General features: G+C 35.7%; 3 protein-coding genes across 7 annotated transcripts; 1 reads left to right on the top strand and 2 right to left on the bottom strand.

Annotated features, from left to right (window-relative positions):
- Window positions 1-1981: 1981 nt before the first annotated feature.
- LOC136029399 (serine palmitoyltransferase 2-like) lies at window positions 1982-70350 on the bottom strand. The gene is made up of 10 exons (XM_065707749.1): window positions 70155-70350; window positions 63257-63469; window positions 50484-50638; window positions 40028-40173; window positions 36178-36396; window positions 34295-34458; window positions 24548-24709; window positions 20920-21182; window positions 16575-16704; window positions 1982-6260 (listed from the first exon to the last, which is right to left on the bottom strand). Exons 1-10 carry the CDS (start codon window positions 70242-70244, stop codon window positions 6120-6122), a joined length of 1683 nt encoding a protein of 560 aa, XP_065563821.1. The 5' UTR covers window positions 70245-70350; the 3' UTR covers window positions 1982-6119.
- A 3102-nt stretch (window positions 70351-73452) lies between these two features.
- Window positions 73453-195197, bottom strand: LOC136029397 (AMP deaminase 2-like). Of its 5 annotated transcripts, none has more exons than XM_065707746.1 (16): window positions 195112-195197; window positions 167491-167701; window positions 146723-146852; window positions 141524-141713; window positions 125745-125783; window positions 118563-118782; window positions 114154-114283; window positions 109155-109352; window positions 104676-104807; window positions 101879-102042; window positions 97311-97437; window positions 92717-92880; window positions 91257-91377; window positions 87018-87191; window positions 79825-79935; window positions 73453-77978 (listed from the first exon to the last, which is right to left on the bottom strand). In XM_065707746.1, the coding sequence occupies exons 1-16, from the start codon at window positions 195125-195127 to the stop codon at window positions 77805-77807; spliced, it is 2301 nt and encodes a 766-aa protein (XP_065563818.1). In that variant the 5' UTR covers window positions 195128-195197; the 3' UTR covers window positions 73453-77804. The 5 variants fall into 5 exon arrangements, with proteins under 5 accessions (XP_065563818.1, XP_065563816.1, XP_065563819.1 ...); XM_065707744.1 differs by lacking the exon at window positions 195112-195197 and adding an exon at window positions 174922-175083; XM_065707747.1 differs by lacking the exon at window positions 125745-125783.
- Window positions 195198-211615: 16418 nt separating this feature from the next.
- On the top strand, window positions 211616-225337 carry LOC136029710 (protein-ADP-ribose hydrolase-like). Its single transcript, XM_065708214.1, has 5 exons — window positions 211616-211757; window positions 217894-218008; window positions 219816-219974; window positions 223114-223257; window positions 225159-225337. The coding sequence occupies exons 1-5, from the start codon at window positions 211749-211751 to the stop codon at window positions 225335-225337; spliced, it is 606 nt and encodes a 201-aa protein (XP_065564286.1). The 5' UTR covers window positions 211616-211748.
- Window positions 225338-230848: the final 5511 nt, after the last annotated feature.

Genomic DNA, 230848 nt, shown 5'->3' with positions numbered 1-230848 from the left:
AGACAGCAAAGGGCTTGGCCGTGCGGGCAGCACCTTCATGTTTGATGCAGCCATCTGATGACATGATAGAACCAAGATAAGTAAAGTGGTCAACCACTTCGATTTGGTTTCCGGCGACCAAGTAATTAGAATTGTCGGCATCAGACTTTGGCCGCACTACCATGACTTTCGTCTTCTTCCAGTTAATGGATAGTCCTGTCCTGGTAACTTCACCCATAAGCTTCTTTGAGCCATGAGCAGCTGTGATTCGGAGTTGATGACTAGTACTATGTCATCAGCAAAGACACAATCAGTGACAACTCTATCCCCGTACTCGAGTCCAAAGCTCAAATTTCAGGTTGTGCACATCATAATAAGGTCTATAATACAATTAAATAGCTCAGGAGCAACTGAAAAACCTTGTCTGACTCCTGTTCTTACTGGAAAGAATGCGCTACGTCTACCATTCACTTGCACACAGTTCTCAGTTTCTCGATCCATGACCCTGAGTAGGAGGCCAGTATTAGAAAGGATATTCCACAGAGAATCTCAATCAACTGAGTTTAATGCCTTGAAATCTACATAAGCAATGAAATCTTTCTGGCGGAGCCCATTCGAATGATTATGATTCGCCAGATAAGACATGATATGTCTTACGGAAAATATCTGCTCTGTCGTTGATCGGCCAGGCATAAAATCCGCCTGCTCTACTCTGCACTTTTGTCGGAGGTGTGCAAAGCATCGCTGCAATAAAACCACAGAAAAGAGCTAGTCTGTTATCAAGAGTAGCGTTATCCCTCTACAGTTCTTGCACTCTCTCCTGGAACCTTTTTTCTACCACATTGGTAGGATCGTTCCTGTACCCCAGTCTTTCGGGATGATCTCCGAGTCTCGTATTGAATTGAATAGCATTTGCAGCCATAACAGGATAGTGCCACCGTCGTTTTTAAGCTCTCCGTAGAGATTCCACAGATGCCAGGGGCTTTGTGTTTTTCAATTTCTTCACTTCTTGAATCTTTTGATAAGCAAGTACGCCATGACTGCCTGTCCATGGATTATTCTTTATGGTTGATTGTGTATGGCTATGCTGTTTGACCTATGTGATTGTATGGATGAGTAGGGTTAAGGCCTCATTCAAGTGCTGGTCTATATTAATCACTAATTTAGGAAAACAGTCTTCCTTTTCTCCTTCTGTCTCTCTCTCTTTTTTTTTTGTGTTTGTGCTGTTGCATTGGTGATTTCTCTTTTCATGATACTACTAAAAAAGGGGAAATACAACCAACTGGTCAGTCATCTTTAGGAATCGCTTTTTAACGGATTCTACCATACGAAATTAATTTATGCCCAATAGTTAAAATTTCGTTTCCTCAGGTTACTTCCTCTTCCAGGTTCCGATCAACATTATAATTTTTTAGCTACCGATAAAGACCTTTCCTTTGCCTTAAAACTTCCTAGCTTTGGAACAACCAAACACAAATTTCATAAACATCGCTGTTTTCAGGCATGAATTGACCCAAGACTGGTCCGAGGAGCAGAAAAGTGATCTCATCGATATTTAAGTCTGATACTTAAAACTCCCCTCGGCCAAAGGATAAATGTGCTTAAAAAAATGTGGCATCAAAGATGGTCAGAAAGTTGCATCTCGTGAGTTTAAATTATAAATATACATAATAATGGATGTATATATAAAAAAGAGAAAAAATACCGCCATTATAATTGCACATCTTAATCTAATTTTGGCTTTAAATTTCGCAGGGTATTCGCAGCTTTTAGATCATCTTTTTCTTATCACTCTTCGCTTAGGTTCTGGCATTGAACTCGCGACTATATTTTTATTTAATTTTTACTGCAAAACATAACCAAATCACTCTAATTGTTTAATAGTATATATGACTTCTTCTTCTTCTTCACCTCGATGCTTGACTAAAGAACAAATCTATAAAAGCCCTGTGGGCTTAGTCCCCCCCCCCCAAAAAAAAAAAACAGCAAAATTGCTTAAAAATCAGATTCCAAGAGATTTTTATTTCAAACAACGGGATTTAATTAAATACATATCAAATCAACACGAAAGCTTTCTGAGGTAAGGCCGTCTTTACCATTCGGCAAGTAGCCTATAAAGCTGTTCAACATAACAAGGCAAATAAAGAAACGGCTGGATCAATACTCAAATAGGCTTTAGTAAAATAAAAGGCCGAATGTATAAGCACTTAAACACATCTATGAAGAGCAAATCAAGATTAAAGAAGCTGACACACTTTTGCTAAAAACAAAGAGGCACTGATTTTGACATTTGTATGAAAGATTATAAGTAGTAAGATGCTTTAGTGCCTACGTCTCAATGAACAAAAAAACACTAGCGAACTAGTGATAGTTCTCAGAATTATTTTGCCGAAATATTTTCTCCGTAAAGATGTTTCGCTTATTAAAACGACCTTTATATGACAAGTGCATGAATAAATAATGTAAAAAAAAAACACAAAAGTTTTATCAAAATATCAGGAATACGATAGAACTATTTGCGTAGAAATATTATAGTTTGTGATTGGACAAAATAGAACCCTTTAGCCTAATACTTAAGCAAGAGTGACAGCAAACACTTATTTGAATTGTGTTTATTTAAAAGCATTGCGACCCAAATGGTAGTGACAAGGCCGTATCCAAGGGTGGGGAGGCGAGGGATTTGAACCCACCGAAATGTTTTTCTGACTCACAAGAAAGTACCAAAAATGAATAAAACAAATAATAAAACAAAATATAAACAAAATTATAACAAATTTTAATTATAACAATTAAAACATACAAAACAAAATTATGCATTTTTTGTGACCCCCTCCCCCGAAAAAAATTATTTTGTAAAATCAACCCACATCCCTAAAAAAAAAATGCGGGATAGGGCCCCGGGTAGTGAAACTCCATGTTTTCACTATATGATTTCCTTTGCGACAGGACTTCCTTTCTAACTATACCAATTTTACGGGTGAGTAATGACAGAGAGCCAGTAATATCATATTTCCAAATTTCGATCCCACTTTTTCTATCTGTTAATCCATACTCTTTGATTTTATAAAAGAGGCTGAAGTTGTCTCTCTAAAGTAAATTTGGACTACAGTAAAATATGACACTCAGTTCCCTTATCAGTCTATATTTTTCTGGATTAGACGCTTTCTACTTAGTAACATCAAGCTGATAACTCATCCTCCCCCGATAGGTTTATTTCGTATACTTATATGTCAGTTGAAGGTGAATTTTAATAGGGAGTTCATTTTAGTGGTGAAAGGCCAACTTTCAAAAATGGTACTGTGACTTGAAAAAGGAGTTGGTTTCCAAAACTTTTCCCTTAGGCAAACATCACTCAGTGGCGTCAATTCACTAAAATTTGGGAGTGGGGAGGCAAAATGTACTTTTCAGAATCTAAGGCGGTAAATCTGTCGTTTTTTACATTTTTTTCAGGCAAAATACCAAAATGAAACGGACATTTCACAGTGAAAATGCCCCTCCCTCCCTCCAAAGGAAATGTACTTATACATTCCTCCTCTTGGGCAGCTCCTCCCTCACCTTTTTTGACATCACCGTTTCTTATTAAGCTTTAAATAGACCCTGGGCACTTGAAAAAGCTGTAATCCCTAGGATTACGAAATACCAAGAAGACTGGACATGTGTCAGGGATTATTTCGAAAGTAAGCAGTAATGTTTATTTCTTATTTTATTTTGCAAATAAACAAAGAATTAATTGTTAAATCACGATGAAGAACACACTGCATTTCCACCATAAACAACAAGTGGAACAACACGGACATTTTTTATACAAGACAGATGCAACTTTAAATAAATATTACAACCCTTTATCCAAGGGCCGTCCTCAGCAAAACAAATGAAAAAGAAAAGCGAAGAATATAACAGAATTCACATCAAAATACAATCTTTAAGACTAAAATATTTTCTCAAAACAGCCCTAGCATCATTACTTTAGGAAAGTTCAACGAGGACTATAAAATAGAATAAAACAAGAACTTTTACAAACAAGTTCTTAAAGCTAATCTTGCCTGTTAACACTCAACCTGTTATTGACAGACCTTCTAGGCTGGCTGCCAAAAAGGCAAGATTAGCTTTATGTGCTTGTTTGTAAATGTTTTTTTTTTTTTTCATTCCATTTGAATGAATTGTCTTTTTCACTTCACTTACTGTACCAGTCCTCGTTGAACGTATTTAGTTAAAGTTGCATTCTACTGTCTTATATAGAAAATTTCCCTATCGTTCTACTTGTTGTTTATGAATTAATTGTTATCTTTTTAGACCCCTTATCTTATCCATTATCTTTTAATACCCCCCTCCTCTCTTTTTAAAAATTCTATGTACAGTTAAGAAAACAATGACGGAGGAAAGCACAATAACTGCAGTGGGAGCTTTCAGTTTGCTCGCTTTTTTTTAACTTATTATACAGTTTTTCCCTTCTTCTTTTAAAGATATCCGTTCATTCGGAGAATTCAAATAAAAATTTCTTTCTTTTTAAATATGACGCGACAATCCATACAAATGCGGTGTTCTAACTTAATAATCACAAAAATTATCACTAGCTACAAAAAATATCTCTTTTTTTATTCTGTATATTCCTTGCCTTGAAATCCCGCTCTAATTTCCATAAAATGCAGGCTTTGACAAACTAAACCCCTATTTTCATTTTTTTTTGCTTTATACTGACAAATAGGAAAGCAAATCAGCCAATGACACTGCAAGAAAACTATTTTTTTTATTCAAAGAAGGGAAATTGGGTTTCCAATAGGTTGATTTACTTGATAGGTTGATTTATCAATAGGTTGATTTATCAATGAAAACATGGCTAAAACTTGGCCACTAATGGCCCAAGGTTGAATAATGTTACATAGTTAGGGAGGATCCAATGTGAGAAAAAGTGCAGCGAAAATTGTTTTTTTCCTTGCTAAAATCCACCAATCTTTTCAAATTTTCAACATTCTTCAATTTTATCGAAAAACTTAAAGAGACCTCCCGAATATTTCAATTTCATGACTATTCGATGCAGTTTTTTTATTTGAAATGTTCGTCTTTTCTATCGCTACCCTCAATCTCTTTTAAATCAGAATGGTTGATTCTGACAGAATTTTATGCAGCTTTATAAAATAAATGTTGGGAGGGGAGGGGGGAAACGTTTTTCATTTTTTTTTGATGATGCAAAAAAATCACATTTTTCAAAATCTAGGGGAGGAGGGCAACTTTCTTATTTTTTTTCTTTTTTTGAATGATCTTACCAATAAAAAGTTAATTTTAAAATACAGTGCAGTTTATTCCAGCCGTTTAGGTTAACCCAGAGCTTACAATCTTTATTTACAATTTTTTTTTATGCGATCTATTGTAAAATGCTGCGTGCTTGCAATCAACTTATTTGTACTTTATTAGTATACGCAAAAAATACGCGGATTTATGACGTTTATCCACTTATATATCGTTTTTTAAGAAGAAAAGAAATTGAAGGATCCAACACTTTCATGGCTAAAAAAAACTGATTTTGCAAGGGTTCATAAATTAAAATAATTAAACCATCTTATTTTCTAACAAAAAGTATTACTCCTAATAACCATAGTCTTAACATTTATTACAAACTTCGGCAGTACACTGGAATGGATGAATCTTCAAAGAAAGTTTTAGCATGCTATAACAAAAGGACTAACAGCTCAACTATATAGGGCAAAGTAAAAAAAAAAGTCCGAACGAAATTGCACTAAAGTTAGGTTCTGACAAAAGTTAAATCTCACTTCGGCAGCCGGATTCTGAAACCGGATTCGGCAGCCGAAATAACAAATGTTTTTGAACAGGGGAATGGTTTCGTTTTGGAGTTGAAAAATAATTTTCTCCGGCTGTTAAATTTTCTAAAGAAATAAAGGCTTTCTGTTCATGTAGTAGTTAAAATTTAATTTCGGTTTCCTTTTTTTAAGCATTCGATTGTAGAGATTTTTTTAATGGAGACTTCCAACATATTCACTTGCAAAATTTAATCTTCTGTCAGAACTTAGCTTAATACTCTAATCTAGATGGCAGCAATTATGCAAGAGCGACAGAAAAAATTGTTCAGTTGGAAAAAGTGGCATAACTTGTGCGCCCAATTCACTCAAAATTTACATCAGTCTTCAATCAACTTTGTCAACATCATGGTGCAAATCTGAACTAACTGCAATTGATTCGCCATATTCTATGTGTTTGAATGACCTTGGTTTTCTGGAATATTTGATTCCTAAGAGATCTCCGGCTTCATCTAATGCTTCGATTGTCTAGGAAAAGAAAAGAATAGATAAACTAGCTACACCTTAGTAATATCACATTAGGAAGTCTCTTAAAAAGTACTTCGTACAAACTTTGTTTATTTTTTTTTTGTTGAATTCTTTAACGGTATTTTTGAAAATATTTCCATGAGTAAAATAAATATCGCTGTCAATTTTTTTTTGAAATATTGTTCTTTTAATCAAATGTGGTTGCCTCTTTCGCGGTAAAATTTTCTGGTCAGAATTCTTAGTTTTATTTATTAGAATAATTTAGGTTTTAGGAAATGGAGATGTAAAAATACCTTTAGTTTATTAAGAAATTTTTTACAACTGAAAAATTCAAAATGAAAAATTAAATTTTTTCCTGAAAAGTTCCAGAAAATACTTCAAGAATGCAAACATTAAAAAAATCGTCTCATGGCTGAACACATTCAGCGAAATGTTTCTGTGCTTGCTTTTCCTGTTTGATAATATTCGTCCGAAAGAAATACAAGTCAATGTCGGCTTTGATTAATTGTAGTAATTCAGGTCAGCATAATCAACAAAAAAGCTTCAGTCTTATCTTTTTAATGTTTTGTTCAATAACAGGAGGCTATTTTACGGTAGCAATATCTCCTTCGGAATTATAGTCCTATTTGTCAAAATGTGGAGTTAAGAATCAAAGGTGAGAGTACCATTGCAATTTCTAGCTTCACATAGAGGGACCTATTTACAGGTAAATTGGACAAAAGGCGGAAGAGTCCTGAAAGGTCAATTCTTATATTAACCATTCACAGTAACAAAAAAGGGTTCTAGGCGTTTACCCCCCCCCCCCAAAAAAAAATGCTCCCTGTGGAAAATAAGGTTTCCAAATTTGAGAATTTTATTTGAGTTTTTTTTTTTTCTATGAAAAGTGCTAAGGAAAGGGAAAAAGAGGAATCTACACACCAAAAATATCTCAAAAACTTAAAAAAAATCGCAAATCCATTTTTGTTGAAAAGACTTCCACATGAACTTCTGCAATTTTTGGCAGTACTGGGCGCCAAATAAAAAAAAAAAAGAAGAAAAAAAAATGTAGGCGAATAATCATCAAAATTAAGCTAAAAACATGTGGTACCAAAAAGTTTAAGAAGGTTAAGCTTTCCTTGGTAAGGATAGTTGGCTTTGGGAACCAACAAATTCTTATTCTTTAAGTTTTTTACGGACGAAAGCATTGTCAAATTCTACGAGTTTGTTTTTCTTATCTTTCAAGTGTCAAAACTACCTTAATTAATAAATACCTTAATTAATAAATAAATGAAACTCAAAACTAACAGAAATTACAATAGATAACCTAGTCACACACAAAACGAGCCAAAATTAAAAGAAGTAAGACTAACAACATCCATGTCTTATCAAGGCCAAAACATAATTTTAACTTTACAAAAAAAAAAAAAAAAAAAAAAAAAAAAAAAAAAAAAAAAAAAAAAAAAAAAAAAAAAAAAAAAAAAAAAAAACAAGACCCAATAGCTCATATAGCACTTGTGACGAGGTCGGAATCTAATATTAGACTCGGTATTAGAGTTATCGTAGACTGGTAAGTATGTTTTTGGATTGCAAAACGTAAGTGGAAGAATACCTATGACATCACAAAAGTTGTCCATCTGAACGCACTATAGCTTTTGAAGGAAACGAGATATTCTGATGAAACTTAGTGTGAAGATGTTTTGGGTCAAGAGTAAGGTCGAGTACGTAGGAGTGTTTTGTAGCCTACATTTAGAGGAGGGGGAGGGGGTTTAAATGAAGGGGCAAACAAAACATTTTTAAACAGTTAATGTGATAGTCGTCCGATCCGAGTTGAAAATGGGGCATCTAAGACACGAAATCTTACTATATATCAAGTTTCATTAAGATCCTATCACCCATTCGTAAGATATATATACTTCAATTTTCACGATTTCCTCTCCCTCCAGCCCCCCCCCCCCCGCAGATGGTCGAATCGGACAAACGACTGATCTCAAGTCAATTTGTCAGGTCCATGATACACCTGTCAATTTTCATCGTTCTAGCACATCAAGAAGCACCGAACTCGCCAAAGCACTAGAAATCCCATCAGCTCCCCCAAAGATATCGGATCCGGTCTGGCTATGTCAATCACGTATCTAGGACTTGTGCTTATTTTTCCCAGCAAGTTTCATCCCGATCTCTCCACTCTGAGCGTTTTCCAAGATTGCTGGTTTCCCCTTCTAACTCCCCCCAATGTCACCGCATCCGGTCGGGATTTAAAATAAGAGCTCTGAGACACGAGCTCCTTCTATATATCAAATTTCATTAAGATCCGATAACCCGTTCCTAAATTAACAAGAGCTAAGAGCTCATATGGCACTTGTGACGAGGCGAGAAGAGCTAAGAACCAAGAGATCAAATGGTATGAGCTCTAACAAAATTCTATGAATCAATAGATTGATTTAAAAAGGAAAATAAGAGGCTTAATACCGGTCAAGATTTAAAATAAGAGCTCTGAGTCACAAAGTCCTTCTAAATATCACAATTCATTAAGATCCGATCACCCACTCGTAAGTTATAAATACCTAATTTTTTAAATTTTTCCTCTCCCTTTTGCCCCCCAGATGGTCGAATCTGGGAAAACGACTTTATCAAGTCAAATTGTGCAGCTCCCTGACACGCCTACCAATTTTCATCGCCGTGGTACGTCCAGAAGCACCGAACTCGCCAAATCACTGAACCCCTCCCCCCAACTCCCCCAAAGAGAGCGAACCCAGTACGATTCTGTCAATCACGTATCAAGGACATTTGTTTATTCTATCCACCAAGCTTCATCCCGATTCCTACACTCCAAGTGTTTTTCCAAGATTTCCCCCTCCAAATCCCCACAATGTCAAAAGATCTGGCTGGGATTTGAAATAAGAGCTCTGAGACATGAATTCCTTCTAAAAATCAAATTTCATTACGATCCGATCATCTATTCGTAAGATATAAATACTCCAATTTTCATGTTTTCCAAGAATTCCGGTTCCCCCCTCCAACTCCCCCGAATGTCACCGGATCTGGTCGGAATTTGAAATTAGAACTTTAAAGCACAAGATCCTTCTAAATATCAAATTTCATTAAGATCTGGTCACCCTTTCGTAAGTTACAAATACCTCAATTTTCAAAATTAGCCCCCCCCCCAATTCCACCAAAGAGAGCAGATCCGGTCCAGTTACGTCAGTCACGTATCTTAGACAGGTTTCTATTCTTCCTATCCAGTTCCATCCCGATCTCACCGCTTTAAGTATTTTCTAAGATTTCCGGTCCCCCCAACTGCCCCCCCCCCCCAATTACGCTTGATCCGGTTGAGATTTAAAATAAGATATAGGAGTTACGAGGTCCTTCTAAATTTGAAGTTTCATGAAGATCCGATCACTCCTTCGTAAGTTAAAAATACGTCATTTTTCTTATTTTCAGAATTCCCCCCCCCCCGCAATTGAGCGGATCCGTTCCAATTTTGTAAATCACGTATGCAAGACTTCTGCTTATTTTTCCAACCAAGTTTCGTCCCAATCCCTCCAATCTCAGCGTTTCCCATCATTTTAGGTCTCCCCACCCCAAACTTCCCCCAATGTCATCAGATCCGGTCAGGATTTAAAATAAGAGCTTTGAGACACGATATCCTTCTAAAAATCAAGTTTCATGGAGATCCAATCACCCGTTCGTAAGTTAAAAATACCTCATTTTTTCTAATTTTTCAGAATTAACCCCCCCCCGAACTACCCCAAAGAGAGCGGATCCGTTCTGATTATGTCAATCATGTATCTAGGACTCGTGTTTTTTCCCCACCAAGTTTCATCCCGATCCCTCCACTCTAAGTGTTTTCCAATTTTTAGGTTTCTCCCTCCCAAATCCCCCCCCAATGTCACCATATCCGGTGGGGTTTAAAATAAGAGCTCCGAGCCACGATATCTTTCTAAATATCAAATTTCATTGAGATCCGATCACCCGTTCGTATGTTAAAAATACCTCATTTTTTTTATTTTTTCAGAAATACCCCCCCCCCCCCCCCAACTACCCAAAAGAGAGCGGATCCGTTCCGTTTATGTCAATCATCTATCTAGGACTTGTGTTTATTTTCCCCACCATGTTTCATCCCGATCCCTCCACTCTAAGTGTTTTCCAAGTTTTAGGTTTCCCCCTCCCAACTCCCCGCCCCCATCACCAGATCCGGTCGGGATTTAAAATAAGAGCTCTAAGACACGATATCCTTCTAAACATCAAATTTCATTGAGATCCCGTTCGTAAGTTGAAAATACCTCATTTTTCTAATTTTTAAGAATTACTCCCCCCCCCCAACTACCCCAAAGAGAGCAAATCAATTCCGATTATGTCAATCATGTATCTGGGACTTGCGCTTATTTTTCCCATCAAGTTTCATCCCGATCCCTCTACTCTAAGTGTTTTCCGAGATTTTAGGTTTCCCCCCTCCAACTCCCCCCAATGTCATCAGACCCAGTCGGAATTTAAAATAAGAGCTCTGAGACACAATATCATTCCAAAAAACAAATCTCATTAAGATCCAATCACCCGCTCATAAGTTAAAAATACTTCATTTTTTCCGAATTAACCGACCCCTACTCCCCCCCCCAGATGGTCAAATCGGGAAAAAGACTATTTCTAATTTAATCTGGTCCGGTTCCTGATACGCTTGCCAAATTTCATCGTCCTAGCTTACCTGGAAGTGCCTAAAGTAGCAAAACCGGGACTTTAGGTTTTCCCCCTCCAACTCCCCCCAATGTCATCAGATCCGGTCGGGATTTAAAATAAGAGCTTTGAGACACAATATCATCCCAAATATCAAATTTCATTAAAATCCAATCACCCGCTGATAAGTTAAAAATACTTCATTTTTTCTATTTTTTGCGAATTAACCGGGCCCCCACTCCCCCCCAGATGGTCAAATCGGGAAAACGACTATTTCTAATTTAATCTGGTCCGGTCTCTGATACGCTTGCGAAATTTCATCGTCCTAGCTTACCTGGAAGTGCCTAAAGTAGCAAAACCGGGACCGACAGCCAGACCGACAGAATTGGCGACTGCTATATGTCACTTGGTTAATACCAAGTGCCATAAAAATACCGCTTTTTTCTAATTTTTCAGAATTACCGAATTATACCCCTCAGCCAACTCCCCCAAAGAGAGCAGATTCGGTCAACTTATGTCAATCACGTATCTAGGATTTGTGCTCATTCTTCAAACCAAGTTTCATCCTGATCTCTCCACTCTAAGCGTTTTCCAAGATTTCCGGTTTCCCCCTCCAATGTCACAGGATCCAGTCGCGATTTAAAACGAAAGCTTTGAGTTACAAGTTCCTTCTAAATTTAAAATTTCATTGAGATCTGACCACCCGTTCGTAAGTTAAAAACCCGTTCGTAAGTTGAAAATACCTCAGTTTTTCTAATTTTTTCGAATTAACCGAAATAACCCCCCTCCTCCCAACTCCCCTAAGGAGAGCAGATCCGTTCCGGTTATGTAAATCACGTATCTAGGACTTGTACTTATTCATTTCATCAAGTTTCATCGCGATCTCTCCACTCTAAGCGTTTTATAAGGTTTCCGGTTTTCCCCTCCGATTCCCCCCAATGTCAACGGATCCGGTCGATATTTAAAATAAAAACTCTGAGACACGAGATCCTTTTAAATATTCAATTTCATTAAAATCCGAATACCTGTTCGCAAGTTAAAAATACCTCATTTTTTTCGAATTTTTTCGAATTAACTGTCCCTCCACTCCCCCCCCCAGATAGTCAAATCAGGCAAGCGACTATTTCTAATTTAATCTAGTTGTGGTACCTGATAAACCTGCCAGATTTCGTCCTCCTGGCTTATCTGGAAGTGCCTGAACTAGCAAAACCGGGACCGACAGACAGACGGACAGAAATTACGATCGTTATATGTCACTTGGTAGATATCAAGTGCCATAAAAAAAATAAACGTGTATTTTCAGTTTAATATACATATTCTGATATTTCTTCCTTATAGTCTTAATACTTATTTATTTATTAAAGCCAAAAAAGTGAAAACATTTAAAATGTGTTATGTTTTCAGTAAAGTGCAAATTATGTTCTGGTCTTGAGGAGGTGTGGGGGTTGTCAGCCCTATTCATATTATTTTTTGCTTGTTTTCAGCTTGATTCGGCTATTTATTGTAATTTCTGTTTGTTTTGGGCTTAATTCATTTATTGATGGTGTTCATTTATTGATTTGTGGTAGTTGTACGCTTGGAAAATTGTTTGAATTTATTTCTACTCATTTTTGGCTTAATGAGGCTCTTTACTATTCTTTGACAAACTTGTTTTATGGAAAATTTTTTTTTAAATTAATTTCAATTCATTTTTTATTGACAGTCTTTTTCATACGAAAAAAAAAAGATTTTTTCTTTTTTTTTCTATTAGACTCCATAGTTTTTACTTTGAAGATTATTAGACTTTATTTCTGCTCATTTTCGGTTTAATGAGGCTCCTTACTTTTCTTTAAAAAACTTGTTCCGCATGTTTCCCATTAGCAAATAATATATGTAAGTAATTATATAAAAAAAATTCAACTGAAAGTAAGGAGCAACATCAAACCTTAAAACGAACAGAAATTATTACGTATATGAAAAGGGTTGCCTCCTCCTCAAGACCTCACTCTTTACGCTAAAGTTTTTAAACAAGTTTTCAAACAAGGCTTATTATTCTAATTAAACGGCCATTGTGTTTCAGGAATCGTTCTTAAATATAAAAAGTCAAAACTTCAGCGTAAAGAGCAAGATCTTGTGAAAGAAGCGGCTCCTTTCATAAACGTAATAATTTCTGTTCGTTTTAAGTTTTGATGTTGCTCCTTACTTTCATTTGAAAAAACTTTTTTTTTAAATTTAATTTCTCAATGTTTTTAAGTAATACCAGGAAATTCGGCTCTTTCTAAATGAAAAATTCCAGTACTTGTGCATTTTACACCACTCGTCCAATTTCACGATGTGTAAAACTCGAGAACAAACTGGTTTCTTCGTTAGTTTCTCCGTTACCTTAGAAACAAATTTGGGCTATATATTTGCAGATTAGGGGGGGGGGGGTAAAGTATAGCGAGTCTGCATGCTAAATGTGTTAGGTACAATTATTCTGCATATTATAAAGTAAGAATTGTTTTCCGACTTTAACTGTCCAAATACTTTACCCCCTCCCCCCTTATGTGCAAATATATAGCACAAATTATATACTTACTATCTATTCTGTCACTTGTCTCTGTCTTGTCTCACGCTAAGCTAAAAGAAACTAGCGATGAAACCGGTCTGTTCTCGAGTTTCACATATCGTAAACTTGAGAGGCGCATAATATACAAGCACCAAAACGGAAAAAACGCGTTTCCCCCTACGGGAAAAACAAACCGAGGTATTTTCCGGGGGGGTCCGGAGGGTGGGGTAAATACTGGCCACACAAAAAAAAGAAGCCAAAATCAATTCAAAGTTAAATAACAACGTATCCGCGTATCCGCCAGGGTGTCACTAAGGATTGGTCAAGCAATACGACCCTTGTTGAAGCTTGAGGAATATATAAACTGTGGTACCATCTACGACTTTGGTTTGAGAGCCCTCATTCTGGTCGGATCTCTGATATTAGAATTTTTACCAAAAGGAAATTTTTAAAAATAACTATCTATACACATCAACCTGACAGTTGAAAAGACGTCCCAGTAAGCTTCTTAGTCCCAAAATTGCTCCTTGAGAAACGTCGCAAGAGATCCTCCCAGTGCTGGCCCATCTGCTCAAGATATTCCCGATTCTGAGTGGAATTCTACTTTTATGCTAAATTCTCTGCATCAGATGCTGCCTCTCAGTCTAAATATACAGATAAGCTGGAAGCATTTCTCTCTAGTTGCCTCTCGGAAAATTTCGTTTTTTCAGTTGATTCTTCAGTGCGAGCAATCCTACGCCTAAAACGCAAGAAATATTCCGGTATTGATATAGTAAGTATTCGTCAGTCACGTTCTCCATACTCGTGAGGTGCTGGTACACCATACTGCTCTTTTGATGCAGGTGACTGCAGTCCAACCAGTTGTACCTTCTTCTTTCTCGATTGTAGATCTAACTTTAGTATCAAAGAAAGGTTAACTCGCGACGTGCACGCGTTCCGCCCTATAACGAGGGCTACTACTTTCTGTAAGCTTTTCGAAGTGCTCTTCATCGACTATCTGAACGCGACATGATATGTTCAACAATAATAATTCGGCTTCCAGCCACATCTCACTTGTGCCAGCGCTCTCCCCGTTGTCGCAACCGCTCTGATCGATGCTGATGGATCAGGAGAAAGTCTCGTGTTAGCAGGACACAACGTGCGTAAAGCGTTTGACTCTCTGATTCAAGCTACTATGCATCTCTATGCAGCAAAACATGGGGCATACCTTTCATACATCAGAGCTCTCCGTACCATTTATTCTCGTCTTAAGGTTCACCTAATGTTTCATTCGTCATCTAAAGCCACTGCCCTCCAATGTACCATTTTGCTTCTGTCCAAACACCCACTACAGTTATTCTTGATATTCTTGTTGACGTCAAGAAAGGTACCCGTTAAGCTGCCGTTTCTTCCTTTTCACTCTTCAACAATGGAGTTTTTGATACGCAGTCCACTGCTCCCGTGTCTTGAATCTTTGCCAGTCTAAATCTGTTTCTTGTCTGCTATGCAGGCAATATTGCCAATTTTAGTCGCGCTAACCAGCGTATTAGTGCACTTTTCACATCGCTACAACCCAAGTATACAAAACCCAGCCTTGAATTTAATACTGAAAGTTTGAAGTAGCGTTCTTCAATTGGAAGCAAGCGCCACCAACGGATATTCCTCTCAAGAACTGTAGCATCAAGTCAACTGACTAAAGTCGGTCAGTCAAATAGTGCTATTTTATGTATCTTTCTTCACAAATAAGCTACACTTCAACCACCATCTACTTTCGAACCTTTTAAATTTGTCGCTTTACCAAATTATTTACACACAGCACCGTTTTGAAGTGTTTAAAAATTTAGATAATTTAAACTCCGCTCAGTTTTTTCCGTTTTGCAAAATAGCTTCTACGTCCACCCCCCCCCCCCCCCCGTGGACCTGCAAAAAAGAAAAAAATGCTTTACCCTCTAACAAAAACTTTAGATTACCACTTTCTCACCTTGACAAAAAACAAAAACTGAAGTTAAGGAACATAGGAGTTCAATAATATGAAAATTTTCATTGATTTCAGCTTATACGGTTTTATCGTCACAACAAATAATATATAATTCATTCATTTTTCAAATGTATATTTGAGTTCTGATTTTGGCATCATAAACTGATTTTTAATTAATCGTATCTTTTTTGAGAACTTCAATCAGCTTTTTTTATTCTTCGAGTTTATTTGAACCGAAATTCGGGTAAGTTAAAAAAAAAATCATATGCGCTTGTAATTAAAGTGGTAAAAAGCATTTTATTCGCATTATAACATTGTCACTAGTCTATGGCACAAAAAAGTGATTTGTCAACCTTGCGATGCCGATGACATTTTGGTCATTTACTTGTCGCACCAACATGACTCTAATGTTAAGCCTCTCAGAAAACTGAATCAAACAAACACACATTTAATGTACGTAGTTTTATAGTACGACGTCTGAGTTTGATAACTTGGGGAGTGAGTATACTAGCTTTCATTTTGGTTGGTCTCTCCTGGCTGTTCTTTCCTCGAAGGAGCCATAGAGGTATTAGACTTACATAGAGCCAACAATCGCTTTTCCTCAATAGTGGGTAGTCGGTCTCGACAGTAGCGGTTTTAGGCCTGATAATCTAGGGCTAAGGGGGTTTATATAAAATATAAATAATTTAATGTCAGATGTAAGAAAAACTAGGGAGTGGCAGTTGCCTCTAACCTACCCGGGACTAGAGCCATCACTGTGTCTCGATTTCAATTTTTTCTGATTCTAAGAATTTTAGGGAATCGAAAAGACTAAAATATATAATACTAAAAATGATAACCGAAATCGTTAGTGTAAGAAAAGACTACATTAAGCTTTAAAAAACAATAATTCTAAACATAGCCGGGTCAGATGCGAACGCAAATCCCAACCATAGTTATAACATAAGTTATGACAGTAATTGCAGATACTGAATGCCTTAATAAAACAAATTAAAGCCGAGTATATTTGTTCTACCACTAAAATTCAGAAGATCTAGTGTGCTATACCTTTAAAACTCTCCATACCCTTTGCTAACAAATTACCAAGAAGGATTTATGGTACTAAATCACATTCAATTATTTTTCAATTTTTTAACCTCATTTCTGCTAAACAACACGAGAAAGATAATAATACAAAACCTACCTTGTCAAGCATCTCTTTGGTGTGGGCAGCAGAAATACAGAATCTTGCCCGACCTTCTGTTATTCTAGTTGCTGGGAAGCCAACGCCCACAGTGGATATACCTCTTTTTGTCAGTTCACGAACAATTCCCCTAAATGAAAATAATTGTTTCTCGTCATTTTCATACTTAAATTCTTTCTTTGGAAAAAAAATAGCTACTACGGTAACTCCAGATATAGTGAAAATCAACAGTCAGCCTAGAAAAACCCTTGTTCGATGAAAAAACATTACAAATGCTCCTCTCCTACGTCTTTTTACACGAAAAAATCGCCTAGTAGACAGTTTTTTCATTACTGTTTTTTCTTTCAATTCATTTACGCCGTTTCTTTTTTGATGATCATAAAAAAAACATTCTTCGGTGTTCATGTGCTTTAAAGAGGGTTAAAATGCCGGAGAATAGGAATTCTAAGAAAATCAATCAATTCTTATATTCTAAATTTTGGAAAAAAAATGCATGTGAAACATATCACATTCAAATACATTTAAAGAACGACTAGCATAATTTGTTTCCCACGGGTGATCACACCGAGTTTGATATCTATCAAAAACAAGAAAAACCCTTCGGCTTGTCCTTAGCTGTCAGTAAAAAATTGACGGTTTTTGAGAGCTGCCACTTTCTCACACTGTTCCCGTTTGTTTTTTACACTTAATTTGACAGCGTCCTTGTTTTAGTCTTAGTACTCTTTTTTGTTAGCTACTTGTTTAGCACCACTTTCATAATTTTCTTTCTCTCTAAGCTTCTTCCAACGATTTTGCAGCACCATTTCCAGCAGCTATCTACTTCCCCGTTGAAAAAATTAAAAAGTCCCGGTTTTTTTTTTTACAATTGTTAAATAGAAAATTATTTACAGTTACTTATAAAATTACTTTCTGCTCCTTACTAGTTCATCATCACGAAGTGTTTGAAAACGCATCAAAAATGGTAATACGAACAGACACGATGGAGCTACTATTAACAATCCAAGGGTATTAGGAATGGTTTTTATAATGTGAGCTGCAGATGCCTCTATTATACGTACCATTATGTCGTAATGGCGTGAACATAACGCTGTTTTTCCATGACCATTTTATCAGCAGAAAGGCGCTTTATCAGAACTTACTAGGAAGACCATGGAGGTAAAATTTATGTTATTTTTTTACTATCTTGAAGGAAAGAAAGAACAAATAGATCGGGCATCTGATGATCTATCTACATCCAGTGTTTCCACGTCCTTCCTTTTCGTTTTCCATAAAAGCTATCATAGCTTTTCTAAGAGAATCCTAGATGTCTCTTCGGATTTATTAGGCATTCCTGTTGACTCTATAGCGGCACTATAAGTAAAAAAAAAAAAAAAAAAAAAAAAATAACTTCTTTCTTGTAGCTATATTTTGTGAATCCCGACACAATATCTCTTATAAAAGCATAAACTATTGTCAGCCGTGTTTGCATTGACAACCCTAATATAATATGTATATGTTCTTCGTATGCTTACGCGCCAATCCGTGCATATTCTAGCTTCGTGGTTTTTTTTTTAATTCAGAAAGGAAAATGCACAAATTTGAAAGATTCTTCTGACTAAACTTGAAGATTTCTCCACAATTTATCGTTTTGTTTTTTGCATTTTGGGTAATCTTTGTAGGTTTTGTAAGTTTATCTTTTTTTCCGTAGCATATAGCAAAATTATATTGACCCTAGGGATAAATCCGTAGTAGGGGGGAACACTGTCTACCTCAGTGCCTAGCCAAACACTCTACGACTCAAAATAAAATTCATAGTAATTTTTCTGGAAATATTTTTCAGCCAACTAAAACACGCAGCAAAACTCTCCTAATCCCGAAAGCAAGCATCTTAGACTTGTCTAGAGCACAAATTACCAGCTCGGTACGGAAATCTACATTACTCTATCTCTTTTAGATTTCTAGAAAATAGTTCAAGAAAAATCAATCAAGAAATCCTAAATTATGTTTTATTTATTTTATTTTTTTATAGAAGTTTCAATTTAGATCAAGCTGCCTTATATTTCGTATAGGAATTAGTCCCATGCCCTGAAGCAAATTAAAACAAGCTTAGCTATGATATAAATCATAGCAAGACGAGAAAGGGAGGGGGTTCTCTGAATCTTGACACTTGCATATCTAACTCTTGCATATTGAAATTCATAGTAGTTTGTCAGAAAAAATACTTTATAGCCAGCTAAAAAAGTGCAACAAAACTGTCCCTAACTCCGAAAGTAAGCTGAGAGAGTCCGACGCTGTTCGACTCGTTAGAGCGTTAGAATCATTCAGAATTATCAGCTTGAGCATGGAAATCTACATTTCTCTCTCTTTTAGATTCCTAAAAAAAAAGTTCTGGAAAAATCAATCAGGAAATCCTAAATTCTGTTTTTTTTTTATTAAATGTTTCGATTCAAATCAAACTGCCTGATATTTCTTATAGGTATTAGTCCCACGTCCAAAAGCAGATTAAAACAAGTTTAGCTATGATACAAATCATAGGCAAACGAGAAAGGTTTCGCTGAATCTTGACACCTTTTACATCTACCAAAAGGTGTTATGTCTCAAACAAACTTGCTAGTAGGTACAAACTAGTGCCTTAGTTGTGCCTTTGGTGGGTCCAAATGCAGTTCGACCTCTACTTGACAAGTAGGAGGGGAGGGAGATCCCTAAATTGCTATCATCTGGAAATCTTCTACCAAGAATACTGGGAGGTGAGGGGGGAAGGGTAGGTGGGTTCCCAAATTCATGTCATCAGAATATCTAAAAAATTGGCAAGTTCCATCAAATTTGATAGAAGCAAGAGAAAGTGCACCAGTTTGGCCTTCTGGAATTCTGGACAAAATTCCACACCCACAAGGGGGCAGGGTGGGGCCTACACTAATGTGATCAGGACATCTACTTGAAAATACGGTTGAATTTCAACAAAACTTCATGAAAAGTGAGAGGGAGAGTGTAAGTTATACATGTTGTGGGTCCGAACCAATATGACTTGGTTGGAAATAGGAACGTACCTTAAAAATACTTTTCGTCGGGTTATCTGGGATCAGCTGAAGTATAATTGGTTGGAAGTAGAATTGCTCGTCCTAGTTTGTTTTTTTTTTTTTTTTTTTTTTTTTTTTGAGGATTCGCATCCATTTAGACCTCTACGGGACAATGCCCCTAAATTTTTGTCACCACGACATCCATCATAACAGTTTCGATCGAGTTTCAAATCAAACTGGCTGAGAAGTAAGAGTCGTCAAAACTAGGTGTTGAATACCCCTTAAACTTAAAGAGGGTGTTCTAGTTCTAACTTTTGAGAATATGCACCTAGTCTAGTCTATGTAGGGGGAGGGGGTTCTTAAATTCATGTTGTCAGATCATTTTCAAGATGGTGTTCCTTATAGACCTTATATCCCAGTATGCCATTTGGAGATCTTGACCAGACCATAACTCTGTGAGCGAGAAAAACAGGGTCCCTAAATGCATGCTGTGTTGGATATCAACCAAGTTTAGTTAGAAATAAAATTGGATGTAATAGTTCTGCCTTTAGGAAGTTAGGGGCAGATTTTACCTCTGTGGATGATCAAAAAAGGCAACCCTAATATGTTGTTGGCAAGAGGTCTCTCATAACGGTTGGTCGAATGTCAATCAAACCCAATGGCGAGTAAGAGCTAGTGCGGTAATTGCTCCTTCTGAGGGCCCAGGCTTGATCTTACCCTTATAAGGAGGGGACAGAAAAAGGGGGACATTAAACACTTGTCATCAGCATGCCTACTAGTAGAGGAGACCAAATCCCAACCCAACTTGCTGGGAAGTAAAGAGTAGTGCTTTAATTGCACTTTTTCGTGTTTAAACAAAATCCCGTATTTGCCATCTTCCCGAACTCTTGCCATCAGGACATTTACATGATTGGGTTGTTTGATATCAATTAATCTAGGAGGGAAATTAGGAGTAGGCTGACTTTTGCAGTATTACTTTTCTTGGGTGCGTATAAAATTCAATCTTTGTGGGGGAAGTGAATCTCTAAAGTCTTGTCAACATGACAACATCAGAATAAATTATCAGATATAAATAAACTTCGTGAGAAGAAAGAGCTAATATCCTACTTGGGTTTGTTAGGGGCCCAGAGCCAACCTCACCTCTATCCTTAGTACGAGCTTGGTCATGTAAAATCTTATAATCAAGACATATACCAAAGCGGGTGCTGGAGACACAACCTATGATTCTAAAAGCGTAAAAAAATTATTATAGAGCATCTACTACCATTAGTGGAATTGTGCTCAGTAATTGTGATTTACTAATTAAATAACTTATAAAGCATTTACTACAAGAAGGCTTCAATACTTACGCGATCTTTCCCGGCATGAACAGCAGTACCGGCACTACAGGTGACGCATTGTTGCCATACACTATAAAACCCAATTGCATCAGCCTTTGCCTAAAATAACGAGCGTTTTGAGCAATACGTTTGATTCTTCTTTGGCCTTCGTCTTCGCATATTTCTCCCATAATAATTTTCATTGAACTGATAATTTGCTGAGCGACTATAGGGCTCATACCGGTTGCATAGCACATTGCATGACTATTGCACCTTAAATAGTCCATCAATCTCTGAAAGCCAAGTAAACATAAAAATTGAAAAGAAATACATATTGGCTCTTACAAAATTTAAAAGCTTGTACCACCTATGTGACACATTGCAAACTTATGACGCTTTTGCCACCAGCAGTATAATAACTCTTAGGAACCTCAAATAAAATGGCATAGAGGAATTACGTCAAAAATGGGTTAGCAGGTCACATTTACAGACTTTGTTGGGGAGGGATGGCCTTGAATTATGTTTTATAATTTCCTCTTGTTCTTCAAATAGCTCAAACACATATGTACTTTAAGTTATTACATGGATCACAACAAATTATGATCAGAAGAGAAAATGAAGAACCACATGAAGAGATGATGTTGATGATTATGTTTAGTACAAAAGTCCATGCGCAGAGATTGCCTTTTTTCGAAAAGTGTTTGTTTGCGTAGGGAGGGAAGAATGTATTTTCAGGTTTTTTCTTTTTTTCTCAGATGCAAGAAAAAGTTAAAATGTTAGGATGAAATACTCCAAGTGTACGTATGATAATGCGATCTTCCGAAAATGGGTCTTTGAACAAACAATATCTCATGAAACATCTCATCAATTCAGTATTAGACTTATCATATAATATACTTGTTTTAGCAAAGCGTAGGGTTTGATTAACGGATTTCCAAAAATATATAAATAAGTTATTCGCTCTGCTGCAATCTTTAAGTTGACTGTTCTGGAACCCTAAAATTTAGTTGCGAGTACTTTATACTTTACAGTGCTTTATTTAGTTGCCAAAATACTTCAGGCGAAATCAAGTTATCCCCACCATCTCTCCTATTTGGGAAAAATTGACCAGGGCGAGTACTTTATTAACATAGAATACCTGAAGCAGCCCACAAGTACTGAAAGGCGGATCTAGTGACATTGACAAGGAGAGGAAATCGGAAAAATAAAACGTTAACATTATTGTAATATCCGCTAATGTTTAGAAAACAAGTTAGATACACGAATAATTGTTACGTTAGTTCAAGCACTTATAGTTTATTTCCATATTACTAATTCGGCATGTTTTGCTTTTGTCCTCACTGTAATTGATTCAAAAGTAAAATACCTATGGATTCTCCTATGAGAGTTGGGCAGTCACCATAAATATGGTGAAAAATATAGAGACTAGATTAGCAAAATTTTATCGTGTGGCTTTGCCGTTGACTTGGAACCATACTATTTTGGATTCAATCTACTTTAAGATGGAGGAAAAGACTAAACAGCAAAAACTAGAGAAAATATCACCTCTATTTGTTTGTATATCTTTATGAAAGTAACTGAGGGCTAAAATCAGGACACCACCACTGGTTTTTACGATATACTTAAGTTTGTAACTAGTGATATTTTGGTACGGCAACATTGACGAGTTCTTGGGCTTTTCCTTTTTTCTTTCCCTAATGATGCCAGTAAGAGACACGGTCAATATTCTGGAATTCTTTTGGTTTTTATATACACTGTTTATAAAAAAAAAAAAAAAAATTCGAAAAATTTGGTAGGTACTTTAATATCAAATTCTCAATACAAGCAACAGCGATAGATTCACGAAGAAGGGATTCATTATAGGAGCCAATGGCTATATTTCTAAAGATGAAAAAAAATCAATCAATAAACACAACGAATCGATAGAATTGTTTCGAAGAACTTAGAAACAGTAAATGTTTACTTTCGTTCCAAGTGCTCTAAAGTGCGTATTAATGCATATAGAAATATTCTGACGATCGCATACTATTTCTTTGTCATTATTAGAGAAGCGCATCCATTTTTTAGGTTTCTAAAATCCCCTCCAACGAGACTAAAAATGCGTAAAGTGGGCTTACTTACAGACAAGTTTACCTATAGAGTGAACCAAATTAGTCCATGAGCCCCACGGGCAGCGGGGCGAGTATTCAATTTTTGTATAGTGCGAGTATTCTATTTTATTTCTGTATTCTATTCTTGTTCAACAAAGAGTGATAAAACTAAAAAAAAAAGTTTATTAAATAAATATAGAATACAGACCTCGCCCCGCTGCCCGTGGGGCTCATGGACTAATAAGCTTCGATCTATAGGTAATGTTACCTGTAAGCAAGCCCACTTTATGCATTTTTGGTTTGCCCCATGGAGGAGGAGGTTCAACCAGAAATGGATGCATTTCTCTAATAATGACAAAGAAACAATACATGATTATCAGAATCTTGCTATATGCAGTAACACGCACTTTAGAGCACTTGGAACGAAAGTATACATTTACCCTATAAAAATTTTCTAAGCACGTTCTATACCAACTTTTTTTTTCTTCTTAACGATATTCTCATTCGAGGGTTCTCTTGCGAATTGCTTTCATAAACTGACAAGGGTAAATTTCGACTTTTACGCAACGAATTCGACTTTTTATTCTTTCAATAAGAACAATTGCGATTGTTTTGTTTTATTGTTACAGTGTGAAGACATAAATTCGTTTTATAGCAAAAATTGAGTATGCTGGCATAGTTTTCAACCAGTTTTGAAATCAGGATAATAGTTCTTAAATAAAATTTTAATATAGACGAATTTACTATGTATGACAGAATTAGCTACACTAGCCAACTTTAGTTCTCTTACTGTTATTAATAATACTTTTAGCAATACTTGAGTTTTCGATTTTATTGATTTGATATTTCTATATCTTAAAAAGTGTCCTATATCTTTCTTTCCTAGGTAAGATTTTTTTCTAAATAAGAGGAGAAAGAGGTCCTCTTCTTAGCGAAAGTTGTCTCTTTTGACGCCTCACTCCCTTGTATGATTACCTCCTTGAGAGCTAAGGCAGACGGGCATTACCCTCCCAGGCATTACCCTACATCAACGTAGATACTATTTTGATTATAGTTTGCTTTATTGACTCTGTGGCTTTGAAAAGAGTGGCATGGAAGAGAATCCTATGCCACTGTGTCGGCCTCTGACGGCTTGGTGCTATCATGAGTTGTCAGTAGTTACTTTGCTTAAAAGAATCTGATTCTTACGATTTAGGGCAAAAATTATATGAATAATCATAAGAAAACATTTGCTTTTTTTATAAGTACAACCTAACTTAAACTACGAACACATAATCACGCTAAATCTATAGTAAATCATAAACATATAATCTACAGTAAATTAACACACGTTTTTTCCAAATACTACTAGTTCTTTCCTTTATTAACGTTTGTTTCGGATTGAGAAATATAACGGAAGGGTCATGACTAGTACCCAGGTAATATTGAAGAGGGAAGATGCAACAGTTTCAACGCAAGCCAATCAAATAGGAAGACACTAAAGTCAGGTTTGTCAATCTGAATTGCTTAGCTGCCGTTTCAACTCTTAATAAATTAGTAATTCTCATTACGAGACACACAAAAGATACCTTGTTGCCAGCTATATAACCCCCAGCAGAGCCAAAGCTCTTTGTAAATGTCCCCATGAGTATATCGACGTCTTTAGGATTGCAGCCAAAATGATCTACTAGTCCTTTGCCCCGAGAACCAATGGCACCGATACTATGTGCTTCATCCAGATACAAATAGGCCTGCAAAAGAAGGGTGGATATAAGCTGTTCCTTTGCCAGCGTGGCCAACTTCATAAAAAAACGAACAATGTAGAATGAACCTTGAATATGGATCGTATTATTTATCAGAAAAGTATTGGGAAAATGTTTAAGAGTGTGTTGCATAGACTTGGTCACATTGACTTACAGTAAAGAAAATAGACAAGATTTAAGACTATTGAATCCTTCAGTTTTGAAAGGGATATTTACGAATAATCGCATTTTATATTACAGGAAAACTGTTTAGATTTGAAATTAGAACAAAAGGTTCAAATTGGCAAAGTTGAACAATTAAATATAAACTATTAAACGGATTATTAACCCTTATACAATAAATTTAGCGGTTTACGAAGTTTTGAGGTTTAGGTACCATGTACAACAGCGTAGAAGCTGTATACCTGTGTACGCACCTTGTACGGTTCATTCTCCAGCCAAGGGACAACTGAATCAACTCAAAATATCTAGGAGTTGTTTCCATTGAACGGCAAACGACTTTTTTAACGCCCAGAAAGACAGTATCTATGGGCGTTATAACGCCAATAACAGTATCTAGGCCAGTGGAATTAAAAAGCATCAAAATACAACTTTAGAAAAATGCGAGCGTGTCCCCTTTCAACAATAAGCGAACCAATTACTGAATGGTCAAATTTTAATCCATCTTTTGGAGCAAAACTCTGAATATTCTAACTGAATATGGAGTAAAAGTCAAACAGGCACGTACGCTGTTTATTATCATAATTATTGTCATTTTTTAGGGGGGGCTCCAATGACAGAAAAAACAAACAGCCACGTGCTTAGAAATGCGGAAAAAATTAGATTTTGGAGGAACCCCGCCCTGAAACCCCTCTACCAGGAGTACATCCTTCGAGCTAAATCATTAGGAATATTTATAATGACCATAACAATAAAGTCAAATCGTATTTCAAAAGGCATTTTTCACAGTAGCCAACACAAAATATACCAAGTACACAATTCATAGCAAAACAAGAGCTAAGAGCTCATATTGCACTTGCGACGAGAGATCGAATCTGGTCCGGTTGTGTCACTCACGCATCTAGAACTTATGCTTATTCTCGGACTCGCCAAAGCACTAGAAATCCTCCAACTCCCCCAGAGAGACCGGATCTGGTCATGTTATGTCAATCACGTATCTAGAACTTATGCTTATTTTCCCACCAAGTTTCATCCCGATCTCTCCACTCTAAGCGTTTTCCGAGATTTTCATTTCCCCCTCCAACTCCTCCCCCCATTGTCATCAGTTCCGGTCAAGATTTAAAATAAGAGCTCTGAGAAACGAGGTCCTTCTAAATATCAAATTTCATTAAGATCCGATCACCCGTTCGTAAGTTAAAAAAACCTAATTTTTTCCAATTTTTCTGAATTAACCGTCCTTCCTTCCCCCCTCCCCAGATGGTCGGATCGGGGAAGCGACTATTTCTAATTTAATCTGGTCCGGCTCCTCATATACCTGTCAACTTTTAACCTTCGCTATGTTAATCCCGTATCTAGTTTCAGATCTTCTTCATGTAAAAATCAGGATGGTCCGGGATTCGAACCTGAAACCTCTCGCACCCTCAGCGAGAATCAGACCACAACACCAGCAAGCCGCATTTAAGAACAACAGCCATTCGTTTCATCGGCAAATAAAATTCTTCTCAACTATCTCTTTCGCTCGCCCCCCCCCCTGGATGGTCGAAACGGGGAAACTACTATTCCTAATTTAATCTGGTCTGGTCTCTGATACGCCTGCCAACTTTCATCATCCTAGCTTATCTGGAAGTGCCCGAGCTAGCAAAACCGGAACCGACAGACAGACCGACAGAAATTGCGATCGCTATATAAAACAAGAGCTAAGAGCTCATATGGCACTTGTGACGAGGCCGTGCGAACCAAGAGCTAAGAGCTCATATGGTATGAGCTCTAGCAAAATTCTAAGAATCAATAGATTGATTTATAAGGAAAATCGGAGGCTTAACGCCAGTCGGGATTTAAAATAAGATAAATACCTCATTTTTTTCTAATTTTTCCTCTCCCTTCAGCCCCCCAGATGGTCTAATCGGGGAAAACGACTTTATCAAGTCTCTTTGTGCAGCTCTCGGACACGCCTACCAATTTCCATCGTCCAGTACGGTTACGTCAATCACGTATCTACGACTTTTTGTTATTCTATCCACCAATTTTCATCCCGATTTCTCTACTCTAAGCGTTTTCCAAGGTTTCTGGTTCCCCCCTCCAGCTCCCCCAATGTCAACAGATCTGGTCGGTATTTCAGCTCTGGGACACGAGTTCCTTCTAAATATCAAATTTCATTCAGATCCGGTCACCCATTCTTAAGTCAAAAATTTCTCAATTTTTTTAATTTTTCCAAATCAACACCCCCCCCCCCGCTCCTCCAAAGTCAACAGATCCGTTCCAATTATGTCAATCACTTATTCTTCCCATCAAGTTTCATCCCGATCTCTCCACTCTAAGCGTTTTCCAAGATTTCTGTTTCCCCCCTCCAGCCCCCTATGTCCCCAGATCCAATTCGAATTGAAAACAGAGCATCTGAGACATGAGATCCTTCTATATATCAAGTTTTATTAAGATCCGATCACCCATTCGCAAGATAAAGATACCTCAATTTTCACGTTTTCCAAAAATTCCGGTTTCCCCCTCCAACTCCCCACAATGTCACTAGATCTGGTCGAAATTTAAAATAAGAGCTCTGAAGCACAAGATCCTTCTAAATATAAAATTTCATTAAGATCTGATTACCCGTTCGTAAGTTACAAATGCCTCATTTTTTCTAGTTTTCCCGATTACTCCCTCCCCCCCAACTCCACCAAAGAGGGTGGATCCAGTCCGGTTATGTTAGTCACGTATCTTGGACATGTTTTTATTCCTCCCACCAAGTTTCATCCTAATCTATTCGCTTAAAGTGTTTCCCAAGATTTTCGGTCCCCCCCCAATGACGCTCGATCCGGTCGGGATTTAAGATGAAAGATCTGAGTTATGAGGTCCTTCTAAATATGAAATTTCATGAAGATACGATCACTCCTTCGTAAGTTAAAAATACCTCGTTTTTTCTAATTTTTCAGAATTACCCCCCCCCCCCCCCAACTCCCCCACATAGAACGGATCCTTTCCGGTTATGTCAATCACGTATCTAGGACTTCTGCTTACTTTTCCCACCAAGTTTCATCCCGATCCATCCACTCTAAGCGTTTTTCAAGATTTTAGGTCCCCCCAACTCCCCCATATGTCACAAGATCCAGACCAGATTTGTTCCGGTTATGTCAGTCACGTATCTCGGACTTGTTTGTATTCTTCCCACCAAGTTTCATCCTGATCTCTCCGCTTTAAGTGTTTTCCAAGATTTCCGGTCCCTCCAACTCTCTCCCTTAATGACTCTTGATCCGGTCCGGATTTAAGTAAGAGATCTGAGTTACGAGGTCCTTCTAAATATGAAATTTCATTAAGATCCGATCACTAAGTTTCATCCCGCTCCATCCAATCTAAGCGTTTTCCAAGATTTTAGGCCCCCCCCCAACTCCCCCATATGTCACCAAATCCAGATCAGATCCGCCGGTTATGTTAGTCACGTATCTTGGACTTGTTTTTATTCTTCCCACCAAGTTTCATCCTGATCTCTCCGCTTTAAGTGTTTTCCAAGATTTCCGGTCCCCCCCCCCAATTCTCCCCCATAATGACTCTGAATCCGGTCCGGATTTAAAGTAAGAGATCTGAGTTACGAGGTCCTTCTAAATATGAAATTTCATTAAGATCCGATCACTCCTTCGTAAGTTAAAAATACCTCATTTTTTTCTAATTTTTCAGAATTAACCCCCCCCCCAACTCCCCCAAACAGAGCAGATCAGTTCTGGTTATGTCAATCACGTGTCTATGACTTCTGCTTGTTTTTTCCACCAAGTTTCATCCCGATCCCTCCACTCTAAGCGTTTTCCAAGATTTTAGGTTCCTCCCTCCAACTCCTCCAATGTCACCGGATCTGGTCGAGATTTAAAATAAGAGCTCTGAGACACGATATCCTTCCAAGCATCAAACTTCATTAAGATCCCATCACCCGTTCGTAAGTTAAAAATACTTTATTTTTTCTATTTTTTCCGAATTAACCCCAAGGTTAATACCAAGTGCCATAAAAAGAACAACAAAGAACAGTCAGCGCCATCAGAACTGAGAAAAAGCACAATTTCATGCAACCTATCCGTTAAAAGCGATCGTAAGAATTTTAGCTTTTCTTTCATTATAACCCTAGACAGTGAAATCAAGTCCCAATGCAATCCAAAGACACGTCTGGGATAGATGTTCAGTCAACTTTATTGTTGACTTGATTCAATCAAATTTCATTGTGTCATACAGCTTCTTTTTGACAAACAGTCACTTTTGCCACAGCCTATAATCATTGTTCGAGAATTCGTTACGAAAAAATTAGGCATATTTTCGTTGGGCCATTCACGCACCAGAATTTTAGAAAAAAAACGTAACAGTCACTAAGGTGGCTCCTATTTTCCTAATCTTAGTTCTTAGACATGTCTTTCCATCCTTTCGAACTTCTCCAAATGCATAAAAACATCCTCTACCTTGACTATTCTACATTTTACATCCAGTTTCTATACTAATAATGTTACTGGAGTAAATCAAGCTATCCACTGGGTTTATTTTCTCGATGTTTAAGCTCATCTCTTCGTCTCTAGCTACTCCTACAATAATGTAAGTGAATAACCACTCTTAGCAGTAAGTTTTGAACCTCCTCTTGCACCCTGGGTTATCTGGAGCTCTCAAAATAATCGCCAAATCCAACTCCTTTTCTAGAAGCTTTATTTTTCCATTTATACTACTATTCGTTTTTACAGCCTTTACATTTCATGTCTCAACGGTGATAAAAATACAATTCTACTTTTCTCCTCAGTACTCCTTTTAAGTTTCCAGGTAAATTAAAGAGAACATATTTGAGAAAACTAATAGCACCGAAGACAATATAGCGTTGTCCAGCGTAATTCAAAAGTAAAAATCCCAACAATGAAAAACGCACTAGAAGTATACGTATACCAAAATTTTCATAAACGTTGCAACCATTAGAACTTTAATACTTCATCTTTTCTCTGACAGAGACAACTTGAGTTTTACCTCAAGGATAGGGGCCACACTTTTTGTGAGAAAGAACATGGTAACCTAATCCTAACTATAAGGTAACTTGAATACATTGGAGATAAGAAACACTGACAACTGGAATATCCTGTTTGACTCCTGTGCCAACATCTGCTTATGCCAGCCTACAGCTGTTGCCAGAAGCTGAGACCCTCCTACAATAATGCAAACTTAAAACGATCAGAAATTACTATTAAAGAATAAAAAAAACGCAAGACGAATAGAAATCAAAATAAAAAATCAGATCAAACATATAGATAATGTATATTGATAAAGACGAACAGATACATCCTAAAAAAGAAAAAATCTAAAGGAATATTCAAGTCAAACTTAAAAACAAGCAGAAATTACTAAAACACTAGCTGTTTTAGTAGTTTTTTAAAAACTACTGCACCCACCCGTAAACTTTCTAAGGTTTTTGCACCATTTGTGTTTTATTAAAACCCTAAAAGTGTTTTGAACAGTGTGGTTTAATTTCTCAAAACATCGAAGAACAGTAAAAATAAAACAAATAATTATAATAATCAATATGAACGTAAAGAACTGTTGAAAATAAACTGAATTTTAATGTGCAATAATACTAATTCCTATAAATCTCAGCTATTCAAGATCCGAAATTTTGTTGAACATATTTTTTTATTTTTCAATGATGTAATTAAAAAATAAAAATAAACTGTACTTGGTGTAAAGTAAAGTGAAAATAAGGTTAGATAAAAATGAAGTTTTTTTAAGAACTTTTTTACTTATGACTTCGACGTGAGCGTATGCCTGGTGTGGTGTGAAAAACATGCCATTTTAACAACTTGGATGCAGAAAATCTCTTTTGATGTACTTCAACATCCTCCTCAATTTCCTCTGAAAATGTCAACTTAATACCCCTAGCTGTTCCTAAGATATTGTAAATAAATCCTTTTGAAAATCTGTTTGAACATAGTTTCAACATCCGCCTGATAATTCCTTGAAAGTTCATATATAAGGAGCAATAGCGGTCGCAAGTAGTACTAGTAGCCCAGAATAGTAGCAGTTGTCCCAAGTAGTAGTAGTTGTCACAAGTAGTAGTGGTAGTCGAAAGTACTAGTAGCAGTAGCATTAGTCAGAAGCAGCAGCAGCAGTCACAAGTAGTAGTAGCAGTGTCACTGAGTAGTAGTACTACGAACATGGTGGCTTTTGTTTATTTCAACGCCCTCCTCAAAATGCCCTAGAAGTTTCACCTTAATATCCTTAGCCTTTTTGGAGATCAAAGATCAAACATGCCCCCCTTGCTCGATAAGAAACCCTATATGTAGTCAATGGGCAACTTGCACAACATACAGTCGTTGCCCCACAAGCTGTGGGGGTCATGTCATCCCGAGGGCATAGTTGTTTTACCTTTGGACTAGAACAAGTGACTATCTTAAATTTTGATCGGATGTCTTTAGAATGGAGCTAAAAAGGGCGTTGGAGGGGGCTTTGTCATCCTACCATCACTTTTGAAACTTAAACGGCAACGGAACTTTCAATTTCCATTCTAATGAGCCCCCTCCAAAGTTTCTACAAATACCCATTCTATACGAAGTGGCTTTGGGAAAAAATAATAATAAGAATATACTAAGCGCTTTACTATAGGTAACGCTAGAGCGTTGCCTCTGAAAAAAGCGAGGCATGTAATCTTCCACTTAAATTAAAAATGTAAAAGAAATAGGATTCGCCTCGATGGTCCTTTCGGCTAAAAAGAAAGTAGATAATTAATCCTACTATATCAGACAACTAATCTGTTGAAAAGTGGGAAATGGTCTTTTAACTCCTTGTGCAAACATTTGCTTATGTTGGTTCACAAATATTGTCTAAACACAGCTTAATAATTTCCTTCATTATCGACGCAAATAATGAACTTTCTTGTTTTTTTTTTTTTTTTTTTTTTTTTTTTTTTTTTTTTTTTTTTATCAGCACATAAATATCTATGAAAATTTGCAGCGTGAATCATCACGTTATTCAATTCTCGTTTTTTCTCCATGAGATTATGTAAACATAAGATAAGATACTGATTTATATTACTAGTGATTATATTACTCTCGTGATTCTTTCATGGTAGTAATAAATAATTTATATTATATTACTCTCGTGATTCTTTCATGGTAGTAATACATAATTTAAGAAAAATACGTTTTATACCAGGAGTGTCAACAGTACAGTGTATCTGGAAAATTATGTTCGTTCTTTGGCTTCTCAAAAATTCTTAGACGTAATTTCTTTTGCAGATTAAATTACGTCGCATAATAACAGGACATAGTTTCTGGAGAGAATATTACCAGAAAATACTAAAAATTACAATAGAATAATTTTCATTAAGCCCACTAAAAATTTCATTATAGTTTTAGCAAATTACATATTTCAATCCGTGAGGCCACAAGAATCAGTCTGGAATCTATTTTTTGTTTTATCCTGGGAGAACTGGTTCAAAAAAAGAGCTTGACCGTTTGCTGGCTAACTCTATTCGCTCTGCTTTTATAGTGACGCCGTCAGATGTTGAGTCTACTACAAAAAAATTAAGAAAAAATCATCTGCCGGTGTTGATTTAATATCTGATAAACATTTCAAATATTGTAGTGATCTTTTGTCACAGCATCTTTCGTTACTTTTTCAAATGTCTATTTCTTCCGATATTGTGCCTCAACAGTTTTGTATTGGCCAGATTAAGCCTATACCCAAAAAAAGGAAAAAAGATTCCGATGATTATCAATCGTATCGGCCTACAGATACGATTATCAATGACTGATGCTTACTACTGACTACTGATACTGATGATTATCAATCGTATGCGGCAGGTTCCGTGGATTTGCTTGTTCTATGCGCACTGGACATAGCCTTAGCATTTGATTCGTGTATTTTTGCCCAGATTTTGGTATAGGCTCTAAAGAGAGGGGTTGACTTCTCAGTTATAAAGTGTCTTCGATACATGTATAAACATCTTCGTGCCAAAATGAAGTACGGCTTAGAGCTATTTAATGTCCTAAAGGGCGTTAGGCAAAGAGGTCTTACTTCCCACGAGCTTTTTAATATTTCAGTCATTCTATCCCTCAGTTCTATTGAGTCCACCTGTATTTCTGGGGGTTTAGACTTGTCTTTACTTACGTACGCTGATGATATCCTGAATCTGAGTCGCACTTTCTCTGGTTGTGAGAGCACTTTCTCGAAGTTAAAACTAGAATATCAGATGATTGTTTAATGTGGATAAAACTGTAGCTGTCGGTTTCAACCTCAAAGGATGCTCTGATAAGTCCCTCCAATTTACTGAAACTTGTGTCTACGTCTCTAAAAGCCTTATTTACCTGGGAAGGATCATTGGAAATTCAATTAAAGAAACTATTAAGCTTGCCATCCAAAATCTTGAAAAAATAAGACAAGGATAGCTTAAGCGCCACTTGTCTCAAACATTACAAACCTTAGTCGTTTCCATCATTCTAAAGTTTACAACAGTCTAACTATGCCTCATCTTCTTGCTCTGTCTCCTATTTGACAACTATTTCCTGCTTCAAAAAAAACAACTGGTTCACCGGATTTTTTTTACCCCCTTGCATTTACCCCCTTGGAATAGTAACCCTTTTTCGTCTCGAAAATTTGAACTCATCTTTCCATCTACAATTATTGATAAAAGAGTAAAGGATTTTAAGTCTTCCGCCAGTGAACTTAATCACGATTGGTCTTCTCTTTTTTTATGATCTTATGACTGGGATATGATTCTTATGATTTCATGTCTTTTGTGTTTTCTATCAGGATAGTATTACGTTATGGATCTTTTGATTAGGTTCTTATGATTGTAAATACTACTTATTTTTGTTCAATCAACAAAATTTTTTCTCTTTTTACACCTTATGTTGTACTCTGTCATTTAGGGAATCTACACCCCTTTTTGTTTTGACACGTTACAAATAAATTGAATTGAATTGTAGTTTCCTTGAGTTATGATCGTTTCAACGGTCAAAACCGAGCTAACCACAATTTGAGGTACTCTACAGCAAAATTTTCGAGTCATTACTCCCAAAAGCGTAGATACTGATACTGGCGGGATTGATGAAGAAAGAATTCCATATTTCAAAGCTTCTCACTTTCTTTTTTTTTATAAGATTCTAAAATTTCTTGAATTAGAAAGCATTTCCCCTATAAATCCAGATTTAACCAATGTATTAACCTAGAATAAAGCATACTTTAAGGCAGTATTTCTTATGATGATAAGATGCACAGGCACACTTTTGCCACCGAGTGACTTAAAGGTAGGGCAATCTGGGTTCCTGGCTTAGGGCAATGATACCAAGAAGTGCAGGCATACTTTTGCCGTCGAGCGGCTTAAAGTATAATTTGAGGAAAAATTTCTTGTAATAGTACAAAGCACAAATATATTTTTGCCTTTGAGTGGCTGAATATTTTTTATTTATCTACCTTATATTTCTTTTTAAGTGCAATAATTTCAGGCAGCTTGGCTATCGTTCCTTCCATGCTGTAAATCCCTTCAACAACGATCAGAATCTTTCTCCAGGGTCTCCTCGTTCTTGGCTGACCGTATACGATTGCATCTTTCAACTTTTTTTCTAAATGTCTCATGTCTGAAAAGAACAATACGTTTTCATTATGTTCAGGACTATTTCCGTATTTAAAAGCAGACACAGAAACGAAAACTTGAGGTAAATCTATGTCTTTCTGATTGAATGTATATCTTTCTAATTGAATACCAACATTTGAACCCTTGAAATTAAAATCAGTCCAATTTCATAACAACAGTTGTTTATAGTTAGAAACCATTTTTAGCTGATAATCTATTTTATCATTTGACTGCTTTTATGGCCATGACTACCTTTTGTATATATGCGCACTGTCTTGGTTCATGGCTTTTTATCCCCCCTCCCAAATTTTAACACGACTGATAATTTGTCGAGTAAAAAGTTTAGGAACGAGTAAATTTTCGTTTAAGAAAGACTGTTTTGAGTAGTTTTTTTGTTGTTGTTGCTTTCGTCTCGTAATTTTGTTTGAAGGATGACAGATTGCCGAAGATTTTTCTATTTGGCCCACCGTCTAGGGCTACACGGAAAGCAGGTCGTCTTCGTCTGGGGTGGGAGGATGTCATAAATAAAGATTTAAAGGAAATGGAAACTTCCTTGGAGGATGTAAAGAGAGAGGCCTTGAATAGATTAGGTTGGAGGAGAAGCGTGCGTAGCTGTGTTGGCCTCAGGCGGCTTGGTGCTGCGGTGAGTTATTAGTAATAGTAGTAGTATTCATTTAATAAGAGCCACATTTCCATCATTTATTGCCAGTGAAAGTCGTTTTCGAAATAAAATGTCTGTCTCATCTTAACCACAGGGCAAACTGAACAAAACTAGATGTTTCAGTTAATGGAAACCTCACTAACCTTGCAGGAGAATCATTAACTCTGAGTATTATGTTGCATTACAAGAGTAAACAATCTGGTACAATTCATCTTTGTATCCGGAGAAATTCTCCGGAGATTCTCCGGGATTGATTTTTCAGATAGTCCAAGAAAGTTTCAATCGCCAGGCTCAACTAACCCCTATTTTCTATTAGAAAATTTACCCGAAAACAATTTTTATTTTATTAGTTCAAAAAAAAAAACATTCATTTTTCACCGTAGCTACATCATGTCATAATAAATTTTTATTTGCTATCAAAATATTAACTGGAACTCAGGTTTTAAGGCCCATGGAACCGCTATAATATTTGTGAAAAATGGACCTCAGTTGCGGAGCAGCACACACTACTACGAGGAGCCAACATGTATGCCCTGTTTAACATTTTATTGAGGAATTAAATAACTCCAGAAATAAGTTGAATGTGCACGAAACAACAATAAAAAGGATACACTTAAGACTCCTTTTGATAGATCTCTGTGTAGAGAAAGTTTCTGTTTGATTACCAGTACTACAACTGTTTACAGCTTACAATTGCTAGCCCTGTGGAATGACTCATTGCATTAAAAAAAAAATACAAGATACAAAAAAAATGCAAATTTTTGAAAAAAACTTAAAGGTCGGAATTATGAATAAGATGGGAAACCGTTCATAAAGTGAACAGTAAAGCCAAATCGTGTATAAAATAAAGTGTACTTAAGGTAATACTGCAAGATTTGGATTGTTTATTAGTTAGCCAAATAGTAGGGAATAGGTTATTATTACTTCTTACTCCATTTTTTGCATCCTTTAGCTTCGTCAACAAATTCTTGGGCTTTATTTTACCTAATCGTACTTTGATTTAACAGACAGAAAAACGAATCAAGGAGATACACTCCTAACAGAATACGCTAAACAACCTACCGTTGTGCTTAAATACTTGGATGGTGGCTCCACTAAGTCTCAATCCCAAAATAAGTGAAGCGTGGTTGTTCTCATCAGACAACACTAAGTCCCCTTTTTGGACTAAACAGGGTAGATTCAGTGAATTAGTAGCAAACCCCATACCAAAAACAATTGCATCTTCAGTGCCAAGAAATCGAGCAACCAGCGACTCTAATTCTAGCTGAATTCGTGTATTACCTAGAAAATAGAGAAGCAATATGTATCATAGGTACACATAGGGACATAGGTCAGATCATTAGCACGAAATTAGACCAGGAAATTGCTCTTTAGCTGAGGTGCAGGAGATAGAAATTACGATAACGTACATAAAGCCAAAATCTCACGCAGGGGGGGGGGGGTCTATCAACAGCACGTTTAGGGAAATCCAACCCACCCACAGGCACAAACTCGCATTAATACCAAAGCGCGTAACCGGAAGAGTTGTATGGATTTCTAATCTTCAGCCAAAGTATCCTGAAAATTGTCAGGAGGCGCTTTTTTCCAAATCATTTTGTACGAAAACTTCGAACAGAAGGCGAAAGATAATGATTATAAGCGTCAAGTCGAGAAGTTCATGAGTTGGAAGCGAATCGGGCTAATTATAGCTGAAACTCTAAAAAAAGCAATTTCTGTTAACATTTAATACATCAAAAGAATTGGCTTTTATGCTACCTACAAATAAATAAAACTCATCAAATAAAACCTACTCATTGAAAGCCAGAAGCCCGATAAGATTTGAAGTTAATATCTAATCCCTCTTCCTTCCCAGGAATATTTTGACCTAATCCTTTACTATTAGCGCTGGGGGGATAGCGACACTCCATCTTTTATATGAGCTATAAATGATCTGTCTAAGATGTTCTGGTAGCATGCTAGTGCCACCCCTTGAGCGGTGGCACAAAAAGTGCCATATGGTGTCATATAGCACTTGCAAATGGCGGAATTATGATCTGACACCATTTTCACTTTTTTGAAATCACCATAACTTTCTTTTCGCAATAAACTTTTACTTTTAAGACGAACCAAAATAATAATTGCCATTTCTGAGTCCGTGTCAGATGGCATTTTTTTTTTTTTTTTTCAAAACGCATTTTTTAGCTTTTGGTTACTATGGGCTGTGGTTCGATCTTTACTAGTTGCATTTATCTGCAACCATGATATCAACTTGTTTTTTTTTTATTATTACTAAACAATATGAGCATAAAAGCCAAACCGAAAAACCATGACAACACTAAGAAAGACAAAAAAATATAAAAACTAGTAGATTGGACTTCATGCCCCTGAAGTTCAGAGAAGGAAATCCAAATCTCAAATATTTCGCCTTTTGAAGCAGCAATGGGTCTTCGACGGAAACAGAAGAATTCAATACAGAACGAAGACAAAAAAGCAATAAAAAACAGAAGACAAGGCGGACTTGAAAAGAGAAAAATTTAAGGAAAAAGCCATCTAAATAAAATCCAAACGAGAATAAAAACCTCCAAATGTACAATTCGAATACACGATTAAAGTGCATCTGTAAAATTTTGTACGTGATGAAAAATTCCGGTTGAAATCTGACAGAATTAACTCTAATGTAAATTTGTATTTTTATATATATTACTCTGTTTAATTCTAAAATAAAGGCCTTTGCTTAGTTCTTGGCCGTTGTCAGGTTTTCTTTCATATTTTCTTCTGTCCCAGTTTGCATTGTTTCTGCTAGTTCGTTGGGTTTATTTTCCGATTTTTTTATCTTACTCTGCACTAGCCTTACTCGTTTGGGCTATGGACACCTTTTTGCTTATATTCGCTATAATCTTTTCTTCTATGAGCTTCACTGACTTAAGCTCAGTTCCTTATCATTCTTTTTTCAGTAGTTTTAAGCATGATTTTATTGAGAACTATGTTGGGGCTTTATTTTCTTCTTAATCGTCACATAAGGGCTACAATTTTTTAACGCGATTAAGTACCACTTCAAACTCTAAAATATTCCAAATATGTGCCAAAGAACAGGTTTAAAAGTAGACACAGAAGGATTGCATTGTTGCAAAACCAAAGTAATTTAGTTTCTGATTCTTATTACGACACATAAATGCCACGCAAAATACTCGTGGACTTTTTTTTTATGTGAAGGGTAAAGGAATGTATTTCCAAATTCTATACAATGGTGCAACTTTTTCTTCTTATTGTAATTTATGGCTGTGAAAAGGAAGAAAAAAATTATAGAATGTCGACCATGAACACCTAAATGACCTTTTTAACGAGTGGCAAGCCTCCTGAATTCTTCCGAAGAGGGGAGGGGCAAAGGGCTCAAAATTTAGTTTTGCTCAAAATCAGATGTATTTTTGGTTGGTCAGAAAATTTTCGCATTATATAAATTTTGGAAGTACTTGTCGGTCATATAATAAACACTAGAGAATATCGACCGCGAATGAGGCGAACATGACACAAGAAACTGGTGAAGCAGCTTTTTTTCATCAGACAAATAGCTTTGGCTTGGTTGGAAAATAAATTGTAGCTATATATTATTTAAGTATTTTGTTGCTATTTTGGTTAGGTTAGATATTTAACATATGCTTTGCTTTACCACCAACCACCCACCCCCCCCCCCCTTAATGTGCATATATATAGCCCAAATTTGTTTCTAAACCATTATATTTTCATCATATTTTGTTTGATTACATTAGCATTAACCAAACTTCACTTCTTGAGTGTGTATTATATAAACCGACAAGTACGATTTTGGGTCTTCCAAAGACAGTCAAACGTTCAATTTATCCCCCATCCTCCTCATTTAGCACAGCGTTGTGGACAAGAGAATATCTTTGAAATGTGTAGGATATGAGTTCAAACCACTTCGTGGTAATGAAGAAAATCTCATATAGGTTTTTTTTTTACCCACCGTAGCACGCAAAGCGAGCCGACAGAGTCGGTGTCAAGCTATATTTGCGAGGGTGAATGCCTGAGTGAGTGAAGCGATACGAGGAAAACCCAGTGATGCTGGCATTTTGCTAGCTAAACAGTCTGCGATATTTAGATTTGTGCATATATCTACATATCACAATTTTAGCAGGAAGTAATGGGACCCTTTCCGATTTGCTCAAAACAAAAAAAAAATCGAAAAAATAGACATATTAATTGAAAACACATTAATTTATGGATATCACAAGCCCTTTAATATTTCAGGATCAATAGTTCCTTCCTAAGGTTATTTATAACGTCACCTATTTCGGAATTTCTTAAACTTCAACAACTGCACATGCTACGCATAAGACGTTGAAAACCTTTTTCAACTTGTAAACAGAAAAAGTTTAAAGTGGCCACTTTAGATCAATATCCCCCAAGGAATCTCAAGATTTTTACGACTTTTCCGTGATGTTTATGCATTAATCTATTTTTGTCACGACTTCCATTTGCCCACCAAATAAGCATGTTCATCGTATGCGCTTGAACCTTGGGCAATCTCAAAACTACCTCACAGCAAGGCGGGTGCATTGACACACATTGCAAGGGACACATTGCATTTTTTTTTTTTTTTTGCAGATCGATGTGCTAAGATCTTAAATCTTTTGACAAAAAACAATTTTAAAGAAAATCAGAAGACTTTCATCTTACTCCTTAGGTCGTTTTTGCAAACATCTTTTTCACTATACTCTGATGAAATTGTAATCAAAGTTCTCTCTTCAATGTTCTCTTTGGCAGTGATCTGCACGATCTTAGTATTTCGATGAAGCATAAAATGTTAATTTGAGAAGAAAGACGTAAGACCTTAGATGCAAGATCTTAGTAGTTTGATGACACAAAACACGGGCTTATTAATTCAATTCGGAGGAGGCTACGATCTAGTTCTTACCCACTTCGTGCCTGGAACTGCAAACAGAGGAGCCTATAGATTTGGTCGTCTCAATAGCAGCTTCAGCGCAAGGACCAGAGGCCTCTGCAAAGCCAAGGTAATTGTAAGAACCGAAATTCATGCATCTTGTACGAGTCCCAGTAAATCTAAAAGATGAAAATAGCTTTGAGAGTCAATATTATTGGTCCAGTCTAAAACAAAAAGGGACATCTCGCGGTTTTTCTGAAAAGAAGAGAATGTGAGAATTTTTCTAGTAGAACTAAGTCCACTGGTTGCATTTGCTGACGCATATTACTTCATGAAAAGTAGGGAAGATCAGCATTCAGCATGTCAGAAGACATTAGCCCATTACTTGGCTAAATGTTTAGCCAAAGCTCCAAAAGTTTGCTTAGTTTATCTGCTTGTATTATCAGTATTTTAGAATTCCTTTTTTCTGGATTTACTTGCAAAATTACAAAAAATCACATAAAAAAAAGACCAACTTCAAGCAATATTACGAAAAACGATCGTTATTAAAATTGTAAAAGACCTCAACTTCTTCTTTGCTTTCTTCTGGAATTACATAAAAAAAACTAGTTTTTTTTAACTCTTTGCCACAATTCTACTTTTTAAAACAATTAAAAACTTTAGCGTAAAGAGCGAGGGATTGCGAAGGGGACAAAACCCATTTCATATACGGAGTAATTTCTGTTCGTTTTAAGTTTTAATGTCGCTCCTTACTTTCATTTAAAAAAAAAAACTTGTTTTTTTTTTGTTTAATTTCTGAACGTTTTTGAATTAATACATGTTTTGATCTTGGCCCTCCGCACATAAATAATTAAAACGAAATTTGCATATTAATTTTTTTGGCTAAATGGCTTTTTCATAGTTTTAATCGGAAGATCTTGAGAAAAGAGGAGCGAGGGAGGAGACCTAGTTGCCCTCCAACTTTTTGATTACTTAAAAAGGCATTAACTTTAAATTTTTTACGAACGTTTTCATAAGTAAAAAATATACGTAATTTACGAATTAACTTACGTAGCGAACTTCTGTATTCGTATGTTTTTATTGCGTATATGAGGGGGCTCGCCCCTCGTCGATACCTCGCTCTTTACACTAAAGCTTAAATTTTTTCCAAATTCCTTAAGAATGACCCATGAATCACAAAGGCTGTAGAATAAGTAGTTGTAATTACTAAAAATACTTTAGCATAAAGAGCGAGGTATTACGAGGAGGTAAACCCCTCATATGCGTTATAATGTCTGTTCGTTTTCAGTTTTACTGCTGCTTCTCACTTTCAGTAGAAAAAACTTTTCATACTTATTTTTTCATTGTTTTTTAAATAATGCTAGAAAACCTTGCGCCCCTCCATTGAAAGTCTCTTCCCCCATGAGAAGTTCCTCCATGGAAAGATCCTCCCACGTAACCCTCCCCTCAACTCTCCCCCAACCAAAAAAATCCCCCTGAAAAAGTCTGTACACTTCCCAGTAACCATTACTATATGTAAACACAGGTCAAAGTTTGTAACTTGCAGCCCCTCCCACGGGGACTGCGGGGGAGTAAGTCGTCCCCAAAGACATAGTTATTAGGTTTTTCGACTATGGTGAATAAAATGGGTATCTCAGAATTTTGATCCGGTGACTTTGGGGAAAATGAGCGTGGGGCCTAGGTGCCCACCAATTTTTTGGTCACTTAAAAAGGGCACTAGAACTTTTAATTTGTGTTAGAATGAGCCATTTCGCGACATTCTAGGACCACTGAGTCGGTACGATCACCCCTGGGGAAAAAAAACAAATAAACACGCATCCGTGATTTGTCTTCTGGCAAAAAAATGCGAAATTCCACATTTTTGTAGATAGGGGCTTGACACTTCTACAATAGGGTTCTCTGATACGCTAAATCTGATGGTGTGACTTTCGTTAAGATAGTATGACTTTTAGGGGGTGTTTCCCCCTATTTTCTAAAATGAGACAAAATTTTCTCAGGCTCGTAGCTTTTGATGGGTAAGACTAATCTTGATGAAACTTATATATTTAAAATCAGCATTGAAATTCGATTCTTTTGATGTAACTATTGGTATCAAAATCCATTTTTTAGAGTTTCGATTACTATTGAGCCGGGTCGCTCCTTACTACAGTTCGTTACCACGAACTGTTTGATCAGAAAAAAAATACAAGGGAATAGCATCAGTCAGAAACGACAAAAGAAAGAAAAAATAAGGGTTGCTCGATCCTGAAAACGAATCTTTTTTGCATAGCTAATTCGTGGCAATCGCACCGTCCAGCCTTAAGAAAGACAAAAAAAAACCCACACGTCTTTCGTGACTGGAAAAAAAGAATTTCGGCCTACTTGAAGTAGCGGACTCGTCTAAAAAGAGAAAATCTGACCTTTCTAACTTTCTTCAAATTTCTGACCATTCTTCTGACTTTTTGTAAAAAATCTGACTTGGGCAGCCTTGCACTACATACCAGAGCGAAGCCTCATTATCATAGGCAGCAGTGCGAAAGTAAAGAGTGAATCGAGATCCTTTTTTCTTTTTTTTTCTTTTTGTATAAAAGGATTTGTCGTAAAAACTTTGGAGGGGGCTCATTCAATTACAAATTTTAAGTTCTAGCGCTCTTTTTACGAGTGAAAACTCGTTGGAGGGCAACCAGCCCTTCCCCCTCGTCATTTTTAAATGACCCTCCCCACCCTCACCGCCAAGGAAAGTTTTAAATACCCATTGTGTTCGAAGTAGTCAATAGGTCCAATAGCAACGCCTCAATCCCCATATCCCCTGAGGTAAGGACCACAAACTATACAGTTTGCCCATTGTTTACAAACACAATTTATTATTGGAAGAAGGGAAAATGTTTCATCCTGGGTGGGTAAAAGAAAAAACTAGCAGTATTACTCAAAACTTTGGAGAATTTTAAGATGGATTTTGAACTACATCAAAAGACATTATATGCATTCAGGCTATCAATAGGGTGTATCAGTGATATTTTAGGAACAGCTAAGGGTAGTAAACTGAAACTTTCAGGGATACTACTAGAGCTACCGCTACTCCAACTACTACTACTACTTGCAACCACGACCACTACTTGTGAAAACTACTATTACTTACGAAAACTACTACTAATACTTAAAACTACTAATAACAATTGTGACTACTACAACCTCTTGCACCTACTTCAACTTATTGCAACTGCTACTACTACTTGCGACTACTTCTACTCATTGCACCTCATCCTGGGTGGGTCCAAAAAAACTAACAGTATTAACGTAACTTTTAATACTTTTAAAATATATGACCGCTGCTACTACTTAAGACTGCTACTGCTATTTCCAATCACTCTACTAATGCTATTGATACTATTACTACTATTATTAATACTACCACTTGCAACTATTAATGGTACCTGCGACCAGGACCGTATCCAGGAAAGCTGAAGCACCCCCCCCCCCTCCAGAGGTCTCGTGTTGAAAACTTTATCTTAAATACAACTTTAAAAAATTGTATTTTGATAAGTTTCATTGTCTACATTGAATTTTTGATAGATAAATACTGAAAAAATCTGCAATCTGCTGTTTTTAAAATCATTATCTAAATAACTATTGCGAAGTTTTTTTGGGGGGAGGGGGGGCTTTACATATCTGTAAAAAATCAGCAAGCACTCCCACCTAGCTTCTAAAGATAGTAAGATTCAAAATTTCTTTTTTGATTATGTATAGTTTTAACAGTTTTTCTCTAAGTTATAGACGGAGTAAAGGGGCCAGGCCTTTCCTAAATGTCCATTACCTCTTCCCTTAAACAAATTTCTCTGATTTTGCCCATTACTATAAAAAAATATAGATTTCTCAATCTAAAAACCAGTCGACTTAAATGCAATATTGTTTGTTTTTCGTCAAATAAATACATCCCTTCTTTCTCATTTCGGCTGGGCTTTCAATTTTAATTAATTTAAAAAAAACAACAAAGTTTCCGAGGGAAGTAAAGAGCGAAGATGAAACTGACAAGAGCCAAGAGCTCATATGGCACTTGGGACGAAGTCGGAACCTAAATCTAGACTCGGTACTAGATTTATCAATTTCATCGTCCTATCACGTCAAGAAGCACCGAATTCGTCAAAGCAATAGAAATCCCTCCAGCTCCCTCAAAGATATCGGACCCGGTCCGCATATGTCAATCACGTATCAATAACTTATACTTATTCTCAAACTCGCCAAAGTACTAGAAACCCCCAAACTCTCGCAAAGAGAGCGAATCCAGTCCGATTATGTCAATCGTGTATCTAGAGCTTGTGCTTAATATTCCCATCAAGTTTCATCCCGATCTCTCCACTCTAAGTATTTTCCAAGATTTCCGATTTCCAGGATTTACGTTTCCCAACCCCCCTCCATCCCCTTATGTCCTCGGACCCGATCCGAACTGAAAATGGAGCATCTGAAACATGACATTTTTCTATGTATCGAGTTTCCTTAAGATCCAATCACCCATTCGCGAGATAAACCTACCTCCATACGATTTCCCCTCCCTCCAGTTCCCCCCAGATGCTCGAATCGGGGAAACGACTGTTATAAAGTCAATTTGTGCAGGTCCCTGACACGCCTACCAATATTCATCGTCCTAGCACGTCCAGAAGCACCGAACTTGCCAAAGCAATATAAATCTCCCCCCCTAATTCCCCCAAAGAGAGCGAATCCGGTCCAGTTATGTCAATTACGTATCTAGGACTTGCGCTTATTCTTTCCAGAAAGTTTCATCCCGATCTCTACACTCGATTTCGGATTTCCTCCTCCAACTCCCCCCAATACCACCAGATCCGGTCGGGTTTTAAAATAAAAGCTCTGAGACACCAGATCTTTCTAAATATTAAATTTCATAGAGATTCGATCACCCGTTCGTAAGCTAAAAATACCTCATTTTTTCCAATTTTCCGAATTAACCTCCACCCCCAACTCCCCCAAAGAGATGGGATCGGGGTCGGTTGTGTCAATCACGTATCTAGAGCTAGTGCTTATTCTTTCCACCAAGTTTCATCCCGATCTCTCCACTCTAAGCGTTTTCCAAGATTCCCGGTCTCCCTCTCCAACTTCCCCCAATGTCACCGGATCCAGTCAAGATTTAAAATAAAACCTCTAAGACACGAGGTTCTTCTAAACATTAAATTTCATTAAGATCCGATCACACGTTTGTAAGTTAAAAATACTTCATTTTTTCTAATTTTTCCGAATTATCTCCCCCCCCCCTTTCCAGCTCACCCATAGTGAGCGGATCTGGTCCGAATATGTCAATCACGTATCTAGTACTTGTGTCTATTCTTTCCACCAAGTTTCATCCCGATATCTCCACTCTAAGCGTTTTCCAAGATTTCCGGTTTCCCCCTCCAACTGCCCCCAATGTCATCGGATCCGATCGGGATTTAAAATAAGAGCCTCTGAGACACGAAATACTTCTAAATATCACATTTCATTAAGATCCGATCGCCCGTTCGTAAATTAAAAATATATAATTTTTTTATTTTTTCAAATTACCGAATTATGTCCCCCCCCTCAAACTACCCCAAAGAGATCAAATCTGGTACAGTTATGTCAATCTCGTATCTAGGACTTGTGCTTATTCTTCCCGCTAAGTTTCATCCCGATCTCTCCACTCTAAGCGTTTTCCAAAATTTCCAAAAAACTCCCCCCAACCTCACCGGATCCAGTTTGGATCTAGAATAAGAGCGCTGAGACACGATATCCTTCTACATGTCAAATTTCATTAAAATCCGATAACCCGTTCGTAAGTTAAAAATACCACACTTTTTTCTAATTTTTCCGAATTAACCGTCCCTCCACTCCCCCCATATGGTCGAATCGGGGAAACGACTATTTCTAATGAATCTGGTCTGGTCCCTGATACGCCTGATAACTTTCATCGTCCTAGCTTATCTGGAAGTGCCCGAACTAGCAAAACAGGGACCGACAGACAGACAGACAGAAATTACGATTGCTATATGTCACTTGGTAAATACCAAGTGCCATAAAAGCGGACAAAATAATTACTTCACAGCCTACCTAGTATATATATATATATATATATATATATATATATATATATATATATATATATATATATATATATATATATATATATATATATATATATATATATATATATATATATATATATATATATATATATATATATATATATATATATATATATATATATATATATATATATATATATATATATATATATATATATATATATATATATATATATATATATATATATATATATATATATATACATTTATATATATATATATATATATATATATATATATATATATATATATATATATAAATCAATCTATATATATATATATATATATATATATATATATATATATATATATATATATATATATATATATATATATATATATATAAATATTATCAATAAAGCTAGTGCAAATAACCCAGCTAATTATGTTTCCCTATGTTCCTAGGATTATAGAGAACTTTGTTCTCTTGGTTGGGGGGAGTTTATATATATATATATAATATACACATATACCTTATAACTCGTACTCAAAATGTTCTAAAAAGTAGAAAATAACTTCTTCTCGAAAATCTATGAAATTAAGCGGAAACAAGGGGCTCAAAACACAACTTGACTGAAGTTCACATAACTCGGTCTTCTTTACTCATTTTCCTCAACTCATCAACCTCTTTCATTTACACATTCATGAAATATCTGTGAAGTAATTATTTTGTCCGCTTTTATGGCACTTGGTATTTACCAAGTGACATATAGCAATCGTAATTTCTGTCTGTCTGTCTGTCGGTCCCTGTTTTGCTAGTTCGGGCACTTCCAGATAAGCTAGGACGATGAAAGTTATCAGGCGTATCAGGGACCAGACCAGATTCATTAGAAATAGTCGTTTCCCCGATTCGACCATCTTGGGGGGAGTGGAGGGACGGTTAATTCGGAAAAATTAGAAAAAAGTGTGGTATTTTTAACTTACGAACGGGTTATCGGATCTTAATGAAATTTGACATGTAGAAGGATATCGTGTCTCAGAGCTCTTATTCTAGATCCCAACTGGATCCGGTGAGGTTGGGGGGAGTTTATATAGGATACCTAGGATTATAGAGAACTAGCGCTTTACTGAAAACACAAAAGTCAAGTATAAAAGTAGGAATATTAATTTGAGGGTCAAAATTCAGTATGTAGCCTAACGACAATAAACTAATCTTTAAAGCTTACATAGACTTTAGACCAGTTATGGCACCAGTAGCTTTCAGTATACAGAAATATTGGATTGATTTATCAGGTAGCATTTTGGTCTCGCCAGCTATAATATCAATAGTGAGTATTACACAATCTTAAATTGTATGAAATATGCTTAAGTGTTACTTGAAATGAAGATCAAATAAGACATATAACGAACTCTGGAAATCCAGTTATTTCTCTCTATAGAACAGTGAATTTAAAGTTATAGTACAAATCCTAAAGCTAGTCTATAGTCCTAATACTATCAAGATGGCTCTCCTTCGAACTTCTCTAGAAACGAATAATTACATGTCCTTTTCAGACCCAAAACGAGAGCCAGTCATTAAACTGAGCCATTGTGCAGATATGATACCAAATTAAAGGGAAAAAATATAAAGCAACAATCCTAAAATACTTTATTTTTATTCTGTAAAAAGTGTCCTTAATTGGTTTGCTTTTATTGTACCAAAACTCCTACATTATATTGTGTTTTCAGTAAAGTGCTAGTTTTTTATAATCCTAGAAACAAGCGGAGAAACTCGTAGAGTTCACTTTAGAAGGTTAGATATAGTTGTTGTTTTTTTCTTTGTTTTTTCCTCTTTCTTATTTTTTTTTTAGCACTGAGGACGACTTGGCGGAGGTCCTTGTCGAAATATTTGCTTGATTTTCAGTTTCATATTTTGCTACTGGCTGACAAAATCCCCGGTTTCTTTTCATTTGTATTTCCTTTTTTGTTTTCATACGTCAATTTAATATATTGGCATTTCTAGGACTTTAATTGCGTAGCTTATTAAAGGGGCCTGGAGGAGATCATACTGGAGGTGTTCTTGTAAATGTCCAGTCAAAGGGTTTTGGACCCTAATTATTACAATGATACCGTTTTATACTTCCAAGATTTTCAACCTAAGAACTGGCACCAAAAATTTTGTTTTCCAGTGCTATTTCTCACTTACGAACGGTATAATTGACAAAAAAGCACGTAGATACGAGCAAAAGTTTTCAAATGAGCCATTAACATCACTCTAAAAGTTCTGGTAGCCCACAAGCCCCAGGTTTTCCATTTGAGACATGGCACCAAAGGTGACGTTTTTAGCGCCATTTGAACCTTGCAGATGTTGGAAATTATAGGAAGAACGTAGATATAAGCAATATTTTTTATATGAGCTATCAAAAATCTACCTACGATGTTCTGGTAGCCTGCTAGCCCTACCCCTTGAGAAAGGGCATAAAAGTGCCTTTTTTCGTGCCATATGGCACTTGCAGATGGCGGAATTTATATAAACCACGTATATATGAGAAATAACTTTTGAATGAGCTCTTAAGCATCTCTGTATGATGTTGTTAATAACCCGGTAGGCCTGGAAAAAAGAAGAAAAGAAAGACCGTTTTAAAGTTTTTTAACTTGTAGTTACTATGGGCTGTGATTCGCTCTTTGCTAGGTTGCAGCTAATGCTTCAACCAGACAAAGAGTTCATTACAAATACTCCCCAGAAACTAGCTAACATTGAAATCTGTGAAATATAATAGATGGTAGAATTAGTAAAAAGAACAAAAAACAAACAAGTAAATATAAGCAATAGCTTTTAATTGTGCCATTAAAATTTTATCTACTATGGTGTGGTAGCCTACTAAAGTTGCAGTAGCTTACTGGTGAGCAGACGACTTATGAAACTTACAAAGGGGGCTGAGAGGAAGAGTGTCAGGGAGGGGTTCTAGTAAGCCTCCAGTTAAGGGTTCTGGAATATAACTATCACATTGGTACTTCTTTTGTACTTCAGAGCCTTTCTACTTAAGAAGTGGCACCAAAAGTGTTGTTTTCAGTGCTACATTCCGCTTACGAAGGGTAGAATTGATAAAAAGCACGTAGATATGAGCAAAAGCTTTCAAATTAGCCATTAAATATAACTATGCCTGAAGACTGCAACCTGAGTACATTTAAACTCTATGAGATAATTAAATCATAAAAAGTATATTCTTTTCAGCTAAATAGCTATTAGAAAGAGAACTGGGGGAAGAACGCGACTCGAAGAAGTTAAAAAGAGGCCCTCAGAAAGAATTAAAATTAAACACAAAAAATGCTTCACCAAACCTTCAACAATCTCTAATTCTCAAAAACAAAATTCCACACCTCACTGTATTGTATATTTCTACTTTTGTCACATAAATTCGTTAAATTTGTGAGCCATTGTTTGGCCATTTCCGAATGTTCACTTACTTCCAAATTTTATCGGAATATGCACTTCCGATGACCGTGCAATAATACATAATCAAAATTACCCCTTCTTGCCTTTTCCCTCAATAAAACACCCCCCCACTAAAAAAGGGATCAATGAAACAACCTAGACGGGTGATTGGGCACAGCAAAAAGTATAAAGCAAACTCTGTTATACAAGAGTTGATTGCGCAGTCGTAAAAACGTTTGCCTGTGAGCCTGTGGCCGTGGTAACTTGGGGTTGAATCTTATACAAGAAAATTTTTTTGTCTAAGAGAATACTAAAGACTTTTTAATCTTAGCGAAAACTAAAAAGTCGAAAATAATAAATATATATATATATATATATATATATATATATATATATATATATATATATATATATATATATACACATATACCTTATAACTCGTACTCAAAATGTTCTAAAAAGTAGAAAATAACTTCTTCTCGAAAATCTATGAAATTAAGCGGAAACAAGGGGCTCAAAACACAACTTGACTGAAGTTCACATAACTCGGTCTTTTTTACTCATTTTCCTCAACTCACCAACCTCTTTCATTTACACATTCATGAAATAGATCATTATGTAAAACCCAATCCGTTTTTGCACCTCTGATTCCCACTTATATTCATATATTCTCGAGAGAAAAAAGTTCTACTTTTTAGTCCATTTTGTGAGTCTTTCCACATATATTTATTGTTGTTGTTTTTTTTTTTTTAATCTCTTCCTCTTAAGCTATTGGAGCCATTTTAAATTCCTGGCATAAACCACTCTCCTGAAAAGTTATCTAGAAGATGCAACATGATTATTGCTTGGAAAGGTATATTTACGTTAAAAAATTCCTACGAGTTCAAAATGGTTACCTGAGTTCTCTTTCTCTTACGCTATTGGAGCCATTGTAAGTTTGTGGTATAAACCACTCTACTGGAAATCTATCAAGAAGATGAACATGATTATTGCTTGGAAAGGCATATCTATATCAGAAAAATTCCAATGAGTTCAAAATGGTTACCTGAACGTCCACCCATGATCGTGTGAAATCCTGTCCATTAACGTTACATATGCACCAGGAACACTGCAAATAGGACGGTTCCAACAATCACGAATTCTTCTAAAAACATTTCTTGTGTAAAAACTCTCAAAACTTGAAAATAGTGGCGCATAACCCTAGAAAACAAAAATAATTATTAAAAGAACGGTGTAAAAACTTTTCCAAATTCCACTTCACATTCCCAATTTCGATACAATTCTTAATTCCGATTCTCAGTCAAAATATATAAAACATTTTGTTTACGCTTGGACAAAGCTAATAAAGGTAAAACACGTGGTTATTTACAGCTTAATGACTCTTCACCTTTTTGCCAACGATTTTTATTTAGTATATGTTTATTTTTCTCTTTTCTAGATTATAAAAAAATTGTTTCATCTCCTTTAACAGGAGAAAAATATTTAGCCAAATTTCGCCTTTTTTTATATTATTCGCTTAATGTCTACATACTTAGTGTGATCTAAAAATACAATCAGCCCCTCTCTCGTAGCATTTTGAGGCAAAAATAGGGAAGCCAGTCATTAAACCAAACAAAAAAAAAAAAAATAAAGGAGGAGAGATGAAAGAACGATACAAATAAAGACGAAGACCACTCGGTTTTTTCATTATACAAATAACAAAAGGTAAAATAACAAGGAATTGTTTTAAGACGGTAAAATTTAGACGGAATCAAATGAACATTACGGCTCTATGTATATGAGTCTTCTACAGCAAAATAAACATAAAATTAAACGTACATTGCCAAAATATTGAAAACTGAAATTAAAACCAAAAATAACCAAGTATTTTAAAACAATTATTCGCTACATTACCTTTTTTTTATTGCAGATTGCAGAGAAGAGAGAGAGAGAGGAAAGAAACGGGAAGACACGGGAAGGAAAGAAGAGAAAGTCAGAAAAAAGACAAAGTAACCAACTTACAGCAACTAGGTTAGAATACCAAAAAAAATCAAAGAAAAATATCAAAAGAACAATTTAGATTAACACTGGCGGAAATGAAATTTTTAAGAGAGATGTTTCGGACAGTGGTCAAACTTAAAGTTACAGAAGGTTAAACTTAATTGCACTAGAAATAGCAAGAAGATACAGTTCCATGTTACATGGACTTATTCTAGAATATTACTAGTCTATTATATAAATTAGTCTATTTATTTAAAAGCTTTGCTATAAGGCGATGCAATAATGCCAGCATTCTTCAAAACAGCTTCCCATCACGTTTCTTATGTTTCTTTTTTTCAGAGGGGTGGGAACTGTATTTTTCCCATGTATGTAATCTTGGTATTTCACTTTACATGGTATTTCATTCACTTTACATGGGCTTCTAATAGCTAGAAGAAGCTGTTTTGAAGAATGCTAGCATTATTGCATCGCCTTAAAGCAAAGATTTTAAATAAATAGACTAATTTCTTCTCTACCGTCAATAATTTAATATGGTACATATAAGGGGATCTTGTTGAGCCCAGTCCCATAAGAAATATCCATATTCTATATATTCCATCCATTCTTATGTTTGATCTCCCTTATTTCTAGAGTTTCATTGAAATCATAACCCCAATCACTCTGAAATAAATTTGGGTGTAGCCCAGGCACAGTTGTTAAATGCTTTACATGATTCTACAAAAATAAAGTTCTTCGTCTTATCTTAAAAAAAAAATCCTAACAGAAATTATCAATTTGGCTATACACTAAACGGCACGAACAACATTTTATTATTATTGCGGGAATCCTTGAATACGTATCAATTCCAGAAGGGTTGATCTCATTTAGAAAGAAGAAGAAAATTCAATTTATCTTGCATCAGATGCTTAGGGAAAGCCCAACAATTAGTATATTTGTACGTTAAATGGAAAACTAAATTAAAATTTTCTATTTAAAAATGAAACCTGACAATGGAATCGTTTTGAGAATCAGGAAAATTTAATTGATTCTGATTCTAAGAAATTCTTCAGTTTTCTCAGTTCCCGTAAATCACCCTATCACTAAAAAAAAGTCTGAATCATAAGGATATACTGGGATTACTAAAATTACTACTTGGACATCATTAGCCGCGTTTGTTGTTTCCTCAAAGTACTAAGATCTTACTTCTAAGATTCGGCTCATTTTTCCTCGGATTACCAATTTTGGCTTCATCAAGTGCTAAGATCTTACATCCAATTGATTGGAAAAAGAAAAAAAAATATTTCTGCCAAATAGAATATTGGCAGGAAACTTAATTCTCATTGAAGTCCTTAGGGAGTAGAATGAAGAAAATGTTTGCAAAAACACGGCCTAAGAAGTAAGGTTAGAGTCTTTGGATTTTGGATTGAATCGTTTTCTGTCATAAGAGGCAACATCTTAGTACATTGTTTTGCCAAAAAAAAAAAAAAAAAAAAAGGGCCAAGAGCTCATATGGCGCTTGTGAAATCCCTCCACTCTGAGCGCTTTCCAAGATTTCTGGTTTCGGCCTTCAACTCCGTCCGAGGTCACCGGATCCGGTCGCGATTTAAAATAAGTGCTCTGAGACGCGAGTTCCTTCTAAATATCAAATTTCATTAAGATCATATAACCCGTTTGTAAGTTAAAATACCACATCCTTTTTTTTATATTTCCGAATTAACAGTGCTTCCACTCCCCTCAGATGATCAGATAGGGAAGCGAGTATTTTTAATTTAATCTGGTCGGGTCCCTGATACGCCTGCAAACTTTCATCGTGCTAGCTTATCTGGAAACTCCCAAACTAGTAAATCCCCCAACTACCCCAAAGAGAGCGGATCCGGCCCGGTTATGCCAATAACGTATCTAGGACATGTGCTTATTCTTCCAAGAAGTTTCATCCCGACCTCTACACTCTAAACATTTTCCAAGATTTCTGGTTTCCCCCTCGAACTCGCCCCCAGTGTCACTGGATCCGGTCAGAATTTAAAATAAGAGCTCTGAGACACGAGATCCTTCTAGATATCAAAATTCAGTAAGATCGGATCACCCGTTGAGTACATCATTTTTATCATATCATAATTTTCATCATAATACATAATTGTGTTGCGGAGCAACACTACTGCTTTCGTAGTTTTTTTTTTTTTTTTTTTTTTTTTCACCGTGATCAGCGACCTGTAGCTCCGAAGTGGTAAGAGTTAAAAATTTGAGATTTTTCAGAGTGAAGGGAAACGTGAAACAGAGTAAAAAAGTTCCAGAGAAGTTCCTAAAATTTCTAACAGTTTTCCATAAAAAAAAAATAAAACCGTTTTTTTCTTAGAAACTGTGCGTTCGATGTTTGGCGTCAAGTTAAGACGACCCTAGCTTCGGAAATAAACTTGTTAGAAATACAGTTATGCTGAACTCATGTAGAACTTTCATTTGTCTCTTCGAGAACCGGAGCACAAAATTCCGTAGCTCTTACAGATTTCCCGGAAGTAATTCCGGAAAAGTCCATCTCGTTCCGATTTTTTTGGGAATTTTCTCAGATTTTCGATTTTGATGTTTCTTATATTTTTATCGAGTAGTGCTATGAAAAGTATGCAAGAAGAAGTGAAGTGTTCTATATACCAAGTTGCTTCGTTCTCTAAGAAATAATTTCCGAAGTTTCGACGTTCTAGAGGTAACTTCTGTTCTGGACCAGCTAGAATTTTTTTTCCAACGCGGTTCGACAGGTCTCGATCTCCTAACAACTGGAGCTTACAATAGTTTCTCCGAAATAAAATTCCTTCTTTGGGTTTTTCTATTTGGAAGTTTTGTCATGCCCTCGGGGCAATTTAAATTTTTTGGTGAATTTGGTTTGTTTTATATTTTCCTAGTTTAGACCATCAAAAGTTAAGCAGAAAACTATAAGACGTTATTTCCGTATCTCTTTCAGATTTCCCGGAAATAATTCCCGAAATGTGCGTCTCGAAACATAATACTTTGAATTGGCGTCAAGTTAAGACGGCCCTAGTTTCGGAAGTAAACGTTTTAGAGATAAAATAATTATGAACTCATATAGAACTTTTATTGATGTTTTCGAGAACTGAAACATGAAATTCCGTAGCTCTTACAGATTTCCCGGAAATAATTCCGGAAAAGTCAATCTCGTTCCGATTTTTTTAAATTTTCTTAAATTTTTGATTTTGATGTCTATTTTATTTTTATCGAGTAGTGCTATGAAAGTTATGCAAGAAGAAGTGAAGTGTTCTTTATACCAAGTTGCTTCGTTCTCTTAGAAATAATTTCCGAAGTTTCGACGTTCTAGAGGTAACTTCGGTTCTGGGCAAGCTAGAATTTTTTTTTTCTGTTTATTTCTGGACCAGCTAAACATTTTACCAAACTCAGTTTAGTAGGAGCTCGAAATAAAACCATATCAAAGATGCTTCAAGATAACAATCGAAGCCGCATTGGAAAAATGTCCTCTGAAGGACATAATGGAGACTGTTGCTCCGCAACTGTGTCCCGTAGGGCACAGTTGCACGTGTTGCTCCGCAACTGTGCCCTAAGGAACAGGGCACAGTTGCTGCAACACTTCCCGTTGCACAGGCAACGGAGGTCTAGTTTTTTCTATTTTTTCCAAATTAACCCCACTCCAACTCCCCCAAAGAGAACCGACCCAGACCGGTTTTGTCAATCACGTAGCTAGGACTTGTGCTTATTCTTCCCACCAAGTATCATCACGATCTCTCCACTCTAAGCGTTTTCCGAGACTTCTAGTTTCCCCCTCCAACACCCCCTCCCAATGTCACCGGATCTGGTCAGGATTTAAAATAAGAGTTCTGAGACACGAGGTCCATCTAAATATTAAATTTCATTAAGATCCAATCACCTGTTCGTAAGTTGAAAATACCTCATTTTTTCTAATTTTTCCGAATTACCAAACTAGGTCCCCCCCCCAGCTCTCCCAAGGAGACTGGATCCGGTCCCATTAGGTCAATAACGCATCTAGGACATGTGTTTTTTTACCACCAAGTTTCATCCCGATCCCTCCACTCTAAGCGTTTTCCAAGATTTCAGGTTTCCCCCTCCAACTCCTCCCAATGCCACTGGATCCAGTTGGGATATCAAATAATAGCTCTGAGACACGATATTCTTTCAAATATCAAATTTCACTAAGATCCAATTACCCGTTCGGAAGTCAAAATACCTCTTTTTTCTAATTTTTCCGAATTAACCGTCCCCCCACTCCCCTCCCCCCAGGTTGTCGAATGGGGGAAATGACTATTTCTATTTTAATCTGGTTTGGTCCCTGATAAGCCTGCCAAATTTCATCGTCCTAGCTAATCTGGAAGCGCCCAAACTAGCAAAACCGGGACAGATCGACAAACCGACAGACGGACAGAATTTGCGATCGCTATATGTCATTCGGTAAATACCAAGTGCCATAAATAAAATAAATAATAATAATAATAAAACAGGGCAACTGTTTATGAGTGAGATTGGGGGTTGTGATAAGACAAAAAAGCAGAGTAGAAATAACACAAGGTGTATTCACTCCACATAGGGCATCTGAGGAAGCCGAGGTGAGACCAGCTTGGAAAGTACAAATGGATTTGCACTAAGGAAAAGGTTGCACTAAGGTGCCAAACGTAGCTATTTCTTAACAAATTAGGTTGTTCTAACTCTTTATTTACATCATGAAAGAGCGGGCTGGATGGAATCGACATGTCCTCTGAATGGGGATATCCCGTAAATATCCAAGATAGTATTAGTATAGGCCTACAGTTTGAATGTGGAAAAGAAACATGAGACACCCAGGCTGTGTTGCGATTGTGGTTGAAAAAGGTTGTCAGAGATAGAAACCGGAGAAGCTTTGTAAAGAGTGGGGTGGAGGAAAGCTTCTTTTCCCAGCAAATCAGCCTAAAGGACGTTTAATATGGCAACGAGATGTTTACACTATAAGCAGCATAAAGAAAAGATTAAATAGAAACAACAAAGAAATAATGAGCGAAAATTGGGTAATACGCTCAATTGATAGATTTAAATCCAAACTTGTTCAACAGACTCATTAGCAGTTATAGGTACTTTATCAGTGACATATTGTCAATTTCACTAATGTGTCAGGTAAAAGACGAAAAAAAATGATGACAAAACACTTGTTATTAATCTCTCTTTCACTAAGTTTGCTGATAAGCCTAAAGTTTTCTAACAACATACAGTTTGCATTGCTCTGTTATCAGAAACCTAAGAAACATTGGTAGAAATTGATGCCAGAAACTAATCCCCAAGCCACACAAGAGGCAGTCACACCTTTCGATAAAAAACCGAAGGTTGATCAATGTTAGGTGGTTTCCTTGGTTTTAACGTCCCACTTGTGTAACAGAAGTGGGAAATTGAAATGGCAAGAAATTGGTTTGAAGAGCTAATCAATACTAATTTATTCCAAACTATAACCTACTAATATTATACCTTTGCATCTTCAGTACATGTTAATGATAGGGAACTTGCTCTAAGCTTCCATCTTTTTAATTTCACAAGATTACGCCTTGAATTTTCACTCTGACTACTCAAACAGAAATTTTATGCTTGAAAGCTGAACATTATTCAACACAACAAATTGCGAACGGGATACATAATTGATGCTGTGCGTCGTTTTGATTTCATCAACAAGTGTGACTATAATTTGACTCGGGCATAACTGTTTCAGAGTCCTTATAATGAACTTCACATAACTGACAAGATTCAAACGGAATATCGCCATTAGTGAAATATAAATTTTGGCGATCTTTCCTGAGGCAAGCGAACATTCAGCATTAGTAATTTCTTTAAAACAAGGAAGACCAAGACTAGTAACTTTTCAATTTTGCTCTTCTCTTATTTGCTAAAATGCTTATTTTAAACTCAACGTACTATTTTTGGAGTCTTTTTTCTGCTCTCCTACCGTTTTAATATCTTTTTGGACAAACAGTACTTGTATATATTTATTTATCGGTGATTTTTTCCCTGAAAACAGCTTTATAATTTTTTTTCTGGAAATTGGCATATTCATTGGCATATTCAATTGGGAAATTCATTTAGTACCTTAAATTTTCAGAAAAATAAATTCATATAAATTATGTCCCTAACACTCAGAATAGTCATAGTAAATTTTGTTGAATATGATTGTCTGTTCTAAATATTTTAAAAAACATATTTCATTTTCATTTGATTGTCGGTAATATAGAATAATTTTCAATATAAACGTGCAAAAAGGATTGCCGAATAAAACGAAATAAAATTAAGGTTGTTTTGCGAAAGACATAACAAAACTGTGTTTTTTTTCGCCAAAGCGAGCTTGGTCCCCGGGTACTATTAATGAAATAAGACAATTTTGCTATCATTCCATGGCTGAGATTCAGCACTATCCCTTTATTATCCTTTACATTATTTTTAATTTAGTGTATATGGTTTTTTAGATTAAAAATATGCTGAATATCCGTTAAAAACTGTAGGAAAAGGGAAAACTTCATTATTTTTAAGCAGAATTATATCCTTTTCTAAGAAAAAGCCCAAGTAACATCATAATTCTGGCTCGGAGAATGAATAGATGTGTGACTAATGAATTCAACGATATAAATATCTTGTGTTTTTGGTATAAGTTAAAGCTGCAGGCTTGTCGCAAATTCGTTGGTTCCAGAGGGATCATATACCTTTAGTTCATTGGTTGAAAACTAGAGTAGTAGACTAATACGGCCGTAACCGAGAGTTGTTTTCATGGCAAGGAATTCCAAGTTTCGAGGAAAATTGGCTGAAAATCTTCAAAGAAAAACTGTATGCACTTGGTGCTACTATGGATCAGCTCCTTCTAATCACAGCGTACGCCAAGTAAGGTCTGGCGTTCATCCCTCACTAAGGCAAACATAAAAACTGAACGCCGAGAAAAATATTTTGTCAAGCACAGGCACATCTTTAAGCAGGAAAGTTTCAAGTCCATAACCCTCACACCAGAATGTCCTAGATTTTTTACAACCCAACTATTTCCTTCCCATTCAGCTTTCTGCTAAGCTTACTAGGCTATAATTTTTCCTTTGCTTTAAACCTCAACATTAAAAAACAGCACGGAAGGGATTCGAGTCATCAATCAAAATATGCATTTTCCATGTTTTCCATTTTTCTGTGATCTCAATAAAGTCAAATATATTATAATAACCTAAATTGGGGCTAAGGAGCGGCAGCCATCCTCTAATCCGTGCTAAATTTTGCTTGTTTTTAAGTTCTAATGGGCTCTTGCTTGCAAAGGAAAAATAAATTTAATTTTTCAAAGAATGAAGAGTTTCAGTTACGACAGTTCAGTTATGACGCAAGAGGCCGGCGAATGTAGCAAACGCAATTTTCTCCCACCTCTAGAATGGTTCAACCATTAAAACATCTAAACATACATAACACGGGTGTAGGCTGAAAAATTATACACTGAACTAGCTTACCCGTCGCGCCTTGCTGCGATCTTAAAAAAGTAATTCTAGGAAAATTCCTCGCGGAAAATTCTTTACATTGAAAAACTCTCCCTCTACGGAAAATCCCCGCGTATTAAAGACAACCGTGTTTTTTTAAATTCAAAAGCATTTGAACATATTCCCCCGGAAAATTTTTTAAACCTACAACCGTCGCAAAAGTGTACCCAACAACTTAAATTTTCTCGACGATCAGGTGAACAGTGTAGTACTGCATAAAGGACACACATACATACGTTTGATGTTCTGCACAGTCTTTGAAGGATTACGCCAGGGATGCCATTCTGGGAGAGGAGCCAGGAGCTCGGTCATAATGTGTAAAGGGGGATAAGAAGAGATTTCTGGAATATTCGTTGTCGGTCCCCCCAAAAATAAAAGAATAAAAATTACTTTATGGGTATCTCACCCCCGACCCCCCCCCAAAAAAAAATTATACTATCTTGAGACAGGCAGTGTGCTTTCATGGTCACTATCAGGTACGTATGCTTGAAAATCTTTCAGACGATGTACCTACAGCAATACATGCATGTTTTATTGACAACAGCGGTCGTCAATCAGACAAAATTACATTAGTACATGCGGCAAATCACAGAAATCTCAAGACTTCGGGGCAATGCCGCATATTCACGAAAATGCAGGGGGGAATAGCAAGGATTTTTGGCCATTTTTTATGATAATAGAAGATAAAATGTACTTTTCAAAATCTAGGGGAAAAGAATTTTAGTTTTTTTCATTTTTTTAAAGAGAAAACTAAAGAAAGCTATTTTTCAGAATCTAAGGGGGGGCAATTGCCCCCTCCGTTGGTGGTCCTGCACTGAGAGAAAGGAAAGTGATTTTTCGCGGTCTTGAATCCCTTCCCCTGGAGAAATCTCTGGCTCCTTCTCCACTCAAAAAGTACCTTTAGATTCCGTAAATCATTTCACATAAACTGACTATGCTATATTTTTTGAAGAAATTGCGAAGTTTGAAGCTTAAGACCTTATCGGAACTAAAACCATGAAAGTACGAAAGACCAAAGACTTCTGACCTAGGTCACACAATTATAGTTATTTGCTTCTGTTCCATCAAAAATATACTCCACGCGTCGAGTGATTAATTTTAAATCTGGCAAAACTAGAGTTACAAAGTCACAAACCAAAACTTGTTTCAATTACTCAACCCGTAAACATCCGAAAGAGTTTTAATGTAACAAACCAGAAAGTGGTATTTATAATGCAAACCAGTTTTTTAGATATGTAACACGGAAGCAATTTTGGCACAATCATGTAGACCATAAAAAAAGACCTGGCCTACAGAAAATCGATAAGTACATAGAGAAAGACTTAATTTTCCCACGATAACACAGTGAATTTCTATTCACTGTCATGGATATTCAGTACTTTTATCAAACAGTTCGCGGTAACGAACTGTAAGTAAGGAGCGACCCGGCTCAACAGTAGCTGAACCGCTAAAAAATTGAAGTTTTATGCCAATAGTAATGTTAAAAGAATCGGCTTATTATGCTGAATTCAAATATATAAATCTCACTAAGTTTAGTCTTACGCATTAAAGGTTACGAGCCTGAGAAAATGTGACTGGCTTTCAAAAAAAGGGCGAAACACACCCTACAAGTCACAAAATCTTAATGAAAATCACACCATCAGATTCAGCGTATCCGAAAACCCGACAATAGAGGTTTGAAAAAATGTAGAATTTTATATTTTTTGCCACAAGAAAGATCACGGATGCGCGTTTTTTTTTCAGGGGTAATCGTATCGACCCAGTGATCCTAGAATATCGCGAGATGGTTCATCTGAACGGAAGTTAAAAGTTTTGGTACCCTTTTTAAGTGACCAAAAAGATTGGAAAGCAACTAGGCCTCTTGCTCGCCCATTTTTCCCCAAAATTGTCCGATAAAAATTTTGAGATAGCCATTCTATTCATCTTAGTTGAAAAGCCCAATAACTATGCTTTTGGGTACAACATGACCCTTACAGCCCAAGGGGAAAGGTCTTCAAGTTATAAAATTGGTCCATTGTTTACAAATAATATTTGTAATTGGAAAGTATGCATACATTTTCGGGTGGGAGGGGGACAAATTTCCTTCTGGGAGTTTTTCCAAGGGGAATTTTCCATGGAGAGGGAAGTTTTCAGGAGGTGAACTAGTCAGGGGATATTATACACTGGGGGAATCTGCCAGAATTTTTATACAAAATTCTTTTAATATGTCATGCTTTCTCTATTCTGTCACAATTTTATGCTTGGAGTTGTTAAGAGTAATTTTCCGGGGTAAATTTTCATCAGGATTTGAACTGGAAGGTCACAAACAAGTTTTAACTTTTGAGCTTAATCAGATTGCACAACAAGCTCATTAAGCGATTGCGAAATAGTTCAAATAGGATTTTGGATTGAGGAAATTAATTGGTGAAAAATATAAGCATTAAAGAGAAATTAGCAGGATTTACTGTTCAATTCAGTTTTGTTCAACTTGACATATTACTAAGGATAGTTAGGCTGACTTGTAAGTCTACGGTGCAACCAAAACTAACGAACATTTTTGTGTTATCAAAGCTATTTTAATAACTAATTGCCGGCTAGTTAAGCAGATGGCTAAATTTACTGTTCATAAGCAGGCATTGGCTAGGTTTCGATGTTACCCTGAATGGCCTGTACGTATTGTTGAAGTGATAGATCCGAAAGGAAATGAAAATACTAGAAATTACAAGTATCTAGTTTTCTGCTACGGTACACATGATACCCAGTTCGTTAATGAGTCCCAAATTTGAAATTTTGAATGCATTAAAGCTGAGGCTATGATAAATTCTAGAAAAGGTGTAAAGGAAGCGTTTGAAAAGCTTGCGCTGAAACCAGACATTTACAAAGAAATTTGCAGAGACAAGCTTAAAAGACAAGCGTCTCAAAATACCAATTTATATAACTTCTCGGGATCAACCGCTCTTGTTACCAAGATTAAAGCAAAGGAACAAGAAATTCAGTCTGTCATGAAAAACCTTGCTAAAAAAAAAAAAAAAAAAAAAAAAAAAAAAAAAAAAAAAAAAAAAAAAAAAAAAAAAAACAGGGATTATATGAAAAACTGGGAGCTGTTGGAGGCAAACATTCAATTTCTAAGGACACAGTGCAATCAAAGCGCAAATCTCATTGAATTCATGCTAAGTTAACACAGCATTAGTTGTAACATTCAAGTCTAAAGACCTTGCTTCTAAAGTGTTCAAAGAAAAGTCAAAATTAGCTCGCACTGGTATTTTTGTATCGGAAAATCTGACAAAACAAAGACGTGATGTTCTGAACTTAGCACGGGATAAATATAGAAATAAGCAAGTGTGGTCTGATCAAGGTCGGATTTATGTACGTCTTGCTAGTTATTCGTTTCCAAGTCGTTTATAGTCTATTGACGATATTGGTTAATGATGTGTGCTAATAATTAAAATGTTTTTATATTATTGATACTTTTTTTTATAGAAGATGTATTGCGCCAAATTATCTTAAGTTGTGGTGAGAGATTAAAGACTACCTTTGAAAATAATCCACTCCGAGCTGGAGATATTCTTAATGCTGATATTGCGCAGGAAAGATCTTCTATCACATTTGGACAGAATAGAGATAGCAGTTATGTAAATCTGCTTTCTTTGGTATTTAATATTGATGAAAATTTGTTTTGTCTTGGTCATTGGAATTGTCACATTGCGTCATCATATCGTGAGGTTCTGCAGATGCTTGATAGTACAAACTGCAGATTTTGTATTATAGGCCTATGTGAGACATTTTTAACGTCATAACATTCTTTGTCACTTTTTAAATTTCCAGGATACCAGCTTATTGTAAAAAATAAAAAGACGAAGGCAGGTGGAGGTTTAGCATTTCTAGTTAAGGAGCATCTTGTGGCTAATGTGAGGGAGGATTATTCCGTAAAAATATCGGTATATGGCTTGATCAAATTATCGCCCAACATCGTTATTGGGCGACATCGTTATTATCGCCGACAAATTATCGCTTTACAGTGTGAATTTATGCTATTCACTTGCATAAAGAAATTGATTTTACAGGAAATGAATACATAGTGTCCAGCAGGATTTATTCTAAGCTATTATTATAATAGCCTGACTATATTTCTCTCATAAAATTAAAGACAAAGTAAAGCAATACAACAAAATTCAATGTTAGAATTATTTTAAAGGACAAATCCCTGCGCGTTTCAAGACCCCCTCCTTCTAAAAATTAAGGCCCTGATGTAAAGCTAAGCAACAAAACAAAATTTACAAACGGCACTATTAAATGGAATTTTTACTAATTTGTTTTTCTTTAGTGTAGCTTTTGCATAGCACATTTCAATTGCAGGAATATATACACATTTTTACAGCATTAAATTACTTACTGTTCTACCTTTCTCCTCTGGAATAACGTTCACTCCACTAATTCTACCAAAAAATTCTTTTATGTATCCAACTAATACTAGCAAGCCATAGCTGATATAGGTTTGTAAGGCAATATGTAATGGTATTTCTTCAAACTCGGCTTCCTCACTTTGATTCTTGTGGTGATTGATATCTTTCACTTTTACAGAATAATGTGTGTGACCATTCTTTCCCTAAAAGGGCAGAAAAGCATTTGTACAATTAAATTAACAGTGGCTATATCCAAACTGATTAAAATCATTGGTGTTACCTAAGTTGGGATATTGTGTGTGCATTGCAACTCTCCTAAATAAGCATGATAAAGGGGTTGTGCATAACAAATCCCAACAACATTAAATTTGCAGTTCATTATAGCTGAAAAAAAAGAAAATATATAAATTAAACTGTTCATTACCCATTTCAGTCTTGAAAATTGGATTATGTCTGACATTTTCATACATGAAATTTCGAGAAACCGTTTGCTAAACTGTTCTTAAAAGCTTAAAGGGAGGGCCAGCAGGGGCGTCAATTCAAGAAAATGTGTTGGGGGTGGAGGGCAAAACATACTTTCCAAAATTTTGGAGGGGGAATAATTATGTTGTTTCAATTTTTCAATATAAACACAAAAAGAGTGATTCTAATAAAAACCACAAATGAAGCTGTTATTCAAAATCTGGGGGGGGGGATTACGTCAGCAATAGTGAATAGTTCAAAAAAGGTTTTATTTGCTAGATAAACAATTAACACACTGCTTGATGTGCTCTTTAACAATCTTTTTTTTTTTTAAATACTCAGTGATACCATTGCAAATTCCATTTTGAGTTCTAAAAAGAAGTTTCAAAGTGTATGGAAGCTCATTTCTCCTTATAGTTTTAAGTAGTAGAACTAAGAAGAACAAAAAATAATCATAAATTCAAATTCCTGTTTGATACTATTCCAAAATCTAATAACCATTGCTGTAGCATTTACCCCCCCCCCCTTTACTTGGCCAGTCAAAGGCTATATACAAAACTTTGAAGAGAACATTAAAAAAAAATTCTTGCTTTATAATACACGGAAAGTTTCTATTGCCCTAGACTGCACCTTGGAGTTATCTAAGCATTTTTTTTTCTTGCAAAACTACACAGTTGATTATTGATAAGTTGCTTTCAGTCATATTTAGTGACCAGGTGCAGTTGGATAATCAACAGCTCCCCAGTCTGCTTTCAACTCCCTGGAGGACCACTCAGCATCCAGCCTTTGTATAAAAATGTCAATAGAGTCAGCAGTAACTGTATCTTCAAAGTTTCTTCCAATCTTCAACAATCCTTGAGGAGAAGAACTGAGTGTGAATTCAGGCTCGGACGGACTGCTTTACATGTTTCAGTTTATGATCACTGGATCTTAAATTAGGATGAACTACAGAAAACAATATGGGGGATGTTGCCTTTCATTATTTTGAATATTAAAATGGCATTGCCTCTTCTTCTCCTGTATACAAGTGCAGAGAGTTCCAGTTTAGGCAGCGCAATAGTGCTGTCTAAGTAAAGAAACAGGATAACACATAGTATTGCCACAGATTGCGTAACATTATGTTGTGACATACTCCCCACATTTAAATAGCAATCGTGTTTTGACTTTGAAAATATTCAAAAAATGAAGTTGTAATTATTAACTTATCCATTGGGCATTGTTTTACAAAGAATATCCATAAAACTTGAAAAATTCTTGGCATCATTGCAGCAGAAATCTTAAATTAGTTAAAAATTTCCAGGGATGCCAATTGGAAGGGAAAATTGACTCCTAGAGTTTGAAAATTACCTCCTCCTTTGTATATTTGTTTAAAAAACAAATTCTATAAAAATTACACATGATTTTTTATTGTGTAAATTAGGGTATACATTTCCAGAGGGGAGATAAACTAAATATGGTTTTTTGTCTATAATTCTGTTCACAAGCAATGCTCAATCTCCTAGTGCTATGTCATCAAAAACTGATTACAATAGAAAAAGAAAATGTTTTGGTAATGCTTATATGTGCACACGAAATTTCTAAATTATGAGAAAAATGTACATATTTTGTTTAAATTCACTTTATTCTATTCACAGCAGACATTTCATACAGCATGCTGATGCAGAGATAAATGTCCCAACTGTAGCGTCAGCGCTGTGTGAAATACGACTAATTTCAGTCATAGTTCATAGCACATTTATGTCAATTCTTTTTTGTAGCTGTTTATAACAAATATTTGGAAAAGTGAAAATAGCAAGAAGTCAGCAAGGTATTATACACAGAGACAGTTTTGCATATATGGATCACTGTGTGAATCCAAAACGTAAGGAATAGGACGTTATCAGCACTTATTAGGCATTTCAATGACAAATAAAAGAATCAGAGTTTCAGTTAAATATTGGAAATAAAAAGTAAAAGAATTAAATGATTCCTGGATGGGGATGCCCCTCTGCCAAATTCCATGACCAAACCACATCCGATTTGACCTATTTAGATAGCATGAATATCATTGTAAAAATCACTTTATTATAATTAATTTATTTTCTATTCTTTTAAATTTCTTTTAATTAAAAAACTTTATCTACTCAAAATAAAGAGCAAATTTGACACTTAAAATGAGCAACAGTTTTAAAGCTTCTTAATAAATTAGTTTTTCCCCAAATTATTGAGGGGGAACTACCCCTTGCCCTGTCCTCAACAAAACTATTGCTTGAAACCCTTTGTTGGTGCAATTTTAATGGCTTCTGCCATGTGGGTGAATAATGACTGAACTGAAAGAAATTACTACAAGATAAACTATCAACACCTTCAACAGTTTGAATTCTGTTTACTAAGCATAATCTATCTCTTTTCAATTGCATAGACTATACGAACAAACAGCTCAGCCTATGCTCATCCAGCCTATGCTTTATATGCTCATATAAATATTTTACATAAGGAAAAAATTTTAATGCAAGTTTTTACACTTTTTCAATAAGTTGTGAATCAGATTTCCTTGTTGGATAACACACAGATGTGCAGTGAGGTCATGTCATTGTCTTATACAATGTAGTAAAGCTTCACAGGTTTAAACTTTCTAAACATCTTTTGATGCTAAGTAAACTGTAGTTTGCTTTATGCAATACAGCTAATGCTTGCTTACCAGATCTCAGGTGATTATCAAAAACAAAACAAAGAACCCTAATAGAATGAACCACTAAAAACAGAGTATCATTACATTACTTATTTAAAGCTCTTTATAAAAATAACAATTGATGTTGGGACAATGCACCTCCTGTCCCTAATAGTCCCAGATATAGTCCTAAAATATTCACAAAACTAAAAGAAAATGGTAGAACAGTGAAATTTTCTGTTTCTATTAATCAGATTATCCAGTTTCCTTCCATTGTTGTCCACATTTTAGATGGCATTCAATATCCAACTCTATTCTATTGGAACTATATGTTAAAAATGCAGCTGCCTATTAACAAAGATATATGGAGCATTGCAAGATGAAAATTAACTAAGAAATATATTATTTAGGATTATACCTGGGGCCTTCAGAGTGGGATGGGGTGTACTGTCAGAAATTTAGATATAATATTCAGAACAAGGATAAAACAAGGGATCCAATGGTTATCATTTTTATGCTATGAACATATTTTCTTTTGTAGAGCAGCCAATATCCACTGTTACCCTTTTTCCTGTTAAAGTGTTTTCTTCACAAGAAGGACCTTCTATATAATTACTGTTGGTTGTTAACTCACTCATTTATTGGAATGACTTCATCTATTCTACAACATTCAGAAGGCATATCTATTCAGGTCTGAATTCTAAACAGGTTTTATAGTAGGATAGGAACCAGATAAGAAAAAAAAAGTTAGGCCTACAGTTCTAATATATCCTCAGAAAGGTGTTATCAAACTACTTTCTCTACCTTTTTTCTAATTTCTAGAGCTTGGAAGATTGCTTAGATTCCATAGGCTATCTTAGCCTACTAAAGTCTGATAAAAAAAAAACACTTTACCTTAATTATAGGTTTGTAGTCTTTTTTTGTCAATATATAAAAGGATTACATAACTGACATAGAGAAAAGGTGAACATACTACTCAAATAATTTTGTATACTCTTTGCAAATATACTAATCAATTAACTCACAAATGCACCCACCCTCCTGATGGTCCTATATATAGAGTGAACTTGGATAAATCTGACACAGGGGTAACTCCAAACACCCTGTCTTATTTGGCTCAGTGAAGATAGGTATCTTTGGTTCCATATGCCATCTTCTTTTTTAGCTTGGATACTTGACAAGAGTGTTCAATATTTTTGCCATTTTCAGATCCTTTTGTAATAAAGCCATCAAAATTTCAAGAAGGGTATTTTTGCTGGCCACAAGGTAGGTAGCAAATTTTCAGTGATAGTGTAGAAAAATAGAGAGATGATAAAATGATTCTAGATAGCTGATAAGTTAATAGGATAGTTTAATTAATTACTATTATTTATTAGTATTTTATTCTCAAACCAGTCAAGAGACACATGGAGTGCCCAGAAAAACTCCAATTTTGGGGTAAATCTGATATGTCAGACTTGCCCTGTAAAGGGTAAAATCCAACATGGGGGACAGGCTTATCCTGTGTATATAAGTGGGTAGGTTTTGGTGGTTCTAGATTAGATTTCAATGTATTTGTCAACTATTTACAATGTATAACAATACATACTATGCATAATTTACAACATACTAATTGATCTGACAAAGAAGCAGAGATTTCCCCAACTTGCCCAATGTTACTCTAAAAAAACCTCTAGAACTACTCAATTATGTTGATCAGAGTTTGACAAATTTGCAGAAGGTCATAGAAAAGTAGGACATGGTGCTTACCAAACAACAGTTCCTAGATAAAGGGAAAATATATATAAATGAAAACAAAGTCAGTACTCATTTTACAAAGAATTGGCCAGATAAAGACTGGTGGTTTGCGTTTAAGAAAAGAGACAACATCTTGCTTAAGGAACCTGAGTGACTTAGAAACCCTGAGGGCTGTGCAATAGGCAGACCCTTTCATCATTCTAGGATTTTGTGACCTACTACAAAAAAAAAAAAAAAACAGCAGAAGAGCTTGACATCTTAGACAGACCAGAATTTTGGTACAGCTTGGACAAAACTTGGTTTTGTTACATTCCTGATAACCTTAAAATCACTGGTACAAAAATTTCAGCAGCAAATTGATGGACTGATGGAAATGGGTGTGATAACACATCCATTCCTGCATGTATTAGTACATCACATGAGAAACTGCCACTGCTGGTAATCTTCTTGGGGAAAAACACTTCTAGTTTGTGGCTCTCCATTAAAGACTATGCAGATGCATATTTTTCAGCTACTAAGAAAGATTGGAAGACAGCATACCTCTTTAATAACTGGTTTAAAGATGTTTTCCTGCCTCATGTGAAAGAAAAAGCACTTCTTATTCTTGACAGCCATGGCTCCCATTTATTCTTGGCACTTGTGGAGCTCATTTCAGAAAAGAATGTTACTATCCTCAGGTTACCAGCCCATGTATCCCATTTCTGCAGCCCCTTGACAGGATTATTTTCAAAGTGCTGAAATCATCCTATGAGCAGAAGTTTGAGAACTGTCAATGAGCACACTCACTTGACTTCCTACCAAAAGAATGGCCCTTGAAAATTTTATGTCAGATCTGGGGAGTTACCTTAACCCTTCACCAAAAACAATAAAAACCATTTTAAACAAATGGAATTTATAATTCTGCTATTCTAGCCCATTTCAACTGTAACATGATTGACCAGCCAAAGTCTGATCCAGCCAAGTTAAAATGACATTTTGAGACAAAGACACTTGGAATTGAACAACAGCAACAACCAAAGTGAATACTGAAACAAATCAGATTACTATTTCAATGTTAGTTATTCCAAAAAAGATTCTTGTACATGAGAAATCATTTGAAGAACTTCTCTAGGACTCAGCCCAGTGCCCTTCTCTTGATGGCTTAGAATCTGGGACATCTGGTAGTAAGAAAATTGCTTGGGAAGCTGAAGTAATCACATATGTAAAGGCTTTGATAGGACTTGAATAAATAGAGAATGAGAAAAAAGAAAAGCTTGAGAACATGAAAGAGAATATCCTCAAGCCAAAGCTGAAAAAGGAAAAGAATGATGATCTTTCAAGCTAAGACTTTGATGTCTGTTATACTGTTGGCAGTGAGGAGGAGAAGGAGCTAAAAATACAGCCAAATGAGTACTATGCTGTAGCATACAATAGCCAACATGAGTAATAAGGCCTGTACATTGGAAGGGTACTCTATTTTTATCCAGTACAAATTTCCTGTCAAAAACCCCACATAAAATTTGGTTCAAGAATAAACTAAGAAGGCCAAGTATAGTCCTAGCCTAATTGTTTTATTTCTGCAGTAAATGTTAGCCTTTTGTTTCTTTATAGCATGTGAATGCTAACCTGATACCTTGGAAAGAATGTAAATTAAGAAACCTAATGGTAGGCTCAAAGACTAGGTCTACTTTTATTTTACTAGGCTAGCATCTATCCTACAGATGCAACAAACCCAAACAGACTTACAAGCAGTAATGGTTAACCAATAGACCATCTGAAAAGAGTAATAAATCAAAACCTAATTGAACTTTTTTTCAACCAGATTTTTGCCCTAGGCCTATGATAAACCATAACTCTAGGCTATGGAGATACCTAGGTGCAGGTAAAAAAAAAAGTTTTTCACCCTTCCTTCCCTGTAATATACGCAATTTCCTACCTTCTAGGGGGAGGGCAAATGCCCCTAAAACTACCCCCTTGAGAAACCATACCCAGCTATGGCCCATTACTCTGAATCAGAACAAATAAGAAAACACTCATTACATAAGCAGACTATTACTTACATTTTTATACGTGCCATTCAAAGGCTTTTTGCTGTTTTCCTCCATCTCAATACAATTTTTCATCTCCATGACCAGCCCTTCCTTTTCCATTTTTCTATAGCTTTGTAGTTTTTTCTATCGCACTTACGAAGTCGTTGCTAAAGTCATCTATGTCGTAACTGATTCAAGTCATTACCGGTTTGGCACTACGAAAATATGTGTTTTCTTATCGATAGTTATGAATAATCTCTATGACGACAATCGATCTAATGCTAATAAGATTACAGACACAAAATGAAGAAAAAGTTATGCATTTGTACATTTTTAAACGAAGTTTATTGGTAGATTTAGCAAATTTTAGTCACTAGAAAGATTTGTGAAATAGCACTTGTTTCAAGTTGATAATCTCTACTAAGGGTGCCCGTGAGAGGAAGGCGTGAGGGACGTCAGGCTAAGTATTCTACATTACACCCCTTCCGACCAAAAAATATTAAAAAAGGATACATTTTCATGATATATACGAAAATTATCACACTTGTTGTAAGAAGTGACCTAAAACAAGGTCACATTTTTGAAACTGACTCACCTTCCTAGAAGACAAGCAACTTTTAATAAATTTTCCCCATTTGGAAAATGTCAGCAGTTTGCCCTCTCGCCCAGGAACAACTGTAATAATATGGTAGAAAAGATATAATGGTAGCTCATTTTACACCGAGTTAGGACTTCAGTTACCGTTTCGCGCATCGACAAATATGCAACTCTAATTGTAGGCTACGGATCTCAAATTAAGCTTTTTATGAATCCTCAAAGATGGCACCGTTTTCTCTTATTTTAGCTGCAGCTTATATACCTCTGTTGGCCTCACTCTTGTTAAAACCAGATTACCCGTAAATTGAATCGACAGTGACAAAATCGAGAATCAATAAGCGCATTGAAATTATATAGTATGGGCTATATATTTCGATAAAGTTAGAAAGGTTGGGTTAAAATTGAATATGCGACAAGAGCGATCATTATATTCAGAAAGAGTATAAAAAAGGCATCGAGTGGTATGTTCACTTAAGTCATAGGTTAGAAATATAGAGTGCTCCATATTTACCTAAACTTTTTCAAGGGAGACGCATTTTCCCAGAGTTGAAAGCAAAATTTGGCCAAACTTATACAGAAAGCTGTACGAAAAGTGTGGTTCAATCCAGTTTTCTAGGGCTATAGTGAAAAATAGGTCGATATGGCTAGGGCACGTTCTGCGGATGACAGATTGCCGAAGGCTTTTTGGCCAACCGTACATTCTAAACGGAAAGCAGATCGTCCGCGGTTGGGGTTGGAGGATGTCAAGGGAAACGGCAACTCCCTGGGAGGGTGTAAAGAGGGAGGCATTGAATAGATTGGGATCGAGGAGTGTTCGTAGCTGTGTTGGCCTCAGGTGGCTTGGTGCTGCGGTGAGTTGTTGGTAGTAGTAATAATAGTACCTGCCGTGATGGCCTAATCTACCCCCTTCATTTTTTTTCTTTTTACTCTTAAGGCTTTGGTACATAAAATATCAACTGCTGCAACGCAAAAACTAAAAGATCCTTCAGTTTCTACATCCAAGATATCTGAATCTGATGACGTGTTTTTAAATTTTTCGCCGAAGTTTTGGCCACATAACATCGCACAAGTATGTGTTATCTGTGCTTTACGAGAAAGCCTTGCACCTGTCGTGTGAAAACTTTTCCTTTCGTACAGAGAGGTTTTTCTCATCAGTTTTCCTATGTGCCTGAATGAGGCGTACAGAGATAAAGAGAAGGCACACAGAAATTTAGTCCAGGGAGGAGGCAAGCTAAAAAGACAAAATCTACGGAGTTTTTACATCTCTTCCGAATGTATTCGGAAGGAGAGAGTCGTAGGTAAAACTTAAGAAAAGTTGAAGTTGCCTTGCGCATCTCCAAGAAAATTATCACTGTAAGTCTTAACCCCCCAGACAAAATAGGGCAAAGAACATACTCACAGTATTTAAAGCAGAAAAAGTCAACTGTGGGGTTCAGAATTATGACTATGGTGAAGAATCTTACCATTCACAAGCTCTGCCGACTAAGCTATTGTTTTCAAAAATATACCAGTTATTGTCTAGAGCTATGGTTACACAGTCAATTATATAGGTAGATTACTGACTAAACAGACTTAGTGAATATGTTAGTTGACACTTAGCCCTTACATTTCCATTAATGTAACTAGCAAATGATGATCCTTGGCTAATATTTTTTATTGTATATGGCTTTGCTAATAATATCCAACTGTGTTCCGATCCTAGGTATTCTTTATAATTCGACTGCTATCGTAGAATTTATATCCAGCACCATTCTAGGGAATATAAATTTTCTTAAGGATTCTGAAAGGTAAAATTTCAAGAAATACAGGAGGAGCTGAAGAACATAGCTTCATTTTGATTTCATAGTCTATTACAAAAGTTCCACGAAAGTAGCACTTTGAGCAGTACAGATCAAAGAGTGAGTATTTTTTTTACGCCTTGAACTGTCACAAATTTGTTCTGCATGGACCTTTCCAAAATCGAATGATACTGATCGTTATTTTACTTTCTAATGAGTTATTTTACTTAAGCAGTCAGGATAAACTGGGACCCGAGGTATACTTATTAGATTTCTCAACGTTTCCGAACAAAATGACTATCTCAAAATTTGGATCCAATATCACAGGTTTTCTGGGGGAGGGGGTGGCATAATGAGCACAAGAGAGAGACTAGTTACTCTTAGCGTCCTCATACTTAGGAGTCTTCTTATATTCTCTATAATTTTACTTGAGTGTGTCTTTTTTGGTGCTACTCCAGATTACGAAGAATATGGTTTTATTGCCAAATGATTTTACGACTTAACTCACAAGTTACTACATTTTTTCATGCAAATTATTTTCGTTTGCATTTTTTTTTTCAATTTATGATTCATCAGTAAGAAAAAAAACTACAGAAAAATGACACCTGTCAACTCTGGGATTTATCATAAAAGATCTGCTGTTTAATTTACTTCCCCTACTGAATATCGCTTTCGCAATCTTGTTATTATGGTCTATCGAAATAGACACGCTATGTAAAATTTTTCCTTCTAACAGACCCTAAGATTACAAAGGGCATATCTTACTGTAGTAATCACATACATTGTGGCTACTTACAATAAGCCACATGCAATTTAAGGACCTATTCCGAAGAGAAGGGCACAATGTATTACCAAAAAGCCTTTAATACAAGATGAATCTTGAAATTCTTCCCATTTGATCGGAAGCTAAATTTTACGCAGCGGCTATACAGGGTAAAATATAACAAATATAATTTCATCATTTAAATTTTATTCCAATAAAATTTATAACAGGAATAACATACAGTCTGAACATTGTCACTAACACTTAGATCACGAAATTTTTTTTTATCATACTTATGAGACTGAAAAGCCACTAGAAATACAGGTTGTTTTCCTGTTGTCACCGGCTAATATTAAGATATATGTTTACATATACACTATGTTTCTTTACAATTTTAAATCTGGGGGGGGGGGCAAAGGTTTGAAAACTACTATCATTACTTTCTTTGGTTAAACAAACGTCATATTTTTTCCAAATATAGTCAAATTTAGCATTTCTTGCGCATATTTGTCTTTTAAGGGGAGAAAATTCTTGGATACACTACTATACAATTTTTTTTAGTACTGGTTCATACAAAGAAGTATTGGCTTTCTCATCACGTAAAATATTGCCTACATTTTCCATAGTTTTGAGTCACATATATTATCAATGGTGAATGGAACTGACTGGAGAAGTACACGATGCCACTAGATATCCTATTTTTTTCCCATCAGAATAGACTTCCTATCTTAATAGTACTAGATAGACATATTTACTTAGATAGTACTTAAACATATTTTCATATGCTAAAATATGTTTACATAATACATTAAGAACCTTTAATCGTAAGAACAAAGAAATTATTAATTCATTTGTAGCCTACCATAATGAGACACAAAAAACAGTTTGTTTTAACTGAAAAGTTTTCTGTTGCGTTTTCTTTTTAGAATCCATAAAATGCAACTAATGAGTGACCGCTAAGTACCAGTGGCATCAATTCAAGAAATTTGGGGAGGGGCAAAAATATATTTTTTTCATATATATATATAGGGGGGGGGGTGAAATATGTAATTTTTTCATTTTTCTCTCAAAGAAAATTTCCAATGAAAATACCCCCCCCCCCCCAAAGGATTTTTTTTTCAACTTTAGTGAGAGGGGCAATAGAGGCCACTACTTAGTACTTTTGGAACCCTCAATTTTTATACTAAGCATATCAGGTGTCGTAGAAGCAAACCTTACTGAAGAAAAAGGAAAATCAATATACGTATCGGTTGGAGATGAGGCATCAATTAAACCAATTAACAGTTTAAGTTTTTGTTTCGATCTATAGCATAATTTTGAAAAGATAAAATAAAACATAAAGCCTTTCATTATGTTTTGCCTAAAATATGAATATTTTTTCTAAAATCCAAACAAAATCCTTAAGGGTCAGGGGAACTTTCTTTTCCTCGAAAAAAAAAATGAATTCAACTATATGTATAGAGCTGAAGAAATATTTTAGAACAGAGCCACACAAAAAAGTGCAACCAGAAAAATAATAAATATAAAAAACGCATAAATGGATGCAATAAACTCAAAGAAACATTCTAAAAAATGCACTGGATAAGTGGAACTAACCTTAAAAAAGTTACAACAACAAAAATAAATACGAAGTCAAAAAAACATTAAAAACTCTAGGAAAAGAAATGCTAATAAATAAGAAAAAAAAATCAAAAAGCTAAAATATATTAAAAAATATCCGGTTATTTATTTATTTTTCTTCAATTAAGACACACCTTTTAAAATGTCCCTGTCGTTTATAAAACTTGAGCGGATCTCGACCGCCAAAAATCGAATTGCATTCCCTGAAATAAATAAATTTTGTGCTATTCGATCTTAAGGTTTTCAAGTCATATAGCAAGTGGTAGCATATAGTGGGATAAACCAAGAGAAGATGTTCATTGGTTCAAAGGACATTATCAGTTGGTGAAGTTGGAGCGACCACTATACGAGCATAAGGTGCAAATAGCTCAGTTACGTAATCTTCGCATGGGAATGCGTTTTGATTCTGAGCAACCAAGCCATGTACTCTTTCAAGAATGTATTTTATTCCATCTCCCCTCAGGATAAAAATTAAAACCCTAGAGGTATCAAATTAAAATCCGTGAAGAGACCTTCCTCATCCTAAGCTTCATTAAAAAAAATCTCACCGATTTCTCATTGTTTTCTTTTGGTTCTTCTTCTTTTTTTTTGGCAAAATTATCCTCTAGGTTATTCCATTTTATACCCCTAGGATGGTATGTTTTATAACACATTTTTGGACAGGAGAGTAGATAACCTCAAACTTAGTTTTTTTTCTTTTATTACAGATCAGTGACTTGCGAAATAAGTTTCGTTTTTATTTTACATCAAAAATGCGACTAAATAAATCTTGATATTTAAAGGCCCCTTTCTCAACTCTTACAGGGAGTGAGACTAGAGAAAACAGGACGCAAACAGAAAGAAAAATGCATTTTGACTAGCATCAAAACTGAACAAGTTCTTCTTAATTCATGAACGGACATACGAAATCAAAACAAAAACAACGAGCTCTTCCTTCCTGAAGCTAAAGGAAAAACAGTCTGAACTAATCAAGAGCTTGCTTAGTTTGAGGGCGTGGATTGTATATGTCAGTTTTACGAAAAATACCGCAAACGCATTTTGAACCACTGCAACTGATTTATCATTTAATGCAAAAAATTAAGAATTTGCTTTAAACCACAAAAGGGATAAATACCTTTTCTATGGTCTTTTAAGAAGATAAAGAAAACGAATGATTCAGTAGGTCCTGTTAGCCGATATATGAAGCAATCGTTGATTGCAATATATGGTATTGTCGCAGATCTAATCAAATTCATTCAAATCGACAGTAAAAGCCAAAAGTGTAACAGATATAATTTTTTACAGTTTAAAAAAATAGTTACAGTTTTTTTTTTTTTTTTTTTTTTTTTTTTTTTTTTTTTTTTACATGGATAAGAGACTATCAGAATGAAAAAAAAAAAAAAACAACAAAAAAAACAAAACAAAAGACAAACTATCAAATACTACAAAATGTCAAACCTATTACACAAATGAATAGCTTATCTTAGTCATTGTCACACGAAAAAAAGTAACAAACTAAAAAAGAAAAACTTAAAAAAATAGAGTAATGCTAAAAAAAAGTAAGATCCATACTATAAAAATACAGAAGTAACATTGAGAGGTAGAAAAAGAATAAAAGTTGAATTTGTGGTATTTTAATGAAGCTTCTCAAAAAAGGACTCACAGTTTCCAATATAGTCAAGGTTTCCCCCATTTTTGTCCCTTGTTTCCTTTTCATATTTAAAAATTTCCTGATAGACCTAGTATTTTAAATATATTGGGTTTTTGTGGTTTTGCTGAATTTCCTTCATTTTTTATAGGTATTACTAATCTTTAAGTTGCTTTTGCAAGCAAGCCCTCTCAAAATAGACTCCTGTGTAAATGCCTGGTTTAATAAGGATGTATGTTGGCATATAGACAAATTACATATAGGAGTTACAAGCAACCTACATATTTACAATAAATAACTCCGCCCTCACCAAAAAATATGTTCTACACTTTCTTCTTTCATTTTGATAATATATTTAACTGTATGTAAAAAACAATACTTACAATTACAGATATTTAAAGAAGGGGGATGGTCCGTCTAAAACATTTTTAAGGCATAGCCTACACTCTTGAGTAGGCAAGCATTAGATGGCTATGAGATGTTTCCTACACTGAGGGTACATATTTTACACTATCCCTAGAAACTACTAAGGATTCGTACGCATACAACAATCGGCCGTCGAATCTATAGAATAAAGTAAATCAAATATTTGCTTTGATTTCGGAAAATAATCTAAATTATGAGAGAGAGAGAGAGATAGAGAAAGAAAATACAAGACAGAAAGCAACTGAAACAAAGGCGATGCCAAACTAAACAGTATTTAACTTAAAACTATATTCTTTGACCAATCTATACTAGAACACTAGCAAAACAGAAAAACATACTTCAAAACTGACTTGATGACCCAAAAGAAGAAGAAACAAAGGAGTAAACACTACATCAAGTTATCAGCCTATAAATTATTAGCTGACGAATAAGGGCCCAAGCTGATAAAATTACTGCCCTCATTTAACACACTGAGTGCTGGTATCTGACAATTATGTGCAGAAATATGTGCACATCGAATTCAAATTTCGTTTGACAACATGTCATATAAGACACAAATTAAAAGTACAAAAAACAAATTGACCTTTAATTTATATATATATATATATATATATATATATATATATATATATATATATATATATATATATATATATATATATATATATATATATATATATATATATATATATATATATGTATATATACACGTATAAAGTATTTTAGATTACTATTCAACGAAATTTAACCACATTAAACGACAAATTTTACATTTAATTGCTAGATGGTAAGAGCTTTTTTGTGACAGAAAATTAGCTAAGCACCCATCTTTCGACTATAAGTAATTCATTAACAATGGTTTAGAATGGCTAAAACTCGAACAAATCTTTCTCGCCTCTAATAGCTGTGAATATATTTGTCAATTCTTCAAATAATGTCTCATAACGATATGCTATACGAATGTCGGGGACATTGGTTCTGGTTATATCATTTCCTTTGATGCCTTCTTCCTTATAATTAAGGCCAAGCCAGTGTTTCTTAACCTGAAAAATACAAAATATGTAATTGAATTTCGCCATCACTTTAGGTGCGTTTCTTCTAATTTTGACAATTTCCAGAGAAACTGTCAATGGATCGTTATGGGCATAAAAGTAATATCACTAGACATAAACATAATCAACTAAAGGCACAGATAAATGAATATTTGCAAAACAGTCCCAATAGTAATTGATCAAAACCCAAAAGCCTCCAATAGGACCCTATAAAATATACAGTGTCTTAATCCTTGATCTGCTCATAAAAAAGAAAGAAACCAAGAGATTATTTTTTTTGGCATCAAATTTCTAGAATATTTAAAACAGAGCGAAGCCGCTTAAAACTTCAAATCCATTGACACAAATTTGATTAGGGTATTAGAGAGATCGAGATTAGAGAGATCCAGAAATACGATCGGGTGCAGGTACCCATAAGGAAGATCATGTGCTAGTATTTTTTCTTTCTTTTTAAAACGGACAATGCTTCTGATCTTACCAGTGCATCATAAAGATAAGGAAAATTGTTGCCACTCCTTGGAACGTCAATTGCTAATTCATTGTCTGGGCATAGAAATGATGAAAACTCTTTTAGACACCTTACTTGGTAGGGTATAGAACGATCAATGACCGTTACCATGACACTGACACTACCGCTACCAGTCAAGGTAATGGATGGATGGATATATTTATTCAACAGCGAAACAACAAATTTAAACAATAAAAGCCATAAAAATCAATTGGAAACGTTAATTTAAACCTTTAAAGGTTTGCTTACCATCTAAACTGAAATATCTCGAGAGACCTTCCCCATTGAAAAAGGGCTAGGGTTTGTAGCTTAATCTCATTTTTCCCTCGCGTAAGACATTTGTGAACTTCCATAAACAAACTGAAAAGTCCAATTAAAACACATTCTGTTTTTGCACTTTATATAAATTGGTTGTACCAGACTTTAATAAGCATATTACACATACAAACCAACTATTTAGTAGAAAGTGGAAAAAAAAAACAACTGTATATTCCAAGCACTGAAAGAGAAAGGGAGAGAGGGAAAGGGATATAGGAAGAGAGGGAGAGAGAGAGAGAGAGGAGAGAGAGAGGAGAGAGAGAGAGAGAGAGAGAGAGAGAGAGAGAGAGAGAGAGAGAGAGAGAGAGAGAGAGAGAGAGAGAGAGAGAGAGAGAGAGAGGAGAGAGAGAGAGAGAGAGAGAGAGAGAGAGAGAGAGAGAGAGAGAGAGAGAGAGAGAGAGAGAGAGAGAGAACAGAGGGAGAACACAGCTCTCTAAAGTTGATAAAAAGTAAATTATTACACCCATTTATTATTATTATTATTTTGAAGTGCGATCAATACTAGAAGCTACAAAGACTACTTTGTTGGTGCTACATTTGCTATCGTTTTCTTGATGGTTTCATCAGAGGGGGAGGGGGCTGGTTCAAACGCAACCTTAACCAGTGTGTGTTCCTGGGATTGAAAACTGAAGATATACCGGGGATGAGGCATATCTACCCCAACCCTCACAACATCACCAGTACCTATATTTCCTGTTCTTTAATCCAACCATTTGCCAGCAATCCTTTTTCTTCTCATATGGAGTAGACATCGAATTAATTTATAGAAAAGATGAGTGGATTTCCCCTCCTTCAGGAATGTTGAGAATACAATACGCTGAATTGAGGCTCAAGAATGCAATTTTTCGGAAGCAACAGAACATTCCTCTAGCTCTTGGAAGAATGCTCTTGATGTTTGAATGGAGCACTTTAGCAAAATTATTAGTATAATAAACATGAAACTTTTCTATTTACTTTCAGCTGTTAGTATAAACAGTACTACTGTAACTTAAAATAGGAAGAAAAAACTACTTTTTCAGAGAATCCACTCATCATAACTGAATTCCTAGCGAGCTCCGCCATATCTGGTGTAGTAAGTTTCCATATTTGAGCGGCAATCGAGTATTCTTCCATCAGCGGCTCCTGTAAAATCGGGAAAAGTTAAATTGCAGCAATCTGCAACAACATAAACGGAAATTTCAAGAAAAGGAACAACCAGATTAACCTTGTTCCCCCAGAATATGGCAAGGTATATTAAGGCGCATGTTTTTTGTTTATGTAGGCCAAAAAGGCGTTTCCAAGTATGTGGATGTTATTCCCTTATATTTGTTGACTTCTATGAGAGGTCGGACTTTTTACTGACTTCAGCGAAGAAGTGAAAAAAAGTCTACTTGTTTTTTAGTAAAAGAAAAATGTAAATTCAGTGCATCCAAATCGGATGGTGTTTACAGTTCAATTATGGTCAGAACCCAAGAAAAATTTTGTACCTTACTTGCATAATTTACATCACATTCTTCCCTTGCATGACAGGTCAACGCTACGTTGACAAAGGCGATGCAGAGAAAAAAAACTGTCTATAGGCAATTAGATCATGCATTCAAAGCGAACTACCGTTTTGCTTCAAGTCCGCTATTAGATAAGTTTTACGATGATATGTTTCGCTTTAAATTGGATGTACTGGGCGATAATTTAATTCAACGATATATTGATGTTTTCAATTTCTATATTTGTTACAATGATTTCGATATCTCCGATCATTTTTTTTTTGCTCAATTAATTAACTCTTCGCTTTGCCCAAGTTCAACAACAAATATTGTAATTAAACAGTATTTTGCACAATTTTTTTCTTCGAACATCGAATAATATAAAAACAAGCTTCGATGACATAAATGCTGACCATAAAAACCTAGATCTGAAATTACACGGGCTAAGCCTTAGGATAAAGAAAAATAAACTACTGGCTATTTTTAGCTGTTCAAAATCAGCGGTATTTCAATGTTTTCTCCCGAGAATCGTTTGTGCCTTTTTGTGATTACCCAAAAAATCAAATTTTTTCAACTTAAAGTAAGGATAAAAAATTAAGCGAACAGAAATCATTATGATAGGGGGAGGTCACCCCCTCCACAATACCTCGCTCTTTACGTTAATCTTATTTAGAATGTTCAAAAAGCTATTTTATTCTAATTCAACTAACCTTGTGTTTAACCTTTTGTTCGTAAAGGATTGGGACACAGTCATACTTTAGCGTAGCCTATTGCCTATTGTGTAAGCAATAGGCAATAGGCTTTTCTTTTTTGAATAAAAAAAAAAAAAAAACAAAAAAAAAAAACAACAAGTTTTTTTTAACTGAAAGTAAGGAACGACACAAACTTAAAACGAACAGAAATTATTCCGTACATGAGAAATGCTGTTCGCTCCTCAACACCTCGCCCTTTACACTAAAGTTTGACTCTTTGTCACAGCTCTACTTTATAAAGCAATAAAAACTTTAGCGTAAAGAGTGAGACGTTGAGGAGGGGACAATCCTTTTTGATATACAGAATAATTTCTATTCGTTTGAAGTTTTAATGTTGCTCCTTACTTTCAATTAAAGAACTTGTTTTTTTTCATTTAACTTTTGGACGTTTTTCAACTGAACGAAATTGGCTCACCGTATACATGAAAAACAAAGTAAAATTTGCAAATTAATTTTGGAACATTTATTCCTTATATGAATGGTTGCCCCCTCCTCTTTTAAGCTGTTAGCACTTCTAAAAAAGTTTCCTATTCTAATTAAAAAGTCCCCATGTTTCAGTAAACATTCTTAAAAAATTAGGACAAACAGTCAAACTTTAGCGTAAAGGGCAAGACAAGGAAGGGGACACCTTTCATATATGGAGGGGGGAGACTCTTCCCTCTCACCGAAATCTCCTTCGGTGAAATTTCATCCAATTTAAAGTAAACCTTTCCCCCGTCAAATTCCCTCCAGACAGTTCCATCCTCGCTGAGAATCCCACCTCCCAGTAAAATTGCTTGCGGACGATTCAGCCATCTCCTTAGCTTTCTATCATTTGAATAAGAATATAATCTCTAATCGGTTTCTCAGCCACTCCAGAGATGCCCCATTCCGTGGAAATTATTTTCCAGAAATTAAAACACGTGGAAAATAGCCCCCGGATAATTCCACCAGAACATCTCCACATGAAAAATTGGCTGAAACCGTAATGCTTCCGGGCTGGCATTGATGTTTTCAAAAATTTAGAATTTGTTATTAAAATATTTACAATATTCAATGATACTGCTACTACTAAAAACAACTCCCAGCAACACTAAACCGCCTGAGGCCAACACAGCTTCGCAAACTCCTCTATACAAATCTCTTCAAAGACTTCCTATGTACACCCTACCAGGAAGCTCCTATTTCCCTTAAATCTTTGTTTATGACATCCTCACACCCCAACTGCGGACGATTTGCTTTCCGTTTAGCCCTAGACGGTTGGCCAAAAAGGACAATCTTTGCCAATCTGCCATCCTTCATCCGCAGAACGTAACCTAGCAATCTCAACCTTTCTCTCCTTATTGCTCTAGGAAGCAGGATTGAACCACACTTTTCGTACAGCCTACTGTTTGAAATACGATCAGTCATCCAGATACCCAGAACAATCCGTAGGCAATCTCTCTGAAAAACATCTAGCACATGTTCATCCGCTTTTCGGAGCACCCATGCTTCCAAGCCATATTTGACCATCGTCATCACTATAGCTTCAAATATTATAATCTTGGTTTGCAGACTTGTCTTCCTATGCTTACAAATTTTTTTTAACTATGAAAAAAATACCCTGAGCCTTGACTATTCTACTTTTAACATCTTCACTGCTCCCACCATCTTTACTAATAATGCTACCAAAGGTAAGTGAAGCTGTCCATCTCATCAATCTTTTCGTTACCCAGCGTCACCTTTTCATCTTCATTTATTCCTAGCCTTAGTGACTTAATCTTCTTAACATTTATTTCAAACCTATTCTAGCACCCTGAACTCGCAAAACCTCTAAAAGTTCATTCATTTTTCTCATATTTTGATCTAGGATACTTAAATCATCAGTATGATCTAAGTCCAGGAGATTTCCCCTCCCCCCTTTTGATTCCAAAGTCTCCCATTGCCTTTCCTGTGCTTCTTAAGACAAATCCATCAAAATGATCCATACACAGGGGGATACCATACAAGAATAAAACCTTTATTAAAGCTCTTCTATCAACAGCATCGAAGGCTTGTTCTTAATGTATAAAACTGAGGACTAAAGGTGTTTAATAAATCAGGCACTTCCCAATTATTAACCTAAGAGTGAAAATTTGGTCGACATGTGCTCTACCTTTTCTAAAACCGCACTGTTCTTCTCTTAAAACTTTGTCTGAGCATCTCTGAGTCTAAAAAGTATCTTATTACTAAGTAATTTGCTACCTGTAGAGACCAGACTAATACCTCGATAATTACCACACTCACTCTTATCATCTTTTTTATATAGTGGTTTAATTATGTTTTTCCTAAAATCGCTAGGTACTTCCCCTTTTTAAAAAATTGTATTGATAATCTTCAGTAAATCATTTCTAACCTCAGAGCAGCCGTATTAATAAACTTTCCTAGTTTCTTCTATATTTTTTCCTGCAACTCTACTTTGGTTTAGCACATTCTCAATATGTTCTGCTTTCTCTCAGTTTATTAACACGCCAGTAAAATATTTAACTAATATACCGTATAACTGCATCAATCCAGATCCTCGGCAATTTTATCCACTCACTTCACACCTCCTTAGTTCATATTTTGACACTTTCTCCACTTTCTTTACATTCCTTTTGTTTTCATATGATCTATCACTCAGATAATTCTTGTACAAGCCCCTTTTCACTATTTAACATAAAGCTTTTTCACTAATATTCCTAGCTGCATTCCTAACTTTTCTTCCCTAAGACACCATTAGCAACTTCACAATTTTTTCCCTAAAATAATTCCGTCCATCTCCACATTGTCAAATTTTAAACTCTCCAGTTTAGTATTCAACTGTTCCTAGAAGTTTCTCTCAAATTCTCATCCTGGAGCCTACTAGCATCATAACTTCCCGGGAGATAGTTAATCTTCGGAAATTTCAACTTTAAATTAACCTATACACTACCAAATGGCGATATTTATTTTTAATGTCAACAACAGCACTCCTATATGTCCTAGTATCTTGCATTGATACTGCCAGTCTTCTATTTACAATAACATAATCAACAAGATTTGCTATCTTACCATCACATGAATACCATGTTAACTGATGGGCAATTTTATAACCAATAACTAGACTGTTATACCTGCAAAATTACAACAGTCTGTAGCAATTGCTGTTAAATTTTCCTACACCAAATTTATCTAGGCTACGATACCATCTAACCCTATTTCTACTGGCCTGGGCGTTAAAATCTAATACAATTACCATATTTCTACCTGAGACCCTGTCTATTTGTTTCTGTAAGTGTAATTAATATTCATCTAGAATCACTAGTATCTCCGTCAGTCGACTCTACAGGGGTATTTACAACTATAACTGATACCTTGAACTTTTTAGTCATAAAATGAGTGATTCACATTATTAATACCTTCCTAGCCTAAACAAGACTTAGCAGCTTCCTTATTTATCATGAGCCCTACTCCCTGTCTTTATACCCTATAATTCCTGCCTGTGCAAATTAATTCTATATCACCTAATGTCATGCTTCCTATCCCTCGGATATGAGTTTCTAAAACTCCTAATAAGTCCAGTTTGAATCGCCTCAATCCGTCCGTCAAAATGTCGATACGATAGTTATTTTTTAACGTCAAAACAATCCAAATTCCAATTTTTATGTTCTTTAAATAATTGAAATTATTCTGGCCTCAGGAAAAGCAATTGTCCCAGATACCAATGCAGGACAGGGAACAACACATCTTATCAAGTCTACACCAAAACGCTTAAGCCGGCTTAGAACCGGACAGCAAGAAGTCCCTGGGATCTTCAGTATGAAGGGAGACTTTGCGCAATGCTGGGCCTATTCTTTGCCACAACATGGTTTTCAGCACTTGACAATGTTCTTCTATCAACAAGAGTCGAAATTCTGCACAGACAGTCTCAAACCTATTACCTCCTGCTCATTATATATCCATGCCTACAAATATTATGGTACCAGAGGGAGGCAGCCCATAGTAGATAAATTAGCTAGGAAGAGATTTTCCAGCCTGAAAATCCCCGCCAAAACAGACCAAGGCCAGAAGAATTTTCCATTAATCAGAATCCTGTGTTAATCATGTGTCGTTTAGTTCTATACAGTAACCCTTTTATGAAGTTAAATAGAAAAAAAAGTTTTTCAACTAAAAGTAAGGACCTACATTAAAACTTTAAATAAAGAAAATTTTTCAATATATGAGGGGGCTTCCCCTCCTTAAACCCATCTCTCTTTACGCTTAAGTTTGACTTTTTTTCCAATTCCTTGAGAAAGGCTTCATAAACATTAGGACAAAAGCAAAAAACAAAGCAATACGAAACCAGAAGAATGGAACAACAAGAATAATGCAAAAAGAGATAAAAAAACAAACAAACTAGAAACAACATTTTTTTTAAAGGAAAACAAAAACGATTGACCCCTCCCCCCTCCCGCACAAAAAAGCAAACCAAATGTATTTAAGCTACTCCAACCAAATCCAGGTAATAAGAGTTCAACCTAATACAGGTTAGACTTTAATTACTTCTAGTTTTAATGACGAACAATTTTGATTTTTACCTTGTTTTCATTACTTGATTAGTCGCAATCTTTTTTTCTTATTGTTAGACGTTTCTCTTTTTTCTAGTTTTTATGAGCATTGAACATGCCTCGTTTGATGCTTATTTTTTATTAAGAAATTAGCGTTCTTTTTTTGTATCTTTATTTGTCATTTTTCGGTGGCCGGTGTTAACATCCCTGCAGAAAATACTCCGGTATATTTCCTTCCCTAGTTGTACAAGTCTAAAACCTATATAAGTCTAAATACCTCCTTCCCTAACTGTAAAAGTCTAAAACCTACTGCGTCATTGGCGCTTTACTAAAAATGGCGCTTTATTACAAACATTTTCTTACATACTTATTACAACATTGAAAATAAAAAATGAAATAACAGTAAAATCAAATTTTGAACTGATGGGCTTTTCAGCAATTGATATCATTACACATCAAATATTTAGTTTAACCTTATTTCTGCCCAAGATCGTCCACGACAAGTTTAGTTCCACAACAAACAAGAATTTAGCTACTGCCTCCTTTCCTAACTTTAAAAATCTAAAGCCTACTGCGTCATTGGCGCTTCTCTGAAAGCGAATTATATTACAAATATTCTCTTTTCTAGTTATTACAGCATTGAAATGAAAATATATATTATACTATCCAAATTTTACTGATTATAAAAAGAATTTTACTATTTTTATTTATTCAATTAGAATTAAACGTTTAGCCTCCTTATAGTAAATTAAACGCTAAATGCATATTAAATGCATTCAATACCTTATGGCAATTAAATGTTAATCCTTGTACTATAAAAATATTACATTCAGATGCCTATTGGTACAGAAATTTTAGCCCACTACGCAACTGCGCGTGTGGGCGGTTATGACAGACAACAAGCTGAACGTAATCGATGAAATCAGGTTCCAATCCGGGTTGTCGGCCTGTTGTTAAAATATGTTCTGACCATAACTTAGTTCTTTGTACAAGGTGCGGCCCACTCGCTTGCGACCAATCAAATTAAAATTTATGTTTTTCGAATTTACAGATATTTCTGGGAAGCGGGCAATTTAAATTCATAAAAAAGAGAATTTTTTTCTGTCAAGATGATCATGACCAGTTTTTTGCCACACCAGTCACAAAATAAATGACTAGTCATTCACCTTCAAAATTCCAAGTTTTTCTTGGAAAAACTAGTGCCTGAATTTTTAGATTTGAGGCTAAATTAGATTTTAATTTCAAATAAAATTTAAATTTGAGGTTCTTTGATACTAATTTTTTATTTAAAATTTAGCCGCAAATACTATCTGCAATTGGTTAACTACTTTGCTTCACCGAATGCTAAAATTTCCTCCAAACCGCCCCATGATGGTCTACATAAGTTATTCCGAACAAATTATGTTAACTCTCTCAACGACTTTGTGCACTTCATTGAAACTGTATGACCGCCCAAACACTGATAAAAAACACAAAAAAACTACCTTAGTTAGGTGAAATTGCAGTGGATCATCCGTAGATAAACTTATCACCAAACCCCTGGCTAGGAATTCCTGAAGCGGGTGTCTAGAATAGGTCAGAAACAGTGAATTGTTAGACATAGGAGACATTGCAATCCCCACTTCACTGAGGTAGTATAGGTACTGAAGGACAGGGACCTGAAATAAATGAAAATTTATTACTGACAATTGAAAAAATTGGAAAATAGTGACTTAATACTACTTTTATGGAAGGAAAGAATCCTGCTTCCCGAAAAAGTCCTGTAATTGAGTCCAGTATGGTTAAAAGCGCTTCCCTGATCTTATCATGTTTTAAAAATGACGTGTTTTACGTCTTGTTACAAATGATAAAGTATGCACCGCTCAATTGCTATTTTTTTGTTTGCAGAGAATGGAGTAAGATTATTTATAAATTTAGAAAACCACACGCTATCAAAATCAAAGGAGAATCTTAAAAAAAAAGAGATTTGAAAATTGTTATCTTACACTAATGTCATTTCTGAAATACGATCCCTGATAATCTCATCTTTGTCCACTAGTAGTGATTTATGTTCGTTTTACACTTTACTTACTATTAGACGTATTTCTGTTCACCTTAAGTTTAATTTAGCTTGTTTTTGGGAAAAAGGTTTTTATTTAAATTAATCAAACGATCGCAATTATGAAAAATCATAATTTTCAAAACAAGATTTGGAAATTATGCTCTGTGACTAGTGTATTGCCTGAAATGACATCCTTGATAATGTCATCCTTGTTTATTGATAGTGACCTACGTTCGTCTCACTTGAATTAGTATTTAATATTATTTCCACTTACCTAAGGGTTAATGGAGCTCTTTACTTTCTTTTGAAAAACTTCTTTTAGTAAAAAAGTATTTCTTTTAGTTAATCTTGAAAAAAAAAAACAGTAATAAATGTTTCATAGGGATGAGAAGAGGTTTGTACAAAAATTATCGGAATGATAAATAATGTGAACACGAGAAGAACGTAAATAAAGTGGAGAAAAATTCAAATATGAGCTAAGGAGGTGTGAAGTTGAGGCCATGGACGAAATTGACGAGGGTTTGGAAGATGCAGCTAGACGGCATAATAGTGAAATATTGTACTAGTATGTTAATAAATTGAGAGGGAGTATTCAATCTGGACTTGTCCCAGTTAAAGATAGGAATGGGGCCACAACTACTGATAAGGAAATAGTTAAAGAGAGATGGGCAGAACATTTTGAAAATGCACTAAACCAGGATTGAGTTACAGGAAAAGATATAAAGAAAAATAAAAAAGTTTGTGACATCTTGGATGTGAAAGAAGATTCATTCTGTGAGGAAGAATTAGTGGCAGTACTAGAAGGATTAAATAATGATAAGGCCCCAGGTGCTGACAGTTGCTGAGAGTGCGGGAAATGAGTTTCCTAAATATGGTGGTTAGGAGGTTAGAAATAAGTTACTGTAGATTATGAATATGATTTTTAAAAAGGGGAAGTACCAAGCGATTTTAGAAAAACCCTAACCACCGCTGTAAAAAAAAAGATGATAAGAGTGAGTATGGTAATTATAGAGGCAAATATTTGCCTTTTGGTTTCTATAAGAAGCAAATTGTACAGTATAATGATACTTTTTAGACTTTAAGATGCGACAGATAAAATTTAAGATTGTAGTTTTATCAGTGCAACGGTTCAGTTTTACCAGCGGAAAAACTTTTTAACAGTGCAGTTTTAGCAAGGGTAGAGGATGCGTCGACCGAATTTTCACTCTTAGGTTAATAACTAGGTGCCTGAATCATCAAGCACATTTAGTCCTCAGTTTTATAGATTAGGAGCAAGTGTTAGATTCAGCTGATAGATTAGCTTTAGTGAAGGTCTTATCCTTGTATGGTAAACCAGACAAATACATTAAAGTGATTAGTACTCTGCAAGAGAATAACATTGTTGCAGTTAAGGTAGGAAATGAGGTTAGTAGCTGGTTTCATATTAAATCAGGAGTTAAGTAGGTTCATATTTTAGTTAATCAAAAGTGTGATCAAAATCAGTAAACTTTTAGAGGTTTGGCATGTTCAGGGTGTTAGAATAGGTTTGAAAATTAATGTTAAAAAGACTAAGCCGCTAAGGCTAGGAATAAGTAAAGATGAAAAAGTACCGTTTAATAACGAAAAGATCAATCGAGCGGACAGCTTCACTTACTTGGTAGCATCAAACAGTTCGTGGTAACGAGCTGTAAGTAAGGAGCAACCCGGCTCAATAGTAACCAAAACTCTAAAAAATGAAATTTTGATACCGATGAATACATCAGAAGAAATGGATTTTTATGCTGACTTCAGATATATAAGTTTGGTCGAGTTTAATCTTACCCATCGAAAGTTACGAGCCAGAGAAAATTCGCCTTATTTTTGAAATAAGGGGAAAACACCCCCTAAAGGTCATAATATCTTAATTAAACCATCAGATTCCGCGTATCAGAGAACCCTACTATAGAGGTTTAAGGTTATGTCTGCAAAAACGTGGAATTTTGCATTTTTGCCAGAAAAAAGATCACGGATGCGTGTTTATTTGTTGTTTTTTTTTTCCAGGGATGATCGTATCGATCCAGTAGTCCAAGGATATCGCATGAGGGCTCATTCGAACGTAAAATAAAAGTTCTACCACCCTTTTTAAGTTACCAAAAATTGGAGGCCAACTAGGCTCCCTCCCACGATCATTTCTTTCTCAAATTCACCCGATCAAAATTTTGAGATAGCCATTTTGTTAAGCATTAGTCGAAAAATCTATTAACTACGTCTTTGAGGATAGCTTAATCCCCAACTGTCCCCGGGGGAAGGGCTGAAAGTTATGATCTTTGTCCATTGTTTACATACAGGATTGGCTATTGGGAAGTATGTAGACGTCTTCAGGTGGGAATTTTTTCAGGTGGGGGGTAATGTGGGAGGATATTTCCATAGGGGAAGGGAATTTTCCATGAACGGCGCGTCGTATTTTCCAGTATTATTTAAAAAGTGATCAGAAATTAAATAAAAACAACAAGTTTTTTCAACTGAAAGTAAGGAGCAACATGATAACTTAAATCGAACAGAAGTTATTAGGTATGCGAGGGGGTTCTTCGCCTCACCAATACCTCGCTCTTACGCTACAGTTTTTTTTTAGTACTTTCAAAAGAGCTATTTATCCTAATTAAACGGTTTTTGTGATTCAGGGGGTCATTCGAGGTATTGACGAGGGGGAGAACCCCCTCATATACGTAATAATTTATTTATTAAAATTTACTTTATTGATTTATATTAATTACTTATTTATTACACACATGAAGGGGTTCTACCCCTCGTTAATACCTCACTCTTCACGCTAGAGTCCGAATTTTATCCCTATTCTTTAAGAATGACCCCTGAATCACAAAGACCGTTTAATTAGAACAGAAAGGTTTTTTGAAAGCACAAAAAAAACTTTAGCGTAAAGAGCAAGGTATTGACGAGGGGGAGAACCCCCACATATACGTAATAATTTCTGTTCGTTTTGTTTTAATGTTAATCCTTACTTTCAGTTGAAAAAACTTGTTAGTTTATTTAATTATCAGTAAAGACGACGGGCGCAGTGAAGACGTTAAATGTAGAATAGTCAAGGCCTAAGATTTTTTTTCACAGCTGAGAAAACTTTAAAAGAATAAGAAAATAAGTCTGCAAATTAAGATTAGAAAATTGGAAGCTACAGTGATGAAAGTGGTCAAATATATTTCTGAAGCATGGGTGCTCCAAAAATGGAGGAAGGTTTTCTAGATATTTTCCAGAGAAATTGCATAGGGATTGTGTTGGTTACCCGACAAACAGACCGGATTTCAAACAGTAGGCTGTACAAAAAGTGTGGTACAACCCCATTTTCTAAAGCTTTAATGAGAGAAAGGTTGAGATGGCTAGAACAAGTTCTGCGGATGAAGGATGACCAAAAAATGTCCTTTTCCGCCAACCGATCGTCCTCGGTTGGGGTGGGAGGATGTAAAGAAGGAAGCTTTGAATATATTGTGATGGAGGAAGAGAGTGCCTAGCTGTGTTGACCGCAAACGGCTTAGTGCTGTTTTGAGTTGTTAGTAGTAGTAGTAAAACGGAAGGTGCTAGTTTAGCGAATGATGAACATCTGCAATCTTCCACCAATCTTTATAAAACACTGATATCATAATATATAATGAATGTTAACAATGAGTAAAGCTTGGAAAGTATTAGTGGCTATAAACTAGAGACTTCTTACCTTCCTGAGCATAAGCCCGTGAGATATATTTTCAGCTAAAAGAAAACCAGCCACCAGGTGCTGAACTGGCCCAGCTTCTCCGCAATGAGGACGAAGGACAAAAGTATTAAGTCCACGATCCCTACAAGAAGAGAACAGAATTTCTATATTTTCAGTAACTATTTCAGTAGACGCAAGGACTTGGATCTACAGACCCCTGGGGTCTTACTTATAGAAGCGAAGGATCTTACTCATATCTATAATTACTTATAGAAGCTTATAGAAGCAAACTCTAATTTTAATGAGCATTGACAAAATTTAATTTAACCAGTATAATACATAGAGATCTCCAATAGCAGGATTCAATACTAAATACGCAGAAAATTGGGGAAGAGTGACAGCATCTGTAGAACAGAATTTCTAGAAGCTCTAGGTTTGACTTTAAATAAAAAATGAACAGGAAATACAACAGTTTTATTGAAAGTACAAATGATTCAAGACAATCATTAAATGCCTGCATTTTTGTAGTGTTATATAACGATGCAATTTTAGCCTTGATGATTGTACATTAGCTATACACAAGAACACGGGCGTATCTAGAATTTTCGTTAAAGGGTGGGGGGGGGGGGGTACAAGTTTTTTTGAAAACACGCAAAAATGTCTACATGTATTGTCTACATGAATTACAAAATTTGTCTACATGTATTTTGTTACTATTGTACGAGTCGGAAAAAGAATAAGAGGGGTAGGAGGGGGGGGGGGGTCAAGCCGGGTAAACCCTTCCCCTTCCTGGATATGGTCCTGCACAAGAATAACTTTTAATCAAAGTTTAAGAGCAAGATTTTCCTAAGAACAGCGTTTAATTGGCAGGAAACTGGGTAAAAAGAAACAACAAAAAACAGTGATTGAATGAGTAAAACTGTGTAAAATGTAAACCTTGCATCTAGTTACCAAATTGCAATTGTAAAGATATATATACATATACATTATATATATATATATATATATATATATATATATATATATATATATATATATATACAATTATTTTAAGCACTGCTTATCCATTTCCGATTCCCACGTTTGAATTTACATTCCCAAAGCCAAATTGCAATTGTAAAGATATATATACATATACATTATATATATATATATATATATATATATATATATATATATATATATATATATATATATATATATATATATATATATATATATATATATATATATATATATATATATATATATATATATATACAATTATTTTAAGCACTGCTTATCCATTTCCGATTCCCACGTTTGAATTTACATTCCCAAAGCATCAAGTCCCTGCACGTGTACTAGGGAGGTGCCTCGGGAGGGGCCAAGAACCCTAATGGGCATCAACGTCACAAATGGTAATTAATAAAAGGCCTACCTATGATCTAAAATTTCCGCAGAGAATTTAGAGAAGAATATAAATCTCAAGACCTACTTACTTCCTAAATTGATTAAGTACACAGAGGTTTGCGTATGCATAATAGATGTAGTACCAATAAGGTGGATTTTCCGCTGAATTCCAATCTTCTGGAGCTGGTATCGTAAAACCAAAACCGTCTTGCTCTGGCTTTGATTCATCGTCAACAGAGTCAAAGCCAACGACCTACAAATAGGAAACCAAATTGAAGTCAAGTTAGCGGTAAATCGTTCACAGAAATCAAGATTTTCGAGGAGTGGTTGTCTAAGCGTATAGACTGTTAAACAATTATTTTAATTTGAGCTTAATTAACACAGCTATTCTGATAAAAAAGAAGTGAAAAATAGAAAGGAAAATACAGGGCAAGTCGGTTTTAGCCGTTTAAACTCAGTAAAAAAAAAAAAAAAAAAAAAAAAAAAAAAAAAAAAAAAAAAAAAAAAAAAAAAAAAAAAAAAAAACAGGAGCAAAACATCTGCAAATATTAAATTGTAACCAGTCCACTTCTATGAATTTTTTTTCATTGATCTATGGAACTTGACGATTGTCCATAAAAAAAAAAAAAAAAAAAAAATAACGCAATTACAGAATCTACGAAATGCCCTACGAAAAAAAAAAACAGAATCCTAATGGAAATATCCAATCATATTCAACCTTCCCTTATAATATTTACCCTAAATCATCAGACAATTCTGCTACAAATCCAAAGTTTTGGTTCGACGCAAAAGCGTCCTCAGACCCAAATTTTGACGCAATCAGACCTGCGCTTTTTTTCCTGTGGTATTGGTACGTTTGTTTTTGAGAAACAAACCAGGCACAAAACTCAATTTCTTGTTGGCGTGCAAGTTTGATCACCCTCAATTAATTATCCCCTTTTTTCAATTAATTCCTCTCATAAGAGAGATTAATAAAAAAGCAATCACCAAAGCATAAGTTTTGCAAAGGGGTCTGTTTACTCTGAAACTGATCAAGTCCTGCAAAATTATTAAGCACCCGGCTGAAGCTGAATCTTCTCTCTGTCACCTGTATTATTTGGGTATCTTTAATTTCTTCTGTCAGCACACTAAAAAAAAATGTAAATAGGTCAACGTTTTCGATTCTGACCATACGGCAAATAAACAACTTTTTTGTTATACAGAAATATCAAGATCATTTTACTATGTCCTCGGGTAAATCTCTGTTTGAGTCCACCCAGTCTCCAAGTCGAGGTTTTTGAATCCCAAGCGTTTAGAATTTCAATTTCTCCTAAAAACTTTCTACAAACCAGTATTAAATCAGTTTAATACTAGAAAAAGTTTAATTCGGGGCAAAATACCAACCTTGTGCCTGTGAAAGACAACGACGGGAAAAGCTGTCGAGTTTTCCGGTCAAGTACTTGAATTATGAGACCTTTGTGGCACCTATTGGCTTAGGGAGAATTCTACTGAATCCAAAACACAATCTATGGAGTTAATACACAAAAATTTCGCACCCACAACAGATTACAAAAGGAGTGGAAGAACTGGTTGTAACCTCTAGATACAATCCGTGGAAACAAAATACCCAGATTCTACTCGATTAGTGGCTCTTGCTAAAACGACGTTTCTATTAAAGCACTTTTTTTCATATTTCTGAGTATGAACCAAGGTAAGAACATCGCTCCAACCGTGTTCTAGGAAACGAAATTTATAGAGTAAAGAAAAGTCCGCAGGGTGAAAGTCTGGGAAGCCGGATGGCATTATCTCTTGTCTTTTGGCCAAAAATAGCTGCATAATGATGCCTAAACGAGCAGGAAACTACACCTACGTTGCCCGGGAAACGCGAAGTGTTGCGGCGACCTTTGTCCGGCTTCGCCGACTAAAGTGTTGCGAGAGCAACACTTTTGTTTTGTTTCTTCGCTATCGATCAGTAATCACATGATCAAAGGCTATTCCTCAGCGTTGAAAAAATAACAACAGAATAGTATCGAAAGAAGGGACTAAATTGACTTTGCAGCCAGTTGAACAGCCAGTTGTATCCTTTTCAATCGTAGACATCGTGACGGATAAAAACTCGGAACAATATCTTGTATAATCTAGTTGGTATTATAAAGCTATCCCTAACTTTCCAGGAACAAAATACCATAGATGACATTCTATTAATTATTACGAAACTATCTCATTGTTTTACATTCTCGTTTGTGCTTGTTTCTTCACTATCGGTTAAATGATGAAGTTGTCAGCCTATCGAAGTTTTTAAAACGGTATGTTCAAACAAGAACGCAATCAGTTATAACATGACCAAAGGCTATTCCTCAGCGTTGAAAAAACAACAAAAACAAAATAATATCGAAAGAAGGGACTAAATTGACTTTGAAGACTTTGACGGATGAAAACTTGGAGCAATATCTTATAAAATCTAGTTGGTATTATAAAGTTATCCGTAAGTTTTCAGGATTAAAATACCATAGGCGACACTAATTATTACGAAACTACCTCATTGTTTTACGTTATCGTTTTTACCCGTTGCGTAAACATTTAATTCTGTCAGATTTAAAGAGCTCGAATACAATGTGCACCAATTCGCACAAATTTCTAGCCCAAAGTGAACAGATTCTTACTTACAAGTCCCTCTCCTGTGATAGACATCAAGTTCACCGGAAATAAATAAATGGGTACACCAACTAGCAAAAGTTACAAACCCCTCATCGCTGAAGATGATTGTAGCCCAACAGTCGATTATTACTTACAAGTCCCTACATGTCTTACCACTGGAACCAAATTGGTTTAACCATCAAATATACCGGAAACAAATAATAGGTACACCAACTAGCAAAAGTGGCAAACCCCTCCGTGCCGAAGATGATTATGAGCTAACAGCCGTTTCTCGCCCAAAATGAACCGATTCTTACTTATAAGTCCCTCTCCCATGATAGGCATCAAGTTCACCGGAAACAAATAAATGGGTACACCAACTAGCATAGTTGCAAACCCCTCATCGCAAAAGTTGACTGTCGCCTAACAGCAGATTACTACTTACTAGTCCCCTACATGTCTTACCACTGGAATCAAATTGGTTTTACCATCAAATACACTGGAAACAAATAATAGATACACCAACTATCAAAAGTTGCTAACCCCTCATTGCCGAGGGTGATTATTACCTAACAGCCGACTGTTATTTACAAGTCCTCTATATATCTCACAATTTGTATCGGCCTAGATTTCGTTTCAGTGTGAACCTTACTACTGAAGTTGTCAACCCCTTGAAACTTTCAAACGGGTATACCCATGAAGGAATGTTTCTACCAAAAAATGGACGTCATATACTTTGATAGCTCATCAAGAGCTATCGATTACCGTCGAAAAGAATTCTATCTGTCTTAGTTCAAAAGTTGATTTTGCCGTAGGTCAACTTTCTAACGTCACCACTAAGAAAGGAGCAAAGGATAAGCTCCAATTTCTTTAGCAACGAGAGAACTTTTAAAGTTTATTAGGCACATCTGATACCATTTCTCTACCGCAATCCCAAGTCCGATAAACCGAATGATAAACTCAGGTGAAATCACGAACAGAAATAGGTAGAAACAATAGATGGCAGCACTTTCAGGCCCGTGGGAAAATGCCACATTTTTGCTTCTGTAAATTTTTCTATTTATCACTTAAAGAAGATGTATTGGCTGTGGGGCCGGGTAACTGCCGCATATATTTAACACTTATAGATTTTAGTCCATCTTCAATTTGAAAGTGGTGCCTGCCTGCTTGCCTGCTTTCCACTCGAAAGCAGAAACATGGTTTGATGAAACAAAAGCTTGGCTGCACAACTTCAGATACTCCTCTCTGACATAGGCTACATAACTCCACTTTTCTTCGCACATCATAGGCTCTGGCTCGTGGACAAACAAAAACCATCTTTTTTGGCCCCAGGCAAAAATTCTGCAGAGCTTTCCAAAATTTAATGTCATATTCGTCAATCCGGCCTGAGGTCCAGACTTTGCGTAAGAACTGCATAGGTTAGACCCTTACCAGAGTCTGGGAATAAGCTGAGATCGGCGGCATAGAAAAAAAAAAAAAAAAAAAAAAAATGGGACAAAACCTAAGTGTTGCTCTCGCAACACAATGAAAGACGTTATGAAAGATTTACAAACGGATATAAAAGGACCATCAAGAGCCATTATCCGTCGCATTGCCGAGAGACACACACTTTCTGCCACCTGGTGTACATCTCGGAGCGTCATGTGTGCTACACATGACACATTCCCTGCAGCGCTTGGCATACTTTCACCATGCTTGGCAAGCGCCATCTGTTGCATTTGATTTCTGGAAGTCGGCAGCCCTTCGCCAGGTATTTACGAAGTGAATTAGCCCAAGATTTTTATGATCGTTACAATTGTCACTGAAATCCCTGTACTTTTCAAAATAAATAACTTTTTTTAGTGTCTTTTTTAAAGGAAGGTAGCAAGCCTGTTGCCCAACCTTGCGGAAGCTAGAGTTGAACTCAGCGCAACCTATTGCCAAGCTGAGCACTAATAAACTAATACAACAGATCTATCCATAGTGAAAACATAGTTATACGCTCACCCCTTTAAATAAGTGAACCATCTTAAAATTATATATGGTTTTAGCATTCCTAGCCCCTTAAAAATAGCAAAAAAAGCTTACATGCCGAAGGAAGGAGTGCAGCTCTGGATGAGTCGATGGATCATTAGTCACTTCAAACAATGGTCTAAAAATGTTGTCGATAATGCACTGGAAGTTGTCAACAATCTTATTTGATTTGAAAATATCACTAAAAAGAAAGACAGAATTATGAAAATTATACCAAGTAAAAAGAATTGTAAAAAAAGAGGAAATAATAATTGGTTTTCTTTTTTGAATTGTTAAGATAACTTATATTCATTCGTAAACAATTTCTAAGACTACACTGGCTAAGCATGACAAAATGAAAATCAATTCTAAAGAAGAAAAACGAGGGTAACTTAAGTCAGTGAAAAAAGAAAGAACAGTATGCCGAAAATTTCGATCAAGATCTACACTCAAACGTCCTTAGTACTAAAAAGGAAATCAAGACAACCGACATTTGATTTGAATTCCACAATCGATAAACCATAACTAGAAAGCGAATGACGTTCCAAAAAGCTTTAAATAAAGTAGTTTCCCACGTTTGAATAGCCATTCAATATCTGATGCATTTATTTAGTTGCCCTTTCACCGTTCCTATAACAAAGCTTACAACACTATTCTTCCTTTTTGACTAATAGGAATTATCCTTGTTTTTTCTTCTTTGCAGTTTTTTTCTCATTTTGTTTAATTTGTTCCCGATTTTCTGAAAAAAAGGAAGAAAATATTACATTCTACTCAAACCCTTGAAATTTTCAATGTTATGCTTGTGTATATTAACAGGAGCACGAGCTAATAATAATAGACAATAGCGACGAATTCACTTTTTTGAGGGCGGTGAGAGATTCGATTAAGTTGTCTAGAAGACATATAAAAAAGATAAAACAATAAAATTAATAATACAATGCTGTATACCATAGCAATACCATGCCTTGGGCTAGAATCAACTCTTAAGAGATATTTATTTTCATGCAAGGTCGAAAATTTGACCCAAGGTTCTTGAACTGCTTTGACGGAGAGAACAAATTTCTTAGAAAACAAAAAAAAAGAAAAAAAAAAAAAAAAGAAAAAAAGGGAAAAATATATAAAAATACGCAATAAATTCCTCTATAAAACAGCCAAGAAAAAAATTAACATGAAAAAACAAACAGAGTTACATAAATATTGTAATCCTGCTAAGCCTAGCATATGCATAAACTATTTTCTAAAGAGGATATGAAAAAACGAGCTAAGAGCTCATATGGCACTTGTGACGAGGCAAGAAGAGCTAAGAGCCAAGAGATCATATGGTATGAGCTCTAACAAAATTCTGTGAATCAATAGATTGATTTAAAAGAAAATAAGAGGCTTAATACCGGTCAAGATTTAAAATAAGAGCTCTGAGTCGCGATGTCCTTCTAAATATCAAAATTCATTAAGATCCGATCACCCACTCGTACGTTATAAATACCTAATTTTTCCTCTCCCTTTAGCCCCCCCAGATGGTCGAATCGGGAAAAACGACTTTATCAAGTCAATTTGTGCAGCTCCCTGACACGCCTACCAATTCTCATCGTCCTAGCACGTCCAGAAGCACCAAACTCACCAAAGCGCTGAACCCCACCCCCTAACTCCCCCAAAGAGAGCGAATCCAGTACGGTTACGTCAATCACGTATCAAGGACATTTGCTTATTCTATCCACCAACCTTCATCCCGATTCCTCCACTCCAACTGTTTTCCAAGATTTCCCCCTCCAACTCCCCCCAAAATCAAAAGATCTGGCCGGACTTGAAATAAGAGCTCTGAGACATGAATTCCTTCTAAATATCAAATTTCATTAAGATCCGATCACCAATTCTTAAGATAAAAATACCCCAATTTTCACGTTTCCTAAGAATTCCGGTTTCCCCCTCCAACTCTCCCCAATGTCACAGGATCTGGTCGGATTTTAAAATTAGAGCTTTAAACCACAAGATCCTTCTAAATATCAAATTTCATTAAGATCTGGTCACCCTTTCGTAAGTTACAAATAACTCAATTTTCAAAATTACCCCCCCCCCCCCAACTCCACCAAAGAGAGCAGATCCGGTCCGGTTATGTCAGTCACGTATCTTAGACAGGTTTTTATTCTTCCCATCCAGTTTCATCCTGGTCTCACCGCTTTAAGTATTTGCTAAGATTACCGGTTCCCCACAACTGCCCCCCCCCAATTACGCTGGATCCGGTTGAGATTTAAAATAAGAGATCTGAGTTACGAGGTCCTTCTAAATATGAGGTTTCATGAAGATCCGATCACTCCTTCGTAAGTTAAAAATGCGTCATTTTTTCTAATTTCTCAGAATTAACCCCCCTCCCAATAGAGCAGATCCGTTCCAATTATGTAAATCACGTATCTAAGACTTCTGCTTATTTTTCCCACCAAGTCTCATCCCGACCCTCCAATCTAAGCGTTTTCCTTCATTTTAGGTTCCCCCACCCCGAACTCCCCCCAATGTAACCAGATCCGGTCGGGACTTAAAATAAGAGCTTTGAGACACGATATCCTTCTAAATATCAAATTTCATTGAGATCTGATCACTCGTTCGTAAGTTAAAAATACCTCATTTTTTCTAATTTTTCAGAATCAACCCCCCCCCCCAACTACCCGAAAGAGACCGGATCCGTTCCGGTTATGTCAATCATGTATCTAGGACTTGTGCTTATTTTTCCCACCAAGTTTCATCCCGATCCCTCCACTCTAAGTGTTTTCCAAGTTTTAGATTTCCCCCTCCCAGCCCCCCCCCCAATGTCACCAGATCCGGTCGGGATTTAAAATAAGAGCTTTGAGACACGATATCCTTCTAAATATCAAATTTCATTAAGATCCGATCACCCGTTCGTAAGTTAAAAATACCTTATTTTTTCTAATTTTTCGGAACTAACCCCCCCCCCCAACTACCCCAAACAGAGCGGATCCGTTCCGGTTATGTCAATCATGTATCTAGGACTTGTGGTTAAGTTTCATCCCGATCCCTCCACTCTAAGTGTTTTCCAAGTTTTAGGTTTCCCCCTCCCAATTCCCCCCCCCCCCCAATGTCACCAGATCTGGTCGGGATTTAAAATAAGAGCTCTGAGACACAATATCCTTCTAAACATCAAATATCATTAAGATCCGATCACCGGTTTGTAAGTTAAAAATACCTCATTTTTTCTAGTTTTTCAGAATTAACCCCCCCCCCAACTACCCCAAAGAGAGCAGATCCGTTCTGGTTATGTCAATCATGTATCTAGGACTTGTGCTTATCTTCCCCACCAAATTTCATCCTGATCCCTCCACTCTAAGTGTTTTCTAAGTTTTAGGTTTCCCCCTCCCAACTCCCTCCCCAATGTCACCAGATCTCGTCGGGATTTAAAATAAGAGCTCCGAGATATGATATCCTTCTAAATATTAAATTTTATTGAGACCCAATCACCTGTTCGTAAGTTAGAAATACCTCATTTTTTTTATTTTTCAGAATTAACCCCTCCCCCCAACTAACCCAAACAGATAGGATCCGTTCCGGTTATGTCAATCATGTATCTAGGACTTGTGCTTATTTTTACCACCAAGTTTCATCCCGATCCCTGCACTCTAAGTGTTTTCCAAGATTTTAGGTTTCCCCCCTCCCCCCCCCCCGATGTCACCAGATCCAGTCAGAATTTAAAATAAGAGCTTTGAGACACGATATCCTTCTAAATATCAAATTTCATTGAGATCTGATCACTCGTTCGTAAGTTAAAAATACCTAATTTTTTCTAATTTTCCCGAATTAACGCCCCCCCCCCCCAGATTGTCAAATCGGGAAAAAGACTATTTCTAATTTAATCTGGTCCGGTCCCTGATACGCCTGCCAAATTTCATCGTTGTAGCTTACCTGGAAGTGCCTAAAGTAGCAAAACCGGGACCGACAGAATTTGCGATTGCTATATGTCACTTGGTTAATACCAAGTGCCATAAAAAACCGCAACACTTAAATTTACCTAAAACCGTCTAAAAGATCTGATCTGGAGAGCAACTCAGGATCATACATAACAGAACACATTTTGTTTTTTATTATTTGTTAAATAATATATTCGGAATTTTGGACCAATTATTGATACCCTGGGCCAGAAAAGAGAATCCCCAATATGCTGAGGACGTTATTGGCATTCTAATATTACTATTCCAGCTCATATTGTAACAATGAATGGCATTGCTAGAGAAAAATATATTAGCAAACCACATTACTAATACTACTAACAACTCATCACAGCTCCAAGCCACCTGAGGCCAACACAGCTACGCACGCTCCTCTTCCATCCCAATCTATTCAAATCTCTTTACACCTCCTAAGAAGTTCTCATTTCCCTTAAAGCAAACCATATTCCAATAATATTATTCATAATTTGATGTTACTGTAAAGAACCTGCCTTTTATGTTATTTATTGTTATCTTTATGTTATTTATTTTCTTATGTTATTTATTGTGTTTTTCATGTTATTTATTAGTGTTATTAATAAATCCTTTTTATAGCAAGATGGAAAAAAGTATAAAAAATTCGTCTAATCACCATCAACATGCAATCTTATAACAAACGTAAGAAAAATAATATTTTTTTCAAACCCAACTTACTAAAGTCTAGGCATTTGAATCAACCAAACAACATTATCTGAATAGACATTCCACTTGACAGCCCAACGAGCAACTTTGTCCCATTCCTCGATCGACTTTCCATAGATAGATATTCTTAACTCCGCATTCTGATACTTGGATTCCTCCAAATCAGACATCACTTCCTAAAAAGAAACATTTACTTAACAATCGTGCCCACAGAGATGTTTCAATGGGTGGGTGGAGGAGGCTTAAATTTTTTTTCTAAAATCATAGTGCTCTTCCAAAATCTGAGATTTTAAGTCTTCTAGAAGGGGCTGTGACATCCAGGGGTTCACCCCATTCTGACGCCCAGTCATGCATGCTAGAATTAAAAAGAATGGAAAGCTGACAAAAATGATTAATAAATTCTAACAGAATGCACAACACAGAAATTATAAAACGACGATTTAAAAGGTAAAAGTAAGTGATAAGGGACGAAGGACAAGGAAACTCTGGTGATAAACACGAATCTTTAGACAACAAAATACTTTCCACTTATGCTTAAAAGGTATATTTCAAGAACCCAACTTTTTACAATGAGCATCTAATGATGCCACTTGCCACATCAGCTGATGTCCTAGTTAATTTTATATTAATTTTAGAAAATTCTACGACCACTACTTTACACGCGCTGTTTTTTTAAGACGAAGGCAAATCAGCTACAATTGAAATCCTCTCACAAGGAAATATTAAAATGATTTATTACAAGCCCTTGAAAACCAGAAAATCAGTTTGACATTTTCTGTAGAAAAATTCAATCGAAAGCACGGTTTTTCGTACGTTTATAGTACGTTTACAATCGTAGTGACTTTTTCTTGGACCAGTGGCAACTCTGGGGAGTTGCCACTGACAGTTGCCACTGACAAGCCATTTGACAGTAAGCTGTCTGCTGATTGGAGTTTTAAGTCTTTGCTTTTTTTGCCTCTTGGTAAGAAAATGAATACACTACCTGCTTCCTTTATTAGAGAAACACAGATACGACAAACTATATCTAAAATATATAGCCTAAACAATTTAAATCCTTTCTTGTGACTTTTGTTGCCACAAACTAGGTCGGTTTGTTTTAAATTTATGGCTCTTTTGGAATAAAAAATTTCTACAGAGAGATCATCATGTAATTCACACATAATCGATGACATTGTAACAGTACAAGCGAGTTCTTTGAATTGAAAAAAAGAAGCAAGCAATTTGTGGATCAGTTATTATGGAGTGTGGCCAAAATGAAGTTTTGGAAGCTATTCTACAAAAAAAGAAAAAAGAGTATATTTTCTGTAGTTTTAGGCCCCGTTAAATAAGAAAAAATCCCTAGGACAAATAAGAGCTCATATTATTTATTATCTAAGCAGCTTCTGTCACAAACTTTGCAAAGAGAGGAATAGCTATCAATCAATAATTTCTTAAAACTGGGACCGGCACTGACCTGACTATATAATCGAATGGATGTCTCGATTATATCCTGGATGCATTACTGCATTGTCCATCCGAGCGCCAATACATTTTAAGAGGTGTTTGAGTGCGCTCTTGCATTTCAGGCATACAGCCCTCCTTTAAGGCCATTTTAATACTTTTCGCACTGATTGAAATTAGAGGCTTCTAACTACAAATAATGGGTAGTCCCTTTCGGTCATATTACTCACATTTTCTGGATGTTCAATTACCAGCTTAGTTTATTATGGGTTATCATCTAATACACTTTCAGAATTAGAAAATCTCTTAATCACTAAATTCTCCAAATTTGGTATCCATCAGTTTTGTTAATTTGGTATTCGATCTAATATTTTTAAATTTAAGAATACTATCATCATTTTACACGTGGGGAAAATTTTTCAGGGAGGGAATTCCCCCCCCACCGGGGGGTGGGGTGGGGGGAATCTTCCACATTAAAATGAATTTGATCGACATTATCTTCTTCAAATCTTTTCATATCCGATCAAAATAAACTGTAATTTACACAAATATAAGGTAAGGGGTAATTTTATTGAGTCTGGGATTAACTCTACTATGGAAAGTATGACGTTTGAAAAACATCGATGTGTGTGTTTATCAATTCAGTGCATTATTGTGTTTTTGCATTTATGGTCTCGATTCCGAACGAAGGGAAATTGTCGAAGGAGTATTTTCCGGTCGGAGGAGGGGGAGTATTGTCCTCAAAGACAAATTTTCAAATACTCTTACATTTAAAAATACGACCGTTGCTAACACGGGAGAAGGGGCATTTTCTCTGGGGGGAAATGTTCCTGCAGGAACTTACCACAGGTGGGTCTTTCCGCGGAGAAGCAGTTTTCTGCACGGGGATTTTCCCCAGGGGTATTTTCCAAGAATTCCTTTTTTTAGATAGCCACCATGCTCGACGGGCTACTCCATAGATAGATAATTTCGGACTTTCAGCTCCGTGAGTACAACGAAAGGACAAAAAAGCCAATTAGCTTGCCAAAGCAGACCTGGGAATAGCATTGGCTATTTCTGTGTCTCAATATTACATTGCAAAATGTTCTTAGACAGTGTTGAATGATTAATTACACCCGCCTGAAAATACAGCAGCGAAAACATCGGTACAACAAACAAATCACAAAATTTATTTAGACACCATTTCGAGAAAACATAAACCTTACTTTGGAATTCCAAAAAGAAAAATTTTCTGTCGATTCTAGTGAAAAATAGTTATGACCTTCTAAGAATTGGAAAGTCTTTACATCAAGACATTATTTCTTGACATTAAAGAAAGGTTTATATCAACTTCAGCACAATAGTGAAATGCCTGTGAGAATATACATACCTTGATAATGCTTCCAAAATATTCGCCCTCCATGTAGTTATCAGTTTTAAGAAAAATTTCTCGCAGCCTACTCTCACCAACTGGATTATACTTAGCATTGAACTTGTCGAAACGATGAAAAGTATTTCTGCCCTAAAAAAAAATACAATAATAATAATTTAGATTAAAGATAAGAAGCTTTTTAGAGACGGTATTATGTTCAATTATGTAACGAATTGTTGTTATTTATGGAAGAAACTATTTACGTATTTATGATTCATTGATAAACAATTCGTCGTCTCCTATTACCAAATGTCGTAAGAGTTCAATAGTCGTAACGTTTCTAGTACAAGAAGATATCAAGAGGATACAAGAGAAATTATCATCTATTGGAGAGCAAGAAACGATATTCTTCAATGATACAAGAAGCCAAACTATTTTTTGAATTTTCTAACGAATCAGCTTTCATGCATTTTAAATACTCGAGCAAACAAGCACAAAAAATGAGACATCAACACTCTTTGAAGTAATAGACATTTGAAGTTACGATTCACACGAAAACTAATAAGAAACAATGTGTTTTGAGCACAGATAAATTGAAAATGATCTTTTTGATATTATGCCGGCATTCCTAATTGATAAAATAAAAAAAACAAGTTTTTCAACTGAAAGTAAGGAGCGACATTAAAACTTAAAACGAACAGAAATTACTTCGTATGTGAAAGGGGCTGCTTCCTCATCAACACCCCGCTCTTTACGCTAAAGTTTGACCCTTTCTCTCAACTCTTCTTTTTAAAACAATAAAAACTTTAGCGTAAAGAGTGGGGCGTTGATGAGGAAGCAGCCCCTTTCATATACGAAGTAATTTCTGTTTGTTTTAAATTTTAATGTCGCTCCTTACTTTCAGTTAAAAAACTTGTTTTTTATTTAATTTCGGAGCGTTTGTGAATAAATGCATGTTTTGACTTTGGCTCTCCGCAGAGGAATAATTAAAACGAAATTGGCATATTTATTTTTTTTTTAGCTAAATGGCTTTCTCATAGTTTTGATCGAATGATTTTGAGAAAAAAGGGAGCGGGGGAGGAAGCCTAGTTGCCCTCCGATTTTTTCCTTACTTAAAAAGCCAACTAGAACTTTAAATTTTTTACGAATGGTTTTATTAGCAAAAGATATACGTAACTAATAAAATAGCTTACGTAACGATCTTTTGTATTCTAATGTTTTTATTACATATATGAGGGGTTCACCCCCTCGTCAGTACCTCGCTCTTTACACTAAAGCTTAAATTTTGTCCCAATTCATTAAGAATGACCCCTGAATCACAAAAGCCGTAGAATAAATAGTTGAAATTACTAAAAATACTTTAGCGTAAAGAGCGAGGTATCAGGAGGAGGTAAGCCCCTCATATGCGTAATAATTTCTGTTCGTTTTAAGTTTTAATGCTGCTTTTTACTTCCAGGTGAAAATTTTTTATTATATTTATTTTTTCTTGTTTTTTTTTAAATAATGCTAGAAAATCCAACGCTCCCTTTATGGAAATTTTCTTCCCCCATGACAAATTCCTCGATGGAAAGTTCCCCCAACATATGCCCCTCTTCTCAACCCCCCCCAACCAAAAAATCACCCTGAAAATGTATGTACACTTCCCAAAAAACATTGCTATATGAAAGCACTTGTCAAAGTTTGTAACTTGTAGCCCCTCCCACTGGGACTGTGGGGGAGTAAGTCGTCCCCAAAGACATAGTTATTAGGTTTTTCGACTGCGTTGAATAAAATGGCTATCTCAGAATGTTGATCCGTTGACTTTGGGAAAATAATTAGCGTGGGAGGGGGTCTAGGTACACTGTCACTTAAATCTGTCACTGATCACCCCTGGAAAAAAAAAAAAACAAACAAACAAATAAACACGCATCCGTGATCTGCCTTCTGGCAAAAAATACAAAATTCCACATTTTTGTAGATAGGAGCTTGAAACTTCTACAATAGGGTTCTCTGACACGCTGAATCTGATGGTGTGAGTTTCGTTAAGATTCTATGACTTTTAGGGGGTGTTTCTCCCTATTTTCTAAAATAAGACAAATTTTCTCAGGCTCGTAACTTTTGATAGGTAAGATTAAATGAAAGTTATATATTTAAAATTAGCATTAAAATGCGATTCTTTTGATGTAGCTATTGGTATCAAAATTCCATTTTTTAGAGTTTTGGTTACTATTGAGACGGGTCGCTCCTTACTACAGTTCGTTACCACGAACTGTTTGATAACCAGGCTACACATTATATATGGTGCACCCTTTTTTTAGGAATCTTTTGATTTTCTAAAATCAGCTTACATACAATCCCGGGCCATGGCGTAAGAATGTCAGGGTATGAAGTTTTTTTGTGGGATGGGTACCTAGAGAAGTGCCATTTAAGCATCTTATCTCCAATTTTCTGGGGTAGGACAATCAAGTGAATCCAGAAGCACAGGTACCATTGAGGAGAGGGTAACAAGAGGGGCAGTTGCCTTCCCAAAAATTTGGAAGATATTATTATTTATTTTGTGAACCTACAAGTTGCCAGGTCCATTTTTTCCCAAAACGTAAAATTGTATTAGGTTAAAAGGTACATTTAAATTAACTTTGAGTTTTCAAAAATCAGGGGGCTCACCGAATCCTCCTTCCTATTAACGGTATTCCATAACCATAGACCCCCCAGATGGGGACCCCCTCTTGCCCACCCCAATTGAAATACCGAAATTACGCAGATGTATAGAAGATAGATTTCTTTCTTTCATACCTTCCATGTGCAGGTCTATTATTTAGTATATAAATAAATATATTTATATATAAATATAATAATATATAAATATAAATAAATATATTATTTATAAGAATATACAATCAATATAAATATTTCAATGTAAATATTGAAACGTCAATTCGACGCCCTATGAACCATCCATAGCTCGGCTGGACCTTTTTTTTGTTTACGAATTAGAGGAGAGGGGAATGAGAGTAAGAACAGTCTGAACTGCAAAAAGGAAAAAAAATTGTGGCTTTAAAAGTATTTCTCATGTCTTACTTCTATCCACCCTCCCTTGTGGCAAAAACACTCATATCAAAGACTCAGACTTGTTGCGTGAACCATTTAGCAATCAATCAGGTTTTTTAACGTCACAAGTTTGAAAGACTAAACGAGTTTGACCTACCCTATATTTACGACATTTGAATGACAATAGTTGGTGATTAGCTTTAACCAGTATCAACAAAACTGTCAAAAATAATTGTCAAGTTGCCCAAAGACAAGTTCATGTACATCATAAATCGAAATGAATGTGACAAATCATATGTCTTAATCATCTTTTTTTGAAAGTTTTCCAGCGTTTCGTTTTTCATCATAGAAAAGAAAATCATTTATGAAACGAAAACACAAGAAAAAGAGCTACATAAAAGAAAAAAAAGATGCACCCCTTTACCGCACTAAATTGAATGCAACGTGAATTATAGTTTGTCTCTGATTCTAGTCATTCATTCGTCAATAAATGGCAGTATACGATATTTTGTCAGTTGACAAAGTTTAAAGGATAGTATTTATTTCAGTGCTTTGTAGCACCGTTTCATATGCAAAGGAGAGAGACCAGACCCCGACCTTGACCTCAAAAGTCAAATTCGGCCTTTCGCAGCTAGTGATAGCAATTTTTTTTTGAATAGATGTCTTATCTTTCATGCAAAGGAAGGGGAAAGCTGGCACCACATGAGTTTCAAAGACTATTTTTTGGCAAAAAAATCTAAAGAATTTTCACGAGCCACCAGCCATTCTACATCATGTACTGAAAGGGCTTAAAAAGAATCTTGTAGGGAAAAAGATTATATAATTAAATTAGCCTTTAAGAATGTGCTATTTCTAGGATTTTTTGCTCTATGTAATTATCTTTTAAGCTTCTACCTTGTGAAACTTTCAGAACACAAATGAAACTTCTTTGCTGAGACCGAGTTAAGATGGCTAGGTCACTTTTTACAGATGAAAGATGACATATTGCCAAAGATTGTGCTTTTTGTCCATCCATCTAGGGCCAAACGGAAAGCAGGTTATCCCAGAATGATATAGGATGAGATCATTAGGAAAAATTAAAAGACATTATAACTTCATGCGAGGGGGTAAAGAATGGAGATAGAATAAATTGAGACAGATTATGTTCTTGTGCAGCTATCTTGGCCTCCGGTATCTTGATGCTGAGATGACTTGTCAATAGTAGTAGAATTATTCATGCAACTTAGCAGCTATGGTTTGACTTTGGACAACCGAGATAAAAAAAAAAAATTACAAAGAAATTAAATTTAGGATAATACGACATGAAGTCACTTTCTGCTACAAGCATTAGAACATTCTTCTTTTTATACTAGAGCTCTCATACCACAGAAACTTACTAAATTTTGATATGGGTTACTAGCAGATACGAAAAAAGCGTAACATCAAATTATACAGCTACAAAAGAAAAAGATGGAAGTAAGGATAACTTACACAATGCATATCCAACATGTCAACAGTCAAGTCATAAGGAGTTAAATTCAGATCATCAAAAACTTGCTTCAACGTCATTGGTTTGCCATGTTTGTCAACTTGTACAATTCGATTTCCTTCCACACGCAATCTTTTTTTCATAAAACGTAGCATATGTTTGTGGTTCATGCACGATGCAGCGTGAATATGTGTATCAACCTAAAAGTACATTTGACTTGTAAGCAGTTTTTATTAGCACTTTGGCAAAAATATACTTGTATAATGTAAAAAATGAACTGTTCCTGTCATAAGGGCAAAAGGGATTTCAATAGGCATTTCTCCTAAAGGCCTATTAGATTACTTATTGCAGATTTTACTAATTGGCTATTTTCTTTGCTTCATTAACAGCGGTGATCAAAGTGCTTGTCACCCTGTATATCCTGAGGTTATACAAAATTAAAGCAGGCTACTAAGAACAAAGAAAATGAAACATAATTGTTGGACTGGGTTTAGTGGAAACGTCCGAAATCATATACATTTAAAAAAAATTAGGACCAGACCAATTGAGAATTCAATTTTTGATGAAAAGGACCTCCACATAAAATTATGCACTTTTTGGTAGTAGCAGGCACCAGATCATAAAACAGAAATGCGAGTAAAAATCATACTAAATAAGCTAAAAACATATGGCACCACACAGCTTATATTAATTAGTTCTGATTATTCGTTTTCACTTCTCAACGTGGCAATACTAACTACATGAAAATCGCAAATTTCAGATATGAATGGACCTAAGATGGGCCCTGGTAAAAAATGTTTTTACTTTGATGTTCATGGTATTTGAAAACTTTTAATTTCGAGAGTTTGGTAGGATAAAAAATTGTTAATGGTTCCAAATTCCAAATATGTAGCTAGTTGAGACGGTAGAAATTCGTGAGTAGTAGCTCCCATGGCAAAATCTGCGTAATATAGCGGGATCTCAGATATCATAATTCAACCAATTTTTTCCAGTAATATACTCTCTTACATTACTAAATATCTGAAATATTTGCAGTACATTGGTAACCAGCTTGTAGCTGGTAGGGCTGCTCTTTTTCAATCAGCTTTTGAACGAAAGGCAATGAAAAATAGTAAGTCTTAAAATAAGCAAAAATACACTTATACAGTGCGAGAAATCGAACTTTAACTCCTATGAATGAACAATTCAAAATCAAAGAACCAAAAAAAAGTAAATAAATAAAGGCGCAAATTTAAATCGAACAGAGATTCCCATGAATACGAAGACAAAATTAAAGAAACAGGTATTAGTTGATATGAATAGAAATAAAATAGTTTATTTCTTATGGAGTCTGTTTTTACTGTATAAACTGCTTTCTAAAAACGACCATGCAATTTTGAGTTATGATTATTGGTTCAACGGAGTTGAATAGGTCAGTTTACTGAGTCGTATCTACCGTATAGTCAATACACAATAAAGAGCATTAGATGACAGCAAGTTCTAAGTTTTCTTTCCCCTGAATGATGCTGATTCAAAAGAGTTCAGCACATCTATAGAAAAGATGTTGGCTCAGGGTCAAGACGCTCAGCCTGTGACGATCTAACTAGCAAATTACCAATCCTAACATAATCAACACTGAGAGAAGGTGTAACCAGCATTAAATTTTTTTTTAACTAAAGCGTACATAAAGCATGAGTGTCGACGCCAAATGTCACTGCCAATGCCTGATGCTGCCTGAGTTATCCAGACTCAAACGAGGTAGAACAATTCTAAAAGAATGGGACAGTGTAGAGTATGGAGGGGAGGGGTTGAGCCGTTAGGCAATGCAACTCCTATAAATTATCAGCACTGGAATGATGGTCATTTCAACAACATAAATTCCTTCTAAAGGTATGCATGAAGCCTCACGATTCAAAAACATATTTCCCATTGTTTAGACTCCCTGACACCAGAAAGGCCAAAGAGAGATTTCGAAGATTTAGCATAACTTTTGGTTAAAGTGGGTATCTTGGAGTTTTGTCCAATACCACGCTAGGCCACAGAAGCAAAATGGAGAAAATGATGCTTGGGTGCCTCCCAGTCCGTTTCACAGTTTAAGAGAAACTAGATTTTATAACTAACTAAGCCCTCTTTCAACAAGTGTTGAGACTAACAAAACTGAATATTTGGAATTAACCTAGATTGAGAAGTTTTCTTAGTCTTTAGTCTTAATTCAAAATTTTTATCCTTCCATCGTTTCAGAATACTAAAAACCGTAGCCCCTTAATGATTAACCTTTATAATAACTTAATAGTACAGCTTGGGAAATACCCAAGCAGAATCTTATAACAAACAAAACGTAGAGCTAGGAAACATTTTGCATAATAACTATTGTCTTCGTATTATTTAGTTTTATTCAGGAGTTATGATACCATGAAATCGTAGGAGAGCAACAACAAATTAAAGAAAAAATAATACTAATACATTTTTCGGCCTGAAGAGAAAAACTCAAATGAGAAAATCCTATACGGCAGAAATTGAAGTGCTTTATCACCCTACTGCAGATTATCCTTGGTGAAGAAGACACTCTTTAGCTGAGGCAAGGTAGCATTCCATTCACGTACTGAAGCCGTTGACGTTGTCTACAACCCTACCATGACTGAACTCTGTTGGCTGAATTATGATGGTCCACCGAAAGTCCCCTAGGGGCCTAGTCAAAAGTTATTTGTGCCCCAAGGTCCGCCCTCTCGATAGACCTGTTAATATATTAAAAAAACAGTCTCACATTTCAAATTTTTGTTGCGGGAGGGGCAATGGGGGAAATGATGTGGCGGAGGGAGCTTTTTCTTATAAGTACTAAGAAACCGTAGCTCTGCGAATATCTAAGAGGGAAATCATGGGCCAAATAAAAACCTAGCTTAGATTTTTGGCAAAACTGAATAAGGCTAAGCCTCTCAACCTGCACTTTCAGCAAATTCTTATTCAATTAAAATCGTTTTCAATAGATCTTAATTTAATTGTGTTGCGAGAGCATTACTTTGATTTTGTCCCGTTTTTTTTTCCTATGCCGCCGATGGCGGCTTATTCCTGAAAACTGGTAAGGGTCTAACCTGTGCGGTTTTTAAGGAAAGTGTAGACCTCAAGCCGGATTGATGAATATGACATTACATTTTGGAAAGCTCCGCAGAACTCTTGCCTGGGGCCAAAAAGGATGGTTGTTGCTTGTCCACGAGCCAGTGCCTATGGTGTGCGAAGTGAAGTGGAGTTATGTAGCCTATGTCAGAGAGGAGTATCTGAAGTTGTGCAGCCAAGCTTTCGTTACATCAAACCATGTTTCTGCTTTCGAGTGGAAAGCTTCGTTCTAGCAGGCAAGCAGGCAGGCACCACTTTCAAATTGAAGATGAACTAAAATCTATAAGTGTTAAATATATGCGGCAGTTACCCGGCCCCACAGCCAATATATCTTCTTTGAGTGATAAATAGAAAAATTTACAGAAGCAAAAAAGCGGCATTTTCCCATGGGTCCGAAAGTGCTGTCGCGATTTTGGCTGGGTTTATCATTTGTTTTTTCGGACTTGGGTCTGAGGTAAAGAAATGTAATCAGATGTACCTCTTAAACTTTAAAAGTTCTGTCATTGCTAAAGAAATTGGAGCTTATCCTTTGCTCATTTCTAAGTGGTGACGTTAGAAAGTTGGCCTACGGCAAAAAAAATCAACTTTTGAACTAATACAGACAGATTTTTTTTTTCGACGGCAATTGATAGCTCTTGATGAGCTGATCGAAGTATATGTCATCCATTTTTTGATACAAAAATTCCTTTATGAGATATACTAGTTTGAAAGTTTCAAGGGGTTGACAACTTCAGTAGCAGGGTACACACTGAAACCAAAAATAAGCCGATACCAATTGCGAGACATGTAGGGGATTTGTAAGGAAAGGTCGGCTGTTAGCTCATAATCATCTTCGGCAGTGAAGGGTTTGCAAATTTTGCTATTTGGTGTACCTATTATTTGTTTCCAGTGTATTTGATGATAAGACCGAGTTGGTTCCAGTGGTAAGACATGTAGGGGACTTGTGAGTAATAATCGTCTATTAGGCTACAATCCTCTTTAGTGAAGAGCGGTTTGTAACTTTTGCTAGTTGGTGTAGCCTACCCTTCTCTCTGTAACCTAGAATTAAGTGTTTAGGCAACGGTTACAAACGATAACGTAAAACAACGAGGCAGTTTCGTAATAATTAGTAGAGTGTCATCTATGGTATTTTGATCCTGAAAAGTTACGGATAGCTTTATAATAGCAACTAGATTACATAAGATATTGTTCCAAGTCTTGATCCGTCACGATGTCTACGATCGAAAAGGATAGAGTTCAACTGGCTGCAAAGTCAATTTAGTCCCTTCTTTCGATATTCTTTTGTTATTTTTGTTTTTTCAACGATGAGGAATAGCCTTTGATCAAGTGATTACTGATCGCGTATTTCTTTGAGCATAACGTTTCGATAGGTTCGATAGGCTGACAACTTCAACGTTTAACCGATAGCAAAGAAACAAAACCAAAGTGTTGCTCTCGCAACACTTTACTCGGCGAAGCCGGACAAAGGTTGCCGCAACACTTCACGTTGCTCAGGAAACGTAGGTCTAGTTTATCTTTGCATCAGCCTGTTTCTTATGTTATTATTACCCATTTACTATGCAAATATTTGTTTTTGCATAAGCTCTTTCTCTTGAGCAATCTATTTGCATTATGTTTCATAATACTTTAAAAACCATCCAGTGCTTCTACAAATTTTGAATTTACTTTTTATTATATTTTATTAACTTTCAGGAATAAGGAAGCTTAGTCATGTAAATTATGCTGTGAATTACGGATGACTAACCCTTCTGATAGGAAGTACTAAATAAAAAATAAGTAAATCACAAGAATTTTTATTCTTATATTTTTTTTTTGTAAACGAGATTAGCAGTACAACAGGGTTTAGAGCTAAATTTGCAGAAAAAAACCAACGAAAAACGAAAGACAGAAAAAGCAAAAAAGGAAACTAACCTTTCGGATGTTATAAAAATCTCTATGTGGTACAGATTTTTGTTCTGACACTTCTTGGTGTTCATTTAGTAGTTCATGCATGTGGTATTTGTGTTTCAAAAACGTTAAACGGCGGTAGCAAAATGACTTCCTATAAAATGATTAATTAAATATGCTTTAAATTACGGAAGATCAATCCTTTTAATAGTAAGTGCTAAATAAGGAAACATGGCATACAAAACAATTGTAAAAAAAGGAAAAGAATTTAAAGGTCATTACTAGGATTCAGCGCTTTCTAAGACATGTCAATTTCGGTCTTAATTTTTTTTTTTTTTTATTATTCATTTTATATCTAAGACTAAGGATATGAATTCAAATGTTTTATATTTAATTTGAAAACAAGTAAAAGAAAATGAATACTAGCTCTGGATTTCATATTACCCATATCTCCCCTTTATTTCCTCCTTTTGGAGAACTAAGCGAATGGTGATTGACAAAGAAGTTCACACATTTTTTTTTCAAGCTAAATAGTTTTTTGCAGTAAAATTTCATGGAAAGGAGTTTTATGTATTCTTCAATGGCTGAAAATCATCCTCGTTTTGGTTTCTTAGTTATTTTTGTACAAAAATAGATTTTTAATAAATCAAACGAGACTGCTCACAGCAGAAGTCAGTTTGAAAATCTGTTTGAACCAGTTCGAAAGAACAAGCAGAATCTAGTATATATATTTGATAACAAAAGCTGGAAACCTGTTCGATTATTAATAAATTAAAGGAGACTGCTCAGAGCAGTAATCAGTTTGAAAGTTTGTTTGATAAATCGATTTAAATCGGTTTTAAAGAACAAGCAGAAGCAAGTGTGTACATTTGATAAGCTGAAAATCTGTTCGACTTTTAATAAATTAAACGAGACTACTCACAGCAGAAATCAGTTTGAAAATTTGTTTGAGAAATCAGTTTGAAAGAACAAGCACAAGCTAGTATATATATTTGATGACAAAAGCTGGAAATCTGTTCGACTTTTAATAAATTAAACAAGACTGCTCACAGCAGAAATCAGTTTGAAAATCCATTTGAGAAATCAGTTTGAAAGAACAGGCAGAAGCTAGTATATATATTTGATTAAAAAAAAGCTGGAAATCTGTTCGATTTTTAATAAATTAAACGAGACTGCTCACGGCAGAAATCAGTTTGAAAATCTGATTGAGATATCAGTTTGAAAGAACAAGCACAAGCTAGTATATATATTTGATGACAAAAGCTGGAAATCTGTTCGACTTTTAATAAATTAAACAAGACTGCTCACAGCAGAAATCAGTTTGAAAATCCATTTGAGAAATCAGTTTGAAAGAACAAGAAGAAGCTAGTATATATATTTGATAACAAAAGCTGGAAACCTGGTCGATTTTTAATAAATTAAAGGAGACTGCTCAGAGCAGTAATCAGTTTGAAAGTCTGTTTGAGAAATCAATTTGAATCACAAGCTAGTATATATATTTGATAACAAAAGCTGGAAACCTGTCGATTTTTAATAAATTAAAAGAGACTACTCACAGCAGCAATCAGTTTGAAAGTCTGTTTGAAAAATCAATTTGAATCGGTTTTAAAGAACAAGCAGAAGCTAGTATGTATATTTGATAACAAAAGCTGAAAATCTGTTCGATTTTTAATAAATTAAACGAGACTGATCACAGTAGAAATCAGTTTGAAAATCCATTTGAGAAATCAGTTTGAAAGAACAAGCAGAAGCTAGTATATATATTTGATAACAAAAGCTGGAAACCTGTCGATTTTTAATAAATTAAAAGAGACTACTCACAGCAGCAATCAGTTCGAAAATCCATTTGAGAAATCAGTTTGAAAGAACAAGCAGAAGCTAGTATATATATTTCATAACAAAAGCTGGAAATCTGTTCGATTTTTAATAAATTAAACGAGACTGCTCACGGCAGAAATCGGTTTGAAAATCTGTTTGAGGAATCAGTTTGAATCAGTTCGAAAGAACAAGCAGAAGCTAGTATATATATTTGATAACAAAAGCTGGAAACCTGTCGATTTTTAATAAATTAAAGGAGACTGCTCAGACCAGTAATCATTTGAAAGTCTGTTTGAGAAATCAATTTGAATCGGTTTTAAAGAACAAGCAGAAACTAGTATGTATATTTGATAACAAAAGCTGGAAATCTGTTCGACTTTTAATAAATTAAACGAGACTACTCACAGCAGAAATCAGTTTGAAAGAACAAGCACAAGCTAGTATATATATTTGATAACAAAAGCTGGAAATCTGTTCGATTTTTAACAAATTAAACGAGACTGCTCACGGCAGAAATCAGTTTGAAAGAACAAGCACAAGCTAGTATATATATTTGATGACAAAAGCTGGAAATCTGTTCGATTTTTAATAAATTAAAGGAGGCCGCACAGAGCAGAAATCAGTTCAAAAATTTGTTTGAGAAATCGGTTTGAATTAGTTTGAAAGAACAAGCAGAAACTAGTATATATATTTGATAACAAAAGCTGGAAATCTGTTCAATATTTAATAATTTAAACGAGACGGCTCAGAGCAGAAATCAGTTTGAAAATCCGTTTGAGAAATCCGTTTGAAAGAACAAGAAGAAGCTAGTATATATATTTGATAACAAAAGCTGGAAATCTGTTCGACTTTTAATAAATTAAACGAAACTAATCACAGCAGAAATCAGTTTAATTTTTGTTTTGAGAAATCAGTTTGAAAGAACAAGCAGAAGCTAGTATATATATTTGACAACAAAAGCTGGGAATCTGTTCGACTTTTAATAAATTAAACGAGACTAATCACAGCAGAAATCAGTTTGAAAATTTGTTTTAGAAATCAGTTTGAAAGAACAAACAGAAGCTAATATATAAATTGGATAACAAAAGATGGAAATCTGTTCGATATTTAATTAACTTAAAGAGACTGCACGAAGCAGAAATCAGTTTGAAAATCCGTTTGAGAAATCAGTTTGAATCAGTTTAACAGAACAAGTAGAAAATAGTATATACCTTTGATTTAAAAAAAGCTGGAAATCTGTTCAACTTTTAATAAATTGAACGAGACTACTCACAGCAGAATTCTAGCATAGCAGAAAGCTAGCATATATATAATTGATAACAAAATCTGGAAATCTGTTCGACATTTAATAAATTAAACGTGACTAGTCACAGAAGAAATCAGTTTGGAAATTCTGCCGAGGGAATAAAATCGGTTGGTCTTCAAAGCAATTCTACACCGAGATTGCCACAAAGTAGAAGACACCATGAAGTGGCCCAGGAAACGCTACGTTGGACATTTCCACGAACCACAATAACTGTTCAGTTTTTCATTTCTCAAAATGGAACAACAGAAAAGGGCACATAAAAGAAATTCATTTTGTTTTTCCATAAAAAGTTGAATCCACATCTTTAAATAATTTGAAAATAAAAGATGCTAAAGAATTTGGAAAGATAAAGCTATTTTAAACCAAAAAGAAAAACTAAAAAAAACTAAAAAAAATAAAAGAAGTCACCTTATCAGTCTTGCGTTTAAAATAATATTTGAAACCAACATTCATATCAAATTGACAGTAGGAGGTCCAAGCAGTAATACAGCTAAGTGGTCCGGCAAGGTTTTGAGCCTCCCTGCTCAAGTCTTTACAGCAAAATAATTACATTACATCAATACCAGACTCTGTTCAAGGAGGCTCATAAGGTCAGAGTTGTCACTCCATCTGAGTGTAACTCATTAGTCTATGAGCAGAAAATGCTGTCCCAGAGTTTAGTATTACAAATTTAAATTACCACCAATTTGAATCCTGGCATAGTAGCCAGAAAGATTTCAAAGACAGTGTTATAGAGTATTTTCACAACTCCTTCCAATCTATTTATTTCTTTTTTGGCTTTGACTTATTCTTTTTCTTTCAAAAACCGAGAACACAAAATTTCATGATGCTATTTACTCAAAATACAAGATTTTACTGAATAAGATTATTCAAATATGATCATGACAAAGGGTACTAAAAGAGAATTAAGGTTTCAATGAAGAAGTTCTCAGCCCAAAATATTTTGGCATTGCTATTCTGGCCTGAAAAAAAAATGGTAACATGGGCTATTTAGCCCAGTAAAGCTAACAAGGGTTGGTTGTTTCACTATCCAAGAAGGTTACATGTTGGAAGTGATACTAATAGTAGTAATAACAATAATAACGATATGGAACTAGTTATGCTGTAAAGATTTGCAAAAAGTAAAACAAGTAAATCGTAATAAAATACAAGAAGATACAAAGGAACTCGTAATGAATCTTGTGATTTTGGAGTGGGACACGAATTGAAAACCCTTTTCTTTCTCCCTCGTACACCGCTGGGTTATTTTTTCCAATATTTAGCGATTTCAACTCGTATTTAGGTTTATATTTATAGAGCATTGACTTACAGAGGTCCGTTAGCAATCATTACACAAAGAAGCTGCATATCAGTTATAAAGGTTTCAAGGCCAATAAAATCATATTCCACCGGTTTATTGCCATTTAGATCATCTTCACTGGCGTAAACCTGAAAAACACCATTCTGACAAGCGATGAGACAGTTGGCTGAAGGCAAATCGGGGGACTTCCAATGTTCTCCAACATTAGAGGGAGCATTAATAGGGTGACCTATAATTAACAAAAGATTACCAAACAAGGATTAAACACGATCACAGCTTACGTTGTTTTCTTTGTCAGAATTTTCAACCGCCATTACAAAATCATAAGCATTAAGGTGCTTTATGTTAACACAATATTGAGAACAACTCTAGCATCTCACCCTGTATAAAACTTCTAATTTTTACCACCAAAATTCTAAAAATTTTCTGTTCATTCTCCCTCCCCCTTCTCAGTCAACCAAAGTAGTGTCTTTGGGTTTCCTATGAAGACATTTAGTAGCTATTTAAACAGCTCTTTTGTGATGTCTTCATTAAGGGAATTGGAAGTACCCCTTAGAGCATAAAAGTACTTACAATTTATTTACTTCCCCATTATGTAGGCAAATAGAAAGTCAAAATTTAAGAAATTTTTCAGTGAGGGAAAAAAAGGGTTTAATCTGTATTCCAACTGGGGACAGCAACAAATCTAAACATATTATATCAATTTCCCTATTTCTGTCAGTCTCCCCCTCCCCCTCCTCAAAATTACACAAAACTTAAAGGAAGACGCAACTGGAGTAAAATATACACTTTAATACACAATTTGCATGCAAAGAAACTCTCTAAACTAAACTTCACAATTCTACTTTTGGAGGACAGGGCGCTTTGATAACGAAAAAAAAAAGAGAAAAAGGAAAGAGAAATAGAGACATATATATATATATATATACTAGCTGTTGGGGTGGCGCTTCGCGCCACCCCAACACCTAGTTGGTGGGGGCGCTTCGCGCCCCCCCCAAGCCCCCCCGCGCGCGTAAGTCGTTACGCGCCATAATAGTTACGCGCCATTGTAGTTGTGTCCCTATGTCCCACCTGTGAATATAGATAGATATATATATATGGTTTTAACTACGTAAAACTTGCGAATATACAACATTCTTTGCTGTCCCATTGTCTTTGCATATAAATAGATTGTCAGGTTTACCGACTCTTGAACATGCAACATATAATGGTCCATGGGAAAACAATCTGTATTCAGATCTATACCTCATGATTCTAATGATTGCCCTTGAGCTTTGTTGATGGTGATTGCTAATCGACCATTCCCTGTCCCGGTGTCCCGGTCGTCATTTACATCCCCCTGTTTCCCCCGGTGTCCCCGTTGTAGTTGTGTCCCTGTGTCCCGGTCGTCATTTATATTCCCTGTGTCCCGGGTCCCGGTCGTCATTTGTATCCCGGTGTCCCGGTCTGTATATACATTCGTTTTTTAGTTTTGTTTTTCTCCTTTATTTTTTTCCTTTTTTTTTCTTTTTTAGCTTATTTAGATTTTTAGATTTTTTAGTTTTTTTATTAGTTTTTAGTTTTTTTTTCTTTTTAGTTTTTTTGTCCCGGTCGTCATTTATATCCCCCTGTTTCCCCCGGTGTCCCCGTTGTAGTTGTGTCCCTGTGTCCCGGTCGTCATTTATATTCCCTGTGTCCCGGTCGTCATTTGTATCCCGGTGTACCGGTCTGTATATACATTCGTTTTTTAGTTTTGTTTTTCTCCTTTATTTTTTTCCTTTTTTTTTCTTTTTTAGTTTATTTAGATTTTTAGATTTTTTAGTTTTGTCCTGGTCGTCATTTATACTCCCTGTGTCCCGGTGCTTTGTTGATTGCTAATCGAACATTCCTTTTGTCCTGGTCGCTTTCTCTTTGAGTGTCGTCATTTATTTTTTTCTTTTTTAGTTCTTTTAGTTTTTACCTTTTTTAGTTTTTTTTTAGTTTTTAGTTTTTTTAGTTTTTTACCTTTTTTTAGTTTTTTTAGTTTTTTAGCTTTTTTATTTTTTTTATTAGTTTTTAGTTTTTTTGTAGTTTTTGCCTTTTTTTTTAGTTTTTTTAGTTTTTTAGCTTTTTTATTAGTTTTTAGTTTTTTTTGTAGTTTTTGCCTTTTTTTAGTTTTTTTAGTTTTTTAGCTTTTTTATTTTTTTTATTAGTTTTTAGTTTTTTTTGTAGTTTTTGCCTTTTTTTTCTCTTTGAGTGTCGTCATTTATTAGTTTTTTCCTTTTTTTTTTAGTTTTTTATTGGTTTTTACCTTTATTTTAGCTTATTTTTCAGTTTTTTCCTTTTTTTTAGTTTTTTTTTTTTTTTTATTTTTTTTAGTTTTTTACCTTTTTTTAGTTTTTTTAGTTTTTTTAGTTTTTTAGCTTTTTTACTTTTTTTATTAGTTTTTAGTTTTTTTTTGTAGTTTTTGCCTTTTTAGTTTTTTATTGGTTTTTACCTTTATAGTTTTTTTAGTTTTTTAGCTTTTTTATTTTTTTTTATTAGTTTTTAGTTTTTTTTGTAGTTTTTGCCTTTTTTAGTTTTTTCAGTTTTGACGTCACCTGATCCAGTTTTTTCAGGTGACGTCACCTGACACATCCACACATCCACAGACAGACAACTTATTTTTATATATATAGATAGATATACTAGCTGTTGGGGTGGCGCTTCGCGCCACCCCAACAGTCTCCCCTTCGCGCCCCCCCCAAGCCCCCCCGCGCGCGTAAGTCGTTAGGCGCCATATTAGTTACGCGCCATTGTAGTTGTGTCCCTGTGTCCCACCTGTGAATATAGATAGATTTATATATGTGTTTCAAACTACGTAAAAATTGCGAATATACAACATTCTTGGCTTTCCCATTGTCTGTCCATATACAAAGCCGTATGTACTAATAATGACGTCATATGCAAACGCTCTTTTTACAAACAAACAAACATGCACACACACAACTCGTTTTTATATAGATAGATAGATAGATAGATACAATACAAATTAACTACGTAAAACTTGTGAATATACAACAGTCTTCGCTGTCCCATTGTCTGTGCGTATAAATAGATTGTCAGGTTTACCGACCCTTTGAGGGTATTACCGTCATTTATAACTGCATCTCGCAAATGAATGTATTGTTCAGAGCGGAGCTTGGTCTGATTCAGGCGGATATATAGCAAACGTTCTGATTCAATTTTAGCATACATATCAACGACGAATTGGTGAAACAATTCACGGCATTTTAAAATATAATTTTCTTCATCCTGCCGAATCATTAGTCTATAGGAATAATAATGCATTGCACTGCATTTCTTATTCATTTCTTTGTTAGTGGCTGGATTCATCAATTTAATATTAAAGTGATAGCCGTCGGCTCCATCCCAAAAAATGATAGGATATTGTAGGGCATCGTAGCATCGATGAGTTTCAGCAATTCTTAACAACTGAGCGTTTCGCTTATGAAGAATAATATCTCGAGGTAAAAACTGATCACCGACCATAACGATTGCCACTTCGTCGATAGTTGGAGCATTGTATCTACGCACATGTTGGCCAGGAGGCGTTTTGTCAGCGGAAATAACAATTTTATGCGTATCAGTAGGCATCAAATCGATGGCTGTTTTGAACGGACGCACTAAATTATTATTTTCGTGGAAAAGATGTTGCAATTGGGAAACGATTGTCCTTTCAACGTTGGGAGAAATTTCGCAACGTGCATTCAATTCAGAATTTCTATCACTGATGAAGTACAATTGTAAAAATTTACGATTCTCGCCTGAGAATGGTAGAAGGGACCCTGCTCTATGATAAATTTGCCCTTTTACTTTGAAAGTAGACATAAATTGATCTGGATTTTCGATTTGGGCTCCAAACGACGTCATTTGGAAACATGAGTTGTATTTTCTGATTTTTGACAAAAAACGCTTAGATTCTGACGTAGTTCCAGTAAGGAAAGTCTTCAATGGCTCTGGTGGTGCAGCCAATAGAGGAAGTTTAACTTTTCCTGAGGCGCAACACATTCCCATTGTTTCACCATTGAATTTCAAGGCCTTGCAATAGGGACAAATTTTAGACATTGTCCCGATTTGAACACATCTACTCAAGCTATAATCATCGACTGGGTTGTACCTGAATGCCAGGCGATAACTTTCAGGTTGCTCTGATTCCTCGGCACGCTTTCTTTTCTTACTTTCTCTATCAGCAGCAAGCCTGATTTCTTGCTGTTCTTGTGATTCCTCGGCACGCTTTCTTTTCTTACTTTCTCTATCAGCAGCAAGCCTGATTTCTTGCTGTTCTTGTTAATTCCTCGGCACGCCTTCTTTTTTCACTTTCTCTTTTAGCAGCAAGTCTGCTTCCGCGTTGCTCTGGTAGTTCCTCGGCACGCTTTCTGTTCTTTCTTTCTCTATCAGCCTCAAGCCTGTTTCCTTGCTGTTCTTTTGATTCCTCGGCACGCTTTCTGTTCTTTCTTTCTCTATCAGCCTCAAGCCTGTTTCCTTGCTGTTCTTTTGATTCCTCGGCACGCCTTCTTTTTTCACTTTCTCTTTTAGCAGCAAGTCTGCTTTCGCGTTGCTCTGGTAGTTCCTCGGCACGCTTTCTTTTCTGACTTTCTCTATCAGCAGCACGTTTTTTGGCATAGACTCTTTGAGCATCTTCATCGCCTTTTGCCATGGTAAGTTCATCAGTCATTGTAAACTTAAACATTAATAGATTTCTACGTGAACATATGTCTTAAATATCTTGAATGACGTCACCGTCAAAGCAAAAATGACGACAACTAATTTCATGACGTCAGTCAACACAGAAACATGACGTCACCTGATCCACAGACAGACACACAGACAGACAACTTATTTTTATATATATAGAAGATAGATAGATGGTAAGTTCATCAGTCATTGTAAACTTAAACATTAATAGATTTCTACGTGAACATATGTCTTAAATATCTTGAATGACGTCACCGTCAAAGCAAAAATGACGACAACTAATTTCATGACGTCAGTCAACACAGAAACATGACGTCACCTGATCCACAGACAGACAACTTATTTTTATATATATACTAGCTGTTGGGGTGGCGCTTCGCGCCACCCAACACCTAGTTGGTGGGGCGCTTCGCGCCCCCCCAAGCCCCCCCCGCGCGTAAGTCGTTACGCGCCATATTAGTTACGCGCCATTGTAGTTGTGTCCCTGTGTCCCACCTGTGAATATAGATAGATTTATATATGTGTTTCAAACTACGTAAAAATTGCGAATATACAACATTCTTGGCTTTCCCACTACTGAGCTTTCCGTTTCCAATTGCCAGCAATTGATCTGAAAATGTTTGACCAGAGTCATCGTTACACAGACAGACAACTTATTTTTATATACATAGAAGATATATATATATATATATAAATATATATATATATTTTTTCTTTTTAGTTTTTTTGTAGTTTTTACCTTTTTTAGTTTTTTTCTTCTTTTGTATTAATGCTAAAGCCAAGGATCAAACCTGGAGCCTCTCGGACCTAGAACCTGAAACATAACGCTTTACCAACTCAGCTACTTCGGCTTGAATACATTCGTTTTGAGCAGCTTCCTCGGGTGTTGCCATTGTAGGTTCTTCAGTCATTTTACAATTAGAAATTTCTCTTTCAACGGTCTTCTTACAATTAAAAATTTGTCTTTGAACGATATTCTTAAATACCTGTGTCCTGGTCGTCATTTATATTCCCTTTGTCCCGGTCGTCATTTGTGTCCCGGTCTGTAATTTCTCTTTGAGTGTTTTTTCTTTTTAGTATTTTTTAGTTGTTTACATTTTTTCTTTTTTCAGTTTTCTTTTTCTTCTTTATTTTTCAGCGTGTCCTGGTCGTCATTTATATTCCCTGTGTCCCAGTCGTCATGTTTTTTACATTTTTTCTTTTTTCAGTTTTCTTTTTCTTCTTAATTTTTCAGCTTCACTATGAAATACATATCGCCGAACCTTCGTTTTTTTAACTAAAATCTGGTAGGCATTGATGACCTTGTCCAAGTCAAAATCCCAAACCCAATCATCATCGCTATCATTTTCAGTTTTGGTATGTTTTGACTCTCGCTGTCCAGGTGGATCTTCATCTAACTGCGCGGTTTTGCGTTCTTTAGCCTCAACCCTGTTTCCTTGCTGTTCTTTTGATTCCTCGGCACGCTTTCTTTTCTGACTTTCTCTATCAGCAGCAAGTTTTTTGGCATAGACTCTTTGAGCATATTCATCGGCTTTTGCCATTGTAAGTTCATCAGTCATTTTAAACTTAAACATTAATAGATTTCTACGTGAACATATATGTCTTAAATATCTTTAATGACGTCACCGTCATAGCAAAAATGACGACAACTAACTTCATGACGTCAGTCGACACAGAAACATGACGTCACCTGATCCACAGACAGACAACTTATTTTTATATATATAGATATATATATATATATATATATATATATATATATATATATATATATATATATATATATATATATATATATATATATATATATATATATATATATATATATATATATATATATATATATATATATATATATATATATATATATATATATAGAAAGAGAGAGAGAGAGAGAGAGAGAGAGAGAGAGAGAGAGAGAGAGAAAGAGAGAGAGAGAGAGAGAGAGAGAGAGAGTGAAAGAGAAGGAGAGAGAGGGGGGAGGGAGAAAGTGCCTGAGAGAGAGAAAAAAGTCACATCCCTTCTCCAGGTCGAACAAATTCTAATTCGCTACTATAAGAAAATATGTTAGTAGGCACCAGAAGCGTCAATCGCTAAAACATTTCTCGAGGGATTGGCAACAGATTTGACTGAATAGCTAGTAATTTTTCCGGCCAATAGCAATGTTTCAGTAAAAATCGGTAACAGCAGCAAAACTGCAATAAAGATCAGTAAAACATGAAATTTTCCCGCGGCACTTCACACCGTTATTTTTACAAATTTGACTTTTCTTTTTACCAGCGATCTAAAGATACTGGAAGGAAGGGACACCTCTCTCCCTCCATGCGTAACGCCTCTGACTGGCACAATAAAAATGAAACAAAAACCCCAAGGAATAATCCTGCAAAAGATAGAAGTTAGTAGTAATAACAGCACAACCGTTAATTATAACAATAGGGCAGTAATCTAGGAAAAATACACATTCATTAAACATGTACAAGGGGCAAACATTTATACCTTCTTTATTCGAGGCTTCTCGATGGGCTGCATATCGTTCTGTAAAAATATAATGTTCAAAGTGAGGTTTTTGAGCCAGATATATAAGACATACTGCTGCTAATATTCAGCAGGCTTTGCGGAGGGATTGGTATCAGGAGAAGTAGTCAGGATTCGTTTTTTGTGTGGGAAGGGGTGTATGAAGGGTCGTTATAATTAGCATACAGTATAAAACAAACGTTTTATATAATCTTCTAAAGGCTGGAGGAACAGGTAACTCCAGTCTCACCGGCAATGTCTCAGCTCAAGTGACCAGGGTCTATTTTTTTGACATTTTCTAGTACCAACAACAAAACTTATCTCAAACATAGTATTTCACAGGGCTTTCGGGAGATAAGTACCAATTCATGTTATCTTGCCCAATACCAAGCCTACTATTGACTGTTAATTGCTAGTATTGCTCTTGCTGAAGCTTTGAGCGTTTCTACCACTTAAAAAAAGATTTGTTGTGCTCTAAGGTAAATTTAGATCTTTACCTACTAGATACATTAGCCGAGTCTTATTTATGCCGGAAAAATAGGAATATATCATTCATGACTGGAAAAAAGTATCAGTAACCATTAGCTCAAAGGCTATCCTGCATAATCGTATATACTAAATGCCCAAAATGAAACCTTATTAAGTGCATATTGACATTGCTCTAGTCTAATTCTATTTAACATCCTAAATAAAGCTGTTATCTTGTTCTGTATCTATTTTTTTAATTCCACACAAGTTCTTTTGCTTTGGTAGTCACAATATGAAGTCGAAGTGTTGGATGTATTGTAGTTTGATTTACTATGTGTTGGTGTGATTTACTAATGAAGTTGTGTTTTTTACAATAGGCTCATATGATTTATTGATGAAGCTGTATTTTGTTTACAAGGTCATATTTCAGCTCTAAATACGAGTTAACTTACCTTATATTTGTCAATATTTTAATCTTATTCTTACAGTTTTCGTATACATTCAGAATGATAGTGAGATTGGTTATGGAAGTTATGTTTGGTTTTTTATTTTCCTTTTCACCAAAAACTGAGGATATTTCTCGGTGTTAATTTACTTTATTATTTCTATTTGTGGAAGCTAGAGATTTTCTTATTTAGTTTTATCGTCAAAATAAAGAGGGAGTTTAAAAAATAAAGGACATAGCACAGAAGAAATATGAATACACAACGAAGAAAAACAGGAGAGAAAAAAGAATTTCCTATGGGGGCTAAAACAAAACTGTGGGGTCAAAACCTTAAGAATTTCTGTGGCACCATCCTTCACACTAACCCTAAAAAAGTGGAAGCCCGTTAGTTGGCTCTCCCGCTGGGTGTAGTACCGTCCATAATATATCAAAATTTCGCAAAATTGTCACTTACGGTTTAAGTTAAGCTCTGAGCTAGGTTAATAAGTCAAAAACACTAAGAAAAACCAACTCAAAGGAGTTGAATGTCGTCATTCCAAGCGTGGAAGCTGTTATCTCGAAGCTGCTTTGGACTTAAACATTCTTCCCTCCAAATACAGCGTTAGTTCCAAAAGAAAAGTATTTTTTTATGTTATTATTGTTCTCCAGTAAAAATTATTTAAAGAAAACAGTGCTGATAAGCACCAATCATTAAAACAGTTTTAATCAGTATTTTTATCTCCTGATAGTTGATAGTAAAGAAAAAGAAGAATGAAACCAGCATAAACCTATAACCAAAAAGGGAGAAAGTTATAAAGCGTAAAAAGATGAGGTTTATAGCCGGGGCCGTGAATATAGATTAATAAAAAGAATTTTAAATACATTGATTTTACAATTAAACGTGCTCTTATCTTTCAAGATGCCGTTAGAAACGACATTGAATGCTTATTCATGTTGTTCCAGCCTATAAATACAGGATTACTCTTTATTCACAATTCATTCCTAGTCTTCTACACAAATTGAACAGCGGGCTTTCGATTTAGAAATTCAATAAGAAATTACTAGCTTACACCCGAGAAGAAGTAATGCTGTGAGTTTGTTGCACAAATATGTATCGGTGTTGGTAGATTTATAAAAGTATATATTGCGCTACTCCAGGGACAGGACACAAGAAGTTTAGTAGGTTACAAGTACGATTTTAGGCTGCCAGACACCCAATACCCTCAATGTGATATCACCATTTTTTGGGTAGTATCGGGAGTTGTTATCTGAATTTCGACAACAATTAGTCCATGTACTTTGTACTTTCCTTTGGCAGGTTTCCCACCATTGCTGGAAAACTCCGAGGGATGTCCATATTATACCTAGACCAACACCTAATCTTAGCTTAGGTCAGCAGATTATCAATTCATTCCGGTGGGTGTATAGATTTCCCTTGGTAGCTCCTTCTTCAATTTCCCAGGGTTTAATTATGTATTTACTAAAAGAGCTCAACTTTTTCGTTTCGACTCCTTATTTAATCCTTTTTTTGTAAGATCTCTTTGGAGTTTTTGACATTTTACCAGCTTTTTTTGCCTCCATTAAGCACTTTCGTATTTTTTTGTATTACTTACTTGGTTCCTCCTGCGCCGGTTGGCACTTAAGGCGACAACGGTGTCTCTCCACGATGACCTCTGAAGAGTTTGATGTCTTAAGTCTTCCAAGTCTGTCCACCAATGCAGCATCCTTCTCTAGGCACTGATCACGCGTATTTTCTGCTGTCTACGCTTTCTAATGCCGAGGGGAGGCAGCACCAGACATCATGGTGGAGCCTGCCTTCGCCCATATAGACCATATGGTTCCAATACCGTCAACCCCTACTTAAGATTTTCTGGACTGTTAATAGTTACTTTGTTCTTTCATGTACGAAGGTGATTGCAATTCTATCAAACCAGTGGATTTCTGGGATTCACTGGAGGCAATTATTTTCGAAACCTTGTATTTGTTTCTCAAGCTGTTTTATCAGTACCAATGCTTCGCATCCGTATATTAACACAGAGAAGACGTGATATTTAGCAGTTGGAGCTTAAACTTTAAAGAGTATGCACAGCTCTTCCAGACTTTCTTTTTTTTTAGTTCGGTAAGAGCATTGCCTCCAAAAACAATGCGTCTAACAATTTTACGCGTTAGGCTTCCATCAGAATTTATAATGCTTCCAAGATACTTCAATTCTACAATCTTCTTCAGCCCATCAGAACCGATATTAAGTGTCGAGCACGGCATTTTATATACTTTATTGTGCATGACTTTGGTCTTTTGGGTACTGATTGGCAATCCCGCTCGTCTGGCTTTGATTAATGCTTCTGTGATGTTCTGCAGTAAGACTTCTCTTATGAGACAGGAGCACAGTGTCATCAACAAAATCACCATCAAAGATAGTAAGGCTCTGATTTAACTGAATCGCTCAAACAAAGTGACATAACTGATGCATGTAACCAATGAGAATCGTGAAGAACAAAATACAGAGGATACAGCCTTGTCGTACACCAAAATGGACCTGGAACCATTCCGTCTGGTTCTCATCATCGGTTCGTCTGTTAAGGCAACCATAATTCTAGCAATTTTGATGAGGATGCCGTAATGTCTAAGTATTTTCCATTGGGATTCCCTGTGTACAGAATCAAAATTCTTTAAATCGATATTTTCAGTGGGTTATTTTTCTGTATTTTTTATGTGTTGTTATGGGGTCTTATATTGTAGTGTTTCGTTGTTTATTTTTATGTTGGTTTCGGTAAATGGTCTCATGTTCCATATTCTTACTCTTTTTATTTTAGCACATTCTCGCAAGCTCCGCTTTTGTTGTGCTGTTGTAAAAAAAAAAAATGATTATTTTCAATAAAATTGTTCTACTACTACTATTACTACTACAACTACTAAACGACAGGAGCACTTCAGTCTACCACTCGCTGCATTCTTCAATTAATATTCTCAAACTGAAAATCAGATTAGCACACTATCGGCCTGGCCAGAAACCGTGTTGTTAGCCTCTCAGGATCTCTTCAATTCTCGATTGAATATAATTCAGGAGTATTTGGCAAAGGATTTTACTTCCTATGGACTACAAGGTAACACCTTACCAATTGTTGCAGTCAACGGATCAACCTTTCTTAAAGCCCGGTGTTGGTAACCAGCTCGAAGAGTGACAATCCAGATAATTCTATAGAATTAGCAGGGGGAGGAAAATACTGCTCCATTGAAGTATTGTCTCCATCTGTTATCATTATCATCTTTACTTGTAAGTAGTTCACCCATCCTACATTCAAAAGCACATGTATGTTTTCAAAACCACGGGCGATCTCTTTCGTTATCCGGAACACTTTTCAACTATCACCTATGCTGGCAGCTGTCTCAACTTAGGTTGCCTTTGCCGCCAAAAAGCAGCGTCTATCAGTTCGTATGGACCTCTTTACAGCTTTGTGGGTTTGCTTATAATAGGGCCCTGAGGTGGTCTCCATGTTGGGGGATGAAATTACTACCTGGATCTTTATTTCTTTTCTGCCTTGCATGAATTTCTAAGAACCATCACTGATTTACTGCTCTTTCTTCTTTTTTGCATAACAAATTGACTCTTCAGCAGCTCCACTTAGAGAGTCCTAGATTTTACTCAATTTTTCGTCAACTGACATACCTATTTCATCGTATGCTAGGCTCGTAAATCAGAGGCAACGCTATACCGCTGCCTATAGTAAAGGCAATACGTATCCAATGTTGTATTATTATTATTATTTTTTTTTTCCAAGAGGCCCTTCATATGGAAGGGGTCGTCGCATAAACTTCAGAGAGGGATCATTCAATCGGAAGTCGAATGTTTTAGTGGCCTCTTTAAGAGTTAATAGTGATCGGAGGGTAAAGGCCCCCAATGCCCTTTTTCTCTCAGATAAAAGTTTTGAGATAGCCATTTTGTTAAAAATAGTTCAAAGGTCAGATAGCATAGACTCCGGTGTCGACACAAACCCCAGGGGCCCGGGGGTAGACGTTTAAAGTTATGCCCTGGGAGAGTTCTTATGGAAGGGATGCACGTATAAACTTCAGAGAGGGCTCTTTTAATTGGAAATTGAAAGATCTAGTTCACATTTTAAGAGTCAAAAGTGAACGGAGGGGAGCTATCCCCCCAGGTCCTTTTTTCCCCAAACCCATCTGATAAAACTTTTGAGGTAGCCATTTTGTTAAAAATAGTTCAAATGTCAGATAACAAAAACTCTGGTGTCGACACAACCCCCCAGGGTTAAGAGTCAAAATAGATCGGAGAGCAACTAGCCCCCCCCCCACGCTCTTTTTCCCCAAATGCATCAGATAAATTTTTGAGATAGCCATTTTGTTAAAAATAGTTCAAAAGTCATATAACAAAAACTCCGGTGTCGACACAACCCCCCAGGGCCCGAGGGCAGGCGCAGTAAGTTAAGCCTGGAGAATATATTTGCACATTAATTAGCGGGGGGGGGGGCTGGGAATTATGTTAGTTGAGGTCAGGTTACCACCACCCACAAAACCCTAAAGTGCAAATATATTGCCCAAATATGTTTCTAAAGTATTATATTTTCATCATGTTTTGGTGTTTTTCATTAGGATTAATCCACTTCTTGAGTGTTGGCGGTATAAAACATAAGCACCGATTAAAGGAATTGATCTTTTTGCCAGGAATCTTCACCATTTAAAAATTTGTTGAATTTTTGCTTTATCTGGTATGTAAAATTTAAGTACTTTTCTTTTTTGCTTGAGAATTTTATATTGCAAATAACCTTTTATTTTCAAATGTATTCTCCTTCTCATTCTCCCCTCAACATTGCTATTTTGATGCCCTCTCCTCTGCAATATTTCCGGCACGCGTCCATGCTTGATTGAGTGGTTCAATTGCAGTCTAGGATCTTTTTACGGTTAAGGAAAGTTGTTATGTTAATGAATGAAATTTTGCAAAGTAGATATTATGTTCAAATTTGGGCACTGAAAATTTTATAAATACCTAAGCCTACCTCCACAACTTCTAATGCTTGAGCAATTATTAACCCTGTATGAAGGCTAATCTTTAGTTAAAAACAACATAATAAAAAAAAATTGTAATAGAATTGGATTTGCCATTCAAATTTTTCTTAAATATAATCTTCTTACCGTAAAAATTGCAGCCTCTCCCCTCTGCCCCTCTTAATGAGACAAAATTAAGCAATAGATTATATTCGAATTCAGAGAATAGTTTATTAAAACGGAATCGACCCCAAAAAATAATTCATAAAAAATTTTATATTTAGCCGAAAGCAAAGATTCGGTTATTATTTCCCGATTGCTTTCTTGGAAAGTTTTATCTTATTTTCAGACTTATTTTTTTTTTTACTGACGGTTGGTATTTCTTTCATACTCTGCTACCTGATATCTGTGTTTGATGATTGATCGAACAGTTCAATGCAATGAACTTTAAGTAAATCGACCCAACAGGAACCAAAATCTAAAAAATAATAGCTACAAAACAAAAAAGAGCTGTTTTCGTTTTTGATACTCTTTTTTTTACCAGGTGATGTATCTTTTATAAAATATCTCTTCTCAGGAGATGCATGTATCTATCCTAACGTCTCTCATGAGAAGTTAAGTGTGTTCATGAGAATATGACACAATATTTCATATATCAACTTAATCGATATTAAATCAACTTAATTACAATATTTCAACTTAATCGTCAGAGCGGAGCTCAGCAGAGGAAAAAGCAAAAGTCAAGAATCTTGGAGGATCTGTCTCTGGCCAGCTCGATGCTATGGTTTTTACAACCTACATCAACAATTAATATTGAAGCTTTACATTGTAGAGAAGCATATACTGCTACCGCTGCATCATCTATATCCGAGGCCGACGGTGGAGTTGGGATTGACAAACTAACTGACATTGCTTTTAAGGATGGAGGAAAAGAAGGGAGAGAATACGAAGGGGGAGAAAAAACAAACTTAGATGTAGATTCAGGTGAAGAAAACGCAGACGACAACGATGCTGAGACAGAAAGCGTTGAAAATGAAGAAGTGTGTAGCAGTGACGTTTTGTACTCAGACATATCTGACTGGCCTATAGCTGTTCCGGATAAACCAAGAATTGACTAAGTTAAAAAAAGGAGTGAAACGTTTCAGAACGAAAATTGACTTTTTGTTTCACTTACTAGAAAGTTAGAAGATAGAACCAAGGGTAGAAACAGACAATTTAGTCCTGATTGGTTCTACACAAACCAACCAAACTTTGAGAAGATTAGGAGAGCCTGGATGACATATTCGACAAAAACCCACACCTTGCACTGCTTTTGTTGCACACTATTTGCTAAAAACGAAAGTTTGAATAATCCAAACACATCTAAATTTGTAACTGGTTTTGAAGCTTGGTGGAAACTTAATCCAAAAGTTCAGAATAATGAAGCCTCTGATCAAAATGACAGTTGCTATAAGAAGTGGAAAACTATACACCTGAACCTAAATGCCAATAAAAACTGATACAGCAAACCAAACAGCTGCTGAAACAGAGAAACGAAAATGGAGAGACATTTTCAAGGGACTGTTAGATTCCACTTTGTTTTTAGCTAGTCAAAATCTTCCATTTTGCGGACACAGGGAAAACGTGGTATCACAAAACAGGGGGGCATTTCTTAGAGCTGATTGAACTATTATCAATATATGATCCTGTACTAAGAGAGCACTTGACCAAACTAAAACTTTCAAGGCAGTCAAAAAGGTATTGAAAAGCTATTTGTACCCTACTACTCAAAATGAGTTCATCTTACTTTTTGGTGGTATGGTAAAGGAAAAGATTCAACTGATATTAAAAAGGCAAAATATTTTAGTACAATGTTTGACAGCACACTCAATGCCTCGCACATTGATCAAATGAGTGAAGTAATTCGTTACGTGCACATTGAGAACAAGAAAGTTGAAATAAAAGAGTATATTTTAGGCTATTATCAGCTTACCGGAAAAAGAGCCGTGGACATTACATAGGATATTTTAAATGCAATTGAAGGAGATGGTCTGGATATAGCAATGTGCCGAGGGCAGGGCTACGACAACGCTCCGACAATGGCTGGAGTAAATTCAGGAGTACAAGCTAGGATTCATGAGTTTAATCCTAAAGCATTGTTTGCACCTTGTGCCAACAATTCACTAAATCTTTGCGGAGTGCACTCTTTGCTACAGTTCCTTCCTGTGTGAGGTTTTTTGGCACTTGGAAAGGTAATATGTTTCTTTTCTCATGCTTAGCACACAGATGGAATGTACTCTTGGCAAATGTTGAAGTTACGGTCGAACAACTTCCAGAAACCAGGTGGGGTGCTAACTATGAAGCTGTTAAGCCAGTGTTTAAATGCTTTTAGAAGATTGTCGATACCATTGAAAAACTTTGTAACTCTTCAGAAACTCTCGACACAAGAGGAGCAGCTCAAACTTTATTGACTTCAATGTGGGATTTCTTATTTTTGTGCTTCTCATGTTTATGGAATATTGTCCTTAAAGAAGTCCACCACACCCAAAAATACCTATAAATTTTTGAAATAAGTTTCGAAAAGTGCCCTATCAAATTGAGCAGTTTAAAGGCCTTTCTGAATGATAATAGAGATGGTCTTTTGGGAAAGGTAATAGAATTTGCAAAAGTTATTTGTGTTGAGATGGACATTCCCCTAGTCAAATTAAGAACTATCAGAAGAAAGAAACTGATGCCTGGAGAAAAAGCTGCAAAAGAGCCTCTAACTTTGGAAGAAGAACTAAAAAAAAAACATCGATGTTAGAGTGCACTGAAACTTTTAGACAAGAAATCAACACGCGTTCTACGTCTGAGCAAATTTTTAAAAGCGGCAAACATTCCTGCAGAAGTGGCTCTGAAGTGGAGTTCTCTGAGACTACTGCAGTTTATAGCTGAATACGAGCTTCCGGACTCTATTCCTAATCTAGCTTTAGCATTAAGGTTTTACCTGATGTTATGTATCTCTGTTGCCTCTTGGAGTTTTTCTAAAGTAAAGTTTATTAAAATTTATTTCAGATCTACTATCAACCAAGCTATCGACTATCGAGCTTAGCCATGCTTTCTATTGAAAATAGTGTAGCAGAAAAGATGATGAGGCTATTTCTAAGTTTTCAGAAAACATATGTTAGAAAGAGAGGTTCTGAATGAAAACATGGCTTTTAAATACAGTTCATTTTGTTAAATATATACCATTCAATCACCTGGGTCTTTGAAGTCAAAGCGCAAAAAACATGGATAGGCCTATGGTAAAATACGAAAGCTGGAGCTCATCTTGTATTTCCGCGTAAGCCGCGAGTTAAAATGGTGTTGTTTGATATTGTAATAATATTGTTATTATGTATAAAAATGTTGTGTTTGGTTAAATTTATGTAAGTTATTTACATTAAAATGTTTACATACCAATGTTATACCAATGTCCAAAAAAAAGTTTTTTTTAACTGAAAGTAAGGAGCGACATTAAAACTTAAAACGAACAGAAATTACCCCGTATATGAAAGGGGCTGTTCCCTCCTCAACGCCCCGCTCTTTACGCTAAAGTTTTTACTGTTTTAAAAAGTAGAGTTGAGAGAAAGAGTCAAACTTTGTTGTTTTTTTTATTTAATTTCTGAACGTTTTTGAGTCAATCCATGTTTTACTTTCGGCTCTCCGCAGATGAAAAATTAAAACAAAATTTGCATTTTTTTTTTTTTTTTGCTAAAGGGCTTTCTCATAGTTTTGATCTAACGATTTTGAGAATAAAGGAGCAGGGGAGGAGGCCCAGTTGCCCTCAAATTTTTTGGTTACTTAAAAAGGCAACTAGAACTTTTAGTTTTTTACGAACGTTTGCATTAGTAAAAGATATACGTAACTTACGAATTAGCTTACGTAACGAAATTCTATATTCGTATGTTTTTATTGGGTATATGAGGGGGTTCGCCCATTCGTCAATACCTCGCTCTTTACACTAAAGGTTAAATCTTGTCCTAATTCCTTAAGAATGACCCCTGAATCACAAAGGCCGTAGAATAAATAGTTGAAATTACTAAAAATACTTTAGCGTAAAGAGTGAGGCATTAGGAGGAGGTGAACCCCTTATATGCGTAACATTTTCTGTTCGTTTTAGTTTTAATGCTGCTCCTTACTTTCAGTTGAAAAAACTTTTTAATATCTAATTTTTCATGGTTTTTTTAAATAATACTAAAAATCCTGCGCCCCCTTCATGGAAATTTTCTTCCCCTATGACAAATTCCTCCATGGAAAGTTTCTCCCACATAACCCTCTCTTCTCAACTCCTCCTTCCAACCAAAAAATCCCCCCGAAAACGTCTGTACATTTTTCAATAGCCATTAGTATATGCAAGCACTGGTCAAATTTGTAACTTGCAGGCCCTCCCACGGGGACTGTGGGGGAGTAAGTCGTCCCAAAAGACATAATTATAAGGTTTTTCGACTATACTGAATAAAACGGCTATATCAGAATTTTGATCCGACAACTTTGGGAAAAAATGAGCGTGGGAGGGGGCCTAGGTGCCCTCCAATTTTGTGGTCACTTAAAAACGGCACTAGAACTTTTCATTTCCGTTTGAATGAGCCCTCTCACAAAATTCTAGGACCACTGGGTCAATACGTTCACCCCTGGAAAAAAAAAATAAATAAACACGCATCCGTGATCTGTCTTCTGGCAAAAAATAGAAAATTCCACATTCTTGTAGATAGGAGCTTGAAACATGTAGAGTAGGTTCTCTGATACGCTGAATCTGACGGTGTGATTTTCGTTATGATTCTATGACTTCTAGGGGGTGTTTCCCCTATTTTCTAAAATAAGGCAAATTTTCTCAGGCTTGTAACTTTTGTTCGATAAGACTAAACTTGACGATACTTATATACTCAAAATCAGCACTAAAATGTGATTCTTCTGATGTAACTATTGGTATCAAAATTCCGTTTTTTTAGAGATTTGGTTACTATTAAGCCGGGTCGCTCCTTAGTCCAGTTCGTTACCACGAACTGTTTGAAACACTTTGTTTAAGTGTATGTTTCCACCATAAACAAAAATGACTCAACAATGTTTAAATGTTTGTTGGGGGGGGGGGGGTTGACAAGGTGCAATTCCTCCCCGGGTGTCACCAGACCTTGCTACTTCACGCTCCAGGGGATAAAAAAAAAGAAACCTGCCCAGAATCCGGGGGCAAGTGCTGTAAAATGTGCTCTGGGGCATATCAGATTTTTATGGAAGGGATGGTCATATAAACTTCGGAGGGGGACCATCCGATTGTAAATCGGAATTTCTAGTGCCCTTTTAAGAATCAAAAGTGATCAGAGGGTAACTATCCCCCCCAAAGCCCTTTACCCCCAAATGCATCCAATCAAAAATTTTAGATGGGTATTTTGTTTAAAATAGCTTAAAGATTAAAAAATAAAAATTCAAGGGTCGAAAAAGCCCCCTAGGGGCGGGGAGAAGTGTTGTAAGCTATGACCCGGGGGCATATAAGGTTTTATGTAAGGGGTGGTCGTATAAACTTCAGAGATGGCTCATTTGATTGTAAATTGAAAGTTCTAGTTACCTTTTAAAGAATCATCAAAAGCGATCAGGGGCATCTACCTCCCCCCCTCTGGCCTTTTCCCCCAAATGCATCCGATAAAAATTTTGAGATATCCATTTTGTTCAAAATGGTCCGAAATTAAAATTACTGTAACTTAGGTTTTGAGAAATCCTCCATTGCACCCGGGACAAGAACTGTAACTTATGTAAGTCGTAAATTTGTTAGCGTCAAAGCGATCAAAAAGTAGCAAGCATTGTGCATTTTTACCCCAAATGCATTTTATCAGAAACTTGAAATAGCCATTTTTTTCGAAATAGTCCAAAATTCTAATTATTATAACTTAGGGGTTGAGAGTTCCTCCCTAGCCCCCCCCCCCCAAGGATTATACCTTATTTAAGCTGCCCATTATTACAATATGAGGTTTTTATGGAAGGGCTGGTCGTATCAACTTTGGCGGAGACTCATTCGATCGGAAATTGAAACTTCTAGCTCTTTTTTACGAGTTAAAGTGATCAATGGGCAACTAGCCCACGTCCCACTTTCTCAAAGGGTATCTGGTAAAAATCTCGAGATGGGAACCTGAGAACCTAATGCGTCATTGGCGCTTTACGAAAACGGATTATATTACAGGTATTGTCTTATGGGCTTATTACAACATAGAAAATAAACACAAAAATTAAAGTAAAATCAAATTTTGAACTGATGAGCTTTCAGTAATTAATATCATTATATGTCAAATATTCACTTTGATTTTATTAGTTCGTTCCAATACCATTCAAGACAAATATAGCTAACAAGGGTTTTGATACTGCCCCCATCCCTAACTGTAAAAGACTAAAGCCTACTTAGCCATTGTTACTTCAATGGAAACGATTTATATTACAAATATTTTCTTCTCCAGTTATTGGAGCATTGAAAATGAAAATAAAATTATAATGAAAAAAACTTGAACTGACGAACTTTCAACTATTAAGAGTGATCTGTCAACATTATATATCAAACATTCAGTTTGATATTATTTGCACTTTTCAAGACTGTTAAAGACATATACAGTTTTCAGTAGAGCGCCAATGAAGCAGTAGGTTTCAGACTTTTACAGTGAGAGAAGGAGGCAAAACCCAAACTCTTGTTTGTAGAGAATTTTGTTCGTTTCAAGCTTGATTTGCATATTCAATTTAAGTTTCACACGTTTTAAGATTTATTTACTCATTTATATTAGTATCTATTGTATGTTTGTTCGCTATGATTGTTTATTTTAATTTCTGTTCGTTTCGGGTTTCATTTATGCTTGAATAGCCAAATATTTTTGTTCGTTTTAAGCTTGATTTGCATGTTCAACTTAAGCTTTATTCGTTTTAAAATTTATTTATTCATATTTATTAGTACCTGTTGTATATTTTTGTCATGATCATTTATTTAATTTCTGTTCGTTTTGTATTTCATTTATTCTTTAATAGTAATTTTTGGTCGTTTTGAGTTTGAATTATTGTAGGTTTCTATTTCTTCTAATCTCAACTTTATTGAGGCATTTACTTTTCTTTAGAAAACTTCTTTTTCAATTAATTTACTAGAAAGGGCAACGCAATACACTTGCCTCACACGTTTATCGCAGAGCTTCTGAATGTCAAATACCTCCAGTCTTTCAACGCTTGGTGACAGCCTTTAGACTTAATTTAAAACCAGCAATAACTAACTGGTGATCAGAGTACGAATTAGCCCCACGAAAAGTTTGAATATACTGTTAGACAGTGTCTGTACTAATTCCCGATGAGAACATGATCATTCTAATTCCATGAAGTCCCATCTGGTGAAGTCCATGTATATCGCAGCGGGGAAACCACGATCCATCAACAAATTGATTAATCATAAACGGTTCTTAATTATTCCAAAGCTTGACGACTTTGCCACTCAAATGTGATAATGCTGCCATCTATGTGCTTTAATATCTAAACTAAGACAAATGAAATTGACAGTTAGTGAGAATAAAAGCTCATCCATGACTTTTTTCTTCCTAAATACTAATAGATAAGCTTCAAATACTTCCATGCTACCAAGACAAAGATAGTGGAAGCAATTCGACTGCTTTTGGATGCAGATTTAGGACGGAATCCGAACATCAACTGCCTGACTATATATGTGTCAGAACCCCCTTCTAAAATATAATAAATCTCTTCTGCTTTCCCAGCAACGTGCTCAAAATTATGCTCTAAAATATATTTTCTCGCTTCCTCGTCTTTAACCGGCTAATTGTCTTTAAAATGGTGCAGAAATAAAACCGTTAAAGTTCAAGGAGATCAAAATAAAAACATTTTTACCTCTATATTTTTCAACTAATAATTATTATTCGCAAGCTGGCTGCAATAAAGTAAAAATAAGAAAGCCGAATACAATTAAAACACCGCTAAGTAGTTGTGTTTTCACATTTCAGTTCGAAAGTTGTATTAAAAACGCAAAATTTTAATTTACTGAGGACAAATTAATTTTTAAAATTAGTAGATAAATATTAAAAAGCATCAAAACCTGCGGTAAAAAGCAACAAAGTAGACATGACACAATGAACAAAACCCTTTGAAAGAAAATTTCATGTAAAATATTGCCGACCAAAATAAAGGCTCGTATTTGAGGGTCCTAATAATGTCCCTTAAACTGTCAAAACTATAAAAAATTTCCCTTGTGATTTCTTATTTTCCAGTTTTCGGTTTTCATCGAGGGCACAACACAACACATTATCTGGTCAGATTACTTCATGATCTACTAGATCACCTAGAAATTTCGGAGGCCCTTACTGATATAATAATTTCTGATTTCGTGAAAGCTTTCGATCTCATTGACCACGAGACTGTTATCAATGAAGCCCGTGCCCTGGAGATCTCGCAGTTTCTGCTGTGCATCATCACAAGTTTCCTTTCTGGTCGTCAACAGTGCGTACAACTTGAAAACGGGGAAGCATACAACTTCCAAGACATCACATGTGGAGCAGCCCAAGGAAGCAAGCTAGGTCCCATCTTATTTGTCATTGTAATCAACCGACTGATGAGACAACATAAACAAAGGTACAAGTTCGCAGATGATTGTTTAATAAGTCTACTCGATTCCTGTCACAAACACACGACCAACTCGAGCCCCTGGTTGCAGAGCTTCGGGATCAAGCTGATCAAGTGAAGCTCCAGCTAAGTCTCGAGGAAAGTTGTGTGTTGCGTGTCAACTTCCTGAATAAGAAGAGCATTGACGAATCTGCACCTCTCCAAACAAAGAAATCAGTCAAAATACTCGGCATCACACTATGTGACGATCTTACGTTCGGAGATCACATCAACCAGATCACAGCAAAAGCAGCTGGTCTTCTAAAATCCTTTGCAAATCTCAGAAGGTTTGGAATGACAGAACAACTCCTTCTTTCATGCTACAAAACTTATGTAATGCCCATAGTCATGTACGGCTGTCCTGTCGGTCACCCATCGCTCACAGAGAAACACAGAAGTCAGCTTGAAACAATTCAGACAAGAGCCTGCAAAATAACTCTTGGATCGAATTACAAAAACTACGAAGAAAGCTTGAGCGAACTCAGGCTCCCAACCCTGGATGAAAGGAGACACGAAACGCTGATGAAGTTTGGAGCTGACATCCTGAAGTCCCCAACGCACCGTAGATATCCTGCCTCGGTTTACTTCAGTGACCCACGCACACAAAACGAGGCTGGCAACTTTTAAAGAGGGAAAAGAACTGTTAGAATGCCCGCTTACACACTCAACGACAAGATTTTTAAACTCCTTCGTTCCATACTACGTGAAGCGCTACAACGACAATATCCTCAAATCGAAGTTTGAGTTTTTTTGCGTTTTTCTCCTTTTTTTGTTTGACGATACCCATATTATTCTATTGTGATAAAGGGAAAGAATAAAGATTATTTATTCATTTATTTATAAATTTTTGTATTGTTTCAAAGTTGCGCAATCACCCCCTCGCCTCCTCAAATCAAAACCCTGTTGATATACATACCAGTTTGATGTCAAAAGGCACACACAATTTTTATTTGTGATATCATAGTTCAAAACATAATATTAATTCAGAAAGAAAACACATTTACAAACGTACAACATCTGTTTAATTCGCCTTTGGACCGAAAGGTAATTAGTTGCGCTCATACTACATTTCTGTTTAGAACCTAGTCCAAAACTAATTTCTTGTCAAAATAGAATTCCCAAAAACGACCAAAATATAAAAGTAAGGTGCAGAAGAAATAACCATAGAATAAAACTCTTTGGCATAAAATCTAAAGCAAAGAGTCATTACGAAAAATAGATAAATAATTAAATATGAAAAAAAACCAACCTAGTTCCGATTTTGTCGGCTTTTGTTTAGCTCCACTTATCTTCTGAGCAAGTTTCTTGTCTTTAGCGCAATCCATGAACCTTCCAGCAAGCTTGGGAAAAGACTGATTGGCAATTTTCATATATTGACGTCGTAGACAGAGTGCTTGAACCAAAAGACGCGATGGAGCCCTAAACTCTTCCGCAAAAACCTATAATAAACAGAAAGTTAGCTATTCCTTTAAAAGAAAAAAAAAATACTTGTTTTCTTAATTAACTTAGTTATGGTCTCCAACAGTTTGACCATCTCTCAACTGTGCCGACAAATGAACCTGCACCATATCTATCTTCTTTCGACCCTTCTTCAAAGAAGCGGAAGGAGAAGGCGAAAATTACAGTAGACTGATAAGGCCTGCAATAATAATTTTAAGTATTTTTTGTAATCTCAGTTATGGTCTGCAACAGTTTAACCATCTCTCAACTGGGCCAACAAATACATCCGCACCATACCTATATTGTTTTCACCCTTCTTCAAACAAGTGGAAGGAGAAGGCCAAAATTATAGTAGACTGTTATGGTCTGCAATGATAATTTTAAGTATTTTTTACAATCTCAGTTATGGTCTGCAACAGTTTGACTATCTCTCAACTATACCAACAAATACACCCGCACCATATCTATATTGTTTTGACCCTTCTTCAAACAAGTGGAAGGAGAAGACCACAATCCAATTAGATAGATGTGGCCAGCAATAATAATTTTAAGTATTTGTTTTTTTTAATATTCTCAGTAACGGTCTGGTACGGTTTGACCATCTCTCAACTGTGCCAACAAATACACCAGCACCATATCTATCTTCTTTCGACCCTTCTTCAAACAAGCGGAAGGAGAAGGCGAAAATTACAGTAGACTGATAAGGCCTGCAGTAATAATTTTACAAGTTAATGAGTGATTTAACGATGCCACGAGGACACTGAATGAAAAGCCACTCTCAGATTACTATACAAAATTTATGGCCAGCAATTTTTTTTACCATCGCTCAACTATGCCAACAAACACACCCGCACCATATCTATATTGTTTCAAAATTTCTTCAAACAAGTGGAAAGAGAAGGCTAAAGTTACAGTAGACTGATATAGCCTGCAATAATAATTTTATTGCATCTGAGAGGGGCTTATAAGCCCCTCTCAGATTACTATACAAATTTTATGGCCTGCAATTGTTTGACCACCTCTCAACCGTGCCAACAAATACAGCCACACCATATCTATACTGTTTCGACCCTTCTTCAAATTAAATAAAAAAAAACAAGTTTTTTCAATTGAAAGTAAGGAGCGACATTAAAACTTAAAACGAACAGAAATTACTTCGTATATGAAAGGGGTCTTCCTCATCAACACCCCGCTCTTTACGCTAAAGTTTGACTCTTTCGCTCAACTCTTCTTTTTAAAACAGTAAAAAACTTTAGCGTAAAGAGCGGGGTGTTGATGAGGAAGCAGCACCTTTCATATACGAAGTAATATCTGTTCGTTTTAAGTTTTAATGTCGCTCCTTACTTTCAGTTGAAAAAACTTGTTTTTTTTTTATTTAATTTCTGAAAGTTTTTGAATCAATGCATGTTTTGATTTTGGCTCTCAAAAGAGGAATAATTAAAACGAAATTTAAATTTTTTTTTTTGGTTTAATGGCTTTCTCATAATTTTTATCGAATGATTTTGAGGAAAAAAGAGCGGGGGAAGAAGCCTAGTTGCCCTCCAATTTTTTGGTTAATTAAAAAGGCAACTAGAACTTTTAATTTATTACGAATCTTTTTATTAGTAAAAGATATACGTAACTTATAAATTAGCTTACGTAAAGAATTTTTTATTCTCATGTTTTTATTACACATATGAGAGGGTTCGCCCCCTCGTCAGTACCTCTCTCTTTACACTAAATCTTAAATTTTGTCCCAATTCATTAAGAATGACCCCTGAATCACAAAAGCCGTAGAATAAATGGTTGACATTACTAAAAATACTTTAGCGTAAAGAGCGAGGTATTAGGAGGAGGTGAGCCCCTCATATGGGTAATAATTTCTGTTCGTTTTAAGTTTTAATGCTGCTCCTTACTTCCAGCTGAAAAAAAAACTTTTTCATATTTATTTTTTCTTTGTTTTTTTTTTTTTAAATAATGCTAGTAAATCCTGCGCTCCCTTCATGGAAATTTTCTTCCCCCATGACAAATTCCTCGATGGAAAGTTCCCCCAGTATATCCCCCTCTTCTCAACCCCTCCCCCCAACCAAAAAATCCTCCTGAAAACGCCTGTACACTTCCCAATAACCATTACTATATGTAAGCACTGGTCAAAGTTTGTAACTTGTAGCCCCTCCCACGGGGACTGTGGAGGAGTAAGTCGTCTCCAAAGACATAGTTATAAGGACTTTCGACTACGCTGAATAAAATGGCTATCTCAGAATTTTGATCCGTTGACTTTGGGAAAATAATTAGCGTGGGAGGGGGCCTAGGTGCCCTCCAATTTTTTGGTCACTTAAAAAGGGCACTAGAACTTTTTATTTCTGTTAGAATGAGCCCTCTCGCAACATTCTAGGACAACTGGGTCGATACGATCACCCCTGGGAAAAAAAAAAAAATAAAATAAACACGCATCCGTGATCTGCCTTCTGGCAAAAAATACAAAATTCCACATGTTTGTAGATAGGAGCTTGAAACTTCTACAGTAGGGTTCTCTGATACGCTGAATCTGATGGTGTAATTTTCGTTAAGATTCTATGACTTTTAGGGGGTGTTTCCCCCTATTTTCTAAAATAACGCAAATTTTCTCAGGCTCGTAACTTTTGATGCGTTACACCAAACTTGATGAAACTTATATATTTAAAATCAGCATTAAAATGCGATTCTTTTGATGTAGCTATTGGTATCAAATTTCCATTTTTTAGAGTTTTGGTTTCTATTGAGCCGGGTCGCTCCTTACTACAGTTCGTTACCATGAACTGTTTGACAAGTGGAAGAAGAAGGTCAAAATTAAAGTAGATTAATACCCTAAGTAATTGTTGATTTCTTGACTAGCTCCAATTTTTACTCTCTAAATACTCAACACAAGGCAAGTTCATGAGTGATTTAGCCATAGTACTAGGACACTGAATATAAAGCCCCTTTCAGATTGTTATACAAATGTGGCCATCTCATGAAAACTTCGAGAAAAACATGATCAAAAAAGGTAAGAAGACAATATTAAGACAGGCAGCGATAAAAATTCATTTTTTCACATTTATAGCGCCTTCTAAAGCTGATAGGCGATATTAACTACTTATTTTTTGGATATTTTCCATGAAATTATTGTTTAAGCAGCCTAAATGTGCAGCTTTTCTCCCATTTTGTAAGGAAACAAAGCAGCTCTTAATTCTTCTAAGGGTAAAGACACATTATTAAAATAGTACTTGGGGGAAAGGAGGAATCCCTGAAATCTATCTCGGCAATTTCTTAACAGTACCTAGGAAATTATCTATTGGTAATACTGGACTAATATGAGCTGAATTTAGAGTAGAAGCAAAAACCTAGCCTATGTCCTCAAACAATCCAAACAGGATATGCATATATATTAAATAGATTCATATCTTGTACGTTTATTATTTTAAAAAGTAGTTTTGTCTTTTGTCTTTAGAGAATTACCAAGATCAACCAAGTACCAAGACCAGCGGCAATAGCGTCATATTATTTTGACATTCTACCATCAAGCAATTGATGGAACCACCGATTCCATTGTTAAGACAATATCCCTCTTTTAGTCCCCTTAGTTGGTTTACTATCATATGATGGCTATTAATAGCGTTACTGGTATTTATTTTGCTGACTCAAGTTATCGTTAGCTTGCTTGGAAAAATTTGTCAAAAATACAAGATATTTGACTGATTGAAATTCAAACCGTTATCCTTAGAGAAGACGAGGGAAAGGAGAACACTCCTTCAAAAGGCGCAAAGGGTCTCATAAAAAAGTTGTCTAAAAACGCACTTTCCTCGTGTTTTGGCCTCCTAACCACCCTAGGGAAAAATCCTTAAAGCGGACCTGTGTCCACCTATGATCGATATGTACTAAAGATTTTTTCGGTAAGACATGCTATACCGTGCACAAAATTGAATAACAAGCAACCATGGGAACACTGAGGATAGCTGTGTTACATTATGCTCCTTTAAACCAGAATCAAAACAACTGCAAACAGAAAAAGTAACCGTTTGAGCTTTTGATCTAAAATTTCCAGTAGTGTTGACATCTATAATAGGCTAGACTATGGTAAATACACTAACCCTTTTTTAACAATCCCGTGAAAGAGACAATTACCCTGAGCTTCTAGTCCAATTCTCATCCAACGAAAATTAACCCCAAGTGGCAAACACATAACCCAGCAGAGAGCCTATCCGTCTACCTTCTTTGTAAATTAATTATTAAACGGGGCCATTATATTATAACTGACATAAATTGAAAGTTGTCGTTCAGTATCACACTAGCTCCTCATTTCGAATTTGAAAATCAGCTAAAAATATATTAAATATGGAAACTAGTAAGTTCCAAAAAAGAACAAGCGTTTAATGTTAAACTTGAATTCTGTATATAAGCAATTATTTATAGAATAACTATAGGTGTATAGATAAAACACTTAAGACTAAATATATAATCTCCACAAGCTGAAAAAAGCCCCGTATATGCCTGAAAAATAAAATTCTTAAGGATTTAACAGTTTTTTCGTTTTTTAAAGAATTTTCCGAAGGGACGGGCAATGGTTCATGGCCTAAAATTGTGGGCCAAAAGTTTAGATGCTACAACAAGTCCTGAAGAATCAAAGGAGTAATGATGCTTGCAAACGAGGGAAGGTACCTCTCCCCCCAGTTACTCTCAGAAGGGCTTCCTGGAAAACTGAAAATAGTGGTCTAACAGGTACATTTTTATTTTTTATTTTTGCATCCGTTACGTACATTTCTGCAGACAATTAAAAAAAAATTGACGAAAAAATTTTGGCCAAGAGGGATCTTATCTAAAATCCAAAACATACCAAAGACTCAAAACTATAAAACTTATAATCAGAGATCTTAAAAATCTTTTCCTCAGAGTTTTTCTCGAGAGTGCGTAGAAACTTTTTTGGAGAGTGTTCAACTCCATCCCTCCCCTCCTTGTAACAAGAAATGAGAATGATCCATAAAAATAAGTATTCTGAAACACAAATACATACAGAGTCATCTTGAAGATCTGGAACAATGTTAATTTTCTGAAACTCAACCCCTTCTTCAAATAATTCGTCTTCTAGTCCATCTTTGATTGCAGGACCTTCAAGCTTGATTCGTCGATCGCTTCTTGCAGCCCTTTAACAAGGAAATTAAATATCATTCCAAATCGATGATTGAATAGCTAATTAAGAGGAAATTTGCAATTTAAGACCAGAGGGGGGAAAGTATTTCTGAAGTGACAATGAAATATAACAGTTTTTGTAATTCCGCTGTATACATACAGAAATCTCTTCCAGCAATAAATAAGAAAAACTGAAATAGAAGTTTACCAAAATAGCTAAAAAATTCGATTGATTCGACTAATTCATTTCTGGTATTATCCTAATTAAAGGCGGGAAAATATGCAGAACTCACACCAAACTAGACAGGCAAAATAAAATACCCGACTTGTACATTGAAATCATGCCAGACCTCACAATGAAACTAGGTTTAGACTAAGGCATCCATTGTTCTTGTAGTTTGCCAGAAAATTATGATGCCAAGGAAATTACGACGGGCCCAGGTCCCAGCAACCATCTTAATACTTTAATAGCTTTCTTTTATCTTCTGTTTAATTTTCATTTCCTTAGAATTTTCCACTATCCTTTGAAATATATTCCTGTATACGTGCCTCGTCTATTTTAGTATTTTACGATATATTTTAAATTCAGAAATGAAATTTTTGCACTGCACTTTTATAATATTTATCTTAGTTAAACTATACTGTTGAATCTACAGTGTAGATAAATGGTGAATATCCTGTGAAAAAAGGTAAAGTATTAAAATAGAATTTGGGAAAGGATTAAATATTTTTTTGGCATTTGGAGACAAATCCGAAAATTGTAAATTTAGGCGAAATAATAAGTTTATTGTGTCATAGACATAATATAAAGTCACTATCCATAGATTTACCACAAGTGTTGAAACTAATAGCCTACGAATATTTGTCTTTCCGGTATTGGGCGTGTTTTTGGTTAAACTTTTGTCCTAGGGTGATCCAATACACTTTCTAATTATATTCCTCAGAAAGATTCAATTAAATTCAAATAGGAGTTGCGTTACTAACCAGAGCCGACCAAGAAAAAAAAACAAACATTAATTACACAGTCAGCACGTATTATTACTTCCTGACGAAGATTCAACGGATGCTCAGATTTATCTGTTTCTAAGCCAAATTAAACAGTATAAGTTAGCGGCGTTCATCAAATAATGACCTCTAGTCTATCTCTTTTCGTAAAGATAAGAATGGGTAACTGGGACTGAATAATCTGAGATCGAGAAGGATAGAAAAAAAAGAGGAAAAATTGACATACTCACGATATAACACAAATTACTAAGGTTAAAAACCCAATAATTTGCCCATTTAGAAGCTTCGGAATATCAAAATAAAACATATTCAGAACCGATGGGATATGTTTTCGATTTTCTTTCCACACTATTTTTTTTCTGGTGTACATAGCTAATACAAAAACCTCTCAAAATTAAGGCTTTTGCAAAATAGCTTAGAAAAGCAAAATCTTTACTCCTCTTGTCAAAGAACCACATCTATCAGAACACATGCTATATCCATCCCCCGATATTATATATATTATATTGCGATTGTTTTTAAAGCTCATAAAAGGAATTTATTTTCTGTTGCAAAATTTACCTTCAAAGTTACTATAAATGATTTTTCGCTTGTTCTTTTTGCTTTATTTTTCTTGGTGTCCTTAAATTATTACGATGTACCTTTTACTGAATCACAAACATATGTAATGATAGGGGCTGCGATACCCCCTGACAAGGGAAAATTTGTTAGTGTTCATTTTTGGATTGCATAAAAAAACACTACCCCATATTTATACTAGCAAGAAACCTGGGCCAAAATTTCTTATTATTTTTCATGCGCTATTTCTATTACCCAGTTCGAAGGTGCTATTTACGATTCGTGTCAAAAATCAGGAAATATGAGATTCATTAAAATCAAGCTCAAACCTAAGCAGCCTAAATTATCGAATTTTAAGTTTATTCACTAAGATTTAATAAACCACAGAAATTCTATAAGTTCAGCAAATCAATATCGATGGCTAACACCAAATGAGTCATATAATACCTTCGGTAAGCTCTTAGCTCCCTCTTGGTCCTCCCCTTTAAATTTGAAACTGAAGATAATAAGAAGTAAACGAACAGAAAAGTGAAAAAGACGAAAAACTGAAAAAAGACAATTGTTTATCAATTGTCTCTAGGCTGACAACTGTCAACCCAGAAAATAGTACATGTATCTATTTTTAAATCTATAATAAGATTTATTTGGCATTTATTTATAATATCTGACAATTTATTTGTTATTTGACCAGCCTTTAGAATTGTCAAATTATAAATGGTAACTCTGATACCTAGAATGTTAACATTTCGATTTCATCTCCAACTGTTTTGATTTTCAGAGGTGCCAAATTTTAGACGCCATATGCAGGCTCTGGCTTTTACTAAAACTTTTCAGCACTAGAATATTCACCTAGATTGGTATTTCTTTGCAACAAGAATAACCCAGACCCTTTTTGACGGATTATGTATCGAATTAACAACCCCAAAGTGTTTATTAAGCAGATTTGAAAAGCTATCAAAATCGTAGCTTGTTTTTGACGACTTCGACTTACAATTGAGTGAAATAATACTATCGAGTCCGACTTTGAGGCCTGTTTTCGAACTACTGAATATCACTTTTGGTTAAACACTCCACTAATGTACTTAATAAAGTTCAAAATTTTATTGCTCCCCGCTTGAATTCTAAAAAGAGCTGACTACAAACTTGAATTATCTTAGAATGAGTAGTAGAAATAAGGAAAGTAACATATTTGGGTTCTTTCTTTATATAGTAATGCTTATTATGGATCCCTATGAGGAGAAGATTTGTAATACACAATGTGGAATATACTATCCACTTTGGCGAACAACCCCTCCCTCGTCCAACAAAAACTCCATCATTGATAGTAACATAGATACACATTTACAACATAGTTATTGGAATCTGAGTTTATTCGTATTTTGCCGACTCTCGACTTTTAGACGTTCTTAGTTGTACTCTCGACTCCGATATCAAAGTCTATTTCTGAACGATATTAGCTCTTTTGGCTAAACGCTAGTACCCACTCAGATTAAACAGTTATGACGAATGTACTTTCACAGTTATTCCAGCACACATGCCTGATGACACACCCGCGATCACGTTAATCTGCTACCCTAATATCTGGTTTCACACTTCAATTCGATCAAGTGATCGATCAAGTGAGTACTCTACTCAGACATTCCGACGAAACTTACCAATCGCGGTTACTTTCACAAAGTTCATACATTATTTAATCCCTATAAGTTATTATAAACGAGGATCGGAAAGCAAATCGTAAGAACTGGCCAAGGTAGGAATTTTACAGAAAAAGTTTTCTTTTGCTGCTGCGTTCCACAGTTCCAAAAAAAGAGATGAGAAAACTTGAAAGGCTTCCAAGAATAACGATGTCTATTCAAAAGGGGATAGATTGCGAAATAAAAACAAACTGCGTCTTCTATTTTTTATAAAAATATTTTTATGCAACACATTTTCCAACAAAAAAGCACTTTTGCGATGTTACTACTGAGAGAATACTCAATTTGGAAATGATCCTACATAGTGATCCTACCTTTGCAAAGTAATATTAGCTTTTTTGATTCAATATCATTCAAAAGATTGTTCAACAGAGTTATACAAATATTTAAATTTTGCATGGGACGAATAGCATGAAAAAAAAAATGTTAAATCAATTATAAAGCATATATGTTTTTCAAAAGAGGTAGGGATGGGCTAAGGGGTGAGGGTGAAAATTCAAAGAATAGGAAAAAACACGCAATGGAAGTAAAACTCTAATGTAAGCAAAATATACCCAATTTGCATTAGAATTTTCAAAGTAGTAGCTCGGTGCAGTAGCAAATGATAGTGAGGGGGGGATTACAAAGATGCGAGACTTATCCGCTCTTCTTGTATTGATATTTACAAAAATATGTTAAAGTTTTCAAAGATTTGGGATTAAGGCAACTGGAATAGAATGGTAATGACATGTACACTTGTATTCTGTCAACTAAAATAGTATCAAATAAGAGACCCATCATCACAGGGTTTGTACAAAAATATCAGGAATAATTTTTTTCCCTGTAACTGTACTTGAGAGCGCACCCATAACCATGCTCGGTGATGACGATGACATCTTCAAAATACGCAAAGCACTGGTCTTCTCCTAGCGTCTGTTCTGGCTAGACTGTGTTTTTACCGGACCACTACAAAATGACTCGACGCAAGCGCAAAATGCAGCAAAACATTGGAAGAGTGCTGCACCATCAATTTCGTATTGTAGAAGAGAAATCGAGCATGAAAACCTAGGCATGGTTTGCTAGAAATTCAAGAATCAAGTTTTTCAAAAGGTATAGTTTGAAGTAGACGCTGTGACTGTGACATACAGAACGGAATCAACAAAGCACATGCCCTCTCTTTACAGCTGCGCTGTCACCAATGGAGCCAGCGGGATATAAGCAAGAGGACTAGAATTTCTGTTTACAAAGCGGCTGTCATTTCTGCTATCTTCTTTGGAGTTAACCCTTTGGCATAAAAGACGCTTCATCTTCATGGTATGGAAGTATTTAACGCGCTATCTACAATAAACCCTGAAAAAAGATACTCCTACAGAATCACATATGTTGATGTGCGGTACTGCTCCTGTAACACCGAGCCCACTGTAAGAATTTTCACACAGAGAAGACTGGCAATGTACTGAGGAGATCCACTGACCTCTTCATCAAGCAAGTGCTTCTAGCTGCTGCTTTGCAAGATTGGTGGAGGTGACCAGACGGTCAATTGAAGAAATGGTGAGTAACTGTCAGAAAATTCCATGGCACAACTAGCGGAAGTTTGGCAGAAGACAGGAGAGATGGTGGCTCCGGTTTGCTGAAGAACTGGTACAAGATCGCGGCTGATGTGACTCATTCATTCATCTGGATTCTTGTGGCCCCAAAATTCGTTTGGCCCCAAAAAAGCACAAGAAGAAGTGTCAAATGTGATTGCATTCAGACCGTGATAAAGTGTTCACATAATTGCCGACACGATTGGGATTTACAATGGGAAAGTGCACAGCATTATCGCTGGAAATTTGGACATGCGGAAAATCTGTGCCAAAATTCGTCCCAAGGGTCTTGCCGGTTGACTAAAATCAAAGGCAAGTGTCAGCTTACGAAGGCATGTCATAACGGGTTAAAGCCCTTGAACTTTTAAACAACGTATTCAAATGAGACGAATTCAAGTATGTTTAAAAAAAACAAAAACAAATGGAAAAGCTCCAAATGCTGTAAGGCACAATAATAAGCCTCAAAAAGGGTTCAAATGAGCAAATCAAGAGCAAAAGCCATGTTTGTCACTTTCTTCAATACTAATTGAGTGGTTCACAACAACTATTTACAGAAGAGGCTGACAGTAAATGGTAATTTACCAGGGAGCAGTAACAGGACCAAAAAGAAGGACCAACTGGATGAGGTCAGCCATTGCTAAAAATGCTAAATCGCATTACAATAACGAATAAAAGCCACACTTGATCCAAGGTCACAGAGTACACAATGATAAATACAATTTTCCAAACCCTTTAAAGTTTCAACTTGGCACCGTCAAGTTATTCCTATTCCTAAGAGTAAGATTCTGCCTCAAAACACACCATTATGGGACCTTAAGTCACTTTAATGAAGTTTGCCCGCGCACCGTAGAAAGTGTTCAAGAATCCACGTTCACGGTAGTCTTGAGAGTTGTAGAAAAGCCACGGGTAAGTGTATTGACAGCCAAGGGATGTAATCTTGAAAACTTTCCAGCTATTATAACAATGCCTCAAAAACAAATTTGTTTTTACTGAACTTTTCCCAACACATTCTAGAAAAACTCTGTAGATGAAAAGATATTCAGTTCAGTATTTGTATGCAAAGTATGGTCAATCTACATTAATTTTAAGGGTTACCTAAGACAAATTGCAATACTTTTGATTTTGGTGTCATTCAAACTGGAAAAAAAAAAAAATTCTACAGGATATACAAAATCGACTAAAATCGGTCGAGGTGAAATTGACTTTTATCGGTCTTTTTTCTCCAAAATAACGACTTAAAAATACTACTTCCACTATAAAAAGTCGGCGATAGGAAAATCCTGTACATACATCACGAATATGAACTCAGTTTTATGTTTTGACCATCCATGAGTCGTCCCCCCCCCCACACACACACACGTGCACGTGATAAAGTGTGAATTGATATAACTTGAATATTTCTCGAGGTCGGATCCACGCGGAGATAATGTACACTTTCAATGCCGAAATGCTAGGAAAAAGTCATGTCCTAGTATCTTACATATTTTGCCCCCCCCCCCCACACACACCCAATCAAATAAATGGTTTTTCACAAATCTCAAAATTGTCCCGCATCTGCGCTTACTGATGTACGCCTACTGATCAATTTTGGCTTCTAGTTAACTTTTTAGTTACATTCAAGATCCAAGGTAGGTTTTGCCAAGCTGAAATCGGAGCATAGCTAAATAGTGAAAAGTCGTGATGGTTATGTTTTACTATAAGCCATCAAAAGTAAGGATACATTTTATTGCCAATAAATACTGCTTCTCCACTAGAATGGTTGAGATGTACGGAAGATAACCACAACCTTATAATTATACGTACGGTATGGCAAGAATGTTTTGTGAAGCTGTTAAAAGCATCTGAAGAAATTGGTGTTATTCATACTCTAAAGCGATCAGCTTTTGACGCACGTGAAACCAGGTTTTATATAGTTGAGGTCAGGGTTGAACCAGAGACTCTCAATTACTCAGACATCTTTTGGTGAAAAATTCACAAAAATTATTAAAAGTGCCATCTAGCCTTCATGTCTCAAGGAAGGATTACTAGTTTGGTTGATTGATACTTTCAAAAGTTAAACTGCAAATACTGTTTTAGGTAGGGCATTTTTTTCTGGCAACTTGAACATTGGTGTTTGGAAACTTCATTTGCAAACAATTTCCGACATGCTCCCTTACCTGGCAGCAGCTGGTCACAACAGCTACACAAAGTCGGCTAGGCTGTACCTACAGCAGATGAACAGATTTGAACATACAAACCCAACACTTTTCCAGTCTTCCGAAAAAGTCTGAAACGACAACTGGATTGACTAGAGGTAGAGGAATGACGGAAGTACAGAGACTTCATTGGGTAATGGGACATCCAGCCTGTGCTCACGTTAGCTGACAGATGTTTCGTATCATACAAGCGACAAACACAGGGACGAAGTCTTGCTACTGGCATGACTACTGCAGAAAATGTGAACGCCGATAAAGCAGAGGAAGTCGGGAAGAAGATTGTTGACGGGATAGTAGGGACATTTCTGAAGGAGCAGTCTTTCTAACGAAAGGAACAGGCAGTCTTAATGACCGCGAAGCGAAAAAATGGGGGAGAAATCCACCATTTAGACCCTTCATTGCTATTTCAGTGTCTTTTAACTATATGCAAAAGACTGAATCTGGACGAAGAATCTTCATTTAGGTATGAACTTTGTTCCAATCCTATGTCGCCTTTTGATGATTCTGGCATGTCTCGAAAGCCAAATAAACCACAGCTAGCAAAAGCTATCCAGCGACTTTCAGAAATCGTTACTACGTTTCAACCAAATACACAGACGCCATTATTGTCTTTAATGGCTATGACATCCCCGCTTCGACAAATGATATGACTCTTCTTAAGCGAAACCGTGTCACTGGAGGGTAAGTACTGTTTCGCCAAGAAATAAGACTTACCACCAAAAAAGAGGACTTTCTATCGTGCAAAAGAACAAAGCCCGTTTTGTCAACACAACTTGCGATTATTTACGAGGCAAAAGTCTGAGAACCGTCCAAGCTAAAGCTAATGCTGACATGCTTATTGCGCTTACAGCGGTTGAGTGTTCGAAGACTTGGGACACTGTAGTTATCGGTGACGATACCGACTTGTCGGTGAAGTTACTTTATCATTGTATTCCTGAGCACCACAAGGTCTACCTGCATAGTGAGCCTAAGCAAACCACTTCAGGTGCAACTTAGAACATAAAAGGCATTGTTAAGAAGATTGGGACTGAAACCTGCAAACTGCTTCCTTTTGCTAACACAATTCTTGGCTGCGACACAACTTCCCGTCTAAATAGACTTGGCAAAGGGATTGCGCTTAAAAGGCAGAGAGACAACGAACAGCAAAGGGAAAATACTTCAAAGTTTTCTAGAATCAATTCTTCTAAAGAAGGGATTAAAGCAGCTGGAGAGGCTGCACTTTCTATATTGTACGGTGGAAAATCTACTGGTAATCTTGACAGTTAACGACACCAAGTCTTTCCGAAGAAAGTAGCAACGTGTACAACTTTCGTCCGTCCCCACGATCTAACAGCAGCAAAACTTCACTGCTTCCGAACCAATCTTCAAGTACAAGATTAGATTGGGCTTCAGACTTGATCCTGAGAAGTGGGGATGGATACTTAAGAACGGCATGCTGTACCCTATCCTCACAGATCTTCCAGCAGCACGAAAGAAAATTCTCGCTGTCGGGAAGTGTGGTTGCAGAGGATCCTGTGATAGTGACAGATGCAGCTGTCATCGAAATGCCATCAAATGCGATATTGCTTAAAAATCTTGCAAAGGGACTAGTTGCTCTAATACTCAGGTCCAAATCGAAGATGAAGAACACATGTGATTAAATAAATAAATGTAATGAATCTCCAATCCTGTTGCAATTTCAAATTGTCTGTGATTTTTTCTTCAATTTAAAATCAATGATTCAGCTAGTTGTGAGAAGCTGCTTATTGGATTCTAAGAATTCGGGGTGATTACGTTTTGGGTGGAGGATAGGGAGGGGGGTAAATTGATATGAACATGACTTCTTTTCTGCATTAGCAGTCCAATTTTTGTCTGTGTGAATTCAGCTTCACGTAATTTTGCTCCCAGGCCTATACAACGCTTGATTTACGAGGGGGAGGGGGGACTGAACATGAGCGTTCAAAACAAAAACAAAGAGCATATTCGTGATCTACGTACCAGATTTGCCTATTACTGGCTTTCTATACGTGCAGATTTAAGTTCTTTTGAAAAAGTCGTCATTTTAGAAGAAAAGACGAAAAACGGTCAATTTTGCCTTGTACGATTTTTGCCAATTTTTATATGTTGTAGACAATTTTTTTTTCCAATTCAAATGGTACCAAAATCAAAACTATTACAATTTGTTTGACGTTAAACCTTAACATTTACTGTACTAACACTATGGGGAGGATAATAGCACTATGTTTAAGTGGTACACATCATGTCTAAAATCATAGATGGGGCCCATTTAAAATCTTGACATGTTACTCCCGTCGACTCCTGAAGGGATATTGTATTTTAAAAACTACAAATCGAGTTTTGAATACTTCGAAAATTTGCACTGAGCCAGTTTTATTGTACTTAACTCACACATATCGAGTTTCTAGCTTTTAAAAGTGGTGTTTGTCGACTTTCCAACCTAATTGACTTTAAAATTCAAACGCTCAGAACATCACACTTTCCAAATATGTTCTAGTCAAAATAAAATTCACTTCTCCCATATTTTTCAAATAAGAAATACTTTATAATGTTTTCTAATTAAAGTAATATCATTAGTCCCCAACATTCCCTGAATAGAAGAAGTCTCCACTCCTCTTAAAGTTGTTTTTCCTTTTCCATTGATGAAGGTTAATTCATTCGAAGATACAAGTAAATTGCGCAATGCTTTTGATTGTTGATACATGACGAGGTAAAATAAAAAGAAAAGAGGATAATATTGAGCCTAAATCTAAAGGTACTTACGTGTTATATTGACCACACCCAAGTTCTTGGTCAGAGTAAAACCGGTTTCTCTGTCTGTATTCGGAGATAATTAGCTTAGTCTCAGTTAGATAAACTACTACACAGGTATATTTTAATCAAATATTTAATATATAGAGTAGGTTAGGTACTTGATATACTTGCGTTCTGGGCGGTCTGCTTTCCATAATTTTCTTTTGTAGTTTCCATAATTTTGCTAATATAGTATTATGTTTTCATCAAATTTTGGTATATTTCATTAGAATTTACCAAACTTCATTTCTCTGGTGCGGTCGCTATGACACGTAAGTACAAACTTAAATTTTAAAAGCCATACCACTCACCATTTGGTTGAAGCCATACATACAAAGCAAACGATGAAAAGAAATAGAAAGTCCCTCGTTTTCGAAGACAAAAATGTGATAAAATTTAGACATGCTAAGTGCCCTGGATTTATCCGTAGCCAGGACTACATTTCCAATACAAAAGTGAACATAGCAATAATCAAGATGAACTAAACGAACCCTTTTTGTTAACCTTCCTAATTGTTAGCATAATTTAGTCTTGAGGGTTGCCATGAAAACAAAGAAGTAGGCTAATAAAATTCCTTTTCTCTGAAAAACAAAAGCTTGGTCTCACTTTCATACAATCGTTATTGAACCAGTGATTGGAAAATGACAAATTTTTCATTTGCAACACATAAATGATTTATATCATTCAAGTCCTTTTACGAGAACTGTCAAACGATTTTATAACACTTTTCCATCTGACTTGAGCTTGCTTGCCAAATTTGAAATCAGCAAGACAACATGGAGGAGGCTCAAGATTCAGTTGTAAAATTCTAATTTAGAAAGATATATATATAGATAAAGTCCCTTAAAATGTTTTAAATTTAAATTTTACTGCTATTTCAAGTAACCATTTCCTTGAATTATGGGTTTTGCGTAGGTGAAGATAATGCTATGTCAAAAAGCTGTAATAAATGCATGTTATCACTTTACATGTTAACTAAAGGGAGAAAATATCAGCTAATCCCTTTTTTTTCAAAGATTTTTTTTAGGTGAACAGAAATTTTGTTCCCCAAAAAAGCAACATTTAGTACATTTAATTTTTAATTTCTTTGGGGGGGGGGACTTATTTGTAATCTTATACTGTTTGATGTTCTTAAATTTAGTTTGCAACATTCTGAAGTAAGTTTTGTCTCTCAAGTGAATTATTCAAGCAGATCAGACACAATTTATATCTTGGAAATCTGTTGATTGGCATCAGTGAAAAAAAAAGAAGAAGAACTGATTCCATCTTTATAAAGGTGTGTTCTTATGGCCCAGGTACAAATAACTTTTTTGGTCCAGACCTTTTCAATCATGTACCTTCTTAGCTTAAAACTAATCATTTTGTCAATGATGTTTATTAGTTTAAAACAAAGGCTTTCTACAAAAGAAGCTTTCCAACGAAAAGTAAAGAGCTACACTAAATCAAAAATGAGCAGAGATAAAGTCAAACAACTTTACAAACAAATCAAAATCAATAAATAAATGAAACCACAAAAGAACAGAAATTACAATAAACAACCGAGTCAAACTCAAAACAAGTAGAAACTAAGATAAGCAAGACTGACACCTTCCAAGCCTTCTAAAGACCAGAACATATTTGCCCTTTACTGAAAACAATCCTTATTTCGAGCTAAATGATTCTGTGTCCGGTAATTCCTTCTCTATAAGAATGCATATTTTGGCTTAGTATTTATATGTGGACCAAATTTTTCAACAATTTTCAATAATATACACCCTTTTGAAAATTTGAACAAAAACATTATTCTTTGGATTAGTTTTACACATCCTCAAGTTTCATTGAAAAATAAAACTTAATACTCTTCATAAAACATTGTATCCATGCTATTTTGACAACCTGGGTGCACTTACACTTTTTTGATTTAGTTGCAAGAGCAGAAGTACCAATAGCAGCAGCCCTGAAAGTTTCAACTTAATACCCTCGGTTGTTCTTGAGATATTGCTGAGACGTCTTATTGACAAACAGCAAAGACATAGTGCCTTTTGAACTATTTTTAAAGCAACATACATTTTCCGTGAAAGTTTCTATTTTATACCCTATTTTATTCCCAAGATATCCCACCAGGATATCTTGATAACCTGGATGCACTTAAGCAATTTTGAGTTAGTTCAATAGTAGCAGTAATAGTAGCAAAAGTAGTAGCCGTGGGAGTTCCAGTTTAATACCCTAAGTCGTTGCTAGGATATTGCTAATACACCCCTTTGATAACCCACATGTACATAGTGTGTTTATATTCAGTCCAACATCGCCCTCAACGTTCTCTGAAAATTTTACTAATACCCTTAGCATTAGCCATAGCAGTAGGTGGCAATAGTACTACTGCTACTACTAGTAGTAGTAGCCTATATACATAGTAAATTTTTATTAGTTCAAAATACAACTCAACAATAAAAATGCCCTGAAAGTTTCAACCTAAACTCTAAGCAGTTTTTGAGATACCTGACAAAGCCATTTGACAGCCTGCATTTTCAATTTAACTCAACACACCCTTCGACATTTTTTTCTGAAAATTTCTCCTTAAGACCCTTAGTCTTAGCAGTAGTATTATTAGTAGTAGTTGTAGTAAGCTTATAGTACCTTTAGGTTGGCTCAGTATACCCCTCCACATGAATTAAAAGTTTCAACTTAATACTCTAGTAATGCTCAGCTAAAAATAGTTGTTATGCCCTTTTAATAACCTGCATCCCAAAGTGTGTTTTATCCTCTTCATCATCCCCTGGAAGTTTCACCTTAATACTCTTAGCTTCAGTAGAACTAGTAGTAGGAATACTAGCACCAGTCATAGCAGTAATAGTATACACATTTTGCATTTTGCCTAGTTCAACATCCCCCTTAAAATGCCTTGAAAGTTTCAACTTAGAACCCTTGATCATCCCTGGGATATTTCTTATGCGCTAATGTGATAACCTCATGCACAGAGTACGTTTTGATTTAGTTCAGCATCCCCCTAAACATTCCCTCAAAGTTCCAACTTTCTATCCTTAGCCTCAGAATTAGTAGTCGTAGTAATAGTAGCAGCAGTATTAGTACTAGTAGTATATACAAAGTTCCTTTTTGTTAATTCAATAGCCCCCTCAAGACGCCCTGAAAAGCCATGAAAGTTACTTTAATACTCTAAAGTCAACTGAAAGTTGTCTAAACACACTAAGCCATTCCTAAAATATGGCTATTGTGTCCTTTTGAAGACCTGCATATATATAGTTTGTTTTGATTTATCCGAAACTCCCCCTAAACATTCCTTGAAAGTTTCACCTTAATACCAATAGTCTCACTAGTTGTAGTAATCACAGAACTAGCAGTAGTAAGCACATAGTCCCTTTGGCTAGTTCAAAGTCCACCTCAACATACACTGAAAGTTTCAACTTAATAATCTAAGCCGTTCCTAAGATATTGCTGGTACACCCTTCTGACAATCTGCATGCTCACAGCGTGTTTGTTTTGGTTCAATATTTCCTGAAAGTTTCGCCTTGCTATCCATAGCTTTAGTAGTAATAGCTGTATTGGTGGTAGCAGCAGTACAATACGTTTTGTTTTTTTTTCAAATCCCCCTCAACATGCGCTGAAAGATTCAACTTATTTCCGTAAAACAGTTCCTGGGGCATTGGTGATACATCCTATTGACAACCTGCAAGCACATAGTGTGTCGTGATTTAGTTAAACATTGTCTCAAAATCCCCTGAAATTTTCACCTTAATACCCTTAGGTTTGGTAGAAATATTAGTAGAAGCACTCGTAATAATAGTAGCAATAACAGTAATAGAAGTAGTAGTTGCAGCATGCAAGTACTGCCTTTTGGTTATTTCAGCATCCCCTGCAACAAACCCAGTAAGTTTCAACTTTGTGCTCCAAGCCGTTCCTAAAATGTTGCTAACACGCCCTTTTGACAATCTGCATGCGCAGAGTGTGTTTTGATTCAGTTCAACTTCCCCCTCAATATTCTTTAAAATTTTCACCTTCAAACCCTTAGCCTTAGTTGTAGCAGTATTTACAGTAGTAGTAGTAGGAGTGTTACAAGTAGTAGTAATTGTAATATTAGTAGCAATACTAACGGTAGTAGCAGCAGTACTAGTAGCAGTATTACTAAGCACATATTGTCTTTTGGTCAGTTGAACATTCCCCCATCAAGTCCTGGAAGTTTTAACTTAATACAATAAGCCGTTGCTATGATATTGCCGATACGCCCTTTAGATAGCCTGAATGTCCATAGTGTGTATTAATTTAGAGCGACTTCCCCTCAATATTTTCTAAAATTTTCAGTTTAATAGTCTTACTGTTAGTTGCAATAGAAGTAGTAGTTGGAATAGGAGAAGTAATAGCAATAGCGGCTGTACTATTAGTAGTAGCGTGTACATATTGCCACTAGGCATTCCCTGAAAGTTCCAATTTAATACCATAAGCCATTCATGAAAAACACCCTTTTGACAACCTGCATGCATATAGTGTGTTTTTAGTTCAAGTTTCCCCTCAATATTCTCTTAAAAATTCAGCTTCATACCCCTAGCCTCAATAGTACTTGTATCATATTAGTAGTAATGGAGTAGCACTCCATAACAGCAGTAGCAGCAGCATTAGTAGTAGTAGTAGTAGCATGCACATATTGCCTTTTGGTCAGTTAAACAATCCCCTCATCATGCCCTGGAAGTTTCAGCTTGATACACTACGCCGTTCCCGATATATTGCTGATACACCCTTTTGACAATCTGTATTCATATAGCATGTTTTAATTTAGTTCAACTTTCCCCTCAATACTCTCTTAAATTTTCGCCCTTATACCCTTAGCCTCAGTACTACTAGTATCATAGCAGTAGTTGTAGTAGCGTGCAAGTATTGCCTTTTTGGCCAATTGATCCTCCCCCTCATCATTCTCTGAACGTTCCAACTTAATGCTCTCAGTCATTCGTGAGTTACACGTTTTGACAACCTTTATGCAAATAATGTATTTTTATTTAGTTCAACATTCACCTCAACATTCCCTGAAAGCTTTACCTCAATGCCCTTGATCTTTATAAATAGTAAAGGTTAAACATGCCCTCTTTCCCCAACAACAAATATTATATGTAAACAATGAACGAATTGCATAACTTACAGCCCTTGCCCGGAGGGTTGTTCGGGTGTTGGCATCGCCAAAAACATAATAACCAGACCTTTCAACTATACTGAACAAAACGGCTATTTCAAAAGTTTGATTGGATGTGTTTGTGGGGGGTCGGTTACCTTAAATAGCTTTCGACTCTTTTAAAGGGCACTAGAACATTCAATTTCCGATCGAATGAGCTCCTTATGAAGTTTCTAAGACAATTTCTTGTATACGAAGTTCCTCAGTCAAAAATAAAAATAAAACAAGAGTATATTGTGCCCATGTCGCTCTTTACTTAGGCAGCGCTATTGAGCTGCCTATGATACAGACAGCTCACATAACTTTCATGCCACAAGTGAACCAATTATTGAGAAAATGATAAACAATCAAAAATACGTAGATCTCTAGTTTCGGAAATGATTAGTATTACAATAGTAGAGCTATGCATTTTGGATTCATTGTTGGAAGGTTTGGTTAGCTTGTATTTGGGAAATAAAATTGATGAAGATGAGCCCGATTGGGTGAATTGCATTGATTGTTTTAAAGTCAGTGAAAAATGGAAAGATGATATTGTTTCATAGCTTTAAAATTACCAAATTATAGGAACTGATAGTAATTTTGGACAGGAATTAGGAAGGAACATCATACGCCATAAGCAAAACAAAGGTATAAGAAATTGAGGGTGAAATAAAGATCTTACTATAATAGTTATATAAGCAATAGTTTCATTTCTATGCTCTTTAAAAAACATTAAAATGGTAGTACAGAAGTGGATAAAGAAAATACTGCAACTGTTACTAACAACTCATCCCAGAACCAAGTCGCCTGAGGCCAACACAGCTACGCACGCTCCTCTTCCATCCCAATCCATTCAAAGCTCTTCACACCTTTCCGTAAGGTTACCATTTCCTTTAAATCTTTCTTTATGACATCCTCCTATACCAGACGAGGAAAACCTGATTTCCGTTTAGCCCTAGATGGTTGGCAGAAAAGGACAATCTTCGGCAATCTGTCATGCTTAATCCGCGGAACGTGCTCTAGCCATCTCAATCTTCTTTCAATTATAGCTCTAGATAGCGGGATTGAACCACATTTTTCGTACAGTCGACTGTTTGAAATACAGTCAGTCAGCCGGGTACCCAGAACAATCCATAGGCAATTTCTCTGGAAAACATCTAGCAAATCACCATCCACTTTTCGGGGCACCCATACTTCAGAGCCATGTTTGACCACTGTCATCACTGTAGCTTCCAATATTCTAATCTTGGTTTGCAGACATATCTTCCTATTCTTCCAAACTTGTTTTAACTTTAAAACCGCCCTGAGCCTTGGCTATTCAACTTTTACTATCTTCACTGCTCCCACCATCTTTACTAATGATACTACCAAGGTAAGTGAAGCTGCTAACCCGATCAATCTTTTGGTTACTCAACGTCACCTTCTTCATCTTCGCTTATTCCTAGCCCTACTGACTTATCATTCTTAACATTAATTTTCAAACATATTCTAGCATCCTAAACTCTCAAAACCTCTAAAAGTTCATTCATTTTTGCCCAAACTTTCATCTAGTATGCTTAAATCATCAGCGTAATCTCAGTCCATGAGAGTTTTTCCTTCCCTTTCGATTCTGTGGTCTCCCATTGCCCTTCCTGTGCTCTTTAAGACAAAGTCCATCAAAATGATCAATTTAAAGGGGGATAGAACACAACCCTGCATAACTCCTGATTTAATACGAAACCAGCTGCTAACCTCATTTCCTACCTCGACCGCAGCAGTGTCATTCTCGTATATAACGTATTTGTTTTTATTTGTATAATATTTGTATAATATACAAATAACTTTATTTGTATAATGTATTTGTTTGATATACCATACACCGATGGGACCTTTGCTAAAGCTCTTCTATCAACAGAATCTACAAAACTGAGGACCAAGGGCGTTTGACATCTCAGGCACTTCTCAATTGTTAACTTAAGAGTGAAAATTTGGTGGACACCTCCTCTGCCTTTTCCAAAACCGCACTGTTCTTCTCTTAAAACTTTGTCTACAGCATCTCTCAGTCTAAAAAGTATTACATTACTAAGTAATTTGCTACCTACAGAGACCAGACTAATGCCTCGATAATTACCACATTCACTCTTATCACCTTTCTTAGACAGTGGTTTAATTATGGTTTTCCTAAAATCGTTAGGCACTTCCCATATTCAAAAATCATATTTAAAATTTTCCGAAGCTTATTTCTAACCTCAAAACCACCACATTTAAAAAACTCATTTACCGCACTATCATCACCTGGAGCCTTACTATTTTTTAATCCTTTTAGTACTGTCGCTAATTCTTCCTCACCAAAAAAATCTACCTTCACATCAAAGGTATCACAGACTTTTTCATTTTCCTCTATATCTTTTCCTGGAACTTTATCTCCATTTAGCATATTTCTTAAAATGTTCTGCCCATCTCTCTTTAACTCTCTCCTTATCACTAATTATAGCCCCGTTCCTATCTTTAACTGGGACAAGCCTGGATTGACTGCTCCCTCTCAACTTATTAACGTACCCGTACAATATGTTACTATTATGCCGTCTAGCTGCACCTTCCAGATCCTCGGCAATTTTATCCATGGCCTCCACTTCACACCACCTTAGTTCATATTTTAATGCTTTCTCCACTTTATTCACATTCCTTTCGTTTTCATATAATCTATCACTCAGATAATTCTCGTACAAGCCCCTTCTCATCTCTATTAAACATAAAGCTTTTGCACTAATATTACTAGCTGATGTCCTATCTTTCTTCCCTAAGACACCATCAGCAACTTCAAAAATTGTTCCAACCATCTTCCACATTGTCAAATTTTAAACTCTTAAGTTTAGTATTCAACTGTTACTGGAAGTCTCAGATTTTCATCCTGGAGTCTACCAACACCATAACTTCCCGGGAGGTAGTTACCCTTCTGAAATTTCAGCTTTACATTAACCTTAGACACTACTAGATGATGATATTTACTTTTAACATCAATAACAGCACTCAAATACACCCTAGTATCTTTTACTGATCCTGCCAGTCTTCGGTTTACAACAACATAATCAACAGGGTTTGCTGTCAAATCATCACCTGAGTACCATGTTAACTCATAGGTCATTTTATGACCAAACACCGTATTGGTTATAACTAAATTTTTATACCTACAAAATTGAAAAAATCTGTAGCCATTACTATTTTCTTTTCCTACACGAAATTAACCTAGGCTAGGATAACATCTACCCCTATTTCTATCGACTTGGGCGTTAAATTCTTCTAGTAAAAACACCATATTTCTACCTGGGACCCTGTCTATTTGCTCCCGTAATTGCAAGTAAAATTCATCTGAATCACTAGTTTGTCCGTCTGTCGGTTCTACCGGGGTGTATACTACTATAACTGATACCCTGAGCTATTTAGTTATAAAATGAGCAATTAGTATTCTATTATTAATGCATTCCCAGCCTAAACAAGACTTGGCGGCTTCCTTGTTCATCATGAGCCCTACTCCCTGTCCATGTACCATATCCTTCCTGCCTGAGTAAAAAAAAAAAATTATATATCACCTAATTTCCAGCTTCCTACCCCTGGGAAATGAGTTTCTAAAACTCCTAATAAGTCCAGTTCGAACCTTCTGAATTCGTCAGTCAAAATGTCGATACGATAGTCATTTTTAACGTCGTAACATTCAAAGTCCCAATTTTCATGTGCTTTAAATCACTGAAATTATTTTGACCTCAGAAAAGCAATGATCGGATACCAGTGCAGGATCAACATATCTTCTCTCAAGTCTATAGCGAAGCGCTTAAGCCGGCTTAGAACCAGACAGCAAGAAGTCCCAGGGGCCTCAAGTATGAATGGAGGCTTGGTGGAATCCCGGGCCCACCTTGGTTACAACATGGTTTTCAGCAGCTGGCGATGCTCTTTTATCAACAAGAGTCGAAATCCTGCACAGACAGCCTCAAGCCAATTACCTCCGATCCATTATATATTCATGCCTACAAATATTATGCTACTATGGGGAGGCAGGCCATAGTAAATAAATTAGCTAGGAAGAGATTTTTCAGCACGAAAAAACCCGTCAAAACAGACTAATCCCAGAAGAATTACCCATTAATCAGAATCTCGTGCGAATGGTGCGTCGTTTGCTGAACTAAAATAAAATGCACACGAGCTCACAAACGAAACTTCACGGAAGCAAAAGTAAATGATGCAAATAAAAATACATTGAGACAAGAAAATCATCCAATTTCTGTGTAACAACATATAGTCGGTATTTCTGAACAACGCGAGTATTCTTGATGGATAGGAGAAGGCAGAGAAAAAAATACAGTATATGAAGAATTATCTACGGATTGTAAGGCGTTCAGAAAAAAAAAAGACAAAAAGGGACATCTTAGCAAGCATGTAATACGTCTTTTGAAGTTTTCACTTGATACCTTGAATAACAAGAGTTCGCTTCTCTTTCATAGTGCAGTTCTACTTTAACACATCTATAGGCCCAATTGAAGATGGTCCAAATAGACGAGACTCTAAGACCCCGAAATTTGGACTAATTACCATAAAACCTGTTTTGGAAATCTCTACATTAAGACCTATGACTGAAAAAATAGACCGGAGGGACATTAACGGCCGTTGAAACACTTCCAGATCTTCACTTAGAAGAGTATACCTTCAATGAGCTTATCGATCGAGAAGGGGGAATAGTTCTGGTGGCAGTTCAAATGAGATCACTAAATAAAGCTAGACTAATAACCAGGGGTGGCTAGAAGTGCTCAGGCCAGGAGAAGGGATCAGGTTATTTAAACAACTTCTGGATCATAAAAGACGGTTGTATCATACTACTAAGTCCACAGACAATAATATTTGATAATCTTTTAGAGCCAAGATACGTCCCGGAGGATTTTCAATTCAATGGATTTTTACCCAGTTTACTGCCAATTAATGGTTGTATTTTCCTTGTGCTACAGCAATCAGTAAAGTTACACTGACTAAAGCTACATGACGATATATTTTTTTTTTCACTCGTTTCCTGTTGATTTTTACAACACGTTCTTTAATTTTAAACTTGACGCCTGCGACTATATAAACTGAGCTAAAAATTGATGATCTTTTTCACTAAGAATTGAATCGTCGGGTTTTCCTACTGTTTTAAAGCGTGTATGGTTCTGTAAGTTTTCATTTAACCAATTTAAGGAATTGGATTTTAATTTTAGTGTCATAAGACACTAAAATTAGTGTCATGAGAAATGTTCTTTTATTCTTGTAGTTGATATAATATGCTGAAATATGTTGGTTTTATAGTTTTTCTTTTGACTTAAACCTATCAACGCATTTGTTTGAATTTCATTCAAATTTTATATATTATTATTTCCGTTACTTTTCCGTTACACGTTCATTATTTCCGTTACATGGTAAAGCTGTCAAAACATGGTAATTTCGTTGTCTTTTTCACTAATTACAAGCACGTTCTCGCTGTTCATCAAACAAAAAAAAAGTTTAACAAGAAATTATATCCCTCCCATATTTATCTAATTGGTGCTTTTTTTGAAAAGTTCAGAAAAGAAACAAATGCAATAAAAGAAGAACACGGCTTTAAAAGGGGGAGAGTTCGCATTCAAAAGAACATATACGTGTATCTGACATTCTTTTTTTGAAAAAGTTTGAAAGAGAAGAAAAATAAGAAAAAAGATGATATGGCTGCTTACTTTTCACTCAGTTGTCTGGTGAATGCACTAAAGGTTTCTCTCTGTTCAATTGGGAATTGCGGTATTTCATAAGGTGCTGATATTTCATTTCCACTGTTTTCAAGTCCACTAATGAGGTCTGAATATTTGGATGGGTCCAGAACAGGGCTTAGAATCCTCGGAGAAGGGAAAGACGCTGCTGGAGGACTACCGTATACTGGACTCTCACTTCCTGCAACACAAAAATTGTCAAAACAAAAGAAGTAAAAATTGTACTGATAATAAACAATGATGATTCGGAGAACAACCATGCACTGACCTGTCACTTCCTGTAATCTTGTTTTGACCTGACTCTATTTTTAGGTGTTATGGCTTATTATATTTCTTAGTATTGGACGTCATCGATCGAGCTACTGCTGCAACCCGGATTTCAGTAGCTATGAGCTAGAGTTCGTTCTTTACTATAGCCTTAGGAAATATGACCGATGATAATGCTACCACTAAAGCTAAGGCTACTATTATTAATTAGTATTTTAGTTGCTTTGAGTTAGCGTTCATTCTTTATTATAAAGAACCTCATCAAAGCCCGCTGGACCCATAACCAAGTGCTTTGGTGAAGTTCCAATTCGCCAGCCTCTGATGGTGCACTATCTTACCCCCGAAGGTGCTCATATTTCAATTACTATGGCAGGTATTCGTTCTTAACTGTAATGCAACCCGGATTATATAATATACATGGTCTAGTGGTAGCTATCTCTCCCCCAGTTGCCCCCAGTTTCTTAATACACTAATTCTTTAATGTATTAACGAATTCATTATCATGTCTTATATGTAACTTATACATTAAAAACATCTCCGATAGTACAACGGTAAGCATGCCCATTTGTCACGCCAGAGAACGGGGTTTGATTCTTTGTCGGGGAGAACTTTTAATATATTGAATTTAAATCAGAATCTTTTAAATTTGAAATTTAAAAAAGAAACTTGTTTTAGTTACCTCCTAGCTAAAATAAAGATTATATGAATGAACCATAGTGCTCAGTTCCTTTGGACTTGAGTTCGTTCTTTACTATAATGCTCAGTCGCCATAAATATATTTGCAGTTTGCATAATAACTTTAGCAATTCTGAACTGAAAATAAGTTAAAATATACTGATGTCATTATAGCTAACATCATAATATTGCATTTACTTTTACGCCATATATGGTACAATCTAAGATTATGACGTCAGTCACCGATCTTGTACACGAAAATATTTTTTCGTGAAAAATTGAGTCTATATTAAAAACTATTTTTGTCAATTACAAAAAGTTTTTAAATACGTAGGTTTCCTTTAAAATGAACCCTTAGACAGCTCTCTATGATGTCCCAGTGCTCTGCTAGCTTCGACGGAAAAAAAAGATACCGTCGAGGCAGAAATCATAGTTCAAGCAACTTTTCGTGTTTTTCAAGCCAATGGGTTTTCTTTGTTATTCAAGCCAACAATCTGTAAGTTTCCCACAAAAGGGTTTCTGACAAGGTGGTTCTAACAGTGTATTCGTTTTTTGATCTGATTCTATTTTTAGGAACTATGGGCTATTTTATTTCTTACTATGGGGCGTGATCGTCTCTTACTAGGTTGCTAGCTACCGTTACAGCTCTGATAATGATTTGCTTACTACTAGATTTGCGGTCTGTTCTTTGCTATATTCATGATTTGTTCTTCACTAGAATTTTTTTCATTTACTATGGGCAACAGTTCGTTCTTTAATATATTTTTTAATTAAAATAGCACATACAGGTGACAAATTCCAGATGTTATAACAACCAGATCTACTACAGCTATTTAACAGTTTTCTTACAGTAGATATTTGGATTGCTTGGCTCTGATACTTCTCTCGGTTTTTCTTTCTTTTACTTTTTTCTCTTGAGACCGTAATATATTTTCAATACAATAATAAAAATGCATAATAATACAGTTATAGATAAGATTATTTTATTTAAAATTTTCAGGAATTATTCTAGTTTCAATTGACAAGTCAGATTTGTTTGTTAAACCCCCCCCCCCAAAAAAAAAAAATTACTACATTCTACATAACTATGTCTACAAGCTCCTTATAATGCTAGAAGTTCTTTGTAAAAATATTGATTTTATTTTAATTTTTTTTTTAATGACAAAAGCACGCAGATGTGACAAATTCCTGATGTTAATAACATGAGCTATAATATGTGTTATAGAAAAATGCGGTTTATCGTAAAAGATTGATTATATTTTAAAAATAACATTTTAATTACAAAAGGTTTTCAACCCCATCAATTTCCTTTAAAATGAGCCATTAATTACAGTTAATATATTACCAGCCACTCTATGATGTTCCAGTGCCCCCCCAAATCTAAAGAAAAGATAAAATGAAAAGAAAAAAGATGTCGTATATGCAGAAATAACTAGAAATAATAAGGAAAATAACTAGTTTTTTTATTCTTTATAAAAAGTAATAGTTCATAAAGGTGAGATAATATTAGTTTTTCGATTAACTTTGTTTTTATTAATCTTCATTTGCTCTTTCCGACAGCAACAGTAGGTTTAAATAGCATATGCTCCACATCAACTGGTCACGATAACAATACAATAAAAGTATTCCCTGATAGTATTATTCACGACTAATTCTTGTTTGTCCGATAAATTCTTACTAAAGCCAAAACTATACTAACCTCAATGAAAGGATTATGAGTTACTTTCGAGAAGAGAGAAAGAGAGTAAGAGAGAGAGAGGGGGGAGGGTAGAGAGAGAGAGAGAGAGAGAGAGAGAGAGAGAGAGAGAGAGAGAGAGAGAGAGAGAGAGAGAAAGAGAAAGAGAAAGAGAAAGAGAAAAAGAGAGAGAGAGAAAGTTGGTGCACTGAACTATTAAGAGTTGTAACGTAATTTGGGAAAATAAACGTTGTGACCTAATATAACCATAACTAGCGTTAGAAAAGCGTAACCCACGAATTTCCTGTAATTTTTTGGAAGTAAAACTGATTTCATATGACTTTTACCTGAGAAGGGTCAAGGGTCCTCCTCGTCCGACGCCAGGATGGCGACCTGTAGACAGCTTTTATTGGGTAGCTATATTTGTCTTCATGCTTCAAACCACTGTATTTACTATACATAGTTTAAAATTCCCACTGATGTACCATTACAATCTAGTCAAGGAGCCAACATGGACAAAGTTAAGAACAAATAGTTTCTAATGAACAAGAAAATATACGCAAAATCATAGCACCAAACCCTGGTTCAAGAATCGCAGGAAAAAACGCAACCCGAGCAAAGCAAAAGCCAAACAAGCAATGGATACTCTCAAAGAGCAACAAGAGCTAAGAGCTCATATGGCACTTGTGACGAGGCAAGAAGAGCTAAGAGCCAACAGCTCATATGGTATGAGCTCTAAAAAAATTCTAAGAATCAATAGATTGATTTAAAAGGAAAATCAGAGGCTTAATGCCGGTCAGGATTTAAAATAGGAGCTCTGAGTCACGATGTCATTCTAAATATCAAAATTAATTAAGATCCGATCACCCATTCGTAAGTTATAAATACCGCATTTTTTCTAATTTTTCCTCTCCCTTTAGCCCCCCAGACGGTCGAATTTGGGAAACGACTTTATCAAGTCAATTTGTGCAGCTCCCTGACACGCCTAACAATTTTCATCGTCCTAGCACGTCCAGAAGCACAAAACTCGCCAAATCACTGAATCCTCCCCCCAACTCCCCCAAAGAGAGCGAATCCAGTACGGTTACGTCAATCACGTATCAAGGACATTTGCCTATTTTATCCACCAAGCTTCATCCTGATTCCTCCACTCCAAGCGTTTTCCAAGATTTCTTCATCCAACTCCCCCCAATGTCAACAGATCTGGTCGGGATTTGAAATAAGAGCTCTGAGGCATGAATTCCTTCTAAATATCAAATTTCATTAAGATCCGGTCACCATTTCTTAAGTTAAAAATGTCTCAATTTCTCTAATTTTTCCAAATTAACACCCCCCAGCTCCTCCAAAGAGAACGGATCCGTTCCAATTATGTCAATGACGTACCTAGAACTTGTGCTTATTCTTCCCATCAAGTTTCATCCTGATATCTCCACTCTAAGCATTTTCCAAGATTTTTATTTCCCTCATCCAGCCCCCTATGTCCCCTGATCCACTTCAAGTCGAAAATGGAGCATCTGAGACATAAGATCTTTCAATATATATATATATATATATATATATATATATATATATATATATATATATATATATATATATATATATATATATATATATATATATATATATATATATATATATATATATATATATATATCAAGTTTCATAAGATCCGATCTCCTATTCGTAAGATAAAAATGCCCCAATTTTCATGTTTTCCAGGAATTCCGGTTTCCCCCTCCAACTCCCCCTAATGTCACCGGATCTGGTCAGAATTTAAAATTAGAGCTTCAAAGCACAAGTTCCTTCTAAATATCAAATTTCATTAAGATCTGGTCACCCTTTCGTAAGTTACAAATACCTGATTTTTCCAAATTACCCCCCCCCACCAACTCCACCAAACAGATCAAATTCGGTCCGGTTATGTCAGTCACGTATCTTAGACAGGTTTTTATTCTTCCCATCCAGTTTCATCCTGATCTCTCCTCTTTAAGTATTTTCTAAGATTTCCGCCCCCCCCCCAATGACGCTGGATCCACTTGAGATTTAAAATAAGAGATATGAGTTACGAGGTCCTTCTAAATATGAGGTTTCATGAAGATCCGATCACTCCTTCGTAAGTTAAAAATACGTCATTTTTTCTAATTTTTCAGAATTAACCCCCCCCCCAATAGAGCGGATCCATTCCAATTATGTCAATCGCGTATCTAAGACTTCCGCTTATTTTTTCCACCAAGTTTCATCCCGATCCCTCCAATCTAAGCGTTTCCCATGATTTTAGGCCCCCTCCCCCAAACTCCCCCCAATGTCATCAGATCAGGTCGGGATTTAAAATAAGAGCTTTAAGACACGATATCCTTCTAAATATCAAATTTCATTGAGATCCGATCCCCCGTTCGTAAGTTAAAATTACCTCATTTTTTCTAATTTTTCAGAATTACAAGCCCCCAACTACCCCAAAGAGAGCGGATCCGTTCCGGTTAGGTCAGTCATGTATCTAGGACTTGTGCTTATTTTTCCCACCAAGTTTCATCCCGATCCCTTCACTCTAAGTGTTTTCCAAGATTTTAGGTTTCCCCCTCCCAACTCCACCCCCAATGTCACCAGATACGGTCGGGATTTAAAATAATAGCTCTGAGACACGATATACTTCCAAACATCGAATTTCATTAAGATCTGATCAACCGTTCGTAAGTTAAAAACACCTCATTTATTTCTAATTTTTCAGAATTAACCCCCCCCCCAACTACCCTAAAGAGAGCGGATCCGTTCCAGTTAGGTCAATCATGTATCCAGGACTTGTGCTTATTTTCCCCACCAAGTTTCATTCCGATCCCTTCACTCTAAGTGTTTTCCAAGATTTTAGGTTTCCCCCTGCCAACTCCCCCCCCCCAATGTCACCAGATCCGGTCGGGATTTAAAATAATAGCTCTGAGACACGATATCCTTTCAAACATCAAATTTCACTAAGATATGATCAACCGTTCGTAAGTTAAAAATACTTCATTTTTTCAATTTTTTCCGAATTAACCGGCCCCCCAACCCCCCCCCAGATGGTCAAATCGGGAAAACGATTATTTCTAATTTAATCTGGTTCGGTCCCTGATATGTTTGCCAAATTTCTTCGTCCTAGCTTACCTGGAAGTGCCTAAAGTAGCAAAGCCGGGACCGACGACAGACCGACAGAATTTGCGATTGCTATATGTCACTTGGTTAATACCAAGTGCCATAAAAAGGACGGAATTGAGTTCATCAAAACATGTAAAGACACAATTTTTGCGATTCGAATTCAACATGCTTCTACAATGAGCTCGCGGAGAATTGTGAAACACGCTTTACCATCGTCTAAGCGAGCTTCAGTTCATTCCCAAGAATATAACGACGGGGCTGCTGTGCAAGATCCACGGGTAAAGACCAAAGCTCTTGGAAAGGTGTTTTTCCAAACTCGAATCTGAACTTCGGCGGTAAAGAAGTCCCCAATCTCCCTTATCAAACCGATATTGTCATTGATCGTGTAAATATTCCGCTTCTAGAGTCCTTCACATTCTGTAACGTCTCGATGTGGCCATACCAACAGGTCTTGGCAGCATACCGAATATTGTCTTGAAGTTCTGCAGTGTCAAGTTAGCTAGACCTTTGTCATCACTTTTTTTGGCTGAGTTTTCGCTTGAACTCTTCGCTTCTTGAACCTTTCCATTCACATGGTTGCCGCCCTTATAGCTAATCTTATGCAACATAACTACTTAGGTGAAGGGAGCTGTAGGCACCCAAGAACGTTTGTGTCCCACTAGTGAAGTCTTTAAGGCATTTCCGCATCTCGGGAAGGCTCAATAAGGAAACTGAGTGGAATGTAATTGGCAGAGAAAAGTAGGATGCAAAGAAACAGAGGAAGTGATTTTGAAGTGTAACACAACGCTGGCGCTTTCACGACTTTCAAAGGTCCGAAAAATGAATGGTTGCTGAAGCCATTATAGGCGTTAAAATTTTTGGAACGACCCGATCCGAGTAGGAAGAGCCGATTTCCAAGTTTGCGTATATGTGAAATAGCTCTGATAACAAGAAGGCGTGAATTACAAGAGTATCCATCCAGGATTAGCTAGCGGTTGAGGGTATTTTATAAACAAAGGAGTAATCTTAAGCTGGAGGGCATATTTAGGAAAAGTAATGTCTGATACATGGCGAAACATATGGTAAGGATAGAAAAACCAAATATAAGTCCCCCACCACTAATAAAGTTCTTTGGGCGTGGGGTCAACGGACCCTTACAGTCTCAGTCCCTAATCTGTTTGGTGAGTTCGTTCAAATTAATAAAACTAAAAATAATGTGCACAGCAATAAAAAAAAGGATGAATTACTCCTTCTCAGTTGCCTTGCTTCAAACCCTTTGAAGATACACATCTACACTTAGAAATTAGAAACAGAACAAAGGAGAAAATCGCAGACTTTAAAAATAGTAAAATATAAGATCAAAATGCATTGAATAACAATAATGATGACCTTTGCATCTCCAAAAAACATGTTAGTAATTAATAATGCTCTAAGGCCACAAACAGGACACTACAGATGGCGAACTATACTTTCAAACAAATTTTATTTCCTTTCTAATAAAATTTGAAAGACTAATTTTGAACTCTATCTGCAGCCAAACCCAAGGCAAAATCCCACTCTTAAAAATAGCGCAACGGACTGGAATGCAAAAAAAAAAACAGCACAATTTTTCTACCAGTTAGTATTATTTTTAGTGCAGTGAACACTAACTGTCCTTTACAGAAACAAGATACAGCTACCTGCACGGACAACTGGACTTCCAAAAAGTAGATCCACCTCGTTCGGCGTAGCTACCCTTACAGAGGGAGCCCTATCTAGGCTGTTGAACATTATAGCTTAAATAAAAACAAAACAGAACTCAAAGAGATAAGATCAGATTCTAGGAGACTCTGAAACAAACTAAGGACTATGCACACAATTGTATCGTGGATTTTTGGCATGGAATTTCTACGATAGATAAAAAAAAATTCTAAACTTGAAAGCTGTGAATTGTGCCAAACTGCGCAGATTATCAACATTTATATCCTACTTATCTTTTTTTAATCATATCTAGGTAGATTCTAGTTACTTTTGTCACTTATGACAAGGCACAAGGTAAAGCATGTTTTATGAATAGATTCGATCAGGTAAAAAGAAAAGAAAAAAATACAATAACGAGGGAATAGAGGAAAAAAGACCAGCAAAACGAATCTAAATTGATTGTCTGATTCTGAAACTGCTTGTATGAGTTTCTGTTTCATTTGATTACAGATCTACATTTGTTTTGTGAATCTTTGAGTAACTTTATATACTCTTCTTTATATAACTCAAACAATAAAAAACAAATGAAGTATACACAACAAAGAAACAGATCTGAATAAAAAAAAAAAAAAAATATATCAACTTAACTAGTACAATTTGGAAAATATGTAAATTAGACGTGAAAAGTGTCGATGAATTGATTTTGATAAGTTTAATACTTCAACGGAGAAACTTCTTGTTCACTAGTCTAAATTGACTTGTGCTATACAACTTCTTGTTTCCAAGTTATTAATATTTCTTAGTGTTCTTAGCACGTGTCTAATAAAAGTAAATAAAAAAAACAAGTTTTTTTAACTGAAAGTAAGGAGCGACATTAAAACTTAAAATGAACAGAAATTAATTCGTATATGAAAGGGACTGCTTCCTCATCAACGCCCCGTTCTTTACGCTGAAGTTTGACTCTTTCTCTCAACTCTTCTTTTTAAAACAGTAAAAAATTTTAGCGTAAAGAGCGGGGCGTTGATGAGGAAGCAGCCCCTTTTATATACGAAGTAATTTCTGTTAGTTTTAAGTTTCAATGTAGCTCCTTACTTTCAGTTAAAAAATCTTATTTTTTTTTATTTAATATCTTGAACGTTTTTGAATCAATGCATGTTTTGATTTTGGCTCTCCGCAGAGGAATAATTAAAACGAAATTTGCATATTTTTTTTTTTGCTAAATGGCTTTCTCATAGTTTTGATCGAGTGATTTTGAGAAAAAAAGGAGCGGGGGAGGAAGCCTAATTGCCCTCCGATTTTTTGATTACTTAAAAAGGCAACTAGAACTATTAATTTCTTACGAATGTTTTTATTAGTAAAAGATATACATAACTTATAAATTAGCTTACGTAACGAACTTTTGTATTCTCATGTTTTTATTACATATATGAGGGGGTTCACCCCTCGTCAGTACATCGCTCTTTACACAAAAGCTTAAATTTTGTCCCAATTCATTAAGAATGACCCCAAAATCACAAAAGCCGTAGAATAAATAGTTGAAATTACTAAAAATACTTTAGCGTAAAGAGAGAGGTATTAGGAGGAGGTGAGCCCCTCATATGCGTAATAATTTCTGTTCGTTTTACGTTTTAATGCTGCTCCTTACTTCCAGTCGAAAAAACTTTTTCATATTTATTTTTTCATTGTTTTTTTTAAATAATGCTAGAAAATCCTTTGCTCCCTTCATGGAAATTTTCTTCCCTCATGACATATTCCTCGATGGAAAGTTCCCTCAACATATTCCCCTCTTCTCAACCCCTCCCCCGACCAAAAAATCTCCCTGAAAACGTCTGTACACTTCCCAATAACCATTGCTATATGTAAGCACTGGTCAAAGTTTGTAACTTGTAGCCCCTCCCACGGGGACTGTGGGAGAGTAATTCGTCCCCAAAGACATAGTTATAAGGTTTTTCGAATACGCTGAATAAAATGGCTATCTCAGAATTTTGATCCATTGACTTCGGGAAAATAATTAGCGTGGGAGGGGGCCTAGGTGCCCTCCAATTTTTTTTTGGTCACTTAAAAAGGGCACTAGAGCTTTTCATTTCCGTTAGAATGAGCCCTTACGTAACATTCTAGGACCACTTGGTCGATACGATCACTCCTGGAAAAAAAAAAACACAAAAAAAAAAAAACAAAAAAAATAAACACGCATCCGTGATCTGCCTTCTGGCAAAAAATACAAAATTCCACATTTTTGTAGATAGGACCTTGATACGCTGAATCTGATGGTGTGATTTTCGTTACGATTCTATGACTTTTAGGGGGTGTTTCCCCCTACTTACTAAAATAAGGCAAATTTTCTCAGGCTCGTAACTTTTGATGGGTAAGACTAAACTTGATGAAACTTATATATCTAAAATCAGCATTAAATTGCGATTCTTTTGATGTAGCTATTGGTATCAAAATTCCATTTTTTAGAGTTTTGGTTACTATTGAGCCGGATCGCTCCTTACTACAATTCGTTACCACGAACTGTTTGATTAAGTTGCAGACGGAGAGTAATTCCCGTATTCCAAAACGGGAGTTTATTACATATATAAGGCGTGATGAATGGGGAGGGGTTTCCAACATTTCGCAGTTTACCTAGAAAATCCAATCGGGTTAACAAACTTCAATTACCATGAGTGTACTTCCTATGTAATGATAGCAGGAGTGCTACAAGGTGTTTCTCTTAAACCACTTCTCTTTTCTATCAATACTAATGATGTAATCCATATCACTATATGCATAATAGCAAAAATGGGAATAAGGGGGAGATATTCAGGGGAATCTGGTGCTTCAAAAGCAGGAGTCTACGTTTGAAACTCCAAATATTTGCAGTTTTGCGTATTTCAGTACATTTTTCAAAATATTTCTAAGTGCCCTAGGAGAGCTCTTAAAAGGGCGCTACTTCCTGGCATCCCTTCAAGTATGTCTCCTCTTAAAAAAACACTTTTATGAAAAAATACTAATTTAACTAAGAACTGAGTTAATGAATCTAAAACATACCATTAATTAAGAATCCCAAGCACACTCTAAGACTGATATATTTAACCTGGCAATTTTCAGCAATAACTGTTTAAAGTTTATTTGTGTGATTAAACTTGTTTAACTGTAGATAAGTAATCTTTACAAAAAAACTTCAAACAGGGAAATTGTAACAATGTAACAAAACTGCTGATATCATTTTAATTTTTGTTGCTGTGATTTAAAATTATTCTTTGGAAAATACAAAACCTTCTCAATTAGAACAGCTGCAATATAAACGAAGGTCTTTTGTCGTCAGAAGAAAGATTTACGGAACATTAAAATCTTTTGTATTTTACATTCTCGTAAAATATCAAAGCTATCACCTTATGGAATGTCTTTGGCGTTCAAGAGGTAATTATAAAGGTATAGCTACAATTTATACTCAATAAGTAAATAAAAAGCAATATCTTGAAATGAAATGAAAGATCACCGAAAAAACTGAGATTGTTCTAAATACAAGGGATGCTGCTTCTTCCCTTAAACCTTCAATCTCTACAATAAAGTTTTCTACTTAGTTTCGTGACAAAGCTTTGAGAATGAGAGGACGTGTTTGTTTTTATCTATTTTAAGCAATAAAATCGTCATTACTAATATTTTGAAAAGCAATAAGTAAAGAAAATGCTGGCAGTTATTGAGTAGGAGATCAGCTGACGATCCCCCCCCCACACACATATCTCTTTAATTACAATTTAATTAAAATCTATTTTAAGCAATAAAATCGTCATTTCTAATATTTTGAAAAGCAATTAGTAAAGAAAATGCTGGCAGTTATTGAGTAGGAGATCAGCTGACGACCCCTCCCCCCCACACACATATCTCTTTAATTAAAAATGAGACATTTCCTGTTTTCGTAGATAGAGATTTGAAACAACTTTATCTACGGTTCCGAGACCCATTGAATTTGACTGATGCAACCTTAATCAAAATCACTCCACTTTAGGGGCTGTTTTCCCCTTTATTTCAAAATACACAAATTTTCTTGCATAACACCATTTGGTTCTTTAGTTCTTTAATTAAAATTTAATTAAAATCTATTTTAAGCAATAAAATCGTCATTTCTAATATTTTGAAAAGCAATTAGTAAAGAAAATGCTGGCAGTTATTGAGTAGGAGATCAGCTGACGACTCCTCCCCCCCACACACATATCTCTTTAATTAAAATTTAATTAAAATCTATTTTAAGCAATAAAATCGTCATTTCTAATATTTTGCAAAGCAATTAGTAAAGAAAATGCTGGCAGTTATTGAGTAGGAGATCAGCTGACGACCCCTCCCCCCCCCCCACACACATATCTCTTTAATTAAAAATGAGACATTTCCTGTTTTCGTAGATAGAGATTTGAAACAACTTTATCTACGGTTCCGAGACCCATTGAATTTGACTGATGCAACCTTAATCAAAATCACTCCACTTTAGGGGCTGTTTTCCCCTTTATTTCAAAATACACAAATTTTCTTGCATAACACCATTTGGTTCTTTTACACTTAAGTGCTTTACACTTAACTTTACACTTATGGGTATTTACATATTTCAGAGCAGCATAAAGAGTAGATCATTTTGATTTTGTATAATATTCAGAATTCTGTTTTTAGTTGCTTGCTATTGCAAGGAATTTATGTTCATTTGTCATTTCAAAGAACGAACAGTTCTTTGAATAATGTACCAACATGTTTCTATGCGTCAAAATCTTCAAAAAAAAAAAAAAAAAAAAAAAAAAAACACACACTTCCAACGTAACAAAATTATTGAATTGAGTTTTCTTTGTCAATTTACATACTATATCATAGGCACCGCTGCCTAAGTCAAGGGCCATGGGGGACAATGTACTTTTATTATTAGTATTATTATTTCTTGGTTCTTTGTAAAATTTCTTGTTGTCGTAAAAACTTCGAAAAGGGCTCATTCGAATGGAAATTGGAAGTTCTAGTACCCTTTTTAAGAGTGAAATATGGTTTGAGAGCAACCAGCCCCCGCACGCCCATCATTCCTCCAAACATATCTAATCAAATTTTGAGATTATCATTTTGTTCCAAATAGCTGAAAGCCAGTCATTATGTCTTTGGGGATGACACCCCCCCAGCCCTCAGGGCAAGGGCTATAAGCTAGACTAGTTGCCCATTATTAAAACATAGCCTAAGGTTTTTATGGAAGGGGTGATCGTATAAACTTTGAAGGAGGCTCATTCGATTGAAAATCAGAAGTGCCAGTGTCATTTTTAAGAGTAAAAAGTTATCAAAATTTAGTATGCATATGAGGGGGGTTGCCCCCTCCTCAATACCTCGCTCTTTACACTAGAGTTTGAATTTTACACAAGATCTTTGAGAATGACACCTGAGACACAGGGGCTGATTAATTGAAACAACAAGAAGCTTTTTAAAATAATAACAAACTTTAACGTGAAGAGCGAGGTATTGAGGAGGGGGAAACATCCTTCGTCTATATAATAATTCCTGTTTTTTTCAAGTTTTAATGTTGCTCCTTACTTTCAGGTGATTTCTTTTATATTTAATTTTTATAAGGCAAAAATTTGGGCAAAGGTCTTGATTAGGGGTTATTCAGAAGGAAACATGTTAAGAAAACAGTTCTTACTTCATAACACGCATAATAATTGTATTTAACACATTTGGCATGCAACTGCGCCATACTTTACCCCTAACCTCCTCTCTCGTAATGTGCAAATCTATAGCCCAAGTTATATATGCATTCTGCCAATGTGTCGCTCTTGTTTCAACCCGTGGGCCCGTAAATTGAATCAATTGTGACGAAATAATAACCAGAAAAACAAGAGTGAAGGCACTGTCAAAACAATGAGGTATTACCTTAGGCACAAGATTACCAAAGGGATAAACTAGAAAGAGTTCAGTTGTTAAACTGATGAAGCTCTAGAGGAGGGCCATTGCCTTTTTGAGCCTAGGAAAATCAAAATCATTAAAGATTTTCATCAAAAGCTAAACAAATGATGGACAAAAAACTGGTCACTGGTCTTCTAGCTACAAGGTAACTCTAAAACAGCAATTTCACCCTATATATCCGGGGGAGTGCCTTATTTAACCCAACTTTACCTTGTTTTATCAACCTTACCTTATTTTACCAATTTTATTTACAGGGTTTTTATTTTACGATAATTTTACAACATTACTTCTACTACTACTGCTGCTGCTACAGCAACTACTATTAATTCTACTGCTACTACTACTATTACTGCTACTAAGTTATGGGTATTCGGGCAAAAATTTTGGGAAATATTGAAAATGTATTCAACTAAACCGAAACACAAATCGGCATATAAGCAATGTCATAAACAGCGCCTCTCAAGAATAGCTAACAATATCATTGTAATTTTTAAAAGAACTAATTCAATTGGAAATCAAAGCCCGGAATTAGGAAAATAAAGTTCCCCTCCCAAGTCCGTTCAATTGGAAATTAAAGTCCTACTCCCAAGTCCGTTCGTTTTCTAAGCAAATCTAATCAAAATTTTGTTCGGCATAGTAAAAAGGTCTAGTAATTATGTCTGTAGGGATATTGGGTATGTCAACCACCTGCATTTATGCAATTTGCCTATAATGCTTTAAAACTAAACCAAAAGGCAATGCGTGCATGCTGGTAGCGACTGGTTGCGTCATCTCAGCAATATCTCAAAAAAGACTGGGGGTATCAAGCTGAAACTTTAAGGGCTACTACTATTGCTACGTCTGCTCTTAAATTTAACTAAATCAAATGAGTGTAAGTATATCCAGGTTGTTAAAGAGCATATATAAAATTTTTCGGGAATGGAATTAAGTTTTATTTTTCAGGTCAACTTCATGAGTTACAAAACAAAAATTAACAATACTATTTGTGTCAGGATTAAAAATTGTGGAAAAACTCTTCGATATACTAACAACATGCCAAACTATGGATTCTTATAGAAAAAACCGAAAAGATATAAAAAATTATTTTCTTTTTCCGTGAAAATGACTATCAAACAGTTCGTGGTAACGAACTGTAAGTAAGCACCGACGCGGATGAATAGATAAAGAAACTCTAAAAAACGGAATTTTGATGTTTAGAGATGCATCAAAATAATCGGCTTATTATGCTGATTTCAAATATATAAGATTCAATAAGTTTAGCGCTAGGCCTACTTATCAAAAGCCCCAAGAATGAGGAAATTTGCCTGATTTTCCTTAAGGGAGAAGAAACACTCCCTAATAGTCAAGGAATCTTAATGAAAATCACACCATCAGAATCACCGTGTCCGAGAACACTAATGTAGAAGGTTCAAGCTCCCATCTATAAAACTGTGGAACTATGTGTTTTTTACCAGAAGAAAAATCACGGATGTTTATTTTTGTTTTCAGGGGTGATCGCATCAAACCAATAGTCTAAAATATCTGGAAAGGGCTGATTCGAATTGAAAGTTCTGGTGCCATTTTTGTGCCCAAAAAAATGGAGGGCAACTAACCCCCATCCCAAACCCTTTTTTCATCAAAGTTGTCCAATCAAAATTTTGAGATAGCCATTTTACGCAGCATAGTTGAAATTCCAGTGACTATGCCTTTGAGAACAATGTGACCCCCACAGCCTCTGGGGAAAGGTCTGTAATCAATAATACTGTCCCATTGATTACGTATAGTATTTGTTATTGGGAAATATACGCGGTATGTGCAGTATTTGCGGGAAAACTTCCACGAAGAACAGAAATTAATTTTAAAAGTATAAATTGTGCTGAAGTCTTGAGAAGGTAATGGGGGTTGTCAGCTTGTTTTGAGTTTGACTCGGTTATTTATTGTAATTTCTATTCGTTTTGGGTTTCATTTATTTATTGATGCTATTTATAGATAATTTATTTATTTATATATAATTGATTCATATATATATATATATATATATATATATATATATATATATATATATATATATATATATATATATATATATATATATATACATTTAAATATATATATATATATATATATATACATATATATATATATATATATATATATATATATATATATATATATATATATATATATATATATATATATATATACATATATATATATATATATATATATATATATATATATATATATATATATATATAATAGTTTGACTCTTTCTCACAGCTCTACTTCTTAAAACAATAAAAAAACTTAGCGTAAAGAGTGAGGCGTTGAGGAGGGACGACCCCTTTCATATACAAAATAATTTCTGTTCGTTTTAAGTCTTAATATTGCTCTTTACTTGCAGTTTAAAAAAAAATTGTTTAATATACCACAGATCGAAGGCTTTTCGAGAGTCCGAGGAGAAGCACATCAAAGTTTACAAGGGGATGATTATGTGTCATAAAATTATTACGTATAATAATTGGAGCGCCCTGTTGTTATTATTCAATTCATAAAAGTACGTAATGTTTAATCTTGTTTTGCTTAGCCTGTTTTAACAAGAGCTCATATGGCACTTGTGACGAGGCAAGAAGAGCTACGAGCCAAGAGCTCATATGGTATGAGCTCTAACAAATTCTAAGAATCAATAGATTGATTTAAAAGGAAAATCAGAGGCTTAATGCCGGTCAGGATTTAAAATAAGAGCTCTGAGTCACGATGTCCTTCTAAATATCAAAATTCATTAAGATCTGATCACCCACTCGTAATTTATAAATATCTCATTTTTTCTAATTTGCTCTCCCTTTAGCCCCCCAGATGGTCGAATCTGGGAAAACGACTTTATCAAGTCAATTTGTGCAGGTCCCTGACACGCCTGATAATTTTCATCGTCCTAGCACGTCCAGAAGCACCAAACTCGCCAAATCACCGAACGTCTCCCCCCAACTCCCCCAAAGAGAGTGAATCCAGTACGGTTACGTCAATCACGTATCAAAGACATTTACTTATTCTATCCACCAAGCTTCATCCCGATTCCTCCACTCCAAGTGTTTTCCAAGATTTCCCCCTTCAACTCCCCCCAATGTCAAAAGATATGGTCGGGAATGAAATAAGAGCTCTGAGACATGGATTCCTTCTAAATATCAAATTTCATTAAGAGCCGATCATTTATTCGTAAGATAAAAATACCCCAATTTTCACGTTTTCCCAGAATTCCGATTTCCCCATCCAACTCCCCCCAATGTCACAGGATCTGGCCGGAATTTAAAATTAGAGCTTCAAAACACAAGATCCTTCTAAATATAAATTTCATTAAGATCTGGTCACCCTTTCGTAAGTTACAAATACCTCATTTTGCCAAATTACCCCCCCCCCCAACTCCACCAAAGAGAGCAGATCCGGTCCGGTTATGTCAGTCACGTATCTTAGACAGATTTTTATTGTTCCTATCCAGTTTCATCCTGATCTCTCCGCTTTAAGTATTTTCTAAGATTTCCGGTCCCACCCCAACTACCCCCCCCCCAATGACGCTGGATCCGGTTGAGATTTAAAATAAGAGATCTGAGTTACGAGGTCCTTCTAAATATGAAGTTTCATGAAGATCTGATCACTCCTTCGTAAGTTAAAAATACGTCATTTTTTTCTAATTTTTCAGAATTAACCTCCCCCCCCCCGCCCCAATAAAGCGGATCCGTTCCAATTATGTAAATCACGTATCTAAGACTTCTGCTTATTTTTCCCAACAAGTTTCATCCCGATTCCTCCAATCTAAGCGTTTTCCATGATTTTAGGTTCCCCCATCCCAAACTCCCCCAAATGTTACCAGATCCAGCTGGGATTTAAAATAAGAGCTTTGAGACACGATATCCTTCTAAATATCAAATTTCATTGAGATCCTATCACCCGTTCGTAAGTTAAAAATACCTCATTTTTTCTAATTTTTCAGGATTAACACCCCCCCCCAACTACCCCAAAGAGAGCGGATCCGTTCTGGTTATGTCAATCATGTATCTAGGACTTGTGCTTATTTTTCCCACCAAGTTTCATCCCGATCCCTCCACTGAAAGTGTTTTCCCAGTTTTAGGTTTCCCCCTCCCAACTCCCCCCCCCCCGATGTCACCAGATCCGGTCGGGATTTAAATAAAAGCTCTGAGACACGATATCCTTCTAAATATCAAATTTCATTGAGATCCGATCACCTGTTCGTAAGTTAAAAATACCTCATTTTTTATAATTTTTCAGAATTACAACCCCCCCCCCCCCCAACTACCCCAAAGAGAGCGGATCCGTTCCGGTTATGTCAATCATGTATCTAGGACTTGTTCTTATTTTCCCCACCAATTTTCTTCCCAATCCCTCCACTCTAAGTGCTTTCCAAGTTTTAGGTCTCCCCCTCCCAACTCCCCCCTCCCAATGTCACCAGATCTGGTCGGGATTTAAAGTAAGAGCTCCGAGAAACGATATCCTTCTAAATACCAAATTTTATTGAGATCTGATCACCCGTTCGTAAGTTAAAAATACCGCATTTTTTCTAATTTTTCAAAATTAACCCCCCCCCCTAACTACCCCAAAGAGAGCGGACCCGTTCCGGTTATGTCAATCATGTATCCAGGACTTGTGCTTATTTTTCCCATTAAGTTTCATCCCAATCCCTGCACTCTAAGTGTTTTCCAAGTTTCAGGTTTCCCCATTCCCAACTCCCCCCAATGTCACCAGATCCGGTCGGGATTTGAATAAGAGCTCTGAGACACGATATCCTTCTAAATATCAAATTTCATTGAGATCCGATCACCCGTTCGTAAGTTAAAAATACCTCATTTTTTCTAATTTTTCAGAATTAGCCCCCCCCCCCTAACTACCCCAAAGAGAGCGGATCCGTTCCGGTTATGTCAATCATGTATCTAGAACTTGTGCTTATTTTTCCTACTAAGTTTCATCCCGATCCCTCCACTCTAAGTGTTTTCCAAGATTTTAGGTTTCCCCTCCTAACCCCCCCCCCAATGTCACCAGATCCGGTCAGGATTTAAAATAACAGCTCTGAGACACGATATCCTTCCAAACATCCAATTCCATTAAGATCTGATCAACCGTTCATAAGTTAAATATATTTCATTTTTTCTATTTTTCCTGAATTAATGGTCCCCCCGCTCCTCCCCCCCCCCCAGATGGTCAAATCGGGAAAACGACTATTTATAATTTAATCTGGTCCGGTCCCTGATACGGCTGCCAAATTTCATCATCCTAGCTTACCTGGAAGTGCCTAAAGTAGCAAAACTGGGACAGACAGACCAACAGAATTTATGATTGCTATATGTCACTTGGTTAATACCAATTGCCATAAAAACCGGATCCTGTAAAGCTTTATTCCTCCATTTTTGCAAGCATCTTCTGCAATTGCTGCTCTGGACTTGCAAACAGTACATTTTGAGTGGAAACAGCGTTTTTGATATTTCCTCAAAAATGGACCAGCTTGTGAATTGGTTCCACAAGCATCAAGAAAATATTGTTGGCTTTCCACTTAATTGTTTAGTTTAATTTTAGTGCAAAAGCAGCTGAGATGTTGTTTGTTTTTTTGTTTTTTTTTCTTGTTTATTGTTTCCATTTTATTTTATTTTGCTGTATTTTTGTACTCCTCTAAGTGTGCATTTTATGTATGTAAAAAGGGTTTAAATAAATGATCATTGTTATTATTATAATAATCTTCATTTTACATGTACCAGTTCTTAACTTCCATGCTAGAATAATAGAAAGTTCAGGATTTTGCAATGGCCTCCTAAAGCAAAACCAAATAAGATTAAAGTATTTTTTATGGCTACATTTTAAAATTTACTATAAGTTAAATTAGTTTCAATTAATCAAATTTAGATTTATTTTTTTTAATCAATTAATTTTATATTAAATTATTTTCCGAGAATTAGTTTTAAATTAAATTTCAAGAAGTCCAAAATTTAGGTAAGAAACCTTTTGAAAAGTCTTTAATTACCACTTCTTATGTTTCACTTGTTAAAGAAAGGAATTGACTTTCAGTTGATAGAAATTTTACTTAATTAAATGATTTTCAATCAGTTTCCATCAGTGCTGCAACAAGTACTCCAAATTTTTACTTATGTATCAAGTATTAAGTACTCATTGTTTTTTACTTAAATATCAAGTAATAAGTACTTTCCAAATTCTTACTTAAGTATCAAATATCAAGTACTTGCCAAAATTGTACTTAAGTATTACTTCAAGTATTTATTCTATATATATATATATATATATATATATATATATATATATATATATATATATATACATATATATATATATATATATATATATATATATATATATATATATATATATATACATATATATATATATATATATATATATATATATATATATATATATATATATATATATATATATATATATATATATATATATATGTATATTTCTGATATCAAGCCCATGCTACCTTTTTTTAAAGCCATTCTGAAGGCTTCTTAGCCCCATCCCTTGCCTATAAAATATCCCCTGTCATTCCTCTCTTGGAAATCTTAATCAAGAACCAGAATTTCCATTTTATTGTTTTTAACCATTTCCTTTGTTTGGCTGGTACACACCCAATGAAGTAAAAAAAAAAATAAATAATCCAAACCAATTTTCAACAAAACGGCTTGAAAGCAAAAGACTTTCAAAACAATTGAGTGCAGTCAAAAAACTCCTGATTGGATCAGACAGATCAAATGACAGGATTAACACAGTGCACGTAAAGTTGAACTTCTGGTGATTAGTATTCAGTCAAATCTGGCACGTTTGAAAAAATACACGGTTATTCTGAAACATGTGGGAATGATAAAAAAATATTGAAAATATGTTTTTCCCTTGTTTGGCTGGTAGACACCCAACGAAATCCAAAAAATAATCTGAACCCATTTCAAACACAACGGCTTGAAAGAAAAAGATTACCAAAACAATTACGAGCAGTGAAAAAACTTCTGTTTGGATCAGACAGATCACATGACAGGATTAATACATTGCACATAGAGTTCAACTTCTGGTGATTAGCGTTCAGTCAAATCTGGCACATTTATAAAAATACAGGGTTATTCTGAAACATGTCGGAATGGTGGAAAAAATATTGAAAATAGAAAAATAAACTTTGGATTGGCTTTAAATCAGATAAAAGGTAATAAAGTAGTTCATAGTCTGATTCAATAAGTAAAAACCTTAGCAAAAAAAAAAACTCAAATTCAAAAGTAAGGAGCCAAGTGAGTCAGTTGCAGACTTTTTTAATAAGAGAAATCAAAGCTCGATAAAAAGGAGCAGCAAAAATCCACAGTTTTAGCAGCTAGCTGAAGGTCGCTGGCTCTCAGCGTGCTGAAAGAAAAGAAGAGTATGAAAATGAAGTCTTGATTCACACTTTGATGACCTGTCTCGCCCTCGGCACCTTTACAAGGAAACTGCCTCAAGTTTTCAAGTTAAATTTCAGACGCGCTATGAAAATGTATGGCATCTATATCCTTTGGCTGGTTTTCACTCAAGCAAGCCGCATGCTGTGTGGTTAATTCAGATGGTTGGTAAAACTCCCTACAAACATATATTATAAAATCACGGGCCTTCAGAAAGCCCGCTGATTCAGACGCATTCCATATGGCTGGTGAAACTGCAGAATGAATGAATGAATGATTGAATGAACTTTATTATCCGTAAAAGTATAAAAAAAAAACACAAAGTACGGAGTATTATAAATAAACAAAAACAAAAAAGATAAACAGCAAGAAAAAAATTCAAACTAACAAAAGACAACATGGACTAATTTAACCAGTATCAATATGGAAAAAAGGCTGCAGAGGGTCGTAAACGTGAATAAAGTAGATAGTCTTTTTGCATAAATCATCACTGGAAGACCGAATCCAAGAAGACATATCTATTAAACCAAATCGAGCAATTATTTTTCTGTTTTGGTGCCATCTAGGAAGCCGGAGGAGGAATTTGCAATAGAGCAGATGAGCACAGATGAGCCATGCCTGATAGAAACAAAAGCACAGGGGTGCAATAAGCGTTATAAATCATGCACAAACCGTTGCGGGTTGTAACGGTTTTTGTTTGGGGATATTTTTCCGTAAGCGACGCGTAGGTTTTTCACGGCTTAATTCACTAGGCATGAAAAGGTAGTGGAAAGTGTTGGACCGAAACACAGACCAAGCCAACTAACTAAAGAAGAGCATGGCAGAATTGCAGTCCCAGCAACGAATGGAGTGACCGCATAAGGGGTATTAAAACAAATAAACTCGCATTTAGACGCAATAACTGACAGTCCAATCTTAGATAGTTCATTGGTTAATATAGTAAAATTGGAAAGCAATCTACAGCGAGTCCAGGCAACAAGAAGAACGTCTGCATATGCAACAGAAGACAAACCAATATTACCGTAAGAAACAGAACTTTTAAGGGGACGCATGCACGTTGCAAGCACACATTTAAATATACTAGAAGACAATACAGCAGAAGTTGCAACCCATCTATTTCTAGCAGCAGTTTTCACACCATGAAGTGGTAAAAACCATGAGACTAAGCCGAAAATCTTCTGAGAAAAAAGGAATAAAACAAGAGCTAAGAGATCATATGGCACTTGTGACGATGTCGGAAGAACCAAGTGCTCATATGGCATTAGCTCTAGCAAAATTATAAGAATCAATAGATTAATTTAAAAGAAAAATCAGAGGCTTAATGCCGGTCGGCATTTAAAATAAGAACTCTGAGACACAAGGTCCTTTTAAATATCAAAATTCAATAAGATCCGATCACCCACTCGCATGTTAAAAATACCTGATTTTCCTAATTTTTTCTCTCCGTTCAAACCCTCCCCCTCAGATGGTTGAATCGGGGAAATCAACTTTATCAAGTCAATTTGTGCAGGTCCCTGACACGCCCACCAATTTTCATTGTCCTAGCACATCCAGAAGTACCGAACTCGCCAAAGCACTGGAGCCCCCCTAACTAGCCCAAAGAGAGTGGATCCAGTCCGGTTTCTTCAATCACGTATCTACGACATTTGCTTATTCTACCCATCAGGTTTCATTCCGATCTCTCTACTCTAAGCGTTTTCCAAGGTTTCTGGTTTCCCCCTCCAACTCTCCCCCAATGTCACCAGAACTGGTCGGGGTCTAAAATAAGAGATCTGAAACATGAGTTCCTTCTTAATATCAAATTCAAAAATACCTCACAAATGGTCACCCGCTTGTAATTAAAAAGTACCTCAATTTTTATAATTTTTCCGAATTAACACCCCCTCCAACTCCCCCAAAGAGAGCGAATCCATTTTGGTTATGTCAATCACGTATCTAGGACTTGTGCTTATTCTTCCCACCAAGTTTCATCCTGATCACTCCACTCTAAGCGTTTTCCAAGATTTCCAGTCCCCCCCCCAAATCCCCCCCAATGACACTGGATCCAGTCGGGATTTAAAACATGAGATTTGAGTTACGAGGTCCTTCTAAATATGAAATTCGATCTGATCAAATTCAAGATCTGATCACTCCTTTGTAAATTAAAAATACCTCATTTTTTCTAATTTTTCAGAATTAACCCTCCCCCCAGTCCCCAAAAGAGAGTGAATTCGTTATGTTTATATCAATCACGTATCTAGGACTTGTGCTTATTTTTACCACTAAGTTTCATCCCGATCCCTCCACTCTAAGCATTTTCCAAGATTTTAGGTTTCCCCCTCCAATGTCACCTGATCCAGTCGGAATTTAAAATAAGAGCTCTGAGACATGATATCCTTCTAAATATCAAATTTAATTAAGATTTGATCTAATTTTTCCAAATGAACAGTCCTCCCACTCCCCCCAGATGGTCGAATCGGGGAAACAACTATTTCAAATTTAATCTGGTCTGGTCCCTGATACGCCTACCAAATTTCATTGTCCTAGCTTATCTAGAAATGCCTAAACTAGCAAGACCAGGACTGACAGACCGATAGACCGACAGAATTTGCCATCACTGTATGTCACTCGGTAAATACCAAGTGCCATTAAAAGTACTTTTTCTCTTTTGGTATGACTTATTTTGGAAAAGGGTTATTTCCAGGCTTTGGGCAATCCATGAGTGGAAGTAGTTATAGGCCCTACTAAACTGAAGGAAAACTCGACATTCTTAAAACTTTAAACCCCCTCCACCTCACCCTATTTTAGATAGGGCTTTTGATATCAGAGCTCAATATAAGCCCTGATTCCAGTCATCTTTGGCCTAGCTTTCATTTGTATCCATTGCTCCATTCACAAGTTATACTAAATTAAACGAAAAGCTTAACTTTTTTTCAGCACTTAAAACCCACTCTCATCTCAAAGCTTGATGCGTGTCATGGTCTTAGGCACCTTTGGTTCAATCTTCACTGAGATCCATCAAACTCACGCAAGTTACACTGAATTAAATGAAAAACTCAACTTTTTGTTAGCACTTAAAGCTCCCTCCCCCTAATTAAGCTAGGGTGTTCATCTCCAAACACTATGTGTCTTGTGGTTTTGGCATCTTTGGCTTGACTTTCATTGAGATCCATTAATTCATTCACAAGTTAAACTGAGTCACACAAAAAACTCAACTTTTTTAGCCCTTAAAGCCCCATCCCCCGTGTCCTAATTAAGCTGGGTCTCCATCCCAGAACTCGATGCATATCATGCCCTGAGGCATCTTTATTCAATTTTTATTGAAATTCATCTCTCCATTTGCGAGTTACAGTGAATTAAATGAAAAACTCGAAATTTTTCAACACTTAAAGCCCTGTTACCCTAATTAAGCTCAATTTCAATCCAAATAGTTCAATTTTAATACAAATCTGACTGGCGGTTCTCCCGCTATTCTTGATTCCACAGACGGGTGGACAGACAGACAGATCTCAAAAACCTATCTTGATGGACATTTTCCACTATCCAAACAGGTGATGATGCCTGGATGATGATATGCTACTGTTTTCCTTTTTTTGCATCCAATGAGCAAACATGGCTACATATGACGTTGCAAAATCCGTCTGTCTGTCTGTCTGTCTGTCTGTGTGATCATGAATAGGGGGAGAACTGCTGGTTGGATTTGGATGAAATTTTGATAGCCAGATCTGGTGCCAAGGATCATGAGACACATCAAGTTGAAAGATGAAGACCCTAGCTCAAATAAAACAGGGGGAAGAGGGCTTTACCTGCTAAAAACAGTTTTTGTTTGATTCAGAGTAACTTGCAACTGGAGTGATGGATCTGAATGAAAATTGAACCAAAGAGGTCTAAGACCATGACACATATCGAGTTTTGAGATAAAGACCCTAGCTCAAATTTAACAAGGGGGAGTGGGTTTTAATTCCTGAAAAATCTAAGTTTCTGTTTAATTTAGCATAACTTGCAAATGGAGTAACAGATCCGAATGAAAACTAAACCAAAGATGCCTAAGATCAGGGCTCATATCAAGTTCTTGTATCAAAAACCCTATCTCAAATAGGGCGAGGGGGAGAGGGTTTCAAGTCTTAAGAAAGTTGAGTTTTCCTTTAATTTAGTAGGACCTATAACTTATGAATGGAGTGACTAATCTGAAGTCAGATTTGTCTGAATACCTGAATTTGCTGGAACAAATTTGACAAAATACCAGTACATTGGATCCAGCTAGAATTCCCTAGACTTGTTTATTGCAGACAACATTTAAATGGGCAAAGATTCATAGCTTCAGTAGTTTTACCAATAATATGGTCCTGAAGATGATGAAATTGTGGAAATCTGGTTCAGTTGACAAGATGACAAAACTTAAACACTAATGTCAGAAATATAAGCCCAAATGGACTACAGTATGCAACATTTAGCACAAAACAAGGGATTTTAGCTCACTGTTGACCAGTGAACTGTGAAATAATTTCAATTCTCTTTGTTATATAACTTTTAAAACAAAAATTAAACCAAGTGTTAATAATACTATAATTTTTTTCATCAAAAACAAATACCTTATTTCATATCCAAAATAGGGCATGGAGCTATATCTGGGTTTACTCTAAATCTAAAGGGTTATGTTTTCTTGTACATTGCCAAAGCACAGACACACAAAAGCTATATCTGAGTTTGCTCTAAATCTAAAGGTGATGTTTTCTTGTACATTTCCAAAGCAAACACACACAAAATTTTTGTGTCAAAGGTAAAGTATTTGAAAAACAAGTACATTAAAAGTATCTTAAGTAATAAGTATTTCGTAATCTTACTTAAGTATCAAGTAATAAGTACACCCTAGAGTTTTTACTTAAGTACAAGCACAAGTAATGGAAAATTTTACTTAAGTAGTACTTCAAGTAAGTGACAGCACTGGTTTACATGACTTCTGTAAAATATTGCTTTTTTATAGGAACTAAATTAATCAATGAGTAAAATCCTAGTTTAGCTACTTTTTGCTATCTTGGAAAGGGGTTAGGGTAGGAAAATGAAACTTTCTGGGATAGGTGTAAAGACTAAAGTATGGGTAAATTTGTAGATGGCTATAAAATTTAGCTAGGATGAAAGTGAAACCATTATTTGATGCCCCTTTCATTATTCAATAATTGCTTTTGTGGCTAATTGCATCTTGAGCCCTTAAAGGGGCCCTAAAGGTATTTTAAATGAATTATGAAACAGCATAAAATAATCATCAAATGGAGTTTTCACTTTCATCAGAGCTAAATTATATGGGCTGCACAGATTTACCATAAGCATTTGCCCTAGAAATTATTACTGAATTATGAACACAATTTATGAGGTTTTCAAAAGTCAAACAGTTCAAAATAGGGATGATACCTTTTTATTGACAGTGAATAGATATAAAATTATTTAACCAGATTTGAACACACATACAGTGTCCATCATCAGCAGTAAAACTGCTGATGATGCAGTAAAATGTTTTACTGCTGATGATGAACACTGTATATGTGCAAAATATCCAGTTAAATAATTTTATGTCTATTCACTGTCAATAAAAAGGTATCATCCTTATTTTGAACTGTTTGACTTTCATCATGGAAAGGCAGTGTGGTCTTTGAAGTTACCTATGAGGTTTTTAAGATCCACAAATAGGCTAGCCTACATTTCCTATTTTGAAAAAAAAACTGTAGATATAGGCTAGCTTAAAACTCTACTTAAATAAGTAAATTTTTTGCAGTTCATATAATTGACTTACCAATAAAGCAAACATACCACTTGATGCCTTTTTTTATGTTCTTTACAAATACAATAATTGCTTCAGTAAAATTCTAGTTGAGTGACTTCTTGCTATCTTGGAAAAGGGTTAGATTAGGAAAATGAAACTTTCAGGGATAGGTCTAAAGGCTAAAGTATATCCTGGGAAGGTATTTTAAAGTACCCACCTCTACTCCTTCTCCTTCTAGACAGCCCTGTATTTTGCCTACATGACAGGTCTATAACTTTTGAAATTTTGACAAAACAACATTTTACCTTAATTTTTGGTTACCAGTTGCTTTTTCTCTGCCTTTAGTTCTGATAATGCAATTCCTGTTATTTGGGTAGAATTCTGAGTCACTCAACTATCTACAGACTAAAGCATGTCCTGGGAAGGTAGGCTATTTTGAAGCAACTACCTCCACTCATTCTCCCTCTAGAGGGCCTTGACCTTTAAAAATATGTGTGTTATAAAAGCAAAACCTTGCAAAATAGATTTTCTGCTTGAATGAAGTACAACAAAATTGTTTTCAGCTTCATAACTTGGCTCAATTCCATTTTATAAGGTTTTAAAGATATGCAAATACATTTCCTAAATTTTGAAAAAAAAAAATTGATATGGCTCAAAATTCTACTCAAATAACAGGAATTGCATTTTCAGAACTAAATGCAGAGAAAAAGTAACTGGTAACTGAAAATTAAGGTAAAATGTTGTTTTGTCAAAATTTCAATAGGTATAGACCTGTCATGTAGGCAAATTTCAGGGCCCTCTAGAGGGAGAAGGAGTGGAGGTGGGTAATTTAAAATATCTTCCCAGGACATACTTTAGCCTGTAGACCCATCCCTGAAAGTTTCATTTGCCTAACCTAAACCCTTTCCAAGATAGAAAGAAGTCAATTAACTAGAATTTTACCAAAATATGTACCCTGAATTATAACCATGGGCCTTAATCTGTTCCTGGACATTCCATTCACCTAGGATACCTAATTTTCGAAGATAGCCTAGCCTAGACCCAGATAAAAAGCCCATCATCTAGATTTTTTTTTAAATTTACTAAGAAAATAGATCTTCAATCGATGTTTGTTTTAAGCAATTTTTACTAACCAGAGTTAGCTTCCATTTACAAAAGGTCAAATTAGGTAATATTATAGACTAGGAAGATAAGTAACTCCTGAAAGAGTTCGTGCAATGTTGCCAGACATATCCAATAATTTTGGTCATTTTCGAAAAAAAATTTAGTAGAGTGTTATTTCAGTGCCATTAATGGTACTTATTTGTTTTCTGACGTGAATTGAAACGCTGCACAGAAATCGTCTTATTGGTCAAGCTCAGTTTGTTAATGTGAGAAAATTAGTCCCCCCTCCACAATAAAAACATGAAATCAGTATATTTCTTCATGAAAGAGGAAAACATAGAAGTGTAAACTAGATTTTTATGCCGGGGACAATATACAGAACCTACAACTGGTTGCACAGTTTGTAATTGTCATTGAAGAAAATAAGAGGATTTATTCTATTGTTCTGATAGCACTTCTGGGCTGTTCACCGCGGCATACGCGGCATAAACAAAGTATCCAAGCACATAGCTCTTCAATATTTTCACAACAATGTCAAAAGCTTGGATCCTTAGGAGGCCTTGTTGAAGACAACCAAGGCGGATCTACAGCTTAAAATTTCTAGGGAGACTGTCACTGTCGTATTCTTGCCAACAGAGCAACCGGAATTCAGCCAACCCTATAGGTATAATTTAATTTACATCAAGTATACAATGCATGACAACAACTCTTATACGATGCAACAAACTGATTACGGCAAATTGATATAATTCAAATTGCTTATCTTTATAAAATTTTTCAGTAGTTGGACAGACCATTTTCTAGTCCAACAAGGGGCATCAGGAAAATCTAAACTGTGCATTAAAAAAAATATTTTAGATATTTAATGTAAGCATCCTTCAAATGTGCACACTGTCTCTTAAATTTTCGCAGTACATTAAGATGTAGTGTTTATATAAATGTGCATCACCAAGTAGGAGATTCATAGAAATCAATCTAGGCATTACCTGCTCTCAGCCTGAACATTGTGACTACTTTAATATGTATTAGGTGCATCAATGCTACTTAGGACGATTTCATTGAAAGGATAGCATAATATTGGTGGATATGATAGAGCAGTTGATTGAAAAATTATTAGCCGAAGAGAGATCCTCATTTAACAAAAGAAAAGCCAAATGACTCAGCAGTAAAGAGGGGTTCAACTCGTCAGTTCAATAATTTTTGCAGCTTTACGGCGTAATATTTTCTTTTTTCAGGTAGCTTCCTTCCTTGTAGAGATGTTTCAACGGCTAATTGAAAAAAAAGTTAAAAATTCAGTATTACTACGTTCCAATAGTAAATTGAAATTCGTTTACTTCTGTGTCTTCAAATAATTAAAAAAAATTGACATATTCTATGTCTCGTTTTGTTGACTTACACTTTTTGCAGCACAATAACAATTTTAAAGGGTGTTTGCTTCTCATAAATTGGCATTAAGAGAAAAATACATGGAACAACACTCTGTTTAGTGATAAATTTCAAATATTTTAAACATCCGTACAGATAAAAAACAAAGCTACCGCTGCTTTCTTTCAGTTAGGTTGCTTTAGGTTAAGCTGGCGTACCAACTTAACCTAAACTAACCTAAGTAATAAATGGTTAATACTAACTTGGGGGAAATGTAACATAAGTTTAAACAGTTATCTGCTAAATGTTACTCGAAATATACTTGCCGCTTGAGATATGAGGTTTATTTATTTCTCATGGCTGAAACCTAAATTTCTTTAAACAATATCACGATGGTACAAAATCAGATATATCCTAAGAGGATCTATTGAAATGCCCATGATCCACAAGCTACTTAAGATATACTTTGTAGATGTAGGGTGCTACTTGAGAAAAGAAACAATCTTATTTCCCAAGATTGAAAGCTGAGTTTTTTAAAATGATCTAATAAAACTACTAAATTCAAATATATTTTAGGGCCTATGTGTTTCAAATACCTGCATTCCACAAATTACAAGAAATATACTTTTTACTCCTTAGATGCTGATTAAAACCTGAAGCCATCTTATCTTACAGGTTTGAAACCTAAATTTCTTAAAACAATCTAACAGCTGAAATAGTTACAGACCGCCTCTGAAAAGGTCAAGTCATCAGTTTAATACAAGTTAAAACGCAAAATACCAAGATTTAACCTAGAAAGTCAAAGCTTCGGACAATGTGCTTTTGAAAGGCTAAGACACAAAACTAGGAAATAGCTAAATAATAACTTTTACCTAGTGAAGCTACAAAATACAAAAATTTGACATAGCAAACCATAATTTTCCAATAAGAAATTGATGAAAGACCAAGAAATCAAATCTGTAAGAGACCAAACCACTAGTTCCAGACAAGTCAAGCCACAAAATATCAAAACTAAACACAGCAACCCATAATTTTCAGACGATATCGGTTCCAGACAAGTCAAACAAAAAAATCCCAAAACGTAACACAGTAAACCACAACTTTCAGACAAGAGACTTATGAAACATTAAGAAATCGAACTCAAAAAGGGCCAAATCATCAGTTTTAGACAAGTCAAACCAAAAACGACCAGAACTTAATATAGGAAACCATAACTTTTCGACAACATATCTAAGAAATGTTGATAAACCAAACTCAGAAGGAGCCAGATCATTAGTTTCAGAAAAGACATACCACAAAAGGCAAAAACTTGAAATATCAAATTATGGCCATTCATGATAATAATAATAATATTTATTACCCACAAATATACAAAAGTACAAACAGTGGAGTATAGAGAAAAAATTAATAAACAAAACAAAAACAAAAGTACACGTAACTCAACAATGGCAAGCACAATAAATCTAATATAACAAAAAAAAACAGTATGATAAAATAGACTAACAGATCAGTAGAACAGACGAAGTAAAGCTGTATTTATAACTAGAAATATTTACCAACACAGTACAGACCGCCGCTCATCTTTTGCATTCATCAAATTCATCATTTATTAATAACCCACAAAGATAACCCTATGGAGAAAAGAAAAAGCAAACGAAATTAACAAAACGACAAAAAAAGAAAGAAAGAAACTAAATACTTATCCTACATAATACATAAATAACAAGAGAAATATAACTAAACTAGAAAGATAACTTATAAGAAGAATAAGATTATGGCAGCCTCGCCCCATACAGGGAATTATTCTTGCAGAGAGATCGGACATAGCGAGACAGCCGATTTTGGACGGCCAGGTATGGATCAAGAATGCCTTACCTTTCACTAATTCAAGAGTTTCTAGTCCAGGGTGGTAGGCCTAACAAGAACTTACAAAAACGGTAAAGGCATGACCGGATGGTACGTATATTCCGATCGGTTAATAGAGCCCAAAACGGGGAGAGACCAATAACATGTGGCTGCACCAGTGCATTGAAAAGTCTTGTTCTGATATGTCTATTATAATTTGTCTTGGTAGATATGAGTAGACCATAAGATTTGCGGATCTTGCTGGTCAAATGTTTAACTAGCAATGATCTCATAGATTTGACATCACAACCGATTGAGAGCCTGAGGTAAACTAAACTAGGCGCTGGTCTCACGACACTATTTCCAAGTCGGATATCAGGAACGTCATCTGAGCTTTGACGGTTGAAAACAACAATTTCGCTCTTACTTTCGTTAAAAGACATTTTTTTTTCTCGAACAGGCCGTAGGAGAGGAGGGGGAGGGGTAAAGATTCCCATGTTAATAATATAATTTTTTTTTACCTTCGGTTTATTTAGCGCTTGCACCGATTTTTTTTTGCTCTGTGTTCATCTGAGATATATCTTACGATGGCTTGTCGTAGGCTAGGATTTTGACGAAATTTGTCTAATGTGTGACAGACTCGTATAAACGTGAGTGAAAATTTTACAAACTTTGGGATGCCTCCTTCTCTGGATCCACCCCTGAATGACTTTTTGTTGGAGCAGCAGAAGGCCGAAACTGACAGAAAGTTCAATGTAAATTTACCATGTTTCTAAAGAGGATCCAATATTCTGGTAATTTAGTACACTACCATACAAGGCTGGGTACAGGTAATAATTTTGAGAATGTCTTTTTATGTGAACAAGCTATATAGGCAATATCATCATAAAAGTAAAATAAGTTTTTGTAAAATTATTGATATTTTTCTTTGTGGTTAAAATGTGCTTGAAGCAACAGAACAACTGAAGATTTTTAAAGGGTTTCATCTCCATTTTCCTTGTTTGTAATGTAATCCTCCTGTTTCCTTTCTGTATTTTTTTCCGGCTCTGCCCCCTGCTTGAAATACAGTTGCACCTACTACAACTACTAACAACTTACCGCAGCACCAAACGGCCATAGGCCAATACTGCTGCGGAGGCTCATCCTCCATCCCAATCCATTCAAAGCCTCCCTCTTTACACTCTCCCAGGGAGTTTCCATTTCCCTTAAATATTTCTATATAACATCCTCCCACCCCAACCGCAGACAAACTGCTTTCCGTTTAGCCCTAGACGGTTGGCCGAAAAGGACAATCTTTGGCAATCTGTCATCCTTTTTCCGCAGAACGTGTCCTAGCCATCTCAACCTTCCTTTCATTATAGTCCTAGATAGCGGGATTGAGCCACATTTTTCGTACAGCCTACTGTTTGAAATACGGCCAGTCAGCCAGGTACCCAGAATCCATAGGCAATATCTCTGGAAAACAGCTAGCAAATCTTCATCCGCTTTTCGGGGCGCCCATACTTCAGAGCCATGTTTGACTACTGTCATAACTGTAGCTTCCAATATTCTAATCTTGGTTTGCAGGCTTATCTTCCTATTTTTCTAAACTTGTTTTAACTGTGAAAAAGCACCCTGAGCCTTGGTTATTAAACTTTTGATATCTTCACTGCTCCCACCGTCTTTAATAATAATGCTACCAATGTAAGTCAAGCTCTACACCTGATCAATCTTTTCGTCACCCAACTTCATCTTTTCATCTTCACTTATTCCTAGCCACAGCGACATATTCTTTTAATAATAATTTCAAACCTATTCTAGCACCCTGAACTCGCAAACCCTATAAAAGTTCATTGATTTTGCTCACACTTCATCTAGGATGCTTAAATCATCAACATAATCTAAGTCCAGGAAAGTTTTTCCTTCCCATTTGATTCCGTGTTCTCCCATTGCCTTTCTTGTGCCCCTTAAGACAAAGTTCATAAAAATGATCCGTATAAAGTGGGATTAAGACCAACTCTGTTTAATTCCTGATTCAATACGAAACCTGTGCTCCTTTAGACAAAGTGCATAAAAATGATCCGTATAAAGTAGGATAAAGACCAACCCTGTTTAATTCCTGATTCAATACGAAACCAGCTGCTAAACTCATTTCCTACTTTAACCGCAGCAGTGTTGTTCTCGTTCATAGTATTAATCATTGTTTTCTTCACCTGTCTGCTGTAAAGCATCTTAATTTTGTCAACAAATTCATACCCCATTGGTACATCTAATAAACTCTTTCTTTTAGTTCCATCTATTCCTGACGTTAACATTTTTCGTTCTGAAAAAGAACTTGGGAAGAAAGTGGCATTAATCAAAGGTGATATAACCAAGCTAAAAGTTGATGCTGTGGTGAATGCTGCTAATAGACCACTACGAGGAGGCGGAGGTGGTAAGTTTCTATGTAATCTTATGTTTCTTAACATGACATACCAGGGAATTCAGTTTGGTATGATATAAGAGGATGTACTGTGATTTGCCTGGCTAATAAAGGTTTGAAAGGTATATATTACGCTCCCTACCTCCGAACATTATTAGGGAAAACTGTTCTTATGCTCTCTCCGTTACAGTAAAGTGGGAATTCTATTAGCTACATATTTCGGCTTAATGGGTAAAAAATACGAGGTGTGTGTTAATTCCTTGGTTACTCAAGGGCCAGTAATAGCTCTCTATTAATAAAGGTCAATTATTGTTATAATTTAGGTTAGCAGCCGGTTTCGTATTGAGTTAGGAGTTGAACAAGCTTGCTCTCTATATCCATTTATTTGGATTATTTTGATCGATTTTGTTCCAAGGAATGTGACCCTAGCTGAAAATTTTTGCAATTTTTTTTTGAGGTTTTGATGGTTCTGGGCGCAAGAATAGGTTTGAAAATGTATGTTAAGTAGACTAAGCCGCTTAGACTTGGAATAACCGAAGGTGAAGAGGTGATGTTGATAATGGGAAGATCGATTAAATGGTTGGCTTAACTTACCTAGTTTGTATTGCTAGTAAAGATAGTGGATACAGTGAAGATGTTAAAAGTAGAATAGCCAAGGCTCAGGGTGTTCTTTCACAGTTTTATTGGAAGCAACATTGATGACTGCGCTCAAGTATTGTCATGAAACTTGGGAAACCCGGGAGAAGGAGGAGAATTTTCAGATTGCTGAAGATTCGTTTTTGTCCAACCATCTACGGTCAAACAAAAAATAGGTCATCCCAGAATGCGATGGGAGGAGGCCTTATTAAAGGATTTAGGGTAAATTGGAACTTTTTGGGCGGTTGTAAGAGTTAGGATTTGGAAAGGTGTCATGGAGGAAGAGCGTGGGTAGGTGTGTTGGCCTCAAGCGACTTAGTGCTACAGTAATGTGTTAGTAGTATTAGTTCCCTAAGATGATGCAGGTAGCTCCTTTTGAAAACATAGATTCTCATAATGTCTTTTCATTTATATCAAAATCTCCCTAACGTGCTTTGAGATTTTCTCATTAATGTCCTTAACCATTCCTCCGATATTGCACATACGCCTTTTTCACAACCTGGATATAGATAGCGTCTTTTGATTCATTTCAAAATTCCTATTAACCTTCTCTAAAATTTCAACAGGAAACCCTTAGTGTTTCTTAGGATATCGCAAGTACGCCCTTTTGAAACCTTTTGGGAACATATAATGTCTTTTGATTGTATTCAACGTCCCCTTAACATTTTCGAAAAATTTCAGTTTAATGCATTTAGTCGTTCCTGAGATATTGCAGATATACTCTTTTGAAACCTTGAATGTACATAGGGTATTTTTTTTTATTTAATTCAACGTGCCATGAGGATTTCAAACTAATAACCTTAACCGTTCCTTCGATATTGTAGATGCGCCTTTTTGACCATCTGGATGTATATGGTAAACTTTTGGTATAGTTCAGTATCCCCGTCAACTTTCCTTGAAAGTTTCAACTAAATACTCTAAGTCATTCGTGAGATATTGCTGATATGTCTATTTAGGCTTATGAATGCACATAGTGTCTTTTGCCTTAGTTCAACATCCCACTTAGCTATTTCTTGTATAACTGGATTTTTAAAGTTTATTTACGTATTTATTATTGTTCGCACAAAATATTAGAAATAAATATTTGCGTTTTCGTAACCTATCCTTTTTTAAATAAGAAAATATTCTGGCTGTTTTAGGATGTCATTTTTTCCATTTTTTTTCATTTAATTTTTGGGGGTTGTTTCTACTTACTTGATTGCAGCGTCATAATAGCTTTTCATTACAGTTTTTATTCAATTTACCCTGCTAATATTCATCGTCTTTTTCGTTTCAGTCGACGGAGCTATCCATAAAGCGGCTGGAACCCAACAGCTTTTAAGCGAAACAAAGAAACTGTATCCTCAAGGATGTCTTCCTGGAAATGCTGTCATCACCAAAGGCTTCAATTTACCAGCAAAAAGTAAATTTTCTATTGCTTGTAATTCTCCGACATCTAATCATGCGCCACCGTAAAAAAAATTGACCTAGGAGGGGGGGGCTATTTGCAAAGATTTTTAAATTTGACTCTTTAGATCCTTATATTAGAAAAAAAAATATTTGGAGGGATCTTTTATTTCAATATTTTTCTTGAAGCAAAGCCGCTTGAATAATCCCCCCCCCCCATTATCTGTAACTGGAAAATGATAAATTACAAAAAATCAGTGATTTTAGGTGAGGTTTAGTTTGTGTTCCTCATGAGTCGAAATTAATCTCACAGCCCAAGGGGTAATGAAGTAGATTATGTATATTACCCATCGTTCATGGATAATTTTTAGCAGAAGACGTAGCCAAGTTTGGTCTTATTTGTCCGATGTGCTTGTGTTAGCTCTCAAAGAGGTTCAGGGGGTAGATAAAGTAGGCCTCAAGTTTTTAATTGGGGATAGGGTCAATACTTAAACTTTTGTATTGTTAGTTTCTATAGGACCTATAATAATCTATTCCTGGTTAAGTAGAGAGGTAAATCAAATGACACTAATGTGTTGCCAGTGATCAAAACAGTGCATTTGCTATAATCTGGGAAAAGCTTTGTGGATTATGTTGAAATTTTCAAGAAGTTTTGGGAAAGGTGGCAAGTGTTTCTTGAATTTTGAACGGGGAGGGGGGGGGGGGGTATGAGAAGAAAAATGTAAATTTTTCATCTCTTGTTAGACCAAAATCTTTTCCCAGTGAAGTAGCGAACTAGACTGAAAGGTGTTCCCAGATTATCAAAATAGGATATTGTCCTTGTCTAAGGAGCAGCGCGGGTGATCCCGGTGAAATTTTCAAAAAGGTGCTGAGGTGCCAAGTTGACCTAGAACTTTCCAAGTCGGATATCAGGAACGTCATCTGAGCTTTGACGGTTGAAAACAACAATTTCGCTCTTACTTTCGTTAAAAGACAGGTTTATTTCGGAATAAGCGTTTCAAAAAGGTGCTGAGGTGCCAAGTTGACCTAGAATTTTCCAAGTCGGATATCAGGAACGTCATCTGAGCTTTGACGGTTGAAAACAACAATTTCGCTCTTACTTTCGTTAAAAGACAGGTTTATTTCGGAATAAGCGTTTCTTAGAATATCAAAGTTCTTTTCTATCATCCCAAAAGAACGGCTTAAATTCAGTATATCATTGGCATAATTTAACTGTGATATATCTCTACCTCTAAACACAAGACTCATCTCAATATCTTTTTGTGATTCTAAAACACTATTATTGTAAAGGATAGGGGAAGAAACTGCACCTTGCCGTACGCCTTTTTCTACAGGAACTACTACAGCCGAAATTTGTGGACCATTAATGGTCGGGACTTTAATTCTAACCTTCAGTTTCTTATATAAATTTCGGAGTGGTAGGACGATTGATCTGTCAAGGCCACGTTTGAGCGCACACGACAGTATCTGAGCATGGACGCCAGAAACGAACGCTCGGCGTACATCATGACTAGCTGCTATAACCCTTTCCCCTGTCTGGTCACACTCTAAAAGTACATTACAAATGAGATGGTGAACATGTTCCTTACTAACAGATTGTTTAAAACCAAATTGGTTATCAGGGCTTTCACAGACTCTATATAACTCATCAATAAAAAGAAGCTCAAAAGTTTTGCAAAAACTGGGGCAACTGTTATGGGGCGGTGAGAACTGCATTGAGCAGGGTTTATTCAGCCAATAAACTTATGAAATGCTAAGAAAACAAATTCAAAAAAGACCAAAGCATCAGTTTCCGATATATCAAACCAATAAATACTAAGAATTACCAAAGCAAACCCTTAAATAGTGACGAAGACAAAACCGCCTTTCCATAAGAAAAATCAAATATAAGAAGAACAATAGGGAAATATTTTTGTATGATAGTGGAATTCTAATTTGAATAAATATATCGGCCCTCTGACTAAAGGCCATCCTCAGCAAAACATAAATATATAAAAGAAGAAAGACTTGCAACAACACACGACCAATAAAACTAAAATTATTTTTCTTGAAAAACAGTTCTAGCATCCTTAGTTCAGCAAAGTTCAACCCAGACTTCAGGAAGTTTTGAGTTCTGGTAGGACTTCGCTGAAATAAGAATCAAAATAATTTTTTGTTTATTAGTCCTTGGAAAGAGATCCGAAGTATTCATTCAAATTAGGATTCCACTGTCTTACAAAAGAAATTCACAATTGTTCTTCTTGTTTTTGATGTTTAGCAAACCCTTACTTTCAGACAAAATACTTTTCAAAGGCTAGGGAACCGAAATCGGCATACATAAAATTATCAGTTCAAGAAAAGTCAAAACACAAAATACCTATTTTAAAAATTGGGGGAAGAAGGGTTTAGGAGGATGGGTCCCGAGGGTAATCCATTACTTTTCTACTCTCCTATTCCAAGACTCCAGTATTCTACTAAATAATAATGAGAATTCATTTAACTTAAGATTCCATACCTTAAGTTGAGATTCTGAGAAAATTTGCAAGATTTTCGAAAAAACTGCAGAGCCAAACTTAGCGTATGGGGACAGCTATATTGCAGAGGCATCAAGCTCCATTTATAAAAATTTCACAAAGGATATTCAATCAATAAATAATATTCAATCGACAAAAAATACCAATAACCCCTTAAATTTCAAAAGTTTTCCATTTGTATTTTTTGCACTAATAATTTATTAATTTATTTGTTACTCGCTTGTTTTGACAATTTAAGCGGAGTAAAAACGCTCACGAAAGACAAACAAAATAACGCAGACAATACAATCAATACAGTTTAATCAAAGGGTGTTAAGAACCCAAGTGTTGACAGGCCTCAGCACCTATTCTAGCATAGAGTTTTTTATAAACAAAAATAATATCGGTGGCACAAAACTTTCTAATAATCTTCTGATCAAACAGTTCGTGGTAATGAACTGTAGTAAGGAGCGACCCGGCTCAATAGTAACCAAAAGTCTAAAAAATGGAATTTTGGTACCAATAGCTACATCAAAAGAATCGCATTTTAATGCTGATTTTAAATATATAACTTTCATCAAGTTTAGTCTTACCCATCAAAAGTTACGAGCCTGAGAAAATTTGCGTTATTTTAGAAAATTGGGGAGAAAACCCCCTAATAGTCATAGAATCTTAACGAAAATCACACCATCAGATTCAGCGTATCAGAGAACCCTACTGTAGAAGTTTCAAGCTCCTATCTACAAAAATGTGGAATTTATATTTTTTGCCAGAAGGCAGATCACGGATGCCTTCGATTTTTGTTTTATTTGTTTTTTTGTTTTTTTTTGTTTTTTTCCCCAGGGGTGATCGTATCGACCCAGTTGTCCTAGAATGTTGCGAGCGGGCTCATTCTAACGGAAATGAAAAGTTCTAGTGCCCTTTTTAAGTGACCAAAAAAATTGGAGGGCACCTAGGCCCCCTCCCACGCTAATTATTTTCCCAAAGTCAACGGATCAAAATTCTGAGATAGCCATTTTACTCAGCGTAGTCGAAAAACCTTATAGCTATGTCTTTGGGGACGACTTACTCCCCCACAGTCCCCATGGGAGGGGTTACAAGTTCAAAAATTTGACCAATGCTTACATATAGTAATGGTTATTGGGAAGTGTACAGGCGTTTTCAGGAGGATTTTTTGGTTGGAGGCAGGGGTCGAGAAGAGGGGAATATGCTGGGGGAATTTTCCATCGAGGAATTTGTCATGGGGGAAGAAAATTTCCATGAAGGGAGCGCAGGATTTACTAGCATTACTTAAAAAAACAATGAAAATGTTTTTTTTTTCAGCTGGAAGTAAGCAGCAGCATTAAAACTTAAAACAAACAGAAATTATTACCCATATGAGGGGCTCACCTCCTCCTAATACCTCGCTCTTTACGCCAAAGTATTTTTAGTAATTTCAACTATTTATTCTGCGGCTTTTGTGATTCAGAGGTCATTCTTAATGAATTGGGACAAAATTTAAGCTTTAGTGTAAAGAGCGAGGTACTGACGAGGGGGCGAACCCCCTCATATATGTAATAAAAACATAAGAATACAAAAGTTCTTTATGTAAGCTAATTTATAAGTTACGTATATCTTTTACTTATAAAAAGATTCGTAAAAAATTAAAAGTTCAAGTTGCCTTTTTAATTAACCGAAAATCGGAGGGCAACTAGGCTTCCTCCCCCGCTCTTTTTTTCTCAAAACCATTCGATCAAAAATATGAGAAAGCCATTTAGACAAAAAAAAAATAAATATACAAATTTCGTTTTAATTATTCCTCTGCGGAGAGCCAAAATCAAAACATACATTGATTCAAAAACGTTCAGAAATTAAATAAAAAAACAAGTTTTTTAAATGAAAGTAAGGAGCGACATTAAAACTTAAAACGAACAGAAATTACTCCGTATATGAAAGGGGCTTTTCCTTCTCAACGCCCCGCTCTTTACGCTAAAGGTTTTTACAGTTTTAAAATGTAGAGTTAAGAGAAAGAGTCAAACTTTAGCGTAAAGAGCGGGGCGTTGAGAAGGAAAAGCCCCTTTCATATACGGAGTAATTTCTGTTCGTTTTAAGTTTTAATGTCGCTCCTTACCAACAAATGCCAACGAATTTGGCAATATTAAAGAAGCTCAGTCCATACTGATGAAGAGTTAATATCACAGTTCATACTACCGAATAATAACCAGTCCAGTCCATTACTTTCAATGCCATTCAAAAGACTTATCATTAATGCGCAAGGTTTTGTAAATTATGTTAAACTTTGGAGGGATTTGTGGTCGCAGGGGAGATAATGAGGACAAGGTTTGCAAGACAAATAGCAATAAAACGATCACTCTCGTGATAACATAAAGGGGGTGGTGAAAACAGTGTTTATTTTTATCAAATATGCTAGGCCACCTGATGGTTTGCCAGAGGTTTTGCGTGCACTTTTAGAAAAAAACGAAGTGTTTCGGACTTCTCCGTAGGGAGTTTAAGCTCATTAAAAGTAAGAGATGTTCCTGGTGGAAAACAACTTGAAAATTGTCTAACTTCTGTTCTAAAGAAACGTCTTTATCCTTCATAACGTTAATCGAAGTGCATTAGCGAGCGCAACAGCGTTTTCAGAAAACACTCTAACAGCCAAAGAATTGTCTATTCGTTTCGCATGAGTAATATTACCGCAATCAATTAGGATCCCCTCATCAAAATTGGTCGGTATAGCTTTAATGATTCTAATATATATTGGAATATTACTCATGCCTGTAATATCTAGTTTCGCCATAATTTCAACTCCCTCAAAAACAAAGATAGGGAAAATGAACTAATGGCAAAATTTAGCTTTCCTTGCAGCACTACCTCATATCAGGTATCTGGCCACACTGTTTACAATGTGAAGCAAATTACAATATAAAAAATTAACCATCACTAATTATGATCGGGACACGGATTACTGACCGTTTATGCACCGTTTGTGGACTTTCGGTCATTTGTTTTAACCTTGGCAACAGCAAGCATATTAGGCAAATAATTTTAATTAAAAAATCATTTCCCTCAAAGTAAATTATAAGGTAGACGTCCAGAATTCACAATAGAAGAGAGACCGTATTAGTGGTAAAAGGGTACATATTTGACAAACTGATTAGTTTGTCAGAGTATGGAATAGGGCTAAGCTAGTAATTCTCAGCAATAGACTAGTCCATTTTCTAGGGTGGGCTTTCCATACACTGGGTATGAAAACATAATGTGGGCTCTTGAGAAGGAATAATGGGAAGAAAAAGATTAAAACATCAAATTCTGTTTTTGGAAATGTATATATTGAATTAAAACAACCTCTACTTGGTGAAAGTGAATGAAAAAGTAATTAGTGATAGACTCTCATCCATGGTTATCCAGAGTAGAACTAATGTAGCCTGTATATGTATAGAGTACACATCCACCATATTAGGGAAAATAAATGATTTCTAAGCCTAATAGGCCTGCCTGCCCATAGTTCCAGGCAAGTTGACCAAGTCTTAGGATTGACAAATGACTTGCAAGTTGCATAGACTTGCAGTTTCTGGAGGGTTAACCTGGATTATAGTCTCATATGGGTAAGCTAAGATAGTTACAGCAACACAAAATTAATTTTGTAAAAAGTGAGGAAATTGAAACTTTAAGGGATGATTATACAGACTAAAGTGTGCCCCTAAAAGGTATTTTGAAGTACCTACCTCCACTCCTTCTTCCTCACAAGGCCACTGATTACTGATGAGCTTTAAAAATATGCTATTTGTGTTATAAAAGTGAAACCTTGCAAAATAGATCTTAGGTCTAGATTAGGCACAATAAAAGTAGGCTAGGCTATTTTCAGTCTCACAACTTTTTAAATCTCAATTTATGAGGTTTCAAGGATCTGCAAATACATTTCACAAAGTTTAAAAACTTATATGGCTTAAAATTCTACTGGAAAAACAAGCATTACATTTTTTAAACCAAAATCAAGGAAAAAGAAATTGAGAATTAAGGTTTAATATTGTTTTGTCACAATTTCAATTGGTATAAATCTGTCAAGGAGGCACATTTCTAAGGCTTAGTAATCTGAACAGGGTTAACATAGGCTAGTAGCTTGATAATACTTCCCTAGAGTATTCTTTTGCCCTGGATTTATTACTGAAATTTTTATTTTCCTAATCTAATCATTTTCCAAGATATCAAAAAGTAGCTTGTCTAGAATTTTATCCAGTAGTCCTATTGGTTTGAACAGTAATATAAATGACCTACTTTCTATGTGCTATGATCAACATCCTACAAGTCCTACAAGTTGCTTTGCTTTGAGAGTAGCTTCTGACAAATATATGTAAAATTTGAGTTTTATGTTAGAAAGTAACCCAAGGTCTCTCTAAAAGTCTGTTTTTTTAAATTTTGTTTCTAGGTTATTAACTTTAATGATTGTGTCATTAGTGTTGAGAGTAGACTTAATAGGAGTTTCAGAAACTGGTGTCCCCAGGGGCAAGAACCATGAAATTGGTTTATATAAGATTAATTTGCTCAGGCTAGAAGGAGAGCATAGATAAGCAGGGAATAGGGCTCATGATGAAAAAGGAAGATGCTAAGTCTTGTTTACAGAAAGTATTGCACTCCTGGCTGAAGGCAGAAAATGAAGAGGTTGGCATCTGTACTATTTAGACCTATTACCTTACCTTAAATCACATTTGCCAGCAAGATAAGGTGGTAGATCCTCCTGTAGGTTCTTGCTGATGGTGAGTGATGTAATTATGTTGGCTTAGCTTCCCAGTCCAGCCTCCACTCAGCCCTCTCCCAGTCCCTGTCAACTCCAGCCTTGAAGGAGTTCAGAGTCTCAGCTTGGATGGTTGACTCAGATAGGCTATTCCAGAGGGGGACCACCTGAATGGAAAATAAGCCACATTGTTCCCTTCTCTGACATCCAGGCAGGTGAAGCTTCAGACTGTGACCTCTTGAATTGTTAGCCTGGGAGGGGGTGAAGATCTGGTTCAGGTGACTGGATTTGAAAATTTTGTGTGCCATGATCACATCTCCTCTATATCTTTGATATGTGAGGGTTGGAAGTCTCAGAGACCTTAGGCAATCCTGGTAAGGGACATTACCAAAGATATAGGTAATGCCCTATTGCCATTACCATAGATATATATGTCTGGTTCAGCTTTGGGAGGTATTTATAATGGAATACTAGTTGCTTGTTTTATGACTAAGGTATCAGATGCAAGATTCTCACTGCTGCAAGGATATCAGCCATAGTAGTATATGCCCCTACAGAACTGACTGAGGGGGGTAGTAGTGACTCAGATAAATTTGGCAAATAGCTACAGGGCCAATTTGATATGGTTTCAGAGAATATACTATTTTTATTGGGAGATTTTAATTCCCAGGCTGGCAGAAATAAGGATAGATGGTATCTTAGCCTTGGTAATTTGACATAGGAAAAGAAAACAGTAAGGAAAAGAAAACAGTAATGGTTACACAGACTGCTGAGGTATAACAAATCTAGTTATAACCAATACAGTATATGGCCATCAAATGACCCATAAATTGAACTGATGCTGAAGACCATCAGGATTGATGCTTGGGTATATAGGAATGCTGTTATTGTTAAAAATAAAAATCAGCACCAAGTAGTTTCTAGGGTTAATTTAGAGCTAGAATTTAGGAAGGGTAACTAACTTCTAGGAAGCTATGATGTTGATTGACTCCAGGATGTGAATTAGAGAAAAACTTTCCAGGAACAGTTGAACACTAAACTAGAAAGTTTAAAATTTTACAATGTAGAAGATGGATAGAATAATTGTAGAAGAATAGTTTGTGAAGTTGCTATGGGTGTCTAAGGGAAGAAATTTAGAAATACAGCTAATAGAAATACGCTCTATGTTTATTGGAGAGGAGGAGGGGCTTGTACAAGAATAATTTGAATGACTAATCAGATGAAAATAAGAGAAATTTAAAGGAGGTGGAGAAGAAATCAGAATATGAATTAATGACATGTGAAGTGGAGACCATGGATAAAACTGCCAAAGATCTGCAAGATGCATCCATATGGCACAAGTGTTAAATTATTGACAGTACTAAAAGGATTAGAAAATAAGATATTTTGTTTTATTTATTTGTTCATCCAATAGCTTGTAAGCATAACATACAAAATGAAAATCAAAAAGTGGCAACTGCTGGAATATTTAACAAAAATCAATGATTAACAATATACATCATTGTAAAAAGAGGTGTTTACTAACTCAGTCTTACAGCTAGGAAACAGTACAAGCAGTGACACAACTATCAGGTAATGAGTTCCAATGTTTTATTGATCTATTTACTAAAAAAAACTTCACCTATTTTGGATTTTGGTGCAGGGGTTAAAACTTCAATGTGTTTTGCCTGCTTAATATAAAATGGCTTCTTTGAAAGAAATTTTCTGAATCCAATCCAAATTCACTATGCTGTTTACAATACTGCAGACATTAAGAAGATCATAGCACTTCCAACAGAAGCAAAGAGTTGGCAATCCTAAGTCCTCTAAATGTTTTGAATATGACAAATGCCTCAGGTAGGGAACTAGCTTTGTAGCAGATATTTGTACTGATTCAATTTTCTTCCTATCATCTTTATTTGTAGGGCAACATACTGGAGAGCAATATTCAAGGATACAGTGAACCTTTGACTTGCATAGTTTTTAATTTTTTTTGCATTAAACTGAAAAAATACTCTTTTAATTCTAGACAATGTAAACTATGCTCTACCTGAGACAATCCTTGTATGCTCATCAAACTTTAATAACAGATCAAATACTATGTCAAGATTGTGGATAGTCCTCACCTCTGGTACCTTGGTACTTCCAATCAAATAGTGAGGAGATGAATTTCCAACCAACTTTCTATGGAGATAGTGTATGACAGCATACTTTGAAGTGTTCAAAATCATATAGTTTACCCTGCACCATTCACTTAACTTTCTATATCCTCCTGGAGTAGTTTTTTACCTTGTACTGATCCAACTTTCCTATACAACTTCATATCATCAGCAAAAATTTTAAGCTTGTACAAAATCCCTGCCACCAATATTGAAAATGGTTATATCAAGCCTTCAAACCTTTGCTTTATCCTCAAAAATTTTACATATGTAATTTGGTAGATTTAGTTGAAAAAATTGAAAACCTAAATATCTCTGAAAATACAATTATCAGTAGTATTGACATTATTTCTATGTATACAAATATTGATGTAGCAAGCAATTATTACAAAATAAGATAGACGAAAATTATCACTTAATAGTTGTTTCAGCAGCAGGATTAGATTGTGTCGTCTTAACGACCTTGGTTAAACTCTGTAACAAGTACTCAATATATTTCCAATTACGTATTATTTTTTTTTACCAGAAAATTAATGGCTTACCCATGGGCGCACCTCTCTCCAGGCTACTGGCGTATATTTATGTACAGCATATTGAAAATTGTTGGTTAAACTTGTATTTCTTGAAACATATCTTTTGGAAATGATACATGGATGACATAATTTCACTTTGGAATTATGGGGAAAATGAACTTAGGTTTTTTTTAGATCACCTTAATACACATGATCAGAATTTACAGTTTACCTTAGAAATTGCAAATAAAATCTCATTCCTAGATGTGCTAATTATTCATAGCTTAGATAAACTCAATTTTACTATTTATAGAAAGCCAACACAAAACAATAGATAGTTACATTTTAAATCAAACTATCCCCCACAAGTTAAAAGAGCTGTTGTAATCACTCTTGTTGATTGTGCCCTAATCATTTGTTCTGATTCTTATGTCACAGAACTAGACTTTATCAGGGACATATTTTTGGAAATGGGTATCCTCTTTTATTTATTAATACAGGTAACTGTAGACTAGTCCTCACCTCTGGTACTTCCAATCAAATAGTGAGGATGCAAAGTTCCAACCAACTTTCTACAGAGCTAGTGCATGACAGCACACTTCGAAGTGTTTAAAACCATATAGTTTATCTATATGCACCTGCACTTAAACTTTCTATATCCTCCTGGAGTAGTTTTTTGTCTTGTACCAAGCCAACTTTCCTATACAACTTCACATCATCAGCAAAAATTTTAACTGTAGAATTTCTTATAACTGATGGTAGATCATGTATATATATATATATATATATATATATATATATATATATATATATATATATATATATATATATATATATGGAGAATAAAATCAGACCTAAGCAACTACCCTGTGGAACCCTGCTACTAACTAATATACTTGAGGATTTTGCCTGATCAACAACAACAGCTTGAATTCTACCAATATGCTGCAGATAAAGTTAGATATACTTGTCTAACTTTATACAGATATACTACTGATGAAGTTTTAAGAGAAGAACAGTGCAGGTATGGGTAGCGTATGCATCAACCAAATTTTCACTCTTAGATTATGAGTAATCAAATGCCACTAGTCCTCACTTTTATAGACTATGAACATGCATTCATATTTAGGGGGGGGGGTACCAGTCAATATTGCTTTATGCTTGTTTGCCTTAAGTTTTAATCCATGTCTGATTGGTTTGGATGAGTTTTTATGCTTTGTTTGAGGATTTCTATATCTTTCTGCATCTCTATTGGTTTATAAAGTTTGTTTTCCTATACAAGCAATCGAATTCTACTTTTGACATCATGCCCAGTATCTTCAATTAACAAAGGTCTAACCACATTGCCTTAGACTTCTCTGCTTGGAACCAACTGACATGAAGACTGAAATCCCTCAACCTGTTATTCTTGAGAAAAGATAGTATTCAGCTAAGTGCTCTTTTATGGAGGCCATGGGTTTGTAGTCTTTGTATTTAGTCAAATGCTCTTTCTGCGCCAATTGTGAAATGGAGAACAGTTATCTGCTTTCTTCTGCCTTTTTACACTGCTGCTTTTAGTTGGAATCAACATTCCATTGTAACAAGCAGTTTTTTTCATTATTCCATAAGCTTTTAATTTAGGATGTCTGTAGTTTGATAGGGGACTTCTATCACCCTTTTTAAAGATTAGCACTACTTGGCATCGTTCTAAATGAATGGCACTCTCCCTTGAAGTGTAAAAAAATAGGTAATTGGCTCTGTTATTTCTTCTGCCCCTGTTTTAACCCACTTAGCTTCTAAGTTGTCCATCAGAGCCAGGAGTGGAGCAATTGTGATTAATGCTTTTGTTTAACCCAAGCTCCTATAAAAAAGTAAGATATATAAGGAAGCATAGCACATATAAGCAAGCATAACACACATGCAAGAATAAACACAAGCACTAGCAAAGCAATCATAATCACTACATCTCCCTTCTTCTCACTTTAAACTAATTGTAAATAGCAACAAAGACCACACTGCCTTTCCATAACAAACACAAACAACAAGAAGACCAAGAAACTCTTTCTTTTGATTTGGCTTATAGGTCTATTTGTGACAGGGTCTGTGTTATCTATTGATTTTTTTATAATATTTTGTAAGATTGTTTTTAATTAAATTTGTGATTTAATGAATATTCTCCCGAGTCCCTATTTAAGGAAATATTATTATTAATCTTAAGCTTAATTTCAATTGTTTCTCGAACTACTTGCTTTATGCCAAGGTCATTGCTGATAAGGGCGGATTCTTGAAAAAGTATTCCGTGGCTAGGATTTTCAAACACATGGCTGCTTAAAGCCGAATCAAAAGAAGCAGAAGCAATATTAGAATTTAGAGCTTTGATGGTATCATCTTTATGCTGTTGTAGGTGTTTCTTTAAATTCTGGTGAGTTCTACGTACATAGAATTCGCCACAATCGCAGGGTATTTGATACACTCCTCTTTGGGGAGTAACTGGAGTTTTTTCTTTGTCAAAATTTACGAGAATATGATTTTCAAATTATTGCTAAATACAGCATAGAGATCATTTTGTGTGCATACTTTTTTAAGAGTCGTAGTGATTTTTGGGATGTATGGGAGGTAAATTATCTCTGAGGGTTTAGTGGGACTCTGACATGGTAAATTACCATTGATTTTACAGGGGTGTCTTTCCAGTCTATGGTTAATTGTATTATTAATAAATAAAAGAGGATACATGTCCAAAAATATGTCCCTGACATAGGAATCAGAACAATGTTTAGGGAATGATCAACAAGAGGGATTAAGGGCATCCTTAGGACTGACAAATAAATTGTGATGAAACAAGGCAATCCATTGAAATGAAAGAGAATGATTAAAAACACGTTTTAGTGCAAATCTTGCTTTTTTGGTTGCTGATCTCATAGGTCTTTTTGTGACAGGTTCTATGTTAATGTCTATTGGTTTTTATAATATTTTGCAAGGTCGTTTTTCATTAAATCTGTGCATAGAGCATTTCGTGGAAATTCTCCCAAGTCCCTATTTAAGGAAATACTATTATCAATCTTAAGTCTGATTTCAATTGCTTCTCAAGCTATTTGTTTTATGCCTAGGTCGTTGCTAATAAGGGTGGATTCTTCAAAAAGTATACCATGGCTAGGATTTTCAAGCACATGGCAGCTTTAATGAAATGGTATAGTCTTATAAATGTTATGCTTTTACTAGCATCAATGGAAAGACCCAGACTCAATATTAAGGAGCAAACCGGCTCAATAGTAACCGGAATTCTAAAAAATGGAATTTTGTTACCAATAGTTACATCAAAAGAATGGTATGTTAATGCTGATTTTAAATGTATAAGTTTCATCAAGTTTAGTCTTTCTCATCAAAAGTTACGAGCCTGAGAAAATATGCCTTATTTTAGAAAATAGGAGAAATATCCCCTAAAGATCATAGAATCTTAACGAAAATCACATCATTGCATTCAGCATATCAGAGAACCCCACTGTAGAAGTTTCAAGCTCCTATCTATAAAAATGTGGATATTTATATTTTTTGCCAGAAGACCAATCACGGGTGCGTGTTTATTTGTTTGTTTGCTCATTCTGACGGGAATTAAGAGTTTTTTACTGTTTTAAAAAGTACAGTCAAGAGAAAGAGTCAAACTTTAGCGTAAAGAGTGGGGCGTTGAGGAGGAAAAGCCCCTTTCATATACGGAGTAATTTCTGTTCGTTTTAAGTTTCAATGTCGCCCCTTACTTTCAGTTAAAAAAAACTTTTTTTTATTCAATAGGAAGAAAGGGCAGTAATTCAATAATGTGTGTCTGGTTTTTGATGTGTAGTAAATAACTGAGACAAAAACTTTGGAAAGTATTGAAAAAGTTATGTCAAGTTAAGTGAAAGTGATAGTTACTAGGGGTGGAATGTAATTATTGATAAATCACTAAAGTTGGCAACTCTGAACGAAAGGGGATTTTTGGGAAGCCGATTTTTGTTTTGAGAAGAAATTTTTTTGGAGAAATCCCCTAAAATTCGGGGATAGTGGAAGTACTTGTATTTTCAGACAAAATCTGCCAACAATTTTCACTAGGTCATGAAAACCGCCAAGTAGCATTGCTACTATGCTACCCCCTTTTTTGCGCGGGGGAGCACAACTTGTGTTTTGACAGCTTTTGCTTGAGCAAAAATTGTTTTTATATGTAAAAATGATATTTTCAGACAAAATTGAAAACTGCCAAATAGCATTGCTACTTTACTGCCCCACCTTTTGCATGGCGGATTATGCCAATATAGATAAATAAGCTATAAATTAGGACAACTATCAATATAGATAAATAAATATGTAAATTATGAAAGAAAATGATCAGTTTCAACTGTATCGAAAAGCTCATATAGGATTTCAAATTAATATGTAAATTGGAAATCATGCTTAACAGAGAATGGAATTGAAAACAAATTTCGTGTCAAATTGCCTTTGACTAATTTAAAGAAGAGTTAAATTAGAGGTAATTTTTTATAAAATGTTTACTGTGAAGTAACTAATTTCGTAAAAAATGTACTAAAACAGTGGAAATTGTAAGTAAAATATTGTAAGCTTAATTGCTTTAGAATATTGTAAAGCCCTTTCAATATTTATCAGATACATTAAATGTATACACTTGTTTTATTAGTGCTGTGGCTTGCTTCTCAATATTTCAAACATCGTGTACATGAATGAATACTGCTTGTAGGTATCATTTTTATCAGTTTTCATGCTTAGATGCAGCTAGATTTTTCACGCCGATCGAAAATGCTGATTACCCTAGGTTCTAGTTAGGTAGCCTACTGCATATAGAATGGGCTAGCTAATATCCACATTTCAAGGTTGTTTTTTTATTATGAATTTAAGACCCCTAGTTAATAATGTATGCAGTCTCATTTATGTACATGGTGTCCGGTTGAGGGAACTCCTCCCTGAAAATCTTCCAAAGGAACCTCTTCAGTGGAAAAAAGGCTAAACTGTCACCTAAAAATGTAGCTATTCTGTATCCCCCCAAGCAAAGATCCTTTGACTCCTCCCCCCTCAAGGGTGAAAATATATGGGCCTATGATTGCTATTAGTACTATGAGGGAGTTCTTGTTATTGTGTTAAACAATTTCCACTCTGTTTAAAGCTCGTGCTTCGACCACTTCCTTGAAAGCCCCAAGGATGCTAGTATCTTCTTATAATACGGATTTACCTTTTTTCCCTTTTGGGCTGCTGAGTAGGGCTTTTAAGGGTCTGTGGTCGTTGTGAGAACACAATAAACTGCACCTGTTTTGTTTGAACCTATTACCAGTTCAAAATGTTACAAACAATTCTAATTTACAGAAAAGAACAGCAAATATGGTTGATACACCAATGGTTCTATGTGGTAATGCTTGGAAGCCTTTGAAATCTTGGGCTGTTTATTTCCAACAAAACAAGGAGAAGATTTTGAGTAATGGTAATTTTGCATTGAATTACTGTGTATATTTTTTACATTATTATTTAATGCGATTGTTAAAATAGAAAGGATAGGGCGAATTCTTTGTAGAAAGAAAAATAAAACTGCAGAAATACTAAACGGCATAAGTATGTGCAGCTAAACACACGATGTATGCTAAATAATGTATAATATATAGCACAATTACTTTTGAGAAAAATGATTAAAATGTTACGAATTTAAGCAATGCATTGTTATTAAGATTAGAATTCTATCTATCTATAGAATTTTGAATTTTTAGCTCTATTGGCTGTAAATACACTAACTAAATGATGTATAGTATATATCAAATGTAATTGTGTTAGCCTATAATATACATTTAGGTATCACAAATATATCTTAAAAAAATGAATAAACCGTTACCGCTTTAAGAGACCGCATTGCTTCTAAGATTTGAATTCCATCTAAATGAAATTTCTAGATTTTTAGCTATACTGGCTGTAAGTATACTAACTAGGGAAGTTGTAACTTTTTTCATATCATAAGAATCTTTAAACATTGAAAGTTTCTTTGTTATTTTCAGGGACTTCTTTTAACGTGCTCTTGAAAGTATTCTCAACAACAACAAAGACTGCTTAAATCATTCATTAGGTCATCTATCAGACAGAAAAAAGAAATAAAAATAATTGCTAGCATGCCCTGTAGCATATAGAAATAGGTAAGACAACAAAAGGTGAGCAATAAGACTATGTTCTCCTAGAAGACAGTAAATTTTTTCAAGCTAAAATAAAGAAGTGATGTTACAGTGTTCATTGGATAACATTATACTTGGCTGCTAAAGCGCATTTCCACTTCTGTCAAAACCTAGCTTAAGATTCAAACAAGCAATGCACAGGCGTCAAGTACTGCTGCACAGTTAAGCTGTGGAAATTGGCACACATCTATCACCTGCAATTGAATGTTTCACTCTTTTGTACCAAGTTTACTCTTTGTACCATTTTCGGAAATAATCTACGTCATAACTGACGCTTTCAATGTATACTCCCAGCCTCTTATTGCCCTCCAAGGTCCCGTTTACCCCGATCAAAAGCACACAAAATCTTAGTTTTAAATTCTATTAATGAAATAACTGAGCGTTACAGAAAGATCTTTGTGCCAGCGCTTGTTGAAATCACAAACAAATGATATTTGTAATGCATCACGTTAATGTGTCATTTGTATTGTTAATGTGTTAGTTTTGTTCTTTCATTTTTATTTGACAGGCCAATTGGATTCATGCTGTATGTTTTTTATAATGTACTTATGTTCTTACTTATGCCCTCATTTTTATTCATTTATTATATTACTTACTTTTACCTATTTTACTACATTTTACTTATGTACTTTCGTTTGTGTACTTAAGTACTCATTTTGTTTGATAAGCCAGTTTGGTTCATCGATGTAGGCAATGTTTTAATATTTCCCTTATGTACTTATATTATTATTTTTTTGTATACAATGTAGGCTAGCTGAATGAAGGCAACAAGTTCGGCAGTTTTTTATGTTGTGAGAGTTTGCCTGATAATAAAGTACTATTCTATTGTATTCATAATATTTTCCAATTTAGTTTACACATAGTGGAAATTAACGGGCATATTTCCCCCATTGGATAGATAGACATCTTTCTTTTCTTTTAGTAATTTATTTCAAGTTTGTTTTTAAGAAGGAATAGACTGAATGATTTAATCAGGCAGTCTCTTGTGAATTTGGAGTAAGCACTCCTTAAAAAAAAATTCAGGGATTGTATTGGAGTGGCTGTAAATAAATAAATTAAGAATTTTGATTACAGTGTTTCATCTGCTGTATTATGTGTCCAAAGGGGAGAGGGGGACACTGCCTGCTCTTCGAAACGAGTCTGAAAGAGCTTCACTCAGTCACTCATGTTACTCAGTAATCTCAGACAGATTTAAACCAGCTCTAAATGGGCAAATGGAGAAATATGGGAAAGGTAAGCAGGGAGGGTGTGCAAAAGCACAGATTCCTGGTTCCCAGCCCTTCATTGCAATTCTTGGCCAAAGGGTCACAAAGTGGAAATGAGCATTGCCAGTTTAGACCTTGACGTGTCAGTGCTGCCATACTTACTTACTTGCATATTGGTGTTGAGTTTGCACACATTTTATCTTCATTGATTTCCAAAATCATTTAGACAGTCCCAAAGCACAATTAGTACTGAATAGCTTTTCAGGCCTTGCTGACTTTCCCTTTATAGGAAATGTTTATTGTTGTGTATAATGTAGATATTTTTAAGAAGTCCCTTTTAGTTTTATCGAGTTTTTGGTAATAAACCTTTTTAATTACCTTAAAATATTTGTTTAGGTCCCTTACCATTGGCTGCCCTTTATTGGTAATGATTGGAATATATAGTGGTCACTAAAAATTTTGATAAACCAACCTATTTTACCATCTTAAGGTTGTTTACAAAGGTGTAAGAAAATATTTAAGTACTGACTTAGCCACAGAAAACTTCTAAATATAAGTAGATGAACACTGCCTGCTCTTCGAAACGAGTCTGAAAGAGCTTCATTCAGGGAAACGGGCCTAAAAATGCACAAATACATATTTTCACCTTCCTCCCTCTGGCATTGAAAGATCCTCGGGTTCACGGAGAGTGACTTAAATTCACTTAAATATAGAAAAAAGAACAATATCTTTCTTGTGGCATCTAATAGAGGAAAATATATCAGGGTTAGTAGGCTACTCGCGTAAAAGTATCCCAGAAAACTGGAATGATATAGTCCTCTACTCCCTCCAGGGAGACTTTTAAGAAAGCTTTACTAAAATGTCCCAAAAATAGATATTTGGATTTGAAAATGTGTGTTGTTTCAATGTAAATAGTAGCTACGCATAGAAAGTCATAGAATATTCGAAACCCTAAAATATCTTAGGGTAAAGCTATGTATGGGTTTTCCACATAATCGCAGCGTAATAGAAGGTAAATGATACATACTTCAAGATAATTAGATAAGAAGATAAATGACTTGAGATAACCTGTAAACTGGTAAATATTTCGCATAATAGTTTACGAAAATGAAAGAAGGTTCTAAAAGGTCAGAAAAAGGAGAGTAAAGCCCCCTACTCTTGTATCTCCTGTCTATAAGGATTTGCTTTTACATTTAAACTTAACATTGCTCTGGAGACTTTCCTGTTAATTGAATTCAGGTAGAATGAAATTAGCTTTAACACACTGACGCTAGGGCGGATGCAGTTGGATTTTGGAGGGGCGCCTGCTAGGATTAAAAAAGAAAAATCTTTACTATGCAGTTCTGTGGTGTTGAATCATGACAACATTTTTTTTTTCTCGAACAGGCCGTAGGAGAGGAGGGGGAGGGGTAAAGATTCCCATGTTAATAATATAATTTTTTTTACCTTCGGTTTATTTAGCGCTTGCACCGATTTTTTTTTGCTCTGTGTTCATCTGAGATATATCTTACGATGGCTTGTCGTAGGCTAGAATTTTGACGAAATTTGTCTAATGTGTGACAGACTCGTATAAACGTGAGTGAAAATTTTACAAATTTTGGGATGCCTCCTTCTCTGGATCCACCCCTGAATGACTCTTTGTTGGAGGAGTAGAAGGCCAAAACTGATAGAAAGTTCAATGTAAATTTACCATGTTTCTAAAGAGGAACATACAAGGCTGGGTACAGGTAATAATTTCGCGGATGTCTTTTTATGTGAACAAGCTATATAGGCAATATCATCATAAAAAGTAAAATAAGTTTTTGTAAAATTATTGATATTTTTCTTTGTGGTTAAAATGTGCTTGAAGCAACAGAACAACTGAAGATTTTTAAAGGGTTTCATCTCCATTTTCCTTGTTTGTAATGTAATCCTCCTGTTTCCTCTCTGTATTTTTTTCCGGCTCTGCCCCCTGCTTGAAATACAGTTGCACCTACTACAACTACTAACAACTTACCGCAGCACCAAACGGCCATAGGCCAATACTGCTGCGGAGGCTCATCCTCCATCCCAATCCATTCAAAGCCTCCCTCTTTACACTCTCCCAGGGAGTTTCCATTTCCCTTAAATATTTCTATATAACATCCTCCCACCCCAACCGCAGACAAACTGCTTTCCGTTTAGCCCTAGGCGGTTGGCCGAAAAGGACAATCTTTGGCAATCTGTCATCCTTTTTCCGCAGAACGTGTCCTAGCCATCTCAACCTTCCTTTCATTATAGTCCTAGATATCGGGGTTGAGCCACATTTTTCGTACAGCCTACTGTTTGAAATACGGCCAGTCAGCCAGGTACCCAGAATCCATAGGCAATATCTCTGGAAAACAGCTAGCAAATCTTCATCCGCTTTTCGGGGCGCCCATACTTCAGAGCCATGTTTGACTACTGTCATAACTGTAGCTTCCAATATTCTAATCTTGGTTTGCAGGCTTATCTTCCTATTTTTCTAAACTTGTTTTAACTGTGAAAAAGCACCCTGAGCCTTGGTTATTAAACTTTTGATATCTTCACTGCTCCCACCGTCTTTAATAATAATGCTACCAATGTAAGTCAAGCTCTCCACCTGATCAATCTTTTCGTCACCCAACTTCATCTTTTCATCTTCACTTATTCCTAGCCTCAGCGACATAGTCTTTTTAATAATAATTTCAAACCTATTCTAGCACCCTGAACTCGCAAACCCTATAAAAGTTCATTGATTTTGCTCACACTTCATCTAGGATGCTTAAATCATCAACATAATCTAAGTCCAGGAAAGTTTTTCCTTCCCATTTGATTCCGTGTTCTCCCATTGCCTTTCTTGTGCCCCTTAAGACAAAGTTCATAAAAATGATCCGTATAAAGTGGGATTAAGACCAACTCTGTTTAATTCCTGATTCAATACGAAACCTGTGCTCCTTTAGACAAAGTGCATAAAAATGATCCGTATAAAGTAGGATAAAGACCAACCCTGTTTAATTCCTGATTCAATACGAAACCAGCTGCTAAACTCATTTCCTACTTTAACCGCAGCAGTGTTGTTCTCGTTCATAGTATTAATCATTTTTTCTTCACCTGTCTGCTGTAAAGCATCTTAATTTTGTCAACAAATTCATAGCCCATTGGTACATCTAATAAACTCTTTCTTTTAGTTCCATTTATTGCTGACGTTAACATTTTTCGTTCTGAAAAAGAACTTGGGAAGAAAGTGGCATTAATCAAAGGTGATATAACCAAGCTAAAAGTTGATGCTGTGGTGAATGCTGCTAATAGACCACTACGAGGAGGCGGAGGTGGTAAGTTTCTATGTAATCTTATGTTTCTTAACATGACATACCAGGGAATTCAGTTTGGTATTATATAAGAGGATGTACTGTGATTTGGCTGGCTAATAAAGGTTTGAAAGGTATATATTACGCTCCCTACCTCCGAACATTATTAGGGAAAACTGTTCTTATGCTCTCTCCGTTACAGTAAAGTGGGAATTCTATTAGCTACATATTTCGGCTTAATGGGTAAAAAATACGAGGTGTGTGTTAATTCCTTGGTTACTCAAGGGCCAGTAATAGCTCTCTATTAATAAAGGTCAATTATTGTTATAATTTAGGTTAGCAGCCGGTTTCGTATTGAGTTAGGAGTTGAACAAGCTTGCTCTCTATATCCATTTTTTGGATTATTTTGATCGATTTTGTTCCAAGGAATGTGACCCTAGTTGAAAATTTTTGCAATTTTTTTTTGAGGTTTTGAAGGTTCTGGGCGCAAGAATAGGTTTGAAAATGTATGTTAAGTAGATTAAGCCGCTTAGACTTGGAATAACCGAAGGTGAAGAGGTGATGTTGGTAATGGGAAGATCGATTAAATGGTTGGCTTAACTTACCTAGTTTGTATTGCTAGTAAAGATAGTGGATACAGTGAAGATGTTAAAAGTAGAATAGCCAAGGCTCAGGGTGTTCTTTCACAGTTTTATTGGAAGCAACATTGATGACTGCGCTCAAGTATTGTCATGAAACTTGGGAAACCCGGGAGAAGGAGGAGAATTTTCAGATTGCTGAAGATTCGTTTTTGTCCAACCATCTACGGTCAAACAAAAAATAGGTCATCCCAGAATGCGATGGGAGGAGGCCTTATTAAAGGATTTAGGGTAAATTGGAACTTTTTGGGCGGTTGTAAGAGTTAGGATTTGGAAAGGTTGTAATGGAGGAAGAGCGTGGGTAGGTGTGTTGGCCTCAAGCGACTTAGTGCTACAGTAATGTGTTAGTAGTATTAGTTCCCTAAGATGATGCAGGTAGCTCCTTTTGAAAACATAGATTCTCATAATGTCTTTTCATTTATATCAAAATCTCCCTAACGTGCTTTGAGATTTTCTCATTAATGTCCTTAACCATTCCTCAGATATTGCAGATACGCCTTTTTTACAACCTGGATACAAATAGTGTCTTTTGATTTATTTCAAAATTCCTATTAACCTTCTCTAAAATTTTCAACAGGAAACCCTTAGTGTTTCTTAGGATATCGCAAGTACGCCCTTTTGAAAACTTGGGAACATATAATGTCTTTTGATTGTATTCAACATCCCCTTAACATTTTCGAAAAATTTCAGTTTAATGCATTTAGTCGTTCCTGAGATATTGCAGATATACTCTTTTGAAACCTTGAATGTACATAGGGTATTTTTTTTTATTTAATTCAACGTGCCATGAGGATTTAAAACTAATAACCTTAACCGTTCCTTCGATATTGTAGATGCGCCTTTTTGACCATCTGGATGTATATGGTAAACTTTTGGTATAGTTCAGTATCCCCGTCAACTTTCCTTGAAAGTTTCAACTAAATACTCTAAGTCATTCGTGAGATATTGCTGATATGTCTATTTAGGCTTATGAATGCACATAGTGTCTTTTGCCTTAGTTCAACATCCCACTTAGCTATTTCTTGTATAATTGGATTTCTAAAGTTTATTTACGTATTTATTATTGTTCGCACAAAATATTAGAAATAAATATTGGCGTTTTCGTAACCTATCCTTTTTTAAATAAGAAAATATTCTGGCTGTTTCAGGATGTCATTTTTTCCATTTTTTTTTTCTTTTCATTTTTGGGGGCTATTTCTACTTACTTGATTGCAGCGTCATAATAGCTTTTCATTACAGTTTTTAGTCAATTTACCCTGCTAATATTCATCGTCTTTTTCGTTTCAGTCGACGGAGCTATCCATAAAGCGGCTGGAACCCAACAGCTTTTAAGCGAAACAAAGAAACTGTATCCTCAAGGATGTCTTCCTGGAAATGCTGTCATCACCAAAGGCTTCAATTTACCAGCAAAAAGTAAATTTTCTATTGCTTGTAATTCTCCGAAATCTAATCATGCACCACCGTAAAAAAATTGACCTAGGAGGGGGGGGGCTATTTGCAAAGATTTTTAAATTTGACTCTTTAGATCCTTATATTAGAAAAAAAAATATTTGGAGGGATCTTTTATTTCAATATTTTTCTTGAAGCAAAGCCGCTTGGATAATCCCCCCCCCCCCATTATCTGTAACTGGAAAATGATAAATTACAAAAAATCAGTGATTTAAGGTGAGGTTTAGTTTGTGTTCCTCATGAGTCGAAATTAATCTCACAGCCCAAGGGGTAATGAAGTAGATTATGTATATTACCCATCGTTCATGGATAATTTTTAGTAGAAGACGTAGCCAAGTTTGGTCTTATTTGTCCGACGTGCTTGTGTTAGCTCTCAAAGAGGTTCAGGGGGTAGATAAAGTAGGCCTCAAGTTTTTAATTGGGGATCGGGTCAATACTTAAACTTTTGTATTGTTAGTTTCTATAGGACCTATAATAATCTATTCCTGGTTAAGTAGAGAGGTAAATCAAATGACACTAATGTGTTGCCAGTGATCAAAACAGTGCATTTGCTATAATCTGGGAAAAGCTTTGTGGATTATGTTGAAATTTTCAAGAAGTTTTGGGAAAGGTGGCAAGTGTTTCTTGAATCTTGAACGGGAGGGGGGGGGGTATGAGAAGAAAAATGTAAATTTTTCATCTCTTGTTAGACCAAAATCTTTTCCCAGTGAAGTAGCGAACTAGACTGAAAGGTGTTCCCAGATTATCAAAATAGGATATTGTCCTTGTCTAAGGAGCAGCGCGGGTGATCCCGGTGAAATTTTCAAAAAGGTGCTGAGGTGCCAAGTTGACCTAGAATTTTAACTTGCGGGAGGAGAAAGAGGTAAATTGACGGAGACCATGTATCCAATTTGTCAAAATGGTATATATACAATATCTAGGGAATAACAGGTAGGGATTGAGCTGAAACTTAGGATTGCTGGGGATTGGGAGACGAATTGTTTCATATTTTGTTTTACGAAGGAGGGAATGTGGGGGCCAAAATGTCTTTCTAAAATGTTTAGCACTTTTGGACCCAGTGGAATTATTATATCTACGATGAGGTAGTGAGATAAATCAACAGATATTATAATCACCCAGGCTATTTAAATGGAGCATCATTAACATCTTGGAAATGACGAGAGGGGGGGATAAAGGGTGAAGAGGGCAAGTTGAAACTTTCAGAAAGCGTTTGGGGAGGGAAATGGATCCTAATATATTATGTTAGGGGAAGGAATAAGAATGACAAAACATCTTCGTGTCCGAAATATTGGCTTGTTCGAAATAGGACCGACAGTTTCATTCTTAAAGCTTGAGACTTTTTTCGGTAAGCTAATATCTGTAAGTCAAGGAAGTCCTTATGCACAGAAAAAAAAACTAGAAAAAGAATTGTTCTGTCTGAAAATGGGCCCAATACTTTCTGTTCGATCAACTAAGATTCAGTAATTTTGTATACTAAACAATAATTTTGTTCAGCCCAACTACTTAGAATGTTTTTGACCATTCTAGACTAAAAGATTAGAAGCTTAGGAACAGGGCCTGATGAGTCTCCTGGCCAGGTGGAAGCTTGTGTAGAAAACCAACATGAAACTAATTTTGGCTGCTTTGGTTCAAGATACTTGAAATGATCATATTTTTTTTGTCCCTGATATATTTCTAACTTAAAGGACATGTATACAGGGTGAGGTACATTAACACCAACAGGAAGTATCCCAGGGGGGGGGTAAGTGCTACCAGAAGCTTTTGTTTTATTAGGATTTAATTGGGAACTTTTCTTGTGTGTCTTTTTTTCTACATTTTCAAATTCCTTTTTATTTCCGTTCCTTTCTCGGGATGATGTAACCAGTCCTATTCCTATGAAGAATCGGGTGAAGCAGGGCTTATAACTAAGTCCATTAATATTCAACAACACAATTGAACATATCTTTTAGTTTAAAGGCATTGAATCTAGTTCAATTTGACATTGAAAGGTTTGTATGGATTTAAAAAAAAATACTACTACCGCTACTAACAACTCGCCGCAGCACCATACCACATGAAACCAGCACAACTGCGCACGCTTCTCCTCTATCCCGATCTATGCAAATCCGCCCTCTGTACACCCTCTCAGGAAGTTCCCATCCCTTTGAATATTTCTTTATGACATCCCCCCATCCTAACCGTGGACAACCTGCTTTCCTTTTTGCCTTAGACGGTTGGCTGAAAAGGACAGTATTCGGCAATCTGTCATCCTTCATCCGCAGAACTTTTCCTAGCCATCTCAATCTTTCTCTCATTGTAGCCCTTGAAAGTGGGATTTAAACATACTTTTCTATAGCCGACTGTTTGAAATACTATTTGTCGGACGGGTAACCAGAACAATCCTTAGGCAATATCTCTGGAGAACATCTAGCAAATCTTCATCCTTTTTTCGGAGCACCCATGCTTTAGATTTAGAACCATATTTGAGCACAGTCGTCAACGTAGCTTCCAATATTTTAATCTTGGTTTGTAGATTCTTGTTTATTCATTTTGCTCACACTTTCATCTAGGATGTTTAAAGGATCAGCATAGTCTAGCTCAAGGAAAATTTTCCCTCCCCATTTAATGCAGTGTTCTCCTATTGCCTTTCCTGTGCTTCTTATAACAAAGTCCATCAACATGATCCGTGTAAAAAGGGATATAACACAACCCTGCTTAACTCTTGATTTAATTCGAAACCAATTGTTAACCTCATTTTCTAGTTTAACCACAGCAGTGTTATTCTCGTAGATAATACTAATCACTTTAATGTATTTGCTTGGTTTACCACACGATGAAAAGACCTTCGCTAAAGCTAGTCTATCAACAGAATTGAACGCTTTCTCATAATCTACAAAAGCTAGGACTAAAGGTGTTTGATGACTCAGGCATTTCTCAATTATTAACCTAAAATTTGGTCGACACATCTTCTACGCTTTCTAAAACCGCACTGTTCTTCTCTTATAAGTTTGTCTACAGCATCTATCAGTCTAAAAAGTATCATATTAGTAAGTTATGTGCTACCTGTAGATACCAGACTAAATCCTCAATAATTACCACACTCACTCTTATCATCTTTCTTGTACAGTAGTTTAAGTAAGGTTTTTTTCTAAAATTGCTCTGTTACTTCCCCTGTTTCAAAAATCATATTCATAATCTTCAGTAACTTATTTTCTAACCACAGAGTCACCATATTTAAGAAACTCATTTACCTCACAATCAGCTCCTGGGTTCTTATTATTTTTAATCCTTTTATTACTGTCACTAATTCTTCAAAAAAAAAAAAAAAAAATCTTGCTCCATATCTAGGGTATCACAAACTTTTTCATTTTCTTCTATATCTTTTCCTGTACATCTATCTCGGCTTGGCACATTCTCAAAATGTTCTGCCCATCTCTCTTTAACTCTTTCCTTATCACTAATTATGGCCACGTTCCTGTATTTAACTGGGGCAATTTCGGATTGACTTTTCTCTCAATGTGTTAACATGCCTGGACAATATTTTATTATTAGCCGTCTAGCTGCATCTTCCAGATCCTCGGCAATTTAATCCATGGCCTCCACTTCACACTTCCTTAATTTATATTTTAATGCTTTCTCCACTGTCCTTACATTCTGCTTGTTTTCATATGACCTATCACTCAGATAATACTTGTACAAATCCCTTCTCTTCTCTATTAAACATAATGCTTTTTTACTATTATTTGTAGTTGAATTCCTGGCTTTCTTCCCTAAGAGCAACTTCACAAATTATTTCCTAGAATTATTCCATTCATGTTATACAATCATGTATTGATTCATTCCCCCCCCCCCCCAGAAAAGACCCAAGTTCGTTTTGTCCCCGATCGGCTAGCAACTTAATTGGCATGTATGCTAGGTTGTTTTGCCCAAATCAATATGAAGCTGTCAGGGTAAGTAGAATGGACCAAGGGGATCTTGATAAAAACAAAAATCTGGAAAGACAATGTACATTAAATCGATTTTTAGGGAAAAAAAATCGAATTTTCATTACGCTAATCTGCTTTAAAAAATTCAGCACCAAGGAGGTTCAATTAAGACAAACTATTAAGGAAACGAATATAGTCGTCGTGATTCTTGACGTCCTTTTTTGAGAGACAAAAACAGAACCAGTTAAATTAACCTTGACTGGGATGCCCACTTAATTGGATAATCTGTCATGGCTTTTTTCTACAATTGGCCATGACTTTGACTTTTCTCATAACTATTCCCTTTTTTTTAATTCAAAAAAAAAATATAAAGGTCATTATACATAAAGGTCAGTAACATGCATTTAACAAACAAGCAAACAGTTGCAACAAAGTATAACAGTAAAAGATTCTTTAAATAAAATTCGGATTGGAAATACATACGTATACGTACCTAAGGTTTCCACGGGGTGTGCGTTTGGATGGTTTCAGCCCTATAAAGGACCAAAAGTATACAGATTTTCAGATCGTAAAATAATCCCCTGTCTCATCCACCCGTTGGTCTTTAGTGAAATTATAATTAAAAATGTATTGTACAAAACTACTGATAGTTGAAAATTATGACACAATATTCAAATTTCATTCAGAATTTAAGCCTAATCAATTTTTTTAATTCTTAAGCGGAAAAATTGAATAAAGTTTGCAAATATTTTAATTATAGCCAACAATATTTCAATTAAAATGAGTTGAAACTGATTCCAAAAACTTTTTTTCAAAAAATGCTTTTTTAATGAAAAGTAAAGAGTCAAATTAAAACTAAGACGCGTAAAAATGACGTCGTATAATAACTAAAATTCAAAACGGCAAGAAATTACTATCAGTAAATAATTGAAACCCAAGATGAACAAAAATTAAGATTAATGATATAACAGCAAATAAATATCAAACATGTGTATCAAAATGTGTATCATGTGAATATCAAAAATGAATCATGAATGACATCAAACATAAAGATATCAGGTACTGTTATAGACAAATAAAAAAATCCTAAAACGAAAAGAAATAACCACAAACAGGAGTAGGACTACCACACCCTAAAATTGTAAAGGCCGGAGTGTCATTTACGCTTTACTCAAAGCAGATTTATTTAAATATTTTCTTATATTTATAACATTAAACACTGAAAATTTGCTGAGACTTCCCAGCTCTCAATATCAGTATATATTAAATAATCCGTCTACTCTTGTTAGTTCTTTCCAGTAATCTTGATTGTTATGAGGATTTTTTTTTTCTCTGGTGTTATGTAAAACAAAACCAAAATGCTGAAAATGCATATCATTTTCAATGGAACATAGTAGAGTCTCAATCTGTTTAAAGGATTTGAAAGGGAAGGAGGAAGGGAGGGAGAGGCGGCACCGCTTTATTGTAAATCTTGATTAGTCTTCGATAATTTTTGCCCTAATGTTTTTGTTGGGGTTGATGATGAGAAAAAAAAAACAGCCCGAAATAGAAACTGATTCCTGGAATGCGCAAATGACGCTCTGGCCGTTAGAAGGTTTAGTGGGTGGTGGCTCTACTCCTGTT

The sequence above is a fragment of the Artemia franciscana genome, chromosome 7, assembly GCF_032884065.1.
Source record: "Artemia franciscana chromosome 7, ASM3288406v1, whole genome shotgun sequence".
Classification (NCBI taxonomy): domain Eukaryota; kingdom Metazoa; phylum Arthropoda; class Branchiopoda; order Anostraca; family Artemiidae; genus Artemia; species Artemia franciscana.
Note: the sequence above shows the minus strand (reverse complement) of the source record. Positions and strands in the feature narration are given on the sequence as shown.

Bases quoted from the DNA above. Each gene is read 5' to 3' on its own strand.
- LOC136029399 (XM_065707749.1), bottom strand. From the start codon at position 70,244: ATGGAAAAGGAAGGGCTGGTCATGGAGATGAAAAATTGTATTGAGATG. The intron at 36,397-40,027 runs GTAAGAACTAGA...TCTATTTTCTAG, and splicing joins CAGTTCCAGGCACGAAGTGG to GTAATACACGAATTCAGCTA. The intron at 34,459-36,177 runs GTAGGTTGTTTA...TGTTCTTTTCAG, and splicing joins CCAAGTATTTAAGCACAACG to ACATGAGACATTTAGAAAAA.
- LOC136029397 (XM_065707744.1), bottom strand. From the start codon at position 175,012: ATGTTCAACAGCCTAGATAGGGCTCCCTCTGTAAGGGTAGCTACGCCG. The intron at 118,783-125,744 runs GTATAAATGTTT...TGTTAATTATAG, and splicing joins AGAAGCCTCGAATAAAGAAG to GTCACCCTATTAATGCTCCC. The intron at 91,378-92,716 runs GTAAGTAGGTCT...CTCTTCTTGTAG, and splicing joins GTACTTAATCAATTTAGGAA to GGATCGTGGACTTAATACTT.
- LOC136029710 (XM_065708214.1), top strand. The intron at 219,975-223,113 runs GTAAGCAGGGAG...TCTTTCTTTTAG, and splicing joins AATGGAGAAATATGGGAAAG to TTCCATTTATTGCTGACGTT. The intron at 223,258-225,158 runs GTAAGTTTCTAT...TTTTCGTTTCAG, and splicing joins ACTACGAGGAGGCGGAGGTG to TCGACGGAGCTATCCATAAA.